Source organism: Rhinatrema bivittatum, chromosome 5, assembly GCF_901001135.1.
Source record: "Rhinatrema bivittatum chromosome 5, aRhiBiv1.1, whole genome shotgun sequence".
Classification (NCBI taxonomy): domain Eukaryota; kingdom Metazoa; phylum Chordata; class Amphibia; order Gymnophiona; family Rhinatrematidae; genus Rhinatrema; species Rhinatrema bivittatum.
In genome coordinates this window covers 257,821,472-258,109,829 of record NC_042619.1, presented here as the reverse complement: position 1 = coordinate 258,109,829, position 288,358 = coordinate 257,821,472, and the positions used below count along the sequence as shown (strand labels likewise).

Genomic DNA, 288,358 nt, shown 5'->3' with positions numbered 1-288,358 from the left:
TAACTCATGCTAATATACAACTCCGCAAAACAATCTAAAAAAATGCAGTATTTTCTCAAGTGAATTGTTAGGAAGCAATTAATGCTAGTCATATTATTAAATAGTTATACCTCGTGTGCAAGGTTAATGCCTCAGGAGCATACCTGGGAACTCTCTGGGTTTGGCCCGGAGACTCTGGAATTCTAAAGGAATTAACGGGTCTCTGGGCTAATACCGGAAATCTCCGGGTGCTGCAACAAAACCAATCTACTTGGATCCGGAAAGAAGAAAGGAAAGTCATTGGTGTGGTACGGCTGAAAAAGGAGGAACTCAACAGTGATTTCTATCATCTCTGGACCTTTTTAACTCTTAACTTCGCTTCCTCGTGACACCACCTGCTCCTGCACAGCCTGTTTCCTGTATCTGGCCACTTGCCCGCCCCAAACCTGTTTGCCTTGGCCAGTCGACATTGCGATTTCCTGCCCGTGCATCAAACGAGGAGTAAGAAACAGGCAGCGTCCACTTCCGCAGCATAGGAGGAGAAGGAAGAAGCTGCTGCTGCTCCAGGAGCCCAAGTTAGAGTCGCTGTTGCTAGTGTGTTTTGAAAGGGGGGGAGAGAGAATGAATGAGCATGTCTGTGAGAGTGAGTGAGTGTGTATTTGTGTAGGAAGAAGAGATCTGAGAGTGTACGTAGGTGAGTAGGAGAGAGCTGAGTGCAAGTGAGCATAGGTGTGAAAGTGAGTGGGCATGTGTGTATGGAAGAGGGAGAGACGTGAGTGAGTGTGTGTGTGTCGGTGGGAGAATGGCAGAAGTAAAGGTGTAAATGGACATGCAAGAATGTTAGAGAATGAGCAGTGAAAGTAAGAACTTAAGAAAATGCCATACTGGGTCAGACCAAGGGTCCATCAAGCCCAGCATCCTGTTTCCAACAGTGGCCAATCCAGGCCATAAGAACCTGGCAAGTACCCAAAAACTAAGTCTATTCCATGTTACCATTGCTAATGGCAGTGGCTATTCTCTAAGTGAACTTAATAGCAGGTAATGGACTTCTCCTCCAAGAACTTATCCAATCCTTTTTTAAACACAGCTACACTAACTGCATTAATAACATCCTCTGGCAACAAATTCCAGAGTTTAATTGTGCGTTGAGTAAAAAAAGAACTTTCTCCGATTAGTTTTAAATGTGCCCCATGCTAACTTCATGGAGTGCCCCCTAGTCTTTCTACTCTCTGAAAGAGTAAATAACCGATTCAAATCTACCCGTTCTAGACCTCTCATGATTTTAAACATCTCTATCATATCCCCCCTCAGTTTTCTCCAAGTTGAAAAGTCCTAACCTCATTAGTCTTTCCTCATAGGGGAGTTGTTCCATTCCCCTTATCAGTTTGGTAGCCCTTCTCTGTACCTTCTCCATTGCAATTATATCTTTTTTGAGATGCGGCGACCAGAATTGTACACAGTATTCAAGGTGCGGTCTCACCATGGAGTGATACAGAGGCATTATGACATTTTCCGTTTTATTCACCATTCCCTTTCTAATAATTCCCAACATTCTGTTTGCTTTTTTGACTGCCGCAGCACATTGAACCAACGATTTAAATGTGTTATCCACTATGACACCTAGATCTCTTTCTTGGGTTGTAGCACCTAATATGGAACCCAACATTGTGTAATTATAGCATGGGTTATTTTTCCCTATATGCATCACCTTGCACTTATCCACATTAAATTTCATCTGCCATTTGGATGCCCAATTTTCCAGTCTCACAAGGTCTTCCTGCAATTTATCACAATCTGCTTGTGATTTAACTACTCTGAACAATTTTATGACATCTGCAAATGTGATTATCTCACTTGTCGTATTTCTTTCCAGATCATTTATAAATATATTGAAAAGTAAGGGTCCCAATACAGATCCCTGAGGCACTCCACTGTCCACTCCCTTCCAATGAGAAAATTGTCCATTTAATCCTACTCTCTGTTTCCTGTCTTTTAGCCAGTTTGCAATCCAAGAAAGGACATCGCTACCTATCCCATGACTTTTTACTTTTCCTAGAAGCCTCTCATGAGGAACTTTGTCAAACGCCTTCTGAAAATCCAAGTATACTATATCTACCGGTTCACCTTTATCCACATGTTTATTAACTCCTTCAAAAAAGTGAAGCAGATTTGTGAGGCAAGACTTGCCCTGGGTAAAGCCATGCTGACTTTGTTCCATTAAACCATGTCTTTCTATATGTTCTGTGATTTTGATGTTTAGAACACTTTCCACTATTTTTCCTGGCACTGAAGTCAGGCTAACCGGTCTGTAGTTTCCCGGATCGCCCCTGGAGCCCTTTTTAAATATTGGGGTTACATTTGGGGTGGACCCTTGGCCTGGGGCAAGGGTGGAATGGCTCCTGAAAGGGAAAAGGAGGTAACTGTCCCCAGGGGGCGGAGCACTGAAGGAGACAGAGGCTAGGTAGAGCTTCACCACTGGAAGCCCGAGGTCCCCCTGGGAGGAGCCCGTAGGGACCCGGGCCGCTTGGACTTAGGTGGGCCTCGCAGGATCTCCTGGGAGAATGATAGTCTGGCGTGCCCATGGACACAGAAGGAGTGCGGTCAGGTTTGAGCTGGAGCAATGCGACCCAGAACAGAGTTGGTGACGACAAGACTAGGAACAGAGCCAGAATCTGAAGGCATGGTCAGGCAGGCGAAAGGTCAATGTCCATAGATCAGTCCGAGGAGTGGTCACCGAAGCAAGGGTCAGATACCAGAGGTCAGATGTAGTCAGAGGCAAGCAGAGGTCTAGACGGCAGACAGACGAGTAGATCAGGAACAGGCTGGGTCTTGAGGCAGGTGGCAGACAGACGAGTAAATCAGGAACAGGCTGGGTCTTGAGGCAGGCGGCAGACAGACGAATGAGTCAGGAACTAGCTGGGATCGTAGACAGGCAGCAGGCAGGCAGGCAGGTCAGGAGCAAGCCAAGGTCAGTACCAGTAAGACAGTCCAAGGATACTACCTTGGAAGGCAGATAGATGAACACAGGAACAGGCAGGACTCAGGAACAAGGATACAGGAACAAGTCAGGAACGGAACTGGAACAGAAGGATCCTGGAATAAGACTAGGAACAAACAGGAACAAACGTGAAATCAATCTAGCATAAGCCGACCCGATTGCCAAGGCAAGGAAGTGAAGTCAGGAACTTCTTTATATTGTAGCTCAATCAGGGCATGCCATGGAACCTGGTCCCGCCCTTGGCCCTACAAGTCTCGGGGCAGGCTGCGCACACGCTCATATGGGCGTGGCTAGCATGGAGGAAGACGCCGAACCTCGGCATGAGGCCTGGCATGCAGTGGAAGGCGGCGACCACCGCTGCAGACCTCCGGGGCCTAGCTGGACTAGCAACTACCGCGAGGGAGGTTGTCCCGGGACCTGCTGAGAAACTATGCAATTGAGCGGTCCCATGCGCGGGACGGCCGCGGGCGGGGAGCATAACAGTACCCCCCTTCTAGGCCTCCCCCTATGCGCCTGTGGTTTCTCAGGGTGCATTCTATGGAAAATCTTCAGAAGATCTTTATTGAGAATATTTTGAGATGGTTCCCACAAATTCTCCTCAGCCCCATAGCCCTCCCAGGCTAAGAGGTATTCCCACTTGCCTCGGCATCGTCGGATGTCAAGGACTTCTCTTACCTGGAGAGATGTGTCTGGGTCTGCAGAGACACGCGGAGCAGGAGTCTTTATGAGAGGGCCAGGAGAGAACCAATGGCTTCAACAGGGACACGTGAAACGTATTGTGGATACCCACTGAACGAGGTAACTGAAGTTGATAGGAAACAGCTCCTACTCTTCTGATTATCAGAAATGGTGCTATGTATTTAGGAGGCAGGCGGTGCGAGGGTAGTCTTAGGCGGATGTGGCGAGCACTCAACCATACTTTCTGGTCTGGATGAAAGAGTGGAGTAGGTCATCTATGAAGATCAGAGGAGCGCGTGGTGCGTTCTGCAGCTTGTGCCAGTCGCTCCCTTTCTCGGGTCCACACGTGGCGAATGGTTTGAGCCATGGATTGAGCTGCTGGAGACGGAACCGTCAAAGGTACAGGAAGAGGCAAACGGGGCTGCCTTCCGAAGACTACTGCAAACGGAGATGTGTGTCGGTGGCTGCTGCGACATGAATGTTATGCGACAGTTTGGCCCAGGGGAGGAGCTCCAACCAATTGTCTTGTAGATCATTAATGTAGGAACATAGAAATGTCTTCAAGGTCTGATTGGTCCTCTCGGCCTGCCCATTCGCCTGAGGATGGTAGGCCAATGTATAGTTCAGAATAATATTGAATTTTCGGCACAAGGAACGCCAATACTTGGCGGCAAACTGTGGTCCCAGGTCGGACACAATCTCCTTGGGGAGTCTGTGAAGATGGAAGATATTCTTCAGAAAAAGTTTAGCAAGTTCTGGGGCTGAAGGGAGACCCGGGAAAGGGATAAAGTGTCCCATTTTCGAGAAGCAGTCGATAACGACCCATATCACCGTGTTGTTCTGGGAAACAGCAGATTTGTAATAAAATCTGTAGAAATGCTAGACCATGGTTCAGTAGGTGCTGGGAGAGGCGGAAGCAAGCCCCAAGGCTTCCCCGTAGGTGGTTTTGCTGAGCACAAGTGGGACATCAGTCCACGTAGTTTCGGGAATCTTATATCATAGTTGCCAATCAATAATGCTTGCTTATTTCGGCGGTTTCTACCCCTACTACCCCTAACTAATCAAGCTAGACATTTCACTTGGATGCAGCTCCATCACTGCTCGCTATATTAATGGTGGGGGTGGAAGGGAAATAGAACCAAGAGCTATGAGAAACAGATAAGTATGAGAGAAAAAATGTGTGAGGCTTGCTGGGCAGACTGGATGGGCCGTTTGGTCTTCTTCTGCCGTCATTTCTATGTTTCTATGTTTCTATAATGCCTTCTCAGCATCTCCAAGGTCCGGGCGCGACCACGGTGGCCTGCCATTTTGGAATTGGGAGCCCACCTTAACACACGCTCACGTAATTGGTGGGAAACGACGGTCTTCCCAACCGGAACTGTGGTGGTAGCCGCCAAGGTAATCCAAGCAGGATCAATAATGAAACTGGGAGTCTCTGGAACGTCCCTCGGCTCAAAAGATCTAGAGAGCGCATCAGCATGCAGGTTCTTTGAACCTGGATGGAAGCAGAGGTTGAAGTTAAATCTCTCGAAGAATAGGGTCCACAGGGCCTGACGGAGGTTCATTGGGCTTCTTTGAGATGTTCGAGATTCTTGTGGTCCATGTAGATAATAAACTTATGTTGCGACCCTTCCAACCAGGGGCGCCACTCCTGAAGCGCTAGTTTGACCGCAAGGAGTTCGCGGCCGCCTACAGTGTAACGTTGTTCCATGGGGGAAAACTGAGAGTAAAACGAGCAGGGTACTAGCTTGCCTGTAGGAGAATGTTGACTCAGGATGGCTCTGGCACCGACTGCGGAAGCGTCGACCTTGCTTCGGTGACCACTCCTCGGACTGATCTATGGACATTGACCTTTCGCCTGCCTGACCATGCCTTCAGATTCTGGCTCTGTTCCTAGTCTTGTCGTCACCAACTCTGTTCTGGTTCGCCTTGCTCCAGCTCGAACCTGACCGCACTCCTTCTGTGTCCGTGGGCACGCCAGACTATCATTCTCCCAGGAGATCCTGCGAGGCCCACCTAAGTCCAAGTGGCCCGGGTCCCTATGGAAGCAGCCCGGGTCCCTACGGAAGCGTCAACTTCCACAATGAATGGACGTCTGGGATCGGGGTGGTAGAGACATTGGTCGGAGCTGAAGGCCTCTTTAATTCTCTGGAAGGCGGCAATAGTTTTCGGCATCCAGACTCAGGTGTTGGCCCCCTTCCTAGTCATAGCAGTGAGTGAGGCAACTATCGAAGAGTAGTTTGCAATGAAGCTCCGGTAATAATTAGTGAATCCTAAGAAGCGTTGTAATGCCCGGAGGCCTATTGGCTGAGGCCAGTTGCGGATTCCCTGAAGCTTCTCTGGGTCCATCGCAAATCCTCAATCGGAGATGATGTATCCCAGGAAAGGTAAGCGGTTCCGCTCAAATAAATATTTTTCTAGCTTTGTGTACAGGTGATTCTCCCTCAGACGTTGGAGAACAATGCAGACGTGTTTACAGTGTGACTATATCTTTAGAAAAGATCAGGATGTCGTTGCGGTAGACAACTACAAAATTGTACAGGAGATCTCGGAAGATTTCATTCATAAGGCGCTGAAAGACGGCTGGCACATTGCATAGCCCAAAAGGCATTACCACATATTCGTAGTGGCCGTCTCTGGTATTAAACGCTGTCTTCCAGATATCATCGGGTTGGATGTGTACCAAGTTGTACGCACCTCTCAGATCCAGTTTGGAGAAGATTCGTGCCCCTTCAAGACGGTCAAACAACTCACTGATCAGGGGTAACGGATAACGGTCTTTACGTGTTATTGCGTTGAGACCCCTGTAATCAATACAGGGACAGAGTCTATCATCCTTTTTCTTCACAAAGAAGAACCTCGCTCCTGCAGGGGAATCAGAAGTACGAATGAACCCTTTTTCAAGATTCTCCTTAATATATTCCGACATGGCCTGGGTTTCAGGCTGAGACAACGGGTAGGTTCTGCCTTTGGGAGGCATGGTGCCCGGCAGAAGTTCAATAGGACAGTTCAACTTGCGTAATGGAGGTAACGTATCCGCTTTCTGCTTAGAGAACACATCAATGAAGTCAGAGTACTAGCAGGGGTAGACCTGGAAGAGTAGCCAATTTCAAAACAGGTATCACAGGGGACACTGGATGCAGACAAGTCTTCCGGCATTTTGGGCCCCACTGTACCAACTGCAGGGACTGCCAATCGAACTGGGGTTCATGGGCCTGGAGCCAGGGAAGCCCCAGGATCACCGGATGGGTAGAGCGTTTGAGGACGTAGAAGGATGTTTCCTCCTGATGCAAAGTACCTATAGTGAGATGAATCGCCACTGTCTGATGAGTAATGAGACCTGACAGATGTTCCCCCTGAATGGAGGCAATACGAAGACTCACCTCAAGGGGGTGAAGAGGTATTTTCAGAAGTTTGACAATGTCGTCCGTTATGAAGCTACCGCTCGCTCCGGTATCGATGAGAGCAGTGGTTGCGAAGGTATGGGCCTTAACGCTCAAGGTTACAGGAAGCAAGAGTTGAGGGCCAGAAACAGTCGCACCCAAGCTCAGGACCCCCCGCCAGGCTCAGGCATTGCAGTTTCCTGGCGGACCGGGCAACACTACAGACGATGTCCAGAAGTGCCACAGTAAAGGCAAAGCCCTTCCTCCCTCTGACGGAGATTTTTGGTCAGGGATAATCGCCCACGATTCACCTCCATAGGTTCCGCGGTGGTTGAAGATGGTAACACCAGGTTCTTCACTGGAGAGCGAGATGCACTTGTGGGGCATGCAGCAAAAGGGCATGGAGCCTTTACTTCTTGGCGACTTTTTCAGAGGCGATGATCAATTCTACCGGCAAGAGAGATCAGGTCTTCTAGAGACGTGGGAGTCTCACAGACCGCGAGCTCATCCTTTAGAGTACTACAGCGTCCATCTAGGAAGATGGCTTGCAGACAATCTTCTTGTCACCCAATTTCTGTGGCCAAAGTCCGAAATTCCACTGTATATTTGGAGAGGGTTCTTGACCCTTGACGGAGGTGGAGTAGACTTTGACTGGCGACAGCCATGCGACCTGTGTCTCCGAAAGTCTGCTTAAACAGAGTAATAAAGTCCAATAACTTGGAAAGGATAGGGTCAGAATGTTCCCATAAGGGAGAGGCCCATGCCAGAGCGCTCCCTTCCAAACAGGACAGAATCAAGGTGACTTTAGTAATCTCCTTCAAAAACAATGAGGGTTGCAGTGCGAGCTGCATAAAGCACTGATTAAGGAAGCCATGACAGGAGCATGGATCCCCATTGTATCTGGGTGGTGCAGGAAGTGCCAATGTTGCTTTAGGAAACACAGAGGCCGAGAGGCCCACCGGATTAGCCATCGCTATATCTTGTAATTGAGAGCACAATTCTTCTACCGAAGAAGCCAGCATCTCTAAGGCTTGGTGATGTTGTTTCACTGTGGCGGCCAGTCCTGGTAGGGCCCTGGAGGTGGGAGACTCTGCCGAGTCCATGGCCTTGGCAACCTGTTGCGCTCGGGGGTGGACCCTTGGCCTGGGGCAAGGGTGGAATGGCTCCTGAAAGGGAACAGGAGGTAACTGGCTCAGGGGGCAGAGCACTGAAGGAGACAGAGGCTAGGTAGAGCTTCACCACTGGAAGCCCGAGGTCCCCCCGGGAGGAATCCGTAGGAACCCGGACCGCAAGCCGAGGTCAGTACCAGTAAGACAGTTCAAGGGTACTACCTTGGAAGGCAGATAGATGAACACAGGAACAGGCAGGACTCAGGAACAAGTCAGGAACGGAACTGGAACAGAAGAATCCTGGAATGAGACTAGGAACAAGCAGGAACAAACGCGAAGACAATCTAGCATAAGCCGACCCGATTGCCAAGGCAAGGAAGTGAAGTCAGGAACTTCCTTATATCGTAGCTCAATCAGGGCATGCCACGGAGCCCATTCCCGCCCTCGGCCCTACAAGTCTCGGGGCAGGCCGCGCATACGTATAGGCGTGGCTAGCATGGAGGAAGACGCCGAACCTTGGCGTGAGGCCTGGCGTGCAGTGGAAGGCCCGGCAACCACCACCGTGGACCTCCAGGGCCTAGTTGGACTAGCAACTACCACGAGGGAGGTCGTCCCGGGACACACTGAGGAACTATGCAGGTGAGCGGTCCCGTGCGCGGGACGGCCACGGGCGGGGCGCGTAACACTTGCTTTAGAAGCAAAAATTCTTAATAAAAACTTAAAAAAATAAACCTGAAGGAGGAAGCCTATGAGGGAGTCAGTTGGACCATTAGATGATCGAGAGGGAAAGGGGCATTTAGGAAAGATAAGGCCATCATGGAAAAATTGAATGAATTCTATGCTTTGGTGTTTACTAAAGAGATGTTGGGGGGGGAATACCTGTGCTAGAAACTATATTCAATGGTGATAATTCAGAAGAGCTGATACAAATTACTATGAAGCTGCGTATGGATCATAACGTGGGATCCCCAACTGGAAAGGTAAGTGGGCAAATGTTTTTGGGCCTTGTCCTTTGCTCGGGCCTTAGCTGTGGCCCCGGCATTGGGCTTGGAGCTAGGCTGAGATCCCAGAATCATGCTTGGTTAAGGCCATGGCTCCTGCATCAACTACGGCCTCAGCTTAGGCCAGGCCCCAGCCTTGGGCCTCGGCCTAAGCCTAAGCTCTAGCAATGGCTTGGGCTTAGGCCAAGGTCCCTAAATATAAGTGTGAGATATGGCCTCTGGGACTATTATCCAGGTTGTACCATAGCAGGGGTTACAAATGGATAACTTATAAGTTAAGAGTCTAAAAGGCTGTGAATAATGATCTGATTTACATAAAGAATATATGTAAGAACATAAGACATTAACTGTAAATGTAAAGTAAGGAAGTGGCAGTGGAAGCTGGGGGTGAATCTGGGGGGCTTTCTCAGCTCCCCCAAACAACAAGGCGTTCTGCTTACCCTGATGTCAGTTATACAAGTTCCCAATCGCACATACATGCTGTTTCCCTTAGTCACACATGTTCAGTCTCCCACACACACACACATGCTGTCTCTCTCTCATACATACATGCTCAGTCACACATACACACACATGCTGTCTCTCTCTCATACATACATGCTCAGTCTCCCACACACACACATGCTGTCTCTCTCTCATACATCCATGCTCAGTCACACATACACACACATGCTGTCTCTCTCTCATACATACATGCTCAGTCACACATACACACACATGCTGTCTCTCTCTCATACATACATGCTCAGTCACACATACACACACATGCTGTCTCTCTCTCATACATACATGCTCAGTCACACACACACACACATGCTGTCTCTCTCTCATACATACATGCTCAGTCACACATACACACACATGCTGTCTCTCTCTCATACATACATGCTCAGTCTCCCACACACACACATGCTGTCTCTCTCTCATACATCCATGCTCAGTCACACATACACACACATGCTGTCTCTCTCTCATACATCCATGCTCAGTCACACATACACACACATGCTGTCTCTCTCTCATACATACATGCTCAGTCACACATACACACACATGCTGTCTCTCTCTCATTCATACATGCTCAGTCACATACACACACATGCTGTCTCTCTCTCATACATACATGCTCAGTCACACATACACACACATGCTGTCTCTCTCTCATACATACATGCTCAGTCACACATACACACACATGCTGTCTCTCTCTCATACATACATGCTCAGTCACACATACACACACATGCTGTCTCTCTCTCATACATATATGCTCAGTCACACACACACACACATGCTGTCTCTCTCTCTCATACATACATGCTCAGTCACACATACACACACATGCTGTCTCTCTCTCATACATCCATGCTCAGTCACACATACACACACATGCTGTCTCTCTCTCATACATCCATGCTCAGTCACACATACACACACATGCTGTCTCTCTCTCATACATACATGCTCAGTCACACATACACACACATGCTGTCTCTCTCTCATACATACATGCTCAGTCACACATACACACACATGCTGTCTCTCTCTCATACATACATGCTCAGTCACACACACACACACATGCTGTCTCTCTCTCATACATCCATGCTCAGTCACACATACACACACATGCTGTCTCTCTCTCATACATCCATGCTCAGTCACACATACACACACATGCTGTCTCTCTCTCATACATCCATGCTCAGTCACACATACACACACATGCTGTCTCTCTCTCATACATCCATGCTCAGTCACACACACACACACATGCTGTCTCTCTCTCATACATACATGCTCAGTCACACATACACACACATGCTGTCTCTCTCTCATACATACATGCTCAGTCACACACACACACACATGCTGTCTCTCTCTCATACATCCATGCTCAGTCACACATACACACACATGCTGTCTCTCTCTCATACATCCATGCTCAGTCACACATACACACACATGCTGTCTCTCTCTCATACATCCATGCTCAGTCACACATACACACACATGCTGTCTCTCTCTCATACATCCATGCTCAGTCACACATACACACACATGCTGTCTCTCTCTCATACATACATGCTCAGTCACACATACACACACATGCTGTCTCTCTCTCATACATACATGCTCAGTCACACACACACACACATGCTGTCTCTCTCTCATACATCCATGCTCAGTCACACATACACACACATGCTGTCTCTCTCTCATACATCCATGCTCAGTCACACATACACACACATGCTGTCTCTCTCTCATACATACATGCTCAGTCACACATACACACACATGCTGTCTCTCTCTCATACATACATGCTCAGTCACACATACACACACATGCTGTCTCTCTCTCATACATACATGCTCAGTCACACACACACACACATGCTGTCTCTCTCTCATACATACATGCTCAGTCACACATACACACACATGCTGTCTCTCTCTCATACATCCATGCTCAGTCACACATACACACACATGCTGTCTCTCTCTCATATATACATGCTCAGTCACACATACACACACATGCTGTCTCTCTCTCATACATCCATGCTCAGTCACACATACACACACATGCTGTCTCTCTCTCATACATCCATGCTCAGTCACACATACACACACATGCTGTCTCTCTCTCATACATACATGCTCAGTCACACATACACACACATGCTGTCTCTCTCTCATACATCCATGCTCAGTCACACACACACACACATGCTGTCTCTCTCTCATACATCCATGCTCAGTCACACATACACACACATGCTGTCTCTCTCTCATACATCCATGCTCAGTCACACATACACACACATGCTGTCTCTCTCTCATACATCCATGCTCAGTCACACATACACACACATGCTGTCTCTCTCTCATACATCCATGCTCAGTCACACATACACACACATGCTGTCTCTCTCTCATACATCCATGCTCAGTCACACATACACACACATGCTGTCTCTCTCTCATACATACATGCTCAGTCACACATACACACACATGCTGTCTCTCTCTCATACATACATGCTCAGTCACACACACACACATGCTGTCTCTCTCTCATACATCCATGCTCAGTCACACATACACACACATGCTGTCTCTCTCTCATACATCCATGCTCAGTCACACATACACACACATGCTGTCTCTCTCTCATACATCCATGCTCAGTCACACATACACACACATGCTGTCTCTCTCTCATACATCCATGCTCAGTCACACATACACACACATGCTGTCTCTCTGTCATACATACATGCTCAGTCACACATACACACACATGCTGTCTCTCTCTCATACATACATGCTCAGTCACACACACACACACACATGCTGTCTCTCTCTCATACATCCATGCTCAGTCACACATACACACACATGCTGTCTCTCTCTCATACATCCATGCTCAGTCACACATACACACACATGCTGTCTCTCTCTCATACATACATGCTCAGTCACACATACACACACATGCTGTCTCTCTCTCATACATCCATGCTCAGTCACACATACACACACATGCTGTCTCTCTCTCATACATCCATGCTCAGTCACACATACACACACATGCTGTCTCTCTCTCATACATACATGCTCAGTCACACATACACACACATGCTGTCTCTCTCTCATACATCCATGCTCAGTCACACACACACACACACATGCTGTCTCTCTCTCATACATCCATGCTCAGTCACACATACACACACATGCTGTCTCTCTCTCATACATCCATGCTCAGTCACACATACACACACATGCTGTCTCTCTCTCATACATCCATGCTCAGTCACACATACACACACATGCTGTCTCTCTCTCATACATCCATGCTCAGTCACACATACACACACATGCTGTCTCTCTCTCATACATACATGCTCAGTCACACATACACACACATGCTGTCTCTCTCTCATACATCCATGCTCAGTCACACATACACACACATGCTGTCTCTCTCTCATACATACATGCTCAGTCACACATACACACACATGCTGTCTCTCTCTCATACATCCATGCTCAGTCACACATACACACACATGCTGTCTCTCTCTCATACATACATGCTCAGTCACACATACACACACATGCTGTCTCTCTCTCATACATCCATGCTCAGTCACACATACACACACATGCTGTCTCTCTCTCATACATACATGCTCAGTCACACATACACACACATGCTGTCTCTCTCTCATACATCCATGCTCAGTCACACATACACACACATGCTGTCTCTCTCTCATACATCCATGCTCAGTCACACATACACACACATGCTTTTTCATTCTCACACTTGTTCTCTTATTCTCTCTTCTCCCCTCTGAAGCACAAGCACAGAAACAGCCTCCTCCTTCAGCTCTCACAGACAACGGTCCTCCTCCTCTTTCTTTGGGCCAAGGGGGCCGACACTGCTCCTACCCAACACACTGCTTTGCCTCCTGCACTTCCATTCCTTGACCACCTGGGCTGACGCAATGCTGCTCTGCTTCCTTCTTCCAGCTTTGCAACCGATGCAGCATGTTCCTGCTCCTTCCTTCGCCACAGTGGCCTCTCTTCTTGCCTACTTTTGCAGGCTTGGATGGCACCAGTTCCTCTTCTAGGCCCACGTAGATGGGAAGAAAGAGATGCCATTGCGAAGCCTCCCCTAAAACGATGGCAGTTTAAGCGGCTGCCTTGTTCTCCTTAGTGCTTTCATGGGCTCTGCTAACACTATCACCAGAGATGTGAATTAACTTTACGCCACCCAGGACCCAGGAGATACATTTCAAAAGCTAGAAAAATGTGATTGAAGCCTCCATGGCTTTTGCACACTTCTCTTCATCAAGGAGTAATAGCTAATGCCTTCATTTACATCAGATTTACATGGAGGTGCACTATTTTGTGTGCTCAGTTTTACTCACATTTTGTGCCCTAAGGGCCTGATTCACAGACACAGAATGGGAGAAAAGCCTTTAGTAAATCAGGCAGTCAGTTTCTTATTAATTCAGGAATAAATTTACATGCACAAAAATGTGTGCACAAATGGGAGTAAACATCTGTGCTGAGACTAGTGCACCTTACTATTTTGGTCCCTAAATCCCTAGGGCACCTTCATTCCCAACAAGAGAATTGAGAAGAGCCTAGCTTTCAGTTCACACATAGAGCCCCTCAAGCTCTAATCTCAAGGCTGCACTCTAGGGATGCACAGAGGTACAGTACTCCAGGGGTATTGTTCTGTTCTGAATTAGACTGCAGAATACTCTGCTTGCTGAGAACTGGAGAGGCAACCACAAATAAGGTTGGTTCTTTGCACACTTTAATTTGAGGAATACAGGGTCATTTCTGTTTTCAGGATAGATACCTGAAAGTCCATTTCACCTCTTAAATGTTTTTGGAATTTTTGATTATACATTTTTGTATTTATGTTTAAGTAATGTTTGTTAGGTGTGACATGTATTAGATATTTATGTAGACCCCTCTCTGGTGAAGATTCCCTGATGCAGGGGCTACAGCAAAGTCCCAGAGCTGTCTTTACTTTCCCTGGGCCTCTAACACACTCGTATGCCAAGCTTCAGCCCTGGGGGTCGGGGTTCTCCAGGACCCTAGGTGCTATGAGGGGGTATCCAAGCTGCACAGTCACTCTCACTATTTGCTCAGTGCTCATAGTACTATGAGAGTTAGTGGATCTAAAAGAATACATTTGAATGACGGCTCAGAGTCCAAGACTGGTGATCAAATCATAAGAAAGTTTATTTAAGCTTGAAAAATAATATCCAGGCTCTGATTCTAATCATCAGAAATAAGATGAGAAAAATACAAATTAAAAAGGAGTAGGTTTCTTTGTCCATGGTGCCTCTCTTGATGACCCTCCTTCTCTTAATTGTGTTCTGGTCCAAAATGCTGTCACTAATAAGGGTAGGTAAGTTCTACTCCAATTTCAACATTCACCAGGGGTGATGGAAAAAACTCCCCTCACTTCAAAAATAGATGGAATCTCCAAAGTAATTTTCAAAATTCTCAAAAATCCAGTCTATCTTTCACCTCGCTGTTAACTGAGCACAAGGTGCAAAAACAAGGCTCCAGCCCTTCCTTCCAGGAGGGTGCTCCCTCTCAGTCAGGAATGGATCCAAAATACCAAAAACTTACTCTCCACACTTCTCAAAAATTCTTCAAGTAACTAGGCCTTTAGGGCCTACTCAAAAATCTCCTCCTTGAAACACTCCTCTACACTGTGGGATCCTGGATTGATTTCTTGCTTCTCCACTAACTCACTGAATGTCTCCCAACCCTTTCCTACAAACTCTCTGACTCGCTGCACAGGCTCAGTTGCAATTTATGCCCCTGACTCCCATCCCAACAAGAGGACTCCCCAGAAGCTGGGGAGGCTCTGAATATGCAAAAAGCCCACATCATAAATATCAAATTGAACTTTGGGAAAACATTTATGTGGGTTTTAATCCCTGCTACACGTATTAGCTGTAATCTGACTTGGGCAAGTTTGTAAATATGTGGAAGATAAATTTTTAAATAATTTAAAATATATATATAAATGAAACAGCCCCTCCCTCCCAAGGGAGGGGGTAAAGAGCATGCTACCATTTAAGTGAAATGCAGCAGAGAAAAAAAGTGGGCAATGCTGCTATGTAACATGAGCCACCAGCCCAGGAAACCCAGAATGAGATTGAAAAGGTTGGCAGATTCCTAACTGTGAAGATGCTTAAATGACCATTGAATAGATGACCTCATCAGGCAAACAACATATGCATACCCTCCAAAACTTAGAAAGTACTATCATAAGAAAATGGAGGTAAATCAACAAACATTATACCATGTCTGAAACCAATTGAATCTAATGCTTTATTATCCGTATTACAATGGACCTATGTGAAACATAATCATTAAAAATCATCCCATACAAACTACTCTTTTACTTCTCACACCATTCATATCCATACCACACTTCCATGCTTTACCCCAACATCATCATACTCACATTCACACTAAAACATACTCTCCATAACCCATAAAACTAAAGGCTTTAACATACTAAGATTTAACAATAGTTACATTGCCTTTCCCTTATAACATCCACTTAGTTCTAAACAAATACAATGAATCAGTATACTTTACAACCAAACATTCCCTTATATTGAGTCCAATTCGTTCAATATTTTAAACAGATCTTCCAAACCCAATCCAATGTTTCTCTGATATATTCTTCAATAAGATCCATCGAGAGCCTCGTTCCCCCCTGTACTCCAGGGCTTCTTCAGGGACTTCACTTGCAAACAATTTTTTCAATGTACTGATTCACGTATCCATAGGTCCTGTATACACTGTAGAATCATCAAAACTTTTTTTACTTACATGTAAAGTATTATAGAACAATATTCAAGGAAGACCTCAACACATCTCCCATCAATCAACAATGCTGGAACCTTTATACAAAAGTCACAAATGATTCACATCATATTACATAAAAATGTAGACACAAAAGTAACAAATTAGTTACCATTCATATCGGATTTACCCATACTTCTTTCATCCGAATCATTTAAACCAGGTTGCACTCTTCACATACTGCATCTTCATGCTCTGTATCGCAGCTTCAATTACCTATAGCTACCCGTTCACAGCGTTCCCCAAACAGTTTGTTATATTCTACAATGCAGTAAATATATATTAAAAAACAAGCCTAACACTACTAAACGTTAAAGTGAAAACCATTCTCCAAATGATACCTACCCATAAATCTTATCAATTTTCGCCAAATTATTCAATGTTATTTAAAGAAAACATTGTCGTCAAGACGCTGTCTTTCTCTGCACTGCTATACCATGAGCTTTGAATAGATGAGTCAGAGACTCAGGTAGAGGATTTGCATGTCAAAGCCCCCTGGATTACTGTTAGTAATTTGCACTGAAATATCACTTTAAATCAAAGGATAGCAAAATCCTAAATTACAGAACTATGACTGGAAAAGTCCTACATTGGTGAATTCTGAATGAGGGAGAGATTTATGAGAGAAATGTATAGAAAAACAGTCCTACGAAGCAAACAGATTCTCACCCTGACTAACAAAGGGAGTCAGACCATTGGGTACTTAGTTCTCAAACAACAGAAAAGAAAATCCAAACAAGATGGAAGGCTGTGCACATATTCTATTTCTGTAGTCCTGCCTAAGGGTTTTGCCTCTCGATGGAAAGAAGGTGATCTATCCAGGCTGGGTAACAGTGAATGACTAACCATGAGCTTAGCAGAGCTAAAATCACTGAAAGATGAGACTGCTGAAGGCCTAAATCACTGAACTTTAAACAAGCCATGAGCCTAATGGAGCTGTAAACCCAAGCCAGGGAAAACTCTCCTACCGAGGAAGAAAAACCAAAGGACAGCAGCAGATCTAGAGATGGAGTTGGGTCCTGCATGAGCAAGGGGACTCCAGCGGCAGATTGAGCAGTTCACCAGGAGGAAGGGGACCCCAGCGGCAGATAGAACTGTCTCCAAGTTGGGTGTGTAGAGGCAGACCGAGAGGTGACTCTGGTTCCTCCATGAGGAAGGAGACCTCAGCAGCAGATCCAGAGGGAGAGTTGGGTCTCCCAGGAGGGCAAGGAACCCAGCAGCACTCTAGGAGGTGGAGTAAAGTCCCCCAGGAGGACATGAACCCCAGGGGCAGATCAAGTGGTTGCCCAGGAGGAAGAAGACCCAAGCGGCAGATTGAGAATTGACCACAGTTCCTCCATGAGCAAGGGGACCCTAGCGGCAGAGTGAGAAGTCCACCAGGAAGGTGTGGACCCCAGTGGCAGAACAAGCAGTCCCCCAGGAGGAAGGGGACATCCGTGGCAGATTGAGTTGTCCCCCAGGAGGGTATGGACCTCAGTGGTAGGCTGAGAGGTGACCCTGGGTCTCCCATAAGGAAGGAGACTCCAGCAGCAAAACCAAAGGCAGAGACGGGTCTCCCAGGAGGGTGTGGACCCCAGCAGCACTGCAGAAGGTAGAGTCCCCTAGGAGGGCGTGGATCCCAGCAACATATTGAGAGGTCCCCCAGAAGGAATGGCATCTCAGCGGCAGATTGGGAGGTGACTCCGGGTCCCCCATGAGCAAAATGACTCCAATGGCAGATTGAGCAGTCCCCTAGGAGAAAAGGGACACCAGCGGCAGATCAAGCAGTCCCTCAGCAGGGTGTGGAACCCAGTAGCAGATTGAGCAGTCCCCAAGGAGGATGTGGACCCCACTGGCAGACTGAGAGATGACCCAGGTCCCCCTTGAGGAAGGGGACCATAGCGGCAGACCCGGAGGTAGAGTCAGATCCCCCAGGAGGGTGTGGAGCCTAGTGACATACCAGGAGGCAGAGTTGGGTCCTGCAGGAGCATGGGAACCCCAGGGTTGGACAGGGAGGGGGAGATGAATCCTCTAAAGAGGGCACAGACCTGACCAGCACTGCCTACTAGTCCAGTTGTATCTTTTCGCATGGGTGAGACTTGGGATAAAAGGGGGAGGATAATAATAATACTTAATTAAGCGGGAATGCAAGAGGTCCATTCTGTTCTATATGGTGGTATACTGTGGGGGTCAACAACCTTAAAACTGCCAAATATTAAATGTTCTTTCTATCTTATAGAAATGTATATAGTTGTGTCGCCTGAGACTACTAACCACGTGTAAATAAGTATGCTGTTTGATATCCTAGCAATGTATATAATCATGTAGAAATGTATATACTTATATATATATATACTTATAAAAACCCCGTATATATTTGTACATACCTCTCCTTCCCAAGGTTGAGGCACCAGGCACCAAGAACGCAAGGACTGACAGAGTCTGCCCGGGGGGGGGGCACCTGCCAGATTGATCCCGGTCTCAGGAATGCCCTGCGATGTAAGCGGTCATGGGGCTGTTACATAAATAAAATAAATGGGCAATTGGTTGGGTGCTTCAGTGCTGCAGGAGAATCCTGATGGAAACTCTTGGGTGCACTCTTTAATAGACTCACTCTTATGTTAAAGAATAATCTACTAGTTTCATGCCTGTATTGCTCAAAGAATTAATTCTAAGCTTGCAATTTTATAAAATATTTTTCTGGGGAATTCAAAATGCTCAGGGAGAGCATGTATTGCTTTGTGACTGCATGTGACCTGTAACTGACCAATTGCATGACTCTGATTTATGCCAGACATTGTACAATGCAAGTCTTAGGCAACACATTTTGTCTTGTACAAAATACGCCCCATTTCCCTACTCTTCAGTAAGCATCTGAGGAGCCGAGCTCTTCAGTAAGGTTTTCAGTGTTAATTTAATGAGAAGTATCAAATGAATATCTTCTTCTTCTTTTTTTTTTTTTAATCCTGATCTCTCCCCTGAGACAAATGATGCTATGGAGACCTATTTTTAACAAATGAATTATTGACTTAAACTGGCACAATTAATCACAGTATAATGGGATCAGGGGCTGTTAGAGGCTCATTTGTCACCACAGATGATGAGTACTGACTCTTCCGAGAAATGAGACTCTTTAATCAGTCCCAGATTAACCACTGTATGCTTTCAATCATAGCAAACTGGCACCATGCTAGCTGAAGATGCCTGTGTTTACCGAGTAAAGCAGGGGGCAGTGCTGATCCTCATCTCATTCATCTGAGAAGAGACCTGCACCCGGACAGCCTTCACAAATAGCAAATCCTAGATTTTGCCAAGAGGAAAAATTAAATTTGTAGTGTAGAAAAGAAAGGGATTTATTTAACCAGACCTTAAAGTCGTCTCTGTCAGCCGGGCACCAAATCAGGAACAAAGGGCTCTCTTCCTTCAGTGGCTTCCACCATTAAATGAGCGAAATTTGATGACATTTTCCTGGAGAGTCTCTAATGCCAAATTCAGAAGGCAGGGGCTGAACATGCTGGAGGTTTGGAACAAATGTGCAGAGCAATAAATACCCTCTGGAGGTGAAAATAACATTTATGAAAATTACATTTATTTCCTTTGGATGTTCAAGAAGGGGTACTAAGAACATTATCTTCTCCCCAGAGATTGCTAACTCTATGACAAGCAGGAAACAAAACATTGACCTATTTTACCTCTAGTATTTTTCATTTGCAATCTAACATGACATTCCTCAGAGCAGATAAGTGTTGGGAGCTGTATAAGATGTAGTGTGTTTCCTCATTAATAAACATCTCAGTTTGTAAAAAGCGATGGCTGTCTTGAATTATGTTTTACTTCCTCATGGATGCTACGTATCTGCTGTGACAGAAGGACACCTAGCATCCAATGTGGGTGCTTGGAGAAAGTCATCCATTTGGCCAACTGGAGGGAATGGAACCACTGCCTACAGTAAAGGGAATAGTACACTGGGTACACCTGTCATCAAACTGACTGACAGGTGAGATAAGGACGATGTCAGCAAACTAGTGTTCACTTCCAGTCTAGGCTATGTCCACACCCCATAACTTCACCTAAACTCCACCCACTCCCATAGAATGAATGGGTGTAGCCCCTCCCATACCCCTTCCTCAAACCACACTCCCAACCCACCTCAAACCATGCCCTAGCCCACCCCAAACCATGCTCCATGATGTCATCAGAAATGGCTACAGTCATTTTTGATGATGTTACTATTAATGGCCTCTGACCGCTTTTTGATGACCACTTTTTGATGACATCACTGGAAGTCTATCCAAACCACACGCTAACAAACAATAGTATTTGAAATAGTCCCTTGCTGCTTTTGATGCCAGCACAATTAATAGACTTTGTCTGCTTTTTGATGACATCACCAGAAATGCAAACAACTGCTACTGGGATGGCAATATGGGTGAAACAGGAATTCCTGCCCTCAGAATTTCAATTTACTGGTTCAGGGTGGCCTGTGAGATACAGGAAGCTCTCTTACTCTGTACATAGTGACAAGGAGATATCCCCCTTTCCTCCTCCTCTTCTCCTCTGGAAACTTCAGTGAAAAATATGCATGCCTGACAGGCATTTAGAGTGAAGTCTGCACAAAAACAATGGTTAATAGCAGTAGCTAGAAATTCAAACAAGCAAACAGGCCGATACAGGACGCTCTCCTGTGCGCGCGATTCAGAAAAATAATTTATTCAAATTAGGGCCCACGGTAAAATGAGGCGCTAGGGACGCGCTAGTGTCTTTTTGGACAGGAGCGGCGGCTGTCACCGGGTTTGACAGCTGACGCTCAATTTTGCTGGCGTCGGTTCTTAAACCCGCTGACAGCCACGGGTTCGGAAACCAGACGCTGGCAAAATTGAGCGTCCGGTTTTCAACCCGCGAGCCGCGGGCCGATTTAAAATTATTTTTTTAAATTTTTGATTATTTTAAACTTTTGGGACCTCCGACTTAAGATCACCATGATATTAAGTCGGAGGGTGTACAGAAAATCTATTTTTACTGCTTTTCTGTACACTTTCCCAGTGCCGAGAGAAATTAACACCTACCTTTGGGTAGGCGCTAATTTCTGAAAGTAAAATGTGCGGCTTGGCTGCACATTTTACTTTCTGTATCGCGCAGGAATAACTAATAGGGCCATCAACATGCATTTGCATGTTGCGGGCGCTATTAGTTTCAGGGGGTTGGATGCGCGTTTTTGACGTGCTATTACCCCTTACTGAATAAGGGGTAAAGCTAGCGCGTCGAAAATGCACGTCCAAACGCGGGTTAACAGTGCGCTCCGTTGGAGCGCACTGTTAACCCGCAATATAGTACAGTGCACTCCAACGGAGCGCACTGTACTATATCGGCCTGAAAGTGTCTAAAAAAAGCCTTAAGGTTTTAAATACAGACCACAATGTTTACAGCTGCACATAACAACCATGCAGGAGGAGCTGTTAAAGAAAATGTATTATGATCCAGGTGCAATGGGAAGTTTTGGTGGGATAAATCCTTTTTTTCAAGCTGCTAAAAAATGTAATGAGTTACCAGAAAACATGGAAACCAAATGGCTTACAGACCAAGATGCTTGGATCTTTATAAAGAGCTGCCAGGACATGTTTTAAAAGAAACAAAACGATTGTGTTAGACAAGGATGCAGCATGGCAGGCTGATTTAGCTGATATGTTTTCCTTGTTTGCTTATAACAGCAGCTACAAATACATCTTGATGGTGATAGATATCTTGTCAAAATATGCATGAGACAAGAGTCTAAAAACAAAGACAGGCCGTGAAGTGACCAGAGCATTTGAAAATATATTTAATGGTGCCCAATTTCCCAGTAAAATACCGAGGTTTTAAATAGTTCTCTGAAGAATTTGTTACAACACACAGGTGTTCATCATTTTGTGACCAATAATGATGTTAAAGCAGCAGTGATGGAGAGGTTTAACAGGACTTTAAAATCCCATATGTGGTGATATTTTACATCATACAGCACTTTTCGATAGCAAGATATGTTGCGGGCTTTCGTACACAGCTATAATCATAGCTTTCACAGAACAATACAGACTAGGCCTGTCGATCTGACATCCTCAAACTCTCTATGGGTCTGCAAAGCAATGTACAGGGATAACAACAAATAGAAATCTGCTAAGCCCCTTTTCAAAAAAGGGGATCACATTAGACCATCAAAAACTAAACGAGAATTATAAATATTTTAAAGAGGGGAGCAGAAAACAGTGCACAAGATATGAGATTATGATGAGGAAGCCATTAAAGGTTCTTTTTATCCTGAAGAACTACTGAAAGTCAACCCCAAACAAGACAATATAATGCCTTGATACCTTTCTAAAGGAAAAACTGAAGAAGTAGGAATAAGCAATGCTTTATGAAACAGAGGGGATGGCCTGAAAAATGTAACTGCTGGGTAAAGGTGTCAGTGTTGATTTGAAAAAGACCTTGTGTCATTAAAAAAGAAAAAAATTAAGGAAGTAGGGTTTTACATTATGCTGCCTAGTCACACATCTGCAAGGATGTTACCCAAAATACCAGCTCTATTTTCATCATACAATTATCTAGACCAGGGGTCAGGAACCTATGGCTCGGGAGCCAGGTATGGCTCTTTTAATGGCTGCATCTGGCTCGCAGACAAATCTTTAATAAAAAAATAAAAATCTAACAAAATCCCCCACCCTCCTGACGCCCCTCAAGACCTCCAAAATTAATTTACTACAACCCCCACCCTCCTGACCCCCCCAAGACCTGCCAAAAGTCCCTGGTGGTCCAGCGGGGGTCCAGGAGCGGTCCGGGAGCGATCTCCTGGACTTGGGCTGTCGGCTGCCAGTAGTCAAAATGGCGCCGACGGCCCTTTGCCCTTACTATGTCACAGGGGCTACCGCCGCCATTGGTCAACCCCCAGTGACATAGTGAGGGCAAAGGGCCGTCGGCGCCATTTTGACTACTGGCAGCCGACAGTCCAAGTCCAGGAGATCGCTCCCGGACCCCCGCTGGACCACCAGGGACTTTTGGCAGGTCTTGGGGGGGGTGGGGGGTCAGGAGGGTGGAGGTTGTAGTAAATTAATTTTGGAGGTCGTGGGGGGGCATCAGGAGGGTGGGGGGGTTTGTTAGATTTTTACTTTTTTATTAAAGATTTGTCTGCGAGCCCTGGACCCCCGCTGAATCACCAGGGACTTTTGGCAGGTCTTGGGGGGGGGGGTTAGGAGGATGGGGGGTTGTAGTAAATTAATTTGGCAGGTCTTGGGGGCGTCAGGAGAGTAGGGGGTTGTAGTTAGTATGGCTCTCACGGAATTACATTTTAAAATATGTGGCGTTCATGGCTTTCCCAGCCAAAAAGGTTCCCGACCCCTGATCTAGACCTACAAGGATCGTGGGAAGCAGGTTGGGGGCAATACTGAACCTGCATGATGTGTCCGTCGCTGCTCGACGCCCTCACTCCGCCCTCTTTACTACTGTGGCGACTCCCTCCGGGTCTGATGGACGGTTAGCTGCCACGACCTCTTCTTGCCATCTCCCTCCGGCGTCCCCAGACCGGCACGACGCTGTGGATTCGCCATATTTCTGATGACGAAGGGCGCGCGCGCACGCACACACGCTCCGATTGATGTACCAGCAAGGGCGCGAACCTCGGGGGCGTCCCCCTGAGATGACATCATTCGCTTCCAATATAAAAGGTCTCAGTATTTGCTAACACGTCGAGTTAGCAAGGATTCGTCCAAGCTACTCTGCCTCCTCGGACTTACCAGGGGTACCCACTCCTCGGGGGCCTTGCTCTCTTTTCTTTATTTCAGATTGCCGATAGGAACCGGTACTCGCTCCTCGAGGGCCCATATTCCTGGACACTCTGAAGATTCTGTACTGCCTGGAAGCTATCGCAGATACAGACATTTGTGAGTTACCACCGCTCTCTCAGAGCTTTCCCTGGAACCAGGTACTCGCTCCGCGAGGGCCTAACCCTTTCCAGATACTGAGCTTTCTAAAGACCTTGTGTGAGTTTGTCATCCAGTTCTGGCAATGAACACAGCATACCCTGTCTACTCACTATCTATAGTTTCTCTACAACTCAGCAACCCTGGGATCGCTGTTCCAGTACCTGAGGGACTTCAGCCCTGCCGGGCACATCAGCTCACTACTGCCACCTCTGGTGGTTCTACTAACCTGTCTAATAAAATAATTATCTGTGTCTGTCTCCGAACCCAAGGCTAGCCGGTGGTCCCTCTCAGGATATCCTCCTGGGGGCGCAGTCATCTGCCATCGGCCCAAGGATTCACCTATCTACATTCCTCTACAGCTGAGTGTCCTCTCCAAGCACTCCGCTGGTAACAGATTGCTACCCCTTCTCCATCAGGAGTCTTCTGCAACAGACTCATATCAGATTGCTACTCCGCAGTCCAATACCTAACAAGATTACTAACCTCTCTCGGAGTTCCATGACAGAATCTAACTCTTTTCTTCCTCAGGAGTCAAAGCATATCAGATTGCTAACTCCCTAGCAGGTTCCTAACAGATTGCTAACTCCGCATTCCACAGGAGTAGATTCATAACAGATTGCTAACTCCTCCCTCTACAGGAGCAGATTCACAACAAGATTGCTAACTCCTCCCCTCTGGAGGCGTAGTTCGTAACACTGCACACATGGGATACATTTTAAAGAAGATCAGAAGTATATTGTCATCTATGAAGGAGGAAATGTTGAGAATTAATTTGTTGTATGAAAAGGGCATTATGCACAGGGGCACACTGCAGGCAAATATCAGCCCGAGGGATTATTTTCAAAACAGGCCCACAGGGTATCTGTGACTCACTCATGTGCTTTCTGTGCAGCAGTTGCTTCAACACCTCCCAAACTGAGCTATTCACTGAGAAGTACATCACGTGACCCAGAGCCTGACAGAACTGAGACAAAAATTCTCCAACATAACATTTCACCTTTTTCCTAAAAAAACTAAGCAGAGCACATCCTAAACCAGGGGTGAGGAAACGGAGCTGCAAACTCCTTCCATCCATGCAATCAGTTGGGTCTCCCTCAAGTTTGATTACATCCGTCAAATATCCTGGATTCCTAGTCTGGTGTAAAAGACTCTTGCCAACCACTCAGCTTTTGAACCAGTTACCAAGTAATGAGACAACTGCACTGCCAGCCACTGGCTCAGACACACATTCACACACACACTCACACAAAGACATTTGCTGTTCTGCTACTTCTCTTGTGCTCATTCAGTGAGTGTCTCCCTGCCCAAGTACTGCTGCAGCCAGCTGCCTCTCTACCTCAGACTGAAGCCTCACTAACACTACACAGGCATCTCCTTGTAGTTCAGCTCCTCCCTATCTATCAGGCTGATACAGTAAAACCCACGGGAGAGCGGGCACTCTGAGGCGAGCGCCCGCTCTCCCAATGCACGCACAGGCCACTCTCCTGTGCACTCGATTTAGTATGCAAATGAGGGCCCACGGTAAAAAGAAGCCCTAGGGACAGTAGCACGTCCCTAGCACCTCTTTTTTGTCAGGAGCAGCGGTTGTCAGCGAGTTTGACAGCCAACACTCAATTTTGCCGGTGTCGGTTCTCAAACCCGCTGACAGCCACAGGTTCAGAAAACGGACGCCGGCATAAGTGAGCGTCCATCTTCTGACCCATGGCCTCGGGCAGATTTTTTATTTTTTTTTATTTTTAGGGCCTCCAACTTAATATCGCTATGATATTAAGTCGGAGGGTGTACAGAAAAGCAGTTTTTTCTGCTTTTCTGTACACTTCCCCGGCGCCAGCAGAACTTAACACCAGCCTTTGGGCAGGCGTTAATTTTTTAAAGTAAAATGTGCGGCTTCGCTGCACATTTTGCTTTCTGGATCGCGCGGGAATAACTAATAGGGCCATCAACATGCATTTGCATGTTGTGGGCGCTTTTAGTTTTGGGGGGGGGGGGGGGGGGGGGGTTGGCCGAGCGTTTTCGACGCGCTATTACCCCTTGCTGAATAAGGAGTAAAGATAGCGTGTCGAAAACGCGCGGCCAAACACCGGCTATCAATGAGCTCTGTACCGTATCGGCCTGTATGACAGTAACTTGCACTGTACTGTATCGGCCCTTATGACAGTAACTTGCCTCTACTTCTCAGGGCCTCCCCACTCCAGCACACTCTCACTGACTGTCTGACACAGTCGCTGCTTTTATGATTCCTTAGGCTCTGCTCTGCCTGGGGCAGAGTGTGTATGTGTATGTGTGTGTGTGTGTGTGTGTATGTGTGTGTGGGTGGGGGATGACCAGAAGTGAATCACATTGCCTGCCTTCTCCGGGGCTTAAAATAAAGGGAAATAAGCCCTGGCCAAGACCATCTGCATCTCTGCTGCAGCAAAGACTGGGGAGAACCTGGCCCACAACAGCACAGCTCCAGATGGAATTCGGCTTTCTCACATGAAGCCACTTCAGCCAGGGCTGGTACAAGGATATTAGATACCCTAGGCAAACCTTATAGCCTTGCATCCCCAGCCCACCCTCCACACACACAATTAAAAATTATCAGGCCAATACAGTAAAGTGCGGCCGCGGTTACCCTGCTTCTAACCCGCTTTCTACTCCCAATTTGGCCGCGTAAGTCCAACCTGCGATTCACTATCCCTTTTAACCCATCCTTACCGCCTCTTTAAATCAATGGGTAACCCTTTCCGCCCGCAGCATGTATATGAGATGTAAACGATTGGATTAGCTATTCCCTCCCATACAGTAACGCGTGCCCCGATTATCGCTTTTTTAACCTGCAGTTTTGCCGTGTGTTTAACCTGCTAACTTACCGCCTACCCTTACCCCTGCGTTAGTGTGGAGCGTCAGGCAAGCCAAGACGAAATTTCACGGGCCACGGAGCAGCCCCAGCCAGCCCCGCTTCACTGCCTGATCCCCTCACTCCCCGGGACAAGACCAAAGTGAATCGGGCAAACTTTCCGCCAGCCCCCGCTCACCTGCCCTGGCCGCATCCATCTCCCGTGCTGACAGCTCCGGAGCAGCCCCAGCCAGCCCCGCTTCACTGCCTGACCCCCTAACTCCCCGGGACAAGACCGAAGTGAATTGGGCAAACTTTCCGCCAGCCCCCGCTCACCTGCCCTGGCCGCGTCCATCTCCCGTGCTGACAGCTTCGGAGCAGCCCTAGTCCTCTCTCCCCTCCTCCCGGGGACAGCCGGCGGTGAGAGCGGCTTCAGCAGCCCGGGGCGGATCGGGCACTCCCCATGGCTCCCTATTCTCTAAAAGGTAATGAGTGCACGCCGTGACCTCAGACGTCGCACGCCGTGACCTGAGCGCCCGGCTGGACGTCTGAGGTCACGGCGTGCACTCATTACCTTTTAGAGAATAGGGAGCCATGGGGAGTGCCCGATCCACCCCGGGCTGCTGAAGCCGCTCTCGCCGCCGGCTGTCCCCGGGAGGAAGAGAGAGAGGACTGGGGCTGCTCCGGAGCTGTCAACGCGGGGAGATCGGCAACCATGGACGCAGCCAGGGCAGGTGAGTGGGGGCTGGCGGAAGGTTTGCCCGATTCACTTTGGTCTTGTCCCGGGGAGTTAGGGGGTCAAGCAGTGAAGCAGGGCTGGCTGGGGCTGGCTGGGGCTGCTCCGGAGCTGTCAGCGCGGGAGATGGACGCGGCCAGGGCAGGTGAGTGGGGGCTGGCGGAAAGTTTGGGGGGAGTTAGGGGGTCAGTTAGGGGGTCAGACAGCCCTTCTCCTGTATCCACTCCCTGGTACCTGTCATTTCAAATGTCATTTGAAATGACAGGTACCAGCGCACCCAGGATACTGTATAGGCGCTGTATAGCGCCTATACAGAAAAATGGATTGCGCTTCATGGATGCGCGTTGGACGCGGCTTGCAATTGCATGCCATTTAAATACAGTATCGAGCGGTATGTGATCCAGACTGTGCGTGCGGCAAACGCGGGTGCGCCCGGGACTAACGCACCTCTTTCTACCGCACCTTACTGTATCGGCCTGTATGTATTTGTAATAAGATCTTACATGAAAAAGGCCATTCAGTCTTCTGAAATAGAAATATCAGAACGTGCATATTATGTTTACATGCACTGCTGTGGTGTCAATCATAAAAACCTGCTAAGAAATAAAAGAAATACTTGGAACTCATATGGTATTAGGTCTACTGTAACATGTCGGATATGGACTTAGCCTTAAGAAAGCCATGTGTAAACTAAATTACAATATCATAAACTTCCCATATCAAAAGAGCACTAACTGTCAGCACTCAAACAGTAAAAACCCTACCTATGAAAAATATTACACCAGGCCCTAAAACATCAATACACTTCCTATTAGGAAAACAGAACCAGCTAAACTGCTATAGATCCCTACACACAGAAACAATGCCCTAACAGAATAAGTCACCTTGGTCTGGCACAGGCAGAATACAGACAGATCCTCACCAAATTCAGAATAAAAGAGAACAAAATATAAAAAGGAACATACTGACAAACATTTAACTGGAAACTGCAACAAGCAGTTGCATATGAAAAACAGAAACATTACCATTCTTCATAAAACAAACAACAAAACCGAGAAATATAAAACATAATAAAACCATACTAAACATGAACAAATATTTCAAAACAGCTGATGAATGGCATATCCGATAAATGAAAACTATAGAGCCCAATATTCAAAAAACAACTTAGCTGGATAAGTTGTACTTATCATGCTAAGTGGCGCCACTGAATATCTAGCTACTGTCAGTGGACACCACTTAGCTGGATAAGTGACTTATCTGGCTAAGATTTTAGCCAGATACCGTAACTTAGGTAGGGAATGGGCGGATCGGAAAGGAATCGAGATAGCCAGATAAGTTATCAGGTCAACTTCGATATTCAGAGTTAGCTGGATAACTTATCTGGCTATCTCGTTGGGCCAAAGGCCTGTTCTAAAGTTTTCCAGATAAATTTAAGATAGCGAGGTATATTCAGTGGTGCAGGATAAATTTGTCCAGTTAACTTGCCGAGCCATTCACAGGCTGAATATGGACCCCCATACTTTTTTTTTTTCAAATTTACTGTTTTCAAATATTATTATTGGTGTTTGGGAGACAAATAACACACAATAATTAAAACTAAGGATAAAAAGCTAATCCACTGCTCTCCATTCCTGGGAACATTTGATTTCCAATCACCTAAAATTGTCAGATTATTAACAGGAGGGAGGGGGGTGCTCAAACTTTATCCTTCCTCCCTCTTTCACACAAATACACACATGCATGCACACACTCTCTCATATGCATACACACAAGCAGGCTCCCAATCTATCTCAGGCACACACACACACACACACACACACACACTCACTCACACACACACACACACACACACACACACACATAAACAGGCTCCCAGTCTCTCTTTCATAGGCACACACACAGAAGCAGGCTCCCAATCTCTCTTTCACAGTTACGCTCACACATGCAGGCTCCCAATCTCTTTTTCATAGGCATACACACACACATACACACAAGCAAGTTCCCAATGTCTCTTTCACATGCACACACATGCAAAGGCAGGCTCCAAATCTCTCACAGACACACACACACACACACACACACTCATTCACACACACACACACACATAAACAGGCTCCCAGTCTCTCTTTCATAGGCACACACACACAAGCAGGCTCCCAATCTCTTTTCACAGGCATACACACACACACACAAGCAGGTTCCCAATTTCTCTTTCACATGCACACACATGCAAAGGCAGGCTCCCAATCTCTCACAGACACACACACACACACACTAGCAGGCTCCCAATCTCTCTTTCACAGGCATGCACACACACAAGCAGGCTCCCAATCTGTCTTTCACAGGCACACACACACAAGCAGGCTCCCAATCTCTTTTTCACACACACACACACACACACACACAAGCAGGCTCCCAATCTCTCTTTCTTTCTCTCACAGGCATACACACAAACAAGCTTCCAAACTATCTCATACAATTGTGCCTCTACTCATTGTTTGGCCTCGTTGGCCTGGACTCCGGTTTGCTGATGAGTCTCTTTTCATTGCCTTCGGCCCTGCCGGCCTGGCCTCCGGTAGCAGCTGCTGCCACATTGCTTCTCTGCTCTTTCAGCCCCGCTGGCCTGGTCTCTGCCGGCAGCCACTGCCGCATTGCTCCTCTTATCTATCGGCCCCGTCGGCCTGGCTTCCAGTGCAGTGGTGTAGTCAGAACTGATTTTTTGTGTGGGCACAAGGTTAACATGGGTGGGCTGTAGGCATGCAGGTCTGAGACCTACTAGTTATATTCTTATTGATAAATAATGCCATATACTGCACCTAGAATGGCTTTCTAAGTAGTTTGCAACAGCTATTATGCATCATGCATGAAACTTTAAAATATTTTATCTCAATTATTTCAAGCACTTACCAGCATTAAAAATTCCTTATTAATCTGTATTAATTTATTTTATATTTATTGCAGTGCATAGTGTAAAAAGCAAAGAAAACAATCAGATCCAATCAATTATGTAATAAAACAAAATTAATGTATTCTTTCATGAATCCTCTTTGCAGAAAGCCAGAAATCATCATAACTACAATAAAATATCATTAATCAACAGAACAGGTGCAGAGCAGAGCTAGGACAATTCACATTACATCTAACATGAAAAAAAAATTCAAATTTTGGTGTCACCTCATCAAAAAATATCCCTCCTCTGCTATTTTGTGAAGTAACACAAACTCCTGTAAAGAAAGAGACATCTAGAACCTTGTCATACCATACAGTCACAGCACTGACTCTCAGGATTCAAATAACAGCAACCTTATGAAAAAGCAGTAATGCAAATATTACATCAGGCCCTAGAACATTAATACATCACCTACTGGAATAACAGAACAAGCTGGACTACTACAGAGAAAGTACATGTGAGCATAAATACTGCACTTCAGTCACACACACAGGCAAAACAGAGACTGACCATTACCTAATACAGAAATAAAAGACTACAAATTAGAAACAGAAACAGGCAGTCAAAACCAAAATAGAAAACCTGAGAAACTAGACTCTGAACAGTGGAATACTGAAGAAAGAGCAAAATACAAAAATATAAGAAATGCACATTTCCAAAGATGGCATATTCAAACTGCTATAATCTATATATATATATATATATATATAAATCTATATATATATCTATATATCTATATAAATATTTTTTTTATTTTTTTTTAACCTTTGTTGTCTGATCTTTGTATTTTTCTAATCAGTGGGTCCTGGTCTCTTTTTCTCATTTTCCCTTTGTCGCTCATTTCCTAATTCCTTTTCAGTGTCTCTCTTTTCCTTTTGTCTTCTTTACTTCTTCCCTCACACTCACACACACAGACTTCTTCACACACACACAAGCTCTCACTCTCTCACCCTGACCCTCCAGGCTCCCATTCTTATGCACACAGAGATGCAAACCCAGGCACCCATTCTCACCCACATACATACATTCAAGCTCCCATTCTTACCCACACAAACACACATTCAAGCTCCCATTCTCACCCATCCACACACACAGGCTCTCACACAGACACACACACATGCACAGACTAACAGGCTCTCAGACACACAGGCTCTCACTCATTTCCACATACATAGAAGTTCAAACACATCATGGTCTTCTGTTACCATCAGGTTGTGGTGAGAGTGTATTCAAGCCCATGATGGCTCAGAGATGAGTCGTGAAGCTCTCGCTCCTAGGGTTCAACGAAGGGAGTAGCAGCAGGAAAGGAACCACCAGTGGCAAAGCGACATCGCTCGGGAGAATCGGGTAGTCTGCCTGCCACAAGTGGCACAGCTGAAGATGGAGGAGTAACCCCCAAAGTTCGTGTATGGAAAGCACCCCAATGTGATTGTGGAGGAGGAGTACTTAGTGCCGGCTATGGCAGGGTCGAGCGGCGCTGCAAGTTCCTTACCTGGGTGGAGCAGGTGGAGGCCCAGAGCCTCCCATCACCACAGAAGGAGCAGGATGGCTTCATCAAGATGAGATGCCAAGGCCTGGCAGTGTCCACCTCAGAAACTGGAAGCGACAAGACCAATAGGGGCCCTGAGACCCTCCTCAAAGAAGACAGGCGGAGTACACCTTTACTGCCCCACTTCAGCTACAGCAGGGACTGGGGCCTACCATCCAAGGATAAGTCCACCAGTTCTTTTTCATCAGGCCGATCCGGAGGTTCACCTTCCCAGCGGCTTCAGGATAAAAGGGAGTGGCACCTGGCGATGACTCCCCGTGAGGCCTGGGAGTCCTAACCATAGTGACTTCGAAGGTTAACATCATGGTAGGAGGCCCTAAAACCTTCAGGGAGCTCTGTAGCATGTTGATGGGGATCGTTACCATTTGTCCCAGCTCTGGAGTTTCATCTGGAATGGGATACCTTAGTTTCCCCTAGTGGGGTCCAATTGCCATCAGGTGCCATCGAGACCTCTGGATCTTTGGAATTGTCACTAGAGGAGGACTTGCTGGAAAAGCCCTTACCTATGGCTGTAATTGACCAGACCTAGGTGGCCCCCAGCCACTTAGGGAAAAGAAACAATCTTTACAGACTGTCTCATTGAGAAAGAATCATCGTTTGAAAAGTGCTGAGCATCTTTGGACTTTCTTATCCATACGTACCTGTGTACGTTATGAATTATGTAGAGGAGAACAGAGAGACCTGGCTAGCGAAGCATGCTGATGGGAGCATAGTTAAGGATGCCTCAGAGCTTCAAAACGTGAGGGAGCACCCTGATTATAAGCAGTCCCTTGACAGGAAAATTGCAGAACTGAAATTGGACCAGAATGTGTATAAACACGCCATAGCCTACCAGATGAGAAGTGGTGAGCAGCGAGCTCATTCCATCAACTCTCTACTCCCCAATGGAATGACTATAAAGAAGCCCAGCCCAGATCATTACGATCCGGCACCACCTGCCCTGAAAGAAGAGGACTCCATGGGAGATACACCCTTGATTGCCCTGTTGAGAAGAGTGAAAAAAAAAAAAGATGAACTGTCCATTCCTACAGAAGGACTTCCAGTTTTCTCTATATGTTGTGTGTTCCTCTTTTCTCCACAGCTCCAATCCCATGTTCCAGTGGCCTGGGTAGGCTGAAGTTGCAGTTGTGAATAAAGAGACTGTTTTGCTCTCCAAGGGATGGTGAAGTTGCTGGTTTCCAGAGGGTGGTTCCTGAGAGCTGATGGCCTGAAGACATGGACACCCCATTTGTTATAATGGACATTGTTGTTGCCCTTATTGGGAGGGTTTGTATTTCTCAATTTTTACTACTGTGTAGTGGGGACATTTTTCTATTATTTCAGTTATGAAATGAAGTTGTGTTATTATGAAAACAAGAAAATCCTCCTAGAAAACCATAGAATCTAACCAAAATTGCATAAAAAGTGATGTTCGTGATTCTTTTTGAATAATCAATTGCTTAACTTTATGTTTCAGCTGGGACCCACTAAATGGGATCCTCTGGTGTAAATAACTTGTTTATTGTTTCAGGGGATGTGCAGCTGTCCTGTCCTCTGTTCCCATTTACTAATTTTCCTTTCACAGGATATGTGTGAGGAAGTGGAATTCTGGTTCTGGAAGCAGAGATTGTTCCACTGGAGGTCTCCAAGAGTGTAAGGTATATGATATGGAAATGTTATGGTTTAATCCTTGAAAGTGTTGGTATTCCCCACTGGGATACCCATTGTTGTATTTTGGAAGTTTCTCTAATGGTTACCCACTGTTTGGTGTGGTGTCTTGTCGGGGGAGGGACTGATCTCTCCTTAACCCTCGGTGAACCTTACTTCCAATTGGTGGACGGGGCAATGAAACCCTTTGTTCTCCACTTTAAGCCTAGAATAGGCCTAGAGTGCCAATTAGTTTGGGGCCTCTCATCAGGAGACCTTATCAGTGCAAAATCTTTAAATGGAAAATTTTGAGAGCAAAATATGGAAGGTGTTGACCCTTTGGTTAATATTCTACCCCCAGGAGAATGGTATCAGGAAAAATGTATTTAAAGGGGTTCTTCCCACTGAAGATCTATTAAGGTGAAGATGAGTAAATGTTGTAAAAGTATCATACTAAATGTTGAGTGTGTTTCTATAAGCCTTTATGCCTCACATCTATGCTGGACGGAGATGCCCTTGGGTTAGTGCACCCCAAAGTGGAGAGACAAGGTATTTACATCATTATGTCTGTCTAAATGTTAAAATGTTCTGAACTACCTCAAAATCTGTTACTCTGTGCATGTGAAGTGTCCACGTTCCACAAATTTTGGTTTTTTTTTTGGGGGGGGGATGGGAGAGTGTAGTACCCGTACGGGTTGACCACTAAATGTCACCTAGTCCCTGTAGAAAGAACAACTAGCTAGAGGGAATACCATTTTACAGCTCCTCTGCTATGAGGTAGCTGAATGGGTGGACCCCGTTATAACTAGGGGAGTAGGATGAGATTCAGGAGTGCGAGAGGAGAGTTTGAGGAGAGAGGAGCCCTAGTGGAGTGGGTCCCTTTCCTCTAGGTGAGGCCAATGGTTTTACCACAGATATATTCTGAGAAAACCAACTGCCTGTGCACTCCCTGCCAGGTTAGGTGCTGATATAGAGAGATCAAGAGAATTTGTTAAGGATTGAACGGGTTAAAGAATATTAGCCTGGGTTACTGCCTGGAGCTCTGAGGAAAGATTACTCCCTGGATCCAGAGGCCAGGTCACTAGGCCCTGTTAGTATTCTTCAGGAGCAAAGAAGAGCTGCGGGGTTGGTGGGCTCAGAAGAAGACGAAAACCCACAAATAAGAGGCTGAGGAGCATCAAGGAAGACCCTCTACAGTCTACAGGATCTTCCAAAGGGACTCGGGCACAGTTTGGGTCACTGTGTGGAGTCTGCTGGATCCAGGTAGGACTGTAAAAAATCAAAAGGGAATTTGTGGCAGTCGGGGACCTTTCAGGAGTAGGAGGACTACTAAGCTGTCATATAAAGGGAGTTAGGATTTCCCCAGGAGCCCGGAGTTCAGCACTTACACAGAGAAACAGATGGGACCCTCATCTGAGCAGACATTTACATCACCTGGACATTGATCACCTTTTCACTAAATCAGTAAAGTTCATTTTGAACACCCAATCCTGTGTCCTGCACTTCTTGCCTTGATCAGCACAAGAGATTCACAATAACCGGCTGCACACCAGAAAGGAACACACCTCACTGCCTGGGCCACCACCACCTGCTTTCCCCCCATAGAAAGAACTCGGCCCAGGGGCATTACAAGCGGTGGGGATCAGTGGCGAAGGAAAAATAGCCCCAAGCAATCATAATTCCGCAAATCTTGCAGTACGGAAACGCTTCTCATATCATTAACAGACCATATCATTATGGGATTAGACAAAGGCTACTCCTTTCTTCTAGTACTCCTAGACATCTCGGCGGCATTCGATACCGTCAACCACTCCATCCTCCTGACTCACCTGGCAGACATAGGTATAGCCGGATCAGCCCTCAGTTGGTTCACGTCATTCCTTAGTAATAGAAGCTTCAAAGTCAAAATCAACAATAAAGAGTCGGCATCGACTAGTTCCTCACTAGGCGTTCCGCAAGGATCCTCTTTATCACCTACTCTCTTCAACGTCTACCTCCTCCCGCTATGCCAACTTCTAACGGACCTTAACCTAACACATTACCTATATGCTGATGACGTGCAGATTCTGATTCCGATAACAGAATCCATCACAAAATCACTCACGCACTGGAACAACTGCCTAAAATCGATCACCATCCTTCTCAACAGTCTTAATCTGGTTCTGAATGCATCTAAGACCGAACTTCTCCTCATCTCCTCCAATCAAGACAACCATCCTCCTCAGACCATCCTCAATACCCAGCTCACGCACACCCATGTAAGAGACCTCGGGGTCCTACTCGACAACCGCCTAAACTTAAAGAAAACGATCAACAACACAACCAAAGACTGTTTCCATAGACTCCAGGTTCTAAAAAGACTCAAACCTCTACTATTCTTCCACGACTTCAGGACAGTCTTGCAAGCCTTACTATTCGCTAAAATAGACTACTGCAACGCTCTCCTCCTGGGTCTCCCCAGCTCATCCACTAAACCCCTACAATTAATACAGAACGCTGCGGCAAGAATTCTGACTAACACCAACCGTGGAGATCACATATCACCTATTCTCCGTAATTTACACTGGCTCCCGGTGAAATACAGAATCCTTCACAAATCACTCACTCTAATTCACAAAGCCATCTACAATCATCTGCATCTGGACCTCAAATTCCCTCTCAATCTCCATAGCACCAACAGACCGACCAGAGAGGCTTATAAAGGAACCCTGCAGGCCCCACCTACAAAAGCTACACGTCTCACCTCGACCAAAGACCGAGCCTTTTCTACAGCAGGTCCAGCTATCTGGAACAACATCCCATCCGACCTCAGACTGGAACCCTGCCTCTTAACATTTAGAAAAAAACTCAAGACCTGGCTTTTCCGCCAGGCCTTCTCAGATCCGCCAGACACTCATTAGACGACAAAAAAGCCATCATGAACAATGGATCCTCTTACTATCCCCAAGCTCGATATAAGAGCCTACCCTGACTCTTAAAACAGTTGTTATCATTATCCTAAGCACTTCGTTCCTTAGTCTTTTTCTTTCCAGCAATCTTTGCTTCCAAGTTTTACCTCCCTTGTTGAATGTAACTTTGTTCTTCCTGTTACCTACGGTTTCGTTACAGTTCCCCCTTTTTGATGTAAACCGACCTGATATGGTCCCTACCATGAAGGTCGGTATAGAAAAGTGTTAAATAAATAAATAATTCTTTTGTGTGCCCTTAGAGGAGATGCCCCTCAGAATTAAAGGGTTACACATGCCTTGTGTCCCTGTAAACAAAGAGCACGTGGACACCATCACATTTGAAATAAAGATAGATCAGAACCAACACATCTCATTTCATTATGGGAAGTTGATCTTTAAGCTTCATCTGCGACCCCGGAAGGCTGTTTTTTTTTTTTTTTTTAATGGAAATGGCTAAATGCTGTGGTGACCTCATCGCATACAGAAATGAACCTGCCGCACGGACAGGCCCAGGCTAAGGTGCAGGGATAGGCGGTGTGTTTTGTAGTCTCTTTAGAAGAGCTCTACCGCTTTTGAGAAGGGGTTTGGAGATTGTTAAACCTCACATGAAAAATGCAGCAACCCCCCTCCCCCCCCCTAACCTGGCCAAAGTATCGGGTCTATCCTGTAAAGTGCGGCCGCGTTTACCCTGCTCCTAAGCCGCTTTTTACTCACTTTCCGGCCGCGTTAGCCCTTCCTGCGATCCCGAATCCCCTTTAACCTACTCCTACCGCGTCCTAAATTCCCCGGGCAACCCCTTCCGTACGCGGCATGTATATTGCATGCAAACGAGCGAATTAGCTATTCCCTAGCATCCCGTAACCCGTGCCCCGACTATCGCTAGTTTTCCCTGACGTTTTGTCGCGCGTTTAACCTGCAAATGTACCGCCTACCCTGACCCCTGCGGTAGAGGCAGGGGTAAGGGTAGGTGGCAAGCTTTCCCCCAGCCCCCGCTCACCTGCCCCGGCCGCGATCATGGGTGCCGGTCTCCGTGGCAGCCCCAGTCCTCTCCCCTGCTCCCGAAGCCAAAAAAAAAAGCGAAAAAAATGTTGCAGCCCCCCTCCGATGTCCGGACTGGGGCTGCCACGGAGACTGCAACGGCGAAGCAACGGCGAAGCAAAAAAAAACCAAAAGCAATTTTGGTTTTTTTTTTCCAAAAGCGACAATTTTGGTTTTTTTCCAAAAGCGACTTACTTTTGGGATCTGTCAAGATCCCAAAAGTAAGTCGCTTTTGGACGCCTGCATAACTTACTTTTTTGCAGCCATCAGCAGGAACACGATCGTAGCTCCTCCCGACGAAGACGAAGATGGCCGCCTGCACGGGGGAAAGCGTGCAATTGGCCGCTGAAGACGTGACGTCACGACGTTTGGCGTCACGGGATGTGACGCCACGTCTTGAGCGGCCAATTGAGCGGCCAGTGTCTCCCCTCCTCCCGGAGCAAGGCTGCTTTTCGCGCCCTGCTCCGGGAGTAGGGGAGACACTGACAGCGGCGAAGCAAAAAAAAAAAAAGCGAAAAAACCAAAAGCAAGAAGTAAGTTGCTTCGCCGCTTCCCTCCTCCCGGAGCAAGGCTGCTTTTCGCGCCCTGCTCCGGGAGGAGGGAAGAGTGAAGCGGCGAAGCGACTTACTTTTTGCTTTTGGTTTTTTCGCTTTTTTTTTGCTTCGCCGCTGTCATCTCTTCTCCCCTCCTCCCGGAGCAAGGCTGCTTTTCGCGCCCTGCTTCGGGAGGAGGGGAGGGGGGACTGGCAGTCCCGACTTCCTGGTATCTGTCATTTCAAATGACATTTGAAATGACAGATACCAGCGTGGCGTGAAGCCTTAGGTCCGCGCACCCAGGATACTGTATAGGCGCTCTATCCAGTAAAATGGGTTGCGCGGGCCTAAGGCTTCACGGATGCGGTTTACATTTAAATAAAATTAGTGTTCAGGATCGAGCGGTAGGTGAGCTGCACTGTGTGTGCGGCAACCGCGGGTGCCGCAGGCACTAACGCAGCTCTTCCTACCACTCGGTACTGGATAGACCTGTATGTTATGGGCTGTGTCACAACAGCTGAATAAAATGAATGACAACACAGAGAAGACAGAGTCAGGTCTAGCAGTGCTTAGAAGAGCTTTTAAAAGAAAGAGAACTGATCAGCAGGGGCCTCCTGAACCTTTTAATAGGAAGGAGCCTAGATGTGGCATGTCTGAGAAACCTAACTGCATGTCTAAGAAGAGAAACCTCACCATCAGGATGCAAGCTATATTCTATAAGCACCATAACGGGGTCTGAAGAATGCGTGAAATCAGAAATGGATCTTTTTCAATTAGCCCCAACCAAACCGGCATCGAAAAAAAGTATTTATCTGGAAATCCTGCCATAATCCACCTTGACAGAAACTTCCCCCTTTAGATTTTTACATGGCTCGACATGGTGAGGTTTACTTGGATTTAAATAACATGCTGCTGTACCTGAACTATAATATTGAGAAAGAAGATGGGTCAGACTTTGACATGAGGGCCAAAGTAGCACTCATGAATTATCTCTCTTTTCAGCCAGCTGGATGTCACTCTCAGAGACCGACTCATTAGTCAGTACTACAACCGCTACCCTTACAGAGCCCTCGTAGAGTTGTTTTCTCAATTAGGGTGAAGGGGCCCTAGTTTATAAGCAACCTGTTTTATAAAGACACAGCTGGAAACCATGAAGTGAGAGAGGCAGGACCTGCAATGTCAGTTTCACCTAAAAGACTTATTTTACAGCATAAAGCCACAAGGTGGAGCTGCTGGGACATTTACCTAGCAATCTATTTTTTTCAAGAAAAAGTGCTGATAAATGGCATGGAAGTGAAAATTAAACTTACGTGGAAAAAAGATACATTGGGGCAGGTATTGTATTATGCACTTTGGGGTTTGCTTGGATTGAACATTGACCATGCAGCTCTTTGATGGACCAGATAAAATAAGGTCACGCAGGTGGTGACACCATAGTATTTCAGTATTGTGCTATGATATACACCACCTGCACTATAGAACTGCTGGAGCCCTGATGAGCTGAATAAGGAAATAAAGACATTCAGGCAGCAGGACCCTGCGCCACGCCAAGAAAAATTGACAGGAAGTATCATGAATGAGGATTGAAGAAGGGCTATTCAGGATGCAGTAGGGAACCATTTTACCTGGGGTTCCACATAATGCCTCTTGCGGGGCTGCAATTTATGGTGTTCTGCAGTTAGACCCGTAGGTTTATAGTTGACTGTTTTAGTGTCCATGGGTAATCTGCATACACCCAGCTTAAAACACAAACCCCTGTACTGTGAGGGTCTACAATATTCACAGGTAAAGACAATGGTTTGAGTTTACAGTGTTCAGAATTATATAGTCAGCAAAATAAGTGCTTTTCCTGGGCATATTGTGACTGTTTATACTTGCATTGTGGGTTTCCTGAAATAGTGAGCTTTGTCTGACATTCTGGCTGCTTCCATGGTATTTTGTTGGAGCAGGACTAGTGCTATTATTATTTAAATATTTGTATGTCACTCTTATTCAGGGAACTTTGTTATGTAATAGATAGGTCAAGTGATCAAATAACAGTAGTTATTATAGTGGAGGGCGTGGAGAAGGGATTAGAGCCTGTCCTATATTATAACCAGGGATTAAACTACAAAAATATTAAAAGAAACAAAGATTTTCAGTTTGTACTTTCACATGGGGAGAATATTTTATCATTTTTATTTTGTGATGGGTTCAGTTTTATTTATTTTTTGGAATAATTGTTTTAGTTTTATCTCTGTTTTATGTATTTATATATGAAAGGAAACCTTACTATTTTGGTTCTATGTTTTACTATGAGTTCTGTTGTTTTCATGTTTTACTATGATTTATTTTATATTATAGTAATTGTTTTAATATGTTTGTCTATTTTATGAATTTATGTTTATGTTTTTGTTTTTGTTTTTTTTTATTTATTTATATGGATGGTATACTAAATCAGAATAAATATAAGCATAAACACGGGAGGGAATGGCTATGATTCATCAGCTCTAGTTTTTTTTCATCAGGCTACGCAGGATATTAGCAGCAACCAGCTGACATAGTGAAATAGTTTCAGTGTCCCTTAGGGAACCAAGTTTTACTTGAGAGCAGTCACTGGGTTCTGAGGAAACTGTTATGAATCTGTCAGGATTCTGGGTTGTGGACCCTTGGACCAAGGTGGGGTTTGCACTACCTGAGGGGTTGAACCCCGCAGGTCCCCACTGTTGGCAGGTGGAGCCAGGTGACCGACAGATGCTGACTGGAGCATCACCACTACCTGCCCTCGTTCCCCGCGGGTTGAGCACTTGGGTACTGGGGCCGGCTGGACTAAGGTGGGCCTCTAGCCGAAGTCTTTGGAGGATCGATGAGAGAGAGTCAACAAAAGATCCGCAGCATAGTCAGGCGCAGCAATGGTCGAAGGCAGGCGGCAAGCTGTATCGTGGTCAGGCATAGCAAAGGCCGAAGGCAGGTGGCAAGCTGTATCGTGGTCAGGCGTAGCAGGGAAAACTGGAACCCGAGAGGCAACCAACACACCAAGAAAGGGAGCAGTTGCCAAGGCGAGTCCTGACAGGACTCGCCTAATATACTCCTGCAGGGGTGACGTCATGCAGGAGGACTGGGAGGAATAGCGCACCTCGGGCCCTTTAAGAAGGGCACAGAGGTGCGCACGCGGGCACGCCTAGGAGGCCGAGAGAGGGAAGCCAACGACGGCATCTCCACCGCGAGCAGAGGCCTCCCGGCGGCAGGCCCGACTGCGAGAGAAGCGACAGGGCCGGAAGCGCTCCTCTTGCCCTGCTGCGACGGAGAAGGGTAAGGCAGGTCGGTCGCACACTCCTTGGCCGGCCGACATAACAGTACCCCCTCCTCAAGGCCCACCATTTGAGGGACAAAGTAGTCAGGGTGCCAGTTAGCCCCCGGCTCCTGCGGACTCGTGGATTGAAGGTCCTTGGAGAATAGGGGGAAGAACTTCCCAGAATTGTCTGGAGAAATGACTGAGGGCCTCGACAGGGTCGGAAGAGCCGCAGAAGGGTGCCCTTTTCTTCTCTCAAGCTGCAAATGGGCATGCAGAGTCTGGATTTCCTCCTCCTTGTAAGTCAGAAGGAGACAAACCCTTTCATAGCTCGAGTGTGCCTGCTTGTGAGGGCTTCGGTTTCGACTGTCTTTTGCGACAGCTGTTCTTTTAATTGGGTGAAGATTGCCCCTAAGACGTTCTTCCGGAGGAAGCAAGGTCTGGTCTGAGTTTCTTGGGACTTCTTGCACGGAAGAATGGGAATAGGAAGGGTGGTGGCCATGGTTAGGGAGCAAGAAGGCTCTACTGGTTCCAAACAGGATTCAGAACACCGCGGACCCCACTGGATCAGGTCGGCGGTGGCCCAGTCAAATTGTGGCTGATGCTTCTGTAGCTATGGCAGGCCCAAGATTACCAGACTCACGGCTGTAGGAAGGATGTAGAACAAAATGAGTTCAGAGTGATCCGGCCCAACCTTCAAAGTAAGCGGTGACGTGGCCTGTGCTACCACCCCAGGGAGGAAGTCCCCATGAACCAATGAGAGAGTCAATGGGGGAATCAAAGGACACGTGGGTATTCGATATTGATCCACGAGATCCTGCTGGATAAAGTTTCCCCTAGCGCTTGAGTGGAAAGACAAGTGGAAGTTAGTTCCAAGGAGGCGGGTAATAGGAAAAGGGTTGATGCGGGTGATGCGGGTGACTGTTTCCAACATCTCCTGGTGTAGGGTTCATTCCCTCTTTTCTGGACACTGAGATAGCAAGTGCGTGGATTTCCCACAATAGAAGCAAAGCCCAAATTGATGGTGACGAGACTTCTCAGCAATCGTGAGGTGGCCACAGCCAAGTTGCATCGGTTCTTCAGGGGGCAACCAATGGTCTCCATCCGAGAAGAGTGGTTCCTTGGTGTGAACCTGTTGAGTGAAACGATTCTCCTGGGCCCACTCTTGGAATCATCGATCAATCTTTCCTGTGAGATCGATAATTCCTTCAAGAGTTAGGAAGATCTCGGGCTGCAAGTTCGTCCTTAATTTGAGGTGCCAGCCCATCCAGGAAAATGGCACATAAGCTGTCCCCCTGCCAGTTTAATTCTGTGGCCAGAGTACAGAATTCGATAGCGTAATCATTTAAGGAGCAAGATCCTTGTCGTAAGTGAAGGAGATCGGTACCCATGGCAGGAAATCTACCTGGTTCTTCAAAAACTTGTTTAAAGGCAGAGATAAACTGGGGAGATTCGAGAGCAAGGGGTCAGCGTGCTCCCACGGGGGGAGGCCCATGCCAATGCCTTGCCATCCAACAGAGATAGAATGTAGGTCGTCTTGACTAAGCCGTTTGGGAAGAGAACGGACTGAAGGGTGAAGTGCATGTGGCACAGGTTCAAGAATCCTTGACACTGTTTCGGGTACCCTGCGTAACGAGGTGGAGCTGGCAAGGAAATGATCATTCGACTGGACTCGAAAGGCAGTACGGAGGCCGTTGGGGAAGGTGGGGGGCATTGAACTGGGACAGAGAGTCTTGACGAGCAGCCAGATGATTTACATCTGCTACCACCCGATCCAGGGTTGACTATAGGTTCTGGAGCATCAAAACAAGGCCAGGAATAGACTTCAGCATGGCCAAGTCCACCGGTTGTGAATCTAGCCGAGCATTTAAGCGCTCTATGGAGGTAGCCAATAACTCCAGAAAACTTTGCTGCTCCTGAATCTTCTGGGCCAGGCCCAGAATGGCTTGGAGAGTGGACAAGTCCGCCAGGTCCATGACCTGGGCAATCTGTTATGAATCTGTCAGGATTCTGGGTTGTGGACCCTTGGACTGAGGTGGGGTTTGCACTACCTGAGGGGTTGAGCCTCACAGGTCCCCACCATCAGCAGGCATATCCAGGTGACCGACAGAGGCTGACTGGAGCTTCACCACTACTCACCCTCGTTCCCTGCAGGTTGAGCCCTTGGGTACCGAGGCCGGCTGGACTTAGGTGGGCCTCTGTCCGAAGTCTTTGGAGGATCGACGAGAGAGTCAACAAAAGGTCTGCAGCGAGGTCAGGTGCAGTAATGGTTGAAGGCAGGCGGCAAGCTGAGCGTGGTCAGGCGTGGCAATGGTTGAAGGCAGGCGGCAGATTGTAGCATGGTCAGGCATAGCAAAGGTCGAAGGCAGGCAGCAAGCTGTATCATGGTCAGGCGTAGCAGGGAAAACAGGAACCCGAGAGGCAACCAACACACCAGGAAAGGGAGCAGTTGCCAAGGTGAGTCCTGACAGTCAGGACTCGCCTAATATACTCCTGCAGGGGTGACGTCATGCAGGAGGACCATCTCCGCCGTGAGCAGAGACCTCCCAGAGGCAGGCCCAACCGCGAAAGGAGGGACAGGGCCAGAAGTGCTCCTCCTGACCTGCTGCAACGAGGAGAAATGTAAGGCAGGCCGGTCGCGCACTCCGCAGCCGTCCAACGGTGCAGAAACACAGCAGCATGAAGTTTCTTTTGGGAGTTTATACAGAGGCACAAGGTATTGGTGGGTGTAGAGCAAAAAGCACAGCGAATTGGTGAGTGCAGAGCAAAAAAAGACTGAGCTCTGGAGAAAGGCAGCAGCAGTCCATGCGAGTGGGTTGGTAGACAAGGTTGTGAGACTCACTAAGAGAAAAGAACCTGGTAAAAGCAGAAGAAAACAGACATAGAAATGCTGGTGATGTCTGTTTATTTATTTATTTAAAAACTCTTCTATACCGTCGTTGAGTTAGATAACCATCACAACGGTTTACAAAAAGGCACGATAATGAAAAAATAGGAGTGGTATAGATTACAAATTAACCATGTGCCATCATGGAGCGGTAACAAATTAATATAAAAAACTATGTGTTGTACGTTAAGCTTGTTTGTTAGGAATATATTAGGTGGATTTGATTTAATATTAAAATGCATTTGTAGGTTACAAGTACTAACTTCTAGTTTGGTGCGTCCTTATCTTTGTAAAAAGCTTGTTTAAATAGCCAGGTTTTCAGATTGGCTTTGAATATTTTCAAATTTCTCTGCAGCCTTATTTCGAGTGGCATGGTGTTCCATAGCACGGGGCCAGCCAGTCTGCGAGCAGGAACTAAAGAATGCAGTGAATGTATGAGAAGGGTGTACATTTGCTGGTAATTATGCGCTGAATCAGACATGTGAAAGGAATAGAAGTTTATGAGGAGGATAAACAGGCTGTGATAGGGAAGAATAAAAGTAAGATTGCCAAATCTGGGAAGATGTGTGAGATTTGTTTTTGGAGAAAGAAATTACAGTGAGAAACAGTTCTAAAATTGTACCAGGTAGATCCTGGAAAGTGAAAGTGTTTCAAAGAAGTACGTTTCCTGAGACAGAGGAGCCTAAAGAAGATCTAGAAGGATTACAGCTTTGGATCCAAAAGTGTTAAGTGGTGTGAGAAGCATAAGCTCCTGTAAAGCAGGAAACTGTGCAGTGTGCGAGAAAATAAATCCACATAACAGCAATTGAAAAAGGATTTGACTCTGTGTGGGGAAACCAGATTTACCTAAAGAACTGGAAGATGTGTGTGAATCTGTATTATGCATATGATAACAAATAACAAAGTTACAGAGCAGTTTTATGTGAGTGAAAGAGAGAATGCAGTGCTCATAACAGTGAGATCTTCTGCAGCCCGAAATCAGCACTAGGAACACATGATTTTATTTCTACTTAAGTTTCTCAGGCACATATATTAGTATCCTAACCAGTGAGCAACAGACACACCAGACTGCGGAAGATTAAACAGTGCAAGAGAGAAAGTTTCTCTTTCTGATTTTTTTTTAAACATAGGCAGCATAGATGTGACCAGGGGAAGCTTAAGCAACATGGCCAAGATGGGCTAAGAAAGCCTACACCATGGGATTGGTTCACCTTACTGGGACCGGCATTCAAGGGACTGGGAAACCATCGGCTAAAGGACCCCCCAATGAACAGTAATCGTGAGCTTGCTTGTTGTACAAAAGTATGCAGAGCTTGCAGAGTTGCATAATTATGCTGATCGGAATATTTGATGAGAAACGGAGCTCTGTTAGGATCTCAGGTTTAAGACTCTAGATGAGTTTGGGAAACACATTGAACCACTCTTGTCTTGTCTGGCAGGGGAAATCAGAGGACCTGGAACATGGGGTGAAAGAACTCAGGAAAAAACTGCATCACAACCAGTCAACCATGCCGTATGAAAAGCAGTTGCGAGTTTTAAGTGTGTTTCTGATGTTGATGCTTGTTTCTAGCAAACCTACAGTACAAAGAACAGCAGCTACATTCCTACAGTGTAATACAATCCATAACAAATGTTCTACTTGGTTTGCATGATTTGCCTATAAGAAGAGTGTTTGAACTTGTAAGAAAAACATACAATGAGTGAGAGCCTATAGAGCTAACACAGACTTAAATAGAAAAAAAAAGCATAAAGACTCACTTCTGGAGAAACATTTCCTTCTGCTGGACAAGATAAGCCTGTGATCTTGTGTAAAGAGAAAGGTGCTGGCATATGTTTCTTCATTAATGTTGGATTCGATATAGTAATTTATCTTAATTTACCTGTTTTCTGAAGGAGAGCCCATTTCCTGCACTGAACATCATTTACCATCCATCAGATAAGTTAAATAAATGTCTTTGTTTTATTAAATACAGTGTCAAGGTCCATCATGCTTCCTTCAACCTACCTGGAGTAACATAACAAATTTTTATTTTCTTGCATCTCAGCCTCTCCTCCCAGTCTCTGGGAGCACCCTAGACTTTTGGGTTTGCCCATCCTTTAAGAGAGATGGGATTGTGGGGGTTGTAGTAAGCGGCCCATCTTGTATATACAGTTTTAACTCTGCCATTCATTATAATCATCGGTCATTCTTTTCTTTTTGTGTCTAGTCCCAGTGTTATATGTTCAATATAAAGTATGCGAATACAGTACTTTTACCGCAGTGTGCTTTCCCACTTCACTTCACTTTATTATTTAAGTAATGAAGTGAAGTGTAAACAACAATGAAGTGAAGTGAAGTGGGAAAGCACATTGCGGTAAAAGTACTATGGTTCACACTTACGATGTCGCCCAATATGAAGGTCATTTAAATGAGAAAAAATATTATTTATAATACTATTAGTTACATAGGCAATAATTGAAGGTTGGATAGCCATTAATTTCAGTGCTTCTGACTGGACTTTATAGCCCATTAGAAATACGAGTCTGTGAGCAGTTTATTCAATGTACAAGAATACATGTAAAGGGAAACAGAACAGAACGGGGAACACTGGTTGACTGTCCTAGTGTCCTCCCATTTAGTACAAGCATCCAGACCAAATACCCTATAAATCAACCCCTCCAATCCAACCCCCTCCACTTCCTTGCTTGTCTCGATCTAGTAGCTAACAATTGAAACAATATAAATAACCTTTTTAACCGTCATTAAGGACCAAACTCCTTGCTCTGTGTAACAATGATTGCAAATACACATCCCAAGTAGATAGAAAAGTTTTACACTTCTTAGTCACATCGACCCGCTCTACATATTTTTCATTGATGCACATAAGGTGTATTTGATTTCTCCAATGTGTGAGGTTTGGGGAGCCTTTGCCAATCCAATAGCACAGGATTGACTTTTTTGCAAGCCACAATACCTTCCTGATCCAAAGTCTTTTAAACTGCTGCCCAAAAGCCACTCCCGAGTCCCCACAGGTTGTCAAAAAGTAGTACATTGGTATCAATGGCAGCTGTATCCCCATGACCTGGCTAATATACTGAATCACCGATGTCCAAAAAGAAGCAACATGTGAACATCCCCAAAACAGATGACCTAAAGTATCAGGTGATTCATTAAATTCTGGACTCAATGCTGAGGTCCCGAGATTCATTTGAAAAGCCTGCACTCAGGGCGTTCTCGCAGCCATCCGTTTTCACTGGAGCTTCAAAAACAAAACTCCCACAGGACCACAATAAACAGGCGAGCAGCATCCAAATCTTTACAGCCACAGTTAACGGCTTGGAGAGGCTGATGCTGATGCTGGTAGACAAAGGGAGTGGGGCCCAGAACCATGTTCATATGGCATCACATGACCCGCGGACAACTGGAAATTAATGCTGCACAATTTATAAAATGCCACATAGCTCTGATCCAAAAGTATGCACAGATCTTTCCAATGCAAGAAAAAATATACTTTCTCTACCTTACATGTATATTTTAGATGTTTTAAAAAAAAAATGTAACATGCATATTAACTCTGATTTATATGGGGAGGCAAGTATTTTTATAAAGTACGCGCATATACCATTTTGAAAATACGTACTTGCATGGGTACTTGAAATCATCCACTCGCTGATACATCCGCCAGTTCACCCAGCCCGATTCCAGTTCACTGAGACCATCTACCACTTCACCCTGAACCCCCACCAGTTCACTCGGACCTTCCACCCAAAAACTGCAGACAACAGACAAGTCCAATTTCACTTGCGCCAGTCATTTAGCAAGTATAAAATTGTATGAATAAGTTTAGTAATGATTAAGCATATATATCTTACAAAATAGCAGCTACCATGCGTACTCCTGAACCCTGCCCTGAAATGCCCCAGCCCACCATGTTCTTCCATCAGTAAAGTGTATGCATGTACTCTTGATATTTATAGTATAGGTTATATGAGAGTGCATGCTACTTACATGTGAAAATGCAATTTTAACATGCAAAATCCCTTTGAAAATTTACTCCACAATCGCCAAGGACACAGAGACTGAGAGAGAGAGAGAGAGAGAGAGAGAGAGAGATGTCCTGTAAATTAATCCTAGTCTACTGTGTTCAGCTGTACCTCTGTCCTTCATTCTCTCTGAGAGGTCACAGTGTAGTGGTGCTGTTTCTCTCTGCTGACAAACAGCAATGGAAGAGGTCTCTTTCCAAGGTCCTTGACAATTACCACCAGCCCATTTGCAGGCCGATGCAATAAAATGCACGTAAAAACCTGGTGCCCGTTTTTTAATGCATGCATATCCACCTCTCCGATGCAATATGTAGATGAGCTGTCGTGCTAAAACGGACACGCTAGGGATAAATTGTGCGTCCCTAGCGTGTCCTTGGCATCGGGCGCAAAAGAGATGTGGCTGTGTGTGGGTTACCAAAATGAACACTCAATTTACGAGCATCTATTTTATCCTGTGGCAGCAAATCTACCAGCACAATATTCATGGCCTGGAGTCAGGGTCGGTGCAAGGGTATTGGGCGCCCTAGGTGACCCTTGCGCTGACGCTCCCCCCCTCCCCGGTCACGCCCCCCCCACCTGTTTCAGTGCCAACTGTGTGCTTCTCAGGGCGCCAAGCCATAGGGGGAGCCGAAGAGCAGCCACGTGGTCCCGCAAGCGGGGCCTATCCCGCTCACGGCAAAGAGAAATAGAAACAGTGGGCGCCGAAACAGGTGTGGGGGAGGGGGCGCGACACAGTCTCTATTTCTGTTTGCCGCGAGCGGGATAGGCCTCGCTTGCGGCACCATGTGGCTGCTCTTCGGCGCCCCCTATGGCTCGGCGCCCTAGGCGACCGCCGAAGTTCGCCTAATGGACACGCTGGCCCTGCCTGGAGTGTGTATATTGTGCACCCAGAAATTTTTTTTTCCCTCAAACCATTTTTTTTTTCAGGATACTGCTTTCTGTGGTTCCTCCTGTATGTATCGCAATGATCCTAGGTAGGATGGAAAAGCAGTATTTTTTGTTTTTAAGTAGATCCCTTGACGTGTGGCAAGACTTTAGCCTGCTCTGGGGCAGGCGTAAAATTTGACCAGTTAAAAGGTGCACCTTAGGAGCACGGCAAAGTTTTTCATCACGGGGTAATAGCTAATAGCCTCATCTTCATGGCATTTACATGTGATGGACGCCATTAGCTATGCCTTTGTTTGGATACACGTTTTGGAGGCGCTGATCCCCTTATTGCATTGGGGCTTATGGACACGCATCCAAAATGCGTGTCCAAATGCTCATTAACCTATGCGCTAGTCTGGGCACATTTTATTGCATCGGCCTCTTGGTTAGAGTTACCTGCAGCCTGTAAGACAGTGTAGGCAAACGTTATTTAATGGTGTAGTCATAAAGTCAGACTGTTGCTAGGGCCTTGCGGTCATAAATTGAATTTGCTTCTTCCATAACATGAGTGCATCACCGAATCCTATCAGCATCTCACAGGCAGATGAAAAGGCTTGTGTGGGTTTAGAGCCTGGGTGGGTTTATCTCTTCATAGTGTTCTATGAGCACAAACTGTGTCCCTTGATTAGAACACCATCCCCTCTCCCTGACACTGCCTTGTTCTTGGGTGCTTATGTTTAGTCTTGAAAGACACTGCACAAGGAGCGTTTTTGAAATTGGAATCCTCCCCCTTCTTGCATGGGGCCTGGCGGGCCTGCTCTCGCCTACAGGACAGGAGGCAGAACCAGAGTTATTAGATAACTGGTATTTCGGCTGACCAGGCCATCTTGGCATCATGTGCCTAGCAACTGGGATGAGCATGTGACATAATTCTTTCATTGTCTGACCTGCTTCAAAATTCAAAAGGAACCCATGTAAATAATTCTGTATGCCCTAAAAAGGGGGCATCTTTACTTATAATAAATATTTGATTAATGCAATTTTTTAGTTTATGTTCTGCCTTTTGTGACTGGTCATCTACTTCATTCCAGATGTCTAGTATCACACTGGACAGCTTGTAGAGGGACAATGTTAGGTTTCTTGCTGAACTGCACCTTGTCTCTTATCTGCTCAGATACTGCATAGTTAAGGGCTTCATACCTGCCATGGAAACAGAGAATGATGTGGTCTGCCCTGCTTCCTTCTTGATGCGATCCCCTAGACCCCAGTTGATCTTTCCCATCACTTTCTCACAATCCCAACCCAGGCTTTCTTGAATTCTGTTACTGTTTTCGCATTCACCACCACCCCTGAGAGGAGGGTCCATGTCTCCATCCTCTTTCCATGGTACTCTGATCTTATCTCTTTGGTTCCTCATACTGTGACCTCTTCTTTCAGAACTTCATTTTTTGTCTAGATACAGGTGAGGATGTTTTAGATACGCAAGTATAGCTTAGGGATGTATCCCACATGTGGTGCATGTTCTGTAACATAGTAGATGATGGCAGATAGGGACCCATTAGTCCATCTAATTTTCTTCTCCTATCGGCTATAACTTTGGGTAGAAGAGCATCGAGATTCCCATACTTAAACCAACGTAAATATGTTGAGTGATTTCTGAAGATTGTCAGAGTCTCACCTGCTGTTATGCCTACAGCACCTTGACATCTTTGAGAAAGGCTAGGAATGCTCTGCTTCCTGAATCGCAGGTTCTCTGGGGCAGTAATGGCGAATACCCATGAAATGAGACCAGAAGAGCTGCAAATTCTATACCTTAGAACCAAAGAGCTGCCAGCTTGATTTTCTCTCTCTCCCTTTCCCTCCACTTAGGCTGACTGCCTTCTTGGGCACATCTGTGGGTATGAGCTGCAGGTCCACATGGTGTGCGGAAGCTAATTGCAGGCAAAGGTGGCTGCTGTCTGGCCTTGCAGTGCTGATGCCGGCACAGCTCCCTGCGCCAAGCAGATGATTAAATAACCTAACTGGGCCATTTAAAGCATGCCGGTCCTGGGCCCTATATAATTTCTCTTCATAATGAAACAGTGGACCATTTAATGAAATCAGAGTGGTCATAGGGCCCTTCTTGCTACTTCCTCAAGCCTAGGCCAGGTTAGGATTTTTTGGTATGCTTTTTTCTCTCTCTCTGTGGTGCTTGGCTTTCATGCCCCACTGTGGCCCTGCCTGCATTTTACCTTCTTGAACTGGAACTCCTGTGGCATATTGGCTTGTCAGGGGATTGGGAAGAAGCTATCTATTGAATCTGGCGTTCCTGAACCCTTCTGCCCCGACTAATGCTGCTTGTATCTTTAATAGGGAATACATGTCATCATACGGGGGAGTAAGATCCTACCCCTGGCAGAGCCATAAATCAGAATCAAGCAGTCTGAAAAAAAATTATATATATACTGTATATACACACACATAGAAATTTAGAAAAAGAAAGAAGAAAAGAGTCAATTTGTAACACTGACTTCAATGTCACTCACAGGTCTGGAAGAGTAGTAATCCATCTTTGTGAGTGACATAGGCCGCCGCATCTATTATTTATACTTCTGGGCATTAAAAGACGGTGCTGCCATCGACTTGTCACTCTGCCTGAGGTTTACAAAAAAAAAAAAAAGTTGAAATTTAATTTGGAAGGAAATGATCACAGGGTGCTACTGAGCAGTTCCATATCTGCCTTTAAAGATAAAAAGCTTGGCAGCAGAGGTGTAGGTGACATTACACATGTGTATGTATATGTATCTTTGAACGAGTGTCAGTATTAGTGCAGGTCTGTGAATGTGTGCGTATATATTTGTGTGTGTGTGCATGGCAGTTTGTGAATGTGTTCATATATTTATGTATGTGTGGCTTCTTGTGTGTGTTTGTGCATGAATGTATGTGTGTCTGTAAATAAGTGTATGAGTAGTGTGATTGTGAATAAAGGTTGAGTGTATGAGCATGTGAGTATGTGTGTGTGTGCACGTGCCTGTGAATAAATGTGTTTAGATATTATATTATGTATGTGTGTGGGGGGGAGGCTATATTGCACAGACCTCATTAAACTTTCTCTGGGCCATATTTGAAGTGCTATCCATCTGAGCTTCAACCACCTGTACTTGGAAAGCAGTGTCTAAAAAAAACCCAAACCTGTCAATTTCTAACAAAAGCCTTCTGCTAATTTCTCAAAAGTCTGTCAAGCTCTCAAAAAAAAACAACAAAATTTGACAGAGTTTCTTGAAAATGGCAGTTCAAATTCTTGAAAAGTGGAGCAGTCTTTTGCAGTCAGGATTCTTTCTGTCTACGATATGATACACGTTGTCAGTGGTCACTGTTACGAGCTGGTTTGTGGACCCTAGTTTCTGCGGTAGATTAAGGATGAAGCTCCTTGATGACTACTACCGTCAGATGGCGAGGCCTGTGGACGACTTGGATCGAACTTCGCCCTGGAAGCACGTGAACCCCCAGGAGGAGCCCGTAGGACCACGGCCGCTGGGACTTAGACGACTCCCCGAAGACAGAAGATGGTCTGGATGCAGGCGCCTCCTGCAGGTCTTGTTTTCCAGACGGCTGGCGCCTCCAGCAGGTCGTGAGAAGATCTCTGTGGGGAGTAGAGGAAATCCAACAAGCTGGTCCCAGAGTCAGTAATCAAACATAGTCCGCAGCCAGTCCAGAGGTCGAAAGCCAGATCGGGGTCCAAAGCCGGTCCAAGGGTCGATAGTCCAGTGCGAGGTCCAACGCCAGTCCGAATCAGAGTCCAAAGCGAGATCCAAGTCCAAATCCGAAGTCAGAGTCCAAGAGGGGTCCAAATCCAATCCGAAGTCCAAACCAGAAGAATCAAGCAGCAGGGAAGGCAAAGCAGGAGCGGGACGAAGAACCAGGAACCAAAAGCGCAGAACCAAACTAACCGCAATACTAAGGCAAGGTCTGAGGGACAGACCTTGCCTTTAAATACAGGATCCAGAGGAAGTGCTGCAAAAGGGAGCCACGACACTTCCTGTCGTGGCCCCTTTAAGAGTAGTCTTCAGCCGCGCGTGCGGCACTAGGCAGTCCGGGAAGGGGGCGGAGCCACGGCGGGAGTCAGGAGCCTGCGGCCGGCCGCATGTCGGTCCAGGCCGCGTGGAGAACATCTTCCGAGGCTCCCTGCAACCGCAGGAGCCTCCGTGGAGGTCCGACGCCGCGGGTGAGTGCCGGGTCCCGGCCGCGGACCGCCGTGACCGGCCGCCATGACAGTTGGCCCCGGTCGCGGGCTGCCGCGGCCGGCGGCCATAACAGTACCCCCTCCTCTAGGCCTCCCCCTAGAAGGTTTGGGTTTAGTCGGATGGTCGGAGTGAAAGGTGTGGAGAAGCGATTTATCCAAGATGTTCTTAGCAGGCTCCCAAGAATTCTCCTCAGGCCCGAATCCTTCCCAAGAGAGAAGGTACTCCCATATTTTGCCACGTTTTCGAACGTCCAGTACCTCATGTACCCTGTAGATGGACTCATCTTCAGACTGCAGCTGTGGTACAGCAGGAAGTTTCCGAGAAGGCCAGGTGAGGACCACAGGTTTCAAAAGAGACACGTGGAAGGAGTTATGGATGCGCAAAGACGTAGGTAATCGCAGCTGATAAGTCACTGGTCCCAGTTGGCGAAGCACCGGAAAGGGCCCAATGTAGCGCGGAGCCAATCTCATGGAGGGAACCCGGAGGCGGATGTGTCGGGTGCTCAACCACACTTTGTCGCCAGGGCGGAATTGGGGTCCGGGCAGACGTCGCCTATCGGCAAATTTCTTGGTCAAGAGAGCTGCCCGACGGAGCAGCCGCTGGGTACGGATCCAAAGCTGTTTTATCTGAGCCGCCGTAAGTTGAGCCGCCGGAGAAGGAACCAGTAACGGGAGCGGCAAGGGAGGTCTGGGCTGTCGGCCGAAGACAATCTGAAAAGGGGACGCCCCCGTAGATACACAAGCGTGGGAATTGTGGGAAAACTCAGCCCAAGACAGAAGCGTCGCCCAATCATCTTGACAGGAATTGACATATAGGCGTAAAAAACTGCTTCAAAACCCCGATTTGTGCGTTCAGCCTGACCATTGGCTTGAGGGTGAAACGCGGTGGTAAAGTCCAGGGAAATGCGAAATTTTTTACAAAGGTTACGCCAGTAATGAGCAGTGAACTGAGGTCCCCGGTCCGAAACAATGTGAAGCGGAAGACCGTGAAATCTGAAGATATGGCGCATAAACAGCTGAGCTAGACGGGGAGCAGACGGAAGGGAGGGTAGAGGAATGAAGTGGGCCATCTTGGAAAAACGATCCACTACTACCCATATAACAGTGTTGCCTTCCGAGGGTGGCAATTCCACAATGAAATCCGTGGAGATGTGTGTCCAGGGTCTCGAAGGAATTGGCAATGGCTGCAAGAGTCCGTGCGGTTTTCCTGTAGGGACTTTATGTTGAGCACAAGTCGGACAGGATGCCACATAAGCTTGAATGTCTTTGCCCATACCCGGCCACCAATAATATTGCTGAAGACGTGCCTGCGTCCGGGCTCGTCCAGGGTGTCCTGATAGCAGCGAGTCATGTCCCCAGGCCAACACCTTGTTTCGTAGTCTCTTGGGCACCACCGTTTTCCCAGGTGGTACCGTGAAGGTTGCGGCCAAGCAGATGCGAGCTGGATCAATAATATGTTGGATAGGTTCCTCTGTATCCTCTTCCGAAAATGAGCGAGACAGGGCATCTGCTTTAATATTCTTACTAGCCGGACGATACCGCAGTTCAAAATCAAATCGTGTGAAAAACAAAGCCCATCGGGCCTGACGAGGGTTCAAGCGTTGGGCTTGTTGAAGATAAACCAGATTTTTATGGTCCGTGTAAACTGTAATCCGGTGCTGCGCTCCCTCCAGCCACTGCCGCCACTCTTCAAAAGCCAGTTTAATGGCGAGAAGTTCCTTGTCTCCAATAGAATAATTTCGTTCGGCTGGTGAAAATTTCCGGGAATAATAAGAGCAGGGATGAGATGTTCCCGTAAGATCGTTTTGACTCAAGACGGCCCCTACCCCTTCAACAGAAGCGTCAACTTCAACTACAAACGGTCGTCTAGGATCTGGGTGTCGCAAGCATGGCTTCTGGAGAAAAGAGTTCTTGAGCGCCCGAAATGCCTCCTCGGCTTCAGGAGGCCAAACTCTGTTATTAACGCCTTTGCGAGTAAGGGCTGTGAGAGGTGCTGCTAGTCTGGAGTAGTTCAGAATAAAACTGCGGTAATAGTTAGAAAAACCCAGAAAACGTTGCAAGGCCCGTAGTCCATTAGGTTGAGGCCAATCCTGTATACATTTTAATTTGGATGGGTCCATCTGAAAGCCTTCTTTAGAGATTATGTACCCCAAGAATGGTAAGGATTCTTGCTCAAAGATGCATTTTTTCGAGCTTGGCATAGAGGTGATTCTCTCTTAAAACGTTGTAATACTAGGATAACGTGTTGTCGATGCACCTGTAAATTTTGAGAGAAAATTAAGATATCATCCAGATAAACGACCACACATACGTATAACAGATCCCTGAATATCTCATTAATGAAATGTTGAAATACTGCTGGAGCATTGGTTAACCCAAACGGCATGACTAGATATTCATAATGTCCATCCCTTGTGTTAAATGCCGTTTTCCACTCATCCCCATTTCGAATACGGACGAGATTATAAGCTCCTCGGAGGTCAAGTTTCGAGAAAATTTGGGCTCCGTGTAAACGGTCAAAAAGTTCCGCTATGAGTGGTAGCGGATACCGGTCCTTTATGGTAATAGCGTTTAGCCCACGAAAGTCTATACATGGGCGTAGGGTCCCATCTTTTTTCCCCACGAAAAAGAACCCAGCTCCAGCAGGGGATTTGGAGCGTCTGATGAATCCTTTCTGTAAATTGTCCCGAATGTATTCAGACATAGCTTGGGTTTCTGGGGCTGATAATGGATAAACTCTTCCCCGGGGCGGAGTGGTGCCGGGGATCAGATTGATGCAACAATCATATTCACGATGGGGAGTAAAATATCCGCAGCCTTTTTGGAGAAGACATCAGAGAATTGCTGATATGAGAGGGCAAGACCCTCTAATCGGAGGTGCAGATGAAACTATGCGATGAATTGGGTATAGAGATACATGTTTCTGACAATTCGGTCCCCAACCGATCAGTGTCATTAGATGTCCAGTCGAACTGTGGATTGTGCTGCTGTAACCAGGGGATACCCAGGACTATGGGGTGAATGGCCCTCTGAATGACATAGAACGAAATACTTTCAGAGTGGTTAGGAGAAATGTGGCAGTCCAACGAACGGTGTGATGAGTTATCCTCCCCGGCAGGGGATCTCCATGGATGGAAGGAGATAATCAACGGCTTAGGACATAAGCACGTAGGAATGTGTAGTTTGTTGGACCACATCTTGAAGAATAAAATTTCCGCCAGCTCCAGAATCCACTAGAGCTAGTGCGGAGAATCGATGTTTGTCAAACCCCAAGGAACATGCAGAGTGAGTGGGGGAGCCGGAGAGGTGATGCCTAGGGTAACTCCCCCGATGGAGCCTAGGCTTTGAAGTTTCCCGGACGCGTGGGACATCGGGCCAATCAGATGACCTGCTTCTCCGCAGTAAAGGCAAAGCCCTGCTTTCCTGCGTCTTAGTCTTTCTTCTGGAGAAAGTGGGCCCCGACCCAACTGCATGGGCTCTTCAGTAGTTTCCCTCCGGTTTATTAGAGGTCTGGGAACCGGAACCGGGCGAGTAGCTGCAGCCCCCAGGAATGTGTCTCCTCGTACTAGATGCTTCTCTTGCTCTCTCTTGAAGCCGCCGATCAATTCGGGTTACTAACTCGATGATAGAGTCCAGGGTTGGGGTAGTTCTCGGGCTGCCATTTCGTCTTTTATTCTGGGTGACAGTCCTTCCATAAAAATAGATCGGAGACAATTTTCCTCCCAATGGAGTTCGGATGCCAATGTCCTAAATTCAATGACATAGTCGGCCAATGGTCTTCCTCCTTGTCTGAGCTGTAGAAGTTTGGAGCCCGCGACCACTTGCCTTCCTGGATCGTCGAATACGGTTTGGAATAGTTCTAGGGAATTTGGACAGGTCTCGGAGGACTGGATCTGAACGTCGCCAGTATGGAGAAGCCCACGCAAGGGCTTTACCCTCCAGTAACGATAAAATATATGTGGGTCTTGGTGCTGTCATCTGGAAATAACGAAGCTTGCAGCTGGAAATGCATTACTGCACTGGTCGAGAAAACCCCTGACAGGATCGAGAATCACCAGCATATCGCGGAGGGGTAGGTAGGGTAATCTAGTCCGGATATTACTTTGTACCACCGGAATTACAGGTGGCGGGGTAGCCTGAGCTACTGCCATAGCGTCCATCCTGGCGTTCAGTCTCTCCAAGGATGCTGCCATGGATTCCAAGATGCGCTGTTGTTCCATAACCTTCTGGGCTATGCCAGGAATAGCCTGCCGGGCTGAGGCCTCTGCTGGATCCATGGCCTTAGTATTCTGTTACGAGCTGGTTCGTGGACCCTAGTTTCTGCGGTAGATTAAGGATGAACTCCTGATGACTACTACCGTCAGATGGCGAGGCCTGTGGACGACTTGGATCGAACTTCGCCCTGGAAGCACGTGAACCCCCAGGAGGAGCCCGTAGGACCACGGCCGCTGGGACTTAGACGACTCCCCCGAAGACAGAAGATGGTCTGGATGCAGGCGCCTCCTGCAGGTCGTGTTTTCCAGACGGCTGGCGCCTCCAGCAGGTCGTGAGAAGATCTCTGTGGGGAGTAGAGGAAATCCAACAAGCTGGTCCCAGAGTCAGTAATCAAACATAGTCCGCAGCCAGTCCAGAGGTCGAAAGCCAGATCGGGGTCCAAAGCCGGTCCAAGGGTCGATAGTCCAGTGCGAGGTCCAACGCCAGTCCGAATCAGAGTCCAAAGCGAGATCCAAGTCCAAATCCGAAGTCAGAGTCCAAGAGGGGTCCAAATCCAATCCGAAGTCCAAACCAGAAGAATCAAGCAGCAGGGAAGGCAAAGCAGGAGCGGGACGAAGAACCAGGAACCAAAAGCGCAGAACCAAACTAACCTCAATACTAAGGCAAGGTCTGAGGGACAGACCTTGCCTTTAAATACAGGATCCAGAGGAAGTGCTGCAAAAGGGAGCCACGACACTTCCTGTCGTGGCCCCTTTAAGAGTAGTCTTCAGCCGCACGCGCGGCACTAGGCAGTCCGGGAAGGGGGCGGAGCCACGGCGGGAGTCAGGAGCCTGCGGCCGGCCGCATGTCGGTCCAGGCCGCGTGGAGAACATCTTCCGAGGCTCCCTGCAACCGCAGGAGCCTCCGTGGAGGTCCGACGCCGCGGGTGAGTGCCGGGTCCCGGCAACGGACCGCCGTGACCGGCCGCCATGACAGTTGGCCCCGGTCGCGGGCTGCTGCGGCCGGCGGCCATAACAGTCACTTTTGTCTTGGTATCTTTATTTATTTATAAACGTTTTTATAACGTCGTTTGGAACAAGCCGTCACAACGGTTCACAAACATAATAAAATAAAATAATCATCTGTAAACAAATAAAAAGTACAATAATAATGATAATATTAAATCTGGGTTATTTGGACAGATGAAAGAGCACATTGGCTTTATACAGATTTGATTCTGTGAAATTCCCAAGCCATATACTGGCCAAATATCTGGCATGAGCAGCATACCAACCAAAATAAGAACGCAACCAAACATCAAAACCTTCAAAAACGATTTGAAAACCTGGCTTTTCACCAGAGCCTACTCAAACTCACTCAATCTACCACACGACCAAACACCTACACAACCCAACACCATGAAGATTTCTCCATCTCTCGATCAACAAAAATGCACCATGAAGAATTCTCCATCTCTCAACGAACAAAAACAACGTCCACCTTTTGAATCTCTAAGATACTGTGAAACTAACCTCATATCGTAAATCTAGCAACCTATTATGTATTTCCTGGAACCCTGAAACCCTGCTGTTACAGACCTAACTGTATCACCCATCCAAGTGATATACCCACCCTTCCACCTTAATTATGAACCCCATCCTATGCCTTTAATAGAACACTCTGTATGTGATAATTAATTATTAACGCACAAATCCCAAGACAATAAGCTATGATGATGTTTATATAACCTTTGTTTTTTCACGATTACTGTAAACCATTCTGATGGCGAAACCGAATGACGGTATACAAAACTCCTTAAATAAATAAATAAATAAATGTGGCATTTTATTCTCATGATACTGAAAAAATACTCAAGCCAGCATGGGAACATATTTAATTTTGTCCCACAAGGATTTTACTCCTGTGCTTACATTTCTTTTTGCTCACCTCTGTGCTTCACAGAATTCTGATTAGTACTTCTCAATCCCCAGAGTTTTCTCCCCGTTTGGTTAATAATTATGTGACACCCCTATGGGTCGGCTACGAGATGTCACTGGGTCCCTGCTTAGAACCTTCCATCTGTGAGCCTTCCATCCCTTTCAGCCCCTTCCAACATGGAAGGTTTACATTGGATGCCTCATCCCATTTAGTGCGGCCATTTTAGTGTTCCTTGGAGTCAGTTTGATTTAGATTCAGAGCAGTAAGGATGTAGTTTTTTCCACTTTCTGATGAGGCCTCCCAGCTCCATCATGAATTCTGTTTCTGAAGAGGTGTCTCTCTGTGAACACCCTGCTAGAGGGTTGTCCTGTATTTAATTGCAATGAGATAGATTTTTGCCTGATTCCCTTTGGGGCAAAAGGGCTCTCATCCCACAGACCTGAAGACCTGTGAGCCCACACTACACCCTAGGTGAGGCATACACCAGTGACAGGTTCTCTGTGTGAGATTTTTGATGGCCAAGATGTAGCCTGACTTTTTCAGAAGGGACTCCTGCTTAAACCTTGCACCCTTTATAGAAGGTTCCACCCCCGACACAAAGGACAAGAGCTAAAGACCCGTGAGCCTTAATCTGCTCCCTAGATGAGGCAAGCAGCAATGATAGTGACACAGAGAGCAAGTATTTGTACTTTGTTTTGTGGGGAGGTTTTTGACTCACCCTCTTCACAGAGTTCCAGGGCTGGCAGAGCTTGGTTCCCACGTTTCAGAGACTTTCCTTCCAAGAGAGGTCACCAGTACCAACTTTGAGAAGTAAAGGATTAAGATTCTGGGAGTTCCCATTCAGATCTCCACCCCATGGGAGCAGGACAGGCTGGGTAATCATGAATAAACTGGGCTCAGGTAGGACTTTTCTGTGTTGAGGGGACGCCTCCAAAAGAATTCACATGTGGCCAGCTGGGAAAGCTTTTGTGCACATTAAAATCACCATGGGAAGCTTTACCCAGATGTCTGAGAGATAAGGGCACCTACCCAGAAGAGAAAAACACCTTTGTACGTCAGTCAGCTATAAATTCATCTTTATTGGAATGGATTTTAATGTATTTACTATTTGTTAAACAATAAATAAACATTTAATCCCCGGTTGAAGATTGCTACTCGATGAGGCCATAAAAGAATTTGTGGTTTCTCTTTGGGGGCTGGTACCTTCCCAGGCTAGCTCTTGCACAGTCTCTTCCTTTCAGGGCCTGGATTCTTGGTGCGGAGGGGGGGGGGGGGGGGGGGGGGGGGGGATATTACTCCCAGGGGCCCCGAGTGCTAAGGGTGGCTCCACGTGTCCTTTGTTAAGGTCCCGGGGGAGAGGTAGATATAAGTCCCAGTGTGTCTGAAGGTGCCAGAGTCAATGGAGCCACTTTGTTAAGTGTCCAGACAAATCTTTACTGTCACAAATAAGTGAAAGTGGCACAATATTGGTTCACAGCACCACAGAATGTTCCCTTTTACAATCGCCTCCCTCAGTCTGTTCAGGAATATCAGCCAGATATTTCTGTTCTTACTTTAGTAATAGCACATTATTTGTATTCCTGTGCCGACATCCTCTATTGTAAATTTCTGGGCGTTATTACATTTAGGAGACATTTCCTCAATTAACCATTTGATAATGCTACATGTCTTCAAAAAATAGCAGTCTGCTTTTTCTATGCAGAAACCATGAACAGCGACTCCGGAGCGGTTTTATTTTAACATTTTTATGGGAGATTTGCTTTTTGCTTGGTTAATATTGATTACTGTGATATAATTTTGGTGGATATTTAAGAACATAAGAACATGCCATGCTGGGTCAGACGAAGGGTCCATCAAGCCCAGCATCCTGTTTCCAACAGTGGCCAATCCAGGCCATAAGAACCTGGCAAGAACCCAAAAACTAAGTCCATCCCATGCTATTGATGCTAGTAATAGCAGTGGCTATTTTCTAAGTCAACTTAATTAATAGCAGGTAATGGACTTCTCCTCCAAGAACTTATCCAATCCTTTTTTAAACACAGCTATACTAACTGAACTAACCACGTTTTCTGGCAACAAATTCCAGAGTTTAATTGTGCGTTGAGTGAAGAAGAACTTTCTCCAAATAGTTTTAAATGTGCCACATGCTAACTTCATGGCGTGCCCCCTAGTCTTTCTATTATCTGAAAGACTAAATAACTGATTCACATCTACCCGTTCTAGACCTCTCATGATTTTAAAACACCTTTATCATATCCTCCCTCAGCCGTCTCTTCTCCAAGATGAAAAGTCCTAATCTCTTTAGTCTTTCCTCATAGGGGAGCTGTTCCATTCCCCTTATCATTTTGATCGCCCTTCTCTGTACCTTCTCCATCGCAATTATATCTTTTTTGAAAAGCGGCGACCAGAATTGTAACAGTATTCAAGGTGGGGTTTCACCATGGAGCGATACAGAGGCATTATGACATTTTCCGTTTTATTCACCATTCCCTTCCTAATAATTCCCAACATTCTGTTTGCTTTTTTGACTGCCGCAGCACACTGAACCAACGATTTCAATGTGTTATCCACTATGACGCCTAGATCTCTTTCTTGGGTGGTAGCACCTAATATAGAACCTAACATTGTATAACTATAGCATGGGTTATTTTTCCCTATATGCATCACCTTGCACTTATCCACATTAAATTTCATCTGCCATTTCGATGCCCAATTTTCCAGTCTCACAAGGTCTTCCTGCAATTTATCACAATCTGCTTGTGATTTAACTACTCTGAACAATTTTGTATCATCTGCAAATTTGATTACTTCACTCGTCATATTTCTTTCCAGATCATTTATAAATATATTGAAAAGTAAGGGTCCCAAAACAGATCCCTGAGGCACTCCACTGCCCATTCCCTTCCACTGAGAAAATTGTCCAATTAATCCTACTCTCTCTGTTTCCTGTCTTTTAGCCAGTTTGTAATCCACGAAAGGACATCGCCATCTATGCTATTCTTAGAAGCCACCTATCCTATTCTTAGAAGCCTCTCATGAGGAACTTTATCAAATGCCTTCTGAAAATCCAAGTACACTACATCTACCGGTTCACCTTTATCCACATGTTTATTAACTCCTTCAAAAAAGTGAAGCAGATTTGTGAGGCAAGACTTGCCTTAGGTAAAACCATGCTGACTTTGTTCCATTAAACCATGTCTTTCTATATGTTCTGTGATTTTGATGCATAGAACACTTTCCACTATTTTTCCTGGCACTGAAGTCAGGCTACCCGGTCTGTAATTTCCCGGATCGCCCCTAGAGCCCTTTTTAAATATTGGGGTTACATTAGCTATCCTCCTGTCTTCAGGTACAATGGATGATTTTAATGATAGGTTACAAATTTTTACTAATAGGTCTGAAATTTCATTTTTGAGTTCCTTTAGAACCCTGGGGTGATTACCATCCGGTCCAAATGATTTACTACTCTCCAGTTTATCAATCAGTTTATCAATCAGGCCTACCACATCTTCTAGTTGTTTGTTACGATGCTTTGAATGATGGACAGCTGTTTTCGCGCCTTTTTTTCTTTAAAACCCCGGGACGCTGTCCGCTGCAGGTTTGTAGTCCCTTTTGCCGGTGGTTTTTCAGCATTCTCGGAGATAAAAAAAAAGAAACGTTTAATTTGCAGTGCTCAATACAGGGTACAGGAGGAGCTACAGAACTTCTACTTGATTTCAAGGGAACCCTTCCCACAAGTGGTGGGATACTATACTGCACTAATAAGCATGGGAGGGTAGAGCTTTGGTGTTTTCTACTATAACCTCTGCCTCGCCTCGCCGGCCGGACCCGCCACCTCACTGCTGCCACCCGAGACCCAGCAACCAGGCCGCAACCCCTACCGGAGCAGCACAACGACGCTGGACCCAGAGGCCTGCCCCCGAAGCTGACCGGAGCGACGTCACTGAGTGTGCCGGGTAGGGTTTTAAATTCCCTACCTTCGGTGCCATCACTCTTTCTCTCCTCTGCCTCACCTCGCCGGCCGGACCCACCACCTCACCGCTGCCACCCGGGACCCAGCGACCAGGCCGCAACCCCGATCGGAGCAGCATGATGATGCTGGACCCAGAGGCCCGCCCCCAAAGCCTTTACGTCAAAAGCAAGAGACGCCAAACTTCTTTATAAAACAGTGGTTGCCCTTGGCATCGCGTGCCGGGCGTCGCGTGCAGAAGGAGCGCGATCAAGGAGCCTACCCCTTGTCGTGCCCCTTAGCATTGCCCCCTTTCGCAATCTATACAAACAGACCCTCTTCCTCCCTGCCTTACCCTACTCTCTAACCTCTTCCCTCCTATTCATCCACTGCCCCTCTAATCCACATTAAATATTAAATATTCAGCACCTCCTGTTTTCTCTGTGTACTATGCATACCAAACCCATTCCCATACTCAAACACAATTACCGACCTATCACAGATACACTCAACAAACCACAACAACTAAACAGACATCTCATTCCAATCATGCTAACACCTTTCACACAATTCCTGGGTCTCACGACCCTAGCCATCATATTATTCAATGTGCAGTCTATCACAAAAAAAACCAATATACTACATGATATGCTCATTGATGACAAGCCAGATATTTGCGCCATAACAGAGACCTGGTTAAAGGAAACTGAAGCTGTCTTACTGAATCAATTACCAAATGATATATATGACATTTTTTCAATTCCAAGACCAAAAAAAAAAAAAGGAGGTGGGATACTACTCGCCGCAAAAAAGAATTTGCAGCTAACTTCACACCCTGTGCAAATCGCCCCAAAATTTGAGATTGGGCTCTTTAAATCCCCACACCTGCAAATCTGCCTAGCATACATACTTCCTGGCATCCTTACTAAAAATCCCTCTCCCTTCATCGAATTTATTGCACAGAACCTCGAAATTGACACACCTGCTATCATTCTAGGAAATTTCAACATGCATATAGACACCCTCCCACTCTCTAACACATGTGAAACTTTTCTTTCATCCCTCAAAGCCATGGGTTTTACACAGATCATTAACAACCCTACTCATCAGAGTGGTCATAACGTAGATTTGATTTTCATTAGCGACACCATCACCACGAATATCTCCACTAGCATAGCTGTCCCATGGTCGGATCATCATCTCTTACACACTGCCCTCACCCTGCAACAAACTGCCCTATCTCAACCCCCGGAACTTAATACTATACAAATCCGTAAAACATGTTCCATTGATGAATTCACCAATGCTCTCCACAAAGAACTGAATAACCTTGACCTATCAAACATCAACTCAGCAATAACATCATGGTACTCTCTCACCGAGAATATTGCCAGTGATATTTGCCCTTTACGCTCAAAAACAATAAACCACGGCAAAACACTACATAAACCATGGTACACTCCTGAACTAAAAACTTTGAAACGTACCCTCAGAAAATTAGAGAAGGACTGGCGTAACAACCCTTCCCCCACAAAACAAAATACTTACAGAGCTACCCTACGCATTTATCGTGACCAAACCCTCAATGCAAAAAAAACTTCCATGCAAAAAAAAATACACGACCTGCAATTTAATGCAAATGCTCTCTTCTCATACGTAGCACAAATGACTAAAACCAACACCATCCCCTCCACTACCAAAGATGCCCACATCAAAAGTGAGAAATTGGCCACATTCTTCCATGAAAAGATAGCTAAAATCATGGCTCGATATCCTAGCAACAATCCCCCCACCGGAGCCAACCCACAAGGCCCATTAGCAACCTTCAATTCCTTTGAACCCACCTCCTCCCTTGAGATTCAAAATACCATTAAAAAAATGAAACCTGCCACACACCGTAGTGACACTATTCCCACCAAACACCTGCTGTCTATCCCAGAAATTATAGCTCCTCCAATTGCGAAAATCATCAACTGCTTATTATCCTCTGGAGAAATCCCTACTACACTCAAACAAACTATCATTAAACCTATACTAAAAAAACCTAAAGCTGATGCCTCCGAACTAACCAACTACCGACCCATTTCCAACCTTCCCTTCCTAGCTAAAATTCTTGAAAAGGTTGTTAATACGTAACTCACTGATCACCTAGAAAAATATAAACTCCTTTCACCCTCACAATTCGTATTTCGTAAATTTATGAGCACAGAAACACTACTCATCTCTCTCACCAACACCATATTAACTGGATTTGACAAAGGGCAGTCCCACCTACTAGCCATGCTTGACATTTCCGCAGCCTTTGACACTATTAACCATAACATTCTCATCACATGGCTCCAGGAAATTGGCATCACTGATACCCCTCCCCGATGGTTTAAAGCCTACCTACATGGGTGACAATATAAAGTTAATTTTGAAAACCATGAATCTCAACCATATGACATAAAACATGGAGTCCCGCAAGGATCTGCCCTCTTCTCTACCCTCTTTAACATTTACATTCTCCCACTATGTCACCTTCTATCAGAACTTGGCCTACTGTACTTCATATATGCGGATGATGTACAAATCATCATCCCCTTCAAAGACTCCATCAATGACGCCCTCAAAACATGGGACAATGCCCTCACTGCTATAAGTAAACTCCTTACTAACATCAAACTAGCCATTAACCCTGACAAAACAGAGCTCATGATCATTACCCCCCAGAACTGCAAAACCATGCTCACTACCACTCAACCACCTCGTACTATCACAAATAATGTTAGAAACCTTGGTGTCACTTTAGACAACCACCTTAACTTTAAGCAGCATATCAACAATACTATTAAAGATGGCTATTTGAAATGGCACACCCTAAAAAAACTCAGACCCTTACTATATCAACATGATTTCCGCACCGTACTCCAGTCACTCATCTTTTCAAAAATAGATTACTGTAATGCCCTCCTCCTGGGCCTCCCTAAAGCTACCATACTGCCGCTGCAAATGCTTCAAAATTCAGCAGCATGCATACTCACCAACACAAGAAGATCAGAGCATATTACTCCCATACTCAGAGACCTACATTGGCTCCCCATTGCACAGAGAATTATGTTTAAAACATTATCCTTAATTCACAAAACCCTTCATACTGACAATATGACATGGCTCAATAATGGTCTATACTTTCACAAACCCTCCAGACCCGCCAGAACACAACATGCTGCCACTCTGTGCACCCCCCTCTTATAAAACTTTCACTCTTGAGGCAACTAAGGAACATGCCATTACTATAGCTGGACCTACATGTTGGAACAGCATGACACCAGAACTACGTCAGGAAACTTGCCCAATAAAATTTAAGCAGAAAATGAAAACATGGCTTTTCCTGCAAGCATATACTTAAAGGGGCGGATTTTCAGACTCCGCGAATAGGCCTACTTTTGTTTGCGCTCCAGGCGCAAACAAAAGTACGCTGGATTTTAGTAGATACGCGCGGAGCCGCGCGTATCTGCTAAAAACCTGGATCGGCGCGCGCAAGGCTATTGATTTTGTATAGCCGGCGCGCGCCGAGCCGCGCAGCCTACCCCCGTTCCCTCCAAGGCCGCTCCGAAATCGGAGCGGCCTCGGAGGGAACTTCCTTTTGCCCTCCCCTCCCCTTCCCCTCCCTTCCCCTATCTAACCCACCCACCCGGCCCTGTCTAAGCCCCCCCCTTACCTTTGTCGGGGGATTTACGCCTCCCAGAGGGAGGCGTAAATCCCCGCAACAAAGGTTTTGGGCGGATTTAGGCGAGCAGGGCTCTGAAAATCCGCCCCAAATTGCACACCTTTTCACTCATGCACCTTTTCACTCATGCACTCTCACATCTTCCACAACAATTCCGTTCTTACCACAACAAATCTCTCATAAGATCCTGACCCCTCTCCCTGCCTCGTAATCTTCGAATATCTATTTTCCGCTTGTTCCCTCAAACACCTGACAATTATTTACATATTTTTCCACGATATTGCATTGTTCTTATAAGCTCACTATTATCTCAATCTAATTTGTATCTCTTTGTATATATTTTATCTTATTTATCCTGTGTATATGCACAGTTAATTTCATATCTTATTTCCGTCTTTCCCCCCCGTACCTCTCCACACAGTTAATTTATTATCTCCCCTAAGTTCATTTTTATCTGTAAAGCTCCGCTGCCTACTTCTTGTTTTGTAGCAGGGTTGCAAGTTTATGTTCTATGTAAACCGATGTGAAGTTACTAAACAAATGTTGGGTTATAAAAACTGCAAATAAATAAATAATAAATAAATACGTTTTCTTGCTTTGAACATGTCGTTTTTTGTGAGCTGACACTGGCAATAGGACTTTTTTCATTTTTTTGAAATTTATATCTCTCTGCAGCGGCACTGTTCATCTTTTGATGGTTAAACTGTTCCTCTACGGAGCTGCGCTGCTCTTTTCATGACAGTGAGTAATAGTCTCAGAGTATGTTTTTCCTCTCTGTCCCATCAGATCAATGTGTGATTTTTCACCCACTCCCCCTGTTAATTGTAAACCAGCATGATGTGATTCTATCATGAATGCCGGTATATAAAAACATTAAATAAATAAATAAAATATTAATATTATTATTTTTCATTTCATAACACATAATTCCCCATCATTTTTTCATTAATCCTTTCACTATTCTTTGGATTGTTAGGCTCTGCTTTCTCCACCTTTGGTAATGTTACAGTTACGCCCCTGAAGAAGGAAGAGACATTGGCTTCCGAAACATTGCAATGCTCTTGAACTGCTGCAGCACAGCATCCCTATTGTCTTTATGAAGACTTTACTTGGAGAGAAATCCTCTGTCCTGATGTGACAACCTTTAAGATTAAGGAGTAGATTTTAAAAGGAGCGCGCGCGGCCTACATGTATGCGCGCTACCCAGCGCGCACACATATACGCCCGATTTTATAACATGCGCGAGCAGGCGCATGCATGTTATAAAATCCGGGGCGTGCAAGGGGGTGCAGAATTGTGCACCTTGCGTGCGCCGAGCCGCACTGACTTCCTCCGTTCCCTCACCCCTAGCCTGATCTTCCCACCCCTTCCCCTAACCTTCCCCCCCCTAGCCCTACTCTACCCCCCCCCCCCCCCGATCTTTATTTTACCTTTTGTACCTGCATCCGGGCAGGTGCAAGTTGCGTACGCCGGCCAATTGCTGGGATATGATCTCTGACACAGCAGCAAATGGCCGCTGTGCCAAGAGCCGCTGACCCCAGTTTTCAGAATGACTGATGATTAAAATCTATGCACTAGAATGGGCATTTTTTTAAGCCCTGCATGATGTGCTTCTAATAGTGTTATATGATGGTCATTCTTCTCAAATAGATGCCACTTTGTTTCACAAATCTACATAGTCGAAGTGAGATTTATTATTCAGGAGTTTCAGCCGCCAGAGCCAAGGGAATTTCTACCCTCCATGGCTTAGAAGAGAAATAGGGTTCCCAGGTGGACAGGGTGACTTTAGCTGGGCAGGAACATCCCTCCAATTGGCAAAGATACAAAGGGGCCGATGTAATAATTTTCGCAGAAAGCAAGCGCTGACCCTTCAGTGCCCACTTTCTTAATGCACGCATGTAGTGAGGTAGTGCACGCAGTAGTGAGGTAGTGCACGCAGTAGTGAGGTAGTGCACGCAGTGGCCTGTTTGAACCTGCCGAGTTTACCGGCATCGGTCTTCAATAACTCGATGGTCTGCCGAGGTTTTTTTTTTGTGTTTGATTTTTTACTGAAGAAGTACAGAAAAGCAGTTTTTTTCTGCTTTTCTGTACTTTTTTTACATGCGCTCAGCTATTAACGCCTGAGTCTGAGTCTGAGTCAGGCCGGAAGGACAGTCAAAAGTAATCTTTAGCAAAAATAAAAATACCACCGAAGTATACCCCTACAGCAGGTCACTGACACCCCCGACCTCAGTGAGGATGCAGGGGGGCAGGGCTACCCTAACCTGCCCAGGCCCAGCTCCAGGTTTCTCCGTTCCCTGGGCCCAGGAGTTGAACAGGCTCCAGTAAGGCTCCTACCACTTAAAAGGTTAAATTCCAAAAAATGTATCCAGAGGGAGAATTCCCACCAGACAGGTTGTGTACTGGATAGGCAAAACCCCTCCTGACCTTGGCCAGGACCACCAATCAAGGTTTGCTTGGCTCATCTAGCTGGGCCTGTAACATAACAAAAACTAAGCTCTTAACTACCTCTGAATGTAACCCTCTCTTTTTAGTCAGTAAGGAGGCCCAGACAACTGATCCGTAAAGATAGACTTTTATTGCCAGCAAGATGCAGCTAAGACAAAGGCTCAGTACAACTGCATGCCACGCCCCCTTAGGAGCAAACCTTTATGCACTTTACAACTCTTATCTTTCACACATGCGTTCTGGTTTTTGCTGAACAAACAATTTACAAACTGCTGAACAAGCATTAGCTAGCGTGGTCCTCTAGTAGGTGTAGCTTATGATCAGACTATTGTTTCGTCATTTAATTGACGTGTTAGACATTCCTTTCTTTTCATCGACGTATAGATGAAATGGTTTCATTACATCAGGCAGCCCTAGAGCAGGGGGTTCAATCAAGGCGTCTTTCAGTTGACGTAAGCTTGCTAGCTCGTGTCCTTCCCATTGAAAAGTTTGAGACTCTGATTCTTTACCCCGCAACTTGTCATACAGGGGTTGGGCAATAACTGCATAGTTAGCGATCCACAGTCTACAGTATCCTGCAGCTCCAAGGAACGCTCGGAGCTCTTTCTTGCAAGTGGGTACAGGTTGACCTCGTATTGAACTAGTACGAGAGATTCCAAGACAACGAGTGCCTTCACGAATTTGGAAGCCCAAATATTCCACTTCCAATTCACAAATTTGCGCCTTCTTTTTACTTGCACGGTATCCTTTGGAGTACAACGTCTTTAGCAAGTGGAGGGTGGCTACTGCACATTCAAGATACGTTTCTCGAAACAACAGAAGGTCATCCACATACTGTATCACTGGCCCATACATGACTTGGTACATCTTCAAGTCTTTTGCCAGTTGCTCACCAAACAACGTAGGTGAGTGCTTGAACCCTTGAGGCAAGCGAGTCCATGTGTACTGCTGCTTTATTCCAGTGTGTGCATTTTCCCATGTGAAGGCAAAAATCTTCTGACATTCCTCCGCTACTGGGACGGAGAAGAAAGCATCTTTGAGATCAATGACACTGTACCACTTTGATGCAGGGGAAACTTGAGCCAAGATTGAATATGGATTTGGTACGAGGGCTACTAGATCTGCTACTTGATTATTCACCTTCCGTAAATCCTGTACCGGTCGGTAATCAGTAGAACCAGGTTTCTTTACGGGCAACAAAGGGGTGTTCCAAGCAGATCGGATTCGCCGAAGAATGCCCAAATCATACAGTCTCTGCAAGTGTATCTGGATTCCTTGCCTGGCCATATATGGAATGGGGTATTGAGGTTGATTAATCACCTGTGCATTCTGTTTCATCTCGATCCAAATAGGGGTAGCATTGACGGCTATTCCCCCCGGGTTCTGTTCGGACCACACTTTAGGCACGCTATCCATTAGCTGTCTTCGTTTTTCATTGAGAAGGGTGTTGTCTTCATATCGATGTTCAGTAATTTGCTCAACTATAGGAAGATGTAGTCTCCATTCCTCCTGGAGTGGACAAATGAGAGAGACTGGATTATCAGCGAAAGATGCCTTGATTTCACCAGTGGACTCGAACTGTAAATTAGCTCTTAATTTACAAAGAAGGTCTCTCCCTATGAGTGGTACTGGGCATCCCGGGACATAAAGGAATTGGTGGGACACTAATTGTCCTTCTACTCGAACCTGTCGTTTCTGGAGAAAGGGAGCAATTAGTGACTTTCCAGAGGCCCCAACTATAGAGATGTTCTTTGAAGTGGGCGTGGTGATAGCGGTGGTCATTACAGATCTTTGCGCCCCCGTGTCTAGCAATCCTTTGAATGTTTCAGTCCCTACTTTTATTTCCACCAAAGGATCAAGGGGAAGGTTTCCCTTGTCTAGTCATGCTTCACTGTCCTCGCCGGAAGTTTCACCTACGGCCATTTGCCATTCCGCTTCCTTAGTTTTGGATGGAGTATATCCTTCCTGTTTCGCTTGCAGGGCCTCCGGGCACTCAGACTTCCAGTGTCCTTCTTGTCTGCAAAATGCACATTGATTGGTTCCTAACGGCATTCTTCCACCTCTAAACGATCCTCCTCTATTTGCTCGTCCTCTTGGCGGCCCTCTAGAGGGTGCCCTGCCTCTTCCTCGGGGTCCAGTATAGTGCCTGGACGAATTCCCGAAATTAGTTTCTTCCAACGCTGCGGCTAACAGACTGACACTTTCTCTTAACTTTCTACTTTCCTTCTTTTCCTTCTTGTCTCCGTCCGGTTCTCGGTTTACATATACTTTATCGGCCATGGCTTTTAATTGGCTGATAGACATTCCCTCAAATCCTTCCGATTTTTGTAACTTCCGGCGAATGTCTGGACAGGATTGTCCGACGAAGCTCATCACTATGATGGACTGATTTTTGGAATCCTCTGGATCAAATGGACTGTATTGCCGGTATGCGTCCATCAACCGCTCCAGAAAGTTTCCAGGGGTCTCGTCTCTCCTTTGCACCACGTCTTGGATTTTTCCCATGTTCACAACTTTCTTCTTCCCTTTCTTTAAAGCTTCAAGAAACGCGGTTTGATAAGCAGCAATGCGCTCACGCCCTGCTGCGGTCTGGAAATCCCAGTTGGGATCGGCAACCGGGGCTTGTGCTTTCACTGCTTCATCAGGATTACCATCTGCCCCAGCTCCTAATCGAGCTGCCTCTTCCAGATTTAATTGTATTTGTCGACGTTCTTCAGTGGTGAAAAGAATGGAGGCTAGATGCCGAATGTCTGCCCAGTTGGGGTTATGGGCTGCAAAAATTCCTCGTAAAAAATCTATCATCTGATCTGGTTTATCAGCGTAAGAAGGGCCAAGTTGTTTCCAGTTAAAGAGATCACTGGATGTAAAAGGTATGTAGGTAAATAACTTTATTGTTTGCGTAGTGCGATATTCGTTTTCTTCAGTCGGAACCACGGGAACTACAGTGGATGTTTCCCAGATTGGTAGTTGCAAACTTGCGGCTTGGGTTTTACTGCGAGTGCCGTCTGACACGGACGACTCGCCGCCGTCTTCAGCTTTTGCTGCCGCCGCTTCAAGCCGCACTTCGGGAATCGGTGCTATTCTAGGATCAGCTTGTGCATTGGCGGGGGCTGAGGGACCAGGTGGCGCAGGATACAATTGAGGACAACTAGGGGCATATGGGGGCGGCAAGAGATGTTCTGCATCGGACAGTACTGCGGGCGGCAGGGGTTTAACTTTTTTTTCTTGAGTCTCTGAATTCCCTTGCACTACAAATATGGCCGCCGCAGATGACGCCTGATCTTTGATTCCCAATATGGCCGCCTGTCCCTTTCTCTTCCAGTTTGGGGACTTCCGGTCACCCATTTTGTGCACCTGAGCTACCATTACGAGGGCGGCTCCCTCCACTAACTTCTTTGCCCATGACGGAGGATTCTCAATGACTGCAAGCCAAGCAGTTATATACGGTATATCCTCAGGGCAACCCGGATTCCCTTCTTTCAGCGCTATATTCAGGACCCTTGTGGCTGTTTGGAAATTGAAAGTTCCTGCCGGAGGCCAATTTACACACAAACTGGGCCACCTATGGGTACATCGCTGAATCATTCCGGGTTTCGTACATTTTCGTCTGTCGAACACTTCACTATAGTGCTTCGTCATGACTTTTAGTGGAGTTGAATAGCCCCCTCCCATTAGGATAGAATCACAGACAAAGGAGGGAAGGGAAGACGGATAGGTAAGGGGTCCGTATCCGTCAGACACAAAAGGGTCACAATTGCCCCGACTAGAACGCGGTCGCCCGGTCTAGAACTGCGAGGCCATTCACTCTCTTTCACACAACAAGAAACCTATTCCCGCTATTATATACTTCACTTATCATTTTTCTCTTATGCGCGAGGTCTTCGGAACAGAATTCCTACTAAAACACTGCGCGGGGTGTGATCAAAGCACCCTCGGTCCGCTCGGGGATGGACCGGTTATTTCCTATCTACTCTTATCTCCTTCCACTGTTCCCATAATACTCGCCTGCAGGGGTCTTCCGATCGTCACGAAAGCCTTCTTCCTGGATCACCAGCCCAGAGGTCTCAGAAGAATTTCTGTGGAACGGTCCCCTCAGAAACCTGATCGCTGAACTCAGCGGTGGCCACTCACCAGGTACGTCTGGGGGATCACTCCGCCACCAAACTACCGGACCCACTGGGGGGCTAAAATAGCGTCCCCGGTACCTCCTGGCTGGCTCGCCAAATGTAACCGTCTCTTTTTAGTCAGTAAGGAGGCCCAGACAACTGATCCGTAAAGATAGACTTTTATTGCCAGCAAGATGCAGCTAAGACAAAGGCTCAGTACAACTGCATGCCACGCCCCCTTAGGAGCAAACTTTTATGCACTTTACAACTCTTATCTTTCACACATGCGTTCTGGTTTTTGCTGAACAAACAATTTACAAACTGCTGAACAAGCATTAGCTAGCGTGGTCCTCTAGTAGGTGTAGCTTATGATCAGACTATTGTTTCGTCATTTAATTGACGTGTTAGACATTTTACAGCGGCGTTCGTATTAATATAATACAAATTATTATTCCAAAATGGAGTCACGTTACACTAAATGTTAGTGCGTAACTGCGTCACTACGCATTATGTGCCGTTTGCGTTGCAAATATTAGTACATTAAAAATGGCTGTGCGTTTCACTGCTGGCAGGGTTAGACGAGAGGCTTTTCAGTTGCTCAGTCTTCAGAGGTTCACGAAATTGAACTCCTTCATGAACACTGTTCACAACTCAAAGGACTGCCTGTCTAGCAGTAGTCAGGGCCCTATTTTTAAAAGCTCACTAGAGGGATGGTCATTCCAGACCCCGCAGAAGGAGGGGCTGCATTTGAATGAAACCTCCCCCACTACCATCCTGCACCAGATCTATTTGACTACTTACTAGTAACCCAGAAAGTGACCGGGTTACACACCCAGTGCCTTGTGCTGCCTGGTTTGCCTCAGCATTTCACATCCTGGGGTTCAGCAGCTAACACCATACAGAGAGAGAGAGACACACACCCCACTGCCTGGGCCATAAGCGAGAGATTTCCCCCCAGAAAATGATTCCACCCATGGAACAGAGAGTAAAGTGATAGGAGAAATGCTAGACAGAGCAGCCCTGAAGAATAAATATGTTTGTGTGCACTTAACCCCCCCCCCCCCCCCCCCAGTAAGGGTTACAATTATTTTCTGAAGTTGGCCGGCAGATGCAAAGGGGACAAAATTTATGAACAAACAGCAAATAGATGACATTAAGAGACCCCCAGAGAAGAAGGAAAGAAAAGAATGCACACATATATTTTCTTTTAGCATGATCTGGGAAAATATGAAATAGCCACAAACATGTTTTCCCATAATTTAGAATTTTGTTCTTTCAAATTAATTCTCCTCTTGGCGACACATTCAACATCTGTTTCTGCAACTGACTAGCCAAAATCCTCCAGATGCTCCTAATTAATATTCTCTTTCTTCCCTAGTCCTGATTTTCCATGGGCCCCGGTTTCTCCTTGCTTTTACCTCTCCCTTAGTGTCTCCTGTTCCCCAGAATGGAGGTTGTCACTTGGTTTACAAGTGGCCACATGACCAAGAACGCTGCCAGGAGTTTGCTTGCTGACCCGGGGTCAAAGCGAATGCAAAATACAGATCCGGTATCCATCAGTGTATCTCCTTTTTAGAACTGACATAAAGGGGGACCCACCCCCTTTCTTTAATTGCTGACTCTGACAAACTTGATATGCGTCATGTTGACTTTTCTGTAGCGCGCTTCCCTCACGGAGTGGCCTAACAAGTATGCAAGAAACAGAAGCCTGAAGCTTTACTAGGTTCCCGTAGCTGTAATACCCAGACACAGCAGGAGCACAATTAGACTTTAAAGAAATAACATAGCGTGGCGGGCCGCAGTGTGCCATTCCAGCAGTGAGCAAAACGCTGCTACCGTGTGATATTTTATCTGTGGCATGCTGAGGAAAATCACAGCAACACCTTTACTATTTAATTCTGTCTCCAGTACATATAAAGTAACACCTGAGCATCTGTGGTGTACAAGCCATGCTGTAATATCTGTAGCCACAGGCAGTAGTGAGGTAGTGCAGCAGTGGCCCGTTTGAACCTGCAAATACAATTCAGGTTCTGATTTCTCTGGAATCTGAACAGCTGCCCGGATAACTAGAAATGGGCTGATCCAATGCTGGCGCGATACTATAAGCTTTGCAGTCCTCACTAAGTTTTCCTCTTGTGATAGGAGTTTTGGGGATTTATTTGTATTTTTAATCTCCAGTTATTCGCCATTTACCAAGTTTGCGATTGTTGCTGCTCGCCCTATAAATACTGGGTTGAGCATGCTCAGAGCTCAGTTCTGTTCTATTCTGTTCTCTGTTCGGATGTTCGCAGTTGGAAGAGAGAGAGGTTATGGTTTTTGCCCCAGCCGACTGCACAGACTACCAAAAGGAGACCCGTCAAGTACAACCTTAAGGAGCCCCCATGACCCATATTGCTGTCTTGACAGAAGAAGTGTATTTTCTTGGTTGATGGAGTTGGGTGAATTTTTGGAGAATTTTTGACAAGCTCCCATCAGAATGGCAAAAAAAAGTCCTGCTCTAAGGGACGGGATTGCAGCTGTTTGGTTTACACTCAGTTAACAGTGGGGACTAAGCATTTGGGATTTTTGTGAGAAAGTTGAGAGACACCCAAAATTTCGAGAAGAGATTTTTCCTTATCTCCCAGTCTATGTCAGTTGAAAAGGAGGATTTCCCTACCCTGTTTGGGGAAGGGTTTATGGACACTGCTTCAGAGCCAAAGAGAAGTACAATGGATAAAGAAACCACAGCACTAAGGGTTGTAGTTCTTTTGTTGATGATGATGATGATGATGATGATGGTGTTTGCCATTTTGGCTTGCATTCTGTTTCTTAAGTTAAAGTAAACCTATCTTTCCTGAACACCGTCCAAGCCTGCTGCGTGAGTTTCTCCAGGTGGCTGCTGGCGACTGCCATGGGTGAGTGCTAATTGGAGCGTGGCTGGAAGTGACTGCGAGGTAGAGACCCCCACATAACACCACAGAGGCTTGGACCTCCTTCCTGCCAGTGAACCTTGGCACCCAGGGCTGAAGTCTGGCGTAATGGAACAGTGTGAGAGATTTGGGAGGGAAATTGTAGCTCTAGGACTTTTCTGTAGCCCCTGCATTAGGGAACGGCCAAACCAAGAGGGAGGGGGAGGGGGAGGCTTACACTGGTGATTTTGCAATCATAAAAATCAACTCAGGTCTTACACTCCCTGGGTCCGCTGAGGCTGGGGATGCTGCGGAGGTAGCGTTCACCAGCTCTTGGTTGGCAGGGATCCAAAATGCTCACTCAAGAGTGATTCCCAGTGACCAGATTTAGGACCATTGATTGCAGGGTTCCAGAAGGCATCCGGGTGCTTAGCCTCTGGCCAAGGACTGTCACTGCAATGACCGGGCTAACCGAGCTGAGAAAAGGGAAAAGTTCCCAGGCAGTTGCAAATGAAGGCTCATGGTAACAGATCCCAATCCTGGTTCCCACTGAGCAGGCAGAAACTGCCAAGCAAAAGGGGGAAAAAAAATCTCTGATCAAAGCTGCATGACTTGTAAAGTGAAATTTAATTAATTCATAGTACATAGGGGTATCTGGCATTTCATTAAAGGTATATACCCTAATATAACCTATGGCCTATTATAGCCATCACAACAAAGAGGGTCGAGTGATTGGGAGTCTTGGTTTAGCTCCCTCCTGCTATATGGAGCTGATGATTCTTGCTCCGTGGGTAAAGGATGATTTTCAGTTTTCCAGCATTGACCCATTAAATTCAGTACTCTCGCAGCTGGCCAGTGATTCTGAAGGTAGGACATTGTTGTGAGGGCAAGGTTTAGCACGGGCCCGGTTTCCCCAGCTGTGCACATGCAGCAGAGCTGCCATGAAACCCAGTTTGAAGAGGGAGGGGTTTTGGCCTAGTTTTAAACTTAGATCCAATGCATGGTGGCAGTTGTAGTTCCTGATTCTCCCCATTGAAATCAGCGCTGCAGGTACCCGAATGTGTCAATCTGAGATTATCAGAAATCCAGGACTGGCCTAGAATCTCCCTCCTGGAACTGGGTAACTTAGTGGCTCTGCATGTACATTCTAGAAACAAAGAAACATGACTGCAGAAAAAGACCGTATGACCCATCCAGTTTTCCCATCCGTCCAATTAATTTACCATTATAATTCTCATCACTTCCTTAGAGATCCCCCATATTTATCCCATACTTTCTTGAATTCAGAGACTGTTTTTGTCTTCAACACTCCCACTGGGAGGCTGTTCCACACATCCACCACCCTCTCTGTGAAGAAATATTCCATAAGAGTCTGCTTCCTTTCAACTTCATTTCATGACCCCTTGTTCTAGAGTCTCCCTTCCATTGAAAAAGGCTCACCTCCTGTACATGGAAACCTTTGAGATATTTGAATGTCTCAATCACATCTTCCCTATCTCATATTTCCTCTAGGGTATACAAGTTTAGATCTTTAAGTCTATCTCCATATGCTTTAGAACAAAGACCAATGACCATTTTAATAGCCACCCTCTGGACCAACTCCATCCTGTATATATCCTTTAGAAGGTGCGGTCTCCAGAATTGTACACAGTATTCCAAGTGAGGTCTCACCAGTGACCTATGCAGGGGCAATATCACTTCCCTTTTTCTGCTGACCATTCCCTTCCCTATGCAGCCAAGCATCCTTCTGGCTTTCACCGTTGCTTTATCCACCTGTTTGGCCACCTTAAGATCATCAAATACAATAACCCCTAGATCCTGATCCTCCTTTGTGCTTAGAAGAATTTTGCCTCCAATACTTTATATTTCCCTTGGGTTTTTCATCCTAAAGCATTACTCTGCAATTTTTAGCATTAAACCTTAGCTACCAGACCTTAGACCATTCCTTGAGCTTTGCTAGATCTCTCCTCGTTTTCCACTCCTTCCTGGCTGTCCACCCTGTTACAGATTTTGGTATAATCTGCAAAAAGACAAACCCTTCCTGACAAACCTTCCGTTATGTCGCTCACAAAATGTTGGAAAGAACTGGTCCAAGGACCGATCCCTGAGGCACACCGCTAGTAACATTCTATCAGAAGAGCTTCTCAACCCAGACCTCGGGGCACACCTAACCAGTCAGGTTTTCAAGCAGTGCATGAGATAGATTTGCATGCACTGCTTCCATTGTACAGAGATCTATCTCATGCATATTCAGTATTCAGTGTGGATATCCTAAATACCTGACTGGCTAGGTGTGCCCTGAGGACTGGCTTGAGAATTACTTATGGTTTGGACAAAGATTAATCTCCTCACTGGAAAATTACTTTTGAATAGCACTGAGTATTCCTAATTGTCTATGAAAGGATAATGTTATTCCCACCTGACTTGGCACAACAAAGAAGCTGGGCTTTGAGAAGAGGAACATTTTCTGTTTGAAAATATTTCTTTCATATAATGGATAAAAGTACAAAATTTGAACTGAAGAACCATGCTTGACACTAGCCATGTGGCATTGTGGTTACTGATCTACTCTGGCAAGAGGGTCACCCGATGACTATGGGTCCAGGCTTTGCCTCACTGCATGCATTTACTTGTGGCTTTGAGTTTCCCGAAGAAAGGACCAGCAGTCTGCTATGTAGTAAGAGTAAAACCAGGACTGGCTCAGTCAGCCCCAGGGGACCTCGAATCCTCTGGTAATTGCATGGCTGATAGTCTCTTGCTCTTTAGGGTGACAGGAGTTTGGTGATGCTGTCTCTGTGATGACCTTCTACTGGTGAGGACACAGAAGGTGCCCTCCTTTTTGCCAATTCTCAGAGCTGCTGTCTCCAGGTTACTGATTCTGGGCCTGGTTCATATTTTCATAGACTATGAAAATGAATCATAGTGGTACCAGGGAACCATACTGATACTCTATAGACTCTGCTTATTTATGTTGTATGAGGTCAACATCTTTTTTTTAAACTAGTAGAAATCAAATGGTATGCTCTGTATTGGCCTTTGCACATTACTATGTGTGTTTCAGCAAATCACAGTGCTCCAAGTTTTTTTAATGAGTTTTGACTGCCTGGTGATGGGGTTCTGCTAGGGTAGGTTCAGAATATTCTAGAATGCTTTTAAATGCTGCCCACTGATTGGCTGTGAGGCAGAAACAACCAATACCTGGTTGTTTTTGACAGTCTACATTATGTTTTATTTTCATTTATTTTATTTCATTTTTATCTGTTTTAATTTGGAACATTAGTGTTTTTTTATTTATAACTAATCATGTTTTAGCATTTATTTATATTTGAGTCTGCTGCATTGTTTTTATTCTTTTGTGTATTGTTGTTTACATGATTATAATATGTATGTTTTATTGTTCATCGCTCAGGCCGGTACCGTGTTGAGCGATTAAGAAATACAATAAATGTTAATGTAAAAGTGGTTACTCTAAGTACATTTTAGCATTAGATAATGAAAATTTACAAGGTCCAGCTCTGTGGGATAAGCTTCACTTGCTGTGATTGTTGATCACTGTTTGCCATTCTTCCTTCTCCTTCAAGTTAAACTGCAGTGTCGGGCTAAAGCATTAATTTAGTCATTTGCTGCTTATGAAACGAAAAATTAATCTGATGGCCACTGCTGTACTTTTGGTAAGTGCTTGTTAGCCAGTGATTTAATTGACTCCAAGGTGACATCATTAAAAGGAAATTAAATCCTATTAATTGCAAGACTTGGAAACCCCACTGGGCCTAAAGCATACTTGCAAGGAAAAAATGAAAGTTCATTTTCTGCATCCCCTCCCCTCTATCTCCCAGCCTCCTAGAGGGAAATAAAGAAGGTAGAACAAGAGGTTAGTGAACCGCCACCTTCAGAAAACAATGTGGCACACCGGCAGGCCGATGCAATACCATGCGCGGTAAAACAGGCTCTCGTATTGAGCACCCCTGTCCCTAACATGCACACATCCACCTCTCCTGGATGCCCAATGCTATATTTAAATGAACAGCCACGTGAAAAAGAAAACACTAGGTAGAAATTGTGCGACCCTAGCACTCAAAAGCATCAGGCACCCAGAAGCTGTGGATCTGCGCGTGTCAGGAAGACGGGCACTCAATACCAGCATCCGTTTTCTTGCCCCGCAGTTGATTTACGCACACAATATGCAGGCACAATAGCATCGCCCTGGAACGTGAATATTGTGCGTCTGCATTATGTGCCCAGAAATTTTTTTTTTGGTTATCAGCCCAGTACATTTTCCTTTAATTTTCAACGCCGGAAGCAGTAGATCTTAGTATCGCAACAATACTAAGTAGGAAGAAGCAAAAAGAGCAGTATTTTTGTTTTTTTCATGTGCCCTTGGCTTGCGGTATGACTTATCGCCAACTCCGGGGCTGGTGTTAAATTTGCAATGTGAAAAAGGGCATCTGGCATTTTTCTGCATCGGAGGGTAGCTAATAGCCTCACCTACATGGAATTTACATGTGCTAATCCCCCTTTTGCATCGAGTATTAGTCTAGTGCATCCAAAATGCGCGTCCGACTGCACGTTAACCTGTGCCCTAGGCTGAGCGCACTTTATTGCATCGGCCGCTGGATCTGATTTCACTTAAATAAGATGTGAGAAACAGCACACATGCAGCTTCATTGCCCTAAATATTTGCTCTTCCCTTCGCTCTCTCCTTTCTCTATTAGGGTTTCAATCAACCACAGATTTTTAGGACGAGCTGATTCAGTCCTGCTTTTAGCCCTTTGCCTACATGGAGTTGTAGTGCTGGTGTCCCTGTTGATTTCCATAAGTAAAAAAAAGCATGACTACAAGCCCATGCAGGCAGTGGAATAAAACCAGGATTCAATCAGCCTGTCCTGAAAATCTGCAGCCAGTCGGCAGCCCTATTCTCTGCTTTCCATTCCATTCTTGTCTTTAATATACAATATAGGGTACATTTTAAAACGCTGGTGCGTGCCAATACCGGGAGATATGCGCATGGCCGGGCTGCGCACGCTACAGGCTTTTTCAAAGGCCTGCGGCCACGCGCGTATCTCCCAGAACGCATGGAAGAGCTGGCAAAGCAAAAAGGGGGCGGGGCCAGGGGCGGGGGCTGGGTGGGGCATGGGCTGGGAAAGCACCATTAGGCGCTGTCCCACTGAAGCCCGCGCAACATACTACTGCTCAGTAGAGCAGGTAAGTTTAAAGACAAAAAAAAAAAGTTAGAGAGGGGGGTTTCAGGGGTCAGGGTGGAGAGTGGAGAGTGGAGAGTGGAAAAGGGAGGCAGGCTGATAGGGGGTTAATGAAGTTCCCTCCCAGTCCGCTCCAATAAAGGAGCGGACTGGGAGGGAACTGGGGAGAGGCCCTATCCCATTGCCACGCGAGTTTTACAAAATTTCCCCCCTTGTGCACGCGCCGATATAAAATCGGGCACGCATATGCACAGGGGTAGTGGATTTTATAAGAGGCGTGCGTCGACGCGCGCCTCTTATAAAATCGGTGCATCCATGTGCACGCGCCGGGAGCCATGCGCACATGGATGCCCTTGTGGTTGTTTTAAAATGTACCTTTATATCTATTTTGATCTCATACTACTAAATGATATGCTGCATTACTGGACCTGAGCAGGTTAAAATGTCATTTTCATGAAGAATTTTTTTTTCTCAGCAGTTTGGGTGGTGTAATAACACCTATATACTGAATTTGCACTGCCACATTGCCGAAGATGGTGTTTCAGCAAGTGCAGTTATTTCAGTCCATCACAAGGGGGTTTGTTTCATGCAGTGAGAAATGAAGCAGACCGAACTGCAGCTTGTGTCCTTCTGGGGATACAAGTATAAAAATTAGACTTTTGTTTGTGGTAGCTCAGTGTCTTCCAGTCCTAGAGCTGACAGGCTCTGCATCCCTGTGCCCCATCCCCTGAGCCCTCCTAGAGATGACAGGCTCTGTATTCCTGTGCCCATCCTCATCGTGTTCCTCCTCTAATGTGGAATTTATTATTCAGTGCAGAAAATATGAAGATGCATGCTAAATCGGTGAGACAGGCCAGACATTAAAGGCCAGCGTCAATTCACACAGAACCCATAGGGAAGACCAGGCAGCACTTTTTGGAACCAGATCACTAAATTAAATGACCTTATGATCAGGATAATCACAGGAGATTTTTCAACAATCCAGGAATGTAAGATTCTTAAAGGTAAAATGATTAGACACTTTGGAACTCACAAAAAAGGACTAGGTTTCCTATCACATTATGAACCATAAAATTATACTGTCACCTTCTGATCACTCATCATACCCCCTCACCCCTTCTCCCCCTTCCCTTTATCACTGGAGTGCCTTTTATGATTCACATATAGTAGCTGCACTACTTTATATAGGGAGATTCACTCGAAAGAAGCCCCAAATATTCTGTAATAACTCTCATTGGGGCGAGGCAATCTGAATGAAACAATGTGCAATGTGCTCCTCAGTATATGGAGCTTTGAACAAACCGGGATGCTCCCACGTCGGAGCGATGAGGTAGGCGTTGGACAGCCGTTGCAATGTTTAACCTCCATTTGCAAGATGGAGCAAAGTGTCACACATCGGCAAAGAGCACAGCAGAAATTGAGTCCTTTTTCGGAAACAGGGCAATTTCAAAGGGTCTTTGGCCACCACGGTCACCGGATCTGACACTACCAGACTTCTTCCTTTGGGGTATGCTCAAAGGAAAAGTCTATCTGAACAAGCCTCGCACTGTGGAAGATTTGAAGGAAAACATCCAACGTGAAATTTCTGCTTTTCCCCCCGATATGCTTGCAGACACGTTCAGGAACATGGAGCACCACATCGAAATATGTCTGGCGGAAAATGGCAATCACTTCCAGCATCGCATGTAATGCAAAAGATTACACATTAGAGATGTGAACCGGAATCGGTTCGGATTCTGGTTCTGATTCACGTGGTTTTTTTTTCATCGGGCCTGATTGTGGTTTTGTTTATTGGCTGCGCCCGAGTCGATAAACAAAAAACCCACCCCGACCCTTTAAAACTAATACCTTAGCTTCCCCCACCCTCCCGACACCCCCAAAAACTTTTTACAAATACCTGGTGGTCCAGTGGGGGTCCCTGGAGTGATCTCCCGCTCCCGGGCCGTCGGCTGCCACTAATCAAAATGGCGCCGATGGCCCTTTGCCCTTACCATGTGACAGGGTATCCGTGCCATTGGCCGGACCCTGTCACATGGTAGGAGCACTGGATGGCCCGCGCCATCTTGTGCTCCTACCATGTGACGGGGGCTGACCAATGGCACCGGTAGCCCCTGTGAATAGTAAGGGCAAAGGCTATCGGCGCCATTTTGATTACTGGCAGCCGATGGCCCAAGTGCAGGAGATCGCTCCCGGACCCCCGCTGGACCACCAGGGACTTTTGGCAAGTCTTGGGGGACCCTCCTGACCCCCACAAGACTTGCCAAAAGATCAGCGTTTTGGGGGAGTCCCCGATTTCTGATGATTTTGAAAATATCATCTGATATTTTCAATCGTCCGAAGCCCGATTCACATCCCTATTACACATACGTCAAGGTATGTAGTGTATTTTTTTAATTCAAATTGCTTCATCCTAATGGAAGTTACAACAGAATATTTGGGGCCTCTTTCGAGTGAATCTCCCAGTATTTTCTGGTAAATGTCATCTTTTGCTCATTTGAATTCTGACCTGAAGAAGAGAGATTTAGCTCTTGAAATCTAGTCAAGAAATGCTGTTGTGGGAACGCTGGAGGCGGTCCCATTTCTTGGATTCCGTGTACCCTTGGGCCACGACACCGCCGCAGAGGAGCTCTGGCAAGCGCCGTGGCATACGAGGAGTGTCCAAGCACAGGCCGAAGATCCAGGAATGCTGAACCCTGGCCACTGCTGAACCTGCTCACATAGAAGAGACCCAGAAATGCAATATTGGTCTCTGGATTAGCCCTCCGGCCACTCGATAGCCCTTTTGGACCTGCCGCATGGGAGCAGCAAATGCAACAGGACGGACAGTGGCTTAAGGTTGAAGACATTGACTCAGGATATGTGAGTGCTTCATGAAGACTTGGTTACATGAAGAGTCGAGATGAAGACAAAGACTTGAAGGGATGAGATGAGACTCAAGGGTAATCCAACGAAGAGACGAAGTCTTGTAGGCTAAGACGAGCCTTAGATTATACGGAGGACTCATACAGAGTCACAAGGTTTGAATTTCCACATGGAGTTCTGAAGTGGTACTGCCACATATGTGGCACATAAGCGGACCACGCTTTCAGGTGCCCTACACTACCAAGCAAGGCAGGTGGCGGACCATGCTAGAGGTGTCCCAAGACAGGTTGCTTGAAGAATCAAGATGAAGGTTTTTTTTTTTTATTTAGATTTATATTCCACTTTTCACAGCACTTCAAAGTGGATTACATTCAGGTACTGTAGTTATTTCCCTATCCCCAGAGGGTTTACAATCTAAGTTTGTACCTGAGGCAATGGAGGGTAAAGTGACTTGCCCAAGGTCACAAAAACTTGAACCCTGGTCTCCTGGTTTATAGCCCACTGCTCTAACCACTAGGCTACTCCTTCACTCAGGTATGACAAGACTCCAGTGAGGCCTGAACCGAGGAGCGCCATCCCGGCCAATGAAGGCAAGGCGCGGTCACGTCAAAATGGAACAGGGTTTAGGCAGAGTTCATTATCAAGACAGAGGCTGGTGCAAGAGGCTCCAAAGATCCAGATGGATTCAGGATGAGGAGAAGACTTCAGGATCCGTACCTGAAGCTTGCAGATTAAAACTGTGGTTCCGGCTAAGGAAGCCCTCAGGATCCAGGGGCTCGGAGTGAGGCTCAGTGCGGAGCTCAAGTGGCCTCGGAGTATGGATGCTGATGCTGGGAGAATAAAAGTTGGGATCAACTGAAGTGTTGCACTGCCAAGATGAACAGCATCTGGAGATCTGAAGAACGAAACATCAGCAGATCTAATAACAAAGGATGAAGACATCAGGACAACTGGAACTGACGAGACGAAGACTCAGGGTCAGACAAGAGACCATATGAAGATGAAGATGAAGATGAAGATGTAGATATGGAATTCAAACGAAGAACATGGAACAGAGTGCCAACGAGAAGCTGGATTGAAGAGAAGTCCAAAGGAGAACTGGCTCCTTGCGAAGGCAAGGAAGAAGTGGCCAGGCCCTTTTTATAGGGCTGAAGAGAAGACTCCCTTGATGATGTCAGAAGAGCACCACTCCCTCACTGTACCTTTAAGAAGGAAGAGGAAACTCCCACAATGACATCACAGGAGCACCACTCCCTCGCTGTACCTTTAAGAAGAGAGAGGAGGCGCAGCCTCGCCCCTTAGGGAGAAGGGGCAGGACCTTGAAGAGTGGTGACCCTGCCGCTGAAGACTGCAGGAGGAGGAGCAGGCCCCGAAGCAGACCTGATACCGAAGACAGCCAAGCCACAGGAGGTGGACTGAGGGTGGCTCTCCACTGCAGGAAGGCCCCTTGCTCACAGAGGGAGCAAGGTACGTCGGCGGCCTCCGTGCCACATAGGAAAGCTGTAAGCGGTCGCATGGCTCATGGAACACTTACAGCGGCTCTTGCCGCAGGGAAGGCCCCGGCGAGAGTGGCATCCAGCCCACAAGGTGAGGCACCATCGCGGCAGTGGTCCTCTGCCACGGCTCATGATGGCGATGATGGTCGGTGGCCTCTGGGCCGCATAGGATGCAGTAGTGCAGCTCCAGCCGCGTGAGGAGAGCGTCGGCAGCCCGGGCTGCAGGAAAAGCTGTAACAGTGCGGCTCTAATCGCGCTGAGGAAACTGCAAAACAGGGAAAAAAGGAGGTGAGAGGTCTTCCGCGGCACTGTACCCCCCTCTCAAGGGCCCTCCCAAGGCTGATCCTCGGGCTTGGGGGGGACCAAGAAGTTAGAGCTGGAATTTCTGGGTGCAGGCGCCTCCTGCAGGTCGTTTGTACCAGAAAAAAAATTTCCAGGGAAAAAGAAGAAATATACTCCAAAAAACAAAGTTCTTGGGAAGTCCAAGAGTATGAACCCACACCAGAACCCACTCGCTGGGCACATAGCCTTTGCAATCTGTTGTGGAAACGCTGGAGGCGGTCCCATCTCTGGGATTTCGTGTACCCTTGGGCCACGACACCTCTGCAGAGGAGCTCCGGCAAGCGCCGTGGCAGGCGAGGAGTTTGGGTTCTTCTTTGACTCTTTGTTGTCAAGCTAATCAATGTGAAATGTTAAAGTCCAACAAAGGATAGGAAGAGCCAGTGCTGGAAGGATTTGTCAGGTTTCTTGCAGATTGCCATTATTGATATTACAGTGCACCTCATTATCTAATAGATGTATACAGTGCTGCTACAGAACAACGAAAGTTGCAGTACTGGAACACAAAGCGCCAGACATGAACTTTCTTGTTCTTGGATCTCGGATCTCTTTCTGTTTGTTTTATTCATACCTTTGAATTCACTGTATTCCCTTCTTCTCTCTCTCCATCTCTCTCTTTTGAGCTTTCATGTTGGCATGCTACTGGAGTATTTGCTTTAAACACATCTGGACGGCACCAGTGTTGGTTTATGATGAAGAAAAGTGCAAGAGCATCCTCCTAACTTTCTTTGATCCATGATGGTGGGGGTGGGCAAAGTAAAATGAGTTTTTAGAAACTTTACACTATTTTTCATTATTTCCTTCAGCCATGGTCCAAACCTGGACAGCAATGACTGTTCTTTGAAAGCACCAAATGATTTTGTGGTATCCAATTAAACTCTTCGGCAATCCAACTACATAAAACTTCTAGGCAATCAATAGTGGGCAAGTGTGGGACTAATATTCACAGGGCCTTGCGGAAAACGTGATAAAATGGAAACATTATTGGCAGGGTTCAGTCAGATCAAGGTTCGGACAGCAGGGAACAGAAAAAGTAAAGTTAAATTATTGGCCCATATGTAGACCCTCTTCTAGATTGTCCTGAGAAGGCAGGGGTCACACTCAATCCTAGAGCTGAAACCTCATACAGTTTCTCACTGCTCTGGGGTGGATTCTCTAAAAGGTGGAGAGGATAACCTCCAGGGCCCAAGGCACAGGGGGAAAAGGTTTTCACTGGGTGTACTCACAGCCTGTGTAAGCGGAGGGTATGTTTGTGCTGAATAACGAGGCTGGACACTCTAAATGGGTATTCTGAACTTAAACTTTACTGCTGCAGATCTTCATTAATAATCCTTTAGCACAATACCCCTTGGTTGCCTATTAGATGGCCCTAGATCTCTGCCCTGATAAGTAACAGCTTAGTGGTTAATACCATTCCTGTGCAGTACCTCTCCTTGAGGCTGGCCGTGAGTGGTAACTGCTTAGCCCACTGGGGGGCTAGTGGCTTAATTAGTGTGGTCTTTTGAGTTGAGTTCTCAAGGAGTGAGGAGCTGTTTTGGTTTTCTCCCTGGCTGAATTAGGGCCACTAACCTGACTTGGTGGTTTCTTTTGGAGGGGATTCCTTATCAGTGAACCCTTGCCTGAGAAGGTCTGCCTCACTTTTGGAAAAGAGACTTTGTTGAATATTAGTCCTTTGAGAAGTTGCTTGACTGGGTTGAAATTCTGGACCATTTGGTGAGGGACAAGCCCCAAATCCAGAGGCCAGTGCTGAAGGCTTGTTATCCCCCTCACCTTCATTGGCGAGGCAGCAGTGACAGCATTCATCTCCGAGGGGATTTTTGGCCTTTGTAATGTTTTTTCCCCCTTTTTGGTTGTGAGGAGGATTTTGATCCACCTCTCCTCACTGGGAAGCTAGGCTGTGAAAGCCAGTTTCTTTTTCCTATTCAGATCTCTCCCCTAGAGAGATCATATTCATTAGAATTTCAGGAAGAAGAGACCCACAACTGGATCTCCACCTTGGGACACAGGACACCGTTTGGGGAGAAGATAAAATGAAATGTCTGGACTTAAGGTAGGATTTTTCCATGATTTAGGGAAACCCTCACACATAGGAGTTTCCTGCATGACTGGGGCCATGGGCATAGTGCCATAGTGCACAGTGTACACAGGCACCACCAACTTTAAAATGGGGTGTGCCTTGCATCACCAACTTGGGAAGATATCACATCTTCCCTGGCTCTCCCACCAGAACAATAGTGCTACTGACCAACACTAATGTTCCCTCTAAGACGAACACTACTGTTCCTTCTAAATTACATGTGTACACGGGAAAAGTTCTGTGCTGGAGCATGTATGTAGTACTAAGCTGCATATGTGCACTTGTGCACAACGTTTCCTGCGGGTGTGCACAGCTCACCCCTCTCCCAGTGCAAGAAGCCTGGCTGGGCCGTGACAGTGCCCATCCCACCGCAGCCCAAAATGAAGAGGAGATTGGCAGGGCCATGGCAGAACCCATCCCGCCATGGCCCGAAGTGAAGAGGAGGCCAGCGAGGCCATGGCAGTGCCCATCCTGCCACAGCCCGAAGTGAAGAGGAAGTCAGTGGGGCCATGGTAGAGCACTTCCTGCCACAGTCTGAAGTGAAGAGGAGGCCGTGTGTATTTGTGTGTGTTCATATGTGTGAGATCTTATGTGTTTGTTAACTTGCCCTTGGACGCACGTTTTCCCTTACCCCTTATTCAGTAAGGGGTGGAAAACACGCGTCCAACCCGCCGAACCTAATAGGGCCCTCAACATGCAAATGCATGTTGAGGGCCCTATTAGGTATTTGCGCGCGATTCAGTAAGTAAAATGTGCAGCCAAAGGTAGGCGTTAGTTTCTGCCGGCACTGGGAAAGTGCACAGAAAAGCAGTAAAAACTGCTTTTCTGTGCACCCTCCGACTTAATATCATGGCGATATTAAGTCGGAGGTCCCGAAGGGTAAAAAAAGTAAAAAGAAAAAGAAAATTTAAAATGGGCCGGTGGCTGTCGGGCCGAAAACCAGATGCTCAATTTTGCTGTCGTCCGGTTTTCGAGCCCATGGCTGACAGCGGGCTCGAGAACCGACGCTGGCAAAATTGAGCATCAGCTGTCAAACCTGCCGACAGCCGCCGCTCCGGGTCAAAAGGAGGCGCTAGGGATGCGCTAGTGTCCCTAGCGCCTCCTTTTGCCCGTTTCTACCGCACCATCTAATTTAAATACAGAATCATGTGCACAGGCGAGTGGCCTGTGCGCGCGCCGGAAAATGGGCGTTCGTCCGCTCACCCACGGACTTTACTGAATCGGCTCGAATATGTGGAGAATGCAGTTGTCTTTAGCAAACTGTAGGCAGAGGTCCTACCAACACATCACTCATACGCCTGTACAATTGACTTGATTCCAGGGAAGGTGCCATCTAGAGGTAATCTACCTGCTCTCTGCACCTGAAACAGAAGCCATGTCCAAATATATCAAAGAAAATCTGGACAAAGCGTTTATTCGCCCTTCTTCATCACCTGCCGGGGCCAGCTTCTTTTTCATAGGGAAAAAGGACAGCTCGCTACATCCCTGCATCAACTACCTTGGTCTCAATGCTATTACTAAGAAGAACCGTTACCTTCTTCCACTGATCACTGAATGCTTTGACCATTTCAGAAGGGCACAGATATTTACCAGACTGGACCTACTGGGACATATAACCCGATTAAGATCCGAGAGGGAGATGAATGGAAGACCGCTTTTAATATCAGGGATGGACACTATGAATATCTGGGGATGCCCTTTGAGTTATGCAATGCCCCCGTGATCTTTCAGTTTATGATTAATGAGATTTTTCAAGACCTGATCTACTTCCATGCGGTGGTATATCTGGACAATATACTAGTGTTTTCCAAATCCTTGCAAGAACACCGAGATCATGTGAAGCAAGTTCTCCAGAGGCTCCGTGAGCACCACCTATATGCAAAATTAGAAAAATGTACTTTCAAACAAGAAGAACTCCCATTCTTTGGCTACATCATTTCCTGGCAATGCCTACACATAGCCCCAGAGAAACTGAAAGCGATCCTGGAATAGGCCCAGCCCATGGGCATCAAAATCCTACAGTGCTTCTGTTATGTTCGTGGACTCTTGGGCTGGTTAGGACAGAAGACGAAGTGCTGTAGAAGTCTACTTTAGTTGTCCCAACCAGGAGGCGGTTCGGAGGTTTGAAGCAGGCTGAGACCCAGGACTTATGGTGGAGCCCTATGCGACCAAGGACTCGGTACCCCGTGGGCGGACGGACGAAGAGGGAGCTTGAAGATTGAATAAGCTTTACCCTGGAAACCAGCGCTCTCCCGGGAGAAGCCCTTAAGAGCCTGGTTACTGGGACTTAGGAGATTCACCCTGGAAGCCGAAGTCCCCCCAGGAGGAGCCCGTAGGGACCCGGCCGCTGGGACTTAGGCGACTCCTGAAGGAGAGGGTGGTCCGGATGCAGGCGCCTCCTGCAGGTCGTGGTTCCGGACGGCTGGCGCCTCCAGCAGGTCGTAGGTAATCCCGAAGTTGGTCCCAGAGTCGAAGTCCAAGGGTGGTCCGCAGCCAGTCCAGGGGTCGGTATCCAGAGAGGTTCACAGTCAGTCCACGGGTCAAAGCCAGAACACGATCCAGAGCCAGTCCAAGGGGTCAGAGCCAGAACACGATCCAGAGCCAGCCCAAGGGGTCAGAGCCAGAACACGATCCAGAGCCAGTCAAAGGGGTCGGAGCCAGAAGAATCAACAGCAAGGGGAGCAGGCAGAAGCAGGACGAAGATAATCAGGAACGCAGCAACCACAGGCAACACCCAGGAACCTATTGCAAGGCATTGGAGGATCCTAGAAGCAGGACTCATATACCTGCAGGCGTCTGACGTCATCCCCAGCTGTCCTGCTGATTTTCCTGCGCTGGCCCCTTTAAGGGGAGCTCCTCCCCGCGCGCGCGTGTCAGGGGGCGGGGCCAGCCGTGCCGAGTCGTCGACGTCTCTCCCGAGGAGGGAGAGACGTGCTGGAGGGCCTGCAGGCCCGAGGAAGCTCTGAAACGGCCCGGGCCGCCCCCGAGGTAGGTGGAGGGACCGGGGCACGGCCCGGGACCGCAACAGTACCCCCTCCTCCTATGCCCCCTCCCTGGAGGCCGGGGTTTACTTGGGTTGGCAAGATGGAACTGGTGGAGGAGATTCTTGTCCAGAATGTTGGAAGAGGGTTCCCAGGTGTTCTCCTCAGGACCATACCCCTCCCACGAGAGGAGGTATTCCCATCGGCGGTGGTGGAAGCGGACATCCAGTACATCTTTCACAGTGTAGAGGACATCAGGATCAGCCGTGGCCGCAGCCGGCTCGGGCGGTGTCGTATGAAACTTCGAGAGGATCACAGGCTTAAGGAGGGACACGTGAAACACATTGTGGATCTTCAAAGTGGAGGACAACCACAATCGGTAGGAGACTGCCCCGACTCGCTCGAGTACTATGAATGGACCAATGTATTTGGGAGCCAGACGCATAGAAGGTGTCCTTAACCAAATGTTTCTGGCACTTAACCATACCTTCTGCCCCGGAAGGAAAACCGGAGCAGGCCTTCGAGACTTGTCTGCATATCTTTTAGCTTTGGTCGCCGCCCGATGAAGCTTGTCCTGAGCGTCGAGCCATAATTGGTGCAACTGCTGTGCTGTAGCCTGGACAACTGGGGATGGCACTGCCAGAGGCAGGGGTAGAGGAGGTCTCGGAACCCTCCCATAGACCAAGTGAAAGGGAGATTGGGCCATCGCCGAATCCTGGTGTCGGTTATATGAGAACTCCGCCCAAGGTAGTAAAGATACCCAATCGTCCTGGAGATCTCCCACGAAGGAACGAAGGAATGTCTTCAACGTCCGGTTGGTACGCTCACTTTGCCCATTGGCTTGACGGTGAAAAGCCGTGGTCAGATCAAGCTTCACGCCAAACTTCTTGCAAAGGGCCTTCCAATACTTGGCAGTAAACTGCGGTCCGCGGTCAGAGGTTATATGCGTCGGGAGACCATGGAGTCGGAAAATATGTTGGGTAAACAGGGCGGCTAATTCAGGAGCCAATGGTAGCTTAGCAAGAGGCACGAAGTGGGCCATTTTAGAAAAACGATCAACCGTGACCCAGATCACGGTCTTGCCTTCAGAAGCTGGTAAGTCGATGATGAAGTCGGTAGACACGTGGGTCCAAGGCTCGGTAGGAATGGGCAGTGGTTGAAGAAGCCCCCAGGGGCGTCCAGGCAGAGGTTTTTGCCGGGCACAGATGGGGCAGGACTGAACGGAAAGACACACGTCCTTTTTCATCTGTGGCCACCAGTAGAATTCAGATAGGAGGTGCAGGGTTCTTGCTACTCCTGGATGCCCAGCGGTAAGAGAATCATGAGCCCAAGATAACACTCTCCTCCGCGATCGAACAGGCACTACAGTCTTCCCTGCAGGAATCGTCTCCGTGGCTGCTAAGAGAACCTTGGCTGGATCTATGATATACTGTGTCAATGGGGAATCTTCTTCAGTTTCAGCGGTGAGTGAGAGGGCATCCGCCCGGATATTTTTGGAAGCTGGTCGATATCGCAGAATAAAATTGAAGCGGCTGAAGAAGAGTGATCAGCGTGCCTGTCGAGGATTAAGGCGTTGGGCGTGACATAGGTATTCCAGGTTCTTGTGGTCAGTATAAACGGTTATTGGCTGTTGAGCCCCCTCCAGCCATTGTCGCCATTCCTCAAAGGCGAGTTTGATAGCTAGCAATTCCTTGTCCCCAATACCATAGTTTCTTTCAGCTGGGGAAAATTTGAGGGAGTAGTACGAGCATGGCAGGAGTCTCCCTTTCTCGGAGAGTTGACTTAAAACGGCCCCAACTGCTACGTCGGAAGCATCAACTTCCACGATGAACGGTTTTTGAGGATCTGGATGGCGAAGACAGGTGTCTTGAAGAAAGGCCTCCTTTAAGTCCTGGAAAGCTTGTATAGCCATCGGCGGCCATTTCTTAGCGTCGGCTCCCTTCTTAGTAAGAGCCGTCAGCGGAGCCACCTTCTGCGAATAATGAGGGATGAATTGCCGATAAAAATTGGCAAACCCCAGGAACCGTTGGAGCGCCTTCCCCGTGGTTGTGGCAAATCCTTGATCGTGGAGACCTTCTCAGGGTCCATGAAAAACCCAGTGGAGGAAACAATATACCCTAAAAAGGGTAAAGAATCTTGCTCAAACGTGCACTTTTCAAGCTTGGCGAATAACCGATTATCACGCAGCTTCTGTAATACCCGTCGAACATCTCGACGGTGTGTTTCCAGATCCTTTGAATAGACGAGGACATCGTTTAGGTAGACTATAACCGCCGAATGAAGCATGTCCCGGAGAACCTCATTCATGAGGTTTTGAAAAACTGCCGGAGCGTTACAGAGGCCAAAGGGCATAACCCGGTATTCATAATGCCCGTCCCGTGTGTTGAAGGCGGTCTTCCACTCGTCTCCGGGGCGGATCCGCACCAGGTTATAAGCTCCCCGGAGGTCTAGTTTAGTGAATATCTTGGCCCCTTGTAATCTGTCCAGAAGTTCCGGTATCAAAGGTAGAGGGTACCAATCCCGGCGAGTAATGCTATTCAGGCCACGGTAGTCTATGCAAGGGCGAAGTGACCCATCTTTCTTGGCCACAAAGAAAAAACCCGCTCCCGCCGGAGAGTTGGATGGCCGAATAAATCCTCGTTCCAGGTTCTCCTGGATATAGGCAGACATGGCTTGTGTCTCCGGAAGTGACAAAGGATAAACCCGACCACGTGGGGGTGTGGTACCGGGCAGAAGGTCTATCGCACAGTCGAATGGGCGATGTTCAGGAAGAATCTCGGCCTTCTCCTTGGAAAAGACGTCCTGGAAGTCCTGATAAGGTGGAGGCAGGGCCAAGGGGGTCACCAGGAGCGGCACTGAAGACCGAGTGACCTTGGACAGGCAGGAGTGAAGGCAGGTAGGGCCCCAGGAGGCTACTTGGAGAGTGTCCCAAGAAATGACAGGCGAATGTCTCCGAAGCCAAGGCATTCCTAGGATGATTGGGTACATGGATTTTTCTAAAATAAGAAAGGAGATCTCTTCTTGGTGCAGGACGCCAGTACGGAGGACGAGCTGTTGGGTGCGGGTAGCGATGGTACCTGGAAGAAGTCCTCCCTGGATGGAAGAAATGCGAAGTGGAGGATCTTGGGGTTGTACCCCAATCCGAAGTTGCCGAACTAGCTCCTGAAGGATAGAATTCTCCCCTGCGCCAGAGTCAATTAAAGCCTGTGTCTCAAATTCCCCTTCCGGAAGAAGCAAGGTGACGGGAACGAAACATGGGGAGTCGGTGGTGGTATGACCTAGGGGAAGCTCCCCAGTATTTCCTAGGTCCGAGCGTTTCCCAGACGCTCGCTACACTGGGCAAGGAAATGACCCTTTCCACCGCAATACAGCAAAGGCCCTGTGAGCGCCGTCGCCTTTTTTCTTGCTGGGAGAGAGGTCCTCGGCCCACCTGCATGGGTTCGACTTCTTGAGCCCCAGAAGGGGCTGGTGAGGAACTCTCTGGATGCGGCAATGCTGGTCCAGGAGCAATTGGCCTATGAACTGCCCTCCTCTCTCGGAAGCGTCGCTGGATGCGGGAGTCCACCCTTCCGGCTAATTCAATCAGTTCATCAAGATCATCAGGGAGATCGCGGACCGCCAGCTCGTCCTGTAATCTTGGGGAGAGACTCTCCAAGAAAATACCATGCAGGCTGTCGCTTCCCCAGTTCAGCTCCGCAGCAAGAGTCTGAAAGTCCATGGCATGTTCTGCTAGAGGCCGATTACCTTGTCGCAGTTGAAGTAGCTCGGAGGCGGCAGTAGGTTTGCGGGCAGCCTCATCGAAGACCTGTCTAAATGCAGATACAAACTGGACCAGGTTGTTCAAGCGAGAATCCTGGCGTTCGAGAAGATTGGACGCCCAGGTCAGAGGTTTTCCATCCAAAAGGGAAATGATATAACTGGTCTTGACTCTGTCAGTGGGAAATTGAAGCGGAAGAAGATTGAACCGGATATAGCATTGGTTCAAGAATCCTCGGCAGCGTCCTGCGTTCCCTGCGAACCGTGAAGGTGCTGGCATCTGGACGGGAACGGGAGCTGCAGGAGAGGACCCCACTCCAGAGGAGGGAGCACTGGCAGCCGTGGCCCCGCTGACGCGTTCGGCTAAGGCTTGCACTGTCGCTGTCAAGTTGTCAAGACATGCTTGCTGTTGTTGCAGCCTCTGAGCTAAACCAGGAATGGCTTTCAAACCTGCCAGGTCCGCCGGGTCCATGGCCTTGCAATCTGTTATGTTCGTGGACCCTTGGGCTGACTAGGACAGAAGACGAAGTGCTGTAGAAGTCTACTTTAGTTGTCCCAACCAGGAGGCGGTTCGGAGGTTCGAAGCAGGCTGAGACCCAGGACTTATGGTGGAGCCCTATGCGACCAAGGACTCGGTACCCCGTGGGTGGACGGACGAAGAGGGAGCTTGAAGATTGAAAAATCTTCACCCTGGAAACCAGCGCTCTCCCGGGAGAAGCCCTTAAGAGCCTGGTTGCTGGGACTTAGGAGATTCACCCTGGAAGCCGAAGTCCCCCCAGGAGGAGCCCGTAGGGACCCGGCCGCTGGACTTAGGCGACTCCTGAAGGAGAGGGTGGTCCAGATGCAGGCGCCTCCTGCAGGTCGTGGTTCTGGACGGCTGGCGCCTCCAGCAGGTCGTAGGTAATCCCGAAGTCAGTCCCAGAGTCGAAGTCCAAGGGTGGTCCGCAGCAAGTCCAGGGGTCGGTATCCAGAGAGGTTCACAGTCGGTCCACGGGTCAAAGCCAGAACACAATCCAGAGCCAGTCCAAGGGGTCAGAGCCAGAACACGATCCAGAGCCAGTCCAAGGGGTCGGAGCCAGAAGAATCAACAGCAAGGGGAGCAGGCAGAAGCAGGACGAAGATAATCAGGAATGCAGCAACCACAGGCAACACCCAGGAACCTATTGCAAGGCATTGGAGGATCCTAGAAGCAGGACTCATATACCTGCAGGCGTCTGACGTCATCCCCAGCTGTCCTGCTGATTTTCCCATGCTGGCCCTTTTAAGGGGAGCTCCTCCCCATGCGCGCGTGTCAGGGGGCGGGGCCAGCCGTGCCGAGTCGTTGACGTCTCTCCCGAGGAGGGAGAGACGTGCTGGAGGGCCTGCAGGCCCGAGGAATCTCTGAAACGGCCCGGGCCGCCCCCGAGGTAGGTGGAGGGACTGGGGCACGGCCCGGGACCGCAACAGCTTCCTTGGATTTGCAAACTATTACCGGAAATTTATTCACGGCTACTCTACATTGGATGTACCTCTCACTACCTGACTAAAAAGGATTCAGATACCAAGAATTGGTCTATCAGTGCCATTCAGGCATTTCAATGCCTCAAGGAGGAATTCACCCATGATCTATACCTGCATCATCCAGACCCTTCCAAGCCATTTATACTGGAGGTAGATGCTTCTACCCTCTTGGTAGGGACTGTCCTCTTACAGCACAACAACAATGGAATGCTTGTCACTTGTTCCTATTTTTCTAAAAAATGTACTTCTGCAGAGAAAAATTACACTATTGGAAACCACGAGCTGCTAGAAGTGAAGCTAGCATTAGAGGAATGGTGACAATTGATAGAAGAGAACAGACACACTGTGATTTTCTACATGGAGCTCAAAAATCTGGAATTCTTTTTGCAAGCACAGTGGTTAAACCTGCAACAAGCTCGCTGGTCACTATTCTTCAATTGGTTTAACTTTGAACTGTGTTTTCAACTGACAGAAAAGAACCAACGGGCTGATGCTCTCTCATGTTCCTTTGACCCTGAAGGCTCCCTGGAACCCTCCCAACATATCATCAACTCCTCAAGAGTCATGGTTGCTGCTGTAATAACAATTCCACCTGGAAAGACCGTTGTTCCTCAGTGGATATGTCATAAAATTCTTCACTGGGCTCACGACTCTCATTTGGTGGGTCATCCAGGCATGACCCAAACCCTGGAGTTAATTTTCTGCCACTACTGGTAGACTCAGATGAAAACCAGTGTGAAGTGATATGTAGAGTCCTGATCCACATATGGGGTGAATAAGAGTTCTTGAGCTTGACCTTGGGTGATGTTACAGCTGATGCCAGCCCCCAAGTAACCCTGGACCCTCTTGGAGAATGACTTTGTCACTGATCTTCCCCTCTCAAGTGGAACACTACTATATGGGTAGTGTTTGATCTTTTGTTAAAGATGGCCCATTTCATACCCTTCCCTGGTTTTCCTTCAGCGCCTAAACTGACCAATCTCTTCATCCAGCACATCTTCCATCTACATGGCCTTCTCTACTTTTTCTCGAGCGGGGAGTACAGTTTATGGCGCACTTCTGGAAGAGCTTATGCAGGAAATTTGGAATTATCTTGGATTTCACCTCAGCCTACCACCCCTAGAGTAATGGACAAAATTGAGTGAACAAATCAGACTCTCAAGCCTTTCCCAAGAACCTACATAAACCAACAACAGGACAACGGGGCATCTCTACTCTCGTGAGCGTACTGCCACAATAATCATCTGAGCAGCTCGGCTAGGTCCTCACCTTTCTATGTGGTAATTTGGCCGTCACTTTGTATACTGAAGCTTGTCCCGGTCTCTGTCACCTGCCCTGTAGCCAACTTAATGGGGAGCAAACTTCAGGACCTCTCGCAAAAAGCACAGCATCTCCTGGAACTAGCAGCAGAACATTTCAAGAGGCAGACAGACAACAGACATTGCCTGGCAACTCCACTCCAGCCTGGGCATCTAATATGGCTCAGTATGAAAAATATACACCTGAAAATGCCTTCACTAAAGGTTGCTCTGAGATTTGTGGGTCCATTCCTTGTTATATGATAGCTAGGGCCAGTAGCCTACAAACTAAAATTACTCCTGACTCTGAGGATTCATGACGACTTCCATGTATCCCTGTTGAAACCAGTCATCTTATCTTGGCCAACCAGAACACTCCTCAAGACCACAGAAATTGCAGCTGAAGAAGACACCCAGTATGAAGTTGAGGAGATCTTAGATTACAGGAAAGTCAGGAATCAAATCCAATATTTAATCTCCTGAAATATCTTTGGTCCCTAAGAGAATTCCTAGGAGCCAGTCTCTAACCTTCAAGCTCCACAACTATTGTGAGATTTCCATAAGAAATTCCCCAACAAGCCTGGGCCCAGGAAGTTGGGGATGGTACTTTGGAGGGGCAGATAATGTCAAGTTTGGCAACTCATGGATGGTCCAGTGAACCACTGCACTCTCACAGGGCACCACCGGTCTCCTCATGTGACAGGGGTACCACTGAGAGCAGCACACTCTGCCAAAGATACTGCTATAACCAGGTTCTTCCTACGTGCATGCGGTGCTCATAGAGTCTTAAAGGTGCTGTGGCGGGATAGTCCCCACAGCACCTTTTGATGATGTCAGCGGACTTCCACTATTTAAGGTTGCCATGGACATCTCTCAGATGCCTCAGCAACAGGTCTCCTGCATACTGTAGTGCATGTTGCTCCTATCTTATTTATTTGAAATTATCTGTGTCCTGCACTGTCTTACATTCTAGGTGGGGTTCAGAAAACATTCATAAAATTAAAACCACACAGAACGCAAACAATTATACAGTAAGATATAATCTACCAGTCTTTCATAAATAGTAGTTTTAGTACAATCGTATGTCCCTTTGTGTTTAATACAGCAATGTATGGAATAATAATATAAATTTATAATGTAATGTAATATTGATCAGACTATTTGATGTAACCATAACCATGTTTCTTGTTTTTAGTAAAAAGTGGTGTACCTGGTAGATCACAATAAGAAAGTCTATTCCATATTGCTCATTTCCAAAAGTAGGAAGTGGAGACACCCAAATCTACCTGGCTAAAAATTAGGGTTTCTAATCTTTGGTGTTTATAAATTGTAAATTTAGATGTTTATTTTTCAGGCATTTAAGTATTTTTGGTGGGTAATGAAAAAAAAGTGTTTATCACTGTTTTTGCATCTTGAACAATACTCTTTTTTTGTAGTTTAAACTTTATTGATTTTAACATATACAAAGCTGTCCCAAAACTATAACATCTAGATGAATACCACAATCTAAAACGAAAAATAGTACAATAGAACTCATTGTTAATCATCTAATGAAAAGAAATCCCCTTCACACAATTATCTCTGATGCTTCCAGTAATACTCTCCACTCTCCCCCAACCTTCCTCCCTTAAACATATCATTCAAAAAAGGTCACCTTATAGAGTAAGTAAATATACAATGGTAAAAAAAATGTATTATAAAGAAAAAAGACCTATAACTGCATAGATATTGACCAAAAATACACAAACCAGTGTACCCCTTTATGAGGCAAACATAACTGGAAAAAAAACAGGCTACCTGCTATTTTGCTATCCTCCAAGTCTCCCATGCAACCCATACCTTCTCAAATTTCCCTAGAGTCCCTTCTATTAACAGTAAGTTTTTCCATAAAGTGAACTTGCTCAATATAGGAACACAATTGTGCCTCATTAGATATTTTAGATATCGCCAACCACTTAGCTAATAAACAATACTTCTAGGTGCATTTTTTGGTTGATTAAATTTTCTATCACATAATTCAATTTTTTAATAAAAAAACCAAACAGCTGAAGTAGTGGCAAGATGTGTGTATGCCTAGAGGGGTGGAGGTTTGGAGGTGTGTGTATTGCGTGGGAAGAGAGGATCTTACATCCTGACAACCCATGGGAGGAAGGGAAGGAGATAGGGAACGGGGAAAGGGAATCCCATGGCCCTGCAAGAGAGAAAAGCCGATCAAGTGATTCCACAGACAGAAGAGAGGATTCTGCATTCCCATGGGAGAAAAGAAGGATGCCACAGTCTTGCAGGAGGGAAAAGAGTTTTGCATTACCACAGGAGATAAGGAAAAGAGAATTTTCTCCATAATATACAGTTTCTGAACACCACCCCCCTTCACCTTACGTACATTCTTCTTTGCTCCAGATTTGTATATAATTATCCGTCAATGCAGCCAATGATCTACTCCGAACATAAGTATCCTACTCAGGTCATATTGACTTCTATGATTGTAAATAATGTTTCAGGTTATCATGTATTGTCTAAATAATTTCTGCTCCCCCCCCCCCTCCATGGTTCCCATTTTTTGCCTTGATAGCTCTTGATAGTTCCTCTTAATCACTATTTCCCAGATCAGTGTTTATTGTAAAGCTTGTTGCTACTTTATGATATTTGTAAACCGATGAGATGTTCCCGACTGTCGGTATATAAAAATGTTTAAATAAATAAATTCCATATCCCCAAGGAGGGAAGAGAGGACCTCATGTTCCCTTGGGAGAAAAAAAGATTGCATGCCCTCCTAGGAGATTAAATGATCTCATGCACCTATGAGATAGAAGAATCTCATGGCCCCCCCGGGGCTTGCCTGCTAAAGAGTCCATAATGGGGCAGGAGTGATCCACAGGTGCTTCCACCCCATTGGGTTCTGTTTTCAAAATGATGCTGGCTGCAGGACTGGCTGGTGCCATTTTGAGACAAGATCCAGTAGAGCCTCTTCATGGGCTGGCCACTCTCTTCTGCTTCCTTCTGCTCTCATGCTTCCCTGCTCTGATGATGTTGTCAGAGCTCCATGAGGGAGAGTTATTTTCAGGTGTTTTCTGTCAGAACTAAAAAAAACCAAATTCCTCTCACTGGAGGTGTTTTATCAGGATTTTTCACTTTAAACCAAAAATCAGAAGCTCTACTAATAATTATGCATGGACCTGTCCTCCAGAAACGTGTCCAAACCTTTTTTAAATTCAGCTATACAATACCACTGTTTTTCACTATATTTTTTGGCAACAAATTAGCTTAATTGTTGACTGAGAAAATATTTTCTTAAATTTGTAAATCGGCTACCAGTTTCAAGTAGTGCTCTCTAAATCTAGAGTAATGCCATCTCAGGCTTGTGCCAAGAGCAAACCTGGGAACTTTTGATTTCCAGTCAACCACCGTGAATGCGGGGTGGGGGGTGGGGGGGCATTAGTCTGCAGGCTCAGGAAGAAGAAAGGAGGCCTCTGATTGGTCACAGGGCAGGGAAAAGGAAGGAGGCAATTGGCCCATGTAAACCAATCAGGCACCCGGAGATTACAGCTGTTAGCCCGGAGACTTGGCAATTCCATTAGAATTCTGGAGTTTCCGGGTCAAATCCGAAGAGTTCCCAGGTATGGCCGAGAGGAAGAGGGGCTATATAAGGGATAAAGGGGTAGGGGAAGATACAGATAACAGGAATTATATTGGTCTACCTTAAACAGACACTTGCTGACTCACTGGGGAAGTCCTACATTTTAAAACAGACAGGGAAGAAACAGGAAGTGTGACAGCCTGGAGGCAGAGGGAAAGAGAAGCCTAGGAGCAGTGAAGCACAAGGAGTTGAGGGAGCCAGGGCCAATCTAACTACAGACCCAAGACAGGTGAGCCAAGAAGCCTAACAGAAGAGCCTAACCAGGAAACGACCCAGAACTGGTAGGAAATGCTGCTGGCTAAAGTAAACTGGTGGCTGAAACTGAAACTGGTGGCTGAAACTCCCTGCTTACTGTAAATGTTTTACGTCCATTGGAGATGGTCTGTTACCCTCTGAAGGTACACAAGAGAGAGAGAACAAACACAATAAACCTGTCTGGCGAGTTATTTTAAAAGAAGCAACCCAAAGACAAGAAAGTAAAAGAGAAAACCCGGCATAGATTTGGTATTAGAGTTAAATCCTGTACTCACTCTCACACAATCTTGCAACAGGACCCCTTTGGGGAGGGGGTGGAGGATAAAACTCCAAGGCCTTGGGCATTATATACAGTATACTGTATACTCTGATCTTCTAAATGTCAGTAAAGAAGCTGGACACTATACTGGTGATCCAACATAAAACTTTAAGAACATAAGAACCTTTTTAAACCCAGCTACACTAACTGTGGTTGTTCAATAACATTAATATAGCACTTGATACACATTTCTCTGATAATATACATAATGCAACTAGAAGCAATAAATCTGTGAATGTCTTCTTCAGGGTCCTTTCTTTCTCCTAGGATGGAATGAAAAGACGCCCTAGGCAAAACTGAAAAGGGATTCCCCCTTAGGGATTCCCCTAAACTACCTGGGATCCACTGTTTGAACTCTTTAATTTTCTCCTCTTTCATGTACCTTGTGGGCAACTCCACAGCTTGCTTGCTCCAGGTGTGCACCAGTGTGATGACTCTTTTCCTCCTGGTTGTGGTACCAGCTAGGTATCCACTCCGTCTTCAACCAATTCCTGAATTGGCAATGGAATCTCTTGTACTGAAGGACATTTGGATGACTAATCCCTCTTTCCCCCCCCCCCCCCCCCACCTCAATTCTTCACTCCCTTCTTTAGGGTAGGAAGAGTAAATAAAACTTTCTCCTAACAAAAAATCGAACAATGAGTAAACCACTCAAAAACAAAAGAGGCACACGTTACGTTACCACTGAATGTGATTGGGAAATAAGACTCCTCAGCCAAGGGCTAGGGTATGTAATTTGCAAACTTGAGGGAACTGAAATGAAAAGTTCCTACTAACATCTCTCTCAACTGTAAACTAAAAATCCACACAGACAATATAGGTCACTTGCTAATATGAAAGCTAGAATAAATCATTACAGCAACATTACCTGGGGCGCTGTGTTAAAAAATGCTACATTTCTCTATTCTATACTAGATTACTGCTACTAAGCCACATTCCTTAGTAGGGATCCCAATGGGACCCTACACTATTATTATTTTAAAGAATAAATAAAGGAAAATTAGTTTCTTACCTGATAATTTTCATTCCTGTAGTACCTAGGATCAGTCCAGACTGCTGGGTTATGCCTCCCGTTCAGCAGATGGAGTCAGAGAAAAGCTGAAAAGCACCCCCTAGATATACTGGTGTGCCACCTGCGATCCCTCAGTATAAAGAATATCAAAGCAGAATGAATCATAGAAACATCCACTCCTGCTGAATAATAAACTCCTTTAACTCAACCAATGACTAGATCAAGTAGGCCTAGTGCTCTGAAAACACAAACAAACTTGTCTACCTATATGAAAATAGAAAACCCTGTATAACTTGCCTGAAACTACGCATCAACACGTATTCCGATACTCTGCAGCTGCAGGAACTGTAAGGAGACAAAGGAACAGAAAGAAATGAGCGGACTCTCCAGTAGCAAACAGACTTGGGCAGGTGTCTGGACTGATCCTAGGTACTACAGGAACCTAGGGTGGGACCCAGAGAGTCCCGCTCGAATCACAGTGTTACCAAAAGAATCCGCCGATGGATCACGGATATCTAACCGATAATGTTGAGCGAATGTGTGCAAGGACTTCCAAATGGCCGCCCTGCAAATCTCTTGGGGAGACACAAACTGACTTTCAGCCCATGATGCTGCCTGAGAACGAAGAGAGTGAGCCTTAAGCCCATCCGGTACAGGCTGTCCGCACCCAATGTATGCGGAAGCAATCACGCTTTTCAACCAGCGGGCAACAGTAGTCTTGGAAGCCTGAAGACCCTTCTTGGGGCCATTCCACAAAACAAATAGATGATCCGACCGTCGAAAATCATTAGTCACCTCCAAGTACCGCAGAAGTGCCCGACGGACATCCAAACGCCTCAGATCCCGACCTTGAGAAGAGCGAATATCCTCTTCAGAGAAGGCAGGTAATTCCACCGCCTGATTGACGTGGAAGGCCGAAATCACCTTAGGCAAGAAAGAAGGTACCATGCGCAGGGACACCCCGGACTCAGATATACGCAAAAACGGCTCCCTGCACGACAATGCCTGAAGTTCCGAAACGCAACGCGCTGAAGAAATAGCCACTAGAAATACTGTCTTGAGATTTAAATCCTTCAAAGTGACTCTCTTGATAGGTTCGAATGGAGAAGCGCAGAGACCGCTCCAAGCTCCAGGATGGACATGGAGCCCTAACAGGGGGACGCAAATTCCTAACCCCACGTAAAAAACGAGCAATGTCCGGGTGGCAGGCAAGAGAAGAACCATCAATCCTGCCCCTCAGACAGCCCAGGGCCGCTACCTGCACGTGAAGCGAACTGTAAGCTAAGCCCTTTTTCAAACCATCCTGCAAAAACGCGAGAATATGCCCCAAAGAGGCCCTCCCTGGCAACAGCTTTAACCTACTGCACCAGGAGTCAAAGACCTTCCAAACTCTAGTGTAGGCGAGAGATGTCGCGGACTTCCGTGCCCTGAGAAGAGTAGAAATCACCGCTTCTGGGATCCGCCAGATGGAAAGATACTGGGCCTTGACTCAGAAGATTCGGGAGATGACTGAGATGCAATGGACCATCCACTGCCAGATTGAACAGATCTGCGAAACATGGCCTTCTTGGCCACACCGGGGCCACTAGAATTACCAGACCCCAGTGAGATTCGATGCGTCTTAACACCTTTCCCACTAGGGGCCACGGGGGAAACACATAAAGAAGGATGTGTGGAGGCCACGGAAGTACCAGCGCATCTACCCCTTCCGATCCGTGTTCCCTCCTTCGACTGAAGAAGCGAGCCGCTTTGGCGTTTCGCCGAGTCGCCATTAAATCCAAGCGCGGTGTCCCCCAACATCGAGTTATGAGTTGCATCGCCTCGGCCGACAGTTCCCACTCTCCTGGATCCAGGTGTTGTCGACTGAGAAAATCTGCCTGAACATTGTCCACACCTGCGATGTGTGAGGCCGCGATGCGGGTCAGATTGCGTTCCACCCAGGCCATTAACAAAGTCGCTTCGGCAGCCACCGGGCGATTTCTTGTGCCTCCTTGCCTGTTTATATACGCCACGGTGGTCGCGTTGTCTGATAGAATGCACAACGCCCGAAGGTGCACCATCGGGAGGAGTTGATGCAAGGCCAGACGAACCGCCCAGGTCTCCAAGTGATTGGTGGACCATGTGGCCTGCTGGGGGGACCATCGTCCCTGCACTGCTCGGGACTGACAGACCGCCCCCCACCCGGATAGATTGGCATCCGTCATAACAAAGGAACCCCTTCAGGGGGTGGAGGTTCCAAGTCCACCACCTGAAGGAGATGGTCCGGTATTAACCACCAATTGAGACTGGACCGTGCCAGCTCCGGCAAGGGCAATAGCATGTTGTAGTCCTCTGACTTGGGATCCCAGCGGGAAAGCAGTGCCCCCTGCAAAGGACGCATATGAGCAAAGGCCCAAGGGACCATTTCCAGAGTAGAAGCCATATGCTCAAGTACCTGTAAATAATCCCAGGCTGTAGGCAATGGCAGTTCCAACAGGTTCCGCACCTGAGCCATTAAATTGACCATTCGTTGTCGTGGAAGAAACACTTTGCCCACCGAGGTATCGAATCGGGCTCCCAGAAACTCCAGGTGCTGAGTTGGGGTTAGATGGCTCTTCGGGAAGTTGATCACCCAACCTAGCGCCTGTAGCTGCTCCACCACTGACTGAACCGCTAGCTTGCACAGAGCTTCCGACTTGGCCCTTATGAGCCAATCATCCAGATAGGGATGTACTAGTATCCATTGGCAAAATTTCTGGGGGCTGTTGCCAAACCGAAAGGCCGGGCGCAAAACTGATAATGGTCCCCCAGAACCATGAACCTCAGAAATCTCTGATGGTGCTCCTGGATTCCAATGTGGAGATATGCCTCGGTTAGATCCAAAGAAGCCAAAAATTCTCCCTTGTGGCCGGCCGCAATGACAGACCTCAGCATCTCCATGCGAAAACGCGGAACGCGCAAAGCTCTGTTGACCTGTTTCAAGTCCAAGATCGGTCAGAACATTCCTTCCTTCTTTGGAACCACTAAGTAAATGGAATACCGACCGGTCTGACGCTCGGCAGGCGGGACTGGGACCACCGCTCCCAGCACCCGTAAACGCAATAACCTGCTGCTTTGCCGGAGGGCCGCAAGGGGACACAAGAAACAGATCTCGGAGCAGGTGAGCAAAATCCAAAATGTAACCGTGACTTATAACGTTGAGGACCCACTGGTTCGATGTTATCTTGACCTATTCCTCCTGAAACAGGGACAGGCGACCCCCGATTAAAGGAACGAAGGAATGGGCCGGCGCTGCTTCATTGTGCCGTCTTATTGGGGGTAAAGGCATGCGATGCCCCCGAATGTTGAGGCCGTCTGCCATGAAAGGAATGCATCCAAGCCTGTGACCAAGAAGCCTGTTGTCTCTGTGCGGAGGTAACACCCCTCCCAGCACAGAACAGTTGTTGACCACGAAAACGGCCTCTGAAATTCCCAAAAGTGTGAAACTGCTTGGGCTTGTCCTCGGGCAACTTGTAGACCTTATTGTCCCCCAAGTCCTTAATGAGCTACTCCAGCTCATCTCCGACAACCATTTCCCCTTAAAGGGGAAGGAAACTAATCGGGACTTGGAGGAAGCATCCGCAGACCAGTGTCGAAGCCATAGCAAGCGCCTTGCGGATATCGCCGCGGACATAGTGCAGGCGGAAGTCCGAAGGAGATCATATAAGGCGTCTGCAGTATATGCGACCACAGATTCCATTCAGTTCGCCTGCTCCGCCTCTTCAGGCGGTAGGTCCTGGGCCGTAAGCAATTGCTGTACCCAGCGAAGCATAGCCCTCTGCATGAGGCTGCTACAGACCGCGGCCCAAACACCTAATGCAGAAACCTCAAAAATACGCTTCAACAAAACCTCCAGCTTCCTATCCTGGAGATCCTTAAGCGCTGCTGCCCCCGACACGGGAATAGTAGTATGTTTAATGACGGCCGTGACCGCCGAGTCCCCTTTGGGTAGCTTGAGAAGATCTAATGACTCAGCTGGGAGGGGGTACAGCTTCTCCATAGCCCTGCTAACCCTTAATGAGGCCTCTGGAAAATCTCATTCCCTAGATACTATCTGAAATAATTTTGGATGAAATGGGAAGGTCTGAGGGGGTCCCTTAATTCCCGCCAAAACAAAACCCCTGGGGGAAATATCTGTTTCCAGTGGGGGGGCCGGAATCTCAAGCTCTTTCAAGACCTGCGGGATAAAGGGATCCAGCTCGTCCTTACCAAACAAACGGAGGATCTGGGGGTCATCCCCTTCATCACCCCCTACATCCTGAATCAAGGGGTTTGGGAACGGGACAGCTGGCTCTGCATCCCCCGGATTTACTGGCGGCCGGGGACAACGAACCCCTGCATTCCCAGTGCCTGCAGCGGACTTGGAGACTTTAGGGGGAGAGGGACCCGCATCCTTCCAGCCAGCCTCTGCCTCTAGGAAGGCTTGATGCATCAGCAGAACAAACCGAGAAGAAAATGGCACTTGCCTTTTTAAAGCTGTCTCCACGGGTCTGGGGGGGAGGGGGGGTTTATGTGCCATGAAATCGCGACCTCGTTGTGGGCTGAGGGCCGGAGGAGAATCAGGAGGGAAATCCCTTCCGTCCGACGCTGCATCCTCGCTGCTCGGCATGGGCAAGATGGCCGCGAAAGGGGGGACCCACGGGCAGCGCTCGGCCTCCGAGAGGGTCCCTTGCCCCCAGGAAGACAACGAGAGCCATGCCCCCGACTCCCCGCAGGCCGTGTAGGCCAATACACGCGGCATAGCAGCCCGAAGCTGCTAGAGTAGGAAAATAAAAACGCACGAAAACAGCAGAGCTGTGACTGAGGTAAAATAAAAACGTGCCGGGTGACCAGGCCACCCCCTCCGGAGTCCCGGGACCCTAGCGTGGCAGGCCGGGGCCAATGAAGCGATCAAACAGCCTGCCACCAACAGGACTTACTGTATGCTTTTTTATTTATTTATTTATTTATTTTATAAAAGGAAAATCTGATCCCCGCTTCTTTTCTGTGATAGTTGAGCCCCCTTCAGAGGTGAAACTCCCCTGGAATATACATACAGGGGGGAGAGTGATCGGCCCACCGGTGAATACTCCCCCTGGTCCCAAGGGATCACTATCTCCGGGAAATAGGCCTTAGGGCACTGCCCTGCCAAGAATCAGAACTTCGCCCAGCGCATGTGAAAAGAAAGGACAGAAACCAAACCTATCCGCTGAGCTAACTACCTTAAACAAAAGAAATTGATCTAGTCAAAGGTCAGCAAAAAGTCAAACCTGAATAACCAAACTCAAATTTAGAAAAGATCAGGACCGCAGGTTATGCCTCTCAATCTGCTGGAGTCAGAGATATACTGGGGGATTGCAGGAGGCACACCAGTATATCTAGGGGTGCTTTTCAGCTTTTCTCTGACTCCATCTGCTGGATGGGAGGCATAACCCAGCAATCTGGACTGATCCTGGTACGTACAGGGAAATAACCATTCCCTATCAACTTGTTCCACACCACTCATCTAATTATAATAAAGAGCAAAGTAGTCCTGCACCTGCTTTGCCGGTTTGCAAATTGAGCTCCGCCCCCTCTTCCTCCCTGTACTCTCCAGGTCCGCCCCTCTCTCTCCCATGTACTCTCCTGCTCCGCCCATCTGTGTATGGTCCAATCTACTGTCTACTACCACATATGGAAATTGAGCTCTGCCCCTCTCTCTGGCTGTACTCGCCAGCTCTGCCCCCCTTCTCTCTCTCTGAATTGTCCAATCCCCTCTCTACTACTACACAATATACCTGAGCTCAGCCTGCATAACTCTACCAGCACACATATCAATTACATATTTCCTACACTTCACAGAGTATCCCGGTCCTTGGATGGGCTTTTACTGCTAGTTATTTTATAAACTTCTATCCTCCTATCCCCTCTCAGTCACCTCTTCTCAAAGCTGAATAGCACTAAGCTGTTTAAGTCTTTCTTCATTGTGAACAGAAGGAAAGAATGTGTTGTTCGGCTTCATGGCTATTTATTCAGTTCTCTAATTCTAAAATTGTCCCAGTTTTGCCTTTCAGCCACAAGCTATAATGCAGCAGTATTATCCCTATCCAGAAAGGGGGGTGAGCCTAGGGTACTTTGTGGGAGCGTGGAGTTTCTTTTGAGAGAGTAGGATGTGAATTGGTGTGCTCTTCCACTATTAGGCCCCCAGCCTACAGCAAGGAAGAGGAGAGACATTGCATGGTCACTTCCAAGTGCAGGGCTGGCCAAGAAGTTGAAGATAGAAAGATTTTGCTATTTTACTTGTTTTTGGTTTTTTTTTCTGTTTTTGACCTGACCTTTCTGGGGGGTTGTTTTCACTTATTTGGGAGGTCAGAAGGGAGCTGCACACCCTTTCTCCCCAAACCAGGAGAGGTTGCAGGACAAATATTTCTTGTTTTTTCCATCTAGAGGGAAGGAAGATTTGTTTTCTACCACCCTTCCTTACCCAGAGGTGACAGTAAGAACTGTTTCTAGCAAACAGCCTTTCCTTCAAGATGATCTGTCTGTAGTTTTGGAGAGAATCAAAAGAAGAGGGGAGAAGCACATCTGGAGACCACCCCCCCCATGGAGTTTCCACCCCGGGAATACATTTGAATCCCAGGCACTGTGGGGAAGGGGGACATCTACCACTAGGATAACCCCAGCCATCTTGGGACATTTGTATTTCCATCCCAAGGAGGATAACCAGGGTCCAAGCCCCTGCCCTGAGGGAAACCTCCATAGAGGTAGAGACACTAAATAGTAAATACCTATACCTGAATTAATCTGGATACTTTGTTATTTGTTCATATTAATCCTTCTGAATTCAGCAAAGATAAAGTTTAATTTGAACAAGCATCCAATAATTCCACCCTGTTTTGTCAGTATGCCGGCCCCAAAGAGCTCCGGTATCCTACACACAAGGGAGTTCATTCCAGCCCTGGGTCAAGAAGTTTATCCTCCCCCCCCAGCAGACAGGGCCTTGAGACAAGAATAATGGGAAAGAGACTGTGGAGTTAGCTCCAAGAAAGAAATTATTTTTTGGCCCTTAAGGATATGTCCAGTCCAAGAAAAAAGGAATACTGCATGCGATGGGGTAAAACCAGGACTAGCTCAGCTTGTTTCCCTTGGACACAGAGCTAAGCTATGCAGGAAATCAAGGGGTTTTCTCCAGAACGATTGTGCCACGGTGCAGCTTTCACCAGCATCTAGTAAAGGGAGCCACTGGTGCATTCAGTCCTAGTCACTGGTGCGACTTCACTTTTCCAGCTCAGCTGCTGGTGGTAACCACATCAGGACTTCTCCCTTTCTCCACAGGAGGGGCACGGAGAATTCATTTTCATCTTTTCCTGTCAGGATTTTCTGCTACTAAAAGCAGACTTTCATTTCTCATTTCCCACCCATTCTTGATATAATGCTCTTCAGTCCGTTTGCTCTTCACTACCTCAAACAAATGAAACCAATCTGTGCACTCTGGAATCACCTTTCAAGCTGACAGTGAGAACAATGTTATTTGTCTGCAAGCCCAAGTCTGCAGAGACAATCTGTCATCAGGCATTATCCGTGTTAACTGGCGGGGCCTGCTCCACAGCTACTGTCAGGACAACAAGGGAGGCAAGTTTAAACATGTTCCTCAGCTGCTGCTGTGAGGCCTTCAAAATGGGGTTTCTGGCTTTGGTCAGGGTGAACTTGCTTCCACCAGCATGTACTTTTAATTAGAACACTTAAATGTGCAATTAGTAGATTGTTTGATCTGTCCAGAGGGGAGATCACATCACATGCGGTGTCTGCAACCTTATGGGCTGTAGTTTTTTTCATGGACATACTGTCTCTGTTAGGATATATTTCCAGTCTTTTACACACAGTTTTTTTCTATGTATTATTTTTTATTGAACTTTTTAATTATCACATAACCAAATGGTAACACTTGATGCTGTGAGGTTCTGCAATCCACATAGCTTATGCACATCAGATACTACATACAAAATGCATCTGTCCCTTCATATCACTTTATTTATTTATTTATTTATTTATTTATTTATTTATTTATTTATTATTTTTACTATACCGGCTTTCATGACATGGATCACATCAAACCGGTTTACATTTAACAAAGTGTGCAAGAAACGTGATAACTCAAAACAACTGAAACAAGAGCATTGTAAGGAGAGTGACAGTTACAATAAAACAAGGAAATAAATAACTGGGAGTTAGAGGTGAGAAGAGGGGGATATAACTTACAGCAAATTATTTACAAGGTTACAAGATTGAATCCGATTAAATGTGATTTGAATAGTAAATGATAGTGTTAACACTGTGAAGGTGATGGCAGCGAATGACAAAGTTTGTTTAAAACCATTTTTTTTTGAGTCCATATAATAAAGTATCCTGGGAATAAATCGTAGTACAATCTGAGCAACTTAATTTGTGATAGTACTCATTCAAATTATTCATTTTGTTATTATGACCTCTCCAACATAATAATCAGATCCCAAATCGCCATGAAACCTCTCTATATTTCTTAAGTCTCAATATCTATTTTTTCTGCCAGGGTATTTGCCAGCACAAATCAGCCTACCATCATGATGCTGAAGGATCCTTTTCACTTTTCCACCGGTTTCCCTTTCAGCAAGTATCAGAATGTAAATTTCAATGGACCATTGAAACTCTATTTATAAAGCAAGTCAACTTAACCAACAGATTGCTCCAAATATTACTTTCGGACAGGACTAAATCATATGCATGAATGTTCCCGGGTCTGCTTTGCAGTTCTTGTTATTTTTGGGTAACCTTTTCATTTTGAATAGTCTTTCAGGAGTGTAACACACCCTGCATTGAAAATGATCCTGGGTCTGGTATTTGTTGGGACTGACTTTGTTTCTTTACTGGTTTTCACCCAAGCCTTCGTATTGATTGCTTTACCAATTTTGTATGACTCAGTTGGTTTACTGAGGTCTCATGTATCAGTTGGTATACCTGTTTCTTTTTCTAAGTTGGATTTAAATTCTTCTGGTTCTTTGCCAATCTCATGTAACATCAATGTTGGTGCTATTCTTTTAGATCTGGAAATTACTCAGTTTTACCTCAACAAGTGCAAGAGTAAGCTTGCTCTCTAGATATCTCTACATCAACGACACCGTCCTTCTAACCTGTAGATATTGCTAAAACAAAAATCCTAGGTGTTGGGCCAGAACCTAGATCTGTTGGAATGACTTTCTCACATTGTCCTGATACAGGTCACCCAGGACCCGATGTAATAAGGTGTTTTGGGCTGTGTGCACAATTTTACCCACAAGTGTTAACATGTATTTTGTGTGCGGACTTTGCTCCCAATGCAACAAAGAGTTCTGTGTGCAAAAACATGCACACAAACCTGTGTTAAATTATGTGCAAATGTTAGCACACCTCCATTTAAATCCCATGTTAATGAAGCCATTAGCTACGGTAGTACTTCCTAATGCAGAGAGGCATGAAGGATTAACTCATAGTTTCTTAACACTGGAAATTTCACTCCTGGCCAAAGCTGGAGTAAAGTTACTTGTGCTAATGTTGATCTCTGGGACTGAAACTAGAGATCAAGGTGCTGGGGTCCTGTATTCAGGATTTATGCACAAATCAAGTCTTCTGCACATAAAATATATTTTATGCACAGAGAAATTGCTTTGTGCACAAATCTTATTGTATGGGCACCAATTGTCTTTTGTGCACATAAATCAGGCTTTATATGCAGAAGATACTGTGCACACAAAATATAAATTTTTGTGCAGAAAATGTTTTATGCATATAAATCAAATTTTATGCACACTAAGTATGTCTTCTGCACGTGTCACGTAATGCCTCAACGCCACCTTCAACACCTACTGAGGGTAACCCTGAGGCCACTCAGTCACAGGGTCCTGTTAAGCACTACTCAGGCCTACCTGCACCTGTGCATGTGCTCCTACTCTGGCAATCTCCCACCCGCCAACTGGGTTCCTGCTTGCCTCTGGACAAATTTCTCATCCACAAGCTAACCCCTGGTGATTTCTAGGAACACTGGGATCCCGTACTACCCAAAGGTCATAGAGTTCCTAGAAAAACACCCACAGACCAATACTCGCAATACTGGGATCACTAATCAGTTCAAGACAAGCAGAGCTAAGAAACTAATATGTTTATTAACAAAAAGTGGGAACAATGAACAGATAAAAGATGCAATATGCAAACATGAACAGGTAAAACAACAAGGAATAAACAGCAAAATGTAACAAAAAAGGCGTCCACATGAGCTGAACAGGACCTCAGCACAGAGATCTGCTTCCTCTGTACTCCCAGCCCAGACTTGAGAGTTCAAACACCTACAGGACTGGTTCTCCTTCTGCAGGACCAGTCGAGTCACCAAAAACTAATAGTTAGCTTTTATTACCAATGACCTACTGACAAGTTCTAAACAGCGCTCCCCCTGGCAGAGACCTCCCGCTGTGGTGGATGAGACTGGTGGGGTGTTTAAAGTTGCTGTGTTGCAAGGCCTCTAGATGGAACCTCACAGGGTTGGCTGTTCGATGCCCTCTTTCCTACTGGGTCTCCTACACAGGAATGGGGTCCAGAACCCCACCCAGCAAAGTCTCTCAGGGGTAGGGAGGGGTGGCAGGGAGAAATTTAGGGTAAATGTCCTGAGAGAGGATATTACCTGGAGTCATTTGGAAATAAACAATTGCTGATGAACAAGTTTAACAAGTTTATTTTTACCAAAAAAAAAAAAGGATTAGAAGTAATCTTGTAGTAAACAATACAAGTAATCAAGTTCTTTAGCATTTGCCTTTGGAATAATACTTCAAAAAAAAACAAAACTTCTGTTAACTGTAGACAGTTTAGACAACAATCAGAAACTGTAAATTCTTTCCAAATTTTTCTTTGATGGTAGCAGTGCAAAAACAATATTAACAATTCTATTCTCTTGTTTCCAGGTTTGAATTCAGCCTCAAATCAGAAAAGTATTAATCTTATTCTTTTGTGTGTTGGTCTTCACTTTCCTCTGTTTTACCTCCAGATCTGTATCATAAGAAATTAAGTCTTGGTGGGTACTTTTTCTCTTGTTCAGGCTCTTCTACAACCAAGAGTCTCTCTTATGGTAAGTACCGTATTTTTCGCTCCATAAGACGCATCTAGGATTCAGAACGGGAAATTAAAAAAAAAAAAAATGGTGTGCTAAACCGGCTCTGTTCCCGGGCGACTGTGCGTCTTATGGAGCAAATTAGGGGAGGGCATAAAATTATTTTTTGTCCCCATTTCATTTTCGGGTCTGGGGAGGGCCATTTCTGTTCACTCCCCAGATCAGAAATGTTTTATTGTTCTCTTTGTTGGAGAAACCCCCCCCCCCATCCCAACCCTTTAAATTTAATTAACTACAACCCCCCACCCGCCTGACCCCCCCCCCCCCAAGTCTTGCCAAAAGTCCCTGGTGGTCCAGCGGGAGTCCGGGAGCGATCTCCTGCACTTGGGCCGTCGGCTGCCAGTAATCAAAATGGCGCCAATAGCCCTTTGCCCTTACTATGTCACAGGGGCTACCGGTGCCATTGGTCGGCCCCTGTCACATGGTAAGAGCATGACAGGGGCCGACCAATGGCACCGGTAGCCCCTGTGACATAGTAAGGTCAAAGGGCTATCGGCGCCATTTTGATTACTGGCAGCCGACGGCCCAAGTGCAGGAGATCACTCCCGGATCCCCACTTGACCACCAGGGACTTTTGGCAAGTCTTGGGGGAGTCAGGAGGGTGGGGGGTTGTAGTTAGTTTTTGTTTTTTTTTAATAATCGCTCCATAAGATACACAGACATTTTCCCCCCACTTCTGGGGGAAAAAAGTGTGTCTTATGGAGCGAAAAATACGGTATCCTTTTTTTCTTTTTTTCTTTTTGTCTTTTATGTTTACTGTCTACTTTCAGGGTTGTCTGTCCCTTTGTGTTATTTTCCTATTGAGCTCAATTAGATTCTGCTGATTTGCTAGTCTGGCCAGGCATAAGGTGTGATTTTTGTTTGTAGGTGTATGCCCTCACTTATCTGGGATCCAAGCTCAATCCATTGTGATGCATTCTCTGATGCATTGGTCTTTAGCACAGCAACCATCTCCTCCAGGCGATGGGTCCTAAGGTTGCTGGCATCTGGTTTTCCTCCTTCTTCAGAAGGGGTACCTACTACCTAATTGTACCAGCTCAAAAACAAAGACTGTCACCGAGTTATATTCTGCAAGCTAAAGATCTTTCTGCTGTGGGTGACTGGCGGCTTGATAAAACTGTTTTATCTAGCTAAAGAAAATAAATGATAATCAGGAAATTCCTGTCTTTAATTTCAGGGGAACAGCAGTTACTTTACGCACAAAACTAAATCCCACTCCCCTCTAATTAGAACAGCAAAAAAAAACAATTACAGAGTTCCTGTTCAGTTGCTTCTACTATTAACTACTCTGAACCTCCTTTTATTTACCTTCAGAGAACAGTAATTCCTGTGGGATCTGGAATCAAATCTTCTTTTTTTTCCTCTCTCTCTTTCTTTCAAATCTTCCAGGGACACAGTAACTCAGTAACAGAATGTTACTAGTTTCAGGCTGTTCCCCTTAGGGTGCAGACTGGCTCCACCACCAATGCTTTTGGGGCATGACAGAGCTGAAAACCAGCAGTTATGCCTTCTACTCAATTCCCCACGTGGAAAATCTCTTTCTCCCAGAGCAAATCCTTGCTCCACTGATGTCACTCTAAGATAGTGCCCTTTTAAAAATATTTACTTTCCATAGAACTGACACTCTAAGTCTTCTTGGTGACAGGGCAGAGGTGTCAGCCACGTCTGTTTAATTTTCCTTTTATTTTAAAAATAGCTGCATTGTCCTAAATCAAGGTTCCAGGAGCTAGTCACCTTACTTTTAGTGCTCCTACACTAGGCAAATTAACCAGGAGGCTAGCCCCCCCTCCCCCCACACACACACTTTTGATCAGTACAATACACAGAGTGCCTGTAGGAACATCTGGATTGGATTCCTGCTTAGATTGGAATCTCAGCACAGAGGCTTTCCCTGGCCACATAAATACACCAGATCAACTTTGCACAAGTGATTGGGGCTAGCATATCTCCAAACATTTATTTTTAAACTATATTTCCTGGGGACTACATGGACTTGCTGTTAAGGAAGTGGACCCTTGGACCGAGGGGGAGTTGGCATATCCTGCAGGGAGGAGTCCTGCAGGTCCCCACCGTCGGCAGGCAGAGTTGGCCAGAGCAGAAGCCCAACTTGAGCTTCACCAATCCCATCCCTTGTTCCCCTTAGGTTGAGCCCTCGGATGCAGGGCCGGCTGGACTTAGGCACGGGCCTCTGGGCAGGTGGATATCCATCAAGATGAGGATGTGATGGGCCAGCAATGGAAAAGCATGCGGAGTCAAATTCAGGCCAAGGTCTTGGCAGGCAGTGAATAGGCAGCGTCAAGATTCCAGCTAAGGTCAAGGCAGGCGGAGTACAGTCAGGAACAAGAGCAGGCTGAGGTCAGGGGCAGGCGGAGAACTAGCAGCATTGAGGTCCAAGCCAAAAGTTAGAAGCTAGAAGGGAGATCTGAGGAGAACCCAGGAACCGGTCTGAGGCCAAGAAACCAGGAGTCCAATCCACAAATAAAGAGCAGAGAGGAGAGATGAAGACAAGACACTGAAGACTGGCGAAGGAAGAACCAACCAGGAAGCCAGGAAGTAACACACTCAGGAACAAGGATCAGGAATGCAAGAAATCCACTTCTGTAGATGAGACAATCTATTGCCAAGGCACTGGATAGTTGTCTGGGGCCTCCTTATATTTGATCCAGGCCATGATGTCATCAGCGGGTTCCTGTGGGAATTTCCTACCACTGGCCCTTTAAGAGTCCAACAGTCAGCACAAGCACGCCCTAGGGAGGCTCAGGATGAATGGCATCAGAAGGAACGTGGCTTCCTGGCGCCACCGAGGAGGGAAAGCACCACTGTTGGTTGGTGTGGCCCAGGTGGGAGCCTGGCTAAGCTGTGCTGCAAGTTGGGAGGTCGGCATAACAGAGCACAGCAGGTAGTCACTGTGAGAAGAGGAAGGCTCAGGTTGGCCCCAGAGGGGTAGGTGGTTAGCGGAGCACCAAACATAACAGTACCCCCTCCTCTAAACCCCCTCCCTGAGGGTTTAGGCTTCATGGGGTGAGAAGCGTGGAATTTCTTCAGAAGGCTCTTATCAAGGATGCTAGAAGCAAGTTCCCAAGTGATTTCTTCTGGCCCATAGCCCTTCCAGGCAATCAAATACTCCCATTTCTTGCCCTGACATTGGACGTCCAAGACCTCTTTCATTTGAACTCCTGGGGCTCAGATGGTCTTCTTGAGGGCCAAGAGAGAATCAACGGCTTCAACAGGGGCACATCTTGTTTAATATCTATCTGGACCCAATTGTTAAACTACTCGTTAGTGTTGCTGATGGTTATAAAATGTATGTTGATGACATTCAATTTTTCATCCGATTACATTCATCTTGGGACAAAACTATTGAATATATTCATATTTTCATCTCTTCTGTTAAACAATAGTTGTATCAAAATAAACTTTCCCTAACATGTCCAAAACAGAGTTTCTATCAATTCAGAGGCCATATTCCAGCTTCAACACGACTCTATCTCAATTGATAATCTGACCTTTTCAATCAGGACATCTATAAAAAGTTTAGGTGTTCTGATTGACTCTTTTCTCTCTTTTCAGTCACAAATCAAGTCCATAATCAGAATTGGATGTTTAAAGTTGCATTTATTAGCAGGTCTGAAACATTTATTACACAGTCATCATTTTCATACAGTTGTTCAGGCGATACGTTTCCCTCATATTGATTATTGTAACAGTCTTTATTTAGGTCTTCCATTCGACACTTTCCAAACATTACAATTGCTACTGAACTTTGCCAAACGATTAATTACTGGTACTAAATGACATGAGCATGTCACCCCATTATTAGACAAATTAAACTGGCTACCTATTCAGCAGCGAATCTCCTACAAAATTGGCATGATGTTATTTAAATTGTTAACTTCTGGTTCTTGTCCATGGTCTAATGCTCTATTAAAAATTTATGAGCTGTCTTCACAGTTGAGATCTTCTCAGCAAGGTTTACTTGTTGTGCTTTTGATTCGACATGCCTGTCTCACTACAACAAGAGACTCTGCCTTTTCGGTTGCGGCACCCATTTTCTTGAATTTTTTACCGATGGAACTCTGAATGGCTGATTGTGTTAAGAAATTTAGACTTCTTTTAAAAAGCTTTTTGTTAAAGCAAGCGTTTTATTAAGAACTGCAGATCCTGAATTTTATATAACGTGGCAGCTTGAGATTTTAATATGTCTTTTATGTTTTTATATATGTATTTATTATGAATGTTTTTATTTTGTACATCACTTAGGCCTTATTTGTGTTAAACAATTAATAAATTTGATAAATGAAAATGAAATGTGAAACATGTTTTGGACTCCTAATGAAGCGGGGAGTTGCAACTGTATGTCACAGGACCCAGCTGACGGAAGATGGGAAAAGGCCCAATATAATGAGGGGTAAACTGCATCAAAGGTATCCAAAGGCGGATATGGCGTGTGCTCAGCCAGACCTTGTCCCTGGGTTTGTAATAGGGTGCTGGCCTACGATGGGCATCCGCAGCTTCTTAAACCTCTCCGCTGTTTTCTGAAGGGTCTCAGTTGTGCGGTTCCAGAGTTCCTGTAGTTGTGCATTCAGCTGGGCCGTGGGCGATGGAACAGATAGTGGGATTGCCAGAGGTGGTGCAGGTTGTCTGCCATATACAATCAAGAATGGAGAGGACTCCATAGCAGAGCTGACGTGTGAATTATGTGAAAACTCAGTCCAAGGTAAGAGAGACGGCCAATTATCTTGCCTCTCATTAGCGTAGGCACAAAGGAAACACTTCAAGGTGTACTTGGCTTGAGGGTGATACACCATTGTGAAGTCTAGTGATATATTACATTTTTTACACAGAAACCACCAGTACCAGGCTGTAAATTGGGAGCTTCAGTCAGAGACAACATGCTGAGGCAAGCCATACAGGTGAAAGACATGCTGGGAGAAAAGCTGGGCTAGTTCTGGAGCCGTGGGAAGCCCAGGAATTGGGACAAAATGAGCCATCTTTGAAAAACAATTGATCATGACCCAAATAACAGAACAGCCATTCAAGAGAGGAAGGTCCACCATGAGGTTTGGTGGACAAGTGGTCCAGGGTTCCCTGGGTGCCGGCCATGACTATAACAGCCCCCAGAGTCATCCCGACAAGGGTTTCTGCTGTGCGCAGGTGGGACAAGAGTTCACATAGGCTTGGAGGTCATGTTGCACCTGCAGCTACTAATAGCAGCAATAGAGAAGGGTGAGCGTCCGGGCCTGGCCAGGGTGTCCTGCTACACAGGAGTCATGGGACCATTTCAACACCTTTTCACAGAGTCTGCATGGAATGACTGTCTTCCCTGGAGGAACAGTGACTGAGGTAGAAAGGAGGATTCTAGCAGGATCTATGATGTGCTGAGGTTCTGGAAGGTTCTCCAGCAGGAAGGAGCGGGAAAGTGCATCCGCTCGAGCATTCTTGAGCACTGGGTGATACCTCAGCCTGAAATCGAACCGGGTAAAGAAGAGAGACCAGTGACTTGCCGGGCATTTAAACATTGAGTGTGCGTAGGTGCTCCAGATTTTTATGATGCAGATAGTTATCTGATGTTGAGTGCCCTCCAGCCAATGGCGCCATTTCTCTAGGGCTAACTTGATTTCCAGGAGTTCTTATCACCTATTCCATAAATGTGTTTAGAGGGAGAGAATATCTTTGAGAAGGAGCATGGATACAATGTACCCTTGATGGCTTAAGATGGCCCCCACCCCTACTGAAGAGGCATCCACTTCTAGAATTAAGAGACGAGTAGGGTCCGGATGATGCAGACATGGCTCTCGTAGGAAAGCGTCCTTCAAGTCTCAGAAGGCCGTCACAGCCTCGGGTATCCAGATCTTGACGTTAGCTCCTTTTCATGGGAGAGCAGTAAGAGGAATGGTAATCGTTGAATAGTTTGCGATGAAATGTCTATAATAATTGGTGAAGCCCAGAAACTTCTGCAGATCCCACAGGCCAGTTGGTTGGGGTCAATCACAGATACTTTTGAGTTTTACTGGATCCATGGAGAAGTCTCTACTGGAAATGATGTATCCTAGAAAGGGTAGGCTCTCCTGCTCGAACAAGCACCTCTCCAATTTGGTGTATAATTGATTGTTGCTGAAGCACTGAAGGACTTGGCAGACATTACAGTGATGAGAGAGGACATCTTTGGAAAAAATAAGGATGTCATCAAGATACACCATGATGCAGGTGTAAAGAAGGTCTTTGAAGATTCATTCATCATCTTTTGGAAGACTTCCGGGGCATTACATAACCCGAAGGGCATCACAAGGTATTCCTAATGCCCATCCCTCGTGTTAAAGGCTGTCTTCCATTCATCATTGGGCTGAATGCAGACCAGATTGTAAACCACCCGAAGGTCCAATTTGGTGAAGATCCTTGCCCCTTGCAGGCAGTCAAATAATTCTGAGATTAAAGGCAAAGGATATTTGTCCTTTCTGCTGACTGCATTGAGCCCTCGGTTGTTGATGCAGGGATGGAGAGTTCCATCCTTTTTAGCGACAAAGAAGAATTTTGTGCCTGCTGAAGATATAAAACAGCGGATGAACCCCTTTTTCAGGTTCTCACGGATGTGACAATGGGTATACCCTGCCACATAGAAGATTGGCGCCAGGCAATAACTCGATAGTGCAATCAAACTCTCTATGAGAAGGTAGGCACTCCGCCTTTTTCTTTGAGAAGACATCTGAAAATCTGTATACAGAGGAGGAACCCCATGCACCGTGATTGACAATGGTAGACATTAAGGAATCCCCACCTTCTCTAGGCAGGAATCATGACAGTTGGGACCCCATTTGGAGAGTTGCAGAGAGGTCTAGTCAAACTGCAAGAAGTAGAGTTGAAGCCACAGTAGCCCAAGGACCATGGAATGGATCGCCTTGTCGATGACATGAAATGCAATCTGCTTCACGTGTAGCACTTCAATGTGCATGGTTATTGGCACCATGGTGTGAGTAATTTTCCCGGGTAACAGGTCCCCATGAATGGAAGAGATGACCAGTGGAACCTTCTTAGGAACAGTTGGAATGTGCAGATGGTCCTCCAGGGCTTTCTTAAGGAATTTCTCCCCGACGCTGGAGTCCACGAGGACCAGGACAGGGAAAATCAGGTTAGCTGTGATGATAGTTACAAGAAGTGTCAGTTGGTGAGCTGGAGTTCAAAAGCCTAGGGTCAGGATCCCACTGGATCCTGGGCATGGAAGTTTCCTGATGAATTGGACACTGTTATTTGGTGCCCTGCTTCACCGCAGTAGATGTATAATCCAGCTGACACTGCCTTAGGCATTCCTCTGGAGATAGGTGACCATGACCCAACTGCTTTGGTTCCACCGCAGAGCCAACTGGGAATGGTCCCAAAGTAGGTGGTTTCAGTGGCAGTGGAGAATGGAGCTTCGTGGTGATGGATCTGCAAAGCGAATGGACCTCCTGAGCACATTCCTGGAGTCGGCAATCTATTCTGCCTGCCAGGTTGATGAGAGCCTTCAAGGATTCCAGGAGATTCTGAGCTGTCAGCTCATCCTTGATTCGGGAAGAGAGCCTGTCAAGGAAAATGAGGTGCAAGCAGTTCCTACTCCAACCAAGCTCTGCTGCTAAGGTTTGGAAGTCTATTGCATAATCTGTCAGAGAACGGTTCTCCTGGAGGAGGTGGAGGAGGTCCAAGCTGGAAGCAGCCTGGTGGACAGAGTCATCGAAGACCTTTTTGAAGGCCACAACAAATTACTGCAGGTCCCGGAGAAGAAGATCAGAGCGTTTCCAGAGAGGAGATGCCCAGGCTAGGGCTTTACCATTCAGGTGAGAGAATGAAAGTAGTCTTAGTGGTCATGTCTGGCAAAAGAGACGACTGGAGCGAGAAGTGCATGTAACACTGGTTAATAAAGCCCTGACACTGCTTCGGATCCCCAGCATACTGGGGAGGTGCCAGCAGGGGAATAGAGGGGCGATGAGAAGCTGCCAGAGCAGGGGGAGTGGCAACTGGCAGCGGCAGGGCAACCTGAATTGATGTAGTGTCCAGCCTGGCATTGAGATGTTCCATGGAACCTTTCAGAGCCCCGAGGATACACTGTTGTTCTTGGATCTTGAGAGCTAAGCCTGGAATAGCCTGAAGGGTGATAGCCTCTGCCGGGTCCATAGCCTTGGCAATCTGTTGAGGAAATGGACTCTTGGACTGAGGGTGAGTTGGTGCAACCTGCAGGGAGGAGACCTGCAGGTCCCCACTGTTGGCAGGCAGAGCTGGCCAGAGCAGAGGCCCAACTAGAACTTCACCAATACTAGCCCTGGTTCCCCTTAGCTTGAGTCCTCGGGTGCTGGGACCAACTGGACTTAGGTGCGGACCTCTGGGCAGGTAGATATCCATCAAGATGAGGATGCAATGAGCTAGCATAGGAAAAGCAAGTGAAGTCAAATTCAGGCTGAGGTCTTGGCAGGCAACGAACAGGCAGCATCAAGATTCCGGCTAAGGTCAGGGCAGGCGGAGTTCAGTCAGGAGCAAGAGCAGGCTGAGGTCAGGGGCAGGCGGAGAACTAGCAGTATCGAGGTCCAAACCAAAAGTCAGAAGCCAGAAGGGAGATCTGAGGAGAACCCAGGAACCGGTCTGAGGTCATGAAACCAGGAGTCCAATCCAGAAGTAAGGAGCAGAGAGGAGAAAAGAAAACAAGGCACTGAAGACTGATGAAGGAAGAACCAACCAGGAAGCCAGAAATCAACACAGTAACACATTCAGGAATGAGGATCAGGAACAGGAACGCAGACAATGCACTTCTCTAGACAAGATGACTTATTGCAGGGCTTTCCCGCCACTGGCCCTTTAAGAGTCCAACGATCAGTGTGCGCGCACCCTAGGGAGGCCCAGGATGAATGGAGTTGAAAGGAGGGCGACTTCCCGGCACCGCTGAGAAGGGGAAACACCACTGTTGGGTGGTGCAGCCCAGGCGGGAGCCCAGCAAGCTGCGCTGCATGCTGGGAGGTCAGGCCCGGAGACAGAATCATAGTGGTTCGCAGCGGGCGCTGCAGTGAGAACAGGAGGGCCTAGGTAGGGTAGGTGAGTGTGATGGTCTGCATGACAGGGCCATGGACCAGCAAACATAACACTTCCTTACCGGGATTCATTTTTCTCTCCAGGACCCTCTCTCATACAGCCAAGCAGCAGAGGCTATCCCGGCATCCTTTGCTGCTGTCCCTGCTGTGTTCTGTGCTCCAGTGTGCTCACTCGCAGGGAGGGGGCTATGGTAGCTTTTCACTGAGGAGCTGTGGTGAGTGCCCTCTGCTGCTTGTCCTCCCCCCTCGTGCCTTTATTTTAATCTGCCTTAGTTTTGTTTTACTTTGATTTATTGTATTTTACTTTTATGCCTGCTCCTGTGGTGCTGATATAACCAGGCTTTTATGTCATCGTTGCTGGGCTGCTAAAGTGAAAATAAACTCATAATCATGGGCAGGAGCAGCCCTTCTCTCTGCTTCAAACAGCTGATACACGGGGGGTGAGACTACCCAAAGAAAAGAGCAGCATACTCTCTACCTAGCCCTGCTCCTGCAGCAGCCCAGGTAACTTTTATTTAATAATTTCTTTTAACCTGTTCACATAGTAATGGATTTTTGGCCAATGGCACTGCAAGATGTCTGAGTCTTACATGTTCTCAGGGATGCTGGGATGTGTATTCTGTTTAACCTTCCTGCTGAATCAAGGCAGTATCCAAAGCCTCTGCTTGAACCACAGCGCACTTGCAGGCCAATACAAAGGAAATGAGCTCTCTGGAGGAAATCAGTGACAGCGTAAAATAAAAAAACTACAAAGCATGAAAAACCTCTTTCACCACAACACGTTTTTGGGTTACTGTATGTTTTTAAACTTCCAGTGCATTAGCATTCCATTGGCTTAATGCATGGGGAGTTATATATATTTTTTTAGCTCCTGTTCTAAGAAACTCTGTGCTGAATTTTAGCACAGTTTTAACTTGTTTCTTTCCCAGTTCATATCCCGGTCCTTCTAAGTTCCATTGGCTCTCTGGGCACAAATTCAATTGGTAAGTCACAAGTCTCCAGTATCCACTCAAAAACATTAACAAATCAAATCAAATAAATAAACAGAGTTAAAGAAAATGCCAAGGCTGCTAGCTGAGGAGGGGAGCCGCTCTGGGTCTATAATTGCTTAATCAATAAACAGATTCTAAGATGTACATTTATAGCAGTTTAAAATTGACATGAGGTAATTTAAAATCAATTTTATTTTCCATTATACACATTCGTGAATGAACGAGTGGGGATTTTTACAGGAATTGGAAATATTTAGTCTTCTAATATTGATGAGGAAAGCATCACCTCCCAGGTCAACAGGTCAAGGGTCTGTTCTCTGAGGTGGAAGGAATTGTGGTTTCTGTGCAAGCTGTGATCCCTACATAGTGCCAATCGAAGAAATTGTCCAAAGGTGCCATAGTGCATAGTGCATGAGCCTTTGAGACCATACAAGGTCACAAAGACTTGAAGGTGGAACTTGAAAGCAGGGGTGGCTCAAGGCAATCTGCTGCCTGAGGTAAAGGGTGAAATGGCGCCCCCCCCCCCCCCCCCAATGGTCTGGTGCAGGTGAAATCACTGAGGGCCAGGGCAGGGGGAAGGCAATGGAGGGTGAAGAGACTTGCCCAAGGTCACAAGGAATGGCAATAGGATTTGAACCCTGGCTTCCCTTGTTTGCAGCCCAGTGCTCTAACCACTCATTTTTTGGGCCTGTTATTTTTTTGTTCTCGGTCTTCGGTGTCCACACTAGGGGGCGCCGGAGAAATGTTTAATGAGGCAGGGTGGCCTATGGCCGCCCCACCTCCTGGATCTAGAAATAGGACTCCTCCATTCCCTATTGCCTGCCTCCCATCCTTCCTCAGGATCTGCCCCCTGGGGGTGTGAGAGGTTGGTGAATGATGGGAGTCTGTGTGTGTGTGTGACTCACTCTCTCTTAGGGCTGATACAAAGGTATTAGAGGCCCTAGACAAACCTTACAGCCTTTCATTCCCCCTTCTCTTTCCTTCCCTCCATAATTAAAACTTATGCATTCTTTTCCATTTTAAAATTTATTAACTTCTCCAACCTAAAAAGGCAGATTGCATATGGAAAATAGACAAAGTACAATCTTCTGAAGTAAAAATATCACTTACAACAACATATATATTATATAGGCATACACTGCAAATAAAACACACTTTCAATAATAATAGTTTAATAGACTTAATAAAATACCTTTCTCCTAGTAATCAAGGCAGTTTACTGGATCCCATATGGTATTAGGCCTATGGTAAAGTACACTGGGTGTGGACTTGGCCCACAGAAAGCCAGGAATAAACTGAACTACAATTCCAATATAGTAAGCCTTCCATATCATAACTGCCAGCACTCAACCTATGAAAAAGCCATACTGCAAATATTACATCAGGCCCTAAACACCAATACACCTCCTATTAGGAAAACAGATTAAAGCCAGGTTGTTGTAAATCCCTACACAGAAACTGCATGCTAGCAGAATACCTAAAGCCTCAGTCACACAAGCAGAACACAGATAGACTCTCACCAAATACAAGATAAAGAGATCACAAAATATAAATTGAAATGTGCAGACAAAAACTGAACTGGAAATCAGAATAAGCCAAACTCTGTAAGCAATGCAAACACAATAAAAAAATAGAAAACATTAAACACACCAATAAAAAGAATGTCAAATCTGCTGATAAATTCAGCCAATTAAAAACACATATAAAAATGTTTAAAGTATTACCAACACTAATAAAATATTTCAAAACAGCAGATACATCACATCCAATAATTAAAACTAACAAAGATTAAAAAAAAAAATCTCCCACTCTCCATACCTGGGAACTTTAGATTTCCAGTCCTCCTGAGACTATCGTAGATTGGAGGAAGGCGCACAAACTTTAACCTCTCTCACACACATATATGCAGGAACTCTCACACATGCACACACGTGTGCAGTATTCTCTCTCATAGACACACACATACACATACACAAAAACCCTCTCTTTTATACACCCCCCACCACCCTCTCATACACACACACACATCCCCGCCCCACCACCCTCCCATGCACACACACACATCCCCGCCCCACCACCCTCCCATGCACACACACACCACCTCGATCCCCTGTATTTTGGGCAGCATGACTTTCTGCTGCCCCGTGCTCTCTCCGCCATGCTGCACCCTGTCACCTGTGCCGGTACCACCATGGGACCTTTCTTTTGGGACCTTTCTTTTCCTGGCAGGAGTGGAAATCCTGCCAGCACGTCAGAATGCCGCGCCGCCATAGGACACCAGGACCTATCTTTTGTTGGCAGGGAGTAGCCAGTCCTGCCGCCAGAGTTTGCCTGCATGAAGGGTGAAGCGGCTGTGGCAGGAAGGTTTCAAGTGGCAATTTTGCTGTCTCGAAATCTTGCCGCTTGAAGTGGCCGCCTCACCCTGCCTCATTATAGAACCACCCTTGCTTGAAAGGCACCCACTGCCCCAGATTTAGATAGAGAAGCATCTTTCAAGGAAACCATTTGTAAAATAGTGTATGTTTGCATATCTGGCTAGAGTCCTGACTGTTATTAAGTATTGTTATCTCACTGGTGTTAGAATTATGCAAAATAAAAAAAAACCAATTGCACCAAACAATGCGATAAAAGCTTGGTTTCCACTTGACTAGGGGGGTAGTATTATTATTGTATTTGCTATTTTATATCAATGTATTATACTGTTTTATGATGACTGCTGTAAATGATGAACGGTATTGTTTTTTGGTGAATGATATAAACAGGTTTGAATTCCCTTTGGTGGAAAAAGGCAGTATAGAAATAGAAATAGAAAAATAGTTGTGGCTTGAAATGCAGAGGGTGCCTTGCACCCCCAGTACAGTCATCCTTCCAAAGCAGAAATAAATACCCATGGCGGCTTTTTTTTGCAAGGGGCAGCAATTTATTTCTTTATGGATATTTGATATTCCACCTTTTCCCACAGTTGGTTTCAAGGCAAATTACAATAAATTTAAAAGAAACCAGGCCTTGGAACAGCTTACCATCAAATCAGAATTTGCAATCAGACCCACCATAGGAAACCCATAGTTTCAAGACCCAGTCATGCCTCTGTTGTGTATAACACAGTCCTTCGTTGGTTGTCCAGGTAGTTGGGCCAGGAAGAGGTGGGTCTCAGTGGAAGGCCTGGCTGACAATGCACGCTGGGTAGAAAGCGATTCATCAGCCTGGAAAGGTCACATTTGTGTGTGTGTAGGGGGAGCATAACAGAAACCTGTGTTAATATAGACTCTGATCTAGAACTTTGTTTCAGCAGACACTCTGGAGGTGACAGAACTAGATAGACCGTGCTGAAATATGGAGGAGGGAGGAAGGGGCAAGCACAAAGCTGGTTATTTTATTTAAAAAAAAAAAAAAAGTATCATAAAAACATTTCTGAGGAAGCTCCATATGCAAAAACTGTAGCATCTTCAAACTGGTGTATTGTATCTGTCAGATCCCTGCACTAAAACCTCTCCCATCCTATTACTAATCTTCTTGGAAACACCTTGAAATCTGATTCAGCAAGGCCACCTTGTCTGTGCGCTGTAACAGCTGTTATTTCTCATTCTTGTCACCTGAGAGATTTAATCTGCTGTTTTGGCATGTTTATCCTATTTAGTCCTGTTCTTAATCACAGGAAGGGATTTGTGGCATCCTCTGCTCACATGCACAGTTGTGGAAGAGCAGACATCAAGAGCAGTTTATTAGTGAAAGGCCCATGTGGATGATGAATCATGGTCCGAGATTAGCATTGCGCTAGCATGCAGAGAGGCTTTCTCTCCCCCCCCCCCCATGTCTTCACTGAGTTGGTCCTTCAGTGAGCCTAGGAAAGATAAATACTTTTGAATTCTTTCATAGAACACTCCTGGCTTTTCATGCTGACAGCGTTTTTCTGAAGTGTGTCTGTCCTGCACATGAAGCAAGCATGGCAGCTGGGTTATTTCATTTGCAGGAGCTGCTTTGCCTAGTCTTGAAAGAATGCTTTTGATATAGCTGTCTTCCATGCTGGAGTGACACTGGAAGCCTCTACACCAGTGCTAAGGTTTCTCCCAGACATGCAAGGAGAAATTGTGCTGGCTCCTACGTTAATACTTTAAATATGTGCAAGAAGGAGCAATACTGATTCTCATCAGCCCCACCTGATCCAAGATGACATCTCTTCTGCCTTAAGACATCACTTACAACATTTATTAAGTGACACTATTACAATATACCTGTGAATATTGCTGTCCTTGGTGAGATCTTATCTTTTCTTCTGATAAAAATTACACAAGCTTCTTCTCTAATGTTTCTTAACATTCAAGAGCCTATTTGTAACCCCCTGTCACTGATCATGCCAGTTTGTTCTAATTACTCTGCAGAAGACGGTCATGGTCTAGTTAGGTATATATTGAACATGCGCCAGTAGATGGCAATCTAATCCTAAGGGTGTCTTTATGAGATCCTCTGTCAAGAATGGACGGTTAGCTCAAGAGCTCTCAGCCATGAAGCCTGTTTTGTGGCTCCTGCTCATTGTTGAGCAAGATCAATCCCAAGGGAGGTTAACCTCATCAGTCCTGCAGGATTACTGTGGACAGTGTGAGCACTGTGGTCCCTCCGTCCAGTGAACCCCTTAGGATCTCCACTAGATGGCCCTAGTCTAGGAAATGGGGATCAAGAATTTGGAGAGGAGGGTAACATATCTCAAGATATCTTACTATTCCCCCCTTTCCTTCCCACCCCCACCCTGATGACATTGGCCAGAATGGTGAGCTCCTGCCTGCTCAAAGGCAGGCAAGAGTGGGAGTTCAAGGTGGCATTTTTATTTGGATTTAGAAGGAGCAGCATTGTATTTTTCCTTTCATCCTTAATCTCTGGTGGGCCAGATCTCACAACCTAATGTTCCCAGAATAGGAAGAAGGTAGTTTTCATCTCTGGTCCACAGCCTGGTTGGGAGGTTGCCTCAATGTTTTTTTCAGTTGAATTTCTGCATTTTATTTTTGGTGAATTTTCTGGATCCCCTAGTCATTGCTTAAGGAGGAAAAATCCCCCAGCCTCTGGGAAGGATTAAGATGAGAGAAGCTCTTTTGTTCCATCTCACATGCAGTGGATGGATGGGGTGACTTTATTCTAGTTATTGAGTGTTTGTGATGGAGATCTTTCCTTTTGTGTCACTGCCGCTCATGAGTGGGGAAAAGAGAAGAATTATTTTTTCCCTGTTGCCTGGTCCTTTCATTCTGAAACATTCCAAGTTACCAGATGGAGAGAAGTGAGATTAAGAGCTGTTTTTTCATCTGGAGAATGCCAGCGGAGACTCAGCTCTAGGAGAAGATAGGAGATTTGGGTGCTTGAAGGATCTGACGTACATCTGGATATCAGGTATTATCTGAGAAGGGATGCCACTAAATCTAGGAGACCCCTGCCCACCTGGGATACTTACCATTCTGTGCCTTAGAGGGTGAGAACAAGTCAGGACCTCAATACTGAGGGGCACTTCCACAGATTGAGAGACATTTGGAGAATAATTTTGGGACATGGATATAATAGAATTAAATGTGTATGGTGCCAAATGATTTCTGCTGAAGATCTACAGCAGTATAGTTTCAAGTTGCAACACCCATCCAAAGTGTCCTGTCTATTTAGTCTAGCACCCGCACCCATCTACAAATATACCTAATGATACAACACCCACAAGTGTCACTTCCTGCATCTTAGGCGCTGAAAGTCTATCCTCCATCCCATTTAGAGAATCCATGTCCCAGCACTGGATTTAGCTCCAGGATTGAGTGTGACCTCCTACGCTTCTCAGAACTACACTAGAAGAGTAGCTACATTGGTGTTACTCAAAATTGTGCAAGCTATGCAGTATCAGGAGATTAAGTGCCCAGAGTTTAAGCACCAGGAGTTAACATTGGTTAACTATTATTTTTGTACTTTCTGTTTGCATCATATATGAAATTAGAGCAAGGCACCTGGAGCTCATAAAGAGCGAAGATCATTGCTATTTACAAGGAACAGGTCCAGTTCCAAATCTAATTGACCAATTGGTAGAAGAATAGAGTGGCCCAAAGGCAAATATCCTGGCTGAGGGCTACATATTGTTCACCCTCTCCACCACAGGTAAATCATCCTGACCAGGAACCAGTCATGCTCAGAACCATTGTATTGTAACTCTGTCATCCTGGTCACTCCCTGTTGTCTTGATTAAAATCTTACTTCTCAGGTACAATAAGTAATAATTATTGAGAAAAGCAGCAAAAGCAGATCCCTCCACTCACACATGTTTTTTCCAGTTTTGCTTTTCTATCTGCTACAGAAAATGAATGTGAAACTGTACTGTACCTTCCTACTCAAGAGACCAAATGAATCCATGTATCTGATTTATAATTGAAAAGCTTGCTTTTCCCCATCATGGAGGAAATGGGAAGACTAAAGAACAGGATAGCATCCTGCTATCTGAGAGTTGCCTTGTCCACCTGCCAATCCCACCTGAGATTCAGCAGCTCTTACCAGTCAACATCTGTAGGGGCTTTTTTGGGTACTGGATTTTTTGCAGGTTGGGATGTATTTTATTGGGCCAGTATAAGAATCATCAAAAGATGCTGTGGTTGAGGGTTCAAAGTCACACACAGCTCCCTTCTTCAATGTCACCCTTAACCTACAAGACACCACCCAATGTTCTTGTCTCCTCGGTCAATGCATCATACTGCACCTGTCCAGGTCTTACATGGTAATTGATGGCAGATAAAGACCCAAATGGCCCATCCAGTGTGCCCAGCAAGTTGCTTGAATGGTAACTGCCCTGCCTTCTGTTAAGGGTACTAATTAATTGCCATTCTATTCAGGTTACCCTGCTGTCTTCTGTTAAGGGTAGTAACGGCTACTTCATGCAGGTTACCCCCATGCCTTCTGTTAAGGGTAGTAACTGCCGCTCTGTGCAGATTACCTCCATGCCTTCTGTTAAGGGTAGTAACTGCCACTCCATGCTGTTTACCCCCAAGTCTTCTATTAAGAATAGTAACTGCTGCTCCTTGCAGGTTACCCCCAAGCCTTCTGTTAAGGGTAGTAACTGCTGCTCCTTGCAGGTTACTCCCATTCAGAAATGTTACATCTTACGTTAGCAAGAGATTACCTCTTTTCTTCATTTCCAACCTCTAGACATTAGGGATATTTTGGGGCTGATATTCAAAAACAGCTGAGCCTTTAATTAACTAAAAATAAATAAATAAATAATTTACGCTCCTAAGTAGATTCCTACTTTAGGTGCCAATTTTCAGCCTCACTTAAGGGACTAAGCTTACAGCTGAAAATTCACATTAATTTTGGAGCCTAAAAATTAGGAACCTAAATTTATTTATCATTTGCCTATAGACATGTGAATCGGAACCGGAATCGGTTCGGATTCCGGTTCCGATTCACATGTGGGGTTTTTTTCATCAGGCCCGATTGCGGTTTTATCGGCTGCGCCCGAGCCGATAAACAAAAAGCCCACCCCAACCCTTTAAAACTAATCCCTTTGCTTCCCCCACCCTCCCGACCCCTCCAAAAACATTTTACAGGTACCTGGTGGTCCAGTGGGGGTCCCGGGAGCGATCTCCCGCTCCCGGGCCATCGGCTGCCACTAATCAAAATGGCGCCGATGGCCCTTTGCCCTTACCATGTGACAGGGTATCCGTGCCATTGGCCGGCCCCTGTCACCCGGCCATCCAGTGCTCCCTCCATGTGACAGGGGCCAGCCAATGGCACGGATACCCTGTCACATGGTAAGGGCAAAGGGCCATCGGCGCCATTTTGATTAGTGGCAGCTGACGGCCCGGGAGCGGGAGATCGCTCCCGGGACCCCCACTGGACCACCAGGTACCTGTAAAATGTTTTTTTGGGGGGTCGGGAGGGTGGGGGAAGCAAAGGGATTAGTTTTAAAGAGTCGGGGTGGGTTTAGGGGTTATTTTTGTGTGCTGTTTTTCCCGCCCTCCCCAAAAACAATAAGAGAACCCCCACGCTCAATATCGTGGGGTTTTCCTATTGTTTCGGGGGAGCCCCCGATTTCTGACGATTTTGAAAATATCGACAATATTTTCAATCGTCTGAAGCCCGATTCACATCCCTATTTGCCTAGATTTAGGATCCTAAGGTCTGAAAATCAATGCTAAGCTCTTAACTTTATTTCTCTGCCATAATTCTACCCCTATAACCGCTGCCCCTATAAACACCCATTTTTTAGGGCTTGAAATTTAGGACCTTAAATTTAGGATCCTAATCAGAGCTGGATTAAGGGGGGTGGGAGGGGGCAACCACGCAATTGCCTGGGGTGCCAGCCAGTAGGGCATTGGTTGCCTCTCTCCTGCTCCTCCATTGAGGAAGAGCCAGTGGGGGAAGATCGGAGGAAGTCACAGGGTTGCCCAGCAGAGCCCAATTTGCTGGCAACTGAAGATAGAAGGAGGATGTAGGGCTGCCAGTTGAGCCCAACATGCCATGTGGTCAAAGTGAAGAGAATCAAAGAAGATCTGGAGAGGCCGGGAGGTGTGAGTGAGAGAGAGGGAGCATGTGAGAGTTTGTGTGCATGTGTGTGGGACAGCTTGTGAGAGAGCTTGTGTGTGGGAGAGCATGTGAGAGTTTGTGTGTGGGAGAGCATGTTAAAATATAAGCTTGTTTGTATGGGAGAGAATGTGAATGAGAGCTGGTGTGTGTACAAGAGTATGTGAGATTGAGAACTTGTGTGGAAGTGCATGTGAGTGAGAGGTTGTGTGTGTCTATGGGACAGCATGTGAGAGCTTATGTGCGTGGCAGAGCATGTGAATGAGAGCTTATGTTCATGTGTGTGGGAGCATGTGGTAATGCAAGCTTGTGTGTATTTGTGTGGGAGAGCATGTGTGTGTGAGAGAGAGAGAGAGCATGTGAGAATGCAACTTTGTGTGGAACCATGTAAGAGTGAGATCTTGTGTGTGCATGGGACAGCATGTAAGAGTGAGAACTTGTGTGTGTATGGGATAGCATGTGAGAGAGAGCTTGTGTGTATGTCTGTGGAATAGCATGAGAGAGCTTGTGTGTGTGTCTGTGGGACAGCATGTGAGAGCTTGTGTGTGTATGTGAGGGAGAGCATGTGTAAGCTTACATGTGAGTGTGTGTAAGTGCATGAGAGCTTGTGTGTGTGTGGGAAAGCATGTGAGAGCTTGAGAATGCAAGCTTGTGTGTATGTGTGTATTTGTATATGGGAGAGCATGTTAGAGTGAGCGCTTGTGTGTGTGTATGTAACAGCATGTGAGAGAGAGCTAGAGTGTGTGTGTGGGAGGGAGGAAGGGAAGAACATGGGAGGAGACAGAAGAAAAAGAAGAAAGACCCTGAAAAAGGAATTAGTAAAAGAACCACAAGGGGAAAGTGGAAAAAAGAGACTGAGACCAACCGATTAGAAGAATAAGGTCAGAAACAAAGGTAAATATATATAGATATATATTTATTTTGAGTTTTTAGCGATTATGATATGCCATCTTTGGGAATCTGCATTTCTTATGAGGTATATTCAAAAACATTTAATCAGCTAACTCAGAAGTTAGCCATCTAGGGGTAGATATTCAAAAACCATTTAGATGGATAATTGAAAAGTTATCCATCTAAATGGCTTAGCCGTGATATTCGGTGACTTATCTGGCTAAATTCCGGATATGTTGGGGGTGTTCCTGGGGCGGGTGGTAGGCGTTCTGGAAGAGGAGCAGAATTAGCCGGTTAGGTTCACCAGCTATCTCTAATATTCGGCATTAGCTGGTGAACCTAACTGGCTAACTCTGACCACGTTGCAGGCAGGTTTAAAGTTAGCCAGACATACCTATCTGGCTAACTTTTAAGATAGCTGGTTATATTGAATATCCCGGTTAAGTTAGCCAGAGAGGTGTATCTAGCAAACTTATCTGGTCACTCAGTGGCTGAATATGGGCCCCCTAATAGGTTAGGAGGCTGTAATTTAGCCAAATTAGAGGTGTTCCAGAGGCGTAACTGGGAGGAATTAAGTTAGTATGCTAAGTTAACTGTCTAACTCCAATATTCAGAATTAGCTGGATGATTTAGCTGGCTAAATCTGGTCTGGCAAAAGTGCTGCCCTAAAGTTATGAGGCTATAATTAGCCGGCTAATGTTACGATAGTCGGCTGCACTATTGAATATGCCTCCAAAGTTAGCCGGATAAGTTTATCTGGCTAGCTTTCCTAGCCAGATTGTATCTAAATACTGACATCTATATTTTTTTGTATTTTGCCTTTTCTTTAGAGTTCCACTGTTCAGAGTCTGGTTTCTTAGATTTCTATTTTGGTTTTGTCTGCATGTTTCTATGTCTAATTTGTATCCCTTAATTTGTGTATTAGATAAGGGTTGTTCTGTGTTCTGCCTGCATGTGACTGAGGTGTGGTTTCTCTGTAGAGATTTGTAGCAGTCTAGATTGTTTTGTTTGGCCAATAGGTGGTGTATTAGTATTAAAGGGCCTGGTGCAATGTTTGCATTGCTGCCTTTTTTATAAATAAGGTTGCTGTTGTTTGAGTCCTGAGAGCGCTGCAATTGTATGTTATGGCAAGGTTCTAGGGGTCTTTTTTTTTTTTGCAGGGTTTGTGTTACTTCACAAAATGTTTGGCAGTAGAGGGAGTTTATTAGCTGCGGTGACACCAGAATTTGAATATATATGTATATCTCTTTTTTTTTGCATGTTGGGTTGTAATGTGAACTGTCCTAGTTCTGCTCTGTACCTGTTCTTATGATTGTTATGATTATTTCATTTCATTGTAGTTATGATCTCTCCCTTAATGGAAAAAATATTAATGAAAGAATACATGGATATTTGTTTTATTACATGATTGATTGGATCTGATGTTTGTGTTCTTTGTTTTTTACATGATATTCTTCTTGTATATTTATAATCTGCAATAAATATTAAATAAATTAATATACATAAAGGAATTTTTTATGCTGAAATAAGTGAGTGAAAATATTTTAAAGTTTCCCACATGATACCTAATGGAGCAGAAGCAACTTGCCCGCGCCCAGCACAGCAGCAAATGGCCTCTGTTCGGCCGCCTCCAGACCCGCCCCTTTCCTTTGGCCCAACACTTCTGCGTGTAACATGAATTACGCACGTGGCCAGGCCCCTTTGAAAATGCGTGTGGCGCTCATAAGACCGGTCACACACGTAACCGTCGTTTTTTCACGCTCGTGGCCGATTAAAAACTTACCCATAAGAGTGCAACTACATGTGTGTGTCTACTGCCCACCCATGTTAATCTTGAGCCCAACCCAAAAAATCAGTTCTTGCTTCGCTACTGATATGCGAGGGAGAGCGTGAACCTCTTTGTGTATGAGAAAGTGAAGAAGCCTGCATATGTGTGTGAAATCTTGCATTTGTATGAGAGAGAGAGAGAATGAGCCTGTTTGTGTAAGAGAGCCCATGTGCATATATGAGAGTGAGCTTGTGGGTGTATGAAAGAGAAAGGGAGCAAGCCTGCATGTGTGTGTGAAAGCCTGTATATGAGAGAGAGAGTGTGAGCTTGTGGGTGTATGAAAGAGAAAAGGAGCAAGCCTGCATGTGTGTGTGAAAGCCTGTGTATGAGAGAGAGCGAGTGAGCCTGCATGAGGGTGTGAAAGCCTACATGTGTATGAGAGAGCAAGCAAGGCTGTGCATGTGTGAGGGAGAGAGAGGGAGGTTGTGTGTGAGAACATGTGAGGGAATGCATAAAAGATTGAGCATGTGAAAGTATGTGTGTGAGAGAGAATAAAGTTTGTGCAGCCTCCCTCTTCCCCAATCCACAGCAATCTCAGAGTGACTGGAAATCAAAAGATCCCAGATATGGAGAGTGGGAGATTTTTTAATCCTTATTCATTTTCATTTTTGGATGCTGTTTTGCAATATTTTATTGTGCTTGAGAAATATTAGAACAAAGTTTTTTGAGTTTTTAATTATTGGATATACTGTTCAGCTGTTTTGACACTCTTTATATTAGTATGGTTTTAATATTATAAATGTTGTTGTATACCTCTTGATTTTATTGCCTGATTTTTGTGAGGAATGATGATGTTTCTGTTTTTCCATTGTTGCATTGCATAATGCAGTCAGGCTTGTTGTGGTTTCCAGTTACATTTTTGTATGCAAGCTTGGAATGTTTTGGGGGGTGCTGAATTACTAGGGGGGGGGGACAAATTATTAGCCTGCCCTGGGCGCCAAAATGTCTCCATCCAGCCCTGATCCTAATGAAACTACAAACCTAAATTTAGGAGCTCAGTCCTAGCAAATTTTCAAAAGGAACAATTTAGGAGCTTAACTCAAAAATTTAGGAGTCTAAACCCCTTGAGGCCAATGTTCAGGGCTTCTTAGCCAGATTCGTATCAACTTATCGGGTTAAGTGGCGACCGACGAATATCCAGCTGCGATCAGCAGTCACCACTTAGCCGGATAAGTACTGATGTGGCTAAGCAGTTAGCAGCAAAGTCGTACTGCTGAATATCCCTTCTAAGTTAGCCAGATAAGTTAAACCTGGCTAATTTATATATCCTGATAACTTTGAATATTGGGCTTTTAAAAAATGGACTCCTTTGTGTTTATCCCATATACATTATTTTAATTCCATTAACAATTTTGTCTTCACCATCTCTTCTGGGAGGGCATTTCATTTATCTACCACTCTTTCCATGAAGAAATATTTCCTGACATTATTCCTTAGTCTACCCCCTTGGAGTTTCAATCATGATCCCCTAGCTTTGCAGCTCCCTTTCCATTAGATTTCATTCTTATGCATCATTTATACCTTTAAGGTATTTAAAAGTCTGTATCACATCTCCCCTGTTTTTTCTCTCCTCCATGGTATTCATATTTAGATCTTCCAGCCTCATCTGATAAGACTTTTGGTGCAGACTCTACACCATTTTGGTAGCCTTTTTCTGGACCGCTTCCATCCTGTCTGTATTCTTTATGAGAACCAGTCTCCAGATCTGCTGAGTTGACTATGTGGCTAAGACTATAGTGCTGCTTCTTCACCTGGAGCTGAGTAACAATGTCACTGCTCCTGCATCAGAAGATAACCGAGTCAAATCCCCCATGGCTGCTTTGGTCAAACGGGGAGATCCAGGTTGCGATTCTCTGACTGACAGGGCCAGTCAGGCCTGGACACCTGGTGGAGTTAGTTGCACTCAGACCCAGGGATGTAGGGAGAACAGTTGCTGCTACCATGGTAGTCTCTGCCAGGCAATGTGCGGCATTGAAGGTGTATGTCGGAGAAGGCCCTTGGGTCAGCAAGGGTCCCCTGTGCCACTTCAGCGTGATATTGGAGATGGGTGGGGAAGGGGACCAACATTATATAACCTCCTTGCCCCCTCCATCCAGTCCTGCGTGGATAAAATACACATAAAAGGAGAGGAGGAAAGAGAATCCACCTCTCCTGAGTGAGAGTCACCTTGGAATGGCTTTAACATTCAGCGCCTCCTGGACAGAAGAAAAGAGGCACAGCTTTGTCCCCTTGACTGTCTCATATTACCACACTTCCCTCCAAACCTTTCCCTCCCTGGCTTGCCCACTTGTTTATGGTTTCATTTTAACAGCTTAATTTTGCTACGCAAACATTGATTTAAGAAATATTTTGAGCCCCCGGGGACTCCGACCGTGTTTTCATTTGAAATGTGTGCAGGAATGATGAATGTTTTGTTTGCAGGGGGAAATTTAGGCTTTTGACTTGATTTTTTTTTCCTCCTTTTTCTAAGTATCTCTTTATTCATCACTTTAATTACCTAATCGTAAATTCCTTCAGGGGGTCACTTAGAAAGAGAATTAGCATTCAGGTTTGGCAGTACTGTGCATTGAGGGGGTTTTGGATGGGATCCAGCCTGTTTTACCTGTGATTAATTATAAGATTTCTTTTCTTTAAGTGCCAGAGGACTGTTAAGATTTTTAAAGCAGTTACATGACTGCTGGTGACTCTTTGATTATGATTGATGTGCTGGTCCGGTGCAAATTCAGCTCTAGTTTGTAAGAGTATGTGTGTGTTGTGCCTGAAGTTGGCTTCTAGACAGAATATTTCCAAGTATGCCCCTAAATGCAGGGCAGGTGAGGAAGGAAGGCTGTCTGCCATTCTGATTTGGTCTAGGCTCCCTCAGCCCTGACCCAATATGAACATGCATCATATAGTATCCTTCCCAAACCAGCAGCAACCAGGAAGAAGGAGCGGGCAGCATGGCTCTCCATAATACTCTCTCTATACAGATCCTTCACCAGCACTACAGACAGGGCCAGTGTATGTGTGCCCAGAACTGGAAAACCTGACCAGTCTGGTAACAGGACACAAGATGCCGTAATAGTCTGGGCTTCTACAAACTGCTTCCAAGTCAGCCTGTGTATGCTAAGAGATGCTTAGAAGAGGGATGAGGAAAAAGGGAAAAGACCTTGGAGAGGATGGAGTAATGAATTCCAGGCACTCAAGTTCAAATCCTGCTTTGCCTGCCCCCCCTCCCCCCTCCCGACTGTGTGGGACCTTGGACAAGTCTGTGTCCTAACTCATATCTGGTATAGATTTGGACTAAATATGAGTTTATCGTTTTTGAATCCCTGCCATTGCTGAGCCAGCATAGATAACACAATGAGGTGGCACCTCTGATTGTCATGTGACTGAGTTGTACAACCCATTGTTTTGTGCATCTGTTTCCATGTAACTGTGGTTACGCTACGCTGCATTGCATATAGTGCTATTTCAAGTATGTAAGGGGACACCCAAATCTGCATCTTACTAGTACAGGAACCCTGTAGAGTCAGTGGTCTTAACGGACCATGCCTCTTCTGGCAAGGTCAGTGAAGGTGGGAGCGTGGCAGGAGATCTGACACTCCCTAATGGGAGGGATGCCAATGCAGGAGGAGACGGATAGTGTTTCTGAGAGACTGGAGTCAGAAACCAGTCTGAAAATCACAATTTGAGAGTGCCACCTCCCCATGGAGTGGTGCTAGTGGGGACTTTCCTTTTACAGTGGAAAGTACTGGGAGAGGGATCTTCTCAGAACTGAGGAGTGTCTGGAAAAAAAGAAGTCCTGTGAAGAGGACTGGGGTTCTCAATACTTCCAGGAAGGAAAAGGGCCCTAGTGTTCAACAGAGAGAACCCTAAGGGAATCAGAAGAGAAGAGGTTACCAGGAAGCATAGATGTTTGAATTCCATACCTGTCCTTGGTGGAAGTTTGAGAAAATAAAAAACTGCCTTCTGAGGAAAATGTCTTAAAAAGTTCCTGGTTGGAGAAAGAGTCAGCCAGAAGCTCACCAGAATGGGAAAATTAGTAGGAATGTGCAGGGAAAAAAATGTTTTTTTTCTTTTATGTTTTTGGGTCGTACCCCCCCCCCCCCCCCAGGTATTTTTCCATTTAGGGGCAGATTTTCAAAACAGCGCGCAGGCATGCATGTGCGCGCTCCACCCAGCACGCACACTTGTATGCCCGATTTTATAACTTGCATGCGCAAGTTATAAAATCAGGGGTCGGCGCGCCCAAAGGGGTGCACAATTGTGCATCTTGTGTGTGCCGAGCCGCGCTGCCTTCCCCCGTTCCCTCCCAGGCTGCGCCAAAATCGGCAAATGGCCGTTGTGTCGGAGGCCTCTGGCCCCGCCCCTGGATCACCCCTTTTTGCCCAGGACTTAGACGTGTCCCGGGGGCTTTACACGAGTCGCCGGGCCTTTATAAAATAGGTCTGGTGCGTGTAAGGTGATTTACACATGTAGAGCTTTTAAAATCCGGCCCTTAATGTTTATTTAGATTTTGTAGTTTGTAGAACTGAAATAAACATAAAAAAACACAAAACCAGAAAAACCGAAGTGTTGGGGCCAGGAATTTCCCTGGTCTCTACTTACCTGATCCATGGGGGTCTGCCACAGTCTGGCACCAAGCCCTAGGCCTAGGTTCAGTGCTGGGGCTCGGCCCAAGGCCTAGCCCTGGAGCTGAGTCCTAGGTCTAGGCCTGACATCGGAGTCTGGCCCATAGCCTGATTTCAGTCCTTAGGCCTAGGTTTAGGTCAAACACTGGGGCCTGGCCCAAGACCCAGTACTGGTATCGGGGCCTAGGCCTAGGACTTGGCCTGGTCCTGGTGCCAAGGCATAGGCCCAATGCCAGGGCCAAGCCCAAGGCTCAGTCCTGCCGCTGTGACCTAGGCCCGATACCAGGGCCCAGTGCCAAGAACTAGAACAGCCCTCAACATCTGTTCTCTTCTTCAGTTCTTCAAAAAATAATGCTTCCTTAAAGCAGATGCATCATTTATTGAATAATCGAAGGAGAAAACATCAGAGGCCTGGCCTAGGCATCAGCACCAGGACCAGGCCTTGAGCTGGGGCCCAACTTTAAGACTAGGAATAGAATTCAGCGGCAGGCCCAGGAGGTGGGCCTAGGCCTTAGCACCAGGACCGGGCATCAGGCCTGAGGCAGAACCGGCATGAGGCCAAGTCTTGGCCTTGGTCCGGGCCCTGGATTTTTCCTTTTGTTTTCAAAATGAAAGTAAAAACCAACAAAATCTTGTTGGTGTTTCAAATTGGAAATGTGGCTGACATTTCCTATTTAATTTCAAATGAATGCACATCCCTGAAAATGATTGTGATACAGAAGAGCTGCCTTAAAAGCAGGTTCTTGGGAAGTCCCAAGAGGAGGAAAGTTTCTTTCCCAAGACATGATCTGTTTGGGATGTTATCACTGATTAACATGACTGAGATTTGTTTTATGTGCTGGCTTGGACTTTGTGTTGTTGTTTAGTGCATTAGCAATTGGTGATCACTATTTGTGGACTTTGTTTTACCTGTCATTGGTGCCAGGAAAGAACTTTTATTTTTGAACAGTAGTTCTAGTAATTGTGTGGTATATTTGTACCTGGGCAGGGCTGATGAGCAGAAGCAACTCAGTGAGGAAAAACCATAAGGACCTTGAAAGACAGATTTCTTTCCATCCCTGTGTGGGAACCTTGGGAGCTCATGAAACTTGCCAGGGCTCTTTTTTTTAGGGGGTATTTTCCGGTACTGATCACTTGCAATTTTTTTCCTCCACGTGCTTGATCTGTCCTATGGTCCCTCAACCCCCCAGGCCCCCATGCATTCTGAATGTGAACACCAGCACCTTTTCCCCAGAAAGGTAGTACTAAGGCCTGATCTTGGCTATGAACATCCATGTGACACCCTGTTCCCAGGACCGATCAAGACAGGGGCTATATGTAAGTACACAGAGTTTTCGAAATGTCTTTCTTTTATAAGTTGCACTTTACTTTGCTAGTAGAGAGGGACCAGTGTGGTTCAAGCGTTCTACATTCACGCAAATTACAGGCATACTACAAGAAGAAAAAAAACAGTGAAAAATCACTAAGAACCGCAGAAAACTTTGATTTATGGGCCTGCTGGAATTTATATCACATTTTAATGTATTTTTAAGTAGTGTACTTATGTTTGAATGTAGCAATCTGCTATAAACCAGGTTCCCGCCCCCATGAGCTTATCATGTGTTGAGGCCTTACAATCTGGATCTGAGTGATGTGTTTTGGACCTGATAAAAAGGGGTTTTCAGCCCTGCAGAGACTGCAAGCCACCACAGCCAAGGTGAAGGAATATAAAAATATGTCAAAACCCCTGTGTACTCTCCTGTAAATGACAAATGTTCTGCAAGAACCAGCATCCAGCACTCACAGTGTAAACAATTTGTGAAAAGAGCTATACTGTTTAGACTGTCCAGAGAACAGCATTAAATAGCCATCAGAGAAGGAAGCCAAAGGAATGCAGGGAGACCATTTAAGGTAGAAAAGGCACAATTTGGCTGGTTCTGTCATTGTATGGGGGGCAGAGATGGCCAGGAATTGGAGCCATGAGCCAGGAAGAGAGGCATGCATCTAGCAGCCCTGCAATCAGTTCTTCTCCCGAAGAGCTAATTATCAAGACGGAGAGACAGAAGTCTGTGCTCTGAGGAAATACAGACAGCTGCTCTTGCTTCATAGCTGAGTTACATGTAAAATCTCAACAAGGGACAGAGGAGCCAAGAGCCAAGTGACTTCATTTCCAGAAATATCCAGGCCCAGGAGTACATGGCTGGATCACCCTCCTAAGAGACTGAGTTAAGTAACCTAAACTTTGCACAAAGAGTATCTTAGCAGAGGAGAGAGAATGTTTATTTCCTTGCCTTTTGTCACAAATTCAGTATCTCATCTTAATTGTTTCAGCCTTTCAGCTGAAGTCAAGCATAAACCCTTGCTGGGAAAGACAAACTGGTAGACTGTGGTCTTTCTGTAAGAGACTGAAACCAGGCCAGCTTTCTGTTTAGTACTAAGTAAACCATTCCTAGGAGAGAGAAAGACATTTCACACACTGCAGTACTCATCTATTTGGTTTACAAAAGCAAAGAACCAAGGAGTGAAAGAATAAGAGAATATCCACAAAGATAATCTCACTCAATTAATATTCTGTACCTTGGCAAAAACACAGTAAAAACACAAATATTTGTAATAAGAATGACCTTCATAAACCACTTGACAGGCACGATAGATTTTACGTGGTCCTGACAGTAAATGTGCTTCAGTAGTAGAGTATACTATCTTGGCATAGTAATGACTTATCTTTATTTTGTTTTTTAGAAACCTGGCAGTATGAAATGGAAACGCTAATATAACATTTACTCCCGAGGAAAGATTTTCTCTGAAACATTGCAATGTCGAGCTAGAGTTAAGGGCTGCAAAAGGAAGACCTGGTTTGGTCAGTGTGCACCGGCGCCCAGAAGTCACTGCCTTGATCTTTGAATTCAGCGTTTAAAAGATAAGTCAATACATTGAAAGTATTTATCTGCATTAAAAAAAAAATATACAAAAATTGATTATTTGATAGCTCACGCTAGTTTATGTGGGAATCCGCACAGTGACCAATGATTAGATCTTAGCACATTTACTATCAGGACCACGTAAAATCTATCGTGCCTGTCAAGTGCTATATGAAGGACATTCTTATTACAAATATTTATGTTGTTGCCAAGATACAGAATATTAATCGAGTAAGATTATCTTTGTGGATCATCTATTTGGTTTGTCAGCTATCCAGCTCCACCATCAAGAGGGACTTGTCCATTTTCTTCTTTCTTTTTTTCCCCACACAATTTTATGTTTGGGACAGGGTGCACCTTTAGAAACTGGTGACATTGGGGTAGATCAGTCCCTGTTCCCCCCCCCCCCCTTTTTTTTTTGAGTACTCAGGGGTAAAGACAATTTTTGAAAGTTTTGTACTTCACTGCCTTCCCCTCATCTTTCTGTATTAGCGTTCCTTTTTTTTTTTTTTTTTACTATCCATGTGAGTGTGTTGGTAGCCCTGGCTAACAGGCCATACCCAGTGTTATTTTTGCATTGATTGATTTAAAATAAGAAAACTGCAAGTTTATATTATACTTCACTACTGTACTTTTCCCATTTAATGTTCTGATTGGATTTACTGTCTACTTACACAATACTAGTAAAGGGTTAATTACTGTTTTATTCTGGTGTGATGATTTTATGTGGACTGCGGTGCCACAAGTGAGAGGTTGTGTGGGAAGGGCACAGACTTGTGGTATCGGGATGACCGGGACCCTGTCTCATCCCCCACTCAGGCTACAAACCCGAAGATAAATCGCATTAGTAAATATAATTTCTCATGTGGCACTCCCCACCCCAAGCATAGGGGGTAATTCATAGTCCTGACCAAGAGGGGGCCACAGTTAGTTTGTTTCACCTAGTTCTTTAAAGAGAACTAAAAAAAAACCGAATTTCATATGTAATAGACATTCCAGTTCCGTTAGCAATAAGAGTTAGTGCAGTACAGGTTAGTGAAGGAAGGGAGGAACCATTCAAATGTTGCTCCTCCCTTTGAGGGTGCTGAAGTGGCCATCCCCTCTTAGAGGTAATATCGAAGTCACTACCGGGAGCTCTGGTGGCAGTGTGAGTTGATTTGCAAGTTAGTGGAGGTGACTGGAGCTTTTTGCCTTTGCTGGATTTTCGGGCCTGCTCTAAGGACTCCAGCAAACCCTGCTGGAATTGCATGAGTTAGGTAGGGGGTCTGCTTTTCCTATCCACTGGTGGGTAAGGGCTGCATCCTGGGACTATTTTGGGCTTTTGAAAAGACTTTAATTTGTAGGAAACCTGGTGAAACCCTGTGCACCGCCTGGGCTCGAGGCACGGGGAACCCCCATGTCTCAGGCTGCCCAGGTTAGGGAAGGTCCTGCCCCTCTACGCCCTCAGCGAGGATGGAGGAGGTGGTAATCCGATGCCAGGACCTGCTGGGGTTATTCTCAGTTTTGGATAAAGAGATTTCTTGTAAGAAGATCTGGGAGGAAATTTTGGCTGCCCTTCTTTCTCCCCATTAGAAGGAATAACCAGAACTGCGGTTCGGCTGGATTCCTCCCATCCGGGATTTGTCTGAACCAAGAGAACACTGAAACCCAGCTGTGAGTAAAGAAATAACTGAGAACACCAAGGACACCCATCTGGAGTCTTCACCATGAGGAGAGATTTGGGCTCTCTGTGCAGACACAGTAGTTTTCCATTTTTACCAGTTTGGAAGGGGTGTCCGGCCCATCTAAGGGATAACCTGTCCACTAGTGGACTCTACTTTTTCCATCCTGGTGGGTAGAAATTCCCTTAACCTGGTACAAGAAATTTCTGCACAGATAGAGGAAGGAGACTGTAACAGACAAAAAACCATGTAGTGCTTTGGAATGAGTTCAGTTAGAACATAAGAATATAATATATTTATTTATTTATTTGTTTAGTTTTTTTATACCGGTGTTGGTACATACCTTCACACCAGTTAACAATGTTTCTTAAAATAGTAAAAACATAAAATACATAAAAAGCAATAAAAAGTACATAAATTTCATAAAAAAAACAAGAAAAGCAATCATAAAAATACTAATACATAAGTAAATTAAAAAAATGCTCAAATCTAAAACTAAAATTATAAAAATTATAAAAAAGAATTAAACTAAAATGATGCTTCTAACTAGCTACTGCTTGAAAAGCTTGAACAAATAGCTAGGTTTTCAAGGCTTTCTTAAACTCTTTTAAGTTACCCTGAAGCCATAATTCAATGGGTAGGGAATTCCAAAGATCTAGACCTGCTAATGACACCACCCTTTCTCTAACAGATGTAAGTCTGGCTGTGGAAACCGAGGGGATTGTGAGAAGACCTTTGCCTGCTGACCGTAAATTTTGCTGGGGAGTATGGATGCGAATAACTGCATTCATCCAGTCTACCTGTTCGGCGTAGACCGCTTTATGTATTAAGCATAAAGTTTTATATTGAATTCTAAATTCAATTGGCAACCAATGTAGCTCTGCAAGGACTGGGGTAATGTGATCTTTTTTGTTGGTGCCAGAAATGAGTCTGGCAGCAGAATTCTGCAAAATCTGAAGAGGTCTAATCGATGTTTTTGGAAGACCCAACAACAAAGAATTGCAATAATCTAAATTTGTAAATATTAATGCTTGTAATACTGTTCTGAATTCCTCATCTATATAAATAAAAATATTAAATAGTTTGGACAAAATCGCTAATCTCAGAAACCACCGAACCGATTGCTTTCAAATTTGGACACAACATTCATTTCGCATACAGGAAGGTTCTTCTGTACTTACATTACAGATATGTCACACCTGTGACAGGTAAAATAGGTTTAAAGATTTTTTCCAGAAAACAGCAACATCTGCTGGATGTGCCATCTGTTACACCTTACACTAACATACGCTACACTAATCATTTCGCCAGTCCAGGTCCACGTTTCACTTCCATTTTAACACATTCGCGCACTTTTTTCGCCGGAAGATAACTATTTCCTTTACAGATAAAATACACCCACCACCCTCCTCACACCCCCCACACACATGCCAAATTTATTTACTTCCCAGGCCCTCACAACACACACAAAACCTGACAGAAGTCCAGGAGGCTCCAGCGGGGGGCCAGGACCGGTCCGGGGCACATCTCCTGCACTACGGCCGTCGGCTGCCAGCAATCAACATAGCACCGACGGCCCTTTCCCTTACTATGCCACTCGGGGACACCAATGGCGGCAGTAGCCCATGTGACATAGTAAGGGCGAGGGCCCCTCGGCGCCATTTTCAGGACTGGCAGCCGGCGGCCCTTTGCCCTTACTATGTCAGAGGACCTACCGCTGCCATTGCTCCACCCCACTGACATAATAAGGGCAAAGGGCCGTCGGAACCCTTTTCAGTGCTCGCAGCCGATGGACCAACGCCAATACATCACTCCCGGACCTCTCCTGAACGCCCGCTCCACCGACTGACATTTTTATCAGGTCTCGGGGGGTCTGGAAGGTGGGGGGTGGTAATGAATTTATTGTGAACATCTTGGGGAGGGGTCACAAGGGGGGGGGGCAGGTTTCATTCATTTGGCAACTCTGGGGGGGGGGCAGGGGGGCTATTGTTTTTCGCAGGGCTGGGGGAGGGGGGCAGGAGACTGTGGGGTGGTTAGTTTAAGAGAACTTTTCTCATATGGTTGTTTTTTGGGGGAAGGGGGAGGTTCACACACAAATACATACACTAAACCTATACGATCTCAGGAACGCACCATAATAGCCCTCCCCAGATCACAAAACAAATTTGGGAGTGCAAATTTGGTTAGGCACTCCCCTATTTGGCTATATAACGCGCACAGACGCCCAGGGACAGAGCACATGCAGCACCAACAATTTTAATTTCCCAGGTCTTGGGGGGGGGGGGGGAGGAGGGTGGGGGGTTATTATTTGATTTAAAGGGTTGGGATTGGGTTTTTTTTTGGGGGGGTGGGGGGGTTCCCACAGAAATAGAAAGACAAAAGTTTTCTGATCTGCTGGGTAGGCAGTAGGCGGGGGGAGGTGACAGTGAGGGGAGGGAGAATGAGGGGGGAGGTGAGTGTCAGGGGAGGGAGAATGAGGGGAGAGGTGAGTGTGAGGGGAGAGAGTTGGAGTGGGGACAGGGGAGGGAAGGGGGGGGTGAGGTGGAGGAGGAGACCTGGTAGCAGGGCTGCCGCGGATCCCACGTTGCAGCGGCCAGAGAAGAAGAAGGGGCCTAGTAGCAGGGCCGCTGTGGATCCCACGTCTCGGTGTCCCGAGAAGAGACCTGGTATCAGGGCCGCTGCGGATCCCACGTCGCAGTGGCCTGAGAAAAGGAGGAGGCCTGGTAGCAGGGCCGCTGTGGATCCCATGGCAACTCACAAAGAGGAGGCCCAGAGATGAGAGAGAGCCTGATGGCCTGTAGAGAGAGTGTGTGTGTGTGTGTGTGTGTGTATGAGATGATTTGAGAGATTGTGTGTGTGTGTGTGTGTGTGTGTGTGTGTGTGTGTGTGTGTGTAAGATTGAGCTGTGCGACTGTGTGTGGGAGTGAGGACCTGAATGTTTGGAGAGACAGCATGTGAGAGCTTCTGTGTGTGTGAGAGGGACAGCATGTGACAGTGAGAGCCTGTGCTTGAGCAAGGCAGCATGTGGGAGTGAGAGAACCTGTGTGTATGAGAGTGAGACAGCATGTGCATGAGAGAGACAGTGTGTATGTATGTATGAGAGAGAGCATGTGAAAGTGAGAGTTGTGGATGCGTGAGACTGCATGTGAGTGTGAGAGCGTGTGTGTCTGTGTGTGTGTGTGTGAGATAGACAGCGTGTGAGAATGAGAACCTGACTGTCAGGCCTGACTGATTGTCAGGCCGATTCAGTACAGTGCACTCCGGCGGAGCGCACTGTTAACCCGCGATTGGACGCGCGTTTTCGAAGCGCTAGCTTTACCCCTTATTCAGTAAGGGGTAATAGCGCATCAAAAACGTGCGTCCAACCCCCCCGAACCTAATAGCGCCCGCAACATGCAAATGCATGTTGATGGCCCTATTAGGTATTCCTGCATGATTCAGAAAGCAAAATGTGCAGCCAAGCCGCACATTTTACTTTCAGAAATTAGCGCCTACCCAAAGGTAGGCGTTAATTTCTCTGGACACCAGGAAAGTGCACAGAAAAGCAGTTTTTACTGCACCCTCTGACTTAATATCATGGCGATATTAAGTCGGAGGTCCCGAAAGTTAAAAAAAGTTAAAAAAAAAAAATTGAAATTGGCCAGCGGCTTGAAAACAGGACGCTCAATTTTGCCGGCGTCTGGTTTCCGAACCCATGGCTGTCAGCGTGTTTGAGAACCGACGCCAGCAAAATTGAGCGTCGGCTGTCAAACCCACTGACAGCCGCCGCTCCTATCCAAAAAGAGGCACTAGGGACGCGCTAGTGTCCCTAGCGCCTCTTTTTGCCGCGGGCCCTCATTTGAATACAGAATCGCACGCACAGGAGCATGGCCTGTGCTCGCGCCGGGAGAGCGGGTGTTCGCCTGCTCTCCCGTGACTTTTACTGTATCGGCCCGTGTGTGTTTGAGGGAAGAAGATAGATGGAGAGAAAATAAATAGAAAAAAAAAGACCCTGTAAAAGGAATTGGCAAAAAAACAAGAAAGGGAAGGTGGGAAAAAAGCGTGTGACCAACTGATTAGAAAACTAAGATCAGACAACAAACGTAAAAAAAAAATAAATTACTTTTTATTGATTGCCATATGTTATTTTTGGGAATGTGCAACAGTAGCACTTTCTGCATACCATTCTCGCAGTATTAGGGATGTGAATCATTTTCCATATCGTCTTAACGATAGAAATCGTGTGGCAGGGCAAGAAAATCATCTTAGGCACGATTTTTTAGTTAAAAAATCGTTAAAAATCGTTTTTTCCGATTAGTGCGCACTAACTCGAGTTAGTGCGCACTAACTGGGAGTTAGTGCGCACTAACTGAAAATGATACAATTTGACACTTTTCAGGTCAGTTAAGGTCAGTTTAGGAATGAATATGTATTCCTATTGGCTGCCCTCTTATTTATTCATGTTACCAAGTTTCCTACTGACAGTATATGGGGGATGGGAAATGGAAACAGTTGGTAGCTTGACAAAACAAGTAATGTGATCAGTCAATGTGACTAGAACTTGTGCCCTAACCCTGATACCAGGGGTATTGTGATCTTCCTGCACACAGTGCCCTATCCCTATTAATACCAGGAGTGTTGTGATCTTCCTGCACACAGTGCCCTATCCCTAATACCAGGGGTGTTGTGATCTTCCTGCACACAGTGCCCTATTCCTGATACTGGGGGTGTTGTGATCTTCCTGCACACAGTGCCCTATTCCTGATACCGGGGGTGTTGTGATCTTCTTGCACACATCCCGATATCAGGGATAGGGCACTGCATGCAGGAAGATCACAACACCCCTGGTATCAGGGATAGGGCACTGTGTGCAGGAAGATCACAATACCCCGGAGGAGTGAGGGTCAGGCAGCTCCCCCCTGTCTGTGAAGCCAGCCTCTCACTAGTAATGCAGGGAGGGAGCTGTCTCAGACTTCACCATCCTCCCCCCCCCCCTTACCCACACACCATTCACTAGCTGGGACATGGGGGAAGTCAGGAGTGAGGGTCAGGCAGCTCCCCCCTGTCTGTGAAGCCAGCCTCTCACTAGTAATGCAGGGAGGGAGCTGTCTCAGACTTCACCATCCACCCCCCCCCCCCCTCACCCACACACCATTCACTAGCTGGGACATGGGGGAAGTCAGGAGTGAGGGACAGGCAGCTCCCCCCTGTCTGTGAAGCCAGCCTCTCACTAGTAATGCAGGGAGGGAGCTGTCTCAGACTTCACCATCCCCCCCCCCCTCACCCACACACCATTCACTAGCTGGGACATGGGGGAAGTCAGGAGTGAGGGTCAGGCAGCTCCCCCCTGTCTGTGAAGCCAGCCTCTCACTAGTAATGCAGGGAGGGAGCTGTCTCAGACTTCACCATCCTCCCCCCCCCCCCTCACCCACACACCATTCACTAGCTGGGACATGGGGGAAGTCAGGAGTGAGGGTCAGGCAGCTCCCCCCTGTCTGCGAAGCCAGCCTCTCACTAGTAATGCAGGGAGGGAGCTGTCTCAGACTTCACCATCCTCCCCCCCCCCCCCCTCACCCACACACACCATTCACTAGCTGGGACATGGGGGAAGTCAGGAGTGAGGGTCAGGCAGCTCCCCCCTGTCTGTGAAGCCAGCCTCTCACTAGTAATGCAGGGAGGGAGCTGTCTCAGACTTCACCATCCTCCCCCCCCCCCCCCTCACCCACACACCATTCACTAGCTGGGACATGGGGGAAGTCAGGAGTGAGGGTCAGGCAGCTCCCCCCTGTCTGTGAAGCCAGCCTCTCACTAGTAATGCAGGGAGGGAGCTGTCTCAGACTTCACCATCCTCCCCCCCCCCCCCCTCACCCACACACCATTCACTAGCTGGGACATGGGGGAAGTCAGGAGTGAGGGTCAGGCAGCTCCCCCCTGTCTGTGAAGCCAGCCTCTCACTAGTAATGCAGGGAGGGAGCTGTCTCAGACTTCACCATCCTCCCCCCCCCCCCTCACCCACACACCATTCACTAGCTGGGACATGGGGGAAGTCAGGAGTGAGGGTCAGGCAGCTCCCCCCTGTCTGTGAAGCCAGCCTCTCACTAGTAATGCAGGGAGGGAGCTGTCTCAGACTTCACCATCCTCCCCCCCCCCCTCACCCACACACCATTCACTAGCTGGGACATGGGGGAAGTCAGGAGTGAGGGTCAGGCAGCTCCCCCCTGTCTGTGAAGCCAGCCTCTCACTAGTAATGCAGGGAGGGAGCTGTCTCAGACTGGTATCAGGGTTAGGGCACTGTGTGCAGGAAGATCACAACACTCCTGGTATTAATAGGGATAGGGCACTGTAAGAGATGACTGTAGTAGATTGAATAAAGATCTGATGTTTTCTGCTCTCCTCACACCAAACAAAAACAACACACAAGCAGAGAAGCCCTTCTTACAAAGCTGAGCTAGTGAGTTAAGTAGGAGGAAAAGTAAACATACTGGTGCCAGTGTGGCTACTTAAAAAATACACTTACCAACAATCAATTACATATATTTGAACTGTGTACAGTTCCAGCCAGGACCACCTTTCTAAAATGCACAGTGATTGGCAAATTCAACATGCACTAGCATTTCAGGTGCCTGCTAACAAAAATAATAAACAAACAAGTTCTAGTCACGTGAGTGCTGATCATTACATTACTTTTTTTGTCAAGCTTCCAACTGTTTCCATTTCACATCCCCCCAACCATATTGGTAACATCAATAGATAAGAGCACAGCCAGCCAATAGGAATACATACATACATATTCATTCCTAAGTGACCTTTACTGACCTGGGAAGTGTGAACACTTTGTTTCATTTTCTGTTGGTGTTCGTTAGTTTCCAGTTCCATTTCCCATCCCCCCAACCATCACCTCAGTGGTAACCTTGGTAACATCAATAGATAAGAGGGCAGCCAGCCAATAGGAACACATATTCATTCCTAACTGACCTTCAGTGACCTGGAAAGTGTTTATTTGTATCATTTTCAGTTAGTGCGCACTAAATCGAGTTAGTGCGCACTAACGGGGAGTTAGTGCGCACTAACTCGAGTTAGTGCGCACTAACACGATTTAACGATTTTTAACGATAAATCGTTAGAATTTCTATTGTATCGTGTTCTATAACGATTTAAGACGATATAAACATTATCGGACGATAATTTTAATCGTTGAAAAACGATTCACATCCCTACGCAGTATACGAGATCAGCATGGAGGAAGAAGAAGCCTGCAAATCTTTAATACCTCGGGGCCTGCACAGAGGAATCAGCAGAATGGGCTTCAGTGTCAATAGCAGCAATCAGCACCTCCCCAAATAGCCACATGGCAGCAGTGACAGCAGCAGCAGAGGAATGACAGGCCGATACAGTATAGTGCTGCTGCTTTTCTGTGCACCCTCCGACTTAATATCATGGCGATATTAAGTCGGAGGTCCCAAAAGTTAAAAATAATTAAAAAAAAAAATTTAAAATCAGCCCGCGGCTCGAAAACCGGATGCTCAATTTTGCCGGCATCCGGTTTTCGAACCCGTGGCTGTCAGCGGGTTTGAGAACCGACGCCAGCAAAATTGAGCGTCGGCTGTCAAACCCGTTAACAGCCGCCACTCCTGTCCAAAAAGAGGAGCTAGGGACGCGCTAGTGTCCCTAGTGTCTCTTTTTACCGCAGGCCCTAATTTAAATATTTTGTTTTACTGTATCGTGTGCACAGGATACTGGCCTGTGCGCATGCCGGGAGAGTGGGCACTTGCCCGCTCTCCCACGAACTTTACTGTATTGTTGTGTCCATTGGTTCCCGATGCCCTCTCTCCGCCCTCCTTACGTATTTGGCGCCTCCCTCTTCGCCCGCGGGAAGATTGGCTGCCGCAGCATCCTTCTACCAAAGTCCTCCGGCGTCCACGGACCGGCTAGATGCTGCAACCCGTCATGTTTCCTGGAGGCCTAGGGGCGTGCGTGCGGCGCAGCCCCGACTGAAGGTCTTAGAATTTGAACATAAGAAATTGCCATGCTGGGTCAGACCAAGGGTCCATCAAGCCCAGCATCCTGTTTCCAACAGAGGCCAAAACCAGGCCACAAGAACCTGGCAATTACCCAAACACTAAGAAGATCCCATGCTACTGATGCAATTAATAGCAGTGGCTATTCCCTAAGTATAATTGATTAATAGCCTTTAATGGACTTCTCCTCCAAGAACTTATCCAAACCTTTTTTGAACCCAGCTACACTAACTGCACTAACCACATCCTCTGGCAACAAATTCCAGAGCTTTATTGTGCATTGAGTGAAAAAGAATTTTCTCCGATTAGTCTTAAATGTGCTACTTGCTAACTTCATGGAATGCCCCCTAGTCCTTCTATTATTCGAAAGTGTAAATAACCGAGTCACATCTACTCATTCAGTTCGAGTTAGCAAGGAACGGACTCGCTACGTTTTCCAAGCTACTCTGCCTCCTCGGACTTACCAGGGGTACCCGCTCCTCGGGGGCCTCGCTCTCTCCTTTGTTTTTCAGGTGACAGTCTGGAACTGGTACTCGCTCTTCAAGGGCCCTTGTTCCCAGATTTGCTCCGTATTCTCTTCTGCCTGGAAGTCATCACTGTCAACTACATCAATGAGTTACCATCGCTCTCTTAGACCTTTCCCTGGAATCAGGTACTCGCTCCTCGAGGGCCTACTTCATTCCAACTCCTGGGCTTCTATGAGACATTGTGTGAGTGTTACCATCAGGTTCGGAACATGAACTCTGCATACCCTGCCTACTCACTATATTTCAGTTTCTCTACAGCTCAGCCTCCAGGGATCGCTGTTCCAGTATCTGAGGGACTACAGCCCAACCGGGCATTCCAGCTCACTACTTCCACCTCTGGTGGTTCAGTATACTGTCTAATAAAAGAACTATCTCCTAATTGAGCCTGACTGGTGGTCCCTCTTGGGATCTTCCCCCGGGGGCGTGGTGATCTGCCACCGGGCCAAGGATCCACCCACAACTCTCCTAAACAACAACAGATTGCTAACTCTTAGCAGACTGCTAACTCCAATAACAACAGATTGCTAACTCCTAACATGTATCGGCCTGTGAAAAAGGCTCCGAAGTTGCTGGCAAAAGAAAGAGAGGGGGTATGCCTTCAGTGTGTGCGTGTGTATGAATGGGAGTCTGCCTGGGGGGGGGGGGGTGTATGAGAATGAATGGGTGTCTTCCTGGGGTCTGTCTATGTGAGAATAGGTGCCTGCCTATGTGTGGTGTATGTGTGTGTGAGAATGAATTGGTGCCTGCCTGGGGGTCTGTGTGTGTGTGAGAGAGAATGAATGTGTGCATACCTGGGGGGTGGGGAGGAAGAACATAAGAAATTGCCATGCTGGGTCAGACCAAGGGTCCATCAAGCCCAGCATCCTGTTTCCAACAGAGGCCAAACCAGGCCACAAGAACCTGGCAATTACCCAAACACTAAGAAGATCCCATGCTACTGATGCAATTAATAGCAGTGGCTATTCCCTAAGTAAACTTGATTGTGTGTGTATGAGCGGTGTGAGAATGAATGGGAGCTGCCTGGGGGTCAGTGTGGGTCTATATGTGTGAGAATGATTGGGAATTTGCCTGGGTGTGTGTGTTTGTGTGTATGTGAGGGAGCCAGTGAGAATGAGAGCATGAGTGTGTGTGAGAAAATCCAGGGGAGTGAGAGCTTGTGTGTGTGGGTGGTGTGTGTGTGTGGGGGGGGGGGGCAGAGAGGGTCTTAGAGCCTGAAAGTGTGTCAATGTCTGTGAGAGAGAGGGAGGTTATGGTGGGTATAAGAGCATGTATGTGTGTATAATTGACAGTGTATGTGTGAGAAAGAATGAAAATTGTTTCTATCAGTGGCTTTCCTGAATAGAGTTGTACTAATACCTTGGGTGTTTTTTGTAATTTGAATATCAAGAAAAGATAGATGTTCTTGATTGTAAGTGAGACTGAATTTGAGATGAGGATTGATTTGGTTAAGCCATTTATGAAACTCCAAAAGTTGATCTACTGAATGAGTCCAGATGAAAAAAATGTCATCTATGTAGCGAGACCACAATTTGACAAATTGAAAAAAAGGAGATTTATATACGTGTTCTTCTTCAAATTTAGTAACAACTCTATTCAGGAAAGCCACTGATAGAAACAATTTTCTTCGCTTTGAGAGTCATCAACCCCGTCAGTTTAAAGAAGGACTACCTGTTAGCCAATTCTTCCGGATCCGCAGGCTTTGTTCTGATTCTACTGAGTTTCATTAACAAGCTGATCATGACAGCATCTTGCCTTCCAAATGTGAAAGAATGAAGATAACCTTCATGAGCTCATTCTGGAAGATGGAAGGCTGCAAAGCAAATTGCATATAGCACTGGTTGATAAACCCTCTGCAGATCCTGCGATCCCCACTGAAACGGAGTGGAGCGGGTAGAGTCAATAGAGCCTTGGAGGGCAAGGGTGAAGGCTGAGGGCTGGCCAGTGCGGACATGTGTGCTTTAGGACCAGTGTGGGTATCTAGCCGGACGTGTAGGTACTTGATGGAGGAGACCAGCGCCTCTAGGAACTGCTGCTGTTCCTGGATCTTCAGAGCCAGGCCTGGAATGGCCTGGAGTGCGGAAGGCTCAGCCGAGTCAATGGCCTTGGCAACCTGTTGTGTCGGAGATGGACCCTTGGCCCGAGGTGGGGTGGACGTTACCCATAGGGCGAGCCCCACGGGTCCCCACCATCGGGAGGCCGAGCAGACTAGGAGACGGAGGGCAACTGGAGCTTTGCCAATACCAGCCCACATTCCCCGCAGGTTGAGCCCTTGGGTGCCGGGGCCAGCTGGTCTTAGGTGGGCCTCTGTCAGTGGATATTGTAGCAGTAGCCAGGGACCAGCAGAGTTATCAGAGGGACCAAAACAGGTCCGGACGAGGCATGGATCCAGAGACCCAGGTGCCAAGGACAGGCCAGGAACAAGAATGGGTGACACCCAGGTAGTAGAAGGCCGGAGCCTGAGAGGGCCAAGTCCAGGGAGATACCAAAGGCATAGTGGAGAACAGGCTGGAGTCAGGGCAGGCGGCAGAGCTAGTCAAGCTGCAGAGTTCCAACGAAGCAAAGGTCAAAGCCAGAAGTCAGTCTTGAGCATGGTCCAAACGTAGCAAGGGTCAAAGCCAGAGGTCAGTCCTGAGCGTGGTCCAAATGTAGCAAGAGTCAAAGCCAGAGGTCAATCCTGAGCGTGGTCCAAACGTAGCAAGGGTCAAAACCAGAGATCAGTCCAAGCAGGGCTATGTAGGAACCAGGAACCGATTCAGGAACTGGGATCAGGAACAAAGTCAGTAACAGGAACCAGGAATGAAGACAGGAACAGGAACCAGTAACGAAGTCAGGAACTGGAACAAGCAACGAGCACACGACAATCGTGGAGACCTGTTGCCAAGGCAAAGAAAGAGTGGCAGGCCCTGCCTTAAGTAGCAGGTCCCAATGACATCATCAGCCAGGGCCGCGGGTTAGTTTCCTGCCGTGGCCCCTTTAAATGCCGGCAAGGTGCATGCGCGCCTAGGAAAGGCAGGGCGCTGCGACTGCAGCGTTCCCCGTGGCACACATGGGGAGGCCCGCTGGGAGCCGGGGAGGTCCGCAGAGGAGCCAGGAACGGCCGAGGAGGCAACGGGGGTGCGGGAACGCAGACGGCTGCCTACTGCCACCAGTGAGGATGGGCCGAGTCCAGGAGCCAGGTCCCAGAGGTAAGTGGGCCTGGTTGCGGGCCTGCCGCGGGCGTGTCACGCAACGCCCAAGCCCTCGCAGAGCGACACCAGATGCATTTTTAATTTCTTAGTCCAAAGGCCTTCCAAATGCCTTCCCTCCAATTCCATTCATTGCAAAAACCATACATAAATGTATGCCAAGATAATATTAGTAGCACCAGCATGGCCCAGACAACCATGGTATGCATATCTCTTTCAACTTTCCGCAGATCCCCTGCAAAGTCTGGGAATGGACCCCTTTCTATTCACTCAGGAGGGAGGTTACTCCTCCATCCCTTACCGCCTTCTCTCAATCTCATGGTGTGGAAACTGAACGCTCAATTGTAGCATGTTTTTGTCTATCATCCACGGTCAAGGACGTCATAGTCTCAGCAAGATAACCATCCACATGACATAACTATTCCTTCAAATGGACCAGATACACCAAATGGTGTGAAGAACATTCCTTAGATCCCTTCATATGTGAAACCTGACTACTGCTAGATTACCTCCATAGCTATCCAGGAGAGATCTCGCAATATCTTCAATTCATGTGCACCTGAGCTCTATATTTGCTTATCATATTCTGGAAGATGGAAATTCCATAGCACACCATCCTCTCATTTTGTGATTCATGAAAGGGCTTTTGGACCTATGGCCCCCCTTAAAAAAGCCTCCCATCCTGTGGAAAGCAAACATAGTTCTGCAGGGATGATGGAGCCACCCTTCAAACCACTGGAAAATGCCACACTAAAATTCCTAACTTGGAAAGTTCTTTTCTTGGTTGGAATCACGTCAGCCAAAAGAATATGCAAATTGAAAGCCCTAGTGCACTTCCTGTCTTACCTGCAATTATTTCATGACAAAGTGGTCTTACAAACCCATCCAAAGTTCTTGTCAAAGACGGTCTCCATTTTTCACATAAAAAAGTATTATGCTGTCCACAATTTTTCCAAAACCACATAAGAATATAAGAAGATGCCATACTGGGTCAGACCAAGGGTCCATCAAGCCCACAATCCTGTTTCCAACAGTGACCAGTCCAAGTCACAAGTACCGGGCAAGTACCCAAAACATTAATTAGATCCCTTGCTTCTAATGCCAGTAATAGCAGTGGATATTCCCTAAATCAAATTGATTAGTAGCAGTTAATGGATTTCTCCTCCAAGAACTTATCCGAATCTTTTTTAAATCCAATTTCACTAACTGTCCTAACCACATCCTCTAGCAAGAAATTCCAGAGCTTAATTGTGCATTGAATGAAAAAAATTTTCTCTGGTTTTAAATGTGCTACTTGCTAATTTCATGGAGTGCTCCCAGTGCTTCTATTATCCGAAAGAGTAAATAACTAATTCATATTTACCCGTTCTAGACCTCTCATGATTTTATAGACCTCTATCATATTCCCCTTCAACCATCACTTCTCCAAGCTGAACAGGCCTAACCTCTTTAGCCTTTCTTCATAGGGGATCTGTTCCATCCCCTTTGTCATTTAGGTTGCCCTTCTCTGTACCTTCTTCAGTGGAACTATATCTTTTTTGAGATGTGGCGACCAGAATTGTACACAGTACTCACGGTATGATCTCACCATGGAGTGATTCAGAGGCATTAAGACATTTTCTGTTTTATTCACCATTCCCTTCCTAATAATTCCTAACATTCTGTTTGCTTTTTTGACTGCTGCAGCACACTGAGCCGACAATTTCAATGTAGATCTTTTTCCCGGGAGATAGCTCCTAATATGGAATCTAACATCGTGTGACTACAAGCAAGGGTTATTTTTCCCTATATGCATTCCCTCTCACTTGTCCACATTAAATTCCATCTGCCATTTGGATGTCCAATCTTCCAGTCTCGCAAGGTCCTCCTGCAATTTATCACAATTCACTTGTGATTTAACTACTCTGAATAATTTTGTATCATCTGCAAATATGATTACCTCACTCGTCATATTCCTTTCCGGATCATTTAAAAATATATTGAAAAGCATCGGTCCAAGTACAGATCCATGAGGCACTCCACTGTTTACCCTTTTCCACTGAGAAAATTGACCCACTCTTTGTTTCCTGTCTTTTAACCTGTTTGTAATTCATGAAAGGACTTCGCCATCCCATGACTTTTTAGTTTTCTTAGAAGCCTCTCATGCGGGACTTTGTCAAATGCCTTTTGAAAATCCAAATACACTACATCTATCGGTTCACCTTTATCCACGTAAGCATGAGTGAGAGAAAAAGTTACACACACTGGATTGCAAAAGGGCCTTGGCCTACAACAGAAGATGAACTCACAGTCATAGTCAGTTCTCTCAACTTTTTTGGGTCATATGACCCAAACAGGCTTAGAATGCCAGTTGCAAAGAGAATTCTTTCAAATTGGATTACATCATGTGTAGAGCATTGTTATGCGACAAGATCTCTTACTCTGTCCCATTCTGTAAAAGCACACCAGATCAGAGTGACGGCAGCTTTTCTAGCGCATCTGGAAGATGTACCCATTCAGGACATCTGCAAAGCAGCAACATGATCCGCCATCCACACATTCACATCTCACTACTGCCTAGAAGAACAGACAAAATCTGATGGTGCAATGGGATCAGCGGTATTGCACCATTTATCATCCAGGTAGATGCTGTCCATGGAGGAGTCCAGGTTGAAAAATAAAACATGTACAGCGAAAACATGCAACTCGCTACTGGCCTCATGGTCAAGATATGTATATATATAATTTTCACAATCCTCAGTTTGGGACTCCCAAAACAGAATGGCTAATTCGGTCTGCTTATCGACAGAAAAAAACAAGTTTGCTTACTGTAAATGGTGTTTTCCGTAGATAACAGCATGAATTAGTCATGCATTCCAACCCTTCCTCCCTGGACAGCATCTCTACCTGCCCTGCATATCTTTTGCTTAGATATGAACTGAGGAGACTTCTGGAAGACTTGTTTGCGTGGGAACTACCGCGCATGCCCAGTAGGGCATAAGCCTTAAGCTTTGAGAGACAGCTCCACCTAGTGCTGCCCTGATGACGTCACCCATTCAGTATAGCTAACTCATCCTGCTATCTACGGTAAACAGTTTACAGTAAGCAAACTTGCTTTTATATTAGGAATTCCCTGAGTGTTTTCTCCAGCATAGCTTGCAGTAATGTCCTGGAGATTAACCTTTATTTCCTGCATGGTTGACAAGCCTCTCCTTTTCTTATGGCTGTATTCTCTCCTTCCCCTCATTAGTTCAATGCCTGCCTGGGCCAGCACTGCTGCTTGAAAAAGGGACCTTGTGATTCATGATATCTGCTTAAGTGTTCAAAGAAATATATTTGCCATATGCACAATTTATGCAAGTTTTGTTGGCATGGGACTAGTGTTGCTACCTCTTCTGAACATACTGATCCAACTCCTGGTTCTGCCTCCATTTGCATGCATGGATTTGTAGTTCTCAATTTCTTAGGGAAAATAATGGGAAACTCAGCACTAGAAATCCTTGCATGCAAAATGCGGGCGAAACCAGGATGGAATCTGCCTGTTTGAGTGCGTTGAAGTGGCAATATGGAGTGACAACCCCTTGAGCAGAAGGGGATGTGATGGCTGCAGCTGTGACTGTAAGAGAGCCTGGATATAGACTCTGGTTACATGATTTGTTAAATAGCTCTGGGCAGCATGCTGGGGGTGTAGTTTCACTGCAGTTATTTACAGTGTCAACACTGGGTTTGAGACACAACGATCCTTCCCACCCTGCAGCTCTGTCCCAAGCTCCATGGCACACCCTGCTTGTGTACATGGATGTCACATTCAGCTTGGCCAGGAGAAGACAGCGGGATCAGGTGGCTCCAGGGGAAAGTTTAGGGGCAAGAGTTTTCTTGGGGGAAGAGGGAGCTGCCATTTTTGTCTCTCACATAGCATTCTCTTTTCCATAAAATTGGTCCCCATGTGAGCTGAGTTTAGTTATATAAGGGGGGGGGGGGGGGCCACAAAAACATCCCTTACTAGTGTATCACTGATCTCAACAGACCTTGCATGTAGTGTATGATGTCAGAGTAGAGTAGGAGTGTTCGAGGAGTTTTCACTCTTCCCATTGGGAGGTGTCATGAGTTCAACAAACCTCCTTGTACCCTAGTGGTTCGGGGCTCCTCTGAGCCTCTCATTTCAAAAGAGTTTCTACAAGTCTCTCCCTCCAAGGAGAAAGGTCACCCTCTGAGGTGTCTCTCTGGCTAGGAGAGGTGCTGGTGGGATGGTCCCTAAAAACGGGCAAGGACTTCCAGTCCTTCTTCCTATCATGGGAAGGTGGCTATGTTAGAGCTCATTCTCATTTTATTTGGAAGAGGAACCTGCCTCAGTATGACAGCAGAAGACATTTGTGACATTGTAAAATAAGACTGTGGATTACTCAAAACCATGTTCTTTATTTTACAGGAGAGAAACGTTTATATGTGCTACCCATCTGACTACACCATTTTCCCTTGATGATTTCCTGGTAACTTAACCCTCGTTTTCCAAGGGCTCCAGTTTTGGTTCCGGTTCTGGTTCCGGTTCTTGTTCTGGTGCCACCTGCACTGTCTCTGCGCTGGGATCTGGTAGGGAGTCCAGTACCTCCATGAAGCTGGATCTGCTGTCCATGAAGTAGACATCATTAAACGGGATGGCGCAGAATAAGAGGTCTGTGGAGAGCAGCTTAAAATCATTGGGGGGCCGGACAATAACATACCTGAGGAAGAACAGAGAGAGAGAGAGAGGATTGCAGGGTCGCCTCAGGTTTTGAGAAAGGACATGCAAAAGATTTATTGGATACTAGAAGTCAGAACATGTGGGTAAATTAAAATTAAAAAGCACCAATGGGGAGCAATCAACCAATCAAACTGCTCCACAGGCTGCTTCCCAGCCTCTAAGTAACATGAAGCATCAGCACATGGGAAGGGGGTCAATGCTCTATGGATCGTGAGCAATATATTTCTGCACTAAACTACAAAACCTCACCCTATAAACAATTTAGAACTACCAATTTAACACAAAGCTCCTAAAAATGTAAAATGTGCTGTTGGCTGTTGTTTCTTATCAAGTACAAGAGTCAGCGCATGCATACCTGGCTGCCAAAATGACCTGCTTCACTTGCCTCTGGCTGCCATGTTAATCATGCAGGCAACAATGTTCTTATGCAATAAGAGACACTGCCCACAGACATTTTAACATAAGAAAGAACTATGGGGGAGATTCAGCCATTGCTCAGTGGCGAGACCTAGAGACCAGACTCAGTGTCCACGTGAGCCAGGTCCCAGAAGAATGCGTGGTCTGTAGCTCAAGAGCTGTTGCCACGATGGCTGGGCTGAGTGAAGAAGAGAAACCCCAGGGTATTTGCAGATGGCGCTGAAGCCTGGTCGAAGCTGGTTCCATGTGAGCTTAATGCCCATAGAAATAGAAGAACATGCTGAGTAAATAAAAAAATTGTAAAGGACTGAAAAGGCAAACTAGGAGGTGACTGAGAAAAAGCAAAGCGTCATGATTGGTTAGGGGATCATTGTGTGATTGCAATGTAGCTACACCTCCACCAAATGGCGCTAAACCAATGCGATACTGTTTAAACAGTGCTAAACCATCTGGAGACAGATTCATGTTGAATCCAGAAAATGAAAACCAAACAAAAAAAAAAAATTAAAGGTCAGTTTAAGACAAAAATACATTCAGGCACAGGGTATAGAGTGAAGTTTCAGAGTCAAGAATACCCGATTTTCTTATACAGTGTATTGCACCCATTCTGGTAGCCGATGTCGTATAGAACTAAGGAATATCTGATGAGAAGGCTGAAATATACTTCCCTGTCCCCATTAGCATTAGATTCGTCTATCAATCGGTACAATCCGAAGCACAGAATTCCAAAGAAGCCCATCGCTCTCAGAAATAAATCCTCAAAACTGTACTCCTGATGTGGGGAAAAAAAGGAGAAAGCTGAGTCTGGATGTGACTAATCCTCACTTTGTCAGGTCACCTTGGCAAGAGATAGAATTTAGCATCTGAAGTAGTCACAAAAAGTCTTGGAATCTTGAATTCCACTTTCTTTTCCATGGACTCTGTATGACCCTGGAGTGAGTCACTTCATTTCTTCATCTATTTTAGCTGGATAAAGCAGAGTTTCTTACCTGTAAGAGGTGTTCTCCCAGGACAGCAGGATGTAGTCCTCACATGTGGGTGATGTCACTGGATGGATCCCTATCACGGAAAACTTTTCTGTCAAAGTTTCTAGAACTTTTGACTGGCACACTGAGCATGCCCAGCATTACATAATCCCTGTAGCCACAGGGGTCTCCCTTCAGTCTCGTTTGTAGCAAAAGGTGTGAGCAAAAAAATAAAATAATAAAACGTTTCGGACCCAACTCTGCGGGGTGGCGGGTAGGTTTCGTGAGGGCTACATCCTGCTGTCCTGGGAGAATACTTGTTACAAGTAAGCAACTCTGCTTTCTCCCAGGACAAGCAGGATGGTAGTCCTCACATGTGGGTGATTAGCAAGCTACAGGCTGACATATTTAACTTGGACCAACAGCGTACAAATTGTGCAACAGGCACAACAACTGGTGTACTGTTGGTAAAAATGAGGCAGCCTGAAAATCACAGCAGATTGGATGTGGAAGGAGTTGGGATTATACTGGAAATAAATTCTTCAAGACGGATTCGCCAAAGGCAGAGTCTTGGCGTCCTTCCTTGTCCAGGCAGTAATGTGCTGCAAAGGTGTGAAGAGAGCTCCATGTTGCAGCTTTACAGATCTCAGCAATCGGTACTAGGGATGTGAATAATTTTTGAACGATTAAAATTATCGTCCGATAATTTTAAAATCGTTCTAAATCATTAGAGTACACGATACAATACAAATGCCCACGATTTCTCATCAGGAGCATTTATATTGTATCGTTAAATAGGGCACGGGAATTATTTGGGGGAGGGCGGGAAAACCGGCACACCAAAACAACCCCTAAACCCACCCCGACCTTTTAAAACCAATTCCTTACCCTCCCCCACCCTCCCGAACCCCCCCAAAATGTTAAGTTACCTGGTGGTCCAGTGGGGGGGGGGGGGGGGGGGGGGGGGTGTCCCAGCGCGATCTCCCGCTCTCGGGCCATCGGCGCCATTTTGGCTACCACTGATAAAAAGGCGCCGATGGCCCGAAAAAAAAAAACCCACCCCGACCCTTTTCAAATTACCCCTTTGCTTCTCCCACCCTCCCGACCCCCCCAAAAACCTTTTACATGTACCTGGTGGTCTAGCGGGAGGTCCCGGAGCCATCCCTTCAATCATACCGGTGCCAGTGATGGAGGTTTCAAAATGGCGCCGATCGCCTTTGCCCTTACCTTGTCACAGGGAGCGACCGAGCGAACGGTCACCATGCAACCAACAACACAAAAACACAAAAGAGGGAGCAAGGGAACGGAGAGCAAGGGAACAGAGAGCGAAGGAGCAGAGAGCAAGGGAATGAGAGCGAAGGAGCAGAGAGCAAGGGAACAGAGAGCAAGGGAGCGAACAGAGAGCGAAGGAGCAGAGAGCAAGGGAATGAGAGCGAAGGAGCAGAGAGCAAGGGAACAGAGAGCGAAGGAGCAGAGAGCAAGAGAGCGGAGAGCGAAGGAGCAGAGAGCAAGAGAGCGGAGAGCGAAGGAGCTCAAAGAGCGAAAGAGCCAAGAGCGAGAGAGCAGAAAGCGAAGGAGCGAAGGGCGAAAGAGCGAAAAGCGAGGAAGGGAAACGAGGGAACGGAAACATGGGAACGAGGACGGAGAACACACAAGCGGGACCCAACAAACGGGAAAGAAAACAAAGGGAAAAACAAACAAACAAGCAGCCAACACACACAGCACAGACAATACAAGACAGACAAACGAGCAACAAGCAAGAACCAACAAGAAGCACCCAGAAATACCAAGAAGACCTGGGGGAGGGAACCCAGGGCGGGCAAGGAAAAACCAGCAAAAGCAGTAGGGGTGCAGGCGCCTCCTGCAGGTCGAAAAACCCCCAATCTGGCAACAAGATGGCAAAAGTCTGTAGCAGGCTCCTCCTGCAGGTCATTACAAAAGAATCCAGACAGCTGGCACCCTCCAGCAGGTCGTGACTATGGCAAACTGGCGCCTCCAGTAGGTCGTACATATAGTCCTGAAAAATTTTTTCCGGTCCCATAACAGTCCAGGACACAAAGACAAGACTCTGGAACAAGGTGAAGAAATCAGCGGGGCACCACCGTTGGGCACATGGCCTTGCATTCTGTTGAGAATGGCCTCGAAAGGCCTTACATTCTGTTGAGAATGGCCTCGAAAGGCCTTGCATTCTGTTACCCCTCGGGTGGTTTAGTGTACCCATGGGCCTCAGCCCGACCCAGACCTTCCGGGCCGAGCTAAGGGTTGACGGTGGCTCCGCATGGCTGACGGTCTACCCTCCGCCAGGCCGGCAAGCTCCCATGGCCATCATCCAAGAATGTTGGAATTTGAATGGTCCTCCGACCATTCCGAGCCCTTTCGGACCTGCTGCGAGCAGCATGGAGCTGCAGGCCTGGCCTGAGGTTGAGGGCAGACGGACCTTGACACGAAGACAAGAAGATTGATGCAACGGCATCACATGGCATGAAGACTTGGGTTGATGCGACGGCATCACATGGCACGAAGACTTGGGTTGAAGACATGACACCAGGACTATGTAGACATGACACCAGGATCGATGCAACGGCATCGCAGACGAGACTTGACACCAAGGCTGATGCGAAGACATCACGGACCAGTGGTCGATGCGACGACATCCCGGACCAGGGTCGATGCTACAACATCAGGAACATGACGCTGAAGGGCAGACACAACAAGGAACTTGGAATCCAGACGAGACGAGAAGCAAGGAAGGCGGACATTGGCACTGTCTCTCAGGGCGCCCTACTCAGGCCACCTGCGGGACTGAGTCGCGGACCACCCTGTCCCACTGCGCACCCTACACAGCCCTTGCAGACTGGTCACGGACCACGAGGAGAACGGGACAGCGCAGGAACAAACAACCAGGACATGATGGCTCAGGAGCACAGGACAACCGTCCACCAGCAGGCTAGTCCACTCAGGAATACTTCATCTGAGGGACCCCCGGCCTACCGGACCAGAAGGCTCGAGAGCAAAGACGAGACGTAGGAATGAACATCGAGGAAGGCAGGAACACCAGGACGTAGAAGATCAAGACACCAGGACATCTGGACGAGGACCTCAGGCACGAAGACATGACATGGCATGACGAGAAGACATCACGATGAGGAGCTCCACAAGACAAGAAGACATTACACAGGCTCTGGCAGGCAGGAGCCTCCAGAGTGAAGTCACCACGATGCAAGGCCCTGGACAACTGACGGAGCAGCCCTTTATAGGGCTGGTACAGGAAACAGTCACCAAGGCGGGGCCAAGACACTTCCTGTGTCTGGCCCTTTAAATGTTGAAGGAAGACGAGGCCGCGTGCCTAGGAGAGAGCAGGAAGCACTGACGTAGTTGCGTAGGACTCAGGGCAGGGCCTGAGGGGCAGGCCCTGACATCGGCAGCAGCTCCAGCTGCTGCGGGGAACCCCGGGGGCGGCTCCAGCCGCTACTCCCGCCTGGGGCTGCGGCCTTAGCACCGCGAAGATGCAGTCAGCAACGGGGGCGGTCCCTGGCCCCGAAAAAGGTGGAAAAGTCTGCGGCTCCGGCCACGGTGAAGAGGAGAGACGCAGGCGACCTCCGGGCCGCGTGGGCAGGCTGACTGCGGTGTCCTGCTGCGTCGGCAAAGAAAACACAACGTGGGAGACCCGCGGGCAGTGTTCATAACACTACCAATTTCTAATCATCCGTTTATCTCCAGATTCATGTAGGGCATGCTATGACTTTGACCACCGGTGCCATGGGACCTGAACGTGGTTTTGGAACAACTAATGCTTCCTCCCTTTGAACCATTAGATACGAGCCACATTAAATACCTGACATGGAAAACAGTCTTCTTGGTGGCCATTACATTGGCAAGACGAGTCAGTGAACTCCAGGCCTTAGTTCACTACTCCCTTTATTTGGAATTCTACCATGACAAGGTGACACTTTGCTCTCACCCCACCTTCCTTCCTAAGATGGTCTCTATATTTCATCTCAATCAAACCATTACTCTACCTATATTTATGCCAAAGCCTCATAACAATGAGCATGAAAAACTTCTGCATTCCTTAGACTGTAAAAGGGCTCTAGCTTACTATAAACAAAGAACTCCATCCACTATGAGAACTTCTCAACGGTTCCTTTCCTTTAATCCAAATGATCCTGGTCAACCTGTCTCAAAACGAACTATCACCAGTTGGTTATCTCAATGCATTCTATTCTGTTACAACAAACGTTCCATCAAACTACAAATCAAGCCTAAGGTGCACCAGATACACGCCACAGCAGCATCAGTGGCCCACTTGCACAAAGTCCCATTAGTAGATATCTGCAAAGTGGCAACTTGGTCGTCCATCCACACCTTTACATCCCACTATTGTGTACAACAACAGAAGACCTCTGATGCAGTGCTGGGCACGGCAGTCTTATTGACACTTCAAAATGTATGAGACTGTCTACTACTCCAAGGGTTGTTGTCCAATCCTTAAAACACATATACCAGGAACACAACCCGGGAGCTTGGGACTCCCAGACAGCATGGCTAATTCAGCCCTGCTATCAACGGGAAAAAGCAAGTTTGCTTACCGTAAACGGTGTTTTTGTAGATAGCAGGATGAAGTAGCCATGCGATCCCTCCCTCCTCCCTAGATAGTCACAAGGAGGACACATACTTTTTTCATTCACCTCTCGCTTGGCTACAAAGAAACTGAAGAGGAGAGGGAATCGCGCGGGAACACTACCGCACAGCTGCATAGAGTCACAGCTCTGTGACTATCTGAGGAAACTCCGCCTACTTGTGGTCATGACGCTTCCCAGACAGCATGGCTAATTCATCCTGCTATCTACAGAAACACCGTTTATAGCAAAGCAAACTTGCTTTTGTCTTTCTTGTTGCAGTTTCTTTTTCAGTTTTTGTCTGCAGGTTTCTATTTTTGCTTCATGGTCTCTTTTTATTCTGTATTTGGTGAAGATCTGTCTGCATTCTGCTAGTGTGAAGGGATCTATAGCAGCTTGGCTTGTTCCGTTTCCTAATAGCAAGTGTATTGGGGCCTAGTGTAATATTTGCAGTATTGCCTTTTTCATAGGAAGGCAACACTGTTATTGAGGGTGTGGTTCAGTGATGGGGCTCCATCTTTGAAGAAGCGGTGGTTGCTTAAATCCTTTATGAAAAGGCTGAGTAATCAAGACAGAAGAAGGTTTACTTGCACAGTGAATGACGGCGTTGGTGAATGAAAAAATAATTTGGGAATCAAGAAAGTCAGTTGGGCTGTAAAACAACAAAGAGTTCCGAGGGACTTTGATTAAGAAATATAAAGAAACACATTGAAGATAAAAAGAAGATTAAAGGAAGATAATTGAAATAGATGGGATTATAAAGGGTTTGGGAAACATTGTGAGGATAAGTGTTTTAGGGTTGGAAGGAATGTGTGGGTATGTGTGAGGGGTTGTGGATGGTGTGATGCATTTTAAAGTGTAATGTTCTCTGTATGAGATATATTTATTCCTTGGATAAAAAACATTCAGTGAAAAATAAAGAGAATTTTTTGATTGAAGTAAAGTAGTTTCTGTTGAGATATGAGCATAAATAGATAGTCTGCCTATGTATTATTCTAGTACTGATTGAAGGCTGACAATTAGCGCTGTTTTGGTATAGGAGGTTTACTATATTGTAATTCAATTTATTTATGGCTGTCTAAGGGTGAAGCCAACACTCAAAATGTATTACAGTGGGCCTAATACCAAATTAATTCCAAGTGTCTTTTCTGAAGCATTTTTTGGCTGGTACCTAAGTAGTGCATGTAAATATATACACGTTTTTGTAAGTGATTTTTTTTCCTCAGAAGACTGTACTTTGATGTCCTTTTTCATGTAAGCTCTGTTATTAATGCATCATTTTTAATTGTGCGTGGGAATGGCTGGGGGAGAAGGAACAGGGCTGTAAGGATCACCTAGGGCACCACACACATATCCCCCATCTCCCACTTCCCCAGTGTACAGATGCTGGGGAAACAGGGGAGACAGGTGGTGGGCTTCCCGAGGGTGTGGCTGGGTTGCCAGATTCCTAGTGTCAGTGATAATATTTCTATCTGCCACTCCTCTGGGAATGTGGATGGTTGAGGGAGGGAGCTGGCCGACAGGACACTTTTTGCTGATGCCGCCTTACAATTTTGTTCCATGCCTGGCCTCAGGCCCTGCTTAATTGTAGAATTGCGCGGTTCGCAGGTAGGGAGCGTGGGACTTGGAAATTTCTTAATGCTTATCAATTTTAAGATGTGTGTGTGTGTGAGTGTGTGTGCATATATATAAATTATATTGTGTGTGTAATTGGGTACCCATGGGCCAATATGGAGAAAAATCCTCTGGGCCAATATTTTCCCACAATCCGCCCCTGTGCGTGACACTAGCATAGAGCCCTGAAACATCTTGCAACCCAAAATATCAAGGAATTTTTGGTCTTTGTCAGGAGGTGTTGAAGAGTGAGGTCGCAGTCTTCTGGTCTTCTGTGCAGACTCAACAACCATCGATTGATGGGGTAGTTGTGGTTTTTGGAATCCAGGAATATGTTGGACCAGGTAAGTTGCATCTGTCCTCTTATTCACTGGCTGGACAATACAAGGATGGTCCCAGAGATGATGCTGGAGATGCACTAGCACTTCATGGACAGGGATAGCCATAACTTCTTTCGGAGCATCAAGAAATTGGAGAACTTCCAATGTTTTATGGCGTGTGTGTCCTCCTCTGTAATCAGGTCAAAGGGGATTGTCTCTGACATCTCCCTTACAAAATTAGCAAAGGAGAGATCTTCTGGGGGAGATTTTCTTCATTCTTCCGTTGGAGATGGTTCTGATAAGATGTCCTCCGTGGATGTGTTGGTGTCAACATCTTCCCATGTGTCAGAAAAGGTCTCTAGTCGAGATCCTGAGGGAGGGAAAAAGGTTGGTACTGTTGGACATGTTGGCACCGATGGATCCTTTGATGGCCTTGATGGAAGATGCGGTGGCACCGGTGTGGGTTTTGGTGGCACCGAAGGCATCGAGGGGAAATGTGGGCCTCTTGGTCCCGAGAGCCCTGATGGACCAGGCATCGGTTCCGGCATCGGTAGAATCGGTGTTGAAAGGGGACTGGAGTCCATGTCTTCGTCCTCTGAGGATCCTGGAATGGGAATCGGGATTTTCAGAGACTTTGCGGGTTGCTTTGGCATCGGTGGCCCAGGTTGTGGCGGAAGGGCACTGATGAGTGCATCCAGTCTGGTTAGCAACGGTGTAAATATCGATGGCTCAGGTGTTGGTATGGGTGCCGACATCAGTGGCTGTAAGTCTCGGAGAGCATCGAGCACTGCCTGGAGAATGAAACCGTCCAGTTCCTCCCTGAAAGCTGATGTAGATATTGCAGCCAATAAAACAAATCGGAAGGTGATCCCACGTAGCCAAGGCAAAAAAACAAAGAGACAACCTTATGCCGTGGAAAGATTTATTAATTTATTGTAATACAGAGCCCGACTCCGGCCGAGTTTCGCCAATTAAGGCTGCAACAGGGGATGACTTCTGATGGCAAAAGAAACTACATAAGTATATTCTTTTGTAGTGTTATCAAGTCAAATTTCAATCTTGATCCTGCATATAGCTCTCTTCGCTTCGCGAACTGGCAGCATATCTCGCTCAAAAATGTGTAGGAATAAGGCAAAAATAAACCAATGTGTCTATAATATTTTGCAACCTCTCATCCGCAATAAGACAGGTCCTCGTATTGCTAAAGCAAAAATATTATAGACACATCGGTTTATGATACAGATGCCTTAGATGGAGGCGAGGTTTGATGACTAATTTCTTCGATGTTCCTGCCGGTGACGATTGGGTAGACGTTGTTGGAGTCAGCTTGATTTTAAACAGGGTCTCCATCTTGTCGAGATGAGCCCGCCTACCCTTCGGAGTCATCTAGGCACAACTTGGGCAGTGAGAAATGTCGTGTGATGAGCCGAGGCACAGCACACAGACATCATGTGGGTCGGTAATCGACATGGTGTGGGGGCATTCCGGACATTTACGGAAACCTGTTGCCATGATGGCAGAGGCTGAGGCCCAAAAATGGTCAATGGCCTGCAGACACTGAAAAAAGGTAGGGGCAGAAACCGACCGGGGATAGTGAAGTTTACTCACCAAGCGATGAAAAACAATATCGCGATGGGAGACCCCTATGAGGGAACTTTTTAATGAAGTAATTTTCAAGTTTTTTTCCCGTGAGGAAAATTGTATGAGAGAGTTCTCACAGAGCTCCTAACAGCGAGGCAACTGCAGTGCTGAAAAAAAGAGACTGAAGGGAGACCCCTGTGGCTACAGGGATAATGGCATGCTGGGCATGCTCAATATGCCAGTCAAAAGTTCTAGAAACTTTGACAGAAACGTTTCTGTCAAAGGGCTCCGTCCAGTGAAGTCACCCACATGTGAGGACTACCATCCTGCTTGTCCTTGGAGAATGACGATTTTCAGCTTCATCTAGTTTAGCCAGGCCTAGGACAGTTGTCCTATAGTTAGCTGGAAAAACTTATCAGACTAACTATATGATAGCTGAGTATATTCAGCAGCAGTCATGCTGCTGAACATCTCAGCCAAGTTAGCTGGATAAGTTTAACCTGCTAACTTGCTCAGCTACATAGTGTCTGAATATTGGCCTTTTTTTCTCATTGGGCCTCATTTTTTTTTTAATATAATTTATACTTTATTTATTTTCAAATTACACATCAGTGCTAGCAAATTTTTCAAACTTTAAATAAAGTAAATAAATTGTGCACATCATAATAAATTCAATATAACATAAAAATAATAATTAAATTTAGCACAGTTTATCCAATAAAGGGAGCCGCTTATCACAATAATCAGTCAAAGAAAAATAAAATTACAAGAGAGAGGAGGATTACATTTCTATTACAATTCTAACCCAAATCCGTTATTAAAGCCTGATTTAACTTTTCTGATTCTTTATCCCTTAAAAAATTCTCCATATGTACAGGTAAAGTAAAGATAAACTTATTCCTTTGATAATTGACAAAACATCGGCAGGGAAACTTTAAATAAAAAATTGCCCCTAATTCCAATGTTTTAGCCTTCAACATAAGAAACTGTTTTCTACGTCCTTGCATAGCTTTAGATATGTCAGGGAAAGTGTATACCTTTTGTCCACAAAATAACATCTCCTGATTTTTTAAGGCTTTTTCAAATATGAACTCTTTATCCCTCTCTTGCACAAAGGAAACAAACAAAGTTGTTCTTTTATTTATTAAATCTAAGGAATCTTCCAAGAATGTTGATATACCTGGAGACTGTAAATCATCCAGTCCTCCAGGCTTATCAGCCAATTTTATAGGAAAATAATACATTTTTGAAATAGGGGGAATTTTGTCTTCTTTATATGCTAAATTTTCCTTAAGATATTTAACAAACATCTCCAACGGAGATAATAACCTTGTATAGGAAAGTTAACAAAACGCAAATTCTTAATTCGGAGAAAATTTTCCAAATTCTCTATTTCATTCTGCAAAATCACATTATCTGACACACGTATTGTTTCAACACTCTGTATATTTTGAACATTAGTTGTTAAATTATTTACCTTAGTTTCTATATCTAATAATTTTTTCCCTTGTTCAGTAATTGTTACTTTATTACTATTAACAATCATTGAAAAGGAAGAGTTCATTTGGGTAACATTAGAATCAAGTTTTAATAACATCCTCCACAAATCCCCCATTGTTACTTTGGATGCATCCACTTCAGCTGCCTGGATGCTCGCTTGGAATGGAGATGGAATACCATTCTCACCTTCCTGTTGTAGGGAAGACAAAGATTGTAGAGATTTAGATCCTACCACTTCGGGTGTTACCTCCTCTCTACTTACATTAGCAGTCTCACTTCCAATGGTTTTATCCACGGTTGCTGCCCCTGGGGGTTGTGTAGGAATGGGTCCCGTGTCAGGACTTAAGGAGACTTCAAAAGAGTCTCTGTTTCAGTCCTCTCTTGGCATGTTGAGTCCATTCAAGTGGGCGTCCATCGGTCCGGTCCTAGGTGTAACTGGAGAAGAGGTGTAGGCCTTGGCCTTCCTTTTACGCCCCATTTATCAACTCCAAAATTTTCAGGCAATCAAAGGCGGTCAAAGCCGGTCTAAGCCGCGCACGCCCCCTTTGGCGCGTGCGGCTTAGGTCATGTGCCGGCGGCGACTATGCGCCGCTTCTCATGGGGTTTTGAAGCCCCGGATCAGGCAGTGATGTCACGCGGCAATCCCAGCTGGTCAAAGTTCTTTAAATTTACCGCTGCCTGAAGAGCTCCAGCGGTCCTCCGTTCTCCCTCCGGCTCCACAATGCGCCACTTCTCGCGGGGTTTTGAATCCCCGGGTCAGGCAGTGATGTCACGCGGCAATCCCAGCTGGTCAAAGTTCTTTAAATTTACCGCTGCCTGAAGAGCTCCAGTTGTCCTCCGCTCTCCCTCCGGCTCCACAATGCGCCACTTCTCGCGGGGTTTTGAAGCCCCGGGTCAGGCAGTGATGTCACGCGGCAATCCCAGCTGGTCAAAGTTCTTTAAATTTACCGCCGCCTGAAGATCTCCAGCGGTCCTCCGCTCTCCCTCCTTCGGCTCCCATTGGGCCTCATTTCTAATCCTAGCTCTGTCTATGTGGCCCATGTGTTAGGGTATCAAAACTATAGCTTGCACTCTAGAGATAGTTGTATGTATGTCCCTGAAGTACAGTGAAATAGGTCTATTATACCAATAGGGGGATTGAGGATTTACTGCTCAGCTAGGCTGTCCATAAAGGACCTATGGATAGGGTTGCCAGTTGGCTCCAGGTTTTCAGGACAGACTGATCCAGTCCTGTTTTTACCCCATTGCATGCAGAGACTTACAGTTCTGATTTGCTTACTGCATTTCTTAAGAAAATCAAGACTACAGGTCCCTGCATGCACTGTTGTAGAACCAGGACTGGATTAGCCTGTCCTGAAAATCTGGAGCTAGTTGGCATCCCTACCTATAGATTTATTTGCATTTAAAGAATAAGGTAAACAATGTGGATATTAGGGGTTATTAATGGATTTGGTGATGTATCATTGGTACTTTTGTTAAATGAAGGAATCCAGAGACAACCCAAGCTGCTTTCCTGTAAATGAAATACAATGTCTTACATTTTTATTTTTTTTAATTTTCATGATGTTCCCTGACTTTTCTCATGCACGAAGCCAAAGAATCAGTTCTCCAAATATCAGCTCTTTAGCTTTAATTTAAAACCACTGAATAAACAGGAGATAAGAATGGCCTCAGGGTGAAACCCAGGGTCCACATTAGCAAGGTTCCAGAGAGAGCTGTAGTTTGTGGCCCCATGCCCAGTGATCATCGCTGCATTGGCTGGGGTAAGCTGGATGGAGGATATAACAAGCAGAAACTAACATATTCTTTAATGATTCAACAATGCCTCAGTTCTTTCTCTCCCCATAGCTTCCCATGCAATCTCCCACATGCGCATTTCTTTGCCACAGATTCCCTCAGTAATTACATCCGCCCAACTACCCAAACTACAAAGACCACTTCTAGAGCCGGTGCTGGCCTAGGGAGGGTGGCAGTTTTGAAAAGACAGACGAGATGAGAAGTGGCGCAGGTGAGGCATGGAGCTGGAGGGCATGAGAGATCACGGGACATCATCACTGCCTAGGGCGGCTGGACACCCTTCTACCTGGCCAGTGGAAGGGTGTCCAGCCTAAGGCTCTCTGTACCTTAAACTTTCATGCTTGTACCTGATGCCATTGCCAAGTTTTAAGGGAGGGGCCACAAACACAGTCACGCAAACCTTTACATACACAGACATCGCTACGATCTCTTTCGATAGGACTGAGGCTAAAAACAAGAGAAAAATCCCCAGGTGGCTGTAAAGGAAGTGGCACCATAGCCCAACACAGACTGGTCTCAATTAAAGGAGAAGGAGTCAGGTCAAAAAAAAAACCAACCCAGGAATGACCTTAGGAACTGAAGCCCATCTTCTTGCCATTTACTGCATCAGAGACCTCAACCTCTACCCTCCATTCCTCCCCAGTTGCTCTATGAGTGAGTCAGCAGAACCATGTTTGGATCACCTTCAGCAGCACTGAGTACCAGAGATTATGCAAATTAACAAAAGCATGGAAAGCATGCTCAGGCCTGGCCGTGTAATTGTGTAATCAGTGCCAGGGTGGGCAGGTGCTCAATGAAAGATGCTGACAGAATTTCCCCGGAGACCTTTAGCGGGTCAGGGTTTCAGTATAATTCCAGCAGGTCTGAATTACTGTGTACTGCTGGAACCCTATGTGGCTCTGTGATGGGTTCTGTTATTTTGGTGGCAGTAGTGTGAGGCTATCAATGCTTTCTACTGGGATCGAGAGAATGTATGGTGCAGTATGCCGCACTGTGGCCTAAGAAGCAGTCCCCACCGCAGTGCTGGCTCTGAGTATCCCAGCACATGCCAGGGCAGAGACAGTTCATTTCTAAGAAGTCATCAGGTCTTTAAAATGGAAACTCCATCTTTTTTTTTTTTTTTTTTTATTATTATTATTATTCCTCTTCACTCCCACCACCCCAGATTCCTTGCCCAGCAGCAGGGCATTACTGGCACTGAGGCTGGATCTCTCAGCACCATTACTTATGGCTGGATAGGGCAGCCACAGTAATGGCAGCAGCTACCTTTCATCCCTATCCCCACCTCAGAATCAAGTGTATCATTGCCATGATGTTCTTGACCCCAGTTGGCCCTGACAGATGGCACCCGTAAGCTGGAGTCTACAGCCTTTCTCACAGGGCCAGCCCCGGAGAATTTTGTTCAACCTCAGAATGTTACCATTTTCCCATGATATTCCTCTCTCTCTTTCCCTTCCTTCAGATGTGTCAGTGGAGGATTAACACACGTCCCTGTTTTGCTCATCCAATCCCTTTACTAAAATCTTTCCAAGGGTGGTGGGTGTACAAGTCTGTGTGACCTCAGGAAAAATTTCACTCTTTAGACATAATTGTTACTGTAAAAGTGGTCATAGGTTTAATTCGATCTCTACGTATTCCTGATTTTTTTGTCACTGGAGGGTCATGCTTTGCTGGCCATGGTGGTCATCTGATCTCAACACCATCACTGGTTACTTTTATGGACAGCTGGCCTTGTGGAATTTTAGCACTGGGAATCTGATGGTATGGCCACTTGATAAGCTTTGTTTCATTTGTATGCATAAACACTTGGCCTCAATATTTAAAGCAATCTGTTTAGATATGTTAGCTGAGTAAGACTTACCTGGCTAATTTACATGCGATATTTAGCAGTTCGTTTCCCTGTAGAAATTGCCACTTAGCTGAATAAGCCATATCTAGCTAAGTTAGACCAGCTCTATGGCAGGTCTAACTTATCTGGTTTGACTTAACCGGATAAGTCCAAATATTGGCACTTACCCTGCCCACTAGATATCTGGCTATTCAGTGGCCGCCACTTAGCTGGACAAGTTGCTACTTATCTGGCTAAGTAGCCTTGAATATTGGCCTCCCTATGTATATGCACAGTCTGTACACATAAACTAATAAATAGGATACATAGCTACACAGAAATGCTTTGAGGTATGAAGGACTAAGTATGGAAGTGGAAGCTACTCTTTTGAGTTCCCAGCTGGCCATCATAATAAAGCTAGGTAGGTAGAACACAGAAACTGTTTTAACTTGCCAATGGGAGGTCATTTAGAAGTTTTGGGGTTAGTGGTATCAGGCCTAGCCTGCACCGGTCTCTGGAGCCTGCGAATGCTGCATTCTTGGAGTGCTTTAACTTGTTCTCCTCTGCCAGCTGCTCTTCCAGTTCCGGGGTGGTTCCCCCTGTCACTAGCGTCTGGAACAATGCCAGAATCTGATAATTAAAGTAAGTCTGGAAAAGAAGACATGACAAAAAGTGGGGGCAAAAGCATGAGTATATGGACTCTAGTGTCTGAAACCGTACAAATAAATGGGAAAAAACAAATGCGGCTATGAAACACCAGCTAGGAACACATCCTTTTATGAATGTATTAGTTCTTTTGTCAGGACTAACGGTAACACTCTTGTAATAATGCTAGGCTTTAAACTAAGAACATGCCATACAGGTTACTCTGAAATTAATGAGCTCAAGAAGATCTCCACTTTAACATTCAGCTGAACAGCTGAGGGCACCTTAAAAGATCGCTGCTGAGCTTCCAACATCAAAGGGCTCAGCTAGGCCTTCCACCCTATGCTTAACAACACAAGGGGTTTACTCTCAGTTTGCTATTTTATCTGACTGTGTCATACTCAAGAAAACCGCAGAGTTATACATGCATACATATATATGTGCTTTGATTTCCATAGGGCAGATTTAGTTCATCATATATCTTATATCTGGTATAACTGTGTCTATGGACATTTTTTTACATAGAACAAGTGAGATATTTAGGCACCTGTCCTCAATGAAACACATGTTGGGGTGAAATGGTGTTCCCTGTACGTACCCGGATCAGTCCAGACTCCTGGGTTTTGCCCTCCCTCTAGCAGATGGAGACAGAGCAGTTATCAAAACAAACGCCGCCTATAAATAGGCTGGTGCCACCTACAGTCCGGCAGTATTCCTCTGTCTCCAGCAGATGTGGGAGGTGCAAAATCTATAGTGTGGGCTGTGTGCTTACTTGGTTTTCTTGTGTTTAGTTAGTTTAGGGGGCTTCTTTGTCTTTTGTTTCTGGCTTATTTAAGCTTTATTTTAAAAAAATATATATATAAGAAAACAGCTTGTGGCAGCACAGTGGTCGTTAGCCTCCCCCGCTGGTCTGAGGCAGCTGCTTCACAGGGTCGAGGCCCTACTTATCTTCTTTAGCAGCTTGGGTGCGACACCGGGAGCCCCAGTTCACTCCACCCAAAGGGATCAGCACCTTGGACCACTGCCGGGCAAGTTTTATAATTAAAAAAAAAAAAAAAAGTTTTACTTTCGTTTTCTCTCGCGCCCGCTCTCTCTCTGACTCTCTGACTCTCTCTCTCTGACTCTCTGACTCCTTTCTTCACAATTTTGTTAAATTTTGTTTAATTTAATTTTCCTGTCACAACTCGATGCTGCGTTCGTCGTTTTACCATCCACAGGTCGGCTTGCGTGCTTCTCTCCAGGGAGGATCTTTGCTCTGCTTGAATCCCGGGGGAAGGGGTCGTCGGGAGCCAAAAAAATGTTAAAAACTGCAAAACTAGTAAAAACAAAGTCTGCCCGGGTCCCGGTTGGGGCGTCTGCTGCAATTCACTCTGAGGCTGATCAGTTCTCCCCTTCAGTGCCAGGAAGCGGGGGGCCCTTTTTCAATCTTTCAGGTTGTGACTAGTGCAGCGCTGGGCCCAGGCAGGTCATCTGGAAGCTTCGGTGGTGTACAGTGCAGATGCACTACATGATCTTTTGCGCACATCGCCCAGATCCATGGTTTTAGCTGTCCTCAGCTCCTCTGGTTGAGAACTGGTCAGCGGATGTCTCCTCCAAGTCACAGCTTGGGTCCTTGCCCTTCAAAGGCAAGCTTCTTTTCAGTACGGACCTAGAAGATATGATCCAATCTCTAGGGGAGAATAAGATTCATCGGTTACCGGAGGATAGACCGAAATCCAGAGGCTCCTTTTCCCCTCGAGCCAGATTCAGAGGAATCGAAGATTTTGCCCATCTAGACCGCCCGGCGGCCCCTTTTTGGCAAGCTCCTAAAGGCAACAGACCTAGTCCCAGTCCTTTTGGGGCTGCCAGTTCGGCAGGCCTGGTAACTCCCAGTCTGCTTCCAGTGCAAAATCATCACAATGAAGGGGCGCAGGTCCATTCCTCGGTGACAGAGATAGGGGGCAGACTATCCCTGTTTTTTGAGGAATTGACCAAAGTAACGATGGACCAGTGGGTCCTTACCGTGGATAAGAGAAGGCTACACTTTAGATTTGCACGGCGTCCTGGGGACCCAATTTCTAATTTCTCCCTGCGGTTACGAAACCAAGCGAAGAGCGGAGCAGGACACTTTGCAACGACTTCTGCATCTAGGGGGCCATCCTCATCAGTGCCTCTAGAGGCAAGAAGGAAAGGCCGTTACTCCATTTACTTCATAGTGCCAAAAAAGAGGGATCCTTTCAACCCATTGAAGAGTGTAAACAGATGTCTCCGGGTTCCCCAGTTTCACATGGAGACGCTCCGGTCAGTCATTGCTCGGTGGGCAATGGAGAGTTTCTAGCATCCTTAGACCTCACGGAAGCTTATCTTCATATAGGCATTCAGTCAGACCACCAGAGGTTTCTGCAGTTTTCGGTACTGGGATCAGCATTTTCAGTTTCGGGCTCTGAACTTCGGTCTGGCTACAGCGCCCAGGATTCACCAAGGTGATGGTGGTGGTGGCAGCCCATCTCCACAGAGATGGGGTTGCTGGGTGCATACTTACTTGGAACGATTGGCTGATCTGTGCGAAATCAAAAGCACTTGCCCAGGAACTTCCACTTAGCACTTAAAACTACAAAAACAGAGCTGCTTATCATAGCAAATCCACAGAACCCCAGACTAGCCCTCTCAGTAACCCTCCACGCAACCTGACCCTCTTTACAGCCTTTTGTACGTAATCTTGGTGTCATGATTGACCAACAATTCAACTTCAAAAAACACATTAACACAGTCCTAAAAGAAGGTTTCCATAAGCTCCATGTTATGAAGAAACTCCAAACCCTTCTCTATACACATGACCTCCGCACAGTCATACAAGGCGACCATCTGCTCAAATTGGACTATTGCAACTCCCTTCTCCTGGGCCCTCCCATACACCACCATCAAACCGCTTCAAATGCTCCAGAATGCGGTAGCCAGAACCCTCACCAATTTCCCGTTAATCGACCATATAACACCTGTCCTCAAAGAACTGCACTGGCTCCCTATACCCTCACGTATCCTCTACAAAACCCTCACCATTATACACCAAAACTCTATAACAACCACAATTCCAACTGGCTTGAAGACCCATTGCGTTTCATCCTCCATAACCACCCCACTAGAACAATCTACAAAGCTACCCTCCACACATCCCCCCTCAAGAATGCCCACCTCACCTCCACAAGGAGTGAGCTCTTTCAGTTGCAGGTCCCAACCCCACTGGAATTCCCTCCCCGCTGAACTCCGCACTGAGCCCTGCCATTACAAATTTAGAAAAAAGCTGAAGACCTGGCTCTTTAAGCAGGCATTCCCAGCATAGATCTCACAGCTCCTCCTATCAAGCACCCCACCATATAATATTTATTATCAGATTAAATACGACTACGTAACCTTCTGTTATCCTTACCTTCTGGTTTCTATTATGTTTACTATTATCTGACACCCCCCCAGTGTTCCATTCTTGCCTCTCTCCTGTTCATCCCCCCCCGGTTAACTTCTTCAATGTTATTATTATTATTAGTATTATTATTATTTTCCCTCACTTCATTATATAATGTCATACATCTTATTTGCAAACATTCATCCAATTTGTTACTCTCTGCCTTTTCTCTGTTAATCCCTTCCCCATTGTTGTTATTTACTCCCTCCCCTCCCCTTGTTCGCTGTATTCTCATAGTTCATTGTAAAACCGATATGATTTACCCACGAATGTCGGTATAAAAAAGTTGTAAAAAAAATAAATATTAAATAAAATACTTCAGCTCCTACAATCGCTGGGCTGGGTGGTCAATCTCACCAGGAGCCGACTGGAGCCCACTCAGTCGTTGGAATATTTGGGTGCTCTATTCGACACTCAGCAGGGCAGAGTTTTTCTTACCACGGAACTCATCTCCAAGCTGCAAGTCCAAGTAAGAGGTTTATAATGCTCAAGCACCCACCCAGAGTCAGAGATTATTTACAGGTTCTCGGGGTCGATGACTTCAACATTAGAACTGGTACCCTGGGCCTTTGCTCATATGAGGCCCTTTACAGTCTGCCTTGCTTTCCCGATGGAACCCCAGTCTCCTAGCTTTTTCATCTATCTTTGCCGCTTACGGAGGCAGCGCGATCCAGTCTCGATTGGTGGTTGGTGACGGACAATTTAATCCGATGAGTTCCCCTGGAGTGCCCCACTGGACAGTGGTCACCACGGATGCCAGTCTCTCTGGTGGGGGAGTGGTATGCCAAGGAAAATCGGTGCAAGGACTTTGGTCTCCCGCCGAATTGCTCTGGTTGATCAATTGACTGAAAACCAGGGTGGTATGGTTGGCGTTGCAAGCGTTGCATCCTTTCCTCCAGGACAAGTCGGTCAGAATTCTCTCAGACAATGCGACCACGTTGGCATACATCAATCGCCAAGGAGGAACCAGAAGTCAACTGGTGGCGATGGAAGCTCGCACAATTGATCAGCTGGGCAGAACAAAACTTGGTAAGCATAGAGGTGTCTCACATTAGCCGGCGCAGACAATGTGCAGGCAGACTTTCTCAGTCATCCTCAGCCTAGATCCCGGAGAATAGGTGCTGGCGGAGACCGCCTTTCAACTCATTTGCGATAATGGGGCACACCTAGCATGGACCTAATGGCCAACCTTTCGGAATGCCAAAGTGCCGCGGTTCTATGCTCATTGCAGATAGACAGGAGCAGAAGGGGTAAATGCCCTAGTGCTGCCTTGGCCCACCGAGGTACTGCTGTACATCTTCCCACCTTGGCCATTGATCAGCAAAGTGCTCAGGCGGATAGAAATCCATCCAACGGAGGTCATTCTGATAGCTCCAGAATGGCTGAGACGTCCCTGGTTTGCGGACCTTCTCAATCTAGCGGTGGACGGTCCGCTGAGGTTTCCAGTTCTCCCAGACCTGCTGCATCAAGGACTTGTTTGTTTGGAGGATGTCGATCGCTTCTGTCTAGCGGCATGGCTTTTGAAAGGCAGAGGTTAAGTCGCAAAGGCTTTCAACAGCCATGGTAGCTACGCTTCTCCGATCGTGTAAGACTTCTACCAATCTCACATATGTTAGGTATGGAAGGTTTTTGAGTCTTGGTGTTTGGACTGAGAGGTCGCGTCTTCCCGGGCCTCGGTGTCGGATATTCTGTGTTTTCTACAATCCGGTCTTTCTAAGGGTTTGTCATGTAGTTCCCTCAGAGTGCAGGTGGCGGCACTTGGTTGTTTGCATGGCTTCTTCCAGGGTGTAGCATTAGCGGCACAATCCGGATGTAGTTCATTTTCTTAAGGGAGCAAAACACTTGCCATCCTCCGATTCGGCATCCTTATCCGTCATGGAGTTTGAATTTAGTCCTCACTGCCCTTTGGTCGGCGCCTTTTGAGCCTTTGAAGAGATCGACTCTAAAAGATCTTACCTTAAAGGTGATTTTTCTGGTGGCCATTACATCGGCTCGTAGGGTGTCGGAAACTCCAGGTGCTTTCCTATAGGGAAAGGAAAATTTCAAACTACATACTCTAAAAAGAATCAAACCGCTTCTGCATCCACATGACTTCCGGACAGTTTTACAAGCTACAATATTGTCAAAACTGGATTACTGCAACGCCATACTTCTTGGTCTCCACAAAAACACCATACAACCACTACAGATGCTACAAAATGCTGCAGCACGCTTACTCACTAACACGCACCGCCATGAACACATTACTCCTGCTCTCATGTTCCTTCACTGGCTTCCGGTAGCATCTAGGATTTTATTCAAAGCTCTTACACTCATTCATAAATCGATTTATAACCAAGATATGCAATGGTTCTCCGATCAGTTTATCTTCCGCACATCAAAGAGACCAATAAGAAAAATGCACCAAGCCAAACTCGCCACCCCTTCACTTAAACACATCAAACACGTTGCTACTAGAGACCGCTCATTCACTATTGCCGGAACCAACCTCTGGAACAAAATGCCCACAGACCTGCGTCTAGAACCCTGCCATAAGAAATTCAAGCAGAATCTCAAAACTTGGCTGTTTGAACAAGCATTCTCCCAATGATCATCCGTTTCCTGAAATGCCTATTACTTAACCCTGTTTTCCTCTGATCTATATTTACTCGCCTAGTTATCACCGCCCATTGATTTTATACCGCTGCTAAATTTTACTTTATCGATCTCTTACCTCCCATTTATCATCTAAAATTGTCATTAACATTAGAATATTATTATCTTTAGTTTAATTGTTCTTTGTTCTTAACTTGTGTTTAATTTATATATGATGTTATGATATATGATATGTTCACATTATTTAATATTGTCTGTAAAGCTTGTTGCTAATTATTGTTTATTGTAAACCGAGGTGATGTTATTAACGTGCCGCGGTATATAAAAAAATCACTAAATAAATAAATAAATAAATAGATAAATAAAATTACTTCTTACCTATTAATTTTCGTTCCTGTAGTACCAAGGATCAGTCCAGACTGCTGGGTTATGCCTCCCTTCCAGCAGATGGAGTCAGAGAAAAGCTGAAAAGCACCTCCCACATAACCCGGGGGTGCCACCTGTGATCCCTCAGTATTATCGATATCAAAGCAGAATGATGGCTGAAACTACAATTTTTTTATAATCATCATGCGTAAACACGCCTTATCAACCAATGACTAGATCAAGTTAAAAGTAAACCGGTTAAAAAGGTAGAATGTGCATGAAACTATAAGAAGAACAATTAGAACTATATTGGTGCTGCAAAAATAAACTGACTTCCATCATAACCTGTCAAGAGAATATGAATAGCTGAGTGGACTTTCCTGTGTACGGGCGGGCGCCTGGACTGACCCTTGGTACTACAGGAACGAAAATTAACAGGTAAGAACTAATTCCTTTCCCTGTACATACCAGGATCAGTCCAGACTGCTGGTATGTATCCAAGCTGTCCTAGAGGGGGTGGGACCTGGAGAGTCCCGCGCGAAGCACACTGCTGCCAAAAGAATCCACCCTTGGATCCCGGACATCCAAACGGTAATGTTTAGCAAACGTGTGGCCGCCCGACAAATCTCCTGGGGCGAGACACATTGGCTTTCTGCCCATGATGCTGCTTGAGACCTAAGGGAATGCACCTTAAGGCCATCCGGTACTGGGCGTCCGTGACATATGTAAGCGGAAACAATAGCGTCCTTCAACCAGCGGGCGATAGTAGCTTTAGAAGCCTTAGCCCCTTTCTTAGGACCGCTCCACAAAACGAAAAGGTGATCAGACAATCGAAACGGATTAGTAATCTCCAAGTACCGCAAGAGAACCCTACGGACATCCAACCTCCTCAGTTCCTTATCCTCATCAGAGGATACCGGTAACTCAAACTGACTGGTTGACATGAAATGCCGAGACTACCTTAGGCAAAAAGAAGGGTACTGTGCGAAGAGAAATACCCGAATCAGAAATACGCAAGAAAGGCTCTCGACAGGGACAAGGCTTGGAGCTCTGAAAACCCACCTAGCCGAACAGATAGCCACGAGAAACACCGCTTTAAGCATCAAGTCTTTAATTGTCGCTCGCTTCAAAGGGCTCAAAAAGGTGGCCCACAAAGGCAACAAAGAATCAAATTCAAACTCCAGGAACGGACAAACCGTGCGTACTGGTGGTTTTCAAGTGCTTGGCCCCTTCAAAAACCGTATCACATCCGGGTGTGGCCGCAATGGACATACCATCAACCTTACCACGAAGTCCGCCAAAGCCAAGACCTGAACTCTGAGCGAACTATAAGACAAACCCTTCCATAAGCGTCTTGTAAGAATGACAGGATGTGAACAATAGTGGCCTGTCGCGGGGACAAGTTCAACCCGCGACACCAAGAATCCAAGACTTTCCATACCCATACATAGGGAATAGAAGTAGAATTCTTCCTGGCCGCAGAAGAGTAGAGATAACTGCCTCTGAGTAACCCTTTTTTCTTAACTGCCTCCTCTCATAAGCCAGGCTGCTAGACAGAACGATCGACCTGATCTAAAATACCGGGCCCTGCCTTAGAATGTTGGGTAGGTGACTGAAGCGTATTGGACCGTCCACTGCTAGATGATCAGATCGGCGAACCAGGGTCTTCGCTGGTCCACTCTGGAGCCACTAGAATCACCAGCCCCTGGTGAGACTCTATGCGACGCAATACCTTTCCTATTAGTGGCCATGGAAGAAACACATAAAGGAGAATGTGAGGTGGTCACGGAAGAACCAGAGCATCCACTCCTTCAGACCTGTGGTCCCTTCTGTGACTGAAGAAAGCGAGCTGCCTTTGCATTCAGACGCGTCGCCATCAAGTCCAGGCGGGGGGCTTTCCCCATCGTCTCGAGACCATTTGTAGCACTTCCTCTGACAGTTCCCATTCTCCGGGATCCAATTGATGTCGGCTGAGGAAGTCCGCCTGAACGTTGTCGACCTCGCTAATGTGAGATGCCGCAATCTGGGCCAGGTGACACTCCGCCCAGCTCATCAATTTGTCGGCCTCGTCGGCCATGGGACGACTTTTGGTGCCTCATTGTCTATGTAGGCCACCGTGGTCGCATTATCGAAGAGAATCTGCACCGCTTTGCAGCGTAACATTGGTAAGAAGTGTTGCAGAGCTAGCCGGACCGCCCTGGTCTCCAACCTGTTGATGGACCACTTTGCCTGTAATGGAGTCCAAAGACCCTGAGCTGACCTCGACTGGCACACTGCCCCCCAACCGGAGAGGCTGGCATCGGTTGTTACAACTACCCATTGAGGACTCTCAAGGTCTACCCCTTGCAGTAAGTGATCCGGAGTGAGCCACCAGTCCAGACTGGATCTGGCAGGTTCAAGCAGATGCAAGGGGATCTGGTACTCTTCGAACTTGGGATCCCAACGAGACAGCAGCGCTTTCTGCAACGGTCTCAGATGCACGAAAGCCCAAGGAACTAGCTCCAGGGTAGATGCCATAAACCCAAGAACCTGTAAATAGTCCCACACCACTGGGGAGGGGAGCGATAGCAGCCGCTGCACCTGAGACATCAACCTGTCCATGTGCTTGAGGGGTAACGAGGACTTTGCCTACAACCGTATCGAATCGAGCCCCCAAAAGTTCTAACACCTGGGTCGGGATCAACTGGCTCTTTGCATAATTGACAACCCAGCCCAGGGACCGCAGGCGACACACAAGCAAATGAACCGCCACCTTGCAGAGGTCCTCCGACTTCGCTCGAATGAGCCAGTCGTCAAGTAGGGATGTACTAGAATCCCTTCCCGTCGTAAGCTCGCCGCCACCACCACCACCACCTTGTGAACACGCGGGGTGCAGTTGCCAGCCAAAGGGTAGGGCACAAACTGATAGTGTTGATCCATGATCATGAATCTCAGAAACCGCTGATGGTGTTCTTGGATCCCTATGTGAAGGTAAGCTTCAGTCAAGTCCAAAGAAGCCAAAAACTCGCCTTTGTGGACCGCCGCAATGACTGATCTCAACGTTTCCATATGAAAACGAGGTTCCCGCAATGCCTTGTTGACCTGTTTGAGGTCCAAAATCGGTGTGAAAAGTTCCATCCTTCTTGGGTAACACAAAATATATGGAAGTAACGACCGGTCCGGCGTTCTGATCGAGGAACTGGCACAATGGCTCCCAGAGCCTTCAACCGAGCTAGGGTCTGAAGGACCACCTGTTGCTTCTGGGCGGTCCGCAAGGAGACACTAGAAAGAGATCCCGGAGGGGACGAGCAAAATCCAAAGCATAACCGCGACTTATAATATCTAGTACCCACTGATCTGAGGTAATTTTGACCCATTCCTCGTGAAACTGGGATAGTCGGCCCCCGATCTTTGGTATGGAGGAATGGGCCGGTGTCCCTTCATTGTGCTGGTTTGCTGTTGTGTGCGAAGGCCTGGGCCCCGGCATGCTGAGGTCACCTGCCCCGAAAGGAATACAACCACGACTGTGCTCTTGAAGCTGTTTGCCTAGGGGTATAGCTCGACGCACCCCTACCAGACCGGAAACGACGCTGCCGCCTAAAGTGGCCCCTGTAGCTAACCCAGTGAGCGGGGCCGCTCTGGGTTTGTCCTCTGGCAGCTTATAGACCTTGTTGTCTCCCAGGCTTTTATGAGTTGTTCCAGCTCATCACCAAACAACAGCTTACCCCGGAAAGGGAAGGACCCCAGCTGAGATTTAGACGAGGCATCCGCGGACCAGTTACGGAGCCACAATAGACGCCGTGCGGACACCACTGAAGACATAGTGCGCGCCGAAGTACGTAGAAGATCATAAAGGGCATCTGCCGTACAGGCGACTGCTGATTCCATATGGGGCCACCTGTTCAGCCTCCCCGGGGGAAGGTCTTGGGCCGTCAATATTTGCTGAAACCCAACGTAGCAAAGCTCGCTGCATAAGGCTACTGCATACAGAGGCCCGTATCCCTAAGGCGGATACTTCAAATATGCACTTGAGCAACACTTCCAACTTCCTATCCTGAAGGTCTTTGAGCGCTGTGCCTCCAGTCACCGGAATAGTAGTATGCTTGGCTATGGCCGTAACTGCCGAATCCACCTTCGGAACTTTAAGTAGGTCAAGCGAATCATTAGGAAGTAGATATAATTTCTCCATGGCTCTGGTAACCCTCAAGAGGCCTCCGGGGTCTCCCACTCACGGGATACAATCTGGGACAGCTTCGGGTGAAAAGGAAAAAGTCTGCGGTGGGGTGCGAAGCCCCGCAAAAGCTGAATCTCCCCATGTATAAATCTGACGTTCCTGTGAAAGAGGAAGTTCCAGCTCCTGAAGTACGTGCAAGATCAAGGGATCCAGCTCCTCCCGTCAGAACAGACAGAGGACTTAGGGGTCATCCCCCTCCACCTGGGTAGCATTGTCCCCCTTATCGCCCATATCTTGGGTGAATGAATCCTGAGACCCTGGATCCACCAGGGTCACTGGGTCAGGCAGCCTATTCCCCGGGTTAAAGGAAGGAAGAGGGAATCTGCCTTTCCCTGACCCATGGAATCCCTCGGGATCTTGGCTGGGCTAGGAGACTGGGAATCCCACTCAGTCTCCGCCTCCATATACGCTTTATGAATTAATAAAATAAAATTTGAAGAAAATGGGTGCTGCCCGCTTTAAGGCCCCCCCCCCCCCCGGGGGATTGGAAGGAGGAGGAGCCGTGTCCGAAGACAAACCGCGCGGCCTGTGCGGCGAGGGACAGCGGAAGAGGGAGATCCTCTCCCTCCTCAGAGAAATCAGTGTCCCCGTCCGAGGCAGACAAGATGGCCGCCGCTCCCAAGCTAATTGGGAGCGAGCCAGGCCTCTGCCCCTCAGCCTCGTGAACGCCGCGCAATTTTTTTCGCCATGAAATGGCCGCCCCCCCATGCCGAATCTGGTCATTGTGAAGGCCCCTCGCCCCCGGGGAGACACCAGGAGCAGAGGGCCTTCGCGGGAGAGCCGGCTCTCCACAAGAATTACACACCGTCCCCCTCGGCATCGCTGGCAGCCGGGTGGAAGCTCTACCCCTTCTGGAGACCCGGGAGACTGTAGGCAGGCGCGGCTGAGGTAAGAAATTTCAACTAACAAAGTATTAAAATCTCCTTCTTTTACTTTGTACTGTTCTTTTTTTTTTTTTTTAAAGTACTCAGCCCACGGGGGAACGGCACTGGAGGGGTGCCAGAGGAATTAAAACATCTCTGAGGGAGGGGAGAGTGACCGGCCCACCGGTAAATCTTCCCCCTCTTCTCACCGTGCTATTGCTGTGACCACTCCGGGAATTGACTGTAGGCAATGCCCTGCCTTGCCTGCCCTGGCTGGCTGCTGCAGAAAAACTTATGAGAAAATCAGAAGGAAACAGAAAACCAATACCCTGTTTTTTTTTGTTTTTTTTTAAATGATCCAGTCAAACGTTCTAAATGTCTGTTTTTTTAAGAAATTCAAACCTGGTGGGGCAAAGACCCAGGAATTTTGAGATCAGGACCACAAGTTATGCCCCTCTCAATCTGCTGGAGTCAGAGAAAATACTGAGGGATCGCAGGTGGTACCCCGAGTTTATGTGGGAGGTGCTTTTCAGCTTTTCCTCTGACTCCATCTGCTGGAAGGGAGGCATAACCCAGCAGTCTGGACTGATCCTGGTATGTACAGGGAACCCTTTTTGCGGATTTCAGATTCGGGCATTACTTTAAGGACGGTTCTTGCCGGAAAGTGGTTTCCTCCTTTCATGTCAACCAATTGGTGGAGCTGCCGGCCTTCACGGAGTTAAACTGTTCGGATCCTTTGGCTAGTGACTTGCGGAAGCCCGAATTTCGCAGAGTCTTGCTGCGTTACCTTGAGGTTACCAATGAGTTTCATGTGACTGACCATCTTTTTGTGCTGTGGAGCTGTCCAAAATGAGGACAGCAGGCGTCCAAAGCTACTATAGCTCGTTGGCTAAAGGAAGCTATTAGTTCGGCCTGTCTCCTTCGTGGTAGATCCCTTCCTACAGGTTTGCGTGTCCACTCTACTTGTTCACAAGCGGCGTCTTGGGCAGAGTGTCAGATGGTATCACCGCAGGAGATTTTGCAGGGTGGCTGTGTGGAAATCCCTGCATACGTTTGCAAGACATTACAGATTGGAGCCCAGGCTCCAGTTTCAGGACGATTTGGAGAGGGAGTGCTTCGAGCGGGCCTCTCCGGATCCCTTCCCAGGTAAGAAAGCTCTGGTACATCCCAGGAGTCTGGACTGATCTGGGTATGTACAGGGAAAGGAAAATGAGTTTCTTACCTGATAATTTCGTTCCTGTAGTACCACGGATCAGTCCAGAATCCCGCCTGTCAGAGACATGGAAGAAAGGGAGAGTCCGCTCGGTTCTTATATATTTCTTTATTTCAGATTGGCAGAGATTTTCAATTTTTTGTCCTCAAGTGGTATTCAAGGTTCAGGTCCCAGGAGGGTTCAGTGGACCGGTTTGCTTCTTTTATTATATATAGTTATGATGATTTTGAGAGTTCCATTCTGCTTTGACATTGAATAATACTGCCGGACTGTAGGTGGCACCAGCCTATTTATAGGTGGAGTTTGTTTTGATAATTGCTCTGTCTCCATCTTCTAGAGGGGGGGCAAAACCCAGGAGTCTGGACTGATCCATAGTACTACAGGAACGAAATTATCAGGTAAGAAACTAATTTTCCTTTGCCAGCGGTTATGTCTGGTACATGACTGGACTCATAAAGACTTTATCGCCAGCAGCACCTGCTCATTACCCTAAAAGACATGCTGTCAGAGATGCACAGATAACAGCATCCAAGTATCTTTTTTAATTGGTGCTCTTCTGTTGACGTTAGTGTCTATTAAGTCAAATTGATGTGGTTATGTATGAGTATTTGTAGTCTGCACTGATCATTGTTTTTTTTTTGGAAGTATGTGGAATATAAGAATTTGTAAATTTTTCCGCATTGTCTTACATACTGCATAGACACAAGGTGCAATTGGCCAAGTTAGGGCATGGGTTTATCCTTCATGATTTTTGCTGCTCAGAAACATGTTGCATTAGGTAGGCCCAGCACTCATCTTTTCAGCTCTGAATTTGAAAAGTGTTGCCCTGTTGTTCGGTGCCTGCTCTATCTGATGGTTTCATTTGCCCCTTTGGGATACACAAAGGCACCTAGTACAAATGGGAGACCTGGCTCCACCCGACTTGTGAGTACTCTGTGATAACTGTCCCTCCAAACAAGTTTCACGGTCATTTAATAATGCAGTTTGGCTAAAAGGAAACCATTGTGCCATTAAACCCATCCATATTAAACGTCCACACAAGTGGTAGCCCGCACATCTAAGTATTAAAAATGCTGAAGACAATATTAAAATGGTTATCTAGCTAAGTTTGAGACTTAGGAAAACAACCTGGAAGTTTAAATATGTTCTCCTGTGTTCTAAGGACAGGACTTAAACCTAGCTGAGCAGCAAGAAATATCAGTGCTGTCTGGTTAATTTTACCTGTTAAGTCTGATCATGTTAAGAGCAGTACACGCACATGGATAAATTTAGCATTAAACTGGCTATTTTCAAATATAGGCAGGCAAGTGGAGAGAAAATAAACAAAAAAAATTCTTTATGGCTTACTGGCCTGCTCGCGCCCCCCCCCCCCCCCCCCCCCCCCCAACCAATATATCAATCAAACATATGTTGGGCATATCGCCCAAATTCTCATCCATCACCCCGTGCTATATCACTCAAATTTTGTTGGGCATAGCTTCCCAAATCCCACTTCCATCAACCCTGCTATATCACTCAAACGTATGTAGGCATAGCATCCAAATTTCCCTCAATCACCCCCACTATATACTCAAACTTATGTCAGGCATAACGGCCAGACCCCTTCTACCATCCTCACTATATCACAAATTTATATTGGCATAAGCATAGAGGCCAAATCCCCCTCCATCACAAACTTAAATTGGGCATAACATCCAAAGACCACCTCAATCACCCCCCGCTATAACATACAAACTTATATCAGGCATAAAGGCCAAGTCCCCCCTTCATCACCTCCACTATAACACTCAAAGTTATGTCAGCATAACTCCTAAATCCTCCCCTCTATCACCCCTGCTATATCACTCAGATTTATGTTGGACATAGCACCCAAATCCCCACTCCATCACCCTCACTATATAACTCAAATTTATGTCGGATCTAACATCCAAATTCCCCATCCATCACCCCCACTACATCACTCAAAACATATATTGGGTATAAGGCCCAAATCCCCCCCTCCATCACTCCCGCAATATCACTCAAACCTGTTGGGCATAGTGTCCATATCCCTCCTCCATCAACCCCTCTATATCACTCAAACCTGTGTCAGGCATAGCACCCAAAACCCCAGTCCATCACCCCCGTCATATCAATTAGACTTATGTCAGGCATAACGGCCAAAGACCCCCTCCATTACCCCCCACTATACCACTCAAACTTATGTCAGGCATAACGGCCAAAGACCCCTCCATTACCCCCCGCTATATCACTCAAACGTATGACAGGCATAACGGCCAAAGACCCCCTCCATTACCCCCGCTATATCACTCAAACATATGTCAGGCATAACGACCAAAGACCCTCTCCATTACACCCGCTATATCACTCAAACTTATGTCAGGCATAACGGTGAAAGACCCTCTCCATTACCCCTGCTATATCACTCAAACTTATATTGGGCATAACACCCAAGGACCCCTTCAATTACTTTTGATATGACATACAAACTTATGTCAGCCATAGCACCCAAATCCCCCCTTCATCACCCCATTATATCACTCAAACATTTATGTTGGGCATAGCACCCAAATCCCCCCTTCATCAACCCCACTATATCACTCACTTATATGGGCATAGCACCCAAATCCCCCCTTCATCACCCCCATTATATCACTCAAACACTTATGTTGGGCATAGCACCCAAATCCCCCCTTCATCACCCCCATTATATCACTCAAACACTTATGATGGGCATTGCACCCAAATCCCCCCTTCATCACCCCCATTATCACTCACTTATATTGGGCATAGCACCCAAATCCCCCCTTCATCACCCCCATTATATCACTCAAACACTTATGTTGGGCATAGCACCCACTAATCCCCCCTCAATCACCACCATTATATCACTCACACACTTATGTTGGCCATAGCACCCAAATCCCCCCTTCATCACCCCCATTATATCACTCAAACACTTATGATGGGCATAGCACCCAAATCCCCCCTTCATCACCCCCATTATCACTCACTTATATTGGGCATAGCACCCAAATCCCCCCTTCATCACCCCCATTATATCACTCAAACACTTATGTTGGGCATAGCAACCATATCCCCTCTTAATCCCCCCCATTATATCACTCAAAACAATTAGGTTGGGCATAGCACCCAATCCCCCCTTCATCAACCCCATTATCACTCACTTATATTGGGCATAGCACCCAAATCCCCACTTCATCACCCCCATTATATCACTCAAACACTTATGTTGGGCATAGCACCCAAATCCCCCCTTCATCACCCCCACTATATCACTCAACACTTATATTGGCATAGCACCCAAATCCCCCCTCAATCACCCCCATTATATCACTCAAACACTTATGTTGGGCATAGCACCCAAATCCCCCCTTCATCACCCCCATTATATCACTCAAACACTTATGTTGGGCATAGCACCCAAATCCCCCCTTCATCACCCCATTATCACTCACTTATATAGGGCATAGCACCCAAATCCCCCTTCATCACCCCCATTATATCACTCAAACACGTATGTTGGGCATAGCACCCATATCCCCTCTTAATCCCCCCCAGTATATCACTCAAACAAATTAGGTTGGGCATAGCACCCAAATCCCCCCTTCATCAACCCCATTATCACTCTTTATATTGGGCATAGCACCCAAATCCCCCCTTCATCCCCCCCCCATTATATTCACTCAAAACACTTATGTTGGCATAGCACCCAAATCCCTCTTCATCACCCCTGTTATATCACTCAAACACTTATGTTGGGCATAGCAACCCATATCCCTCTTCATCACCCCCTGTTATATCACTCAACACTTATGTTGGGCATAGCACCCATATCCCCTCTAATCCCCCCCATTATATCACTCAAACAATTAGGTTGGGCATAGCACCCAAATCCCCCCTTCATCACCCCATTATATCACTCAACACTATGTTGGGCCATAGCACCCAAATCCCCCCTTCATCACCCCATTATATCACTCAAACACTTATGATGGGCATAGCACCCAAATCCCCCCTTCATCACCCCCATTATCACTCACTTATATTGGGCATAGCACCCAAATCCCCCCTTCATCACCCCCATTATATCACTCAAACACTTATGTTGGGCATAGCACCCATATCCCTTCTTAATCCCCCCCCATTATATCACTCAAACAATTAGGTTGGGCATAGCACCCAAATCCCCCCTTCATCAACCCCATTATCACTCACTTATATTGGGCATAGCACCCAAATCCCCCCTTCATCACCCCCATTATATCACTCAAACACTTATGCTGGGCATAGCACCCAAATCCCCCCTTCATCACCCCCACTATATCACTCAAACACTTATATTGGGCATAGCACCCAAATCCCCCCTTCATCACCCCCCATTATATCACTCAAACACTTATGTTGGACATAGAGCCCAAATCCCCCCTCCTTCGCGTCGTATCAATTAAACTTATGTTGGGCATAGCGCCCAAATCCCCCCTCCATCACCCCCATCATATCACTCAAACTTATATTGGGCATAACACCCAAGGACCCCTTCAATTACTCTTGATATGACATACAAACTTATGTTAGGCATAGCACCCAAATCCCCCCTTCTTCACCCCCACTATATCACTCAAACACTTATGTTGGGCATAGCACCAAAATCCCCCATCACCCCCACTATATCACTCAAACACTTATGTTGGGCATAGCACCCAAATCCCCTCTTCATCACCCCTGTTATATCACTCAAACACTTATGTTGGGCATAGCACACAAATTCACCCTTCATCTCCCCCACTATATCACTCAAACTCTTATGTTGGGCATAGCACCCCAAATCCCCCCTTCATCACCCCATTATATCACTCAAACTCTTATGTTGGGCATAGCACCCAAATCCTCCCTTCATCACCCCCCATTATATCACTCAAACATTTTATGTTGGGCATAGCACGCAAATCCCCCCTTCATCACCCCCACTATCACTCACTTATATTGGGCATAGCACCCAAATCCCCCCTTCATCACCCCCATTATATCACTCAAACTCTTATGTTGGGCATAGCACCCAAATCCCCCCTTCATCACCCCCCATTATATCACTGAAACACTTATGATGGGCATAGCACCCTAATCCCCCCTTCATCACCCCCACTATATCACTCAAACACTTATGTTGGGCATAGCACCCAAATCCCCCTTCCATCATCTCTGCTATATCACTCAAACCTATGTCAGGCATAACGGCCAAAAGACCTCTTCCATCAGCCCTGCTATATCACTCAAACTTGTTGGGCATAGCATCCAAACCTCCCTTCCTCCATCACTGTTATATCACACAAATTTGTATTTGAATTTGTATTTATTAAAATTTCTTAATCGTTACATGTAAAAGCTCTGAGCGATTTACAATATTAACACACATACATAAAAATTTATGTTGGGCATAAGCATAATGACCAAAGAGACCCTCCATCACATCCGCTATGTCAATCAAACTTATGTCAGGCATAACAGCCAAAGACCCCCTCCATTACCCCCGCTATATCACTCAAACCTATATTGGGCATAACACCCAAGGACCCCTTCAATTACTCTTGATATAACATACAAACTTATGTCAGGCATAGCATCCAAATCCCCCCTTCATCACCCCCACTATATCACTCAAACACTTATATTGGGCATAGCACCCAAATCCCCCCTTCATCACCCCCATTATATCACTCAAACCCTTATATTGGGCACATCACTCAAATCCCCCCTTCATCACCCCCCATTATATCACTCAAACTCTTATGTTGGGCATAGCACCCAAATTCCCCCCCTTCAGCACCCCCATTATATCACTCAAACACTTATGTTGAGCATAGCACCCCAAATCCCCCCTTCATCACCCCCATTATATCACTCAAACACTTATGCTGGGCATAGCACCCAAATCCCCCCTTCATCACCCCCATTATATCACTCAAACACTTATCTTGGGCATAGCACCCAAATCCCCCCTTCATCACCCCCATTATATCACTCAAACACTTATCTTGGGCATAGCACCCAAATCCCCCTTCATCATCCCCATTATATCATTCAAACACTTATGTTGGGCATAGCACCCAAATCCCCCTTCCATCATCTCCGCTATATCACTCAAACGTATGTTGGACATAGCTTTCAAATTTCCCCTCCCCCAAATTCTTAAAATATATCAGCCTCCATGCCCCATCCTAATCCCCATTCATAACCCCCAACCTGAACGCTCCCACCCTGGCCACCCCCCCCAAAACTCCCAAAGCCTTCAGAAACGTGGTACAAGCATACCACTCATGCGAGCATCCATAAGCTACCAGCATTGTCGTCAGTTTACAATATGACAGGAGCAGTGGATGCCACCGGGAGCTATATGATTGTACTGCTCTCCTGGCAGCTGTTGGGGGTTTTGGGGGGTGCAAGTTGGAGTGGTAGGATTTGAGCTGGGATTGTGGGTAGAGGCCGGATATATTTGAAGAATTTGACAGGTGGGGAGGTTCTTCAGCCAATAGGTCTACAACTTTTAAAATCGTTTTTTGGGGTGCTTGAGTGGGAGGGGATTTCAGGCGCTATGCCTGACATATGTTTGAGTAATTTAATGTGCTGGGGGGAATGGGGGATTGGGTTTTAATTTTGTTTTTTCTTCCAGTTAACCACTTATATTTTGAATACAGCTAGTTAAGGCTAAAGTTATCCAGGTACACATACTCGGATAACTTTAAACCTAAACTTGTCATATGGAAACATAGCCAGTTAGCTTTTAAAGTTATATGGGTTACATTACCTGGATAACTTTAGCTGAATATATTCAGTGGGCGCCCTGTCCTGCTGAAAATCTGTGACGTTATCTAGTTAATTTTAGCCAGATAACTTGTCACTCTCTGATTTCATGGATACTGATCTTGTTATTATTAGGAATGCACAAGACAAATTCCTCATGGTGCTCCCTCATAATTCTTCAGACATGTTTGGAACAGTGTCACAACTTGCCATGAACAGAAGGTGCCCGATGTGTTCATGCTGTGGGATGTCACTTATGGTAATATAACCAATACGGACCAGTCAAATCCAGTGCATATAAGTCATTTTAAAATTCTTTCAAACACGGCCACTCCAAGAGGGCTTAAGGGTAACCTCCCAAAACAGTGGCTTCAAGAATTTCACCTATAACACTTCCTAGAAGCCACATTTTAACTACTGGTCAAAACCTCTGCGTGCCATGTGCCAGCATGATACTTTTATTATGAATGGATGTGATTTACCAACATACCATGTAGTCCATTGCCTTGATACTCAGCCAATGGGGGAACACTGGCAGGAATAAATACTTACAGTAGACATCAGGGAGTCCAGGAAACTGCCAGAAAAGACTGATCCAGTAGCAAATGATGTAGTCATGTAAAGTGTCCTCTTGGTATCCCTTGCACTCAGCTCACCAATCTGTTCAATAAACTGGATGTTTGACGTATTCTCTAAGAGACATAATGTAGCTCATTTATTTTTTATCCAAAATAAAATGAAACTTCACCTTAAGATGTTCTTTCTGTGGCTGATGTGGACCATCTTTCTGGTTATTTTACTAAATGTCTGCTCTGTGTCCTTAGTTCTTCGCTGTGTGCACTGAATGAGGATCTTCTATCATAAGGTAACTTGTTGCTTGATTTGGGGATGGCTGGGGTCATAGGGGTCATGGTTGAAAAATCATCTGCTGCCAGAGGAGACCTCATAGATTTCTCTATGGTCCTGCTACTACTGTCTTCTTACTGCTGAGCATGGTTACGCTTTGCCTAGTGTCACCACCACTACCTGCACCATTAATATCATCAATAAGTCTACCCCACCTCACCACAGTGCTGTATATGGGGGAATCTTCCATTTATGGCTGTGCTAAAGACCTGCAAATCAGCAGTCAAACAATAGAGGAGGTAAGTTTATCTAATAAAGACGTCTGCCCCCCCCCCCCCCCCCCCCCCCCCCCCACCCCCCCCCCCCCCCCCCACTGCCTCCCATTGGCATCTCACTAGTTTGTGTTACTGACTGCTTAGATGAATATCATGTCATAGAGACTTGAGGATTGTTAATGGAAGAAAAGACAGGAGTCTATCAAGGCTTGGCCAGTGTTGGATGTTGCTAATCAGTGCACTTTTATTTATTATTCCAATTTAATCGCCAAATCTGGGTGGTGCTCATAGCGACTTACAGCAAAACAAAAAAATGCAAAGATATTAAAAATGTTAAAGCAACAGAAAAACATAACAATTACCAACAAATAGCAATAAGCAAACAATTTATAAACAAGTCATCTATTTATGACCTAAAATAGCTACAATTAAAAATCAAATATAGCAACTGAAACAATTAACTCATTAGTCATAAATGTATATGGCACTCATTAGTTGAGTGATTCAGTGCATGACAAAGAGAGAAAGGCTAAACATCATACAAGTGTCAGGGGTTATGGCTTAGCCTGCGGCAGCTAAGAGATGAAAGATGACACCTGTTGACCTTTCCATGCACTAGTAGCTGTAGTATATGAGAGGCACAATCCCGGGTTTTCCCACTTGCTCTCTGCTGTACAGTGAAGAACTGGAAGTCCCAGGTCTGGCCCCCTACAGCAGTGCAGTCTATATCTTGCCAAGCTTCCTCCCCATTAGTGGGGGCTAAGGGTGTCAACATCACTGCTAAAAGTGTAAAGTCCTCCTGCCCCTTCCCACTCTGTGCCCAGAGACTCCTAGTAAAACAATAATAACTACAAAGTGTGAAACGCTTTGAGTTGTCCAGTCTGACACATGAACTGAAGGGGCTGTTGTCTTCTCTGTCAGAGAGAGGAAGCCCTGCCCTGCTGTAACAGCAGAACCTGGAGCCATAAGCCACTATAAATAAAGCCCCCCGAGCATCCCACCTAAAGGACAACATACTCAGCTCAGTGATGACGGGAATCCTTCTGTGGGATTCTGGGACCTGGCTCTCCTCTGCTCTCCATCTTCTGAACGGGTCTGCACAAAGGGGCAATAATGAAAGCATGAGACAGTGAGTGATGGCTGCAGCAAGCACAAGCACGGACTGATTTCAGGACTCACGATTTCAATTGCTGTAAATAAGGGTGGGGGGCACGGGGAGGGGGGTGTGTCCCGAGCAATGAACAGAGTCAAAAAAATTAGATTCGGGACAGAAGGTTGTACCGACAAACTTTAAAACGGCTCTCCTCTATAGTCACCCAAAATCAGATATGAGGCACTATCCCAGTCAGGTGTGTATGGTGTCACTATACAGTGTTACATGTTCTTCGAAAGGAAACATCCCCCAGACTTTAGACAAAATGGTTTCCCCCAAAGCTTCATGCATCTGTGCTCCCTGCAGACCTTTAAACCTTTCCCTTGTCCTATCAGAGAGAGAGACTGGTAAAACATGGGCCCGGCAGGCTGACAGGGTAAGAGCAGAAATGTTTTGAGGACTAAACCTTTTCTCAGTGTAGTTATTTCCTTTCTTCCACCCCCCCAGGGGATTTATAGCGTTAAGCCCCTCCTGCCCCTGCTTCCCCAACAGCTAAGTATTTCTGCATGGCCAGCCTTCTGCCCTCCATGGGGAAGATGCTTTCAGCAGGGATCGCAAGGCTTTTTCCCGAGCTACATTTTGTTCTATTGGTGCCTTGCAAAGTGTAATGATTTGTGTGAGGCATTAGTCCTATAGTGGATCAAAAGCTAATCCCCAAAAATTACTCACCAAAATTCTTCTCTCTCTTTCTCTCTAGGAACACTATCTTCACTGCCAGATTTAGGCACAAGCTACCTATTAAACTATAATTTAGGAACTCAGATTATAAGGTGCCTCTAAATACAAAAAACAATTACTAAATTTCAGATTTTACATTTTTCTTAATTCCTATGGGCCTCTTAAATGTGACATAGTTTAGGTCCTTAGCATGTCTTAATCTGGCCCAGATTACCTTTAAGGGTGCATTTTAAAGGCGTTGCTCATGTTAAAATGCTCATATACATGAGTATATAGGCCATGCAGATGAGCAACGCATATTTAAAAGTCACAAATTGTGTGTGGTATATGTGTGTTGCGCATATTTTTAAAAAAGGGGTGAAGTTGGAAACATGTCTGTTGCGAGCGCAGGAGAGCAGTCACTTGCTCGAGAGAGAGTGTTGCCCTTAGGCCATGGCATGGCCCCAGAGGAAGACACCAGGGTGTGTGCCATGGCAGGTGAGATATATCCGAGCATGGGTGAACAGGCGGAAAACTTGACGCACTCGAACCCTGAATGCACCAAGAGGAGAAAAGCAAATGTGCTTACCTGTAACAGGTGTTCTTACAGGACAGAAGGATGTTAGTCCTCACATATGGGTGACATCACAGGATGGAGCCCAATCACAGAACACTTTTGTCAAAGTTTCTAGAACTTTGACTGGCCCCTACTGGGCATTGCCCAGCATGGCACTAACCCTGCAGCCAGCAGGGTTCCCCTTCAGTCTGTTTAAAAAGCTACAGGAAGTGCCGAAAAATAAAATAAATAAACGTAACGAACCCCAACACTGTGGGCGGTGGGCGGGTTTCGTGAGCACTAACATCCTGCTGTCCTGTGAGAACACCTGTTACAGGTAAGCAAACATTTGCTTTCTCAGAGGACAAGCAGGATGGTAGTCCTCACAAATGGGTGAGTACCCGAGCTGAGGATGTCCGAGTATGCACCAAATGTACCCCAAGATGTGCAACAGGCACAACAACTGGGGTGGAATTTGGCCGAGGGCATCCTGAACCCTAACGGGCCAGCGGGAAGGGTGTTGGTACGTCAAGTTGTGAATAGGTTACGCAGGACAGATTGGCCGAAGATGGGAATCTTGTTCAGCAATAGTGGCTGTAAAGGTATGGAGAGAACTCCAGGTGGCAGCCCTGCAAATGTCAGGAAGCGGCACCGAGCGTAGGTGCGCTACTGAAGTTGCCATGGCCCTCACAGAGTGGTGTTTTAACACGGTCTTGAAGTGGAATGCCTGCTTGCTGATAGCAAAAGGATATGCAGTCCGCCAACCAGGAGGAGAGAGTCTGCTTACCCACAGGCTGCCCTAATTTGGTGGAATGGAAAGAGACAAACAATTGAGTGCTTTTCCTGTGGGCAGCTGTACGGTCTAGGTAGAACACTAGAGCCCGTTTACAGTCAAGGGTATGCAGAGCCTGCTCTTCTGGATTGGAATGGGGCCTGGGAAAAAAGGTAGGTAGTATAATGGATTGATTGAGATGAAACTCTGATACTTACCTTAGTCAAGAACTTAGGGTGAGTGCGGAGTACTGCCCGGTCCTGCAGAAGTTTAGTGTAAGGCGGATAGGTAACTAGGGCCTGTAACTCACTAACTCTGGAGCCGAAGTGATTGCCAAAAGGAAAATCACTTTCCATGTGAGATAGCGAAGTTCCAGGAATGGAGAGGCTCGAATGGTGGTTTCATGAGCCTTCCTAAAAACCAGGGTTGAGGGTCCCAAGAAGGGGCCGGAGGACGCAGTGGAGGCTTGAGGTGAAGCAAGCCCTTCAGAAACTTGTTACAAGGGGTTGTACTAATATAGGAACATCCCCAACACTTTAAGGGAAGGCGGCCACTGCACTAACATGCATTCTGATGAAGGAAGTTTTTAGACCTGACTCCGACAAGTGCCAGAGATAGTCCAGAAACTTTGTGATTGGACAGGTAAAGGGGTCAAGGGATTGAGAAGAGCACCATGACTGAAACCTGTTCCATTTGTAAGAATAAGATTTTCTCGTGGAAGGCTTCAGTGAAGCAATCAGGACACGGGAAACTGATTCAGAAAGGTTAAGTGGCTGAAGGATTAACCTTTCAACATCCATGCCGTCAGGGACAAGGCTTGCAGATTGGGGTGGCGCAGGCACCCGATGTTGTTGTGGAGCGCTCAGAGAGCGATCCCACTTCCTGAGAGATGTGTGTCCTTGGGCCGCGGCTCGACCCCAGAGGATTCCGAAGAGGGCCGCGGGAGGCGTGGCATGCCCGAGCATGGGTTGGACGGAAGCAAGACTGGAGTGATGACCAGGCGACAGGCCCTCCTCCGGACCTGCACGCTTCGGAAGACCCAACAACGCAATGTTGGTCTTGTGAACAGTCCTCCGACCGTTCCCAGCCCTTTCGGACCTGCCGCAGGGTACTGCACGAAGCGGCAGGCCGGACGGAGGCCAGGACAGCGAAGACTGGAACATAGATTCAGACGAGACTCAGAAGCAGGGTACTGGAAGTGCAGACATAGACTCAGAAGCAGTGTACTGGGAGTGCAGACGTAGACTCAGAAGCAAGGTACTGGGAGTGCAGACGTAGACTCAGAAGCAAGGTACTGGACGTGCTGACGTAGACTCAGAAGCAAGATACTGGAAGTGCAGACGAAGACTCAGAGACAAGATACTGGGCGTGCTGACGTAGACTCAGGAGCAAGGTACTGAAGGTGCAGAGGTAGATTCAAAGGCGAGGTACTGAAGATGCTGAGGTAGGTTCAGAAGCGAGGTACTGAAGGTGCAGATGTAGACTCTGGAACAAGGACTGAAGGAAGACATGAGCACAGTCCCTCAGGGCACCCTGCTCAGACCACTCCTGGGACTGAGTCACGGGCCACCCTGTCCCACGCATCCCCAACACTGCCTTGGAGGGCAGGTCACGGACCACGCTGAGAATGGGAAAGTGCAGGAGAGATCCAGGCAAAGCGAACTCCGATGCTGGGATACTGACATCCCGAAGCCACGTCGGCTGGCAGGAAGGGAAGCTCCAAAGCACAGGGACGAATCCCACCTGTTGGCCACTCCTGGCCCAACAGGCCAGAAGGCTCAGGAGCCAGACAAAGACGAAGGGCAGAACATATGGGACTGGATCAGGAACTGGATCTGGCACCGACATCAAGGTAACAGGGAAGAAGCTGGTTTGCTGCACACCGGCAGCCAGAGCAGGATTTGCTGCACACCGGCAGCCAAGGCAGGAGACAGGGTCAGGAACAAGGGCTTCTCAGAGACTTAGAAACGAGGTACATGGCTTGCGTCAGAGATGGCCCTAATCAGCCCGCCCCGAGGGCTGGTCACGGACCACGGCGTGGCTTGCCGCGAGATACCAGGACACTGGAGGACACAGGATCAAGATGATAGCTTTCAAGAGATTCAGAAGCAAGGTACTTAGCTTTCAGGCGAGTTTCAGGAACAAGGTGCAAGGTTTGTAATATCTGGACTGGATCATGGATACCGGATTAGGAATCAGACCTCAAGGCAGGAGCAGGAACAAGCGAACATCAGGACTGGAACAACTGGAGACATCAGGACTGACAAGAAGCTCCGACAGGAACATAGAACACTTAGACCTTGCAGAAGGCTGGAACACAAGGCAGCTCCTGGAACGAGGATCTCAGGAGTGACCAACTCCTTGCGAAGGCAAAGACAGACTGAACGTTGAATCCCTTTGTAGAGCTGAGGTGGACAACGCCCAGGGAGGAGCCAGCAGGGGCCACACCTGGCTGGCCCTTGAAGAACAGACGAGAGGGGCGCGCTCGCGCCCTAGGAAGCTGGAGAGATGAGTGCTGGAAGCTGGTGGCGTCCTCGGCCACGTGGAGGACCCATGGAAACAGGCAAGCAGCGAAGCAGGCCTGCCCTGGAGCTGGAGAAGTGGCAGGCTGCTGGAGCGGCTTCCAGCTACAAGGACGAAAAGCAGGAGAGCGAAGAGAGCTGGAGAAGGCTGACTGCAGGACGAGCCGGTAGCTGTAGCAGGCTGCAGGCAGAGAGGTAAGGCTGGTTGCAGGGAAACTGGAAGAGCGGTTGCAGACCGCAGGCAAGGTGGGGAGCTTCAGGCACCGGCAGGGACGGCCTCCCTGCCGGGCAAGGACCCAGACTGCAGCGACGGGCACCGGCAGGGACACCCTCCCTGCCGGCTGAGGACCCCGGGAGGGCAGAGGCACGTTGGGGAGAGCCCGGACAGACAGCGGGGTTCCCAGCCGCGAGGGAGAGCTCGCGGTGGGTCGGCCCCGCTGCACGGAGGAGCAGGCAGCCGGGAGGAGCCCGGACACCGCGGAGGGACCGCGGCAGCAGCGTCGGCAGCTCGACTAGCGCTTGGAGGTGAGGGCCTGCCCGCTCCTCGCGGGCAGGCCCTCACCTCCACGAAAAGATGTTTTGCGTAATCAGAAGTGGGTCCTTTCCCAAGGGAATATGCCTGCGAATGGAGAGATCCTGAAGTACTGGAAACCACACTTGGCGAGGCCAGTGAGGTGCTATCAGGATCATGGTTCCTTTGTCCTGACGTAACTTCACGAGAGTCTTCGAGAGAAGTGGAAGTGGAGGGAAGGCATATAAGAGACCTGTCTCCACAAGAGGGAGAACGCATCTCTTGGTTGTGAGTGTTGGCTGCGAGTGAGAGAGCAAACGTTCTGTACTTTTCGGTTTTGACATGTTGCAAAGAGATCTATATGAGGGTAACCCCATTTTTTGGAAGATTGAGTCCGCCACTATGGGGTTCAGAGACCACTCTTGCGGTTGAAAGGTGCGACTTAGCTTGTCTGCCAACACATTGTCCACTCCCGGCAAGTAGGTGGCCCTGAGGTACATCGAGTGGGAGAGGGCCTCCGCCCATATCTGCGCAGCTTCCTGACACTGAAGGTAGGAACCCGTCCCTCCCTGTTTGTTGATGTACCACATGGCCACCTGGGTGTCCGTCTGAATCAGGATGACCTGATTGGACAGGCGATCCTGAAATACCCTGAGAGCATATCTGATTGCTTGCAGCTCCAGGAAATTGATTTGGTGTTTGGCTTCCTCTGGAGACCAACTTCCTTGTGTCTGCAGATTGGCCACATGGGCTCCCCAGCCGAGATTGGAAGCATCGGTGGTGAGAATTATTTAAGGGTCTGGAGGTTGGAAGGGCAAGCCTTGGAGGAGATTGATCTGATTTTTCCACCAGGTGAGAGACTGACGGAGTGAGTTGGTGACGTGGACAATGGTCGACAGGGGCTGAATGCATTGAGTCCATTGTGACCTTAGAGTCCACTGCATGACTCTCATGGCTAGGCGGGCCATTGGGTGACCTGAACTGAGGACGCCATGTGTCCCAGTAAGATGAGAAAGCGGCGTGCAGTCATGTGAATGTTTTACGATATTATTGTGAAATCATGGAGTGTTAACTGTTGAATTTCCCTGTTAAATCTACTTCAGGTATGCAATCCAGTGAATTTTTAGGGATAAGTCCCTAATATTAGTTTGGAATAATTTGATATGGTTCTATGAAACCTATATATAGAGTGTAATATTTATGTTTTTGTTTTTACTATTATTATTATGTATGTTTATTATGTATATCGCCTAGGCCTTCTAGTGTTAGGCGATTAATAAATTTTATTAAATAAATAAAAATAAATGTAGCGCTGACACTGCAGCTGGTGTGCAAGAGAGATGAGAGTGAGAGCTCATTGTCGAGGTAGAAAAGCTTTTGCCTGCAAGGTGTCCAAGTCTGCCCCTATGAATGATAAGGTTTGAGATGGGACTAAGTAGGATTTGTCGTATTTGACGAGAAATCCTAGCGAACTCAGCGTGTGTAATCGACTAGATAGGGGTAGACATGAACACCTTGAGTCCTGAGGAAGGCTGCAACTACCACGAGACATTTCGTGAAGACTCGTGGTGCAGACGCGAGGCCGAATGGAAGCACTCGGTACTGATAGTGCTTGGGGCCTACCAGAAATCTCAGGAATTTGCGAGATGGAGTTATCGCAATATGAGTGTATGCGTTCTGGAGGTCTAGAGAGCAGAGCCAGTCTCCTTGTTGCAGAAGAGGAAGGAGGGAACTCAAGATTACCATCTTGAACTTTTCTCGTTGGAGGTACTTGTTGAGGGCACGTAGGTCCAGAATTGGATGAATGCCGCCTGATTTTTTGGGGATTAGAAAGTACCGGGAATAGAATCCTAGGCCTCGTTGGGAAGAGGGTACTGGTTCTATTGCTGTGGACTGGAGGAGGAGGGAGACCTCCTGTTCCAGAAGTGGTGAGTGGTCAGATGTTCCCACATCAGCCGAGTGGGGAGTCTGGTGGGATGGAGAGAAAGTTCAGGTGATAACCATGAGAGATTATGGTGAGGACCCATTGGTCTGAGGTGATTGTGTGCCACTGTTGTGGAAATGGCACAATCGACCTCCCACTGGTATCTGAGGCACTGGAAGCTGGCTGCTGCTCTCTATGCAGGAGTCAAAAACTGGAAGCAGGGCCCGGCTGAGGAGCTGCTTGGTAGCAGTGTCAAAGATATCATAAGATGATCTTATCTCCTGCTTGCCCGCCTCAAACCCTCTGTTTACTAGGGTTTGAAGCTGTTCCTGGAATTGCTGCGGCAGGGACTCTGCAAAGTCCTGTATCTGCTTGAATAAGACCCTGTTGTACTGGGTCATATACAGCTGGTAAGAGGCAATCTGAGAGATGAGCATTGAACCCTGGAAGACCCGGCGTCCAATGGCATCTAGAAATTTTTGCTCCTTGCCTGGGGTAAAGGAAGTATGAGGTTTTGCTCTCTTTGTTCTCTTTTGGGCAGATTCCACGATGATAGAGTGGTGATCCAATTGAGATTTTTGAAAACCTGGGGCTGTCTATACCAAATAAGTGGTGTCAGCCTTCCTGTTGACTGGAGCAACAGAGCCAGGGTGTTCCCAGTTCTTTTTGAGGAGATCCAGAAGAACTTGGTGAATGGGGATGGAGGTTATTTCCTTGAGAGCATCCAGGAATTGCAACAACTCCATCATTTGGTGCCTGTCATCGTGCTCAGTCTGTAATTGGAAGGGAACCAATTCAGACATCTCCTTCACAAAGTTTATGAAGGAAAGGTCCTCTGGAGGAGAACGCTTTCTGCTTTCAGAAGGAGAAGGTGGTGAAGGCAAGTCATCGGTGTCTGGTGAAGAATCATCTGTCCAGGTATCATAGGGATTGGCATCTGCCCCTCTAGGAGCCCTAGGGGGACAGGACGGTGGAATCCCTGAAGGTCCTGGTCTAGGCTCTGAAGGAATCGAAGGAATAATTGGAGGCACCGATGAAGGCATCGAAGGCACCAGTGCAGGCATCAATGAATGGATCGGTGGCGCCGACGGACATATTGGCATCGATGGACGTATCGGCATCGATGGCTGAGGCATCGGTAGGTCTCCCGATGGAGGGATGCGGAACGGTGTTTTCTCCTCCGAAGACAAGGTAAGCGGAGAGGGCACCAGAGCCATTGGTGACCCGGGATCCGTCGGTGGAAAAGTGGCGATGAGCGCTTCCATCTTCGAGAGCAGCGGTGCCAACGCTGCCGGAATCGGATCAGCGGTCAGTTCCATGATCAGTACCGGTGTTGGTGCCGGAGGAACTTGGAGTCGATGCATCACTTTGTCGATGGCCTCCTGAACCAGCCGGTCCAGTTCTTCTCGGAGACCTGGAGCAAGCAGCACCGGCTCCGGAACAGAAGAAGGAGGCAGAGGTATAGCCGGAGGGACCACCGTTAAAGGCGGAATCGCGGCTCCCAATCCCTTTCGGGTGAGGGTTGCCTTGGTGACCCAGTCGCCGAAAAGATCGGTGCCTTTTCTGGACAGGGTTTCTTCGACGGCGGTTTTTAGACGATGGCGAGGTCGATGATTTCGCTCCCTCGATGCTCCGAGGCTTCCGATGTCGATGGTGATGTTGCTCTCTCGATCCCCTCAGTCCTGGAGAGGGAAGTAGAGGGAGCTAAAGGCCGAGAAATTGTCGATGCCGGACGGTCACCGGCCGGAGGTCGATACTTGCGCGAAGTTGACGGTGCCGGTTCTGACGACGTCGATGCAATAGACGGCATCAGGGTTTGAGCACGGAAGAGAAGTTCCATTTTCTCCATTCTGGCCTTGTGACCTTTGGGTGTCATTAGGGCACATTTGGTGCAGGTCAGGACATCTTGCTCACATCCGAGATACATTACACAGACTTTATGAGGGTCTGTGATGGACATGGTGCGATTGCAGTCCGGGCACCGACGGAACCCCTGAGCCGCGGTACAGTCAACGGCCAGTAGGCTGCGAGGGCCAAACTCGACGGGAATCGACCGAAAATGGGTAAAAACTTACCGGAGTACCGCGGAGTCAAAAATTCGAAAGAGGGACCCCTGTGGGGTATGAAAGTTTTTAGTAATTCCGTGAGGAAAATACCTGTCAGGAATCTCTGTGGAGCTCCTTAACCGCATGGCTACTGCTGCGCGGAAAAAAGAAGACTGAAGGGGGACCCCTGCTGGCTGCAGGGTTAGTGCCATGCTGGGCATGCCCAGTAGGGGCCAGTCAAAGTTCTAGAAACTTTGACAAAAGTGTTCCGTGATTGGGCTCCATCCTATGATGTCACCCATATGTGAGGACTACCATCCTGCTTGTCTGTGAGAACCAGCAATGCAATGCTTGTCTCTGGGGTAGCCCTCCGGCCACTCGATAGCCCTTTCGGACTTGCCGCATGGGAATGGCAAGTGCGACAGGACGGACAGAGGTCGAGGACAAATGAAGATTCTGGAACAAAGACAAGACATGGCAAAAGCACTTGGAGACTTGACGAGATAAGTCACTTGAAAGACTAGGACAAAAGTCAGACAAGGGAACTGTCCCTCAGCACACCCTACACAGCCCCCCCATGGGCTGGTGGCAGGCCATGCTGTCCCACTGTGTGCCCTACACAACCTGAACAGGCTGGTTGCGGACCACGCAGAGAGCAGGACAGGCTCAGGGCTGGTGCTCAGGAAGGGAGAGAAATCCGGGCAGCTCTTGGAAAGAGGATCCAACTGGAACATAGCTCCAAAGACGGGAACATGACTCAGGTTCAGATTCAAGGATTCAGATTCAGATTTGGATTCAAGCTTAAACTCAAGGGTGGTCTTTTGGAGACTGGATCCGGTGGTGAGGAACAAGGCTGGAAACCCAGACCCAGGAACTGGAGAATCTGGAACATCTGGAGACAGGAACAAACTAGACTAGGACAACTGGACCCAGGAATCGAAGAAACTGGAACATCTGGACACAGGAACCAAAGAGACTGGAACATCTGGACACAGGAACAGACAAGGACCAGCAACCAACAAGAAACCAGGAACACACATTGAAGACAAAGGATCTCCCACAAAGAACAGAAGACACTGAAGAAGCGAAGATGGACCTCAGGAGCCTCCTGGAGAGAAGCATTGGAACAAGGAATCCAGGAGCAGGCAACTCCTTGCGAAGGCCCTGAGGACCTGAAGAGAAGCCCTTTTATAGGGCTCAAGACATGACAAGGGATGACATCATCAGATGGGATCACGGGGCTTTTCCTGCCGCTGGCCCTATAAATACAGAAGAGAGGCACATGCGTGCGCCTACGGAGAATCCAGCCTCAGAGCAGCAGTGGTGGCATCCTTGCTGCGAAGAGGAAGCATCAGCGGCGGCAGCTCCCCCCACCAGGAGGAGAACAGTGGCACTGGTGGCACCTGGGCCATGAAGAGGAGACTGGTGGCGGCCCTCCTGCCGCGAGGAGCAGCAACATCAGTGGCAGCTCCCCCGCTATGGAGAGAAGAAGTCTGGCATCCAGCCAGCAGGCAGGAGTGATAACAGCTCCATACCGCAAGGCAGGCAGGCAAGGCCTCATCAGCGGCACTCTTGCCGCAGGGAGAGCCAGCGGCATTGGGTCGGCAAGAGGTGAGAGGCTGCTCATGGTTGGGCATGTGAGCAGCATTGCAAATTAGTCAGGGTGTTTTGAGGGTGTGCCCATAATTTACACGCATAAATCAGAATTTTAAATGCGGTGGCCACAGAGTGGAACGAGCTGGGTGCGGGGTCTGGAACCAGAGAGGTCCGGATGACCTCAAGATGGACTGGGCAAACTGGTGGACTCATTGGTAAAACTGGGAATGTCCTTCACGCAAGAACGTTTCAAAATCCACTTTCCTGCACGTGTTAAAGCCAACAAAGTCCTAAGGAAGATACATGAAATATGTTTGCTCGAGTAACCACTTAAAATGAGGAGCACACATATGAGCGATAGGTGTATTTTAAATTATACGCGCGCAACTGCATGCACAATTTAAAATTTCAGCATATGGGCACTCATGTACTCGTTTTAAAGTTATTGTCCCTACCCTTTGGAATCCAAGAAGTTTTGAAAATTTTCATAGAATCCTTGAGGCCCTTCATTTTCAGTATTTATTTTATTTTGCCTGGGAATTTCAATGTTATAACAAAACAAATCAGTGGCAAAATGACTTTGTTATATCACATAGGAGAGAAATCAGTGGAAAAGGAAAATTAGTTCTTACCTGTTAATTTTCGTTCCTGTAGTACCATGGATCAGTCCAGACTGTGGTTGAGCCTCCTTTCCAGCAGGTGGAGACAAACTAAAACTGAAAGGATATCCTATATGAGGACAGAGCCTATCCTGTAACCCTTCAGTATAATCATTGTCAAAGCAGAAAACAAAACCAGAATAGGATCAAGCAAGTAACCATAAAACTCAATGGAGCAACTGTAGAACAATGTAAGAAACATGGTATAACTATACGCTCTTGCATATACTTGGTATTCAAAATGACCAAGGCTTCCGGTGTAATCGCTCAGTATTCTTGCACAAAAATGAAGTATTAGAATCTGCGAATCTGCAAGAAACAAGCTTCGAGAGGACAGAAATAAAGACAGACAGGGAAGGGCGTCTGGACTGATCCATGGTACTACAGGAACGAAAATTAACAGGTAAGAACTAATTTTCCTTTCCCTGTATGTACCCAGATCAGTCCAGACTGTGGGATGTACCAAAGCTTCCCTAAACCGGGTGGGACCGAGACAGTCCCGCTCGAAGCACTTGCCGCCCAAAAGAACCGAAGACCGGAGCTTGCACATCCAGACGGTAGTGTCGAGCAAAAGTATGCAAGGACGTCCAAGTGGCGGCCCTGCAAATCTCCTGCGGAGAAACGGATTGACTCTCCGCCCAAGAAGTAGCTTGAGCGCGCAGTGAATGAGCCTTCAGGCCCGGTCGACCTTGGCAAAGATAGGCTGAAGAGATCGCTTCTTTCAACCACCGCGCAATAGTGGTCTTAGAAGCCGGCTTACCCCAGTTAGGACCACTCCAAAGGACAAAGAGATGGTCCGAGACCCGAAAGGCGATGGTAACCTGGAGATAGCGAAGCAGGACCCGTTTGACATCTAGTCGACGGAGGACACCCCCAGTCGTACTCGCAATCTCCTCTGGGGAAAATGCAGGGAGTTCTACCGACTGGTTGACTTGGAAGGTGGAAACAACTTTTGGCAAGAAAGAAGGGACCGTCTTGAGAGAAACCCCTGAATTGGAAAAATGCAAGAAGGGCTCCGCTTGAATCTCGGAGATCCGCCGAGCGGAGGAGATAGAGACCAGAAAGACAGTCTTCAGCGTAAGGTCTTTTAGCATAGCGTGTCGGAGAGGTTCGAACGGAGCCTTGCAGAGAGCCCGAAGGACCAGATTAAGACTCCACGATGGGCACGTGGCCCGAGAAGGGGGGCGGAGATCTTTAACGCCCCTCAGAAAACGAATCACATCTGGATGGCCCGCTAGGGAATGATCTTCCACCCGACCCAGGAGAGAGCCGAGCGCGGAGACTTGTATGTGCAGAGAACTGAAGGAGAGGCCCTTGGAGAGACCCTTCTGAAGAAAAGAACCACAGAGACCGGGGCGGAGCGCGCTGGGATACCCGATTCCGCACAAACAGACTCAAAAACCTTCCAGATTCGCACGTAGGCTAGGGAAGTTGACTGTTTCCAGGCCCGTAGCAAGGTGGAGATGACCTCCTCCTTATAGCCCTTACTCCTCAGGCGTTACCGTTCAAAAGCCAGGCCGCTAGACAAAAGCGATCGGCCTAGTCGAAAAATACAGTCCCCTGTCGAAGAAGACGAGGCAGGTGACCGAGTCGAAGACGTCCGTCCGTCGCCAGGTTGATGAGATCCACGGTCTTCGCGGCCACTCGGGTGCTACCAGAACCACGGGTCCCCGGTGGAGTTTGATTCTTCTGAGAACTTTTCCCACCAGAGGCCACGGGGAGGATACGTACAGGAGGACATCCGCTGGCCAAGGAAGAGCCAGAGCATCCATGCCCTCTGAGCCGAGCTCCCTCCAGCAGCTGAAGAACCAATTCGCCTTGGAGTTGCGCAGGGTCGCCATGAGGTCTAGGTGGGGGGGGCCCCACCTGTCCACTATCAGAGCCATGTCCGTATCTGAGAGTTCCCACTCCCCCGGATCGAGCGATTGACGGCTGAGGAAATTGGCTTGGACATTTTCCTTGCCCGCGATGTGGGAGGCCGCCAGGCACTGCAGATGCTGTTCCGCCCATGTGAAGAGACGGCTGGCTTCCAGGGCCACCAGGGGATTGCGAATGCCCCCTTGGCGATTGATGTAGGCCATCGTGGTAGAGTTGTCAGACAGGACTCTTACTGCGTTGCCGCGGAGCAGGGGGAGGAACTCCTGAAGGGCCAGGCGCACCGCCAGGGTCTCCAACCGATTGATGTGCCAGCGAGACTGAGTCTGCGACCAGGTTCCCTGGGTGGACTGGGAGAGACAAACCGCACCCCAGCCCGACAGACTGGCGTCCATGGTTACTATCGTCCACTGTGGAGCTTGGAGAGGCATCCCCTGGAGGAGATGAGGGAGCGACAGCCACCACTGCAAGTCGTCGACTGTAGAGTCCAAGAACGGAATGACCATGTGAAATTGTTCCGACACCGGCTGCCAACGGGATAGCAAAGCTTTCTGTAACGGCCGCATATTTATTTATTTGTGTTCTTTTCTATACCGAAATATAGCTGGGAGCCTTCATTCCGGTTTACAGTGTAACAACATCATTACATAGAACAGATAAATTATAAATATAATACAATACAAATAGTAATACATATAACATATAACATCTCAATAAAGAGCGGAGAATAACATGTTAGAAAGATACCAATTAGGTTTAAATTTTTGCAAAGACTTATTGTACAGAAGTATTAAGGTTCAAGATGGGGTTGAATTGTTAAATATAGATATAGATTATATCATTCTGTGTATGATTGTCTAAACAACCATGTTTTTAGTTCTTTTTTGAAATTTTTGGGATCTTTGATGGAACTTAGGAATTCTGGGATAGAGTTCCATTCTTTTGGTCCGGCAATAGAGAAGGCTCTTTGTCTGGTAGAAGATAGTTTTGCAGATGAGAGAGGAGAGCATATGAGCAAAAGCCCAGGGGACGAGGTTGATGGTGGAAGCCATGGATCCCAAAACCTGCAGGTAGTCCCAGGCTGTCGGGGAAGGTAGCGCAATCAGGTTCTGGATTTGCTCGATCAACTTGAGAGCGCGCGCACGCGGTAAGAAGACCTTGCCTACTCAGGTGTCGAAGTGGGCTCCCAGGAACTCTAACTCCTGGGAGCGCTGAAGGTTGCTCTTGGAGAAGTTCACTATCCACCCGAGGGAAGCGAGAAGAGAATACGCGATCCACCGCCTAATGGCAGGAAGCCGCCGACTTGGCCCTGATGAGCCAGTTGTCCAGGTAGGGATGAACCAGGATTCCTTCCCGGCGAAGAGCCGCCGTGACCACCACCATGACCTTGGTGAAGGTACGAGGCGCGGTCGTGAGACCAAAAGGAAGCGCTTGAAACTGGAAGTCCTGGTTGAGAACATGGAAGCGGAGATACTTCTGATAGTCATTGTGAATTGGAATATGGAAGTACGCCTCTGCGAGATCGAGTGAAGCAAGGAACTCCCCGGGGCGAACCGCTGCGATGACCGCTCGCAGGGTTTCCATGCGGAAATGAGGAATTTTGAGGGCCAGATTGACCCTCTTGAGGTCCAGGATCGGGCGATAGGACCCGTCTTTCTTGGGAACGACGAAGTAAATAGGATATTGGCCGGCACCAAGCTCCCTCTCCGGAACCGGGACCACCACACCCAGATCCAGGAGTCTGGTGAGAGTTTGTTCCACCGCGTCCCTCTTGGACCGCCCGCATGGAGAAAAGAGAAAAAGATCCGGAAGGTCGCGGACAATTTTGAAGGCGTACCCGTCTCTGATAATGTCGAGGACCCACTGATCCGACGTGATTTTGACCCATTCCTCGAGAAACAGGGAGAGGCGGCTGCTTAGAGGGGGGATCGAGGAACGAGTCAGCTGAACTTCATTGTGTGGCAGGCTTGGGGGTGGAGTGCGCGGGCTGGCCCACGCGAAAGGGCTGCCGCCCACGAAAGGGCTGCGACCAAGACAGATAGGGAAGAATAACCCCGCCCGCGTGGAGTATAACGACGCTGACCCCGGAAGTGAGGACGAGAGGGTGTGTAGGACAGGGATGGTTTAGGACGGTCCTCCGGGAGCTTATGGACCTTGTTGTCCGCTAAGGAGTCCATAAGCATCTCAAGGTCCTCACCAAAGAGCTGCTTACCTTGAAAGGCAAAGTGCCTAACCGGGCTTTGGAGGACTGATCGGCCGACCAATTGCGTAGCCAGAGGAGTCTCCGGGCAGACACCGCCAAAGCCATCGCCTTCGCATGAACCAGATCATAGAGTGCATCTGCCCCATAAGCGATTACGGCTTCCAGACGCTCAGCCTGCTCCACCTCTGCCGGTGGGAGGTCCTGGGTGCAGAGTAATTGTTGGACCCACCTGAGGCCTGCCCACAGCATGAGACTGCTGCAGCAAGTCGCCCGGACTCCGAGAGCCAAGATTTCGAAGATGCGTTTCATGTGAGCTTCCAGCTTACGATCCTGTCCATCCTTGAGAGCCGTCGATTCCTCCACCGGGATCGTGGTATGCTTGGTGACCGCCGAAACATAGGACTCCACAGAGGGATTCTTTAGCATTTCCAAGCATTCCTCCGGGAGGGGATAGAGTTTGTCCATGGCACGCCCCACCCGGAGAGCCCCCTCGGGAGCCTCCCATTCCCACAGGATCAGGAGCTTGAGCATGGGATGGAAGGGAAATGCGGTAGCCTGAACCCTGAGACCCCCCCCAGGACCGGGTCCATATCCTTGGGCAAGGAGGCCATCAAGTTATCCGCAGTGGGCCCCTCCAACCCCAATTCCTGGAGGACAAAGGGGAGGAGGGCTCCAACTCCTCCTTACGGAACAAGCGAAGGGCTCTGGGGTTGTCCCCCTCCAGAGGAAGAGTACCCTCCGGATCCGGGGGAGCGGTGGGGTCCGGAAACCCTGGATCCGCCGGGGGGGGGGGGGACATCCCTGGGACCACCCGCACCTGAACCGACCCCTGAGGCTCCGCAGCCAGGCTAGCAGTCAACGGCGCAGAGCGAGGGAGTTTTGGTGGGGGGGGGGGGGGTCGAGGGGGGGCTTTCGTCCTCCTCCTGCAGGCCAGCTAGATATGATTTATGCATGAGGAGGACGAACTCAGTTGAAAAACAGACCCTGGATTTCCCGAGGGGGGTGAGGGAGGCGTCAGGAAACCCCTCCTGGGGACCCGTGGGGCTCAAATCAGGGGGTATCTCCAAAAAATCCGGCCCCCCCAGCCCCAGGCAGCTCCGAAAACGGAGCCGCTGAAAAATCCAAGATGGCCGCCGTTCCCAGGCTTTGCCGACCCGGGAACGGCCTGGCCATGCCGGAGGAAGTCGATCCCCGGACTAAATTTGCTTGTCCTGCCGAGGAGGGACCTTCCCCACCCAGCAGGCAAGCAGAGCAGAGGCCCTGTCACGAAAATCGTGAAGAGGGCTGCCCACAAGAGAGGCAGGCTGCCTGCCGCGGCATAGGAGAACCGCTTCTGAAGAAAAAAATCTGAAAAAAAAAAAAGTTTGATTGACAGCCTGCAGGCCCAGAGTGAAGCAGGAGGGAAACCTGCTGACTCCTGCCTGTCTGGCTGCCGGTTCAAGGCCTCCTGAGACCAGAAAAAAAGAAAAATACTGGTTTACTGCTGCAAATAAGTTAGAGGTAAGGGAATACCTGTAACTTATATTCAACTTTGAAATTGACTTTATTTATTTATTTATTTATTTATTTATTTATTTAAACTGAGCGCAGCAATCGGGTTCTAAACCCTCTCGGCAGCCAGAGGGGCCTGAGGAGACGAGACCTGGACAGACTCGGTCCCCACACCTGGAAGCGGGTACGGACTCAGGCTATGCAGCGCACAAGGGGCAAAGCGCACAAGGGGCAAGAGCTGGAAGACGGATCCGTCTCCCACACAGAAGAAACAGAAAAAAAAATCACTAAAAGAAAATTCTCTTTTAATAGGAAGAAGAATAAGTACTTGCTTGATCCGTAAGAAAAAGAAGGAAAGGCTGACTAGCCTAAAGCAGAGAACTGAAGGGTGAGCTGCTACACCTTCTGGAGACAGATGAATACTGAAGGGTTACAGGATAGGCTCTGTCCTCATATAGGATATCCTTTCAGTTATAGTCTGTCTCCACCTGCTGGAAAGGAGGCTCAACCCACAGTCTGGACTGATCCGGGTACGTACAGGGAAACTTTATTTAAATTGAAATTCCCAAGCAAAATAAAATAAAAACTGAAAACTAGTAGGAATCCTGTATTTCTCAATAATATGATAATAGTGTTATCAAAAAATGGATTTATCAGCTGGTGGATGATATAGGGTGAATGCATCAGTTATAAGCCAGGGAGAGTAAACCTTCAGGGAGGGAGGATAAACCTTCTCTGTGCCAATATTTTTCCCCATCAGGAGCAGCACAGGATTGTCCATGCAGTCCTAAGGCATGGCAGGGTGTTATTACCAAAAGATGAGTTAATCGTGGATTTCATGAGCTGTCCCATTAAACTCCTGATACTTAAGATTGAGTCACATTTAGTGTGCAGGCTTTCTCAGTTTGCTTTTCTGTGAACCAAGAAGTAGATGACTGGAGCAGCGATGAGGAACTGAAGCTTTGCCATGACCGGGCATGTAGGACAATCATGAAGCTGTCCTTACTGGGGGTTATTTGTGGGGCAGTGTTGGCTGCTGGTTAGAAGCTCTGGCTGGGAAACCTGGAAGCATGGGATCCAATCCCACCACCACTGCTCACCCTGTGAAACTTCAGTAAGTCAATTACCTCCCCCTGTGCCCAGTAGGGCACGAATTTCTTCACAGCACCTGATTTCTCCCATTCTCTGTATATGGGAATATGGCCTACATTCAATGTAAAAAACAAGCAAAAAAATGACATGCCTATATTAAGGGGTTAGGGCCAGATATTCGTACCTACGCGCGGGCGTAGATTTGTGCGCACAACCCGGCGTGCACAAATCTACACTCGATTTTATAAAATAAGCGCGGATGCACGCACATGTTATAAAATCCGGGGTCGGCGCGCACAAGGGGTGAACACTTGTGCACCTTACACATGCCGAGCCCTAGGGGAGCCCCGATGCTTTCCCCGTTCCCTCCGAGGCCGCTCCGAAATCGGAGCGGCCTCAGAGGGAACTTTCCTTCCACCCCCCCACCTTCCCCTCCCTTCCCCTACCTAACCCGTCCCCCAGCCCTACCTAAATCCCCCACCTTTATTTTTTTATTTATGACTGCCTCCGGGCAGACGTAGGTTGCGTGATTCCCGGGCCCAGCGGCAGTGGAGAGGCCTCTGGCCATGCCCCCGCCCCACCCCGGACCATCCCGCCCATTTTTTCAAGCCCTGGGACTTACATGCGTCCCAGGGCTCGGCACGTGCAGGAGCAGGTTTTTGGGGTTAAGCGCGTAATATACACACGTAACCCTTTTAAAATTCACCCCTTAGGTTTTCCCTGTTGGATACCATTATGGATATTTCAGCAGTGGGAGATTCTAAAGGAGCAGGAATGGGTTGCAAAAACCCAAGCGAGCAGTACAGTCTAGGGAGGAAATTCTTCTAGGCATGAAACAAGAAAGGGATCTAGGAGTAATCATTTCTGATGATGTCAAGGATCCAAACAGATGGTTAAAACATGTACAAGTCCCTGGGTAAGACTCATTTGGAATACTGTGTACAGTTCTGGACAGGTCACCTTCAAAAGTATATATAACAGAATTGAGCGGTCCAGATAATCACTGGTCTTCATTGTAAAGCATATTAAGACAGACTTTAAATCTAAATATGTATACCTTAGACTAGAGGAAAGGTGACTGGCATAAGGGGTCATGGCATGAGGGTGAAAGAGGGTAGAGTGAGGAGTTATCTAAGGAAATATTTCTTTACAGAAAGGCTGGTGGATGCATAGAACAGCCTCCCAGTCGAAGTGGTGAAGACAAAGACAGGTTTCAGAATTCAAGAAAGCATGGGACAAGCAAGGGGATTTCTGAGGAAGTGGTAGCGATTGCAAAGCTTAGCAGTTGTGTGGATGGGTAGACAAGATGGGCTGAATGGTCTTTTTCCACTGTCATGTTTCTATGTAATACTTGAAAAATAAGAACAGAAATGCATTTCCTCCTGCACTGTATAAAATCCAAAGATATCAGAGACACATTTCCAAAATGAACATATTCTAATTACTAAATTAAAAATAAAATGTTTGGTTTCTATCTGGACGTTTTTATTTTCCAATCATGTTAATTCTGGTCTCTTTCTCCTTCTTTCCTTTTCCAGGATCTTCTTTCCATTTTCTGTTTCTTTACTCTGTTTACTTCCCCTGCACCTCTCTCTGACATTGATCCTTCCTTTTCATCTATTTTTTCTTCACTTCTCTCTTTCTCTGCATTTCTATCCATTCATAGCTAGATTTCAACCCTTCTCGTCCTCTAGTTCTTCCTGTCCCAACCCTACACCTTCCCAAATGTACCCCTCTAGTGCCCCCTCTCAGCCTTTTATCTCACGCTATTTGGCTCCCTTGCCTTCCCATCTACAGCAACCTACTGTTAGTGTTCCCAGCCGCGGGTGGCCACGGCTGGCCCCTCCTACCTTCTCTCCCGGTGCCGGGACTGCCGCCGGCACCTCTGCGGCAGCAGGGAGATGTCCCTGACGCAGGCTCCTGGCCCCCTCCTTCCTAGCAGCTTTGGCTGCCAAACCCCTGACGTGCTCCGCGGTGAGAGAGACAACACTCGGCCTCCTCTTCGCGGCATCGGGCCGTAAGCCAGCACTTCCTGCAGCCCACTCGGGCTGTCTCCTTCCCAGGTGTGCGGCCGCGCCTCCTACACACATTTAAAGGGCCAACATCACTTAAACTCCTTTTAGCTGCCTGGATGACGTCAGGGGTCAGGGACTATTTATAGGAGCTTCCTCTTCCTATTCCTCGACTTGGCACGAGTCTGCTTCACTTCTTGTGAGGTCTTCGGCGCTCTGGTGGTATCGAGTACTGTTCCTGCCTTCCGAGTTCCTGTTCCTGCTCCTGCTTCCATTCTCCAGCTTCTTGGATGGATCTTCTGGCTTCTGACCTTGGATTGGCTTTCAACGACTCTTTGGCTCCCGACCTCGGACTGGCGATTGGCGATTCTCTGGCTTCTGACCTCGGACTGGCAATTGGCGATTCTCTGGCTTCTGACCTCGGACTGAATCTCTGTGATTCCTTCGTCTTCTCAAGGGCTCACCTAAGTCCAGCCGGCCCCATGCACCCAAAGGCTCAACCTGCAGGGAATGAGGTTGGTATTGGTGAAGTTCCAGTCGGCCCTTGCTTCAGTTCAGCCTCACCTCCTGATGGTGGGAACCTATGGGGGTTCGCTCCCTTAGGTAGCGCCAACTCCCCCTCGGGCAAGGGGTCCACATTCTCCTCCATCAACACTACAGATTGCCAAGTCCATGGACCCGGCAGAGGCTTCGGCTCTTCAAGCCATTCCGGGCATAGCACAAAGGATCCTGGAGCAACTGAAGGCCCTGGATTCCCTCGCCTCAGCAGTAGAAAGCCTGAATCGACATTTGGACTCTGCCGGCCCTATGAATCCCGCCTCACCACCAGTGCCTATTGCCACACAATCGACATCTGGTGTCCATCCGGTGATTCTTCTACCTGCTCCTCTCCACTTCGCTGGAGACCCCCGGTTCTGTAGGGGCTTTATTAATCAGTGCAACATGCACTTCAGCTTACAACCAGCCCTCTTCCCAGACGACGTTACGAAGACAACCTACATCTTGTCTCTCCTCGATGGAAAGGCCCTAGCCTGGGTGTTTCCCTTGTGGGAGTTCGGCGACCCTGTTTTACGTAACCTGAGTGAGTTCTTGGCTCTCTTCTGTATCATCTTTGATGATCCCACTCAACAGGCGGCCTCCGGAGCAACTCTTTTACACCTACGCCAAGGATCCCGGACTCTAGCTGAATTTGTATTTGAGTTTCGAACATTGTCCTCGGAACTTCACTGGGATACCGCATGCCTGAGGACCATCTTGCTGGAAGGATACAACCCTAGAATTAAGGACAAACTTGCAGCCCGCGACTTACCAGATCCTTGGACTCCCTCATTGAATTGACCGGGCACATCGACAGACGCCTTCAAGAACGTTCCCGGGAGGTTCAGTTCTCTAGGAAAGCTTCCAGTGCCTTCAGACGCCCTCAGCTTTCACCATCCCCGAAGGTCGAACCAAGCCCTCCAGGGTCCTCAGCAGAGGAACCCATGCAACTGGGCCGAAGCAAACTCTCCCTTCAGGAATGCCTTAGATGCCTGCAAGGTGGTCTCTGCCTCTACTGTGATGGTGCTGGGCATGTCCTGACATCATATCCGGTGCGTCCAGGAAACTCCCGGGCCTAGCATCTGAAGGAGGACTTTTCCTGGGCCTGGGATCACCTGCACCTTCACTGACTCTACCGGTCACGCTGACAACGGGAGACCATGAATTCCATACCCTAGCCCTGATGGACTCGGGAGCCGGGGGTGACTTTATCATGAAGAGTTTGGTGGAACACCTCGGGATTCCACTCCTCTACGCCCAGGTCCATTGGTCCTCTCATCCATTCAGGGCGAACCCCTTCTGGGCGGGGTCACCCACGTTACTGCTCCCATCCAGGTCCGCACTGGGTTGCTTCATGTGGAACATCTCACCTTCCATGTCCTTGATCGGTCTATACATCCCATCATGTTGGGACTCCCCAGGCTCCAAGCGCATTGCCCCCAGTTCGACTGGAAGACTACAATTGGTCCGCTGGGGACTGACCTGTCAAACCTCTTGTCTTGATATGGTCTCTCCGTTACACTGCCTGACTGTGACCACCCTTCCTCATGACCTACCATCACAATACGCTTCCTACGCAGACCGTTTTTCCAAGAAAAAAGCCGCTGCCACCTCATCGGCCCTTTGACTGCGCAATTAATCTGCTACCTGGTACCGAGCCTCCCTGGGGGTGCACCTATCCTCTCTCACCCTCCGAGACCCAGGCCATGTCGCTTTATATCTAGGAAAACCTGGACTGAGGATTCACCTGCAAATCGACCTCCCCAGCGGGTGCTGGGCTCTTCTTTGTGGGCAAAAAGGATGGGACGCTCCATCCCTGCATTGACTACCAGGGGATGAATGCCATAACCCTTAAGGATCGCTACCCATTTCCCTTAATTTCGGAGCTCTTTGATCATCTCCAGGGTGCGCAAGTCTTCACCAAATTGGACCTTACGGGAGCCTACAATTTAATTCGTATCAAGAAGGGTGACGAATGGAAGACGGCCTTTAATACCAGGGATGGGCACTATGAGAACCTAGTTATGCCTATTGGCCTTTGTAACACCCCAGCCGTCTTCCAAAACCTAATGAATTAAATCTTCCGAGACTTATTATATCAATGTGTCGTCATCTACCTCAACGACATCCTAGTCTTCTCCAAGTCTCTCTCTGCTCACTGCCAAGACATCTCTCAGGTCTTAGGGAAAATAGACTCTATGCCAAACTTGAAAAATGCGTCTTCGAACAAGAAGCTCTCCCATTTTTGGGGTATATCGTCTCCAGTCAAGGGTTCCGCATGGATCCACAGAAACCAAAAGCCATTCAAGACTGGCCTCAAACTTCCGGACTAAAACCCCTACAGCGATTTTTGGGTTTCGCTATTACCGTTCCTTCATCTCCAACTATGCCTCTATTGTGGCGCCGCTGACTGCCCTGACCCGTAAAGGCGCTGACCCCAAACCTGGCCGCCTGATGCGATATCCACCTTTCTTCACCTCAAGTAAGCATTTCTCCTCAAGCCCTGCCTGACCCACGATGCCCGTTTATTGTTGAAGTGGATGCCTCCACCGAAGGAGTTGGAGCCGTTCTCAGCCAATACTCTGCCAATCATACACTACATCCCTGCTCATTTCTCTCCCACCAATTCTCCACAGCAGAACGTAATTATGCCATTGGCGACAAGGAGCTCTTCGCCATCAAAATCGCCTTCAAAGAATGGCGCCCTTGGTTAGAGGGAGCGCAACACCAGATTATGGTCTATACCGATCATAAAGATTTAGAATATCTGCATCGGGTGCAACTTCTCAATCCACGACAGACCCGTTGGGCCCTATTTTTTGCTAGATTTGACTTCATTTTACGATATCGCCCAGCCGCCAAGAATTTGAAAGCGGACGCACTCTCTCGAGCCTTCGACACCGTGGATATGCCAGAACCTCCCAATTTCATCATTGACCCATCCCAAGTAATGCTGGCTGCTACTACGCCCGTTCCACCAGGGAAATCTTTCGTGCTATCAAGCCTCTGAAATCAGGTCTTGACCTGGGCTCATGACTCCCGCAGCTCGGGATATCCAGGACAACACCAGACTCTGGTCACCCTCCGCCAGTATTACTGGTGGCCTGGGATGCCTAAGGATGCTCGATCCTACGTTGAATCTTGCTACATGTGCACCCATCACAAGAATCCCCCAGGGTTGCCTCGGGGTCTGCTCCAACCTCTGCCTGTCCCCAACGAACCGTTGGCTGCAAGAGGAGGGATTTAGCAGTGCTGGGCATCTTCCCACCTCTTTGTATCTGCTTGATGCACATGGTGCCCAGAGCATGCAGGCTGTGGTCATGCAATAAAGTCATACTTCTAGGGACGCTTGGAAGGCTTCAATTATGGGAGCTAGTACAAGAGTTTTCGTTCAGAAATGGACACAGTCTCTGCTCTGGACTGTAGCAGGCATTGCTTAGCTGGCACATGATAACTATGTTAATAACAGGAAGTAGCATGGTCAGCACTGAATTAAAATAGAATGGATTTCCAGGCTGCTTGAACACATCCACTGGAAAAATAGCATTTTCTTGTGATCCTCGGATTGCGCTTAAAGCAACTGAAGTCACTGCTTAATAAATCCCGGCCTATTCAATTAAAGCTATTTCTCAGATTTACCGTGTTCCCTAGGACAGAAGAGAGCCATTAAATTAAAATACATTACTATCAATAAATAAAAACACATGCAGAGCATGCCGGGATCTCTTTTTTTACTAAGCCTGCAGTAAAAATTGTTAGTAATATTAAAAGTTGCTGTCTCCCTTACTCTGTGCCATTAGGCAAGGCACTAAAATACGCAGTTTAATTTCCTTCTTGCAACATGTGTACATTGCTGGTGTAATTCTGGAGATGAAATTCATCTGTAACAGTGGTACAGAAATGGTGTAAGCTTCATCAATTTCTGGTTTGATCCTAGAACAGACTTTGTGGATTCTGTCCGGAGTCAAAGCACCATGAAGGTAGTGTTTGATCATTTGCTGTTCTTAACATATTTTGGATGCAGTAAAATTTTGACTCCCTGCCAGTCTCCACATCCCCACTGAGTACCCATCTTGCACATGTCAACTCTAATTTAGTCCTACTTTTTGCTAGATTTGACTTCATTTTACGATATCGCCCAGCCGCCAAGAATTTGAAAGCGGACGCACTCTCTCGAGCCTTGCATGGAGTTGTAGATCTAATTCTTCCAATAAATTCTTATTACTATGTAAGAAACTACAAGAATTCCTTACTAAAAGGAGTGAACCAAATTCCTGGGTGAGGTACAGTGCAATTAGGTAGCCAGAGGTTTTGGGTTTTGCTACCCCATGTGGGAGAAGCAGCTGGTGCGCTCAAAGCCTTTATAATTATCTATATAAATAAAAATGTAAATGTTTGTTTGTTCAAAATCTTAAATCTCCAAAAGTTCTTCACCGATTGCTTTGAAATTTTGACACAACGTTGCATTCGAATACGCACGTGTTTTTATATACCTATATTATATAGATGTCACACTTGTGACAGGTAAAAACATGCTTTTTTGGAAAAACAGCGCCATCTGTTGGACGTACAAGCAACACACACTATCTACAATATAAATGGGCTCTGACCGACGGCACGCAAATGCACGGTACAGAGCAGCTCTACTGCGCATGTGCGGACCATTGAGCTCTGCGCTATGTGCTGGGTGTCACAGAGGGGAGGAGGAAAGGGCAGACGAGTCGCCGCTCCAAGAAACGGCTCAGCCCGTTCCTCCCCCGCTGGGGAAGGGGGGAGGGAGTAGGGACTGCTGGACAGTTACACACAGGAGGAGAAAATGGTAGAGTCGCCGAGCCAGTCCGTCCACCGCCAGGGAAGGGGGGGAGGGAGTTGGGACGGCAGGAGCAGAGCAAATGCAGTAGAAAGCGGCTGTCAAGAGATCACAAGCAGCTGCAGCCTGCAGCAGCCAAAGTGCAAAGAGCTGAACAGAGAACAGCTCGCCCTCCTCCCCTGCCCCCTGAGTCCCGCAGATAAGGAGAAGCCAAGTAAATATCCCTCAACTGTGGGGGGTGGGGGGGGGGAGAGGCAGTGCTGTCAACCCGCCCGTTGGTCTCAGCCACCACAGGAAGAGTTTACATGGGCATCGCTCCACCCCCACTCCCAGCAAAGCACCGTGATGAAACTGAAAGCCAGAACCCTGCTCCCTCCTCCCTCTCAAGCCCCCGATCGGATTTGTTAAAGGCACAGGTCTCCCAGAAAGAGCTAAGTAAGCTAGGCAACGTGTCCCAAATCTGTTGCAGTGCCTGCCGCCTGCCCTTTGCGAGGGGGGGGGGATGGTGTGTTTTCCTCACTCTCCCAGACACAACTGGTGTGGGAACTTTGCAAGCTCTTGCGAGTGCACAGCAAAAACTTAGGTGGGGAGAGGACAAAAATCCCGCCTGTTTTAACTGTGTGAGAGAGAAGTGTGGTAATGTGCGCTGAAGGCGAGTGTGAGTGCCAGAGAGAAAGGGAGACTACGTGAGGGATTGTGTATGTGTGTGAGAGGGATTGGGCGTGCGTGTGTGAGGGACAGAGGAAGAGTGTATGTGCGAGAGAGAGAGAGGAAGCCTATGTAGGGGGCTGTATGAGAGAGAGATTCTCTACCCTCCCCAGCTCTCCACTTATAGGTTACAGTGGAAGGGGTTCAGTGTAGAGTGGAATGGGAGAGCAAAGGAGTTGGGGCCTGTAAGGATAGAGTGAAAGGGGTCTGAGCCACCGGGGAAGGGGGGAGGGAGTTGGGATGGCAGGACCATTACGCCTCGCGAGAACCCCCTCGGCCACCGCTGCAGCTCCTACCACCGCCGCTGCCTCTGGCCCTTCGTGGTGCTGGGGGGGGGGGGAGGAACGGAGCAGAGCAAAGACGTAGGAGGAGAGGGGACAAAAATCTCGCCCGTTTTAACGGGCTTAATGGCTTGGACTAAATATTTTACGATTCACACCATTGGAATCGTAAAATATTTAGTCCAAGCCGTCACTATGCTATTGTATCGCGGCTCTAACGATTTTTGACGATTTAAAATATATCTGACGATTGTTTTAAATCGTCAAAAAACGATTCACATCCCTAATCTCTACCAGCAAATGGAGATAGAGTAAAACTGACTTGCTGATGTTATGGACATATAGCCCTGCCCAGACATGAGCCCGCCAGTGTTATCTGGAAAAGCCCCCCCCCCCAAAGACTTACTGAAAATCCCTGGTGGTCCAGCGGGGTCCCAGGAGTGATCACCCCCTCTCAGGCCATCAGCTGCCACTAATCAAAATGGCGCCAATGGCCAATGTCCCTTTGCCCTTACCATGTGACAGGGTCTATCGGTGCAATTGCTCCTACCATGTGACAGAGGCCGGCCAATGGCACCGATAGCCTCTGTCACATGGTAAGGGCAAAGGGCCACTGGCGCCATTTTGTTTACTGGCAGCTGATGGCTCGAGAGCAGGAGATCACTCCCAGGACCCCTGCTAGACCACCAGGTACTTTAGGCAAGTTTTGGGGGGGGTCAGGCGGGTGGGGGGTTATTATTAATTAAATCTGAAGGGTTGGGTGGTTTGTTTGTTTTTTCGGTTCTGGACAGCCAAAAAAAATCGCCCTGAACCGCAGGAAACAAAATTTCCTGCGGCGGGCCGATAATGAAGGCCGAACTGAAAGGTTTGGCCGAATCACATCTCTATTCCTTAGAGGAAAGGAAATTATCAGGTAAGTAAGTAGTAATTTCTCCTTCCTCTGCATTCGGTTAGGCCAATCCACACAAGTGGGATGTACCAAAGCTACTCCTGAAAAGAGTGGGAGGCTGCCTGTGGTCCTGTCAATGCCGCACACACGAAGGTTGCATTCTCCATGTCCAAGCGATAATGCTTAGAGAAAATGTGTAAGGGTGACTATGTCACCACTCGGCAAATCTCAACAGGAGACAACAACTGAAGCTCCACCCACCATACTGCCTGAACCCTAGTGGAATGCGCCCTAACCTATCTAGGTAATGGGACATCAGCATCCACATGGGCGGCTGTGATGACTTCTTTTACCCAATGGACAATAGTTGCCCATGTTACCATTTCACCCTGTTTATCTCCACCATGGAGCACAAATAGATGATCAGACTTCCTGAAAGATTTAGTAATCTTCAAGTACCACATCAGATGCCACCTGACATCCAAACCATGGAAAAGACAATAATCACTCTTATCTTTATCCCTGTCCAGCATGGGCAAGGAAATAATATGATTCGAATGAAATTCCAAAACTACTTTGGGAAAAAGGAAGGTACTGTTCTAAGCTGTACCGCACCCAGAGTCATTTGTAGAAACAGCTCATGGCATGAAAGAGCTTGCAGCTCAGAGACCTATTGTGCTGAACAGATTGCTACAGTAAAAGCTGTTTTCAAAATGATCAGCCGTAAGGAGAGACCATGCAGTGGCCAAAAAGTGAGACCTGCCAAGAAACTCAAGACCAGATTAAGGTCCCAAAGAGGAGCCGGTTGGGAGGACACAGATGCTTAACTCCCTTAAAAAACCTGGACACATCTGTATGGGAAGACAAGGCTCTCCCATTGACTTGTCCTCTATAGCAAGCGAGAGCTGCTACCTGCACTTTTAGAGTGTTAAGGGCCAAGTCTTTTAGCAAGTAGGGATGTGAATCGTGTGCCCGATCGTTTTAACGATCGGGTTCGGCTGGGGGGTGGGGGGGGGGGGTGGGGGGAATCTGATCGTTACGAGATGTGAATTGGAATCGGTTCCGATTCCAATTCACATCACTAATTTTTTTTAGTGAGGCCCGCGCCGATAAAAAACCCCACCCGACCCTTTAAAATTATCCCCTTAGGCTCCCCCACTCTCCCGACTCCCCCAAAACTTTTTACACATACCTGGTGGTCCAGGGGGGCCGCGGGGAGCGATCTCCCGTTCCCACGCTATCAGCTGCGCTAAAAAAAAATGGCGCCGATGGCCCTTTGCCCTTACCATGTGACAGGGCAAAGGTAGCGCCGGCGCCATTTTGAATACTGGCAATAAGGCCGGAGAGCAGGAGGTCGCTCCCGGACCCCCGCTGGACTTTTGGCAAGTCTTGTGGGGATCAGGAGGTCCCCCCAAGCTGGCCAAAAGTCCCTGGGGGTCCAGCTGGGGCCCGGGAGCGATCTCCTGCACGTGGGCTATATTGCCAATATTCAAAATGGCGCTGGCACTACCTTTGCCCTGTCACATGGTAAGGGCAAAGGGCCATTGGCGCCATTTTTTTTAGCGCAGCTGATAGCGTGGGAACGGGAGATCGCTCCCCGCGGCCCCCCTGGACCACCATGTATGTGTAAAACGTTTTTGGGGGGGGGTCGGGAGAGTGGGGGAGGCTAAGGGGATAATTTTAAAGGGTCGGGTGGGGGTTTTTTTATCGGGCCATCGGTACCATTTATATTAGTGGCAGCCAAAATGGCGCCGATGGCCCGAGAGCGGGAGATTGTGCCGGGACCCCCCCACTGGACCACCAGGTAATTTAAAACATTTGGGGGGGGTTCGGGAGGGTGGGGGATTTGTTTTAAAGGGTCGGGGTGGGTTTAGGGGTTGTTTTGGTGTGCCGGTTTTCCCACCCTCCCCCCCCCCGATTTATGATTTTTCACGATAAATCGGGGGAATTTCTATTGTATCGCGACTCTAACGATTGTTGACAATTTAAAAAATATCTGACGATTTTTTTAAATCATCAAAAAACGATTCACATCCCTATTAGCAAGCCTTCCTGTAAAAAGTCCAGTATCAGAAGAATTTCAACTTTGAGAGGATGAGAACCTCAGACCTCACACCAGCTTTCGAACACTCTTCAAACTCTAACAAAAGCTAAAGATGTAGAACATTTCCTGGTCCAGAGCAAAAGAAAACACCGCAGAAGAATAACTATGCTTCAGCAACCGAGCCCTCTCATGCAGAATGGACCCCTGATGCAATAGATCCTTCCGGAATGGCACTCAGAGGACTGTACATCAGAAATCTCTGAAGATTGGCATACCACAGCCTCCAGGGCCAAGAAGTACAGTTTTGGTTTGACAAGCAATCTTTCGAATGAGCTTGCCTATCATCGGCAAAGGCAGGAAGGCATACAACAGCCCACTCCGCAGTCAGACCTGAATGAGCACATCGATGCCTAGCAAACTCAGATTCCTTCCCTTCTGTGACTGAAGAACTATGGTATCTTCGCGTTGACAGAGGTCACCTGCAAATCCAGATGTGGGTGACCCCAGCATGCCACTATGAGTTGAAAAGCTTCATCTGCTAACTCCCACTCTCCTGGGTCCAAGTTTTGCCTGCTTAGGAAGTTGGCTAATACATTGTCCTTCCTGGCAATGTGGGAGGTGGAGATGTCCTGGAAATTACACTCTTCCTACACCATGAGTGCAACTACCTCCACCGACACCTGTTGGCTTCTGGGTACACCTTGATGATTGATGTAGACCACCGTTGTGACACTGTCTGACATTATCCTCACTGCTCAAGCTTCTAGTTATTCAGCGAACTGCAAGCATGCCAGACGAATTGCACATGTCTCTATGTGACTGATTCATCCACTGCCGCTCCTCGGCACTCCAGCAGCCTTGTGCCATCAACTCTTTTTAGTGATCCCCCCATCCCAGAAGGCTCACATCTGTCATAAGCACAAACCATTCTGGTATCTCAAAGGAAACCCCCTTGCTGAGATGATCCGCTTATAATCACCACTGCAACTGGGTGCTCACCTCCAATGGCAAGAGGAGTCTCATCGTGTACTCCTGTGACTGCAGATTCCACTGGAAGAGCAATGTGTGCTGAAGGGGTTGCATGTGTGCCCTCGCCCAGGGAACAATGTCCAACATGGCTGCCATCGACCCCAGGACTTGTAGATAAGATCACACCCTTGGGCAAATCATCCTTCTCAGGGCCTGAACCTGAGAAATGAACTTCTGAATGTGACTTTCTGGCAGAAACACTCTGCCATATCGAATCGCACGCTAAGATATTCTAGCATTTTAACCAGAAGTAAACTGCTCTTGGCCAAGTTCACCACCCAGCCTAGTTCCTAAAGCAAGGAGATCACCTTGTGAGAAGCCGATTGGCTCTCTTCTGCACTTTTGGCCTGAATCAGCTAGTTGTCCAAATATGGTTGGACTAGAATGCTCTCCTTGCGCACAGCTGCAGCTACTACCACCAGGACCTTGTAGAAGGTCCTGGGCATAGTCGCCAGTCCAAAGAACAGAGCCTGAAATTGACAATGACATCCCAGAACAGCAAAGCATAGGAAACGTTAATGTTCCTGGCAAATGGGAATATAGATATGCCTCCGTCAGTTTGAGAGACTTGAGAAATTCCCTTGTTTGCACTACCATTATTATTGAATGTAGAGTGAGTTTCCATTTGGAAATAAGTCACACGCAAATGCAGATTGACACCTTTGAGATCCAGGAAAGGCCAAAAAGACCAATCTTCTTTTTTGGGAACCACAAAATAAATGTAATAGTGCCCTATATTTTCCTGTGATCTGGGAACAGGAATCACGGCCTTCAGAGCCAACAAACTCCTTAACGTAGTCTCCATTGCCATTCTCTTCTATAGAGTTGCATAAAAAGACCATAAAAGCATCTGGAGGAATGTGGCGAAATTCCAGAGCATTCTTCACCACGTCCAGGATCCACTGGTCCATCATAATCTGGACTCACCTCTAATAAAAGGGAGATAGATGCCCGCCTATCTCCTGCACCAGGAGCACCGGATATAGAGCACCTCGATCTTCATTGTGAAGATCAAGGTGCTCTGGTCTCGAAGTCTGTATCCTTATGAGGCTTTCTAGGCTGAAAGGACTGAGATCTTCCATATGGATGAGACCTTTCAGTAGATCCTCCTCTGTAAGGACGAAACTGCCAGGATTTTGTCCTTCGGTAAACGAGGAATCTTAGATTCCGCCCAGCTATTTACCATTTTTTCCAACTCACTGCCGAACAAAAGGGAACCCTTAAAGACTAACCTTGTAAGATTGGACTTGGAAATAATGTCTGCTGACCAATTTCACAGCCAGAACTGGCGTGTAGCCACTATCACAGAAGCTACCTCTTTAGCAGTTGTCTGCACCAATTCACAGCCCACATCAGCTGAGAATGCAGCACCCGGTTCCATCGCTGATCCACCATCAGACCCCGCTCCTTGCATCTCTTGAGAGAGACACAAACCAGCCCGAGGAGCCAGGCAGCAGCAAGAAGCAATCTTCAAATTCATTGCCATGGCCTTAAAGGCCTGCTTAAGGATAGCCTCAATCCTCCTATCCTGAGCATCTTTTAGAGCTGCCCCTCCTTCCACTGGAATGGTGGTTTGCTTGGTAACAGCGCACATCAAGGCATCAACCTTCGGGCACTTCTACTGATCTCTTTCCTTAGGATCCAAGGAGTACAAAGCCATTAAAGTGTGCCTCCCCTTTAAAATTTGCCTCCGGGGCACTCCATTCAAGGTCAATCAACTCTTGAATTGGATCCAGAAGGGGAAAGAAACAGGATGCCTTGTGTAAGGTGACTAATGTGGGATCTTTCTTTTGCAAGCTCGCAGCGACACCCCTATCTACACTGAGCATCCTCAGGGGCTGATTCAACAGACGTGGCAATTCATTTTTATGAAAAAAAAACAGAGCAGAGTCTGATGCAATTCCAAATCAAGTGGAATTAATTCTTTTTTCAAGTCCCCATCAGAATCAACCAAGGTATCACGATCCTCATCCCCCGGAATATCACCAGGGATTAGAGATGTGAATCGTGTGTCAGATCGTCTTAACGATCAGATTCGGCTGGGGGGGGGGAAATCTGATCGTTAAGATATGTGAATTGGAATCGTTTCCGATTCCAATTCACATCGCTAATTTTTTTTTTAGGGAGGCCCGCGCCACTAAAAAAAACAAACCCACCCGACCCTTTAAATCGACCCCACCCTCCCGACCCTCCCGACCCCCCCAAAACCTTTTAAAATTACCTGGTGGTCCAGGGGGGCCTCGGGGAGAGATCCAGGGGGGCCTCGGGGAGAGGAGAGATCCAGGGGGGCCTCGGAAAGAGATTTTCCATTCCCAGGCATCAGCTGTTCTAAAAAAAAAAATGGCGCCAATGCCCCTTTGCCCTTACCATGTGACAGGGTATCCGTGCCATTGGCCGGCCCCTGTCACATGGTAGGAGCACTGGATGGCCGGCGCCATCTTTAAAGATGGCGCTGGCCATCTGTACTCATCAGCCCGACCCTGATGTATCCTTATGAGGCTTTCTTGGCTGAAAGGACTGAGATCATCAGGGTCGGGAGGGTGTGGGAGGCTAAGGGGGGTCGATTTAAAGGGTCGGGTGGGTTTTTTTTTTTTAATCGGGCCATTGGCGCCAATTTAATTAGTGGCAGCCAAAATGGCGCCGATGGCCTGAGAGCGGGAGATCGTGCCGGGACACCCCCCCCCCCCCCCACTGGACCACCAGGTAATTTAACATTTTGGGGGGGTTCGGGAGGGTGGGGGAGGGTAAGGAATTGGTTTTAAAGGGTCGGGGTGGGTTTAGGGGTTGTTTTGGTGTGCCGGTTTTCCCGCCCTCCCCCAAATAATTCCCGTGCCCTATTTAACGATACAAATCAAATGCCCCTGACGATAAATCGGGGGCATTTGTATTGTATCGTGCACTCTAACGATTTAGGACGATTTTAAAATTATCTGACGATGATTTTAATCGTTCAAAAACGATTCACATCCCTACCAGGGATAGCCACAGTAGTTGACAAATGGGTACCCCAAGCACGCAAACCCTTCTTAGTAGGTTACTTCACATTGGCTGGGTGCCTCTGCAAAAAAGCCTGCAGACCCTGGAAAAATTCCACCCAGGAAAAGAAGAAGAGATCCAAACTGGGGCCCATAGGCTCAAACTGGACACTCTGACCCTTCTGCCAGAGATGTCTCTGCCATTGGGAACAAGGGGGGAAGGTACCTATCCACTGTGTCACCTTTCACTCCACTGCCCTCCCGAGGGAATGGCCCAACATTGGCAAAATCCAAAGTGGCCAAATCGCCTTGAGCATCCAAGCAGCACTGACACAGGCAAAGAGAAGCTTCCCTACTCTTTTATTTTTACTACAAGCAATCCCCAGTAGGAAGATGCATATCCACCATCTTCTAGAGACAGAGAATACTGGCAGGCTGATATCGGGGCAGGGCTATATGTCCATGATGTCAGTGAGTCAGTTTTACTCTGTCTCCATCTGCTGGTAGAGGTACATAACCCACTTGTGTGGACTGACTTGCCTGAGTGCAGAGGAAAACTGAGTTGGAATCCAGTTTCCAGCATGATTATTGCTGCTGTCTAAGTTGGGAGATCATCAGTGCTGTTTACAAGAGACTGGAAGAGGTGTCTGGGAGTAAACAATGCAAAAGGGCCTTGAAGCTGAGCTTCTACCCAGAGAGGGATCCTGGACTCAGAGCTGGTGTTTTGGGTTGTGAGAACTGTGCAATTAGGGGTAGATCTTTAAAAAATACGCGATCGCGTACTTTTGTTCGCGCACCAGGCGCGAACAAAAGTACGCTGGATTTTATAAGATACGCGCGTAGCCGCGTGTATCTTATAAAATCCGGGGTCAGCGCGCGCAAGGGGGTGCACATTTGTGCAACCTGCACGCGCAGAGCCCAGCTCGCGCTGCCTGTTCCCTCCGAGGCCCTCCCCCCACCTTCCCCTCCCTTCCCCTACCTAACCCACCCCCCCGGCCCTATCTAACCCCCCCTACCTTTGTCGGCAAAGTTACGCCTGCTTTCAGCAGACGTAACTTTGTGTGCGCCGGCCGGCAGCCCCACTCTGTCCTCCGGTCCCGGGGGCTGGTCCAGAGGCCTCGACCAAGCCCCCGGGCCGGCACCACGCCCCCGAAACGCCGCGTCATTTCGGGAACGCCCTGGACACGCCCCCTCCCGCCCCTTTTCGAAAGCCCCAGGATTTACGTGCGTCCCGGGGCTTTACGCGCGCTGGCGGCCTATGCAAAATAGGCCGCCAGCGCGCGCAGGCCTTTTAAAATCCGCCCCTTAAGGTCCAAAATGGAGATGTGAGCTGCTGGGTTCAAAATCAGGATTTTCTTGCCCAGGGATTACAATTATATATATAATTATTATAATAAAAGAAAAAACTACCTATCCATGCATGCAAGGAGGCAAAACATGGACTGGATCAGCCTCTTCAGACTATCCTGAGTGAGATGGTAACCGTGATCCATCCACCCCTATCTGAACTTGAAGGCTCTCTCACTGTTTCTGTTTTTGTTTGATCTGCAAGTGCGCCGCTGAGGATTTTACCTGCAATTATAGCGCTGTCCCTTAGATGCATGGACTGGATGTTCAGGGTTGCAAGGATGCTGTCTGTGTCCTCCAGGTAGTAACTGTCCGTAGATCTCCAGTTGGAGGTGAGAATGGCGCACATGGAACAACAGTGGGCACCTACCGCTCTCAGATCTGCACAGGACTGGGCACAGCCCTTGGCAAAGCAAAACGCAGAACGTTAGAAGGCAGACAGAGAGGTACAAATGGAAAAGAAGAGAGGGAGCAATGTGCACAAGGACAGGACAGACAAGAGGAAGAAAGATATTGGAGGAGAGTCTGTAAAAGGAAAGGAAAATAGAAAAGTGGAAGAGAAAACATCCTTGATAGTGAAAACAGTAGTTGAAAACATTGCCAATGAAAGCTGAAAGCATAATAATTACCATCACAGTTCTGATCTGTACAGGGACTGTTAGTGAAATACTGTAGAAGCTGGGAAGGTGCTTAGAGGGCAGTTTTCATAACTTAGTGGACGGGTGCAAAGTATGAGCATACTTTCCTTTTGAAAACTGCCCAAGAAAAAAGCAGCCACAGATACTTTTTAGTTTAGTTTAGTTGCAGTTTGGGTCATATATTTCTACGGGTAAATCCATATTCTGTTGCAATACAGAATCAAAAGCATAATACACAAATCATTAAAACATGGGGTCCATATTCAAACGCTACTTAGCCAGAAGTCGGATTTATCCAGCTAAGTGGCTGCTGCTGAATATCTGGCTATACTATTTAGCCAGATAAGTCACTTATCCGGCTACATAGTTAGCTGTATAGTCAGTGGGCGGGGAGTGGGTGAAACTGGGTGATGCTATCTATCTGGCTAACCTAGCTGAATAATTAGCAATATTCAGCCTTATCCGGTTAAGTTAACCAGATACGTGAGATGTGCCCCATAGCAAGTCTAAAGTTAGCTGGACAAGACTTATCCAGATAACTTTAATACTTATGCAGCCACATTTCCATGCCACTGAATACTTTGTGTAAGTTAGCTTGATAAGTCTTATCCGGCTAACTTATATACGGGTCGATACTGTAAGGCCGCGGTAGAAACAGTGCGGCAGTGTCAGGCGCACCCTTCCTCCCCGCACGCACAGTTCTCTTGACCTAGCGCCTGATACTCTCTTCTAATTGCATGCAAATGCATGCCGCGGCTGTGAAGCGTTAGGGAAGGGTTATGCCCGCGCAACCCATTTTACTGTATAGGTGCTTAATACAGCGCCTATACAGTAACCTGGGTGCGCTGGTACCTGTCATTTCAAATGTCATTTCAAATGACAGGCACCAGGAAGTGTAAAAAACAAAATTTTTAAATACCTGTCGGAGGGCCGCGTGGGTCCAGGCGGTCGGCGGGCGGGATCCGGGGGGCGGGTGGTCGCGTGTTAAAATCTAGGCCGCGGGCGGGTGGGCGCCTGTTCCAGGCGGCGGGGGCGGCAGCGGCGGGGGCGGGTGGACGCGCGTTAGTTTCAGATGGCCGGCGGGCGGCGGCGGGAGCCGGGTGGTCGCGTGGTAAATCTAGGCCGGGTCGCACAGACGCGCATTCATCCAGGCGGAGGAGCCTGGATGAATGAATTCATTCATCCATCCAGGCGGAGGAGCCAGCTCCTCCGCCTGGATGAATGCGCGTCTGTGCGACCCGGCCTAGATTTAACACGCGACCACCCGGCTCCCGCCGCCGCCCGCCGGCCGTCTGAAACTAACGCGCGTCCACCCGCCCGCGGCCTAGATTTAACACCCGGCTCCTGCCGCCGCCTGCCGGCTGCCTGGACCCACACGGCCCTCCGACAGGTATTTAAAAATTTTTATTTTTTTTTCTGACAGGTTTTATGTGTCCCACAGCATTACATTTTCTCGATCATCTCTGTATCGCTTTTTTTTTTATTGTGTTTTATTGTTTTTGAGTATCTTAAGTGGTGTCGATGGATTTGTTACTAGACTCACAGTCCTAACTCCTACTAGGGGGAGGCGGTAAACTAACACGTTAAGGCCGCGGCAAAACAGTGGGTTACTAAGGAGATAATCTGAGCGTGCGTTACGGTATCGGAGGGGAATAGCTAATTCCTTCATTATACAGCATTATACAGCTAATTCGTTCATCTACATGCCGCGTGCGGAAAGGGTTATGCGTCTGTTTTAAGAAGCGCTAAGGACGCGTGAAACTGGAGACTGTATCGCTGGATCGCCTTACGCGCCCGAATTGTGCGCTCCCTGCACGTTACAGACGGGCAATCTTCGACCGAACGATACTGTATCGACCCGATAATCAGCTAGTTTTAAATATTGGCCTCATAATCAATATCAATTGCATAAACACAAAGAGGTCAATATTCAAAACATTTAAATGGCTAACTTGGAGTTAGATGGATAATTTGGAGCTAGATGGTTAACTTGCCATTTAGATGGGTAACCTGTGAGTTTTCCATCTAAATGGCTTTGAATATTGACCTCAAAACATTAGAACAAAACTTAATTATATCAATATATAATTAGGGATCCTCTAGGTTCTCACTGTCCAGCTGCCCCTAACCTAAACCCTGGGCTAGGATTAGTTAAGTAGGAAGAAGGGTAGTTTGCAGACCCTGCCTTATAGGCATCTCCTGTGAGATTGCCTGGACTGGTCAGCAGCTTGCACAAAAGCAAGCAGAGCACGAGGAGATGCGTGGAATCTTTTAGTGGAGTTTTGAAGAAGCTTGAGACTATTGGAGTCTTCTCCAATTTTAGGGGAAGAGGCATACTTCTGATCACTACCCCCTAGGTCTGGCAGGGAGTGTCTCTGAGAATGGAAGAAGAGATTTTGAGAGGGGCTGTTTTTGAGAAGATTTTAGGTCAACATTCAAAGCTAGCTGTTTAAGTAACTTAGCTGGATGTATATTCAGTGGCACTACGAATATCGGTAGTTAGGCGTATAAGTTATACGTCTAACTCGCTCCACTCCCTATCTGCCCAATACACGCCCATTTTTTTGTGCGTACATTTTAGCCATATAAGGGACTTGTATGGCTAAGTGGCAGCCTCTGAACATACAGGCATATTCAGAAGCCGCTACTTAGCCGCATAAGTCCTGCTTATCTGGCTAAATAGCACGGAATGCGCTTTGAATATTGAGGATGTTCCCCCCTTCCTGGAGGAGATCAGGATGAGGTGCTGTGATTCCCTGCTACAATACAAGGAAGGATAGCAGTGTCTTGCCAGAGAGGAAGAGAGGAGGATTTTTTTGAGAAGATTTTGTTCCTGTTTGATTGGGAGGAATTTTTGCCACCAGTTCCTTCTCCTGTTATAGCAAGATTAGAGGATGTCTGAACAGTTTCTGGGGCTGCTGACTATAGAGCCAACTGATCCCTCTTTTGCCCCCTAACTTTAGAGGGTTATACCATGCTCAGAATTCAAGGTGTCTGACTGTCCATCCAGGTAAAAGGAATTCCCAGATACCAGACCCCAGCAGATGGTGAGCTCCCCAACCCTGAAGAGGATCCTCAGCTGCTGCTCTTGGGCACATCTGTTTTTTACCAGTAGGAGAGCAATAGGTCAGAAAGCTCACTCCACTGTGAGAAAAGGGAAGGATCCTGTGACATCAGAAGACCCAATAAGCTGCGCATATGCACCTCTGAAAACTCCTCACCCTAGGTTCCACTCCCACACCACCATCTTAAAATTCTACCTTCTTAAATTATGCAAATAATCTTAAGTGTAGAAAATCCAATCTTGCTTCATTTGTACTGTATAGGATGTCTTTGAAACCTGTTCTTGCTCTTCTGTGTATTGTCCAGTGTGAGCACTTACTGGCAGCACCAGCAGCTTTGGAAAGTTGTGGATAGTTTCCCATTCTCGTTTCATGTAATCCAGGCTCCCAATGAAGACGATGTGCTTCAGCTCCTGGTAGGTGTAGTTACTGGTCCGCAATGGCATAACAAAGTTCTGTAGCCCGATGAGTGTGGAGCTGATTTCGCCAATGATACCAACGACAATGTGGTCTCGTAGGTTTAGCTTCTGAGCCATCCGACGAGTCTGAGGTGGAGAAAGAGAGGGTTTTTGTCTCCCGTCACTTAATTCCCCCTCCACCAGTACCAGTAAAACTGGTACAGACACAGGTGCTGATGGAGCCCAAAGAGGGAAGGTGCAGTTTAGGCACAGCCACTGGGTCTGAGAGTCACTGGGTAAGGGCACAGCTCGGAGTCCCAGCTGACTCTATTTTTTCAGGGCCAAGCCCAGGACCTGGTTTTACCCCACTGCACTGCATAGACTACAGTTCCGATTCCCATCAGAAAAACTACAAGTCTGTGCAATCAATGGAGTAAAACCAGGTCTGAAAAAATGGAGCAAGCTAATAGCCCAAGCAAGGCACAGGGCAATACTCAATCATCATGAAACATCATTTTCTGAGATCTGATCAAGTTCTGCTACCTAAAACTAATAAAAACCTAAGTAATAAAAACTAATAAAAATCCAACAAAAAAACTAAACCATAAAAATTGTAAGGCAAATCTCATTCTTACTCTAATCAAGTTCATTTACATCAACTAATGAAATTTTTGGGAGTGTTTAATCTGATTTGTCCGAAGTCAAATAATCTCTCTCCCAAAAAGAAAGGACTGAATATACAGCCTGGTGAGACTTGCTTTATGGAAACTCATCCCCTCCCTCCCTCCAATGCAATTCCATGATACACATGATGGAGCTCTTTATCGATAATTAAATGGCTTTGCTAATGTTTGTCATTCTTGTGCACAATCACTCTCTTTTGGATGCAGATGCCCCCGACCATTGCTTGTGAGTTTGAATTCTGTCATTTTTGTAGTTGTCACTTTCAGGATTCTTGCAAAGATTAAAAAAAAAATATATATATGTCTTCAAATGTCTGATGGCGAATCCCTAGCAAAGCTCAAAGTGACAGGGTTTAGTTTCACTATAAAATTAGAGTGTTTGTGCTTTGTTCTGTTTCTGCAAAATGAAAAAAAAACCAAAAAAACAGCAAGCAAAATTAAAATAAAATGAAACAAAGAAATGTTGAGTCCACAGTAAAAAATTTTTTTAAAAATCCCAGGCCCTCTCCTTCTTTCCCCTCAACCACCAACCTTATTATCCTGTAGTTGAAAATGTCTTCATAGGGCAAGAGCGATCCCGCTGCTACTGCTGCTGTTACTGGAAATGATACCAGACGTCTAGGCTGGATTACTGTTAATTTGTTGCATACAAAATGACGCTAGACAGGCTCAGGCCAGCATCATTTTGTGCAGCAAAGATTAGCCGGCCTGGGTCTTTGCCACTTCCAATAACAGCAGCAGTGGAGTAGAAGCAACTGGGATTCACTTCTACTCCATGAGGAAATGCTCAACTACAGAATAAAAGGGTCCCAGGGATGGGTGTGCCCAAGATTTTTATTTTTTTTTTTTGCTGCATTCATTTTTTTCAAACAAAACCAATGAAAACAAATTAAATTTTGTTCAGTATTCTTTTATCTTAAAAAAGAAATTGAAACAAAGTGGGAAATGTAAATTTCTCGTTTCATTTCAAACAAATGCATGTCCCTAATTAAACCCTCAGTGTCATCCATTTTATTTCAAGAGTTCAGTTATCCTTTAAAACAACCCTGACATCCTGCACCCATCTTTCAGGCCGATACTCCGTCGGAGTGCACTGTTAGCCTGCTATTGGACGCGCATTTTCCCTTACCCCTTATTCAGTAAGGGGAGGAAAACGCGCGTCCAACCCGCGGCACCTAATAGCGCCCTCAACATGCAAATGCATGTTGATGGCCCTATTAGGTATGCGTGCGGGATACAGAAAGTAAAATGTGCAGCTAATTTCTTCCGGCACCCTCCGACTTAATATCATAGCGATATTAAGTCGGAGGTCCCGAAGAGTAAAAAAAGTAAAAAAAAAAAAAAAAATTGAATTCAGCCCGCGGCTGTCGGGCCGAAAACTGGACGCTCAATTTTGCCAGCGTCCGGTTTCAGAGCCCGTGGCTGTCAGTGGGCTCGAGAACCGACGCCGGCAAAATTGAGCGTCGGCTGTCAAACCCGTTGACAGCCGCCGCTCCTGTCAAAAAGGAAGCGCTAGGGATGCTCTCCCGCAGACTTTACTGTATTGGCCCGTTTGTTATTTAACACCAGTGTGGGTTACTGATGTTTAAAGGTTTTGAAAATCTCTTCATTAGTCACTCATACCATCCTGAATCAAAGGACATCTCTAGGCTGATCTTCAATGGAGCCACATGCGGGCATCACACTGCTGCATGTAAAGCCTGAGCAGAGCACAGACATTTTATCCAGGTACAGAACTATATTTAAGATTACTGCACCCATAGATAGAGGTCCAAGCTGCAAGGGGCTCCTCCTCTGGAAATCAGGGAGCAACAGGGAGAGTCCCGGTATTTTGGCTGCCATCAGAATTTGGCACCCTAGGCATGCACCTATGTTGCCTATGCCTAAATCTGGCTTTGTCCAGGTAACACCTACTTCCATGCAGCGATCAGCTGAATTAGCTGAAGCAGTGCAGGAGGAATAGCTCACACTTACCAGAACAGCCTGCTGCAGAGGAACAGGGCGGCACCAGTGGAACATTCCTGTAGAGTCCAGGACCGGTTCATCAGTCCATTCCATTGGCCTGGTCACGGGTCTGATGGAGTGGTAAAAAAAAAGGATATGAGGATAACAGTTTGTGCTCAGCAATGGGAAGTCTTCTGCAGACTTTCCAGCAAATTTGAAACAATTTTAAGAAACCTTCTGTTTTTTTTTCACATCAGTTTGACATCTCTTTCCAGTAAAAAAAAAAGTCACATAAACATCATGATACAAAGTAAAATGCTACAGGATCCCCGGCACACAGTCAAGCCCAAGGTACAAAGATTAGAATTAATTTGGTAGAAAGATTTTGTAATTACATAGGGGTCATTGTTCAAAATGCTCAGTTCCTAAATGAAATGCCTAAATTTTCAGCTGAAAATTCCCTAAATATAAGCACCTAAAATTTTGACCTTTAATTCATTTGCCTACATTTAAGTGTCTAAGGGGCTGACTCAGGCCTAGATTTATCATTTTCTATAATTTTCGCATGAATAATGCCTGTGATAATAAAAGGGACATGATTAGGGCAATTTTTTAGTTACTACATGTGCTATTATAATGTTTTGCATAGGGTATTTTACTGCAACATGTGTTAAATTTATTGCACCTGTGATATTTTCCCTTTGTAAGCTGAGAGAGAGAGAGAGACAGAGACTCTTTCTAAGCCTCTCCTATAAGTCAATCATTTATGCCACTTTAGGAGGATCAACTAGTAACTCGAGGTGAGGTTTTGGTGGTGGTCTAGGGTTTTGGGGCCAGTTTTACATACACAGTGAGACATACGAACAGCACACTACACATCGGTGAATATTTGATGTGATTTGGAATGAGGAAAGGTACACAAAGATGAGATTTCTATTATGTACTCTTGCCGTAGCTGGGTGCTATCAAGCTAGGGCAAGAGTACATTGAAGAAATCCCCCCCCCCCAGGATTTGTAATAAATATTGTAAATCCAACTTCAGGCATTAGGGTGTTATCACTAACACCCTAATGTGATTTGAAAAATGACCCAGATAGTAACCAACATGTTGGTTATGAGAGAACAGGTGCCATTCAAAACAATGGAGTTTGGGGGTCATGTGATAAGCTGCAAGTGAGAGGATGTTCCCTGACTGGGCTCCTAGATCTACATCCTTCCTATGGACAGTCTAACTTTGCTTTTTTGCAACATCCAGAGATGTGCCTGCCTGCATTACATAAGAACATAAGAACATGCCATACTGGGTCAGACCAAGAGTCCATCAAGCCCAGCATCCTGTTTCCAACAGTGGCCAATCCAGGCCATAAGAACCTGGCAAGTACCCAAAAACTAAGTCTATTCCATGTTACCATTGCTAGTAATAGCAGTGGCTATTTTCTAACTCAACTTAATTAATAGCAGGTAATCGACTTCTCCTCCAAGAACTTATCCAATCCTTTTTTAAACCCAGCTATACTAACTGCACTAACCACATCCTCTGGAAACAAATTCCAGAGTTTAATTGTGCATTGAGTGAAAAAGAAATTTCTCCGATTAGTCTTAAATGTGTTACTTGCTAACTTCATGGAGTGCCCCCTAGTCCTTCGATTATCTGAAAGAGTAAATAACCGATTCACATCTACCCGTTCTAGATCTCTCATGATTTTAAACACCTCTATCATATCCCCCCTCAGCCGTCTCTTCTCCAAGCTGAAAAGTCCTAACCTCTTTAATCTTTCCTCAAAGGGGAGTTGTTCCATTCCCTTTATCATTTTGGTCGCCCTTCTCTGTACCTTCTCTATCGCAATTATATCTTTTTTGAGATGTGGTGACCAGAATTGTACACAGTATTCAAGGTGTGGTCTCACCATGGAGTAATACAGAGGCATTATGACATTTTCCATTTTATTCACCATTCCCTTTCTAATAATTCCCAACATTCTGTTTGCTTTTTTGACTGCTGCAGCACACTGAACCGACGATTTCAATGTGTTATCCATTATGACGCCTAGATCTCTTTCTTGGGTGGTAGCACCTAATATGGAACCTAACATTGTGTAATTATAGCATGGGTTATTTTTCCCTATATGCATCACCTTGCAGTTATCCACATTAAATTTCATCTGCCATGTCGATGCCCAATTTTCCAGTCCTACAAGGTCTTCCTGCAATTTATCACAATCTGCTAGTGATTTAACTACTCTGAACAATTTTGTATCATCTGCAAATTTGATTATCTCACTCGTCGTATTTCTTTCCAGATCATTTATAAATATATTGAAAAGTAAGGGTCCCAATACAGATTCCTGAGGCACTCCACTGCCCACTCCCTTCCACTGAGAAAACTGTCCATTTAATCCTACTCTCTGTTTCCTGTCTTTTAGCCAGTTTGTAATCCACGAAAGGACATTGCCACCTATCCCATGACTTTTTACTTTTCCTAGAAGCCTCTCATGAGGAACTTTGTCAAACGCCTTCTGAAAATCCAAGTACACTACATCTACCGGTTCACCTTTATCCACGTTTATTAACTCCTTCAAAAAAGTGAAGCAGATTTGTGAGGCAAAACCTGCCTTGGGTAAAGCCATGCTGACTTTGTTCCATTGTTGCGTTCGTGCCTGCTCTTGCCCTCGCTCCACCCTCTCTACCTCTGAGGCGACTCCCTTCGGGTCTGATGGACAGTTGCTGCCGCTGCTTCTCCTCGCAGTTTCTTCCCGGAGTCCCCGGACTGGCCCTGACGCTGCGGATCCGCCATGTTTCTGATGACATAGGGTGCGCGCGCGCTCCGAAGTTTGTACCAGCAAGGGCGTGAACCTCGGGGGTGTTCCCCCGTAGTGACGTAATCCACTTCCAACATAAAAGGTCTTTGCCTACGATTACGAATCGAGTTAGCAAGGGATTGATTGCGGGGATCATCTCAACTCACTTCATTCTCCGCTGCTCTGCCTCTTCGATCTTACCAGGGGTACCCGCTCCTCGGAGGCCCCGCTCTCTCCTCTTCTTTTCAGATTGCTAAGACGGGATCCGGTACTCGCTCCTCGAGGGCCTATGTCCCTGAACGCTCAGAAGACTCCCTATTGCCTGGAAGCGATCACAGTCGTGAACATTGTGAGTTTCTATTCCAGTTGCATACAGGAATCGGTACTCGCTCCTCGAGGGCCCATGTTCCTAGAACTCTGAAGATTCTCTTCTGTCTAAGACGCTATCGCAGGTACGGAGATCGTGAGTTATTATTACAGATTGCAGATAGGAACCGGTACTCGCTCCTCGAGGGCCCATGTTCCTAAAACCCTCCAAAGACTCTCTTCTATTTCAGAAGTTATTTCATATACAGATATTGTGAGTTCTTATTTCAGTTTGCATATAGGAACCAGTACTCGCCTAGAAGCTCCTGTTCCTGAATATACTAACTATTCTCTATTGCCTAGAAACCATTACAGAGATAGATAACTGTGAGTTACCATCGCTCTCTCAGAGCTGTCCCTGGAACCAGGTACTCACTCCTCGAGTGCCTAACTCTCTCCAGCTACTGAGCCTTCTTATTAATCTATGTGAGTGTATCATCTACTTCTGGTTATGTATCCAGCATACCCTGTCTACTCACTATCTATGAGTCTTTCTACAGCTCAGCAAACCCGTACATAGCAGTTCCAGGATCTGAGAGACTTCAGCCCTGCCGGGCACATCAGCTCACTACTGCCACCTCTGGTGGTTCTACTACCTGTCTAATAAAGAACTATCTGTGTTTGTCTCCATACTCCAGCCTAGTCGGTGGTCCCTCTCATGATATCCTCCTGAGGGCGCTGTCATCTGCTATCGGCCCAAGGATTCACCATTCCACATTAGAGTGCTCATCTCTCACACGTCAAGAGCTGAGTACAACAAACTGCTATCTTGCAGTCTACCCTCAATTGTTGCTGATCTCTCCACTCTGGGGAGCAACTCCATAACAGTTTGCTAACAGATTGCTAACCCTAGCAGAGTCGCTAACACATTGCCAGCTTCTCCCCTCTGGGGGAGCAAAGCTGTACAGGATTGCTGATTCCTCCCCATGGGAGGAGCAAACCCTAACAGACTGCTAATTCCTAGCGGCTCCGTCTTCAGGTTGCTAACTCCTCCACTCTTGAGGAGTAGAACTCTAACAGATTGCGAACTCCGCCCACGGAGTCTTTCTATATGTTCTGTGATTTTGATGTTTAGAACACTTTCCACTATTTCCACTATTTTTCCTGGCACTGAAGTCATGCTAACCGATCTATAGTTTCTCGGATCGCCCCTGGAGCCCTTTTTAAATATTGGGGTTACATTAGCTATCCTCCAGTCTTCAGGTACAATGGATGATTTTAATGATAGGTTACAAATTTTTACTAATAGGTCTGAAATTTCATTTTTTAGTTCCTTCAGAACTCTGGGCGGTATACCATCTGGTCCAGTTTGTCAATCAGGCCTACCACATCTTCTAGGTTCACCGTGATTTGGTTCAGTCCATCTGAATCATTACCCATGAAAACCTTCTCCAGTATGGGTACCTCCCCAACATCCTCTTCTGTGGACAGACCAGTCGATGTAATCACAAAAATCTGGAATAAAGCATCGGCAGACAGAGGAGAGGGAGCAGAGGAGCGGGCCTCGGAGGAGGAATGGTCTGCCCTTGCAACTCCTTTGGATGCTAATGCACAATTGAAGCAGCTGGTTAAGGCATTTCTCAGCTAAACTTACCTCCACAATTAACAGCAAGTTAGCCATTGTTGTAGAAAAGATAAAGGAACTAGTAGCAATCATGCAGGAAAACTCTATCTGGCTCAAGGGGCTAGAGACTAGAATGGGGGAAGTCGAGATGTCTGACACCAATGCAAGCAGAAAAGTTGAGAAGTATGAAAAACGGCTTGCTGCAGCACTGGAAAAAATAAAAGACCTTGAGAATCGTGGGTGCTACCAAAACATCAGGTTGGTCGGATTCCTGGAGGGTGAGGAAGGGACTAATCTGACTGCATTCTTTGAGCAATGGCTCTCTGAAACTCTGGCCTTGAAGTGAAAGGAGGCCGAGTTAAGATCGAAAGAGCGTATCATGCACTCGTTCCACCTCTGGCACCGGGCAGACACTATGTTCAGTCGAACTGAAATCTTTTTTGCTTCTTGGCTGACTCCTGGTTTTCAAGCTGCTACAAATGCCAAATGGATTCAAACTATTCGTTATCAGTTTATGCAATTGTTAATTTAACTACTGATGGACTTAATGCTCTTAATTCTGAACTGCGTGCTACTGCTGCCATGGTTCAGCAGAGTCGTTTAGCTTTAGATTCAATTCTTGCTTCAAAGGGAGGTGTCTGCATTATTATTGGCACTGCATGCTGTACTTATATTCCCACTGCTGCCTATGACCACAACATGTCCTATGTTTTTCAACATCTTCGTAACCTAGCTCGCATTATGTATGCATAAGGTACTGTGAGTCCTTCTGCTGACTCTTGGTTTTCCTCTTTATTTTCCTGGTTTCCTTCATTCTCCTGGTTACGTATATTGCTTATATCCCTGTTTGCTATTTTTGTGATTCTTATCCTTGGTTGTTGTTGTTTTCAATGCTCTTATTCTCTTTTATCATATATTCACACTTCCTCCTCTTCTGTTTTATACTTTCCACTCCTGTCTCTGCCTCTCATTATAAGACTGTACTCCTTGCAGAGACTCTCCCAGTATAAATGATATTATGAGAAAAATAATACTTTCCATATTAGTTTCTCTTTGTTTTTCCTATATTTATACTTGTTACAACATTATTATGTGATTACTTAACTCTGAAAGATAACATATGTGGTCTTGCTATTATATGTTTTCTCTTCTTTATAATGCAGCCATACTTGTAACTCAACTATAGAGCTAACCGACATCTAGTGGAACTTAGTCACAATGCTATTATTTGTTAACTAGAGAATGCATGTCTATCTATGAGTATCACTTTTAGTAGGGCTCTAGAGGGATACATGCACTACTTTGTACACACAATATACACTAAAGGTTAGTTGTTAGCCTACACATTTTAGCCCATTTGCCATGATCAATTCTTACTGTTCTGTCCTCCCCTCTGGTACTTAGGTGTGCCACTATGACCATTTGTAAGTGGCACAAGAGGGAAATGATATGTGTGTATGAGCTTGAGACCAAAATGGAGATGGCAACTGGCCCAGAATCCTCTGCTATCTTAGCCTTTCTGGCTATGGAACTTTAAATGCCCTACTGAGCCTGACCTGGAGGAATTCCAAGGACACCTGGACAGCTGTTGAAGCTGGCGACAATTTATGATGCCTAATTATAGGGTCACAGAGCAGAAGGCAAAGGTCAGAACCTCAGGCTAGAATGTCATTACAGGGGCATTTGTAAACACAGCCGAAGATATAACAATTGCCCTGAACAGCAAGTTTTTAACAGAACAAAGGATTATCTAAAGAGTGATGGTAAATGGGCCCCAACTTGGAGAACTGGTCAGGGTAATTTAGGGATACTTTATCATGTTGTTGACATGACAACCTATATAAATGATACTCCAGGTGGTCACGCAACTTAAGAATTTCTGACCTAGTACTATATTGTATTTTACCTGTATAAGAAGGATCAATTGCCTCAGGTACAAACTTAGATTGTAAGCCCTCTGGGGATAGGGAAATACCTACAGTACCTGAATGTTGGTATATAAAAATAAACAAATAAACAAAATAAAATGTATACAGATGAGAAACTGGTTAGTCAGTTTGTCAGAGAACTGGCATCCAGCATCTCCCAAGAATACTTATATTGCTCAATAAAAATTATACTTTCTACAAAATCTAAGTATAGTGTTCTTGTGAATATGGAGAAGCACCATAAGCGTGTTTGGCGCATAACAACACCTGCGTACAATTATTATGCAGGTTCACCGATTTTCAGATAAAGTCCACATATTAGACAAGGAATAAGAACTCGGCGATGTCCATTTTAAAGAAAGAAGAATCATATTTTTCCAGGACTTTGCAGTCACGATGCAGAAATGGCAAGTGGACTTTGGTCCGGTCAAGAAGGAGTTACAGAAACAAGGGCTGGCCTATGCCCTACTTTACCCGGTGGACCTCAGCGACAATAAAACGCAGATATTTGACTCGCCTATGGAGGAGCAGGTTGGGGAAGTGTGTCCAGTGAGGAAGCATCAGGTTGCTTCTGCTCAGCATGATACTTGAACTGGTTTTTTTTCACAACTGGTACTTTTTATTGTTCTCTAACTTTTTTTGGCTCCTTTCTTGAATGGCTGTCTTTTTCAAGCATTTCCAACTGCCTGGGGGTCCTGGGTGGCTGAGGGGTCAATTTGGGACTGGGATTGGGTAAGTGGTGGTGTACTGTGGCCAGAGTAGGGATGGGATGGGGGGCATGGTTTACCTTATCATTATTGTTTTTAACTTGTCTTTGCTTTACCTGGAATTGGAGATGAAGGAGACTCTGGCTGGGGGAGTGGGGTTGAAAGAGCCGGGGAGGGGATTCAGGGGGATGTTACATTGAGACTTGCCCTAGCGTGTGGGCTAGATGGGTGGCGGTGGTTTGGCTTCCCGCCCTTCCTGGAAACAATGTGCCAATCCATGGGCTGATTGCGACAGTTGTGGTCATTGCTACTAGCTGCGTCCTTCACGTTGATGGCGGGAACCATTTTGATATTCTTTCTGCGTGCGCATGTGTTTAGGAGATCCCAGAAGAGTTTTGTGATGTTGATTACTCCTGTTTGCACTAATGGGAGACTTGGCCCGAGCACTGCACCTACGGACTGAGAGGGAATTCTCCTTTCTTTTCTCTGTGGTTTTTGGCATTATAACTATGCAAACACATGCGTTGTTTTTGGGGAGAGGCTAGTGGGTCATTTGGCAGGTTTGTTTTACAATTCTCTCTGTATTTGCTCTCTGTTAAGGTGCATGCTAGACTATTGGTCACACTATATGCTCTTGTTTACCAACCTTGATTTTTTACTATTCTGCAGGAAATGTGTTAGTGCTCCTTTTTTTACAGCACACAAATGGGATTGGGATGTGGGACTGGCTGATTTGATGGAGGGTGGGATGGGGAGGTTGGGAGTTTGTGGTGGGGTGACGGGTGGGTTGGTAGTGCTAGTATTGATTTACTGTACTTATGTTCAAAGGGTGAGAAATATGGGAGGGTTTCTACTTGGTTGGAATTGGAGGACAGGGAGCTGTTGTTGGACATTGGGTCCACCCCTCGGATCTCGATTTATTTCCCATCTGAATGGCTATGGACCTGTGGGTGAAGGGGGTGGGGGGGGGAGTCGATATTCCAGTTGGGGCTGATATTAACTGACCTGTTGGTTTGGGTTGGTTGGGCAGATGGGTTTAGTTTGGGGTTGTTGTGTGTTTCTGTATTTAGGTAGGGTAGGGTAAAAAGGCATACTGGATATGGTTCTCCTTTACGAGTCTACATTTCAAACTTTGGAAAAAGAGTTGGCTGTTTTTTGCCTATTTGTCCTGATAAATATAGATTTTGATGGTTTCATGCTCAAAGGGGGTTCTCCAAAGGCACTTTTTCTTGATGCTTCTGGGTCAGTATCATGAGTAACTGTGCTCAATTTCTTTCTCTGAATGTTAGAGGGATTTCCTCCCCAGTTAAGCGGAAGAGAATTTTACAGTTTGCCAGAAGGAATAATTTTCTTTTGCCTGAGACACACCTGACAAAGCAAGAACATGAAAAGTTAAATGTGGGGTGGTTGGTACAATATATCATTCCTCTTACAATTCCCATGGTTGTGGGGTTTGCATTCTTAAAGATAAAAATTTGCCTTTACAAGTACACCGATCCTACTCAGATGTAGAGGGTCACTATGTGATTCTGGAATGCATGTTGTACTCTTTAACATTTACGTTGGTGAATGTATATGACCCAAACACTGAACAGCTGACTTTTTATAATCTCTTGTCAGATAAAATAGCTTCTTTTGGTTCTGAGAAATTGTTACTAAGGGGTGATTGGAATATCTGTCCTAATCCTGATATAGATTTTTATTTATGTATTTATTTATTATTTTTATATACCGACATTCGATCTCAGTTGAGATATCACACCGGTTTACATTCAGGTACTGTAGGTATTTTTCTATCCCCAGAGATAAAAAGTCCAAGGCTAAATGGGGGCTTCTGGAAGTTTTACTGATAATGATCTGGTTAATATGTTTCACTTAGTGGATGTCTGGAGGCAGCAACACCCTTAGAAAAAGAATTACACTTTTTTCTTGCCCAGACATGCAATGTACAGCAGAATTGATTATTTTATGTGCACTCCCAATCTTTTCTCTAAAGTTCTGGATAGTGCAAGATTACCATCTGATTCAAGTCAACTCCAATTATTTCCATCTAAGCCTCAGGTTCTACTTAGAGATTTAATGTCTCTCTTTTGGGAGATCAAGAATTTCCAGCTTTGGTGAAGAAAGCAATCACGGAGTTTAACGAGTCAATCCTGAAGAGGATTATGAACCTGGTCTTCAATGGGCGGCCTTTAAGGCTTTCCTGTGGGGCAGAATTATAGTTTATGTGAGCCTTCTTCAGAGAGACCGCAGAAAGGAGGCTGTTGAGCTTATTGCTGATATTGTGAAACTAGAAGAGAGTCATAAACAAGATTGTTCTCCAAATACATATAAATTGTTGGAGGCTAAACTGAGGGACTTAAAATCACTGGAGATTGAAAAGATCGGGCATGCTCTTAAGCACTCAAGGTTAAAATTCTATGAGCATGGGATCAAGCTGGGTACTTTGCTGGCAAGGTTGTCAAGCGGAGGGCAGGTAAGTCCCATATACTTTCATTACATATATGAGGGGTAGGATTACATCAGATTCGGGAGAAATGAAGCATTTATTTGTGCAGTATTTTTCCAATCTCTACTCCATGCCTGACCCTCTCTCAAGCAAAAATATTCAACATTTTTTAGAGGATCTTAACTTTCCTAAATTGCGAGCTCATCAAATAAGTAAGCTGGCAGCTCCTATTTCAATGCTCAATATTCAGGGTGCAGTCAAAGCTCTGCCATGGGGGAAATGTCCAGGTCCAGATGGCTTTCAATTGGAGCTTTACAAGATGTTTCTCCCAGAGGTTTCTTTTTTTCTTCTTTTGTGGTTGCAGAGGACTAGCGAGCTGGAAAGGGCATTGTATGAAATGGCTGATACTACTATCACTTTAATTCATAAAAAGGGGAAAGATGCACAGATTGTGGTTCTTATAGGCTTATCTCTTTATTGAACTCAGACCTGAAGATATTAGCAACGATATTGCAGATACAGCTAGAGGTTGTTTTGCCCAGTTTGGGCCATAGGGACCAGGTGGGATTCGTAAAGGGTAGGGTCTCCATTGTAACATGAGGTGGCTATTTAACATATTCCATATGGCCAAGAAGGGGGACAGCCAGCAATGGTCATCTCTTTGGACTCTGAAAAATCCTTTGATCGGCTGAGCTTGCCATTCCTGTTTCAGACTTTAGCTGTTTCTGGATTACCAGATTGGTACCTTACCTGGTTTAGGGCCATGTATCATCGACCAAGAGCGAGAGTCTTATTAATGGGTCATTATCCATTTACTTTAACATCACTAGGGGTACATGTCAGGGTTGTTCTGTCTCCTCTGCTCTTTGACCTAGCAATAGAACCGCTAGCCGCTGCCATCAGGCAACATGCTGGTATTCACGATATCAAGCTGGATGGTAGGGAGCAAAAGATCTCACTTTAAACAGATGATATTTTAATTTATCTGAGTCATTGCCCTCCGTGTCAGGACCTGCCTTGTTAAGCATTTTGAATAAGTATGGGACCCTTTCAGGATATAAAATTAACCTAGACAAATCTGAGATCTTCCCTATTGATAGAAAAATGCCAATCCCGAGTTGTTTTTCTAGCTTTCGAGTACTACCAGATGGCTTTATATATCTTGGTGTATATTTTCCCAGGGATCTTCGTTATTTGTTTCTTAAAAAGTTTGGCGGACTCATTGGGGGCATTAAGAAAAAAATGCAGACTTGGGGCAAGATGTCTATTTCATGAGTGGACAGAATTAACTTGCTTAGATGTTTGCTGATGATATACTTTTTACAGTGGCCTATCCTGAGACTTTGCTGGACTCTCTGGTGGCGGAGTTGAATAGATTTAGTGGGGTTTTGGGTTATCAATTAAACGCGGATAAGTCTGAATTACTGAATATCATCCTTCCAGCAGAGAGCTTGCAGGAAATACGGAGGAAATTTCCTTTTAGAATTGTACCATCTGAATTAAAATATCTGGGGGTGAAGGTTGGTGCCAAATTAAATTACCTCTTTGCTAGAAATTATGAAGGGGTTTGGTCAAAGATCTTAGAAGATTTAGAGCGAGGAGAGTTATCTTGATTGGGTAGAATTTTGGCTATTATATGAATATATTGCCCAGATTTACTTATTTATTTCAAACACTGCCTATCCCTGTCCCGGATGCTTATGTCAAGATATGGCAACGGAAACTTTTGAGATGGAAGCAACGCCCTTGTAGGGTAAATAGTAAAGTTTTATATTTACCCAAAGATAGGGGGGATTGGGTGTTCCTTGTTTATTAAGGTATTATGTGTCAGCACAGCTACAAGCAGTCCTTGATTGGCACAAAGGTGGTGAGGGGAAAACTGCTTTGCAACACATTTCCCCGGCTACTTTGGTATGGTTACCTGCTAAAGCATGAATTTTGCCAAGTTCGAATCCCCCACCCATTGCTCTCACGTTAAAGATTTGAGACAGATGGAAGGGAGGTTTGGTGGAAGCCCAGAACTATTTTTATAGATCACCTATCTTTTTTAATAAAGACTTTTCACCAGGGAATTCCAGGGTTCTGGCGAAGAAATGGGAGAAGGGCTGCTATAGACTGGAACATATCTGGAGTGGTGGAAAGCTGTGGGAATATCCAGAGGCGATGGGGAGTTATGGATTAGGGCTTTCAGATTATTATTTTAATTTTCAATCTGCAGTTTTATATCTTGGAGGGAGGTGAGAGCGGCTTTACGCCAGGGGAAATCTCTTTTGAAGGATTCTGTGATAGGGCTAAAGGGTTAATGAAGGGGATCTCTAGAATATACAATCTTTTGAATGATGACTTGGACTTTACACCATCACATATAACTGGCTGGGAGAGGGATTTACAATGCACTTTAGGTGTTAAGAAGTGGGAACTCTGCTATAAATCGATTAAACGGAGTTCGATTTCAGCTCAGCTCGTAGAGTAAGGTTATAAAATGCTTTACCGATGGTACCTTACTCCAGCTAAGTTGCATGTGTTACACCCCAGGGTGGGAGATTTATGTTGGAGGGGGTGCGGATCGCCAGGCTCTTTTTTACATATGTGGTGGGACTGTCCTAGGATTATTCTTTTTTGGGATTCTGTTGTTCAATTGTTTGACATAGTGGGAAAATGAATCTCTAAAGATCCTTTGTTTTTTCTTTTGAATATTAAGGGGTAGATTTTAAAAAGCATTTACTCGAGCAAAACTGGTTTTTGCTCGAGTAAATACACTTTACTCAAGTAAGTGGGCTTTTCAAAATTGCTACAATATATGCCATTGAATTGTCCATAGGATTTACTCAAGTAAGTGCACTTTACTCGAGTAAATAGCTTTTGAAAATTGCTACGATAGTATGTCACATTTACATGCGTAACTCCTTTGAAAATGACCCCCTATATATACAGTCCCTGCTGTAATGTTTCTATCTCAACAAATAAGCTTAGCCGCAAGGGGGTGTTGTGTTCCGCCGCCTTGGAAGGCCACAACCGCGGCCCCCTACCTTGCCCGCAGTGGCAACCCGCTGCAGCAGCTTCGGGGAAAACCCCTGACCCAGTGCCCATCACTCCGGCGTGGGTCCCCAAGATGGCCGCCGGGTGGGGAACCGTCCCTGCTCCTTCCTCGCGGCGGCCGGCAGCCTTTCCTCCACGGAGGAAATCCAAGATGGCCGCCACCATCTTTAGGCGCGAGGCCGCGCCTCCTCCCTAGATTTAAAGGGGCCAGGCCCCTTAACTACTTACAGCTGTTTTTAATGAGCCAGAGCAGAGGAAGTATAAAGGGAGGCTTGCTCTGCTCATTCCTTGACTTGGCATGTGGCGCAGTGCCTAAGTTGAAGAGACCTTGATCTGAAGGTTGTGGGTTCAAGTTCCACTCTCAGCGCTTACTAGAATTGATTCCAAGTTCATGGGTCCCAGCCCACACTTCCTTGAACTTAAGAACACTTGTTTCCAAGCTTGGGGGTTCAAGCTCCCCCTTCAAGAATTCCTACAACATCTGCAGGACCAGAATGTCTCACTGCCTTGTTCAGCAGCTGCTTGCCCTGGACCCCACTCCTGTGGATTGGTTCTGTCCAGGACTTCATGTTCCTGCCAATGGCTGGAGAAGTGGCTTGGTAGGATGAAGATCGAGCACTGCTATGATGTCCTCTAGCGCTGTCTAAGTCTGCTTGCTTTGGTGAGTCTTCTAGTGCTTTGGATCCTGGTTCCTGTCTTGTCTTGCTGTTCCTAGTTCGGACTGGCAAGCGACGACCCTCTGGCACTTGACCTTGTACTTCTGGACCATCATCTCCAAGGGCCCTATGGGCTCCTCCCAGGGGGACCATGTGTTTCCAGTGGCGAAGACTCCATTCCTCTCCTTGACGTCATGACTCTTTGTCTGCCTCCACGGTCACCTCAGTCTTCAGTGCCGAGGGTCAGCTGGTCACATCTTCTGTTCAGCCTCGCCACCTGATGGGAGAACCTACTAATCTTCCTCCTAAGGTATACCTCCCGTTGGCCCAAAGGTTCACAAGCCTGAGCATAAGAGGGGGGAAATTACTTATTTTTGGAAGAGGAAATATACTCCACCCTTACAAAGAGTTATTCAGATTGGCAAAGGTACATTACCTTAATAAATTAACTGCTATTAAGAACAAGCAAGTGGGTAAATTTAGAGAATTGTGCAGCATTATTATAGTGAAATCATGAACTCAATGTTTGTATTAGTTTATAGGTGCTTCTGGAAACTAGAGTACATGACGGGGTGGGGGGTTGGGACTATATATAAAGTTGTGGTTCTCTTGTAATTTGGATTTTGTGATCTCATAAAGCTTTATGTTATCTACCTAAGTGGACACCTACATGGGTTGGATGGTCTTGTGATCTTCTTGGTCCTAGTTTCACTGTTCGTTCTCTTGATTCTTATGAGATGTTTATTTTGGGTCTTTATAGTCTAATACTTGCTCTATGTATATTTATGGACATTTGGATTTTGTTGCACAACTTTGTAATGTTTTTTGTCAAACCACAATAAAATGTTAATAATAAAAAAAAAAGAATTAACTTGCTCAAGATGAATATTCTTCCTAGTTTGCTTTATCTATTCCAACATGTTCCATGTGAGGTGCCTAAGAGGGTCTTTTCCGATTTACATGGTATGATGGGTAAGTTTATTTGGAACTATAAGCCTGCTAGGATAAAGCTGAGTCAACTTTGGTTGTGAAAACAACAAGAGGGGATGGTGTTATCTAATCTCTATTTATATTACTGGGCTGCCAGGTTAGTGTGTCTCCAAGCTTGGATTTGAGGCTCAGAAGAACCGTGGGTAGCTATAAAGAGCAAACAGACCGGAGCTGTTCGTTGGCTATGCTTCCATTCTTGCGACTCCCCATTGTGTTGCAGGGCATGCAGGGGTAGCTCCATTTTGGCACACACTTTGCGGATCTAGCAACAGATGGCTCGATTCCTTCAGGTAGGATGGAGAGGAAATATCTCCCATATCTCCCCTATATTGTAATTTGCTTCTATCTAGCTGTACTTTTTCACCTGTGTTTAAAGACTGGAGGGAGCATGATTTGGTTACTCTGGCACATTTATGGGGGATTGGGAGGAAGAAGGGATGGTATCCTTTCAAACTCTTGTGGAAGACTTTAATATTGACATGACATCACAGACTCAATATTTACAACTGTGTCAGACTCTGATGGAGAGATTTTATTTGGATAGACCTTTAAGGTGTACAAATGGTGTGGAGGCCTTTTTGGATGCTGTAGGTGTGCAGCATAGGGGAATTGTGATTATTTACTGAGGTATTTTGGAGGGCAAGTATGGTAAAGAGTCCCCTCCTACTCTCACTGAGGCTTAGAATACAGACCTTGACATGGCACTGGGTAGTGGAGATTGGAAGAGTATTTGGACATCTACTCATCGTGTGTCCATGTGTGCAAAGAGGGTGGCCTTAATGGTCAGACTGTTACATAGGTCCTACCAGACCCCACTTTTCTATTCCAAAATATGCCCTGAGTCTAGTAATTTATTTTATTTATTTAAAAACATTTCTATACCGTTGCTAAGTAAATACCATCGCAACGGTTTACATGTAGGCACATATTTAATGAGGGTAAAAGCGTACTATAGTACATTCTAACAGGTGCCGTTAAAGGTTTGGTTACAATATATCATTAGACATAGACATTTAGGGGCGGATTTTCAGAGCCCTGCTCGCCTAAATCCGCCCAAAACCGGGCGGATTTAGGCGAGCAGGGCCCTGCGCGCCGGGAAGCCTATTTTACATAGGCCTACCGGCGCGCGCAGACCCCGGGACTCGCGTACGTCCCGGGGTTTTCGGAGGGGGGCGTGTCGGGGGCGTGTCGGGGGGCGGGCCCGGTCGTCGCGGCGTTTCGGGGGCGTGTCGGGAGCGTTTTGGGGGCGGGTACGGGGGCATGGCTACGGCCCGGGGCGGTCCGGGGGCGTGGCCGCGCCCTCCATACCCGCCCCCAGGTCGCGGCCCGGCGCGCAGGAGGCCCGCTGGCGCGCGGGGATTTACGTCTCCCTCCGGGAGGCGTAAATCCCCCGACAAAGGTAAGGGGGGGGTTTAGACAGGGCCGGGCGGGTGGGTTAGGTAGGGGAAGGGAGGGGAAGGTGAGGGGAGGGCAAAGGAAAGTTCCCTCCGAGGCCGCTCCGATTTCGGAGCGGCCTTGGAGGGAACGGGTTAGGCAGCGCGGCTCGGCGCGCGCCGGCTATACAAAATCAATAGCCTTGCGCGCGCCGATCCAGGGATTTTAGTGGATACGCGCGGCTCCGCGCGTATCTACTAAAATCCAGCGTACTTTTGCTTGAGTCTGATGCGCAAGCAAAAGTAGGCTGATCGCGCTTCTTTTAAAATCTACCCCTTAGTGAAGTAGTTCATGACCAGTTGTACCAAGGTACTTACACGGGTAGTTTTATCACACATAGTATTATAGTTATGTTTGTTGTGGTGTAGAGTTCATAGACTAATCTATTGTAAAGTTCTAAGTACTGTGTGTCTGTGCCTTTCTGTCTTTTCCTGAATAATTTCTCTCTATTCTTTCGTCTCTTTGTAAAATGCTTGTTTAAAAAGCCGTTTTTAAACTTTTCTTGAATGTCTTTAGATCACTTTGTAGTCTGATCTCTGGAGGCATTGTGTTCCAGATTATGGGTCCTGCTAGTGATAGGGCTCTTTCTCTCACTTGCGTCAGTCTTGCTGTTTTAACTGATGGAATGGTTAGGAGTGCTTTATTTGCTGATCAGAGATTCCTGTGTGGAGTGTGTACCCGTAATGCTGTGTTTAGCCAATCTGATTTCTCATCATAAATTAGTTTGTGAATGATACATAGGGTTTTGTATTTAATTCTGTGTTCAATTGGTAGCCAATGTAACTCTGCTAGGGTTTCAGTAATGTGTGCTGGAAGGGGTGGGGTGGCACTGTCAGATTGTTCTGGACTCAGACCACCCAGGAAGTGGCAGATATTTTGGGGTACACTGTATTTATTGGGTCAAGCTTGGGACTGTTGGGTAGATGGATGAGTTCTGCTATTCCCGTTAGACACGGAACATTGGTAGGGCACGTGCTCTTGGCTGCTCGTTTTACAATTGCTACGTTTTGGAAAACTAATCCTTCCATGACTTATTGGCATGCCCAAATGCACGACAATGCAAATGTTGAAAGATTGCATTTCGATTTAAAGAATGAACGTTTTAAATTTGATCGAATATGGGGATCCTTTGTGGAATATTACAAGTCCTAAAGGTCTATGATTCAAACTACTTGTAAGGTTGAGAACTTATATGTCGACTATGTAATTATATGAGCTGTTATGTTTGAGAACAATGTCTTTTTTCACTCTTTGTATATCTTGTACCTAAAGAGTTGTCAAATAAAAAGTTAAAAAAAAAACAATGGGGTCTGTGGCAAATAGTACACATTAGCTCATGTTTAACGTGCATTAACATGTACTGCAGATTGTCATGGGTTAGTGAATCACCCCTTGAGTTAGGTGCCTAGTGCTGAAAATCAGAGCCAAGCACCTGTTTTTCCCCTACCCTAACTCTGCCCCCATAGTCGCACATTTTTTTAGTAATCTACATATAATTACCTAATAAAAATAGGTGCCTACATTTAGCCGCTTAGTATTCATTAGTTTTCCAATGGGCATTTAAACGCTTAGAAAACTGACCCCCATGGTATTTTTCTCTGGCCGTTATGTTCCATCATCTTTAGGATGCCCTGAGTGGGGTCAAGTATAATAACCTCAAGTTGCTATGGCAAATCTACCCTTCACATCTAGTCAGAAACCTTCTTTCTCACAGCTGCACAAACCAAAGCAGTAATTCTAAATTTTCACAACAAAAAAGAAAGGTTTTATTTAATTGTATTTAAGCAGGTGTGAGCCCTTTAAGCAGAAAAAGAGTCAGGTTTATGTGATACCCTACTGATAAGGAAAAACAGAATCATTGCCTTTCGCAAAACTCAGAATGAAGTCCTAATTCTACAAACATGCACAATCTGGTCTTATATGGCAGAAGGGAGCTGGTCTTCCAGTCCCAAAGATTTTAATCCTGGTGGTTGCTTCACCCAGCTGGCAATTAGCCTATAGCCCAGGCAGCCAGCTAACCTGGAGCTCACACCCCTACCCTCTGGTTGATTGACTGTCACACTAAATATGTATGAGGAACATTGAATGAATTCTGTATTCCCCATAACCTATATCTGTTTATGCACTGGGCATTAGGGATCTGTAGGTGGTACCCAACAAGAGCATTCTGATAATTAAAAAATGTCATTAGGTTCCATGTGAAACAATATCGAATGGAGAGATTATGGAACATTATACCAGTAGAAGTAATTATGCCAATAACAATCAGTTCAGGAGTAAACTGGGGTATTTCTTAAGTGAAAGAGATAGTAGTGGGCATGATACAGCTCCATGCCAGAGAAAGAAAAACATGGATTCAGCAATTCTGAGCCAATTGCCAGATTTGGGGTAGTCAGGAATTTTGTTTTTTCACTGCTGCTGAATTGACTACAGATGCACAAAGATTTATCAGTTTCCCCCTGGATTACCCAGCAAAGAAAGCTGTTAAGCATGGGGTGGTCAATTCTGGTCCTCGAGAGCTACAAACAGGCCTGGTCTTCAGGTTATCCACAATGAATATGAAGGAAATGAATTTCCGTGCGCTGCCTCCATTTTATACAAGTCTATCTCATGCATATTCATTGTGGATATCCTGAAAACTAGGCCTATTTGTGGCTCTCGAGGACCAGAGTTGGCCCTTCATGTCTTAGGCAATCAGAAGAGGTTGGGCTTGAGTAGGGCTGGCGGAACCACTAGGTGAGCTAGGCCTGTGCCTAGGGCTCCGAGACTTAGGGGGCGCCGCGGCAGGCAGAATTTTGAAAGGGCAAAAAGTGCCCTTTCAAAATTCTGCCAGTCTTCGACTCGCCTAGATGGAGACCAAGCGCCGAGATTTAGGGGGCGCCGCGGCAGGCAGTCAGCTCCCGACTCCCCTGCCTCCCCTCGAGTGTCACCCTCCTGACCACCCCCCCCCCCCAGTGGTCCAGCGGAGGTCCCGGGAGCGATCTGCCGCTCCCGGGGCCTCGGCTGCCACTAAGCAAAATGGCGCCGGTGGCCTTCAGCCCCTATCATGTGACAGGGGTCAACCAATGGCACCGGTAGCCCCTGTCACATGGTAGGGGCTGAAGGCCACCGGCGCCATTTTGCTTAGTGGCAGCTGAAGGTCCTGGGAGCGGCAGATCGCTCCCGGGACCTCCGCTGGACCACTAGGGGGGTGTCGGGAGGGTGGCACTGGGGGGGAGGCAGGGCGAGTCGGGAGCTGGCTGCCTGCCTGCCGCGGCGCCCCCTAAGTCTCGGCGCCGATCTTCTTTCCGTGAGAGTGTGTGTATGTGAGAAAGGAATCTGCCAGTTTAAAAAAATGAAATATGGTAATACATATACCTGAGCTCTTGAAAAGTTGGATGAAAGATAAAATTACTAAATTTTAAGCATCCCTCTTCTGGAAAATAAAATTTAACTTAAAGTGGGTAGAGACAAATACTAAAGCAAAAAAAATTAAAGTTTTTAAAATGTTCATCTCAGCAAAATCACAAATTTAAGATACTGATGGCAGGTGGGGTTTTTTTTTTTTTTTTAAAGCATAATTTAAGCATGAAGACTAGAATAGTTCCAATCTGAAACGGTTTTGCTATTTTTTTTTAAGCCTTTAGAAAATGTATATTTTTAAATGACTAAGACTGGAATCTTCCTATTTAAAAGGGAAGCCGACTAAGGATGTCTTTCAGTTCCATATCTCCCACATGAATAATCATACGACTGATAGTTTGAAGAAAGACACTTGCTTTATTGCCTGGAAGCGTAAAACAAGAGAAGCTGTTCTGTGTGGGTGGCTGTCCCTTGGGAGGACAGAACCTGAAGGAAGGGTGTCATTTCGCCTTCTGAAAGGAATGTGGTTTTCTTATTTAATGATTGGGATCATCACTTTCACTTCTAGTAAAAGTGAAAAATGCTGGAAGTTTGAAAGCAAGGTGCTTCTGTGAGAATGTAATGTGTATGTGAGACAGGGAGAGTGCTTCTGTGTGTCAATGTGTGTGTGCAAGAGAGATGGAGCATGTTTTTGGCTGGCTTGTGGCTGTGAGAGAGGGCATGTGTGTGATTGAGCCTGTTTGTAAGTGAGATAGAACATGTATGTGATTGAGAGCTTGTGTGTAAGTGAAATAGAGAGAGCATGTGTGTGATTGAAATCTTGTGTGTAAGAGGGAGCGAGAGCATTGTGTGATTGAGAGTCTGGCCAGAGAGGTGACATGAGTATGTGTGAGAATGGCTGATCAGGGAGATGACTGGTGTGTGTGTGTGTGTGTGTGTGTGAGTGTGAGAGAGAGAGACTGGTTGGGGAGAGATTGGTGTGTGAGAGACAGAAACTGGTCCTGAGGGTGTGACTGGTATGTGTGTGTGAGAGAGAAGAGACTGGTTGTGGTCCCTAAGGAAGAGGTCTGTGAGGACAGCTTCAGCAGCTACTGCTGCTTCTGGTATGGCCTGCAAGGGAAAGAAATAGGAGAACTGCTGAAGAGGGTAAGTAAAGGTGGCTTTTTAAGTTCATTTTTCTTGATTGACTACCATTTTAATTATTGGGTAGTATGTGATGTGTCTGCAGTTTGAAATATTTTATTGGTGTTTGGTAAAGCTTTCAAAATTTGCATGCATCTTTAATTATTGGATATTCTATTCATCAGCTGTTTTGAATTTATTTTATTTGTATGATTTTATAATTATGATTAATGATTTATATATCTTTATTTTATTGATTTGTTTCACGAGGAATGGTGACATTTTTGTTTTTCCATTGTTGCACTGTATAGAGTCTGGCATGATACATTTTACAGTTTAGATTTTGTCTGCGCATTTCTATTTATACTTTATGTGGCTTTATTCTGTATTTGGTGAGGGTTTGTGTTCTGCATGCAAAGACTGAGATGAAGCATTCTTCTAACATGTGGTTTCTCTGTAGGGATCTGTAGTAGCTTGGCCTGTTCTGTTTTCCTGATAGGAGGTGTATTGATATTTTAGATTCTGGTGTAATATTTTTGATATTCTTTTTCATAGGTAGGGTTGTTGTTCTTTGAGTGTTGGCAGATAGTACTGTGTTGATATGGAGGACCATGCCAAAACATATCACATTAGGTATGATGCCATATGAATTCCAAGATGCAAAGTTTTCTTGTTGGCATCACAACAGTGCATGAAATTATCACAACAACTTGTATATTAATTTTACCTCAGAATGTCATTTTTCATGTAAAATATGTTATAAATGCATAATTTAAAATTGTGTATGGGGACGGGGGCGCCAGCCTGTAAGGTTTGCCTAGGGTGCCTAATACCCTTGCACCGGCCCTGGGCTTGAGGCATCCCCGGTCGTCGTTCAGCCTAAGACAACTCTGTAACCATGCAGCATTTTGTTTCTGACTCCTGCCAGGACTTTGGAAGACATTCCTTTAAGTTTGAACAGCCGTCATCCTCATCACCTTCTCCATCCCTCCGAGTCTCCCATACACACTTACACATGACCTTGCTTTCCTGAAACAAATGTGTGGTGACCATATGTTAGCAATATTTTGTGAATCAGAGAGGCAGCTATCCTGTGAAATTCCTGGGATGCTCTGTAGCCATTACACAAGACTGCTGTGTCCATTCAAAGAGTGACTCCTCAGCAATTGGCAGCCTCACCAATGATAAATAACTAGCAAGGGCTGACCTTCTGGCAATTGTTTTCCTCTGCAAAGAACAACAAATCAGTCAGCCAGCATACACCATGCTGTCACATTAAAACTGTGAACCATATACGCTCACTGTCATCCATTATAACTTTCTTCGTCGGAGCATTATAAGAAGCAGGTCTCTGCCATGGAGGAAACACCTGCTGAAGTCCCGGGTAAGGGAAAATCCTAATCTGTTTACTTCATCACAAAGGCATTCCACCTACCATCATTGCCAAAATGAAACAAACACAGTTTTGCTGGCCTTAGCTTAACTCAAACCTCTTTCCCACCATATGCCTCACAAATGATACAATCCTTGTGAAATCCACTCCCCTTAAGAGATTAATAAATCAGCGCAATGGATGCAGGAACATGGAGAAGGGGAAATTAGCCCCAGGGCTGCACTACTCTGGCTTATTTTGCTTTTGTTTATTTAAAGTGACTTCCTGGTTGCCTCAATGCAACAAAATGCCGTGTTATACTGAAGCTGCTTTACCCCAGCCTCCTGAATCATCACCCGGCACACAGGGGGCCTGGGGCTCGATGTACAATTGACCCCTGCCATTAAGGGTCGATGCACAACTCATACAACAGCACCACTACATGTAACTGCTGTCCTCCCCCCCCCCCCCCCCCAGTTATGCATATCCAATACATTCCCCCCCCCCCCCTCTCCTCCAAGCATCAAATTTCTAGCTGTGAAAGTCTTGCATCAGAAAACGTGTGGTTTGGACACTATATATAGACCTACATGTGGTCAGCTTTTGAAGTCAATTTCTAGGGCTGGGAGAGGGTCACAAGAGAAAAATGAGTCTACATAGCTATCCTGCCCCCAGCATTCCAATGCCTCTTAACATTTAGGAAAAAACTCAAGACATGGCTCTTCCGCCAAGCCTTCTCTGACCCCCCAGATACACACTAGTTTGCCCTTATTCTATACCTGAACGATGGTCTTATTCTCTGCCTGAACGATGGACTCTGGTACTTCTAAGCACATTATGCTTTAAACCCGTCATCTCTATTGTATTATATTTATAATTACTGCCTGCTTTAACCTCTCTTCCAGCTGATTAAGCTTCCAAGTTCTTACTCCTTGTTGAATGTAACTTTTGCCTCTTCCACTTCATTTGTTTTATTTACTTTAGTTATCGCTCCAGTTTTTACCCTTGTTCGATGTAAACCGATCCGATATGGTTATTACTATGAAGGTCGGTATAGAAAAGTGTTAAATAAAAATAAAATGTGAAAACACTCTGAACAAGAAACAAATTCCTTGGAAAAGCAAAGATCCACAACAATACTGTTTGTTGTATTGTAATCGCTATACAATAAACAACAATAATTCACCTAGAGACACTGTCCCTACTCAAAAGAGTTTAAGAGATTTGCCCGGGGCTGGACTGTGAGCAAGGGAGAAGGAATTCCAGTGCATCTGTGCATTAAGCAGTACAGTGCAGCGTATTCAGATAATGCACATTGCTGCTTGGCTTGGCAATGTTAAAAATGACACTTTCAAAAGCCACTTGTCCGGGTAAACAGACTGTCTAAAAACTGCTCACTGTGTATGCGAGTAAAACTACATACAGGGATCTGTTGTGAGTGAGCTGTTTAGTGGACCCTTGGGCCGACCTGTGAGAGACTGGGGAGAGGTGTGCTATAGTCTCTGGTGAGTGACAGGTCGGGAGGCGGGTACCAGGCAGGAGCTGGACGTGAGCTTCACCCTGGAAGCTGGTACTCCCCCGGGAGAAGCCCGTAGGAGCCCAGCCGCTGGGACTTAGGTGATTCACCCTGGAAGCCGGTGCTTCCCCGGGAGGAGCCCGTAGGAGCCTGGCCGCTGGGACTTAGGAGATCACGGAAGCTGGAGCTGGAGCGGGCAGGCAGGGATCAGTGGAAAGTCAGGAACTGAAGCAGGCTGGGACCGAAGCAAGCAGGAACTGAAGCAGGACTGGCTACTGGAACCAGACAGGAGCTGAAGCAGGACTGGCTACTAGAACCAGACAGGAGCTGGAGCAGGACTGGCTACTGGAACCAGACAGGAGCTGAAGCAGGACTGGCTACTGGAACCAGACAAGGAGCTGGAGCAGGACTGGCTACTGGAACCAGACAGGAGCTGAAGCAGAACTGGCTAATGGAACCAGACAGGAGCTGAAGCAGGACTGGCTACTGGAACCAGACAGGAGCTGAAGCAGGACTGGCTACTGGACCCAGACAGGAGCTGAAGCAGAAATGGCTACTGGAACCAGACAGGAGCTGAAGCAGAACTGGCTACTGGAACCAGACAGGAGCTGAAGCAGGACTGGCTACTGGACCCAGACAGAAGCTGAAGCAGAACTGGCTACTGGAACCAGACAGGAGCTGAAGCAGGACTGGCTACTGGAACCAGACAGGAGCTGAAGCAGGACTGGCTACTGGAACCAGACAGGAGCTGGAACTGAAGCAGAACAGGTTACTGCAAGCAAGCCAGACAGAAGCAAGACTTGGGCACGGAGTGAAACAAGTCTCAGGCAGGAACGGAGTTGCTAACGCAACAGAGAACCACAAGGAGCCCCGTTGCAAGGCAAAGTCCTGGGCTCTGCGGCAGCCTTACATAGGCTGCAGCGTCTGACATCACGGATAGGGCGGAGCCTTCAGTGGCGAGAAACGGCCTTCATAAGCGCGGCTTGCGCGCGCGTGCCTAGGAAGAAGGCGTCCAGGCAGGGCTTCTTGGCGGCGTCCCCCCCGTGGGGATGCCGCAAAACAGGCCGCAGACCCTCGGAGATGGGCTGGGACCAAGGAGGTAAGGGCCTAGTTGCGGCTGCCGCGACTGGGACCGCAACAGGAATCAACAACATGTGCACTTTTACCCATGGGATAAGTAGAGGCAGGAGCAACAACATGGGAAGTTTTGCATTTTCAAAGAAAAACAGGTGCAAACTCTGCAGGTGCTTTTTCGCTAGGCAGTTTTCGAAAGGAAAGTGCGCACATACTTTTTTCCCCTTTAAAAACCGGAGAAAAATCCAGGCCTTTCCAACTATCCACGGTTTTGCAAATTTCTCTTGATAGGAAAAAGTGTGCCCTACTGGAAGCTCTTAATCTGCAATGGTATTGAGCAGGGACAACAAAACCCAAGGTGACAGCCATGGTCATTGGCACTTGTCAAACACAGCTCCCATCTGAAAATGGATGATCTCCCATCAGCTCTGCCAACCATGGACATGAGGAAGAGGTGCACACGAGGCTGAGTCAGACCTCTGTTACATACAAACGTTATGGAATTCCAGTGGGGTCTGACTGAAGGGTTTTGCACAACTTGTCCTTACGAGGGAATATGCATGTTTCTCCCACAGTGCTTCCTTTTCGTGCATAGTCGTAATTCAGAAACAACAACTTAAAATGCAGTTGCGCTCAGGGGTATATTATTCAAATCAACATTCTCTATTTTCTGTTTCAGTGATCAGTCACTTTCCATATTTACCTGCTCAAACAGTCAATAAAGTTTATGTTGTTGCATTAAGATTTGGCCAGGCTTCTCTAGGTAAATAGTAAACACCACCGCAAAGGTTCTTTACATTTTCCAGTAAGTGGCAGAGATGGAATTAGAAAACAGAACCAAATTAATAAACAGAAGCCTGGGCCCACAACAGTAGGCTATCCCACCAGGAAGGAAATATAAAGGAGAGAGAGAGAGAGAGTCAGGGAAGGATGTAATACAGTCTGGAAAAGGATGATGCTTGAACTACAAGCTTTCAGTAAAATTAGTAAAGGTTTCATTGAAGATGGCATTAATGTCTGTGTGAATATAATATAGACCTACAAACAACTGAATTTTATAGTAGTAGTAGTAAGGGATTTCTAGTTTGGTGTAAAGATGATGGGCATCAGTGAGAAAAGATGTGCAAAACCTGTAGATTTAATTTTGTGAGCGTAGAGGGTTTATGTAGCATATAAGCTGGCATTTTCGGGGTTAATAGTTCCTTCTATCAGAGAAGAGAGTGCAGCTGCTTTGCACCTGCTGGAGGGAGAGGTAGAGCTGTGTGGAGCTAGGCAGAGCACTGCAGGCCTTGCTAGAAGCTAGCTGTGATATACTGTGAACAAACATTTCTGGTGGAAGAACTGGCTCAGAGTGTGCGTCATCTGTTGCGCTGAGCAGCCTAGTAGCTAACCAAGGTGATGAGGTGGCTGATGGTCCTGCCTGATAATAGGCCCAGATGATAGCAAATACTTGAATAACCTGCAGGTGCCAGCCAGCTACAGGAGGCAGGGCTCCAAGTGAACAGAAAGAAAGGTCTCTTTTTCCACTTACAAGTAGAGTAAACTTGGAGCATGTCATCTTCAACAAGGTGCAGGCACCTTATCCAGACAAGGGAAAGGCCATTGTGGAGGCCCCAGTGCCTAAAAATATAACAGAGCTCAAATCTTTATTGCACTTATTTTTCCACACTCTGGTAGGGTGTCCCAGCCTTGCCTAAAGGAGTTTTCTTTCAGAAGAGATACCTCACCGTGCACTCCCTGCCAGAAGGTCCTTCTTATAATTTACTATGAAATAGACTTTTAAAGAATGATACCCCTTTGGGGTAAGGGGCTCTCTTTAGGGCACCAAAGACCTGTGAGCCTACTCTACTCACTAGGCAGGCAAGCACCAGTGATGGACCCTGCTGCAAGAGACAGTGAGAGCACAGAAGTTATCCAGATTAAGACTTGAAAGTATTTTTTGGAACTAAAGAGTAGTGGGGAGGTTTTTGGATTCCCCTTCCCCACTGGGATTTCAGCATAGGAGTAATAGCCTGATCCCCAGATTTTTCCACCAGAGAAATCACTCGCAGTAACAGCTGAGAATAAATGAACAGCATAATCAAAGGAAGGAAGAGTAAGAGAAGGAGCTCCCATCCGGATTTCCTCTGGAAGAAGATATATAAAGGTAGGATTTTTGCCAAGCAAAGGGGACCCTTCCATTAGGATTCCCACAGCACAGCCGCTGGGAGAGGAAATACATTTAAAAATCATCATGGGCTCTACCCAGAGGTCTATAATAAGGACACCTACCTACCCAGAAAGAGCCCTGTAGCTACAGTCAGAAGTACATGCATCAATTTGAACAATGGACTTTATTTAACCTTATGAATCAGTAAACTTTATTTAAACACCCAGACCTGGTCCTGTCTGAGTTCTTACAGCCTCTCACCTCATGGGAAGCACCTAAAGTACAGCACACACACACTGGCGAACTTCTTTCATCATTTGGGCCATAAGTGACAGCTTCCCCCCATAACAAGTGTTCCCACCAGGTATTAAGAGTCAGCTTGGGAGTGAATGATTAGCCAGAGCAGCCCCAGAAGATATAAATAAGATTGTGTGCACTTGGGACTTAAAACACCCCACTAAGTGTTAACAGAAGGTTTAATCCTCCCTGTTTCGCCAAGGCACAAATAGTTTTTTGTCCCCAGTGGTGTTGCGCTCCTGCCCACGAGCCGCAGGCAGTCCCCCACCTACTTTACAAATGCGGCCAGCTAGGCCACTGCCAACGCTATCCCTCGCGGCAGGCCGAGCCAGAACGCTCCGAGCTTCCCCGCGGTCCTAGTGACGCTGCCGGGAGTTCCTCCTTCACGGCACGGAGCCGCTGCTGCAGCCAGTCTCTTCTCTTCGCGGCAGGGCTGCCGCTGCCGATGTCTTCTGGGCCTCCCACGCAGCAGGGCCGCCGCCGCTGATGTCTGCTGCTTCCAGCTTCTCCTTAGGCGCAGGTATGCGCCTCTCTTCAACTTTTAAAGGGTCAGCGGCGGGAAAAGCCCCGCGGCCCTCTGTAATGACGTCATCCGTCCTCGTCTGCTTCAGCCCTATAAAAGGGCCCCTTGTCTGTTCTTCTGGGCCTTCGCAAGGAGCCAGTCTGCTCCTGAATGTTCCAGTCCACCAGTCCAGGAGGCTTCTGAGGTCTATCACTTCTTCAAGGTCCTGTGTTTCTCGTTGGAGCTCCTTTGTCTTCGTCTGTGCCTTTGTTCCTGTAAATCCTGATGTTCCATGTCCAGATGTCCTGTTGTTCTGTGGTTTCGTTCCAGATGTTCCAGACGTTCCGTGTTCTTGATGTCTTGGTCCTGATGCCCTTGTCTTTACCTCTACAACCAGTTCCCAGGTTCCTTGTGCCCACCTTTCCTGACGTGCCATGTCGTGATCAGTGCCGGAGAGGCTGAGTAGGGCGCTTCGTGGTACAAGGCCTTCTTCTCGTCAACAGTGCAAGCCTCCGGGAGACTTCTGTTTTTAAAAACCTTGTTCCTGAGTATCTTGTTACCGGTCTACAGAGTCCCCTTGTGCCTGTATCCGTCCATGCCTAAGACTCTGCCAGAACCTGCTCCGCTTCAGCATGGTCCACGACCAGCCACAGGCGGCTGTGTAGGGCGTGCCCCGGTTCAGGCCTCTACTGAATCTTCGTCATGTTCCAGACTCAAGTTCCATTACCTCGTCTGGAGTCTGCTTCACGTTCAGCATGGTCCGCGACCAGCCATGGCAGCTGTGTAGGGCATGCTGCGATGCCGTTCTCACCCAGTACTGTCGCCTGACTCCTGAATCCTTGCCTAAAACTCCCGAGTGTCCTATCCCTGTCCGAGTCTTCTGAGTAACCTGAATCCCTGTCCGAGTCTTCAGAATGACCTGAACCCCTGTCCGAGTCTTCTGAGTACCTGAATCCCTGTCCGAGTCTTCTGAGTATCCAGAGTCCTTGTCCGAGTCTTCGTCTGAGTCACCTGAGTATCCAAGTCTTCGTCTGAATCCTCCAAGTATCCTGAGTCTTCGTCTGAGTCTTCATGTTCCTGCCCTCAGCCTCCGTCTGGCCTCACACACTCGTTGTTTCCCAAGCGGCGGGTCCGAAAGGGCTTTCGAGTGGCTGGAGGGCTACTCTTGTGACCAGCATTGCGTTGCTGGGGTCACACTGATGTGTGTAGGTCCAGCCTTGTTCCTGTTCCGGATTCCCTCGCCTGTCTTCAGTCCAGCCTCGCTCCTGTCCTGCCCATGCTCGGACACACCTCGCCTGCCTCAGCACTTCTTCGGAGTTCCTCTGGGGTCGAGCCGTGGCTCAAGTTCACACTCTCTCCCTGAAAGTGGAACCGCTCCCTAGCACTTCCCAACAGTGGGGATGAGTTGGTGGGGTGTTAATAACTAATACGTACATACATGTTCTCAATGTCAGGCCAAGATGGGACAGTTCTGTGTTCATGGCTCAGACCTTACGTTTGATAAGAACATAAGAACATAAGAAAATGCCATACTGGGTCAGACCAAGGGTCCATCAAGCCCAGCAACCTGTTTCCAACAGTGGCCAATCTGGGCCGTAAGAACATAGCAAGTACCCAAAAGCTAAGTCCATTCCATGTTACCATTGCTAATGGCAGTGACTATTCTCTAAGTGAACCTAATAGCAGGAAATGGACTTCTCCAAGAACTTATCCAATCCTTTTTTAAACACAGCTATACTAACTGCACTAACCACATCCTCTGGCAACAAATTCCAGAGTTTAATTGTGCGTTGAGTAAAAAAGAACTTTCTCTGATTAGTTTTAAATGTGCCCCATGCTAACTTCATGGAGTGCCCCCTAGTCTTTCTATTATCTGAAAGAGTAAATAATAACCAATTCACATCTACCCGTTCTAGACCTCTCATAATTTTAAACACCTCTATCATATCCCCCCCTCAGCCGTCTCTTCTCCAAGCTGAAAAGCCCTAACCTCTTTAGTCTTTCCTCATAGGGGAGCTGTTCCATTCCCCTTATCATTTTGGTAGCCCTTCTCTGTACCTTCTCCATCGCAATTATATCTTTTTTGAGATGCGGCGACCAGAATTGTACACAGTATTCAAGGTGCGGTCTCACCATGGAGCGATACAGAAGCATTATGACATTTTCCGTTTTATTCACCATTCCCTTCCTAATAATTCCCAACATTCTGTTTGCTTTTTTGACTGCGGCAGCACACTGAGCAGACGATTTCAATGTGTTATCCACTATGACGCTTAGATCTCTTTCTTGGGTTGTAGCACCTAATATGGAACCCAACATTGTGTAATTATAGCATGGGTTATACAAAAAGATTGAGAAGCGATAATTCCTCACAGTGCATAGTAATAACCCGCATGGCTAGCCTGTATGTTATTGCCAATTGAATCTGTACATCCCACTGTATTCAGAGCAATTTATTGGATGCAAGCAGCTTTAATCATACATTTTGAGGGTGGAAAGACATGCTGTGCATCTTTTGTGCCATTCAGTAATTGGATTATAATGGATATATGTGAATATTAAGGAGTGGCATGCCACAAAAGTCTCTGGAGATGAATAAAGTGCCTTTTAACAAGGGGTGCTGGAGAGTTATGGTGGATTTTTCTTCCAGCGTAACTCAGATCCCTTTGCACCAATTAAAGGAGCCTCCCTGTATCCATACCATACAGCATTACTTGCTATCACTGTCAGAATTATTTAAAAATCTGAAGTGAAGGATGCTGCAGGCATAAGTCACTTACAGCTATCTCATTGCGGTTTGGGGGCTGGAATATTAGGGATTTAATTAAATTTAATTCCAGATTTATATTCCTCATTTTTCAAGAAATCCTTGGACAAAGCGGATCACAAAGATGGGGGATCAGCACAAGCAGCTAATGAAACCTCATTACAAAACTGATGTAGCAGGGTGTCAAATTCTGCCCCTTGCAAGTAGTGTTTGCCCTTCATGTGCATGGTATCTGTGGCTTTAGCTGGACTGAGTGCCCTCAGAGTGACAGAGGCCTCACCAGACTTTGCCTTTTGTGTGACGTCAGTGTAGTGTCAGTGAGTCTCCAAAGGAAGAAGGGGAACCAGCCAGAGGTGGGGGGTACCAGAAAGTGGCAGCCTGAAAAAGCGAGAGGCGAGGCAGCCTGATTGGGAAAATCCAGAGTCAGGAACTGATCTACGAAAAATCGGCAGCGGGTCTCCAAAGAGAGAGATTAAGAGGAACTGATAAGAAGATGGGTCCCATCACCCAAATGGTACTGGAGGGGCCCGGGGTGGAAGGGGATCTTCCCTTAAGACAGTGGTTCTCAACCCTGTCCTGGGGACCCCCCCAGCCAGTCGGGTTTTCAGGATATCCACAATGAATATGCATGAGACAAGTTTGCATGTTATGGAGGCAGTGTATGCAAATTTTCTCTCATGCATATTCATTGTGGATATCCTGAAAACCCGACTGGCTGGGGGTGTCCCCAGGACAGGGTTGAGAACCACTGCCTTAAGAGCTTACTCGAATGGCAAAAAGGTGTGAGAAGACGAAGAGAGACAGAATTTGAATTTTTGTGACCTTTTTGGACTTTGTGCTGTTGTGGTGCACGTTCAGGTGGTGCACTGTTTTGGATTTGTGTTTCTGTCACCAGTTTTTCAGCAATTGGAGTGAAGCATGGTTTTCTGGTGTGCCTGGAAGCTGGTGTGCAGAAAGAGCCCCCCCCCCCCCCCCCCCCGAGAGATAAAATCCTAAGGGCCTTGAAAAGACTAAACTCCCCCCCCCCTCCCCCCATGTGTGAACCCTGGGATGTCATTGGGCCATGTGTGCCCAAGAGCTGACCAGGATGGGGCTACACTAACAAAGTATACCCAGAAGCCAGCCAGTGCTGTGAATTCAACAGTTTCATAATCAAGAAATTCTGTGCTTCATAATACAATCAGCTTTTCATTTTGACTTTTTATTTTCAGATTGTAAAAATAGATAGTTTTTCAGATTAACCAAGAACTTAAAGTACAGAACAGTAAGACTTAAAAAGAACCAGGTTCCAGTCCCATCCTGACTGCTCTCTGAGTCACCTAACCTCCCTGAAATCTAACCTATCGTATAAGCTGTTGGAGGGAAAGATTTTTTAAAGGTGTCACGTTTACTTTTGTATTATGTACCTAAATGTTAAACTACATCTTTGCACACCAGAGAACAATTTATTTTTATATAATTGATTAAGGTTTGCTTGCCCCAAGGGAATGTAGTGTGAAATTAAGAGAGGGAAAGAACAGTCATATATATGGTAAATACATAGTCGCCTTGCTGCATCCCGAATCAAACCTGCTTTGGAGCTGATAGAGATCGTTATTATTCATACATATATATTATGCATAATATCAACCTGATCAGTCAGCCTCAGCCTCCTCTACAGTGGAGGTTCCCTCTGTGCAGAGGAAACACACCAGGCCCTGATGGGCCCAGTGTGATAATTTAAAGTAAATTGGGAATAATACTGAACCCAGAACCACTTCCTCTCTCCTTCTAACCAAACACTTCTTGGATTTTGCAGTCTATAGGAAAAGCAGGACTACAAATCTCAGAGTCCTGCAGGCCCAAAGATCAAGAACACAAGAGAAGATTTTCTGATGTTTAGCTGAATGGTAGAGCACTGGTACAAAAAGGCACTCCTGGGCCAAAACAAGAAACAAGGGAGAAGGTGGGTAGCAGCCGGCAGAATAAGGGTATAGAATGCCCAAGGACCACAAAATAATGCAGAATGAAAAGCAGGGCCAAATTACTGTAAGCAATAATAGAAACATTTTATGTCTTCCTAATCCAAAGTTTTGGTCCTAATGCAGGACCCTTTCCCGATGAAGTTTCTGTAATTAGGATTGAAATGTTGAAGTAATGTTTAGGTGTTTGTTGACAAAGAAGACAGCAATGCCGAATGGGGAGATCAGGTCCATCCTGTATGTGCGTCTGTGACCCTCTTTCAACTTAGAATCCAGCAGACAGATTGGCATGAAATAAACAGGGAAGAGCTGAGAATGCCATAGATTAGAATTTCTGGCATCATAGCATTCCTCATCTTTGGGATTGGTATTTTTTTGGCACTAAACTGCTGCAGCTGCCAGACCTGCCTCTTTTGCCGCCACCAATGCCGCAGGACTTGCCTTGCTGCCACTAATGTTGCCCTTTGAGGGCCTCTGGGAGACCTGGCGGGGGGGGGGGGGGGGTCACACCACCAACATAGGTACAGAAGATGTGGATGACCGAAAAAGCTGGGATACAGAGGTGGGTTCTGGAGGAGAGAAAGAGGAAGGAAAGGGACAGGAGGGAGAGAGAGAGATCAAGAGGAGAGAATGAGGGTGGAGGAGAGAGGCTGATGGGAGAGTTGGGGGTGGGGCAGGGAGGAGGGAAGTTGAGAAAAGGAGAAGAGAGCAAGGATGAGAGAGAAGGGGGGATGAGGGGAGGGGTTGAGACGGGGGTGAGAAAAAGGGGGTGGGGTAAGGGGGAGAAAGAAGGAGCTAAAGGGAGAAGAGGGAGATGGGGATAGAAGTAGGGTGCTGAAGGAGGGAGAGGAGAGGGCTGGGAGCAGAAAGAAAGGACTGGTGGAAGAAAGGAGGGGACTGGGGATAGGAAAAAAGAGGAGGGGACTGAGGGGAGAGAAGAGAGGCCTCCTTGCTTGTGTGTGTGGGGAGTAATTGTTTATTTTTCTCGGGGCGGGATTTTATAAGGACCACCGAACCTTCATTTTTCTTGTGGACGGTGGAACCGTCAAACCTTCATCATATTTCTTGTTGGGATGGCTGTTTTGTTGGGGCCACTGAGTCGTTGTTGTTTTTCTTATGGGGGGTGTTACATAACATAGCAGCCTCATCTATTTCCATGCCAATCTGTCTGCTGGGGCCCTCCTTACCGGCAGCATAGGAGGAAATGTAGTTCTGTTTCTAATGCTCCAGTGTTGCCTTGCATGCAGAGTCTGGCTTGTTGGGGTTTACCATTTTAGATTTTGTCTGCGTATTTCTTTTTCTGTGATCACTTATTTTGTATCTGTTGAGGGTCATTTTGCATGTGCAACCACTAATAATAATGATGATCAATTATACTTCATATGGGTGTCTCACAGAACGGATGTAAGAAAGAATGGCATTAATAATAAACATAAAGCAAGAAATTGGTGGGCGGAGCTGGAGATGGAGCTGGGTTGATTTGCATGGGGCCCGCCAAGCAAAAAAGGTGTTCTGCTGCCCCTGGAGGCACAATGAAAGTGAATTAGCTTGCAGTGGATGGATTATTATTGGTTCAATGAATGCCACTCCCACGTACGTGTACCCAGTGGGACCTCACAACCATTACTTGTTTCTGTTCTTCTGATATACCAGATGATGGCAGAAAAAAGACCAACTGACCCATCCTGTCTGCCCAGTACATACCGTACACACCCCCTGGCTGCCAGCTATAGAGCGTGACCACCTGTCAGATATCACTTCTTACCCAGGACAGGGGTTTGTTGTCATCTCCCTTCGTACTCTACAAAGATCCCCTGCTAGTTTTCCCTCCTCTCCCTTTTATTTTAACAATAAGGCTTTTTAATCATCTAAATAGCTACCAATACTAGTGTGGCTGTTGCCCAAACAGCTGGCCTGCTGTGTGCCCTGCATGTCCTGCCAGACAGCCCCCTGTTATAATAGCACCCGCCTTTCCACTAGATCTTCCAGTTGTCTGCTGTCATTTGGAGTGCCTGGCCAGATTTTTGTCTCTCCAGTACCTCGTCTTGGGTCCTATGCAACCAGGAGTTTACAGGCCATGCCATCGGCCCCTGCACTGTTCAGTTCCCAGGTAGAAGAGAAGTCACTGCTCATGGCAAGATAGGCACTGTGTATTGTCTGGGTCATAACAAAACAAAATTAACCCCCCAACCCACCCACCCCCCTTTTATTTTTAATCTCATTTAATCTTTCTTTAGAACACAGTTTTACACTTGTCCTTCATAAAAATAACTTGAGGGTGGGAATTATACAGAAAAGACCATGTTCAGCACTCCATCTGTTCATTTTCTGACAGCTGTATATAATGTTAAGACCGTAAAAATGTGAAAAAAATAATGCAACATAAAAGGAATTGACTCCGATCCAAGAGGCCATAAACGGTAAGAAATACCATTGGATGATTTATACCCTGCTGTAATTTTTACAGTAAGTCATCTTTCAGACGTTTGCTCGTGACAGATTTTAATAATATTAATGCCTAGGGCAATGCAAGTCATCGGCGATGGGCATGTTCATCAAGCCGTCAATCCCAGTAAATGAAATTCTATAAGCAATAATGTAACATGTTTAAAGCAAGCTAATAAACAAGTCAGCAGAGAAATATTACTGTCACGGTCCTCTTTCACTAATCCTGTCTATACATTATATATATATATATATATATATATATATATATATATATATATATATATATATATATATATATATATATATATATACATACATAAAAATCTCAAATGTAAATCTTTTTCCCTCTAAGATTTATGACTGCAGAAACACTGCTGACCTTTCTGAAAACTCCCTCCCATCTCCCTCTTCCAAACATTCAGGAGAAAATGGCTGGGCATTTTTCATGATTAACTGAAGGGTGTGTAGGATCATGGCTGGGTAATAACGTCTTTCATTAGTAGTGTTTTGTTTTGGGGATGTGGATTTTTTTTTTTTTTTTTTTTTTTTAGTTTTGCCATTGGGTTGGGAGTTTTCTTAGCAGTATCAAAGGTAAGGAAGTGCAAACCCCAGCCAAGAGAAACCTGCCAGTAATTATCTACATTCTCATTAAGGGAAATTAAATGTATTTTATTCCTTGCGCTAACTTCTCAATCCATTTCACAATCTGTCTTCTTTTAGAGTCATTATCTGCTCCATGTCAGAGTTATGCTTTTGGCTTCAAAATAAACCTGTCTCCATTGGGTAACCCTTTGGTATTTTGAAGGTATGCAAGATCTATGGGGCGGATTTGTCCCCTATACAGGGTTTTATCTTCTGGACCACAGCACCCTTGTACCTGGTACCTGTAGGTTTGGCACAAAGGCTGTGACTCCCTCCACCCACACTCCTTCCACAGCATTGTTCGCTCTTTTCTTCTCCAGTGAATGTGAGCTAAGTCCCCCAAGCCACTAGTCCAGCACAAAAGGTTTTTCTTTTGCTTTGTCTTTTTTGACCCAGTAGTTCCTCCTTTCTTTTTTTTTTTTTTTACAGCTCAATTGGAACCAGTGCTGGGATTCTGTTGCCATGAGCCTTCATTTGCAACAAGCTAGGGATTTTTATTTTAATAGACCCTCTGTTTCTAGTTTGGGCATTGCAGCAACAATCCTGAGGTTGGGAGCCATGCACAAGAGCTCATGGACTCGAAATCCAGCCATCAGGTGCTGCCTTAGTGATGACCATGACTCCATCCCGTCCCCCGCCCCCAGTGGCTGAAAACACTGTCTCTATAGCACTCCTGGTATTGTGAAAGGCCTGATCCAGGAACTGAAGCACTGATCCTCTGGCATGGCAGTGGATCACTCAGCTGACCCAACTCAAAAGTTTTTAAGTTCTTGAGTAAATGACCAGACCGTCTTATATACCTTCCTCAATACCATCAACTCTCATGGCATTTTCCTGAGAAAAGGCTACTTCCTGTTTGGAGACATCACAGTGGCTACTGTGTAGAATGCTGAGATGTGCATAGAAGGGAAGCAGGTGGGGAGGAGAGCCTAGGATGGAGGAAGAGCTGTCTGAGCGCAAAATACAGTGGGGGGGAGGGGGGCAAGTGAAGAGCTTCAATTTTTGCTGGTATTGTATTATTTAATGTTTGAACTTGAAACCCATTTTGAGTACTAAAGTGGGATAACAATCCAGCTAAATAAATAAATAACCTAAGTGCAGACACGATCAGGAGGATCTAAGCAGGGCTGATCCAAGGGGCATCCCAGGCAAACCTTGCAACCCCTTGTGTCCCCACCCCCACACCCTCTCCACACACAATTAAAAATGATGCATTTATAATATATTTTACATTAAAAAGGACATCCAATCTTCTGAAATGGAAATATCAATTACAACATGTATATTGTATTTTCATGCACTATTGTGGTGCCAATCAGAAAACCCTGCAGAAAAGACCCTTGGAATCCATATGGTGTCAGACCTATTGAAACACATATTGGTTGTAGTCCTGGCTATCAGAAAGCCATGAGTAACCTGAATTACAATATAGTAAATCTCCCATATTAAAACAGCAGTAACTGCCAGCATTCAAACAGTAACAACTCTACCTATGAAAAGGCAACACTGCAAATATTACACCAGGCCCTAAAACACTAATACACCTCCAATGGGAAAATAGAACAAGCCAGACTGCTATAGATCCCTAAACAGAAAGTGCACGCTGGGAGAATACCTCACCTTTGTCATATGTATAGAAAAGAGGCAGATCCTCATCAAATACAGAATAAAGAGACCATAAAATAGAAACAGAAATTTGCAGATAAAAATGGAACTGGAAACCACAACAAGCCAGACTCTGTATGCAAGAATGGAAAAACAGAGACATTACCATTCCTCATAAAACATCAAACAACAAAATCAAGAAATATAAAATATCAATCATATAATAAAACTATACTAATAAAAAATAAATATTTAAAACAGCTGATGAAAAGAATAACATTCAATAATTAAAACTTCATATAATTTTTTTTTTAATTTCCCAAACACAAATAAAATTTTTCAAAACAGCAGACACATCAAAGAGCATCCAATAATCACAATTAATAAGGATAAAAAAAATGCCCTGCTGTCTATACCTGGGAACCTTTGATTTATAGTCACTCTGGTCTTGTGGATTTCTTGGGAGAGGGTGGCCCACAAACTTTCTCATCTCTGTCTTATATATTTACAAACTCTTAACACACATATATCCATTCTCACACATTCTTTCACATATTCTCACAGGCTGACTGATAAACACCATGTCATTCTCTCATACACTCACTGACTCATTCACATTCTAACACCCATGCTGACTCACATACTCTTCAACTCTCACATACATGCTCACTGACCCACACTCACATATAATTTCTCACTCATATGCTCACTGACTCACCCTCTCTCACTTTCAGACTTTCTCACTGACTATTTCAAATCACTGTAGTCTGCTTAGTGCAATGGTTCCCAAACCTGTCCTGGAGGACCCCCAGCCGGTCAGGTTGTCAGGATATCCAAAATGAATATGAATTAGATAAATTTGCATGCACAGCATGCAAATTTTAACTCGTGCATATTCATTGTGGATATTCTGACAACCTGACAGGCTGGGGATCCTCCAGGACAGATTTGGGAACCTCTAGCCTAGTGCTTCCACTGGCCTAGGGCTAAATGATTTAGGCTCTTGAAACAAGAGGCTAAAAACATTAGGGCAAAAGAGGATCGAGATTTGTGTTGGAGTAAGTGAAGACATGAGAATTGGGACCTATTTTGTGTTGCTGCATCTCCTCTCACTGAACATCCACACAATGCTTTGGTTAGAAATAACTAATTGTACCATTAGACAGCAAAGAAATAAAAATGTTTAAAACCCACTTCCTTTTGTTAAGCAAAAGGCAAAATAAATAAAATGCTTATAATCCCCGAGATCCCATCCTTGTGTATGAAGCATCACTTTGCTTTTCCCACTGGCACAGCTTTCTTTTCAATGTGCATTTTTTAAAAAATATTTCAGTAGGAAGTGTGCACTTTTTTCTTTAAATATGAGAATCAAAGAGAGTAATAAATCTAATTACATTTTTAGTTACAGTATATTAACAAATCAGCACACTCTTAGTGTTTACCATGCACTGCGGTGGTTGTTCTAATATTTACTGCAGACCTTTAATTGGTTGTGCTGGGGGGGGGGGAGGGGATGAGGAAGATGGGTGACATTTCAATGCAGTAAAAGAATAAGTTGGAAAAAATGAGGAAGGAGAGCAGAGAGGAGGGGAGAGAAGTGACCAGAAGAAGAGCAAAAGTCCTGAAAGAAGGAAAATTGACTGTCAAGAGATGGGGGAACAAGGTTACACTAGCAGCATTGGACCTGGAGAAAGCTGGAGCCTCAGAATGCTCCAATACCTTTTATCAGACCAGTTTTATCCACAGTTAATTCTGCCCATGAGTTTAATAGCTTGCATGCAGGTCTCGTCTTCAGTTGTGACCTGTGGAGCCTTCAAATCTCACTGCCTTTGAATAATTCTTATTTAGGCACCTTAAAAGCATTAACATCCCAGATAAATGGGCACCATTATAATTATAAATCTAGTGCTAGCATTGTTAGGGGGTAATGCAGATTTTATTCTAGTGATATGGTAGGTGGATTCAGTCTTCAAAGGGCTTACATTTTAGGTCTCAGCACAGGGAGGTGAAGAAATGACTCACGTAGAGCACACTTGATAAAGGAACTGGAGCAGAATGTTATAGGGATGTGAATCGTTTTTGAACGATTCAAATTATCGTCAGATAATTTTAAAATCGTCCAAAATCGTTAGAGTGCACGATACAATACAAATGCCCACGATTTATCGTCAGGGGCATTTGTATTGTATCGTTAAATAGGGGGTGGGAAAACCGGCACACCAAAAAAACCCTAACACCCACCCCGAACCTTTAAAACAAACCCCCACCCTCCCGAAGCCCCCCAAAATGTTTTAAATGACCTGGGGTCCCGGCGCGATGATCCCGGCGCGATGTCCCGCTCTCTGCCCACGGCTGCTGTGAAGAGAAATGGCGCCGGTGGCCCTTTGCCCTTATCATGTGACAGGGCAAAGGTAGCGCCGGCGCCATTTTGATTCCTAGCTCCCGACGTCAGGCGTCCAGGAGATCACTCCCGGACCCCGCTGGACCCCCAGGGACTTTTGGCCAGCTTGGGGGGCCTCCTGACCCCCACAAGACTTGCCAAAAGTCCAGCGGGGGTCCGGGAACGACCTCCTAAACTCGAATCGTTTTGCCGTACAGCAAAATGGCGCCGACCGTACTCGGCGCCATTTTGCTGTACGGCAAAATGATTCGAGTTTAGGAGGTCGTTCCCGGACCCCCGCTGGACTTTTGGCAAGTCTTGTGGGGGTCAGGAGGCCCCCCCAAGCTGGCCAAAAGTCCCTGGGGGTCCAGCGGGGTCCGGGAGTGATCTCCTACGCTCCTGACGTCGGGGGACAAAAAAACAAAATGGCGCCGGCGCTACCTTTGCCCTGCTGTCATATGACAGGGCAAAGGTAGCGCCGGCGCCATTTCTACAACGCACCGGAGGTCCGAGAGTAAAAGATCACACCGGGACCCTCCCTCTGGACCCCAGGTAATTTAAGGCATTTTGGGGGGGTTCGGGAGGGTGGGGGATTTATTTTAAAGTGTCGGGGTGGGTTTTAGGGATGTTTTAGTGTGCCGGTTTTCCCGCCCTCCCCCGATTTACGATTTACACGATATTTTAAAAAACAAAACCGCGACGATAAGATTCCCTCCCCCCCCAGCCGAAATCGATCGTTAAGACGATCGATCACACGATTCACATCTCTAGAATGTTATACTGTACTGTCATACTTAGGTGGAAGTGGTGCCCGGCTGTCAGCAACAGAGTACTGGAAGGCTCATCTGGATACTTCTTCCAGCAGCCCCAGCAAAGGACACCTTCAGCCATACGGGCGGATTTTAAAAGCCCTGCTCACGTAAATCCGCCCGGATTTATGCGAGCAGGGCCTTGCGCGCCAGCGCGCCTATTTTGCATAGGCCGCCGGCGCGCACAGAGCCCCGGGACGCGCATAGGTCCCTGGGTTTTTTGAAGGGGGCGTGTTGGGGGCGTGTCAGGGGCGGGACTGGATGACGCGGCGTTTCGGGGGCGGGACGCAGCATTTCGGGGGCGGGACTGGGGGCGTGGCGCCGGCCCGGGGGCATGGTCCAGGCCTCCGGACCAGCCCCCGGGTCGGAAGACGGCGCGCCAGCAGTCCGCTGGCGCGAGTAGATTTACATCTGCTTCTCGCAGGCGTAAATCTAGGGACAAAGGTAAAGGGGGGGTTTAGATAGGGCCGGGGGGGGTGGGTTAGGTAGGGCAAGGGAGGGGAAGGAGAGGGGAGGGCGAAAGAAAGTTCCCTCCGAGGCCGCTCCGATTTCGGAGCGGCCTCGGAGGGAACGGAGGCAGGCTGCGCGGCTCGGCCCGCGCAGGCTGGCCAAAATCGGCAGCCTTGCGCGCGCCGATCCAGGATTTTAGAGGATATGCGCGGCTATGCGCGTATCTTATAAAATCCAGCGTACTTTTGTTTGCGCCTGCTGCGCAAACAAAAGTACGCGATCGAGCTTTTTTTTAAAAATCTACCCCATAGGTTTCAGCTTCCAAAGCCCCTGCTCTCTATCCAGCAGCAGAGAACCTGAAGGCTCATCTGCATACTTCTCCAAGCGAAGAACCTCCTGAGCACTCTAGGCTTCAATTTCCACAACCCCTGCACTCTTTCTAGTAACAGAGGACCAGAAGGCTCATCTGCATACTTCTCACAGCAGTCCTAGCAAATGATTCCAGAGGATACTGTGAGCCATCTAGGCTTCAGCTTCTACAGCCCTAGCTTCCATTGCCTCCACCCTCTTTTCAGCAGCAGAGGATTGGAATGCATTTGCCAAAACATCACTTATAAATTTTCAACAGATGTATTTATTTGATACAATAAAGGAATTAGTTCAAAACAAGTATCAATATGGTGTTTAACCAGGTAATTATAAGAAGATTAATTGCAGTCTCTGGAGGATCATTGACAGACAAATATAAGATAAACCAATAGATTAAAAGTACTTTAGATTAGTTTGAACATGCCTACTTCCTTAGAAATTGTAAATCGCTAACAAGTGAACAAAATTAAGATGCAGATAGTAGTCCAGCAGCCAGAGAGGGGTTATTCAGTCTTTTGTACTTCGCTTGGAGTGCCACATGTATGATCTACCAGTTTGCAAACAAGTCTGATCTCTGGAGGCTTAGTGTGACTGAGGCAGGCTGGTGGAGGCAGGCTGTGCTAAGGCTGGTGGGAAGGGTTCAGCCTCAGGGAGAAGACTGACTGTTCTGGGGCTCGGGGGAATGCAAGCTGTGTGGGGTCTGCTAGGGGAGGAGGGGAGAGGAAGCTGTGCTGGGATTGCAGGCAGTTGGGCAGGCTGTGCTGGGGCTGAAGGGGAGAGAGCCATAAATAGGAGCCTCCAAAGAATTTCCATGGATGGCTGTGCTGCTGCTGAGGCAGGGGCTTGGGGGAGAAAGAAGGCTGTGCTGCTCCTGCTGGTGTGGGGGCGGGGAGAGTGGGCTGTACTGGGGCTTGGAACAGGAGGGCAGGCTGTTCTGAGGATAGAGGGGAGGGCATTTTAAAGAGGCCTCTGGGGAGTTTCCATGGGTGTCAGCTAGTTTCAATGTATTTGCTTATAAGCCACAAATCTAAAGTTCAATACATCATTATTGTACAGAGGCTGTGAGGAACTGAGGAGAGGCAGAGGTAAGATGAACACTGTTCAAGGCTTCCACATGTTGCTCACATAGAGCAAAAGAGAAAAGCACTTCCTGTGCAGATACAAAGAGATAACAGTGCTGCTCATTTACAACAGTATACATGGCTGCCATCTACTGGCCAGATCTAATACTGGACAGTAGGCAAAATACACAACACATGATTGATGAAGTGGCAGATTGGAACCTGGGTCTTTAAGTATTACAGACTTAACTCATTTATTTATTTATTTATTTATTTATTTATTTATTTCGGATTTTTATATACCGACATTCTCAATACAAGTATCGAATCAGGTCGGTTTACATAGAACATTGGCTTCAACCCTACGACATAATGGGAAATACTCCCAGCTTATGCCCAGAGTACCAGTAGCCAGGCCAGAACTACTCAGAGATAAGCAGGTCTGTAAAACTTTTGTTACTTTTACCTGATGTAAGTGCTAAGGACACCAAATGACCGAGATTTTACCAGCCGTATTGACGAAGCAGAAGTTATGGACTTGTGTGGAAAGAGCTCTGCAGACACTGAAATAAAACGAGAACAGAAAGAAAGGTGATAGATGCCAGTAACAACCAACTCCCAACTCATGCAAAAAGTGCCGTGCCTGCTGATTTGCCCAATAATCGGTTCAAATTCTGGTTCTGACCAAAATGGAACTCCTGAACTTCATTCACTGTGAAGATCAGTCTTACTAGAGTTTTTTTTTCTATGTCCTTACTATAAAAATTCAGCTTCCCCTGAATTACTTCCCATGTTCTTACTGCCAGCTTTTTAAACCTTCTAAATAATATAAAATTTTAAAGCAAGATGCTCAGAAATCCCAACAGAATAACTATAAAAAAAAAAAAGACAGGACGGGAGTGTGCATTAGAGAGGAGAGAGTACGTGCATTTGTGAGCGTCTGTCAGTCTTGTCTGCCTAAAGAAGTGCGGTTGTCTTGTAAGTTCACCTGAATGCTTGAAAATAAGGGTAATAAACAAATAAATAAGGTAATATCTTTCAATTCGATTAACATTAACTAACTTTCTGGAGCCATTACTCCCTTCCTCAGGTCAAAAGTCTGCCTATTTGTTTAAAAGCAGTAGGAGTCTGAGCGAGAGAAAAGAGATTCTTTGTCTGTGTGAGATAAGAGACATTCAGGCCGATACAGTACAGTGCGCTCTGGTGGAGCGCACTGTTAACCCGCAATTGGACACGCGTTTTCGACGCGCTAACGTTACCCCTTATTCAGTAAGGGGTCGAAAACGCGCGTCCAATCCCCCCGAACCTAATAGCGCCCGCAACATGCAAATGCATGTTGATGGCCCTATTAGGTATTCCTGCGCGATTCAGAAAAGAAGATGTGCAGCCAAGCCGCACATTTTACTTTCAGAAATTAGCGCCTACCCAAAGGTAGGCGCTAATTTCTCCGGGCACCGGGAAAATGCACAGAAAAGCAGTAAAAACTGCTTTTCTGTGCGCCCTCCGACTTAATATCATGGCGATATTAAGTCGGAGGCCCCGAAAGTTACAAAAAGTTACAAAAAAAAAAATCTGAAGTCGGCCCGCGGCTTGAAAACCGGATGCTCAATTTTGCCGGCATCCGGTTTCCAAACCCCTGGCTATCAGCGGGCTTAAGAACCGACGCCGGCAAAATTGAGCATCGGCTGTCAAACCCGCTGACAGCCGCCGCTCCTGTCTAAAAAGAGGCGCTAGAGGCGTACTAGTGTCCCTAGTGCCTCTTTTTACCTCTTTTCACTGCCGGGCCTAATTTGAATACTGAATTGCGCGCACAGGAGAGTGGCGTGTGCGCGCGCCGGGAGAGTGGGCGTTCGCCCGCTCTCCCGCAGACTTTACCCTATCGGCCCGTATGTGTGATTGTTTTTGACTATGGTATATGAAAAAGGTGTGTGTGTGTGTATACACCTGCTTGACTACATGTCCATCTGTGTGAAAAAGTTCAGCAGTCTGTGCATGTGTGCCTCCATCTCTGTAACAGGCCGATTCAGTAAAGTCCGCGGGAGAGCGGACGAACGCCCGCTCGCCTGTGCGCGCGATTCAGTATTTAAATTAGGTGGAGCGGTAGAATCAGGCAAAAGGAGGCGCTAGGGACACTAGCGCGTCCATAGCGCCTCCTTTTAGCCCGGAGCGGCGGCTCTCAGCGGATTTGACAGCCGGCGCTCAATTTTGCCAGCGTCGGTTCTCGAGCCCGCTGACAGCCACGGACTCGGAAACCAGACGCCGGCAAAATTGAGCGTCCGGTTTTCGACCTGACAGCCACCGGCCCATTTAAAATTTTTTTTTTCTTTTTTTTTTACCCTTTGGGACCTCCGACTTAATATCGCCATGATAATATCGCACTTTCCAGTGCCGGCAGAAACTAGCGCCTACCATTGGGTAGGCGCTACTTTCTGTATCGCACGGTAATACCTAATAGGGCCATCCATTGGCGCGCACTGTACTGTATCAACTTATAAGATAGGAGACTATGTGTTTCTGTCTGTGCATCTTTCTATTGTATGGTCTCTCTTGCTGACTCACTCATTCCCTCGCCAGGTTTACCTGCTTTTATGGTGTGTGACTGACATCTAGTGTTCAAAAGTTAATTTTACTCAAACACTAAAAGCTGAATGAGTCCAAGTGTGAAACTGATGAGCAGTAGCACGGCAATCATCAAGGCTTCAACCCTGGCACTACTACTCACAAGTTTCAAACTTGGGCTAAATTCAACCACTTTTTGTGTCTCTTACCTTGTGTCCAATATATGCACACATGCTTTTCTCTGTTTTACTCAAGAAAATTCTGTGAGTGAGTCAATGCACCCCTCAAGCCCAGATGTAGGCGTAGACAAGGAAGACAACCACCTCTGATGCCAAACTTTCATAGGCACCGGAGCAACGTCACTACTGCCATGCTGCTGATCTATTCCAGCAGCCACGCTGCCATCCTGCTGGCATCAGCCCAATAGCAGCAACAATTTCGGGAAAGGAAATTCAGCACAAGTCCCACCCCTCCTCCTGCACAGGCTTCCTTTTACCATGGAAACCTGAGAGGGAGGGGTCACTGCAGGGCCTCTGACACACCAGGGCTGGCAGGCCCTACACTGAATTTCCTTTCCCAAGGTGAGGGGGGGGGGGCCTTGCCTATGGGCACCCACAAGTTAAAGCCGGTTCTGGCTTACCTTTGCATTATTGCATGAGAAAAATTAACCTGCAGTAAACATTTATACTACATTTATAGCTGCAGTAACTACCGTATGAAAATCATTGCCCAGGAGTAAATCACCACACGAGGCAAACATCTTTGAGATGGTCCCGATATCTTTTTTTGCAGCAATTTATACAACTTAGATCATGTAGGCTGAAGAAAATGGGAGGGCCAGCAGCGATTCAAGTCCTGGGAGTTCCTGCTGTAGAAGTGCAGGGAATGGGCCCCCCCTGGAGTTCCTGCTGTTTAATAAACGCAATGTCTGAGTCCTCAGCAGTTTTTGCTGTATGATAAGCGTAGGCACTGAGTCCTCAGGAGCTCCTGCTGTATAATAAGCACACGGACTGAGCCCCAGGGAGTTTTTTTTTTTTTTTTTACTCCCTCTGAACACCAGTCAGAGCAAATGTTGGAGGAGACAGTGACAACAGAAAGACAGATAGTAAACCTGACAGCAGAGTTGCGCTGTCACAGTCAAGTCACAAATTCTTCAGGTTGAATTGGGTTCCGTCATTTGTCTAAAATATTAACAAGCAATTAGCTGTCGACAGAAGATCGCGGAGGTTAGCTGCTTGTGCTCTTGTGAAGCTGACCGGTTGCTTTTATTCGCAATATGTGAGAAACCGGCAGCTCAGGTCAGACTGTAAATGGTAATGAACCCTACCTTGCCTGGAGGGGGACCTCAAGGGGTCTTTGCAGCGACAGATTGTGATGGGCTTACTGCGACTGTCTGTGCTAATATGGCAGGTCTTACAATAGTAACGGGCTCTGGAGAACAAAGTAAAGCGGGTTAGAGCAATATCACACCCTGTCACTTCAGAAAGTCATAGAAGAACAATAACACAGAAGAGGTTGAGAGGCGTATGGGGGATAATGGGGGGGGGGGGGGGGTTCAGGGCTGGCATGAAATGTGCTGGCACTGCTGAAGGGGAGGGCAAGATTAGGGTGCACTGGCAGAGCGGTGCGTGCAACCTTCTCCTCCCTGCGTTATGCTGTCCTTTGACCAGCGCAATACATAACTTTCCAGAAAATTGAATTACCTTTTGACTTCTGCTGCAGATTTGGCTATAAAGAACCCCAGGGTGTTTTCCTGCAGGATAATCTGTGCCGATGGGTTGACCAATATGCTACTAAAATGGAATGTGAAATCAAAAGAGCACACATTTTACCCTTGTTTGCATAGCCACTATTCATGGAAGAATTAATTCTTCTATGAGTTTCAGCTCTGAAGCATGCCTGTTCCCCAACTGACACAATTTACACAGCACTTGTTTGGGGGATCAGTAAAGTTTTCAGTGCCCTCTGTTGCAAGCAGGTAAGCCTATAAAGGTTTCCGTTCTTCTTCTGACCCTCTTCCAGCTGCCTTCTCAGGAGCTATTCATATATATCACCATTGCGGTCCTCAGTATTATGCCTGGATGCTGCACTCTGCTGGTATTTTCATTAGGAAAAGGTGAGGTAGATCAGAAAGTTTGATTTGACTACTTTGATGATGTTTTTTTTGCAACTCATGGTAGAGTCATATTAAAATGCCATGTCAGGTAGGCTGTAACGTCTCTGGGATACAATATTCAGTCTGTAAGCATCTGATCAGGTACACTTTAATTTCAGTGGCTACACTGTTCCCTGTTTAATTGCTTTCTGTGGTTGGTGTCATTATATGTAGCCCAGAAGGAACTGGCTGTATCTTTACAAAGTCAATCAAAGGGACAGCATACTAAGGATGTGTAGGCTAAAGAAATTCATTTTGTTTCAATTTTTGTTTCAGGGTTGTTGGGTTTTTTTTTATTTCTTTTATAGTTTGCTTAATGTTTACTTTGGTTTGGTTTGTTTCAAGAACTGAAATAAACATTAAAAAAAAAAAAGCCTGAACCAAAAATAGAAGCAAAATGGGATCTCCCAAGCCCCTCCAGAACCTCTCCTGCCCCCCAAGACAGCTTTGTAGCCCAAGCCTACCCCACTGGCCTGAGGCAAACCCCATCAGAACCTCTACAGGCTCCTCCACCCCTCAACAATAACCACAGGGCTCGGGCCTACCCCATTGGCCTGAGCCAAACCCCATCAGAACCTCTGCAGGCTCCTCTGCCCCTCAACAATAACCAGAGGGCTCGGGCCTACCCGGCTGGGCTGAACCACGCCCAGCTGGGGCCATCCTGGGCCCTTACTGCCTCCCCCAGAAAAAATGTTCCAGGACTGGGGATTTCCCCTGCCCTCACCTACCCCTTCTGTGAAAGCTGCTGGGGTAGAAAGGGGCAAGAGCAATGCCTGTAAGCAGAGCCATAGCCAGGCCATGTGGCACCTATGGCCAGGTGATAAAGTGCACCCTCATCATGAGCACAACATACAACACGATGAGCTGGGAGACTATTAAATGGAGGGGGCTTTGAGTTTTATTTTCACACAGCAATTTCCTCCAGCTCCTTTGGGTTTCCAACTCGATAAGAACCAGTACAAAGATCCTGGCACCACCTTCATTCGCAACTCCTGGGGACCTTTTTTTCCCCCAGTCTTTGCAGTGTCCATCCTGGGCTGGGGGGTCATGCAGCAGGGCTCCCTTCAGAACTCGGTAATCACGGGCCCCCAATCCAACCACTAGGTGTCACTCTCCTCCCACACATAATTAAAGATTATTCAGATTTTACATGAAAAAGGACATTCTGAGGTAAAAATATCACTTACAAAATCATGCTTATTATGTTTTCTTGCATTGCTGAGGCGCTAACTAGAAAACTCTGCAAAACAATTAAAAGAAAAAAGGCACTTGGAACCAATATGATTGGTATTAAGCCTATGGTAACGCATATTAAGTGTAGGCTTGGCCCTCAGAAAGCCATGAGTAAACTGAATAACAATTACAATATACTGAACCTCCCATACCAAAACAACACTAACTGCCAGCATTCAATTCTACCTATGAAAAGGCAGCTTTACAAATATTACACCAGGTCCTAAACACCAAAACACCTCATATTAGGAAAACAGAACAAACCAGGCTGTTATAGATCCCCACACAGAAACTACAAGTTAGC

The 288,358-nt window shown here is 46.7% G+C and overlaps 1 protein-coding gene across 1 annotated transcript; it reads right to left on the bottom strand.

Annotated features, from left to right (window-relative positions):
* Positions 1 to 161,733: 161,733 nt before the first annotated feature.
* On the bottom strand, positions 161,734 to 286,479 carry LOC115092425 (potassium channel subfamily U member 1-like). Its single transcript, XM_029603259.1, has 11 exons — positions 286,370 to 286,479; positions 285,994 to 286,097; positions 282,574 to 282,670; positions 240,341 to 240,440; positions 237,606 to 237,830; positions 233,811 to 233,988; positions 198,915 to 198,992; positions 197,329 to 197,468; positions 177,070 to 177,268; positions 175,119 to 175,239; positions 161,734 to 161,959 (listed from the first exon to the last, which is right to left on the bottom strand). Exons 4-11 carry the CDS (start codon positions 240,422 to 240,424, stop codon positions 161,734 to 161,736), a joined length of 1,251 nt encoding a protein of 416 aa, XP_029459119.1. The 5' UTR covers positions 240,425 to 240,440; positions 282,574 to 282,670; positions 285,994 to 286,097; positions 286,370 to 286,479.
* Between the last annotated feature and the right edge of the window lie 1,879 nt (positions 286,480 to 288,358).

Excerpts from the sequence above, each read along its gene's own strand:
- LOC115092425 (XM_029603259.1), bottom strand. The coding sequence starts at position 240,424 with ATGGAATGGACTGATGAACCGGTCCTGGACTCTACAGGAATGTTCCAC. Across the intron at positions 198,993-233,810 it reads GGACAGCGCTATAATTGCAG|ACCCGTTCAGAAGATGGAGA; the intron begins GTAAAATCCTCA and ends CCCTTTGTGCAG. Across the intron at positions 177,269-197,328 it reads TGGACTCCCTGATGTCTACT|ACTTACTTTAATTATCAGAT; the intron begins GTAAGTATTTAT and ends CTTCTTTTCCAG.